Source organism: Oenanthe melanoleuca, chromosome 6 (genome assembly GCF_029582105.1).
Source record: "Oenanthe melanoleuca isolate GR-GAL-2019-014 chromosome 6, OMel1.0, whole genome shotgun sequence".
Taxonomy (NCBI): domain Eukaryota; kingdom Metazoa; phylum Chordata; class Aves; order Passeriformes; family Muscicapidae; genus Oenanthe; species Oenanthe melanoleuca.
The window spans coordinates 22,055,020-22,343,377 of NC_079340.1; the positions used below are offsets into that span (position 1 = coordinate 22,055,020).

The 288,358-nt window shown below is 45.0% G+C and overlaps 5 protein-coding genes and 1 long non-coding RNA gene across 21 annotated transcripts; 3 read left to right on the forward strand and 3 right to left on the reverse strand.

The window, feature by feature from the left end:
- Window positions 1-4,799: 4,799 nt before the first annotated feature.
- On the forward strand, window positions 4,800-66,131 carry FBXW4 (F-box and WD repeat domain containing 4). Its single transcript, XM_056494718.1, has 9 exons — window positions 4,800-6,942; window positions 17,879-17,974; window positions 20,686-20,871; window positions 22,024-22,156; window positions 24,658-24,752; window positions 52,348-52,413; window positions 64,684-64,824; window positions 64,982-65,123; window positions 65,376-66,131. Exons 1-9 carry the CDS (start codon window positions 6,692-6,694, stop codon window positions 65,490-65,492), a joined length of 1,227 nt encoding a protein of 408 aa, XP_056350693.1. The 5' UTR covers window positions 4,800-6,691; the 3' UTR covers window positions 65,493-66,131.
- A 1,594-nt stretch (window positions 66,132-67,725) lies between these two features.
- DPCD (deleted in primary ciliary dyskinesia homolog (mouse)) lies at window positions 67,726-74,922 on the reverse strand. Its single transcript, XM_056494723.1, has 6 exons — window positions 74,765-74,922; window positions 74,450-74,530; window positions 73,670-73,794; window positions 72,784-72,917; window positions 69,043-69,145; window positions 67,726-67,928 (listed from the first exon to the last, which is right to left on the reverse strand). The coding sequence occupies exons 1-6, from the start codon at window positions 74,826-74,828 to the stop codon at window positions 67,824-67,826; spliced, it is 612 nt and encodes a 203-aa protein (XP_056350698.1). The 5' UTR covers window positions 74,829-74,922; the 3' UTR covers window positions 67,726-67,823.
- Window positions 74,867-86,465, forward strand: POLL (DNA polymerase lambda). Of its 4 annotated transcripts, none has more exons than XM_056494719.1 (9): window positions 74,867-75,376; window positions 76,298-76,441; window positions 76,702-76,999; window positions 77,614-77,779; window positions 80,270-80,593; window positions 81,108-81,281; window positions 82,167-82,295; window positions 84,250-84,418; window positions 84,727-86,465. In XM_056494719.1, exons 2-9 carry the CDS (start codon window positions 76,327-76,329, stop codon window positions 85,089-85,091), a joined length of 1,740 nt encoding a protein of 579 aa, XP_056350694.1. In that variant the 5' UTR covers window positions 74,867-75,376; window positions 76,298-76,326; the 3' UTR covers window positions 85,092-86,465. The 4 variants fall into 4 exon arrangements, with proteins under 4 accessions (XP_056350694.1, XP_056350696.1, XP_056350695.1 ...); XM_056494721.1 differs by having other exon boundaries at window positions 75,293-75,376; window positions 76,705-76,999; XM_056494720.1 differs by lacking the exon at window positions 74,867-75,376 and having other exon boundaries at window positions 75,388-76,441.
- A 3,356-nt stretch (window positions 86,466-89,821) lies between these two features.
- On the forward strand, window positions 89,822-99,792 carry LOC130254979 (uncharacterized). The gene is made up of 3 exons (XR_008840841.1): window positions 89,822-89,903; window positions 91,220-91,389; window positions 99,390-99,792. It is a non-coding gene; the product is annotated as an uncharacterized LOC130254979 (long non-coding RNA).
- A 1,103-nt stretch (window positions 99,793-100,895) lies between these two features.
- LOC130254752 (solute carrier family 2, facilitated glucose transporter member 5-like) lies at window positions 100,896-108,708 on the reverse strand. The gene is given in 13 exon segments (XM_056494692.1): window positions 100,896-101,462; window positions 101,674-101,801; window positions 103,277-103,352; window positions 104,132-104,233; window positions 105,382-105,492; window positions 105,616-105,803; window positions 106,124-106,256; window positions 106,337-106,482; window positions 106,706-106,830; window positions 106,911-107,071; window positions 107,522-107,620; window positions 108,498-108,653; window positions 108,655-108,708. Coding segments are annotated over 13 exon segments (1,719 nt in total). The 3' UTR covers window positions 100,896-101,222.
- A 4,394-nt stretch (window positions 108,709-113,102) lies between these two features.
- Window positions 113,103-232,711, reverse strand: BTRC (beta-transducin repeat containing E3 ubiquitin protein ligase). 13 transcript variants are annotated; one of them, XM_056494678.1, is made up of 16 exons: window positions 232,530-232,674; window positions 216,018-216,086; window positions 205,279-205,386; window positions 184,132-184,209; window positions 171,767-171,856; window positions 141,628-141,859; window positions 136,932-137,118; window positions 133,230-133,326; window positions 132,240-132,377; window positions 131,638-131,756; window positions 129,074-129,323; window positions 128,298-128,416; window positions 124,021-124,131; window positions 123,327-123,405; window positions 119,879-120,072; window positions 113,103-118,857 (listed from the first exon to the last, which is right to left on the reverse strand). In XM_056494678.1, exons 1-15 carry the CDS (start codon window positions 232,575-232,577, stop codon window positions 119,911-119,913), a joined length of 1,887 nt encoding a protein of 628 aa, XP_056350653.1. In that variant the 5' UTR covers window positions 232,578-232,674; the 3' UTR covers window positions 113,103-118,857; window positions 119,879-119,910. The 13 variants fall into 13 exon arrangements, with proteins under 13 accessions (XP_056350653.1, XP_056350656.1, XP_056350657.1 ...); XM_056494679.1 differs by lacking the exon at window positions 113,103-118,857 and adding an exon at window positions 118,897-119,683 and having other exon boundaries at window positions 232,530-232,673; XM_056494681.1 differs by lacking the exon at window positions 216,018-216,086 and having other exon boundaries at window positions 232,530-232,711.
- Between the last annotated feature and the right edge of the window lie 55,647 nt (window positions 232,712-288,358).

Sequence of the window (288,358 nt, forward strand, 5' to 3'; positions counted from 1 at the left end):
AACCACGCATTGTCCAACAGATGTTAAAGCCATCAAGTGTGTTTGCTTCCAGTTCCAAAGGAAAACATTCTCTATTTTGGGACCTGGGATTTTTTTTTTTTAAACTGATCTAAACAAACAAATAAAAATAGTCTTGGAGAGCGAGGCCTTACATGATCATAAGAAACATGAGGATCTAAGGCCTGTTCCCTGACCCATAAACTGGGTTAGTAATCAGTGGTTCCTGCAGTTTGTTATTGTCATCACAAAACTGAGGTTAGGCTGTGGACTATTTAAAAATCACGTGCACTACCAATACAGGGTATCTAAACATACACTTACTGCAGTGACAAAGCATTCATTGCTCCTTGTAACAACACCTGAGAGGCTCAGTCACAGCAGGGGCATGTCGTGTGAGGTGCTGTAGGAACACAGAAAGGACAGTGCTTTCCCCAAGGTGGGTACAGCTGAAGACCCCAAATCTATCATGAATCTGTGTGGTGGGACTGTGCAGAAGTGTGGTGCTTTGCTGCAGGACTAGGATCTATTGTGTATGGACAGCAGGATACTGTCCTTGATTTTTTATATATATATGTGTGCTTCATTTATAAGAGGAGAAGGTAAAACCTGCCTTATGGGTTGGCACAAGCTCAACTGAATAGAAAGAAAGGCTGTTTCTAGCACCAGCCAGATTCCTGTTGCTACACTGTAAGTCTCTTAACTTAAAATTAACGAATTCTGTGTTTCAGCAATAAAAAATAGAACTAACCAGCAAGAAATAAAACATGTCAGCTTCCTGATTGAGAAATCCTACTGTGCAAGAAAAGACAAATAGTGAAATGTTTCCTCTGACTGAAGAAAAAGAGGGAAGTAAGCCTAGGACTCTTAATAATTTTGCATATTTTAGTTGTTGCAGGTAATTAGACTCTGTCTTGGTTGCCTGGGCAAGGCAGACCCAAAACTACTTGTAGGATTAGGTTTGCTCACTTTTCTTAAACAAATTATTACCTTGTAAGAGATATGTCAGCAATGAATCCTCCAAGAGCAATGAACCCCTCTGCACCCATGGGCACAGGAGGAGTCAGGGCACTGTCAGACTTGCTCCTGGCAGGTGGGGAACTGCACAATGTAGCCATGTAGGTGGAAGGAAAATGCAGGATAAAACAGTGTCACAGTCACTGCTAAACCAAAGATATTTATATTGCTTTATAAATACTCCAAAAAGTTTTGGAACTACCTGTGGAATTAATAAAAACTGAGCTGAGAATCCCTAGAAACAACTTTGTATGTCTTGATCTCACTCCCAAAAAAGCCAGCGGGTATTTGAACGTTTAGTTCCTCAGGTTTTAAGTACGAAAGGAAAAAGCCCCTAAAATATCTTCATAGGTAGCCCCTATAAAAGAAAAAGATTCAAAAGCATTCCTTCAGGAGATCAAGGACGGTCCAGCCTTTGAAGCCTGGAGGATTGGGAAATTTAAAGATCTTTGTGGCAATCATATTGTGCCATTAGAAATCTACCATTTGGAATTGTAAAGCGTTTAAAAGGAATGATTCCAAATTCCACAGCTGTCTGGTGAATGACAACTTGATGTGGCCTGGGGGGGAGGAAGAAGGTCATTGTTGGGAAAACAGTTAAAATGAACATTTTCTGAACAGATGCTTTAGATAATACTTTGATAAATGAGGTTTAAAACAAATAAAATATTCCGGGTGACTTCCTGGGAAGAGCAGATTAGTAAAACAAACAAACAAAACTCAAAATGCGAAGACAAGAAATAGGTATATGGCTTGTACTTAGCAAATAATAGAGGACTGTTCAAAATAAAATGCACAATAAACAGGAGTCTGAACCAGCAAGATGAGACAATTCTGCTGCCTATGGGAGGTGATATATTTTTTTTATTGCACTGCAGTTTTGCCAAGCAAGAAAGAATCTGGAAAGCTCTGTTCATTTTGATAGACTAAAATATTTGAGAATCCCTTTTTATTGCCTTTTTTCCCTAACCATTCAAGAAGCTCAGCTGCTTGATCAAAATACAAAAGCATTGCATGTGCCTAGCAAGTGGATAATGAAAGTGATCCCCTCAGTTTAGTATCTTTGTCAGCAGAGTGCAGTGAGAAAAGTAAACAAACAGCATCACTGATGACAAACTGATTTATGGAATTGTTTGTTATCATAATTTTCAGCATAATCATGACTAAAGGTCCCGATTCTGTGGCTGTTAAGAACATTGTAGGGACAGCTGCTAGCTGTGTGCCCCTAGTACTCATCAAAAGCTCCTTGTGGATGGGGTTTGGAATAGGGTCTGTTGAGAATATTTTTAAGGGAAGATTTTTCATCTCCCTTTAACAGAACCCATATGAAACAGCTTCTAATCCTGGTTTCTTCTGACAAACATTTTATAGGTAAAACCAAATCAATATGCATAATTTGGGAGAAAATTTAAAAGCAGAAAATTTGTCCCCAAATTGAGCATAACCTTTTAATTTTATCCTCTTTAATCCTTTGATAATTTTTGTGCTTCTCCTACAGAAAAGCAATTTTGCTAATCACCTTTGTGCCAATCCCTGCATTCCTGACAATAGTGTGAACAGCTTCCATCAAAGTCTTTGATGTGGGAAAGACACACACACACATATAATCTGAAAACAATTCAGCTCCTTGGTTCTCAATGGTGAGCACTCCGCTTTAATAGAGTGCAAGTTCTGTGGAGGTTTCTAATCCTTTCTGCCAAACAGAAGAGACACAGTCAGGTAGCACACCTTATTCAGAAGTTAAAATAACATGTTACTTGCTCTTAGAGAAAATCAAAACAAGTCAAGATCAAAAACAGATTCCGCCAACCCTAACGGGATAGACTTTCTACTCAGATAACTCTTGATCTAAGTGTGTAACAAGTAACCTGCTTTAATCCCTCAAAGCGATGGTGTTACAGATAAGTACTGTAGTAGCAGAGGAGGTGTCTTAAGTTTCAGAAATACACAAAAGCATTGGTTGGAAAGAAAAACAAAACAAAGAGCTGTCCACATGAATGTGTCTTTAGCTGGAAAGGTGTATTTGAGGGCACTGCAAATAATAAAACCCCTTGAAGACAGAAAAAAAAAAAAAGACAGGCAGGTATTCAAATGGTGTTTCTCCAAGCTGGATTTTATTGACTTATGCTGTTAAGACTTTACAGATATAAACCTCCTGATTTTTAGTTTACAAACCCTGCAAGCCATGATGTTGGAATGGTCTGCTACTTCAGCACAGAACCTACTCCCTTTTCTAGAGATTCAGAGTGGTCATGAGCCATGAAAAAGACTGGGATCTTTGTTAGACTTGGGAAAGATACATTATTATGCTTACACTGCACTGAGCACCTGCTTCGAGTCCTTTATTAGAGCGTGAACAATGCAGTGGAAATAATCATGCTACACACACTTTTAGGAATGGTTCAGAACCTTCCATGGTTCTTGCTTCTGCAGACATCTACATAAGCACTTACTTTGGCATTATTGCAAAGACCAAGGCCATGGGATTCTTAGTCTGCAATGCACACCTTTGACAGCTCTGCAACAGGCAGTATCCAAAACCATGCCTAAGAAAGTGTATCAAGGAGATGCAGTTGCTGGTATGCTTCTCTTAAAAAAACAACTCAGAGAAAGTAATGGATCTACATTTTGGGCAAAAAAACCCCTATTGTTACTATGTTGTAAGACAATTATCCATACTTGAAAACAGTGCCACATTATTGTATTGTCATTTTTTTTCATATTGCTCTGTGTCTCCTGCTTGGAGCATAGTTGACCTTCTCCAAGATTACTGGGTGTAAACACCTTTCATCTTAACCAAGTATTTCACAGTGTTTTATACCTTGGATTACAAACTGGAGGGCACTAAGGCCCCCCTTCTTCAGATGCACTTGTCCATACCTTGGACCTTGGTATCCCAGAGGATCATACTGAATGTGTTACTTTGCACCCAGGCTCCTTCTGATCTGCACCAAGTAGTTTTTCCTGGTAAAGCAGCACAGCCACAGGCTGGAGACCATCCTCTGGAATTTGGGTGCCACACAGTGCAGGGACATGCACTATGCACATGCTGCCTCTGTAGAGTAAGAGAGCCTAAGACCAGAAGAGACCCCTTGGACTGTCTTGGTTTGATACTCTGAGTCAAGACTCTCCAGGTCAGCTCCTGGTTAAGTTTTAGCAGTTGTGGTCAAACCCCTCCATCTCTCTCTGTCTCTCTCAGGAAAAAAACCCAGAAACCAAACCAAACTGGTATTGTTTTTTATAAATCCAGTAATGGTGACTCTACCATAAATCTTGGTAAGCTGTTTCAACAGTTGATTTTATTCACTACAAAAGCACACTTTATTCACAATTTGTTTCCCATCACCTTCTGTTAAGAGATCTTATCTCTTTGTCTGCTAAACGGAAGATCCAGACTTTTTTTCCTGTTTCAATGCTCATAAGGTATGATCACCTCACACCTTAATCTTCTCTTTAGAAAGCTAAAATAGAGTTTTTTGGGTCTTACTACAAAACACGTTTGACAGTCCAGTAATCATTCTTTACTACTCTTCTTTGAAACTCATTTCTTGAACATCTTAAACATCCTCCTTGAAGTGTTGTCTGGACAAATTATTTCCAAAACAGTCACAACAGAGTCAAAACCAGAGGTAAAAGAACTCCCAGCTCTTGTGTTTTTCCCAGGACAGCACTAGCCCAGCCCTTTGGTCACAGCACTGCAGAAGGAGCTCACGTTCAGCTGATTATTCATCTTAATGAAGTCTTTACGGAATTGCAGCTTTGCAGGATAGAGTTACATCCTTTCAGTGTGACCTACATTCTTTGTTCCATGATGTGAGACTTTACATTTGGCTTGATTGAAATACATATGATGTGATTATGCCTAAACTTAACCTAGGGGTATGCAGCCATAAGCACCCTTTGCTTCTTGCCCCATGCTTTGTGCCTTCTACAAAGCTTTGCTAAGAAGGATTTCAGATTTTTTTTCAGATTGTCAGTTAAAATATTAAATAGTGTGGGGTGTATAAGCAGTCTCTGTGGGATCCTACTGGAGAAAGACCAACTTGATAATAAGTATGTCTTTACAATAACAACTTAAGACAGAGAGGTCACTTAGCTTTTAATAATTTTAATGTTTCAGACAATATTGTAGTCTGTTACAAAAAGAACCAAATTTTACATCATCAGAAAGATATGAAATTGACATAAAAACTTCATTTTCATTCACACAAAGTTTTCATAATCTTAAGCAAAATTCATTGTATTACCTTCCTTTCAGCTGGCTACTTAAGTCCTGTACTAGATGTGCTGTTATTTCACCTGAGCTCAAACTCAGGTTGAGAATTTTATAATTATTCCAGACATCACTCCTTAAAAATGCTGATAATAAAATCCACTTCTGAAACTTCCCTGACTTCCAGGGTGTTTTAAAACGCAGTGTAAATGGACCAGAGAGTTCCTTATCTGGCAGTTTTGAACCTCTAAAATATGAGACTTCCAGACCTGGTGATTTATTCGTAGAAGTATTTGGGATCTTGAGATTAGACAGACAAGATGACCTTCTGGAATAGGATGCAAGTACTGTCAAATGGCCTGAATACAATGGTAACCTCATTATATGCTGAAATTTATTATCCTACTCCACCCTGCAAAATGAGATGTAGATTGTGGTAGCTAAGTGATACCTGTGCAAAGCATTCTAGGCTGATGATGAACTTCTTATAACTTATCAATTTTTTTCTTATTCTGAGGGAGAAATTTCCCCAGCATTTCAGACTTCTGTAGAGTGGAAAGTACTATAAGAAAGAATAACACAACTCTAGACTCATATTTTCCTGGTCCACTGTCTGTGGAGAGTTACTTTGCCATTTTGGACCAGAATCCTCCTGCGTTGTCAGTACTCCAGGCTCCTGTGGATGGCAACAATGACTCAGTTATTAAGTTCTTTCGAGGAGGTGTCCTTGTGGATGTGTACACACACGTGTGAACTGAGAGCACTTTTCAGACCCCGCTCTGTGGAGCTCTGGAGGGAGGAATGGACTGCAAGAAGGGTGCTGGTGAAAAGCCAGCCCTAAATCCATTGTAGAAAGACCTGCTCTCATGTGGGGAAGACCCTTTATTTTATGTGTCACAGGAATTTGGGAGTGTTGAAAACTGCTGTGCAGCACCAGATGACCCCTGCTGTCACTTCATGGGTGACAGGCACTGCTGACCCTGGTCAAGGATAATTAATGAGCAATAATCACCTTGCTGTTCACCTTCCTTTGCAGGGGTGCAGTACCTAGCTGGTGTTGCTCCAGGTGGTGAGGCAGATGTTCTGGTTACCTGGGATCACCATCCCCACCATTAATTGCTCACGTTATTAATGAACACTCGGATCAGGTGACGTTTCTAATCCCAGATCGGAAGATACAGACCGGTGCGCCGGTCGTGGAGTGGCGAGGGGGTGTGGGGGAGGGCAAGCGGCACAGGGGGAGTCCCAGCGGCTCCCGTTAATGAATTAATCCGCTAACGAGGGTGGGCTCGGCGGCCCGTGCCCCCTCCGGTGCCGCAGCCGCCTCCTCCCCCGGAGGGGGCAGTGACAGGCAGCGGCTCCTGCCCCATGTGACTGGGGAGCGGCTGTCCCGTCCATGGCCGGGCCTCCCCCGGGCAGCAGCAGCTCCGGCTCCCGGGGAGGAGGGCCGGGAGCTGCTGCTCCATGGGGAGGAAGGGCAGCCCCCGGTCCCCCCAGGCGGAGGGGGGATCCCGGGCCGCCTCCCCCCCCTCCCCGCTCTGGGCCTTACCTGAGGAGCTGCTGCTCCTCATCTGCTCCTACCTGGACGCGCAGGCCTTGGGCCGCCTGGCCCAGGTCTGCCGCCGCCTGCGCTTCCTCAGCAGCCGCGATGTCCTCTGGAGGCGCATAGCCCGCGGCTGCCTCAACTCCGGCTTCACCCAGCTCGGCACCGACCTGTAAGCGCGGCCTTCCCGGCGGAAGGGCGGGGGGCGGCGGCCGCGGCGGCCGGGAAAGGCCGGGGATGCGGCGGCCCAGCCGGTTGCCAGGGCCGCGCCGCGCTGCTGGCGTGGCCGCCGCTGGGCCGCGAGGGGCGGGGGACGCGGGGCCATTCCCGAAGCGCGGTTGCGCCGCCCTTTCCCTGCGCCAGGAGGGGCGGCGAGGGCGCGGGAAGGGCCTGGCTGGGAGGGAGCGGCCGATGGCCGCCCCGGGGTGGCGGCGCTGCCCTGAGCGCTGGGGGAGGCGCCTCGTGTCCCCGCGAGGGAGCGGCCGGGCTGGCGGGGGTACGCGGGGTTCTGAGTGGCAGGCCCAGCACTAACGTGAGTCCGCATCTGGAGAACTGTGAACAGTACTGGCCTCCTCAATACGAGGAGCTACGGGTGAGGGTCCAGCGGAGGCCACGAGGAATAAGGGCTTTGGAACATCTTCCCTGTTGGGAGCCAGGCCTGTTCACCTCGGAGATGACTGGGAAGGATCTCATCAATGCCTATAAGTATCTAAAAGGCAGGTGCCAGCAACAGGATGAGTAGCAATGTCAATAAACTAAAACAAAGCTTCGCCTCAGCATGAGGAAGAACTTCGCTGAGGGTGGCAAAGCATTTCTGAGGGAGGGCATGGAGTCTCCCTCTGGAGACATTCAAAATCCTCCTGGACTCGTGGCTGTGTAACGTGCTCTGGGTCATCCTGCCTTGGCAGGGAGATTGGACTAGATTATATCCAGAGGTCTTTTCCAGCCCTAATAATTCTGTGATTTTGTGACCTTCTCAGTTCCCAGACCACTCCAAACACTTGGAGGCTAGGGGAGGTTGGAGCATGAGGAGATGGACAGAGCTTCTTGTGCAGCTGGGGTGGATCCTGTATACCCGCACATTCTCCCCACTTCTGAGCAGTGATCCCTGCCATGGTCTTGAAAACACCTCAGATAAAAAGCTGCAAGGGAGCAAGGCCTGGGATGGCATCCTGGGAAAAGGCTGGAGAGTGGGCTTAGTGCATTCTTAGGTGAAAGAGCTTTTCTGGGCCCCCAGGAACATGTGTGTTAGGTTCTCACAGAGCAGCTTACTGGTATAAATGGTAATGCTGGCGCAGAGAAAGTGATTCCTGGACATTTCATGGCTTCTGGGTTTTAAAGTTTTGTGAATAGGAATTGTTAGAGTTTTTTTCCCCTGGGATCTTTATTTTCCCTCAGTTCAACAGCACAACGTAGGTTAGGAATAAGGTCAAGCCCTCTAGGCTTTGCAGTGTCTATGATACCAGCATCTTTCTAGAAGTGCCTTTGGGGCTTGGGCCTTGGCAGTGGTTGGTGAGGATCCAGAGTTTGCCTTTCCTCTCTCAAATTGGCTGTGTACCAAATGCCACTTGGAGGCAACCTCACAAAGTGGGCTTTTCTTCCTCATTTAAGGATACCAAGAGAAGTTTGTGTTCTTAGGATCTATGAATCCCTTCCTATGGCTCCTCTTTAGCTGCCAGCGTGGATCTTGTTTGTCATTCAGTGACTCAGTATTGTTTCCATAAACACTGGTGACTTTACTCAAAAGAAGGGATAGCAGGTTTTGACCCCTATTTTGCTGTCTGATGTTGCTGCCTCATCAATGCATAGACTCTAGAGAAACAATTATGGCTTCTGTTGGCAGGAGCAGAAATTTGGTGGTGCTGAAAATCCTTGTGTTGGGTTTTCAGGCCAGCACTTCAACCTGCTCAGTGTTCACAGGTTGAAAGTTAAGCACGGTTCCCTTGGAAGTCAGCAGAAATAAGCACTGCAGAATGGCTGTGCATTGGACTCTTGTCTACTGTGATATATGATTTGTCTCCTGAGGAAATGAAGTTTTGTATTTTTCATTAAGAATAAGGTGATACTCTGCTCCTTCAGTTGCAGGAGGGATCAGGTGTACAGCAGAGCAGGTGCAGTGTGTGTAAGGACCACCACTTCCCCTGTGGGGGAATGCAGGTCTATAAACAGCTACAGAAGAGATTTGCTAGGTCGGAGGGTTTCAGAGAAGGGAAGGCTGCTTGAGTATCATGAACTCACAGGATTTCAGCGCTGTTATATTTGCTATGAACAAGGTTTGGGGTTTTTTTTAGTAATTCTAGGATGTCCTTTTGTGCTGTGTCCTATTTTCAAGTTTTCCTCAAACAACTCTGGTACTGAGAGCTGCTTTCAGTGTTGGTCAGCACTTCCTTGGTCCTGGAGAGTTCAATCATGGGTAACACACCAAGTTACATTACAAGTGGTTATGAAGAAACCTTGAGATATATCTGGGGGATGATTCCTTTAATTACTTTTAACTTCATAGAAGGCCCAGAAAGTCTCCACTTCATTGAAATAGTGTACTAAATCCTATAGAGAATACCTGAAAAACAAACACTTGTTTTCTCTTGGTGGAGATCCAACATCTGGAGGGAGCTGGAGGAGTTTTACTCCAGTAAGGTAGACAGTTTGGCAACAGAAAAAAGGCAAGGACATATTACAGAACCAGGAGGTCTGGATATCTGAACATCTGCAGAAGAACCAGTATGGTTGCATGTGTTGAGTTGTACAGCTGTAAAATTTGTACTTAGCTGAAGGAGCATTTAATAGTCTCTGTGGCAGCTCAAGGGTTTTAACTAGCCATGTCTCTTCTGTAGCACTTGCTCCTCATGCATGTCCTGAAGGTCAAGAGCAATCTCCCAGATCGCTGCTCTTGCAATTGAGGGAGTAGGATTTGCAGAGAGATACTTTATTTTATTTGAGTAATCAGTACAAGTTGGGGGAGGGAGTTTAGGCAGGCTTCTGGGTGCACTGTCCTTCTGAATAGCAATTTTAAGTAAGAACCTGATAGATTGCTCATTGAAGGCAAAATTTGAGCTGAATAGATACTTAAGCTAAAATATTACTGTGTAAATAGAATGGTGATGAAGATGATGGATAGCTGGACCTTCTTGATAACTATGCTTTCTTAGAGATATGGAATAACTCTTGAGTTTGTCAAGGTTGGACTTTGACTTACTCAGGAGCTGAAGCTTCTATTGCATGTTTTGGCTAATGTTGCATGAGGTGAACAGTAGTTTTTACTTTTGAGAGGTTTTTGTGCAATACTGTGTGCAATTGAGAAAGCAAAGGCTGGAACCGTTTATGGTTAATGTACTTAATGAAATAACGTGCATGGTTCTCACATTAGATCTTAAGCTGATGGTCCCTGGGAGGCTGGCATAAGTTAAAAACTAGTCTAGGGAGTATTTACAGTTTAAAACAAAAATCCATCTCAGAATAGTTTGATCATTTCTGCTGTTAAGTGGCTTTTGATAAGCCATCTGTTAATGCTTTGTAAATAGCAATACATTTGAGCCTAAAGGAGATAGCTGTGAAACTTAACCCCTGCCCCCACTTTCCCGTTTTTAAAAAGGCGATTAACTTGAAAATGACACTATTTCTGTAAAATGTTTCTGTGGGGTATGTCTTCACATAATTGTAACAACAAGGATCAGAAGGAACAAGCTTATATGTGAAAAAACTGTTTGCACAGTCAGCTTCCTTATAAAACTTCTTTCTGCCAAAATAGGGAAGAAGTAAGATTGATAAGAAATTGGTTGCAAACCCCTAGCTGTTAGCAGCCTGGGGAAGAAAAAATAGTAGTATATGTAAAAAAATTCAATTTTATCTAATTTTTAAAATTGTCATCCTGGCTACATAATCTTAAAATTTGCCAGCTGTGGTAATCTCTGACACATGCTTGTGCTTAAATGATATTAAATTAAATTGCTAATGATATCAAAGGAAGATGTGGACTTAAGCCCAGACACTAGCTGTTATGCTGAAAGGCATTTTTGCAGCATTGACAATCTCTCATATTTTACCTTTCTGGTAGATTCAGCCAAATGGGAGTCACAGATGTAGGCCAAGTTAAGTATTTAAGGTCTGGATTCAATTGTGCACTTGCAGAAGAAGAAAGAAGTTTGCTTTGAGGGATGTATCTGTACACTTCATTCCTTTGGCAGAGGGGAATCACTAGGTTCATGTCCACCTGAGTCAGGGGCTGACCTGGAAGAGTTCTTAAAGCACATTCTCAGGATTAAAAATGTGCTGTTTCTTTGTTGAATCAGCAGTAACTAAATGTTCAATAGAATATTGTGTCACTGTTATGGAAATACGGAGTGGCTTTAGATGGATGTGCTTCTTGGCATCTGAACTGTGAGTCTCTCCAAATCAGGTTGTCACTTCTTCTGTACAGACAAGGTAATTTTATGTATAGACCTATAGTGCTATAAGACCTTGTTATAAGTATAGTAAAAAGAGTCCCTATGCTAAGATTTTTGCTTACTCAGTCATAGGAGCAGCTGAAGTAAAAGTTGACCCATGTCTTCATGATATAAGGTGAAAAGAGAGTTTTTAATTTCAAAAATGCATGGCATCATATCACAGAAAAGTTAAGGCTTAACAACACTTTCTGCAGCTAAACTCTAGCTGAGTAGTAACACAAAACCTTTGGGGGTTTTGGTGATATAGTGATATTACAGTTGTGTCCTGTAGTCTCTGTCTGTTTTGCCAGCTGTTGTACAGGCCCAGCAAGAGCGGTCTCTGCCCTGACGAGCTTGCTGCCTAAATAGCCAGAGTAAACAAGGGCTGAAGGGGAAGGAGAGGCAGGGAGATGTCAACCAAGCTGCCCTCTGTGCAGCAGGTCAGTGTCAGAGCCAGGAATAGCAGAGGGTGCTTTAAGCCTTTATCCAGGGCCTGCTTGCTGGACCACCTTGGACTGGAGAAATTGGAGAGGCAAAGAGCTCATTGTAAGGTGATTCTTTATTTAAGGAATGGAAGAAAGGAATAAAGTTGCAGCTGGGCTAAACTTATTTCCTCTTTGTTACAAAGGAATTTTAAAGGGCAGGTTAGAAGTTGGAACCTAAATAGCTTGACAATTTGCTCTTTGTAATGTATTAATAGATGTCAAAATATAGAAATGTTCTACTGCACGTTTTCTCTTTCCCTGTCTCTGTTCTGCCTTGCCCACTAGGATCTTGGTATATTCTCCAGTTCAGAGAAGCAGATTCATTAATGGAGAGACTTATCATCTATGAGCATTTAGGAGTTTGTGTAAGCATTTTGGTGAGTTAATAAAAGCTGTGTTTTCTCCAGATCTTGGAAAAATGTATACACCTACAGGAGCAGGAAATGGCCAATCTATGCAAGTCAAATCCAAATTCAAGCTGCAGCAATCATAGGAGACCTCAGCCTTCACCACTGGAGGGGGAGGGAGTGTGAATGCTTGTAAAGCTGCTTCAGTTTCCTTCATCTTTTAAAACTTTTTTTAAAAGCAAAGTTTCATTACTTTAAGACAGAAATGAAGAAGGCAATGAACTGGTGCAGATGATGCAGAGGGGAATACTCTAGGGAGGATATTTCAGTAACAGAAAAAGCTTGGAAGAGGGAATGCAGCTCTTGCTTTGTGCTGGAAAAGTCAGTGGTGTTTATAAATTGCTGTTACAATTATTCATACTCTGTGTTAAACTGTTAGTGCTGAGCAGGACAGATCTGCCAGGACAGCTCCACAACATTGAAACTCCTGCTTTTTCTAGGAATGTGAAGTTGTTTGTAAGAGTTCTTTGAGGCTTGCCTACTCTTCCATTAAGATCTTCACAAGTTCAAAGAGGAAGAAGAATTTCATGTAGTTCAGGGCTTAAAATATATGTGCTTTGTTTGTTGCTGTTACCCCTGTTGGACTAGCTATGGGTTATTTTATTCTATCCGAATACTACTCTGACAATCTACTCTTTTAACCAGAATACACATGACACCTCTTCAGCAGCTTCAGGTTTTCTCATAATCTTTCCAGGGGAGTGCATTTTTTGAAGAAGCCCAGATTTCATCTCCAAAAAGCCTGCTCCCTGAGAGAGTCCAAATGCTGCCTGGAATTTCTAGCCAGTATCCCATTGCAGTGAGGGCATCTGATGGCAGAGTGGCCTGGCTTAGTCTTGGTAGTGTTGATTTTTTTTGGGAAGCCTTTGTGAAACTGTGTGCCCTTGCTGTGTGCACAGAAATTTTTTTGCACCTCTGGGTATTATGACAGCCTCTGCCTTCTTCTTGAGGTGACTTGTTCACAAGAGCTGTTTGGTGGAGCACTTGACTGCCTGGTAACATCTGAGATGGCATAGATACAGCAGAGGAAGCAAATAACAGTGAGGAACAGTGGACTGATCTCTCTTCCGTCTTGGAGCTATTTGAACCCATGTCCCATAGGGAGAGGGGGAGCACAGAGGACAGGCTGAACATGGCAGTAAGCTAAATAAGGGTCATGTGCTAAAGGAATGCAGTTGGAATTTTGGTCCTGGAAGAGACATTTTGAAAGCTAGGTTGAGGACTTCAACAGGGGCTCCTGACATAAATAGCTTTTCCCTCTCAGCTGGCTGTTGGTGGCCCATGACTTGTAGCTGCACTGAGGCCCTGCCACTCAACAGGTGTGTCCTGACTACACAAATAAGTGCAGTTGGTCCTTGTGTTAGCCAGCCTTGCCACAGGGCCAAGGTTGATAGTGGGGCTTAGCCACTGTGACCTGTTTTTTCTCTGTATGACCCTTCCAGTCAGGCCTCAGGCAGGCTGGTGACAGCTTTTATGCAGACAGAAGATTTTGTCCACAGAAGAAATTCAGTCTCAGCGGGTCTCTGCAGACTTGCATTTCCAGATGAGCTCTTCAGTACTTAAAATGTAGCAAAACATGAAGGACTTTGGTGGATTAGGGTGCCCCATGCAGCTGGGAAAATACAGGGTATGACATGTTGGTGTTATCTTCTGTAACATGGTCTGTGTTGTTGCAGGCACCACTGTTTTGGCACATGCTGAAATTGTAGACAGCCAGCAAAAATCTCCCTGGGTTGCAGTACAGCACAGAAGCTCTTGCTGTTGCAGAAATACCATTTCTGGTGGCAAAACACTTTGGATGGGGAGGGGATCATTAAAAGCAAGATCTATTGGAGGTGTTGGAGATGAAGCTTTAGGAGGTGACATGCCCTGGCTGAGTGATTCTTTCGCTGCTTTGTTTTGGGGCCCAGGCCAGCAATTGCCTTGGTACCTGAGGTCACCTGGGTCAGTGGTGCTGTGTGGGGACAGTTCCAGCCTCTTACTTCAGCAGCTGGGAAGTGGGCTCCAGAAGGAATATTACATTTCTTTTGGTAACTCTGCCAAGAAAGAGAGGAAATTCATAATTTGAACAAAATACTTTTAACTTTTTTTGTAGGATGGGGAGAGGTAAGAAGGGGGAAATGAAAAATCCTTTATAATGGGTTGCTTGGGATGACTTTACTCTTGGAGCTCTCTCTCAGGCTGTAAGAAATGTTCACCTTCTCTTTCTTAGTATAACAAAGTCTTTGTAAAGGGAGCCTCCATCAGGAGTGCATGCAATTGGAAACATGCATTGGCTCAGGTCATGTATTGCACTATGATTTGGGATCCTGATGGAGTGCTTTTTGGTGATAATTAGGTAATAACAAAGATAACCCTGCATGTCCTGAGTAATGTAACTTTATCAAATATTGATAATTGTGATGCCCTAGCAGAGGTGTAAGATGATGCTCTCTAAAGGGCTTTAAGACCATTTTGTTTGAATTTCATTGCGTTTTCATAATCAATGTTCACTGGATCCTTCATCCTGTGTTTCCTGTCATCCTTCTAGGATGCTGGACTGTATCTCAGTTGCTTTCTGATGCAGGCCTGTGTAGGTCCTGCTAAAAATAGCAGTCCTTCCCCAGTGAGTCAGCCTTCAGTGGTCTTGGAGTTCACTGCTGGGTAGCTTCTCTGGGAGCACAAATGCCAAGATCTTGATTTCACAGAGTACTTAACCATGTGCTGAATTTTAAGCATGTGCCTTAGTTTTTTTCTGGATTTTACACTAAGAAAGATCAAGGTATTCATTTGCCAGTGGATAGTCTTCTCTCCATAGCATTTTATATAGCATTTGGCTTCATAAGGTGGCTTAGTCTCCTCAGTCTTTGGATATTCAACACAGTTGCTGAAGTAAGAGGTACCTAGTTAAGTCAATCACTCAGTTGTGTGATGTCTGTTGATTGCCTCAGGTTATCATGGAAAAATTCTAAAAAGTTTGCAAGTCTAGAAAGTGTGTTGATCGTGACTGAAACAAAACAGGCTCCTGTAGGGGAGAAAAGGAATTTTTTAATCAAATTGTTAAGTTGTATGGTGATGCCCTTTTTAACTTACTAAGATTTGAGAATTGTTCTCATGCGTTGCAGTGATACTCATCACATTTTTTATGTATTCTGGGACTTGCTCTGGGGGAGTGCTGTTGAGGAAACAAATCAAATAATCAAATTGTATCTCAGCACTTGATTCTATAACTGGGTTTGATTTAACTTCTGATATAAGGGATGTGACCAACACTGCACTTCAATCTTTGCTGCCCCATAATTGGCAAAGGGGAGGGATGTATCAGTCCAATTTCTACCTCATCTTTCTCCATATGTTCTGTTCCTTTTCTTGCATCTATTTTGAATAAATAAAATGTCTGGGGTATAAAAGGAGACATGTTTAAATTAGATGGATCTAGAGTTGCTATTTGGAGGAGTAAGGCTGGATGAATAATATATCTATTAAGAGTAAAACAAAAAAAGACAGAACAATACCATCACCACCCCTCTCCCAAATCCCATCAAACCTCACCCATATAGTCTCCCCACCCAACCCTCATTCCCTCCAGACAGGAACTGTTCATATGTGGGAAAGAAGGAGGTGTCTGTTGGAGGAGTAACTGCAGGAGTGAACTGGGACTCTGGGCCGAGCCAACGTGTGATTCTTCAGAACTTCTATTTTCAGCAGCAGGAGGGTCTAGTCCTGCTAGAAAAGGGCCCAACAGGGTAAGGTAGTAGCTGCTTTTCTGACCTTGGAGTCACCTTTTCCAGAGCCTTGGAAATTACATCCAGTCTTAGTAGGGTTTATGCATTGAGCTCAGAATGTCTGGTTGGGCCAGCATGTGTTGGGAGGGGAATGTGGCACGAGTGTGTTTTCCATCACTGTGCAAACTGGTGACTTAAGATCTGTATGTGGGGAGAACTTAACTGAGGGTTGAGTGTAGGGAGGAGAAGTATTTTGGAGTAATGAATGGAATTGGATGTAGGCGGAGAGTCTGAACTTTGTCTGGGAGAGTAATAAGCAGTGACGAGAGTGGACCTGACCTGACTTTTCAGTACTGTGCATTCCTCATCCCAGACACTATCTGGCCTCATGAGCTCTTGCAAATGTTCCCTTTAAAGAAGGAATTCCTTTTCTTGCAGCCTGCTCTAACTCTATTTTGGTTTTGTTTGTTTGTTTTTAAATGGCTATGAAAAATAAAGAGCCTGTAGCTTTCTAAATTCAGTTTTAATTGGTGTGGCTCTACTGATCATAAACGTAAACTTGCAAAGCTTTCTAGAGGATGAAAAGCTTTTCTGTGTGTGGTTTCTGTTTTTGTTTAAAATGGGTCACATGCCCAGGAATGCAGTCAAATTATAATGGTGACTAAATGCCGGAAAGCATAGAAAAGAGGAGGGAAGGGTGAGCAGAAAAAAAGGAGCCTGAGGCTATGGAAGGAAGGCTGGGAAAATAAGAATCTGGCCAGACCCCAGGGCCAGGTTAGAGATTCCTACACCCATTAACAACCACAGGATATGTTTATTTACAGGGAGCTAATCTTTATTTTAAAAATGACAGAGTACCCAAAAATGCTACTTTTGGGAAGTGGATTGGAGGGGCTATAGGGATGGGAGGAGGAAACTGATTCTGATGAGGCAGCAGTTCCCATCTCTCGAGGATCTTCCCTTCTTCCTGTGCATCTGTTGAGAAATGCATGAATGCATGAAAGTGAGATAAACTCCTGTACTCTAGAAAGTGGTCCATAACCCCTAGTTACAAAGGATAATTTCTAGAGTTTGTTCTTGTTTGTAGTTTTCTGATCTTTTTTACCTAAGCAGCTCCAGTAAGGATATTGAATAATTAAATTTACGATATGAGAAAGATGGGAGCTAAAGCTGCCTTTCCCTGTGTCTTTAATCAACTCTGGATCATGAAAACAGAACAGGTGTTGAACAGCTGCTTGAACTGGGTATATTCATGTAGACTCTAAGGAGACCTTGGTCCCAGGTCTCCGTGGTACTGACTTTTTGTCACATCTTGAAGAGTGTTGATCTTGGTGTGTCTCAGCTCATTCCAATAACATTTGTAACCCAGTAACAGCTATATGAACCATAGTCTCTCTTTTAGTAGCTTTGACTGTAAAGAGAGAATTTTTCAGTGATATGCTGGAGTTCTCTATCCTTTGGTGAGCTGCTGCAAAAGATAGTTTTTCTTGGGGTATGTGTGTGCATTGGGTGGTTTATACACATGAATGTATTTTATGTTTAGTTTGGATACATCTTGATTTCTGATTATTATATCTGGTTATGTGATTGTCAGACAGGTGAGACTCTGGAGCAGTTTCTTTACTAGTCCTTCTGGATAGAAAGTCTCTTTCTTTAGTGTTCTGGCTAGTGTTTTCTCCATCTGTTCTTGTGTGGTTTTGTCCTTGTCTTAAATGGCTCTTGTCAGGTGATGTCCTATATCTCTGGTTCTTCTGGTGGTTTCTTTCTGTGTCATCTTGTTTAGATTTTTTTTTTTTTTTTGTCTGAACCTGTGCTGCATTCAGTATGCTTGGTCAAGTCTTGATCACGTTTAAGGTTTGTGATTATCAGAGGTGGCTTTCTTTGCTGGTAATCCCCCACTCTTGTCAGTGTTCCTTTCTTGTTAGTGCTCATGAATGTGCTCACTTGTAGTGGCTCTGGCACCATCAGTGTGTGTCAGTGTATCACTGTGGGTGAGAGCTTACCTGTGACCATCTTGAGTCCATTGTTGTCCAGAAGGCATCAGTCCTGGTTGCTAATCTCATCTCATCTTTCCTCCTCTGTCTGCAGAGCTGCTGGCATTCCAGTGAAGGAGAGGGTGAAGGTGTCTCAGAACTGGAGGCACGGACGCTGCCGGAGGGAGACAGTCCTGAAATGGAAATGCAAGCAAGTGGCTTCTTTTTCTTCTTTGTTATGTGACAACTGCTGTGGGGCCTTGGATTTGTTCCTGTGCTCTGAAATGAGATGTTTCATGCTCCTTGTGCTCCATGGGGCCTTACAAGTGATTGCTGCTGGCTTATTTTGTTTGTTGCTGGCTAGCTGAGTGTGGGGTAATCAGAGTTGCTGCCTTGCCCTGGGAATTCATGCTGAGTGTCAGGAGTTTCTTTCTTAGTAATTTGAATTTGTCTTTGTTCTGATCTGTACAGTTTTAGTTGCATTTAGCAACCTTTACTACAGATTTCAAACTGTTTGATTCATGTCTACTGCTGTATACCATGAGCAATCCTTTGTCCTGCTCTCACAATGAGCTCACCTTGATCCCAGATGTGGACTTAGGTGTCCCCTCAAAATGCTTCATTTTTCTCTGGTGATTTATCCTGGACCCCGATTTGGATGTACAAATCTAAAATGCTAATTGCCATGCATTGCCTTTTCCTCCTTCATTCTCATGCTTCTCTCCTTCACTTAAAAAAAGAAAAAGGTATATTTGATATTAATGATAGGAGCTTGTTGTTAACTTCTTGTTTGCAAAGGTGTACTTGGCTTTCAAAGCAGAACATGATAGGTCTTTTGTCTAAGCAGCACACATAAATTTTTACCCTTCACATCATCAGACCGAAGGAAAAATGAGAAAGACTATGGTTTTGTTAGCTGCTGAAGAGCAGGGACTTTCTACTGAGCTTTCATGCCTTTTTGTGCTGTGTAAATTGAAGTGGTGGATAATGTGCCACTTCTTGTCTAAAGTCCTGGGAACAGCTGTAATGAGCAGAGTGGGTTTTGGTGCAGGTTGTATACCTGCCTTTGAAGTGCTTGCAACCATCTGTGAAGACGGGCTCTGTGGATATTAGAGATCATTACTAAACCAGCTTCCCAAGTGAAAAGGCAAGGACTGATTTAATGAGGCCACCATCCAAATGGCATCCCTAATTTTCATTTATCCTGCTCCAGATTTGCTACTTCTCCTTATGAAAAAGCCATAGAAAAAGGTAAAAAGCTAAACTTCTGCAAAAGGAGAGCCACAGAAACTGGCTGTAGTCTAGGTAAGCTGGATATTCACTTGCTTTTAGGGGACTGTGTAGGAGTGGAGGAAGGAAGGGGAAATCAAAGCCTGCCTAAACCCAAAGCTCCTGCTCTGAAGATGCCTCTTACTTTTTCCATGTATATGATCAAGTCCCAGATGAATATTACAAACTCAACTGCTTTGTCCATATGATGAAAAGCCTGTTACTGGAGATGAATACAGGCAAGCAGGAACCTTCTGTCTAATGAGCAATCTTGTCCTCTTTCTTGTTTCTAGTTGTTCATTGTGATGTTAGGAGGTATGGCTGTGTGTAATGACTCTGATGACACAGAAAATCATGACCTCTGAGGCCAAATGATCTGAAAAAAAGAGGGAGGCAGGTTTTTATGAGAAGCTGCACTGCTTTCAAAGCCATTTGTTCCTGAAGAGTTTGAAAACAGAAAGACTGCTCTGTAGAAAGGCTCAGATTTGCTTGGTGTTTCCATGGACATTGGTGCACTTGGCAATGACTGCAGAGCAGAGACAATTTCACACATGCCCCATAGCACAAGTCCCATGTGTCTTTATATCTGGCCTCTATATATCCTGAAATCTTATTTGCTGATTCTCTGTTGGCTACACAAAAGCAAAATCTTGAGCAAAGATCTCACTAAGTGTGCATTGTATCCTATTTTCTTCTGTATTTTGCTTTTGTTTCAAGAATAAACTTCTTGAGATAGCAGACTTGATTCAGATATTGCTTGTCATCTCCTCTTCTTAGCCTCCCAAAAAGCAAGGCATATTTTCCATATATAACATCAATCTTCAAAATACTTTGGAATAGTTTTTTTGGCTCCACTGCTCTTGGCTTGGAACCTGTCTGTACAAACCTGCCACTGTCTCACATAAAGCAGAGGCAAAAAGGGTGCATGGGCTCTTCTGAAAGATGGGCAACAGAAATCAAGAGCTTGCTCTAAAGCTATGGCTCAGCAGGGGAAGAGGTGTGAATGTAGAAAAATAACTCCTCTGTATGATGAGCATGAAGTTCTTGGGTTGCCTCAGAGTGCAGGAGGCAGGTAACTTTCTGTGTGTAGGAAGAGCTGTTGTAGTTTGGTGACATGCTCCCCTGCTTAGAGATGTGTGGAACAGTGGCACTGTGGCATTGTGGTCTCTGCTGGGCACCAGCAAATAGTGTTCAGGATCAAGAGTGATTGTTTGCACCAACAGCCTTACATTGAATGCTCTCTTTGAAATGCTTGGCATAACTCACCAGCACCAGGGTCTTGTTTCCTAAAAAGTACAGACCTCATGCAGGTTCAGGGGCCCTTAAGTATTTCCTATCTGTGCTCACTAGACTTTTGGCCATCTCCTCTTTCAGAGATTCCATGCTTCCTTTTCCTCAGCTCTTGGTTAGAAAAATGCCAGCAATGTAATCTGCTTTTTATGTTGCTGGAGAAGCTTCACTTGTAGCTGTGCTGCTATATTAAGCCCCACTTTTGAATGTGACCTGCTGCTCCAACTTCACTTTTCTTGAGCAGGCATTCGTTTTTGTTGATATGTGTGCATATGTAATTATTTTTTCTTTTTCTGTGGGGTTGTTTTGTTTCATTTTCTTCTCCCCACTCCTGCATGCCCCCAACCTGCTGTCTGTTTGCAGTTTGATGCCCTGGATGGAGCTGGATGGCGAGTATCTCTACCTGTCTCAAGCAGAGAACATCCAGGCCTATCGCCTCTGTGCAGAGGGGACAGGCCTGCAGCGTCACCCTCAAGCCATCTTCTCTGGCCACCAGGAGGACGTGTGTCGTTTTGTTCTTGTCAACTCCCACATTGTCAGTGGAGGGGGGTAAGTTGGATGAATGAAGGAGCCTAAGGGTTTTGCTGCTGAAATTGGAAAGGTTCTGTGTAACTCCAGAGCAGAGGGGCCAGTTTTGCTAACAGTGTCCTCATGCTTGGCTGTGGTCAGCTACTGCTGCTTCCTCTCTTATAATTTTGGTTCTGGCCTGAAAAAGCTTCTCCTGCAGCATTGAAAGAGCTGTCTCATGCTGTTGACCTTAAAAAGTGTCCTTTGCTCTTGTAAACTTGTGTTGATACCCACAGGACTGTTGAATCGGGATTGATTGATCAGGCAAACCTGACTGCTGTGCAAGTTGCATTTCTTTCCTTGTTAGACCCAGGGTAGCTAGACTGTTCTAATAATCAGTACTGCTGGTTAGCTGGGACTGCAGTGGTGCAGAAAGTTTTCTAGAGACAAGTGTGTGTTTATTAGACCCAGTGATACAATTGTGGAGAGGGGAAAAATTGCCAAGCCTTCCAGCACACACACTTCTCCAATTAATTTTGCCTTTTACAGTTACAGCAAGTGACAGGACTTTCATTAACACCTAAAGCTTTAAAAATATACACAACAGCTAAGTGCAGAATTGGGAGAGACAAGCATGGCTGTCTGCCCTGGTTATCATGGGACTCTCACCTGTGAACTGCAGACCAAAATTCAGGTGAAAATGAAGGCTTGCATTTAAAATTCCAGTAACTATGTTGATTGGAAAAGGTCTAAATATCTGTGTAGTTAGTTCAAAGCACAGCACCCTGCACAACTTCTCTGAAATGAATGAAAAGCTGCGGCTTGGACATGGGTGAGAATGTCCTCTCACTTGTTCTCTTACTCCAGCCCTTCAGCATACAGGCAGAATTCTGGCAGGCTCAAAGCAGTAGGAGGAGGAATAACTGCTTTGCTATAGTTTCTGCAGCTTAACACAAAGTGAAGGGTGGAAAGATAGCCAGGAAAATTTTCATGTGCATCAGATCAGGCTTTAACTGGCCAAATGTGGAACTGCAAGACAACAGGTGATGTGTGAAGAGTGGAGGGTTAATAATGCTTCATGAATTTCAGCCCCTGTCAGAGACCAGTCCTGGTCTTTTTGTAGCACTCCAAAGCATTGGTGGAAGGTGCATGTCCAAGGGATACAAATTCCCTGCCTTTGGATTTGTCTTTCAGAGATGGCAGTATTGTCCTTCACAAGATCCATGGCTCCTACAGTGTCAAGTTCTCTGCACATGAACAGGAGGTGAATTGCGTAGACTTCCAAGGTGGCCTCATTGTCAGCGGCTCCCGGGACCGAACAGCAAAGGTGAGCAAGGGATGTTTCAGCAGCTGCAGGTGCTGCTGTAGAGGTGACTTCAGAGGTCTTGTGCCACGAATATTTAAGTGTCAGCAGAATGTTGTGAGCCCTGTACTCCTTGCAGGAGGAATGCTGACTGTCTTGGCTCATGTCTCTGAAAAGATGCTTGCTCTGCCAGGCTTGTTAGAAAGAGATTTGGCAGTAATTTACAGCATCAGCTGCTGGCTTAAACTTGGAAGTGCAGAAGGCAGCAGCTGATATTTTGCTTCTTTGCCTGTACATCTGTCTACACTGTAGTGGAGATGCCAGTTAGTGTGAAATTCGCTGTATGGATCTCAAACCCATCCTTGTTTTGTGATTTAACATTGTAGTGTGGTTTAACAATGTGGTGGTCTCTGTTATATATTCAATCTCTGTAAAGGATATGATCTCTTTTCCAAATCTATGGTTATTTACTAATTTTGTGGTTTGTTTATTTTATTTATTTGTGTGGGGTTTGTTTTTTTTTCCCCAATGATTCTTGGTTTGCAAACCAGGAATGAAGTTAGACTATGAGTATTGTTTGCTCCCATTTTTCTTTTTCAGCTGGCATCACCAGGTCCAGTCACATAATTTTTGACTATTTCTTTATGGGGAAGAACCTTGTTGATTTTTGTCCTTCTAGATCTGTTCAGCAGCTTTGTGCCTGTGTGGACCTGGAGAGTTGCTCCTCTGAGCTGTAATCAGCTCTGTGTGATCAGTTTAGGAAGCTCTACACAGATGTTTCACCCTTATCCTGCTAGCATGATGCAGTAGTACCTGTAGTATCTTCACAACCACTTGTTTTATTGCTGGAAGTCGTTGCACTATGTTGAATGTTATATGTTGGCTTTTACTCTGGGTAGGCTGATAGATACTCTTAGTGCTGATTCATATCATAGAGCATTCATGCAGATAAGAGGAAAACCAGCTAATTCCTATTTTTCAAGAGGGAAAGTTGAAGGAAAGAAAGACTTAAATTTCTTTTTAAAGGTTTTATAGGAAGTGTGTGAAGCAGCATGACCCAATTTTTTTTTTTTGTTGGTTCCTCTGTACAGATGTACTCCTGAGTAAAGTCACTTTCAAGTAAAGCAAGCAATGTTCAGATGCCAAAGGCAATTTTGGAGTTGCTGTTTGCCTCCTGGGAGCAAGACCTTGATGCTGCTTTGTCTCACACTTTAGCTGTGCTGCTCCCCCCTGGTCTGTGGATCCACTTTTCTGGGAGAGTGCCTTCTTGCTACTTCTCTGACAGCTGGAGGACAGACATCCCCGACCTTGAGAACAAATTCTTGAAGCCCAGAGGGGAATTTCAAGCTGTTTTTCTTAGAACTAGTGTGAGATCTTGCCCACCCAGTGCTCCCCACAGCATATACTCTGGGGATGTTCACCTCTTATTTTTTATCATCTCTTTTGTAGGCTGTCTTGTTTGCGTGAATGAGACTCTTGGAGGGTGGAAGGGAATCCCTGCCAACCTTTTAAAGGGGCTCTAAGTGTCTAAGCTATTGAGGGCTCTGCTGAGTGTTGATTAGGACTAAGCCCTGAAGAGCTGTTAATGTACATTCCTGTGTGATAGGCAGCAGATAGTGTGCTCTGAGCAATATTTTTAACCTGTAGGAGATAGGGATGCCTTAAAGGAGTTAAGCTTTTCTGCTGCTTTTGCTGACACTAGGTGCTAAATTCCCCGCTGACAAGAATAGCCTGCAATCCTGGGCATTATCAACAAACAAACAAATAGGGCACTCCACGCTTTGAAGTCTTGAAGCAAAACATTGGGGGTTGGTTACAGACAACTGGGGGGCTTGAGTCCTGTGGGCCAAGAATGATGGCAGAGTGGAGAAAACGAGGGCCACTAGCAGAGGCCCCAGCAAGAATTTTGGGGTCTTTATTAGGACCCAGAAACAAAGGGATGAACTGGTGGAAGGAGATGTTTGCACTGTTGTGGGACGGAAGGAATTCTCTCATACTGTCTGTGAGCAAGGGCAGCCAGTTTGAAAACTATCTGGGGTACACTTAAAAAAACTTAGTTTAAAGTGGGGAGGTCTTATAAAAGAAGGTTATTTTACAGGCTGGTGAATGATTACCATTATAGTTAATATAATGGAACTTTTCCAGGGATGCTACTAAGTCTTCCCACACTGTTCAAGAGAATAGATTTGAACAAATCCTAATTGTCATTTATTTAACTGCAGAAGATGAGGAGTTCGTGTTGAGTGCTGCCCTTAGACAGCAAGTGATGATGGGGTGCTCTCTCAGTTACCAGTGGGGTGGAAGATCATACTTATAAGCTGAATATTTGTGTGACTTCAAGTGCATATTTCTGCCAACAATTGAAGGCTTTGCTTCCCCAAAATAAGTAATTGGAATTCAGGGAGATGGTCTCTGGGAAGGTAAACATGGCAGTTTGGGGAGCTCATCCAGCACAATATTAGCAGTATGCATCCTACCTTCTGCAATTTTGGGTGATGTGGCATAACATGCATCTCTTTCTTTAGGTTTGGTCCCTGTCCACGGGCAGAGTTGGTCAGTGTCTACATACAGTGCAGACAGAGGATCGAGTGTGGTCCATTGCTATCAGCCCATTATTAAGGTAACAGATCTCTTTATTCCCAATTTTCAGCAGAGAGAAGTAAAGGAATTGGGTAGGCTGTGTGTCCACAAATCTTTCTGAGGCACCAATGTGACAGTTCAGGGACTTGATTTGTGTGGAGACTGATCAGGTGTTTGTGCCTGCAGCAGGAGCTCAGGGAAGAGCATGTGGTCTTTATTTCCTATACCAGCAGAGTGATCTCCTCATAAAGAGGCCGTGAAGGTGGCGCTGCGTTCCTCTTAGTGCCTCAGGTGGGACCTGTTTGTTAATTAGAAACAGTGAGCTGATCCTCTGGAGATTTTCTCTGCTGAAAAGATGCCAACTTTTATTCTCATTCTATAGCAGAAGAGATGCTGAGCAAAAAGGTCCCTGCTTGAGAGCTGCATGCAGTAGGTAAAACTCAGGGTTTTTTGAACATATTAAACTGGCAAAGATGAAGTGGAGTTCAGGTGTTGCCTGTAGCTCTGTGCTTCTAGTGCAGGCATAATGCTACAAGTACAACTTCAGCACGGGAAGCAATACATACACCAGTGTCTTCCAGGGTGTTCTTTGAAGTGCTGCTGTTCTTGAGGAAGTGAAAATCTGCAAAACTCTCACTGTTAAAATCTTACCAACCAGCAATGATCTGTCTCTTTGGTTCCCTGTTAAACTGGTCTATGTGCAAGAGAGGTTCTTCCTCAGCATACATTAAGGAAGAGAGGAGGAAGAGCTGCTGTTGCTGATGTCTGCAACTATTGAATTTTAGACTTGTGCAAAACCAAAATACTGTCCACAACTTCTGTCCTTGTTAAATTTCTAAGCTTGTTTAGCAGGCAGCAGAAACTTAGCAGTATGGAGCTAATGGCTTTATCAGACAAATGACACTCCAGGCTTGCTATGATTTTACTGTTGCCTTGTTTCTTTGCTCTGAGTGTTTGAGACATTTAGTGTTTTTGAAGTGCCACGTGTGTTAGTGTCGCTGCAAGATGTGAGATAGAAGTCCTTTGCTGTCTTCTGTGCTGCAAGGGTCCCTTTTCTGGCAGACAGGCTCTGGCTCAGGCACCGTGGCTGGTTAGAGACCAGTGGCATTCGGCTTCCTACTCCTAAGTGATGACCTACTGCCGTGGCCTCTTGTCAGGACAGTGTTCCTCTCCCTGGTGTGCACAATATTTACCCTCAGTCTCCCCACCCCCCCTTTCCTCCCTGCAGGGTGATAAATTGGAGGTGGTGGAACAGCTACCCCACGAACAAGTAGGCTTAAATTGTGCACTCTCATTTTTTTATGAGACTGTGGACTGTACCAGCCTCTCCCACTAGCCCACCCTACTGCACCCTCCCTTATCCCTCCATATTTTAGGGAGGAGGGTGTGGAGAATTAGAGCCAATTAGCCACGTCATTAATTCTTCAATTTGACGGCTGATATAGCAGGGCCTGAAACACGCTGCTGACCTCGTATAATGGGAACCCTGCTCCTTAACATATTGACGATGGGAGAAGTTAATTAAAATTCCACAGAGAGAAGGTGTCGGCTAACCTATAAACCTGTCGCTTCTCAGAACAAATCGCAGCCATCCTAGAAGAGAGAGAGGATCAGAGCAGGAGGGCATGTGGTGGGGGTGGGCCAGGGCAAGGGGCAGGGGAGATGAATTTTTCACTAATAGGTTTTATTACTTGCTGTCTAATGAGGGCGAGTATCAAAAAGATAATATCTGGTTTCTAGGAAAGTCTGCTTTGGGGAGCTCTGCGGTTTCTGTTTTATTTGTGCGAGCCCATATTTCACCCATATGCATTCCCTGTGTGCTTTTGTGTCTAAAACTTTTCCTCCCTCGCAGTCCCCATCCTTCTAGCCAGAGCTTGGATACGTTTGTTCCCCAGTGAGGCTGAACATGGCCTATAACCTCCACTTCCTCCTAAACATTTAACATGACCTTCTGATTCTCTCTTCTCAGTTGTGCTGATGTAAACTGAGATTTCCTCCATAAGGACAAGTTCTACTGGTGTAGAGCTGCTGGAGAGTCAGGCTCCAACCACCTAAGTATTTTGGTCCATTGCTGCTAAGAAATGGCAGCTGTCTCTGCTATGGACACACAGAGCTCAAAGCAGTTGTATACAGTGGGATAAGAGCAAGGAAGGCTCCTCCAACTCTAGCCATCCAAAATTGCTTTGGAGAGGCTGTAGTTTCCTGACCTGGAAGTTTGTCAGGACTATGACTCTCTAGAGTAGTCAGGGTGATATTCTTACTGAACTTCAGCTGTTAATGGGCTGAAACTTTTCTTCTTTTCAGTGATATCCTCCTCTGTGTGAAGCTTCTTATGAAGTATCTCATATGCTCCTGATCCACAGCTGGGTTTTCTGCTGTGCCTGCTGTAGTCCTGCACTGCTGAACTGCTACTCTAGAGGACAGTGCCTGTACACTCAAGCTAAACGTTAGAGACTTGAGCTCTTAGAGCACAGCTCCTCTGGCTTCAGGCATTTTCTTAGGTATTCTGGTGTCCCTGCATCACTACAGAGATCATCCTGTAGATGTGCAGAGCTGGAGGAGGAGGAGGATTCCTTGTTCTTTGTGTAGTGGTGCTATTCTGAGTGTTTTTAGGGTCTGCAAACAGATTGATTCCTATAAGGGAGATTAAGTAGAGGGAAAGGTATTAAAAGGGTAGCAAGAATATTGGATCATCTCTTCACACTGGGCAGGGGAAAACTGTGCTTAGTCCTATACATAGCTTTTTCAGCCATGGAAGTGTCTTGATGCCCATATGTGTTGTTGGAGCTTCATTACTTTGGGGATCCCTAACAGTGCCCTGCAGGGTAATGGGGATGGAAGGGCGTTGTGTTCATTCTGGGTTTTCAGCAAGTCTGCAAAGTTATGCTGTGCTTTGGATAGCAGGTCACACATTACATGTCACATAAGTGACTAGAAAAGGCTCTGAGTATGTTCTTAAAGTAGGATACTTAAAATGAGGGTACCTCAGCTTCCTTCTGCCGTTGGTTTAATTGATCTCCAAAGCTGTCCTTCTCCATGGGTTTGTAAACTGCAGTACTTACTCTGCTTCGTACCCTAAACTACATTTCTTAGCTGCTCAAAATCCTCTTCCCCCTGCAACGAGTTCATTTGCCTTTTGAACTCTGCATCACACAGATGTTAAACTTCCATTTACTGGCGCTTACTGCAGTGACTTATGTGTGCTCAGGGACCAGGGCAAGCCTAAGTGCAGTGAACCAATTCAAATGTGCAAGGTGAGGCAAACCCGGGAGTTTCTGGTAGAGAAGTGGCACCTTCATGCTTTGTTGTTCCCTGAGGTGGCAGTAGCTAGGGAAGAGAAAGGAGCAGTGTACAGTGTAAACTGGAGGGGAAAGAAAAAAAGAAGTGGACCTTCATGTTAAGTTCATTATTAATCTTGGATCCAGATTTTTTTTTTTGTGATGAATTTTAAAAAGTACTCAGATCTAGGCTGACTTCTCCTGCCAGGTACAGCCACTGGCATTTGCTATTTTAATTTTAAAATATTTTAATGTTTGTCATGTGATGCTGTACTCAAAGTGTGTCAGATTTTAAAGCAAGCAAAGAGATGGAGGCACACAAATGTTTTTCAATGTGCAACTGTAGATGAACATCAGAATGCCAGGTTTCAGCAGCAGATAGAGAGCTAGGCAGCCCTTGGTACATTTTGGGGCAATCATAAAGTGCCCTGTTGTGACAGAAATGTGCTTTGGGTGTATTAGCCCAAGAGCCAGTCTCTTCCTTTCTGACTCTGTCATTAGTCTGCTGCAATAGATCACCTCTCCTCATGGATGTTGCCTTGGTGAGGTGCAGGTTAACTCCAGAGAGAAGGAAAGTTTGTACTGAGGACAGTCTGCGTTGGATGCTTAATTTAAAGGAAAATAAGTACTTACATGAGCAGCTGAATTTAAAAAGCTGGGCTGGCTCTCCTGTTTATGCAGTGTTGTAGTTGAGACCCAACTCCTCTATTTGAACATGCTGATTTTAACCTAATTGCCTCTCCCATGGCTTATTATGAAGAAGTAATATCTGAGGAGATCTCTGCTTCTACAGACAGCCTCAGTCAAATTGTAAAATGTACCCCAAACTCATTGGGGAAAGGAAGGAAGAGAAAGGTTACTGACAGGCAAGTTTACTGAATGGACCTCTCTTCCATTGGGAGTGATCAAAATGATTAATTTTGAGGGCTTCTTTTTAATGGTTATCTAGAAACTTCTTGTGAAAGTGTAACAGTCTGATCTTGCAGATTGCCTTAGAACAAAACAACCCACTTGAATCAGAGCAACTTTGCAGTGGTTTTAACTGTGCAGTTGAAGCCCTAATATGTAGAAGTTAAAATGTTGGATAATGTTCCCCTGTCCTCATTTTTTACTCCGATTTTATCAGCTTATTGCCCCTACTGCATATCAAGATGAGCTGTTGGCTGTAGTGTGCTCTGCTTTGACCTAGCTTTGTGCAGTTAACCTCTCTGAGTCTGCTAGGACTTGGGAGAAGGAGCTGAGTTTTGTTTGGGTTTGTGCATTGCCAGCAAAACAGCCGGCAGCAATAGCTCTGCTGTCCTTGGGGATCTCCGTAGAGCCTGGTCGGTTTGAATAATTGAGAGGGGACTCTGACCTGCAGCTGTTTCTTAAGCAGGGCAGGAAGAACCTGCTCAGCTGTGAGATCCCAGAGTGGACGTGCAGAGTTAGTGGTGGCATTAACTGCCATCTTTTACTGACCCCAGAGGGTGATCTGGATGTGGGTTTCTAGGTATATGCAATAGTCATAACTGACTTGGTGCTCTTTCACCCTAAAGCTGAAGAGCAGGAAATGAGTATCAGTTTCTTCCCTCTGGAGCTAAAATGACACCTGTGTCTTATCCATTTGCCCTGACTGTTCCCTTGGTATTGGGAGGAAGAAGACTTTGTTTTACCTTCTTTAATTGTGTGATAATGACTCTATTTGGTCTTCTTCACGAGGGTGAACACATGAACATGCATGTCCATTTTCCCTCTCCTCCAGAAACAAACACATATGCAAACATTTCTATAGACTGAGAAACTGCAGCTTACCTTTCTTCACTTCAGTTTCTTTCTTTTGTCCTCTAAAGCTCACATGATTGATTACTTCCTCCCTTTTTTGTCACTTTTGGCCAATACTCTAATGTGTATATTTTCTGTGACTGTGTGAATTGGCTCACTAGTTGTTGCAGGCAGGTGAGCAGGTTTTGGGAGGCAGTAGCTGACTGAGTTGGAATGCAGACATCTGTTTCTAATTGTGTTGAGCTGTGTTGCATATTGAATTTTTTTTTTTCCTTCCCCCTGCAGTTTTTTATCATTTTTCCCCTTGCTTGAGAGGAAAGTCTGTCTCAGAAAGCTTGGAGGAAGCATCTTTCTTGTGCTGCGTGGTCTGCACAGGAGAATCCATGACTGTTTAATCGATGTCACAGAAGAAACTTAGTTGAGGGGGCTGGCAACTTTATGGTTTGAGGTTTCAGTTTGTGATTGTTTTCTCTTTGCTTTTTAAGTTCGCAGGGGGAGAAGGTAACTTCACCAGACCTTGGCTGCTGTTTACCTTTGCTCGGTTGTGCAGTGTGCCTTTGTTTTTCCACCTTTGATCAGTCTCCTGCCAACAGATAATTTAGCAATTGCATCCTAGGGTGGAAGTGTGGAGTTAATGTTAAAATTAGGGTTTTTTTCCTTTCCTTACTTCTGTGGCTGATGGAGCAGAGAAGAGGAGAGGGGAGGTGAAGGGGGCCATAAATTCTAGACCTGGTGATTCTGTTCCTTGTAGAGAAATGAAAGCCTCTGATGTCTCTTCAGCACTTTCATTAACATTTAAATTAAGGGTTTGTTTTTCAGGCGGCCTCAGTCGAAGCCCTTTCATAGTCTGACACATGGAGGCCGTTCTCTCTCTCCTTCTCTCTCTCTCTTTTTCCACCTTGCATATCAGTGTACAATAGTAATCACTGTTTTATTTTTTTTTTCTGATCTCTCAGGAGGGCAGCGACCTGACAAGCTGTACCAGAGGTTCAAAGAGAAACAGAAATGGAGTGCAAAGGTAGATGAGCAGGAGGATGCCAGGTTTCACTCCTACAATTAGAGTGGTGTCTGTTCCCTCCCCGCCTTTCAAATGACTGCTTTTGGAGGCAGGAAGGGACACAGAGGGATGGACTTTGCTTGCACGGTGAGAGCCCCAGGTGCAGATGCCTCTAACCAGGCTCAGCTTCCACTGTTACTCCTCCCAGATGAGGCCGGCTGTGTCACTCAGTGGATGCAAGCTCATGCCCTGAGGTGGGAAGTGAAGCTGTAGTGTCCTAAGATAGCAGCCTGGCCCTTCTAAAAGAGTGTTGATTCACTCTGAGGACAGCAGGAGACTGGTCCTCAGCCTGCCATTGGCATTTGAAAGGAGGGTGACAGTGGAGGATATTGCCCTGAAGTGAAGGCAGTATCTGTCTTTTGTGCTGCAGGGCTTAAGTAATGTCTGCTCTGAGCATTGCAGCTTACTGTGTCTGAAGTGTCAGTTTGGATTTTGGTTTGCAATGACCTAAACCAGACCATGCTTTGCCATAGCTAAGCAGTTTTTGGTATAAGAGCAGTTCATTCAACGTCAAGAAGAAAAAGCTGTTTTCCACCTGATTCAAAAGGTGTGTGAAAGCCAAGGAACAAAGGGACAGTTTTAGGAATGTCAATGACTTCCAGTGCAGAAGCAATGTAGTAGGATTTGTGTAAAGACATGAGTCTTTGTCCCAGAGTTTTTTTGGAATCTTCCACATCTCATCTCTTACCGTCACCACTGGTAGGCTGTTACCTTCTACAGGCTCTCTGACAGGAGCTGGGGGGCTCCAATAGCACTGCACTGGTATCTTTTAGCTAAAAGATAGAGGAAAATGAGCCAACACATGAGCAGTGTTCAGCATAAAGAAACTTGCAGCTTGGTTGCTGTGACTGTTCCACTTTCTATGGCTTCACTATATTACCACCCCAAATTTGTTTTCCTTTCACTAAGACCTTCATCCAGGTGGGCTTTGAAGAATGCCAGACAGGATGAGAGAAGCAAGCTGGCATGGGATCAGGAAGGGTATTCCCTGAATGACAGTAGATATGGTACATAAAGAGGAGTGCCAAAAATTTCTGTTTCTTCAAGACTGATCATAAGTGTGCCAGTGGTGGCTGTGACTTGCACCATGTGGCTTTTCTAGAGGACCTAATTCAAAGTTGTGCACTTGCAGAAGCATCCTATTTGTGCTGAATGATGTTCCTGTTACAGAGCTTGGATTCTTTTGTTTCCTTTTTGTATCAACTATCACGGACTGTCATTTGTCGTTTCACTTGTCAGGTTGAAGTATTGTGTCTGACTGTTCTGAGTTTACAGTGATGACTCAGTGAGTGATGCAGAACAACCTTTCAGAGGCTTGTCCGTATTCCTCCAGTGCTCTGGAGCTGTAGGGTGGGATGTGCTTCTCTGATCCCATCTGACCCATGCTCTAATTGTTTTGTGTCCATCTTATTGTTCTGGCAGTGCACAAGACTCCTACCTCCTCTCTGTGAGATATTTCAGTGTAGGCCTAAAAACTGCCACCATCAGCATCATCTTGGTTCTTCATCCTGTATCATGCAGAGGGGGAGTCAGAATGTCTGCTCTGCCCTACTGGCATCTGTCCACTCTTCCAGGTGCTTCAGCTTTGGAGACTCAGGCATTCACATCCACTGAGTTTTTCTTCTTCGGGACACACTGTTGGATGGTGCTGACCATGTTTAGTGAAACCCACAGCCTGCACAAACCAAAGATATCAGCAGTAAGAAAGAGGATGCTTCGTATTTGTCACATGGTGTCCTTGATCGTGGCTTCTGAGCCATCTCTAGTGTTGCCCAGTGTGTAACTTTTCAGTGAGAAATGCTTTTAATTTAAGCTCTCCTGAGGCTGCATGCCAGCACAGAGCTCTGCTTGGCTGCCCTAGTGGTAGCTGGGGCAAGTGTGCTGCAGCGGTAGCTGGGGCAAGTGTGCTGCAGCACTAGCTGGGGTAACACCTACTAATTCTCTGTGGAAGCTCCACTGTATTTATGGGTGGAGAGGACAGGGGGATGCTTGCTCTCCCACCTTCCCCCATGTTGTCTCAAAAGTCCTTGGTGCATCTTTGATTAGGTGTAGGTCAAAAGAATTTCCACATCGTGACCTTAATAACTGGGGTTGATTGGCAGGCAGTCTGCGGAGAGGGAGCAGCCTGTCCCTTTCATCTCCCTTGGTGCCGTGCTGGGACAATGGGCCAGCATATTTTCCTTGTTGTTCCTCATTTGAAAAGGGTCTGGTATCTCTACTAGGTACCTGTGACATGGGGGTCTTGATTGGGGTCTCATAAAGGGCCCTGTCACTGTGTCCAAAGGCCAGGAATACAAAGGCGGTCAGTGGGTGGGGGTCTCAGCTGACCACTGAAGAAGGGAGGGGAGGGTCCTGGAAGCAGTGGAGGGAGAAGCAACCCCTGATGGGAGACCTTAAAGGGGGGAGGGGGGGAGGAGGCGGCCCATTTTTGTCCCAAACTCATCAAGCACATCTGCAGAATTGTCCCAGCCGCTGCCTCCCAGTTTCAAAAGAAAATGATCGTTTGATAAACCGTCCTGATTCACCACTTTCTCACAAGGGAGGGAGACCCACCTTTGACCTCTATGATTTCACATTGGGCCCAACTCCCCCCCCATCCAATTGCTGGAGAAACTTTGAAATGCATCCCTTGTGCTCCCTTTCCTTCTCCCTCTTTCCCTTTACTCTCTCTTCCCCTTGCATTTTTTTTTTTTTTTTTAGTCCCCCTCCTCCTCTTCCCACCACCCCCACCTTCTCCACTCTCCTGCTTTGTAAAAAAGCAGGCGTACTGCTTTGGAGTTTAGGCAAGTAATTAGTAAAATCTTTTCTGCAGCACAATAAAACCACAGCCCTTGGCCTGCATATTCCCACAATTTACATACTCGCGGGCATTCGAGAAAACAAGTGGTATTCCCAGTGCATCGTTGCCTATGAAAATCGTTTCGAAGGCAGGGAGGGGAGGGTGCTGAGACCCACTCGCTCCTGCGAGCTATAGGAATGTGCATGAATATATTAAAATGTTTTCACACAATGCTTGTATTTTCCAACGGGAAGAGGCATCTTCTGGATGAAAGGCGGCTGGCCCAGACACAGGCCTCTTCCAAACGCTCTTTCCCACTCAGGGTTTGTTTGCATGGACCAGATAGAGAGGGGGCCTGGAAGGGGAGGAAGGGGCAAGGCTGCTATCTATGAAGAGTAAATCTTTGTGTGCCTCTTACTCACTCCCCATTTGAGGTCCCAGAAAGTCAAATTATGAGGGAATTGTGTCTGCAGAGGGAGGCAGGAAGGGAGATCATCAGGACTTTCTGCAAAAGCTTTTGGAGGCATTGCAAACGTAGAGAGGAAATAGCTTGTAATGGAGCATATAGTGCTGTGACCAATGGGATTCAGTGGCTGCAGCAGGAAATGACTGAGAGGGAGCTGACTATCTTGAGCAGTATTAGCAAAGTGCCTATTAATAACAGAAAGCATTCTTGCAGCACTTTTCCAGCTTCATCTTGCTGTCAAGATGACTCAATGCTACTCAATGCTCAGTCTGGGCAGCGTGTCCAGCTGTTCTTCTACTTTTTTGAAGAGGGTGATTGTTCCAGTCTGTGCCACCAATGGAACCCGGCAGTCTCCACTTCTTTTCAATCAGGGCCCACTTAACTGCCTTTCCTCCAAAGAGGTTCTTTGGGCACTTTCAGCTTACAGGATGTTGACAATAGGTGTGTGGTGCAACTTGTATCTAGATATATGTGTAGATCTGTGATTTCCTTTCTAGCAGACGAGAGCTGATGGAGAAAATTGAAGTGAAGGGAGGGAGAGGCTGAATACAAGTAATGAATGGCTTGGCTTAGGAGCAGAGTTTGTGTGTAGGGAGGACTGTGGGTTTAGCTAGAGATGGTGTTTTATTTGACAATACTGGGGCAGGCTGCAAAGAGGCTTTGCGTGGAGGTAGGATGGTGGCTGCATTTTTTTTATTATTTTTATTCAGTAATAGTCTTTTGGTGACTAAGAAAGCCCTTTGAAATTTCTGGGGAAAGTGGTGTGGCACCAGCACGGTCATCTGGATGCCTTTTCCCTTTGTGGTGTATACAGAGCTCTTCTAGGTGGATAACCTGTCCAGATGGGTTCTGCCCTGACAATTTATGTGTCTGTCCAACCACAACCATGGCTGCATTTATCAATACCATGAAGAGCTATTCCAAGGTCCATGCTACCCAGCTGAAATCTCTACTCTCCTGAAGAAATTTTAAGAGTACAGGCTCCCAGAACAAGGCATAAGTCATTTAGAGAGGAGTGGGAAAGCTTTATTGAGAACTTCTCCTCAGCTGAGCCAGCTCTTCATGTCCTTTCTGGCCAGACTCTCTCTGTGACAGATGACAGAAAATGTATTCCCTAAGATCTACAGGGAGCTAAACAATTTAACATTGCAAAACTTTCTGCAAAAGAGTATTTTTGTATGGCAGCTGTTCCTAAAATGGATCTGCAGAAGTAGCAAAGCTCTGTCATGCTGTTGCTCCTGGCTGGCCTGCACTGTTCATCCTGGTGTTGGTCATGGTGCAAAGGTCTTTAACCTTTTGTTGGAAATAACCAACAACCCAACTTGCAAGAGGGCTTGCTTCTTATTTTTAATTATTGTCTTCCCAATTCCCTGCTCCTCCCCTTCATCTTTCTGCATTTCTTAAAGAGGCAGTGGAGGGAAAAAAGCTTTGGTTTTTGTTTGGGAAGGGGGTTAGGAAGGGCGACTTGGCCCCTGCAACCTCTCATAGGGGTGTCTTGTCAGGGCGCGGCATGGAGGGCACAAACAGATCATAACCTTTAAATGAAAATGTGATGGAGGGGAGAGATGAAAGCAGTGAAACAAATTAGATACATCTAGAGGGGGTGCTCAACTGGAGAAAATTAGCATTTCTTCCTAATTGGAGTGCAGGGCATTCCATTACAGGGTTTCATTACAAGGAGGGAAGCACTGGGCCTCTTTGGGGGATTCCCCCCTGCCCTTGCTTTTTCTAGAAGTAAAAAATATATTTGGGAGAGAATTGTGAAAGTACTGAATTTGACAGAGCAAAGGTTTCAGACTGCTGCAGGAGGAAGAATTATAGTAAAGCACCAGTTCTTTATTTATAAATACAAGAAAGTGATGATTGTGTACACATGAAGGCAGTTGCTAGTCCTAGTTTTCCTGAAGGAAATTAAAAAGTATACAGGAGGCTGCAGGTGATGGTAACTTTCTGATTCAAGTGCTTGCTGAATCAAATTTCTAGACTATCCAAAATGCACTAGTTTGTTTGAAGCAAAGGAATATGTTTTTGATTATGGTCAGTGGAGTCAATTGAAGCCTGTTTTATACTGCATATGAAGTCCATGCTGCACAAAACACTTACTTAATGTGTGTTTGCCTGATTCTACCTCTAACTACAGCTGTTGTATCCAACAGAAGTTTGCTTATATCTCTGGGAAGACAATGGCCAACTTCCAGCAATGTCTGGTGGCTGCTTTGGGGCTTGTATAAGCTCTGTGGTCCAAATAGCTTGTGCCAACTTGAGGAACAGGCAGACACGGATGTGCTTTATATGTACATCTGAGTGTGTGAATGGTGGCAAGAGTAACTTAGAGGAAATTCAAGGGACAAGGTTTTGCATTGCATTTCCTGGTTAGAAGTAGAGGGGGACAGTTTATTTTTTCCAAGCCTGGACTGGATTATTTATCAGTCAGTGCTCTCAGGGAAGCCTGGGGGGAAGAGCAGAAGGAGGAGGAAGAAGAAAAGAAGAGCATACTTTCTTCAGGTGTGTGGTATGCAAAGTATGTTGCTCTTCCAATCTTCAGTGACAAACTTTTCTGTTCCAGCTCAGGAGAGGGAATAGATGAGCATATCAATATGGATTGTTGGAAACTGCTGAAGGAAGGGTTCTGTCTGCAGAGAAGGTGGTTCCTGGCAGAAAGGGAGATGTTTGTAGCAGCACTGCCTTCATCCTGGGCAGGCTTTGTCATCCTTGTGCTTGGGATAAGGTTGCAGATGGCATGGATTTACAGAGTCATAAATGTAAATCTCTGGCTTATCACTTGCTGCTGAATTTTGGCATTTTAACACAGAGCATAGCACTGTCCACAGAAATAAGTTCAGGCTTAGAGAAAATACTGATAAAAATGAAAGCATGGCTCAGAGATGGGCTTCTCCCATATTAGTATGTCTCCCATTGCAACATTCTCCTTGTCACTTCAGTCCTCACAGAAGATGCTTGGCAGACTGTTTAAAATAAAGCAAGAAGGGAACAGGACTAGAGAGATTAAAATTTGGAGAGGAGCAAATGGGTAACAGAAGATAGTCATCCTTGGAGGGAAACCAGTTTCTCTGAAGAATGGGAATTTCTCCTCAATGTGTGCATCTGGCTTGAATGCTAATACACTTCCAAATGAAGCATGCCAGAGTGCCTCTTGCTTGTAGCTAAGCTTCAGTTTCCTTGGCTTGCTGGCATCCTGAATCTCTGTTGTGAGTTGGACACTGGAAACGTGGACAGAATTGTGTGGCTCTGACTCTCTCCTTGGCTCCATCGCCTCTGGTTTCTTTTCAGAGCAGTATGAGACTGTTACAAACTGGAAGGCAGAGTGGAAAGTCTGTTCTTTCTGTGCAGTGTTGCCTGCATTGTGTTCTGTGGTTCATTATCTAGATTTGCCAGGTAATCTCTACCTTCCCTCCCAACTGCATGAAACACAACTGCTGCAACCACTTTGTTGCTCTTAGGAGGTGTTGTGGGTTCATGATGCTCAAATCATCATCTCTGCATGTAGGATGTGCTCTTACTGATTTGTAGGCATCCTGTCACTTAGCAGGTGCAGGGCTAATTTGGGACCAGGTATTAAAGCGAGCTTTTAATGTGCATTGCCCTGTCTAATTAGTAAATTCTTGTTCTCTCTCCTCTGAGATTGAAGCACATATTCCTTTAAGTCTAACCGTCCATCAAAGAGGACTTGAATGAGGCCCTGCTATGGTTGGTAGACACAGGCAGCTAATGACAAGAGAGAGCCCATTTCCTTTGAGAAGAGAGACCTGTAGCAAGGTGATTTATAGTTCCAAAGATTTATTAGTGTGGGGGCTGAAGAGAGTCTTGCAAGCTGGAACCCAGCAGCTTAGGTTTTTTCAGGGGAAAAAAGAAATCTGTGCGTGTACCTCTTCCCCACTCCTGAAAGAAGTGAGCTCATCTGAAGCAGCAATTGCAGATTAAGCTGGGCCAAGCAGCAACTGCTACTATTGCTCTGCTTGGTCTCTTCCTTCTGGTGCAGCTGTGTTGAGCTTTATATCTGTGCTTTGCTCAGTGACCTGCTTTGGCTGTTCAGGCTGATTTAATGAGAATGGGTATGGAGCAGGATTGAAGAGTTTCTCTCTTGCATGATTTTCTGTTTTGGCCTAGAGCATGTTTTTGTTTTCTGTATACTGTTATTCACCAAATGCTGCAATAGTAGTACCAGATACATTTGAAATTACTAGAATATTATTTTAAAATGAATAAAAGATAGTATTCCTTTCACACAGTACTTCAGATGTCGTGGAGGTGGATGATGCCAGTTTTGAAAGTGATTTTGTAAATTCATGGATAGCAGGTTCATAATATGGAGCTAGATGGGAATACACTCTTTAAAAACCTTAATACAGCAATTGTGGATGCAAGCAAATGACCACAGAAGGTTGCCAAGCTTATACAATCTCCCTGAACAGCATCTGCCAGTACCACTGGAGACAAAACAGTGGGCTCCATGGACCATGGCTTGACAAAAGGGGCATTTCTCTTCTTCTGGCCATGGTGGGTCAGTCCAGCATACCTCTTCCCCAGCATTTGGTGTTCAGCAGTGTCAGTAGTAAAAGTCTGTGGAGAGGATATGAAACAAGAACAAAAAGATCCTTTTCTGTCTATTCCTTCCTAGCTTCCAGTGGGGAGAGGATAGGGTTTCCTTGGCTAGAGTTTTCATCTGGACTAATGTTTCTTTCTTATTTGCAGAAGATAGCTCTGTGAGCAGCTCATCTCTTCTTTCTGAACCTGTCAATGTTCTGGGCTTCGTAGGCTCCTTTCAAATTCAGTGTTGTGTTGTTCTGAGGAAGAAGCACCTTGTTCCATTTTTAAACCTTTTGCTTGATTGTTTTATGGGGTTATACAGTGAATGATTTCTGTCTTTGATACCCTTCACTCTGTTTAAAGTGTTCATATTTTTCCCAAGCCACCCCAACTCTAGTATCAATGGCCTTATGTTAAGCAGTAGCAAGCCACGACTTGCAGGTACTTGCTGGCCAGCTGTTATTTGGGGTGGAGTTTATATGGAGTGGAGTTTAGGCATCCCTGAGTTGTGGTGAGCTCATCACTTCCTTCCAGTGCAGCCTCTGATTCGAGTCCACAGAGATGCAGCCCATCATGAACTGATGGCCATGTAATTGATTCTTGTGTATTCACATGATAAAAGATGAGTGACAGTTTTGACTGGAACACTTGTAACTGGCTACAGAATCAAATACTAATACTCAAGTAATGTGCTCATTTTAGTGTAGGACGTGTGAGTGAGGTTGGTTTTGGCATTTTTTGTGTGGGTGTTTGACTTACCAAGTAGAACTTGTTCTTTTAATAGCTGTGGTTTTGGATGTGACTTCCTAAATTCTCAGAGCACATGGAAATAAGGTAGGCCATGGAAAGGAAAGGAGGAAACTGTGGTTTCACACTCCTACCCACAAAGTTGCCTATACATTTAAAGCTTCCAGACTTCTATTCCTTGAAGTGCTGGAGGACTGACTGCCAGGAGGTTGTCCTGCTTCACCTAGACATCAGCTTACTGAGTGACAGGAGGCAGTGTACTTAATATCCCTTTATCAGATATTTTTTGTCATCTAACGCCAATGTAGGTTAGGGAATCCCCTGGTCCATTGCAGACTTGAGGTGTGTGCCTGAAGAGTCTTTTTCTCAGTCCTTTCCAATGCAATCCTTTCTCTCTTATACCATTTTATGTGTAATTTTTCCCCAATATACTGACATAAAGCATCATAATAAATTAATGCTCACCTTCTTGTCTTCTCCTTTCCCTATCTTCTATGCCATCTATTTTGCCTGATCACTTTCCTATCTTCATCTGGCTTATCTCAGCTATCAGTGAAATTTAATAATTCTTAGCCTGCCTTAAAGCCCAGTCTGATTGCAGATACTGAAGGTGCTGTGAAACTGTGCCTTATTGATGTCAACATGGTTTGAACTCTGGCTTCTGCAAAACTTTTCCAGCAAGTTTTTTGGGTGGTTTGAGATCTTGTGAGAGGTGGCCACTAAACATCTTTGTGCCTTAGATGTGTATTATCTGTTAATGAAACCTTGTATGCCTTTCTCTGTATGCAGGGCTGGGGCTTTCTGGCCTGACTGGCAGGTTTGATTTCTCACTCTGGTGCTTGCTCACAACCCAAGTATGCCCTGAACCTGCAGATGGGGAGGAGGGGTTTTATTCAGGATCTTGGTTGCTTAGGGCTGAAGCGTTGACATGCTCCTAACACACAGTATGAAAACCCTGAAGCAAATCATGCTGTGTAGAGTGGAGAACTTGGGGAGGTGGAAGCTGCCCAGAGCTTTAAGGGCAAGTGGATTAAGGTTGCTGCAAGCGTGTCCGTGTCAGGACTGGAATGATCAGAACAGGAAAGCTCTAGGAGTCATTTCATGGCTGAGTTAAACGCAGATGAGGCTTTGCTTCCCTCCTCCACAGAGCACCTGTGTCTCCATGCCTCAGTGTCCTGGCCCTTTCTATGTGTAGCATGTGCTCCATATACATGCCCTTCCCCTTTCACCTTTTCTGGTCTTTGACTTCTTAAAACCCTCTGAGCATTATTTCCCTCTCCCCTGATGAAGAACTCATTTAGACTTAATTTGTGAATTGTTTGAATATCACAGGGCAGAGGAGGAAGATCAAGCACTCTGTGATTTGGCTTCTTTCCCCTAGAAGCATGAACAAGTACAGCTCTTGCCTCTGTATGGTATTAAGAAAGAACTGCTGCCCTGTGTGCTAAGATAAGGAACGTATATGTTTGTTGATAACTCCTTCCTCACCATCCTGATCACTTTTTTCAAAATTTTCCTAAATATGATAATTTGAATTTATTATACCTGTGTCTGTATTGCAGAAGGAAAAAGACAAAAATAATTTGTGGCTTGTGGCACCAGGAAAAGAGATTCCTTCCATCTCTACTTTTAAACTGAAACATTCTTGATTTTTAGTTGTTCTGGCAGACCTGAAAGGATTCTCCCCTCCCCCTGACCTCACTGGCATGCATGGATTGCTGCTTATTGAAAAGTAATTTTCTGTCATAGATTCTAATGGAAAAGTTTATATAAAATGTCATTATATATATATATATATATATTCACATGCATTTTTAAAACAATACTTGTTAACTGAAAACTTTGCCAGTCACATCTGAAAAAATACTGGGATTGGTCTTGGCAGTCCTGACCCTTAGAAAATAAAAAGGCAGTATTTTATAAGTAGAAGAGGTTGTCTTCTTTTGCATCGTGATTCTTTAAGCATTTTCTATACATGAACAAAAATTTAGACTTTTGTCCAAAGCAGTGACAGCTGGAATATTTACTTAAATAAATTCTACATGTCCTCTTGTAGGGTGTGGGGTTATAAGAAGAGCCCTGAACCACATAAGGTCTGTGATAAAGTGTGAGCACAGATGACATTACGTATCTTTTCCCACTGGTACAGGGAATGTTCACTCTGTTTCTCTGCACAGGCTTGAAATTGGCCTGGTCAACGTGGGTCTGCTTTTGTTCATTCTTGTGTCTGCTTCTCAGATGCTGGCATGGATTTCACAGCAAGCATACTTTGTCCAGAGGTGTCAAAAGTTGCTTCTAAGGGAATGTCTTGAGCATTGATGGATCAAAGGCAGACAGTATCTGGCTGAACTCATCTCTTTGACAAGTACTTAAGGCATCTTGGGTAAGGCTGAAATAAATAGGATTGAAATTGAATAATAATGTTTTCTGTGAGAGTCTTTCATAAAATGTGGTAGAAATAGATATGGTCTGAAAAGAAACCAGAATCATGGAGTTGAACCAGGCAATTTGCTTCTCTGCTTTGCAACCTGCTGCAGCATTGTGTCACAGTTGTATTTTAGGCAGCTCAGCCCTGGGGGTTGTGCTGCCTGCGTGCTCTCTTCCTACAGTTGGAGTCCCTGAGGATCTCCATTCCTTGTTGTCGGGATTGCTGTAATTGCATCATCTCCTAGGGCTTGCTCAGCATTCCAGTGTACTTGTCCTTTGGTAATAGTGGCATCTTTTCAGTTCCCTGCTTACCACCTGCTCTTCATTGCAGAATCAAGACCAAACTTTTAGATTATGGCAATTCTTGCTTTCTGGTAGGATGTTGCAGTCATAAGAGATACAAGGTGAGTCTTTTAAAACGATGGTTTAACATTTAAAAACCAACAAACAAAAAATCCCCCAGGCCCCACTGCACAGAAGCTGTGATCATTAATCCAGCTGAGCAGCAGCTTTAAGTTGTCTACAAGACCTGACAAGTCAGGACAAGCATTTCTATCCTGAAGGTGATGGTGATAATTCAAAAAAAGCATGGATGCTAACAAGTCCTGAGAATCAGCAGATGCAGCGTGCCACGCACAGAATTCCAGTTTCTGGCTTGTGGGACATCTGATATCAGTCTGATTTAACACAGGAACAATACACTGGTGGCTGAGTTTTTCAACCCACATGCAGCAGGTTTCCTGATAGTTTTGCAAAACCAAAGTCTTGTAGCAGAAAGAGAAACAGAACAAGTGAAGTCCCACTATGAAAAACAGTTTTGGTTTGCTAATGGGAGATGCCTCAGCTAAAAGAAAACCTGGAGCCTTTGTTGCTGTCCTTGTGGGTATGATTGTTGCCTGACTTTTGGAGCAGATGCTGGAGGAATTGACTTACTTTTTGATGATTTTTCTCAGCAATAAGAGTTCTCACTCTGTCCTTGGCACAGTTCTTGCTATTGTGTTTGGGACCTGCACTCTCCATCTTATTCTCCTGAATGTGTTGCCTTTCTAAATCTCAGTGTGAAGGTACTAGACTAGAAATCCTGTCCTGGGAGCATAGCCTACACCAGGCCTTCAGGAATCTGTCATGCATCGCACCCCTTCATGTGCTTCTGTTGTGCATCACTGGATCTCTTTTCTCCTTTACATCCTGCACTGCCCTGTTCCACAGGCCAGGGGAAGGATGCCATGGGCTAACTTCCTCACTGTGTGTCCCACTGCTGACTGTGCCCGGCTATGCCAGGCAAACTGTCCTGCTCCCACCCCCTCCCCTTGTTGGCCCCAGATTGGAGCCCCCGAGAGGTCTTTGTCCGCCTGTTGAGAGCAGGCCCCGTTCCTCCATTCCCACATGGCGCACCCTCCCCGGCAGCCCTCTCCCCATTCAGCAGTTTGGGCTGAAAGAACCTTGGCTAATTACGCCAGGCTGAAAATTACCACTTTGCTGTGTTGTCCTGCTGCTGGGCCCATTTGTGTGGGGCCTGTAGTTAGAGGGAACAAAGTCCCCCCCGTGGAGCCTGGCAGACCCCAAGTGTGAAGCTACAGGTACAAGCAAGAGGGGAATGAAGGGAATAATTACCAGCTTCTCCAGGTGAAAGCCCCGTTAAAACTTCAATAAGCCAATTAGGGGCCAGGGTGTGTATGTGGAGAGAGTCTCCCCAACCTATAACTGATTCCCACCAGGCAATTAACAGAAATAATTTCACGGAGGGGAGGATAAGAAATGGCTCTTAGAAATTGTCTTGAGTTGGGGGGGCCTGAAACAGCACGACTGCTGCAATGGTCCTCATGTACTCCAACCTCCCTGCTCACTGTGTGGCCTGAAAATGTTGGTGGGGCTAGGAGAGGGAGGAGGGAGGGAAAACAGCAAAGAAAAAGGAATCGCTGGAGCTTTACACCTGGGCAGGCTTTGAGAAAGTGAGGGCTGGAGTTCAGAGCTTCTTGCAAGGCTGTGTGTGGGCCCAGAGCACCGAGCTCAAGGGGGCTGCTGGGTCTGGGGAAGTGGGCAAAGATTGAGCTCAGGGTGGGCAAAGGTTGTGCTCAGAGTGTCTTCCCCATGGGGCTGAGGGGAAGGATGATGGCACTGAGCAGAGTAGGGAGGGGAAACGCGATGGGTATGAAGGCTGGAAGTGGGTGTGCAGGTTGGTGAGAACTGAATGCCAGGCCCTTAGAGATCTGTCCAAGATGCATGAGAGTCTCTAGGTACAATACTGCATGCATCTTATCCACGGATCGTGTTTTTCTGCTGTTCAGTCAAAAGCTTCACCTGTTCCTTCCTTTCAATTTATTCCAAAAACCCAAAATTGAGGGAATTTTCACAAGATAGAGATTTTATTAAGTTATCTTGCAACTCCCATGTACCATATTGCAGATGGCATGTGCAGCAGTTGGATGTAGAGCATGTTGTCTGGTGGGTACCTTGCAGAAATCTTGCCACTGCTGCTTGGAAGGATGCTTGAGGAGTAGAGCATAGGATGAAGTTGCTACAGATGGCTGAGATTTCTGTAGTGATGTTGGAAGAGAGAATACATTGCGTGAGTAAAGAAGTTGAGACACCAGCTGTGGTTATTTCACCTGCACTTGAGAAAGAAACAAAAAAACTGAATAAACCTTTAATTCCTCAAAACACAAATGTAACCTTAGTAGCCACTTTCTTTGAATTTCCAATGTTAATGCTTCTGAGCATTAAAAATGTTCTTTGAGATTTTGTTCTGGTTTTTGATAAGCTGATAAAACTGTGCTGTAGTGTTGTGCAACCCCCTAGTCTCAAACTGACCTGAAAGTTCCTAGATTTCATAGTTTTTCTTCTTTTTTCCCTCCTTCTCTTTCTCTGCAGAAAGCTCTCTGTGGTAGGAATAGAGAGCTGTATCTCTTGCACAGCCCAGATTTTAGACTTAAGTGATTTCTCAGTTGGGTCATGTTTCTTTATTATTCAGCTTCTAAGATGTAACCCCAGTGGTTGCCTGCAAAGAGAGCTCTGCTCACAGAAAGGCTTGGTAGGCATGCACAGACAAATCAGTTTTGGCACGGGCTTTTATTTTTTGGTACAAGTTATTCAGATCAGTGCCTGAATTATGTTCTGGATTAAATTTCTGTTATGGTTAGGGAGTCACTTTTTTCTGTAATAGCAGTAATAACTTGAACATAATTTGGAGTTTAAATTTGGTCTCAAGAGAAAGAAGGAGTTTTTGTACAAACACCTCTGCATGAACAACTATTCCATGCTTGGCAAGCCCAGAGGTTTGGGGAGTGAGGAAATATGAAGGTTGTTGGACATACCACGTAAATATGTATTTCCCACTGTTAAAAATAGGTTATCAAGACTTTTCCTTCAATAAAGGAGCAGGATTGATGTCAAATGCTTGTGTAGCTACAAAAGCAATTCTATTTGAAGTTCTGAAAAATGACAGCAGTGCTGTGAAAAGCACTGTTCCAATATTACTCTTGTACTCAGGATCCTCAATCAACTTTTATAGAGCTAATTTGAATGTCATCCTCTTTTGGACATTTGCTTCTTCCTAAAGGCACGTGTTGTGTGGAGTATTGGGGAAAGCAGTGGTACTTAGATGTGAACAGCCCTAGGAAAATCAGGACTGTTTTATGGATTGAATCACTAGCTTCTAATCAACAGTATTTTCCTTTCTATACTGTAGTGTGGAAGAGTGTGCATGCATTTGTCCTGTTTGGAATCTTTGTCTTGATGTCATTGAGCTCAGTTTTCTCCAGAAATGAGGATTGTGCTCTGTGTGAGGTGACTTGTTTTCACAGAACTTACCTGCTGCATGGCTGCTGAAGGGACAGTGATCAAAGTTGCAGGTGACTTGGGCACAGAGTATGGGGTGAAACTGCAAAGCAGTGAAGGCAAGATGGAGGTGTCTAGGTTGGACATCTGCTAAGCAGCTTGCTAGAGTATGGGCGATCTGCCATGCCAGGAATTGGGCTTTTGGGAGTACTAAAAGATTTTTCTGTTCTTCAGCCTGAGTGTCTCTGAAGTCTGGAGGAAGACATGAAGTTAGAGACCAAGGAGGAAGGCTGGAGAGGTGAAGCTGATGTTCCCTCTACCATGAGGGCATGGAGCAAATGACCTGGCAGGCAACAACATGAGCATTTCTTCTATCTCATTAGCTGGAGTTCTGCCTCAAATGTGACTTTGTGTTTCAACCCAGCATTTCTACGGTGCCCTTCTGTACAAAATGTAAATGCCTTCTTTCTGGAGACCACTTTTTAGTGGCCCACTTGAGGTGGCATATGAATGAGTTACTAGTCCATCTGTTCATGCATGTGTCACTGGTGCTCCTTGCCAAGAGCACAGCATTTCTTCTTGGAGTAGTAGTGGTTATCAGTGTTGCAGGGTTCATGGTCTTCTCTATGCATTTTTGCTTTCTCTCTGTGCTGAGTCCATGGTGGGGTGTGGCAGAGCTCTTCGTACCTTATCTGTGTGACATGAGGTATGTCAGGAGCAGAATTTAACTCTGAGTTGACTGGTGCCTTGAAGGATGTTATAGCATGGACATGAGCTCAAAGAAGCAGCAGCAAACCTTCCAGAGCTTTCCAGTCTGTTTCTGGAGCAAGCCTGGCTATTTGCCTTCAGCTGCTGGGTCTTTTCAGCAAGGTTATTCAACAAAGGTGAGGCTCTGCTGCAGTAGGGTTCTGCTTGCTCAGGTGAGCTTTAGGTCCAACTGTCTTACCTGCTGATTTTGTTGAATTTGTGGGTACAGAATGTTAACATATAACCCAGCTGTCTTGACTTCTGAGATACTAAAGACACTTGGTTCAGTTCTCTGGTCATCTTGCGAGAAGTACCAAGTATAGCTAAAGGAACTGGTCTGGGACAGTGAAGGGGCAACACCAACCTTGCATGACCACCCAGTGCTGGGTTTGTCCAGCATTGCCTGCATCTAAGGCAGGTGGGATTTCTTGTATGTTTGCGGTGCCTGCTTGCACATAAAGAAGAAAATGCTAAACTGATGCTGTGCTGTGGTTTTTTTTTTTTCCCCTTGCAAATTAAATGCTCCTGGGGAAAGAGCACTTGCTTCCCTGCACTCTGTCTCTCTCCCTTTGTGTTTATCTGGTCTGTTGGAGAAGTCTCATGCTGGAGGTGGCGAAACTCCCTGTGCTGGGTTTCTGACCCCCTCCTCTCCCCTTCACAATGTTGTTACTGTTGCATCTGCTCTTCAGCAGGGGCTCCATCAAGTTTGTGTGACCTTAGCACTGTATTCATGCTGGAGGAGTTACCTTCCATAATGATGTCAACTGATGAGGCTGGCAGGATGGTGGCGGCCGCGATAAGACATGACATGTTCTAATGATTCGCCTTAGCGAGCTGTGTGTGTGTGTTGGGGGGGCACAGAGGGGCTTGGAGAGGGGAGGTGGGGGCCCCACAGGTGCCGACAAAGACTTTGACCTTTGCTGCTATAATATCAGTGTTTCACAGGCAGGGCGGTTCGGTAACCCACTTTCAGCCCATCAAAAATTGATTTAATTGCAATTTTTTCCCCCAATTAGGAGCAGTGGAGCTTAACTAATTGGAGTAATAGAGAGTAATAAGGCTCTGATAAAAAGCCTTCCTCTGCCTCCTTTGTATCTTGTGTCATCGCCTGTCAGAGGTCAGAGAGCTTGCATATTCTATTAGGCAGAGTTGCCTTCATTTGTACAAATTAGTTTACCCAACAGTAATTAAAATGCCAGTGCGGGTCGGGGAGAGCTGAATACAATTGATGGGCACGTTGGTGAAGGATTTGACAGCTCCGGTGGCCTCCCTTGCCAAAGCGTGTCAGTGCTGAATCAAAGGCTACACAAACCCACGGACCCATGCGTTTAACCCGCGGCACCGTCGGCACCAACTGCTCTCTCTCTTCTCCTAGCTCCCTTTTGGGCTTGCTTTCTCTTCTCCTTTTCTCATCTCACTTGAGACTTTTTTAAATAGATGTTTCCCATCTTTGAGCTGTCCTTTCTGTTGATCGCTTTCATAACACTGCTACCAACCCCCCATCCTGTCTCCTTTGGTTCTCCCCCTTCTCTCCCCCCACCTTCCACATTCCCAGCTGCAGAGCTCTGTCAAGTAATAACTTCTTTGTTTCCCAGTCCAGTAAGTCTCCATATATAATAGTTTCCAAAATGGAACAACGATGTCCAATTCCAGGGGGCGGGGGAGCGCGCCAGGAAGAAGGAACAGGCTCTTGCACGTGTCAAGCAGATTCTGGATTTGAAATCCCTGAAAAGCAGAATAGAACTAGAGAAGCAATCTGTTTACGGTACAGGGAAAGGGCACATGGCTGGGCACAGGGGTGGTGTAGTGAGAAGAGGTGTGAAAGGACCTGTTTTACCCAGGTTCCTTCAATGACTTTGCTTTGCAGGATTCCCAGCTCAGGCAGAACCCACTCTGAAAGCTCAGTTGATAGTGGGGAAAGTATGTGTTGTTCAATGTGACTTTTATTTCTGGAGCTGAGACTCTTTTCAAGCCTCAGGATAAATAGCATCTTTCTAAAAGGATTAATGGGCATCTACCTCTGTCCCTCTGGTTTGTTCACATCTGGTAATGGTCTGTCCAGGATGGGGTAAATAGGGATGCTACATGAGTCAAACTGTAGTTGGCACTTTGGGAGCAGCCATGGGATTATTGCAGCTGGAGTGTAGCCAGAGAACTACTGCTGTTGCCAGAAATGCCATGGGATCTCCATCTCTCAGATGGAGAGTTCTTGTGTTTCTTCCAACAGCACTGCCAGGGTGTGTGTTCTCTTTCATTTCCTGGCTCAGCTTCTATTGTGAGGGGATGATGTCTAATGAAATGTCTCTTCTGCAATGTAGAGAAGGTCTGGCTTCTGGAGAAGCAGGCTCTTGGTTGTTTTGTTAGGGTTTTTTTCCCTCTTGTTTGTTCCTCTCTGTCAGTAGGGAGTTTAAAATAAAAAAGAGGACATCAAAGTATCAGATGAGTTGGAAGATTCCTTGTGTTGGACAACAAAAATATGCTGTTTATGAAGTATGTGTGTCTCAATACTGTGCAAAATTCTTGCCTTCCTGGTTTGGTTTTTGACTTGGTTTTAGTTCCTAGGGGATCCCTGAGAAGACAACATGCCCTATTATGGAAGCTCTACAATAGTGCTTTTCCTTCCCTTAGAAGGACCTATTAGGGGGAGCTTGTAGTAGCTGCTCATGGTAGCCAGCAGCTTTCAAAGGACAGCTTAGTGGGAAAGGGGCTTTACATCTCCGAGGCCAACTGGAGACTGGCCATAGTGGTTTTTATGGTGGATGTAGATGCATCTGATCAGTGTAGATCAGATGTGAATACTTCAGGTAGATGAGTCATTCCTGCCTTAATATATTTAGGCTATCCTGTACCCTCCTCTTCCCAATCTAGTCTCTCCTCAGTCTGGCTGTAGAAAGCAGTGTGGACAAAATGAATGACTCTCTAAGCTAGTAACTCAGCTTGAATTGGTTTTCTCGGGCAGCTGGCAACACCAGTTGTGAAAAAGCTGCGCTTCTCTAAGTTGGAGGGTTTTCTTATGTGTGCTCTGTGCTCTCTAAGGCAAAAGAGCCTTGTTGAAGATAGACTGAAAAAAGCAAGCCTGATAGAAAGGCTTCAGCTCTGCTGCATGAAGTTTCAGAAGTTTTGGAGCCAAGCTTTACATGCTTTCCTCCACTCTGCATGTCGTTTTAGACATATGAAAGGTGACTTGTGTTGCTCTTTTGACTGATGTAAAAACTGTCACTTCTGAGAGGTTCCCAGTTATGAGACACCTGAGACTTCAAGGTGTGTGCCTGCAGATTGGACTCAAGGTGAGAGGCCCTGTATTATGCCCTGGAATCCAGACTTTAAGGTCAGTTCACTCTCAGGCTTTGAGAATTTCTCATTGGCACCACTTCTTGTGCATCTTGTCTTGTGAATGCTGCATTCTAATGCTTCAGTGAAGGTGGCCTGCTCTTGTGGGAGAAGTCTTATCTTTGCTTGCTAATGGGCTCAGGCTGTTAAAGATAAGGCCTGCAAACCTGATCCTGCTGAAGTATGAGACAAAATTCCTGTTGACTGAATGGAGTCAGCTTTACTCAGAAGAGACTTGTTTGTGGCCCTGAGGCCTGTATTTGATGCTGGAGAAAAATCTCTTTATCTAATGCTTTTCTCTCTCTCTCTTTTTTTTTTCCTTTTTTCTTCTCTGAGGGGTGAGGGGTAAGGACCAAGGAGGGAAAGCTGAAGTCCAGAACTGACAGCATGAGGGAGGATTAGACCTAGCTGTTCCTCCCACCTTTTTCTCTCTCTTGGTGTGCCTTCATGGTAATTTAGACCTGTGGCAACCATCAAAGCCTTGTGCATACCTTCTGCACAAAGGGATCTGTCTCCCACGTGAGGGCGTTCTCTGCTGAGACAGAGTCAGTTTGTCCCCCAAAAGAAATATCTTAAGCACCCAATTGCCTGCTTGACTGACTCTCTGACTGCTATTATGTTTCTAACCACAGTAATTGACTTTAGTAGTTATTAATGGATTATGACTGGGGAGGGGGGACAAAACCCAACACCTAGCTTTGTAGCAGAGGGACCTCCTGACCAAAGTGTTGCTTTCCAGACATGGGGCTTGACCGACAATCTGTCAAAATGGGTATCTTTTGCTTGTTTTCCTCTGAGATGGCTGACATTGGCAAAAGGGAAATGTTCCCTCCTGTCCTGGACTATGGTGGAGAGAAGGCAGGCATTGAGCAGAAACCATGTTTCTAAAGATGAAATGCTGCACATTTTTTAATTGATTCTGGTGGCTGCTGCACAGCAACAGGAATTGGATTTTCCAGAGACTCTCAGACTTTGGTCAGGGACTTACATGGACAAGAATAATGTGAGCACCCTGCAGCACTTGTAGGGATAGCCCAGTGCTACAGGTGCTTTGGCTGACCGCATGTGCACTGCCAATGAACCTGGAATTTTACATGTAAGACATCCTGGTTGGAGACACTTTGAAACAGCTGTAGTTCTGCAGGCCTTTTCTTGCCTAAAGGGCTGCTAAGGGTCACAGAACTTGTGGACACCTCTGGATATGTGAGTTTAGGTGGAAGGATAGTCAGCACAAAAGAGAGCCTTGGTAGCTGAAGCCCTTCCTAAGTTCTTGTAGCTCTTTGAAATAGTTTGATGTTATCTGCTCGCCTCTTTTGCAGAGTGTTTTGTCAGTACTATGGCCTTATGCTTTGGAGAAACCAATTGCTCAGCTAAACCACAAAGATAGGAGTAGAAGGAATCCTGAGTTCCAGTCTTGTTTCCATCTGGCCCTTCTCTGGCTTTGATTGAGTTGACCCTGTGTGTACCGTTTGGCTGCTGAGTGCCTTCTTACAGCAGCAGTAGTGCTTCTCACAGAAGTCAAGGATGCTGCAAGAATCCATTCCTGGTGCAGTAGAGGCTTGCAGCCACCTTGACTTCCAAAGAAAGAATGCTGTAGAGGATCAAAGCAATGTTTAAAAACTGCTCTAACTGCTCTTTTTACAGACATGACATTGTTTTCTTATTTTACTTGCATCTTTCAGCTGTCAACCCTGTGTCATACTGCAGAAGTTCTTTAGGCAAAGCATATAGATGGCTTTTATTTGAAGCAGGTTCCATTTCCTGTGTTCATGCTATCCTTGTTGCATTGACTTAAATGTAGTTTTGGCATTTTATTCTTGGTAGCTGCAATAAATATGGCTTTGTGAGAGGTCATTTGTAACTTACTTGGAAGTCTGTGCATGAGCTGCCTCCTCTTATTTGGACTGAGAATGGGAAGCTGGCTCGAAACAAGTAGTGTGGTTTGGAGAGCACAGCATCCATGTTCCTGATGCTTGATTTTAAGGATTTGTTCTGTCTTATGAACGAGAGTGAGGCCAGTGGGTGTCAGGTGACCTCTGGAGCCAGCATGTGCATCAGGGACATAGCATTGCCAAGAGGACTTTGGAATGAACTCTGTTGGAGGGTGTAAACTGAGCCAAATATTGCTGCAGGAGAGCTGTGCTGTCTCTAACAGTTAGTGCCTAAGCACTGGGGAGGGCAACCTGATCCAGCTTTGAAACTGGCCCTGCTTTGAGCAGGCTGGACCAGAGGCCTCTGTTCTGTGATTCTTTAGGCCTGTGATGCTGCAGCCAGTTCATTATTGTACTCAGAAGTTGCCAACAAACAGAAGTGAGGCGTGAAGTAGGAAATAACAGTAAATTTTTCATGGAGTCTTTCTGCAGCTTACAGCACTGACTGTGTATGAAACATGCTGAGTACTACACTGAGTCATTTGAACATGTTTACTGCAGTTTCTATTTAAGTTTTCTCTTTGTATTTACAAATACATCTTTATGCCCTGCCGATTCTCTGCAGTTGTGACCTGCTACATCTGGGAAGCTCAGCTAGTGAGAGTCTTGCAGCAGCTCTCCCTTTTCTGCTTGCTGTCCCTTGTGAAAGTGGTGGGACATGCTGAAACCATCTTGAACCAGAATTCAAAGTCTGTTTTGTAACCTATTTTCTCTGTCTTGCTTATGCACTTTCTTCAGAACATAAGGATTAGTAAGTGTTATTTGTTTGTTTCTTTTTTTCAAACAGCTCATTTGTGACGGGGACAGCCTGCTGTGGACACACCTCACCTCTGAGAATCTGGGACCTTGAGAGGTGAGTGAGCTTCAGGTTACAGGGAGGGACTTGACAAGGAAAGTGACTAACGATGCAATATTGGAAATGCTGCAGAAGGGTATCATTCCTTTTGTCAATACAGGCAAAGGATGATAGAATATAAGATGTGTTGTGGAGTGGGGGACAAAGCAAACTGGTGTGAAAAGGCATATATGGGGGGTGGTTCTGGTTCAATACCTCAGCTTTTCTTTTCAGCTTTTCCAGTTGATGGCACAGCCATCCAGGTTTCTTCCCATTACCTGTATACAGTAAAAATATACCCATTACACCCTCCTTTTCATGTGTCTCTGTTGATTCCTCAGCCTCAGCCAGAGGAGGTGAGGACGGTGATCCTTATCCTCCCATTCACCTACTTCTCTGTGGTGCAGGGAAGCCAGAGGCAAAGACAGGCTCTGAAATCACCTTGTCCTGGCTGGCAATTCCAGTAGCTCAGAGAAGTGAGGTGTGGCAACAGGTTATCTATGGAAGTGACTAAGGCACCTTGTCTTCTCTTTGTCCTAATAAGCACTGAGGAGGTTAATTGCTGTGGCCTCTGATTTGGGGTCTTGAGTAGTTCCTGTTTGGTGAAGGTGATGACCTTAGCAACTGGGGAAATGTTGCTCTCAAATCTTGATGTGAGTCTCAACTGCTGACAAATTTGAAACTCTCAGCCTGAGGGTCTTAGTGTAGTGATGGGCAGATAGCAAATATTTCACAGGATTATTAAAATGGCAGTCCTGCCTTCCAGGACCAGGATTCTCTGGGTAGGAGTGGCATGGCCCAGATTATTCAAAGGAGTGCTGTCAGGATTGAGGTGAGCAATGGCAGAAGGGGCCTGAGGGATGTCAGTAGAGCTGTATTTGGGGAAAGGGGGTGGAGGAGGATTGATGTGGACACAGGGTAGGTCTGAGACCAGTTGCTGTCTAATCTATAGTTTAAATAGTTTAGGTTATTTAAGTCAACTGTATCAAATACAAATTTACACCAGCTGTTTTTTTTTTCTCTGAAGTAACAAAAATACTTTGCAACAATGCGTCTTACAAAGGATAAACTGGAGCAGGAAAGAGCACCAGGGCATTTAGGTGCATGTCTCTTAGTGACCCATCCAGTGGTGCCTTTGGAGCACCCCAGAAGGATGCAGGCTCGGGTACGATACCCCTGCCCATCAAGTCTTCTGGCTGTTCTTGAATAGAGGCATCTGACAGGGGTGAGGAGATGGGCAACCCTCTCCCCCCTGCCCCAGCCTTTCTGACAGCCTTTCCCAAGGAAGCCTGAAGAGATAATAAAGCTGTGTAGAAAATAGGATTAAGGTAATGAACAAGCACAGTGGAGTTTGATCTTTCAATAACGTAAAAGCCTGAGTGACAGGCAAATAAAAAAGCCAAGGCAACCTAGGCCACTGGGCTTCTGTTGAAATGGCTAGAGTGTCAAACTTATTCTTCCCTCTTCACCTGTCACAGCTGGAATGCACCATGCCACTGGGTCTTTTCCTCTGCAGGGACCTGTGTGTGAGCTGGTAGGCTTGTCAACATGTGCAGGGTTGGAGGCTGAGTAGGAAGCATGGCTGGGACTCTAGCATGTGAAGCTTGATGTCATCATTCATAGAAAGGGACTACAGAGCTATCCTTCCAGGTCTTGACTCTCCATAAACTGTTCATCTTCCCAGCAGAGGTTTGGATCCATCTTCCAAATCCAGTGATTGCCAGAAGTGATCTTGTAGGGAATGCTGTCTGTTCCTTTGAGGCTTTTGAATGTTGTCTCCCTGGTCAGGCTCCAGAAATGAGAGTGTAACATGAAAACTTAAAATCTTAGAGCCACCCAGGACTTAAAAACAACATCTGGCAGACAGAACCAGGGCCTTGCATTTGCTGCTTATACTTTTCTTGTGGCCACAAAAGGGCCCAGAGGCTGACCCACAGAGGCTAAATATGGCAAGGATATTAAGAACAGAATCTAGGTAACTTCTGTAAAAATAAAAATTAGGCAGGGTAGAATGAGGCATAAGGTGTGTTCTTGAAAACCACAGGATCCTTAGCACCACTGAGGTGCTTAGTGTTGTCCAGGATCAGTTAGTTCAGTTAGGGGAGTTTTCTTTGCATTGAGGTGGGGTGAGTAAGTAACAGTACGACAGTTTTTGTGCTATTCCATTGGGGTAGGTGGTCTTTTTACCCAATAGCTGAGAGCTGGAACGTGCTACAAAAGGATTTAAAGCTTAAATAACCTTTTGTGTACTGATCATCTTAGTTCCAGGCCAGATAAGTCCTTGGCTGATGCTTGTCACAGTTGGTCATGGTATGTTTTGTATTTCTGACCTTCGCTGTTCCCTGACCCTGGGGCAGCCATTCTCATCCCTCCAAGAGGAAGGGGATAATATCTTCACCTGTAAATATGTCCTGTGCTTTGAAAAGGGCTTGGTTGGTTTTGGTGTGGAGGAACTTTTTAGTGGGGAAAGGAAACGCCTCTTGCTGCATCCCACTCCCACAACTGTCTTTCATTTCTGACTGCTGAGATGATGGCATTGGATCAAAGCCACAACAGGCAGCAACAAGCAATTGTCAAGGGAGTCTAAAGCAGGGGAATGACTGCATAATGCCAAGACACTGTCTCTGATGGCTGAAATTCCAGCTGCTGCTACACCTGGCCTGTCTCCTGTAATGAAGGAGGATTTAGATTTTTTTCTTATGCTTTTGAAGCTGGCTAGCTGCACTTTTGGAGGACATCTCTCACCCCACACATGCTACATTGTGCCATCTGATTGCTTTTAGATATGAGGAAGTTGCTGTGCACTTATTCCCGCTCTGGATCAAGGAGTGTGTGTGGAAGGCAGCTGTGAGTAAGTTCGGTGATTAGAGGTCTGCAAGGAGAACACTAAGCAGTATGGGCTACATGATACTAACCTGTGTCCTTACATCAAGTATTAGGGCTTGCTGACTCCTTGTCCTTTTCCAAGTCCCCTTGTCCTTCCTTTAGTGAAGGATACGATGGCAGCTGCCCCTCTTGCAGATCCTGTCCCTCCGCTCACTTTTGCCTTTCTCTATTCAGACCATCCTGTCTTGTTTGCCAGTGCGAGTGTGTGGCTCAACAGAGCAGCCACTTAATGGCAAGCAAGAGAAAAGGAAACCTTATTCAGATCCTCCTCCTCTTTCTTCTTCTTTCTGTTGCCTTTGGGAGTTTAAACTTCTTGGAAGATGGGGTCATGCACCACTGACTGTTCCAAGGCCAGCATTTGTTATTTGCCTGCAGAGAGCTGTTGCTTCCCATGTTATTGGGGTGGTCTTGCATGTCATTAGGAGACAAATGCCCATCTCAAGGATGCTTCTCCATAAGATAGAATACTCCAGAGGTCTCTGCAGCAGCTCTTGGAGCTACTCTGCAAAGCCTGACATTTGAAATGGACCAGTGATCTGTCTCACATCGTAGTCTTCATGCTATAAACACTTTGAGTGCACAAATCCTACAGTGTTCTTGTGACATGACATGACATGCTGCAGAGCATGAGAGCTGTGAAAACTGAACCAAAGTTAGCTGTGCCCTGCAAGCCACTCAGATCCTCTACCTTTTAAATATCCAGTCTTTGTCCAACTCCTCCCCCCTTTTTGAAGGTATTTTTGGCAGTGGGGATTCTGTTTGTTTGTTTTCTGGTTTTTTGTTGTTTTTTTTTAAAGAACCCTCTAATTTCTTGTTCGGTTTTTCTCCCTCTCATGAGCCCTTTGAAAGTAGCTTTATGCCGTCACTGACACCAAACTGACACTTTGCGTTTCCCGACTTCTTGTCCCTTTATGGCAACAGATGTTGAAATTTTGTATCCCTTTTATCTGTCCCTCTTTGCCCTCTTCCTGTAATTAGGTTTCCCTTGTTAGCAGTACAAAGTGGCCCGGTTTGCTGCCTGGCCTTTTGAGCCATTGTGTCGGAGCACATTTTTTTCCTCCTCTTTCGGAAGAGTTCCTTCCCCCTTAAGTAATAGGCAGGGTGTGGGCCAGAGCTGTGGCTTTTTCTTGTTTCTTTGTTCTCCATTTATCTCTGCCACCTTTTTCAAAGAGATGGAGAAAAAAAAATAGAGAGTGCGTGGAAGGGGAAGATACAAAGTTGCATTTCTTGACCGTCAGGCCCCCCTACTCTTCAGGTGTTCAAGGCAGGTGCCTTTGATGTCTGCAGGTTTTAGGGAGGTGGGAGGTAGAGGATACATGAGAGTGGCTTGGGAGTGGAGGGGAAGGGAGATTCAGGTGTATGGATGGTGCCCTCAGCAGAGGGTTGGGCAGGAGTCTCAGGCAGCTGCTGAGCAGGTTAGTAATCTGTTCTGCCTATAGTGCTATTGCACTCAGCTCTTTCTTTCCAAGAGCCAGTGTGAGTGTTACCATTCTAAGCAGCTGGCTGAAGTTTGCTAATGTGCTGCTGCAGTATCTCTACTGTATGTTTCTGTGGGCCCCTTGCTAGGTTACATCTGTCTGGGCCATGGAGGGGGCAAGAATGAGTTGCTGTCTTTTCAACTTTTGGCTTATGCATCAATTTTGGTGGCTCTTCAGAGCCCGAGTTAAAATTTGTGCTCCCTGTACTGGTCTTAAACAGCAAGTGTAATTTGAGAGTTGAAGCATAGCACTGAACACTCTGGTCAGCTGATTACTACTGATGATTTCCTAGTTAAATCCAGTCCTTCTTGACTTTGTCTCCTATTGTGCTCCAGTTTTTTAATTGTGTATAAGTAGATGAGTGAAATGAGAATATATGGGTCAAGTTCCTGGTTATAGGTCTTGCTGAATGTTTTCAGTACACATTTTTAATGTAGAAACTTGGCTCAAGGCTTCTTGGTGTTGTGTTCTAAAATAATTTCTGTAGAAGAGCATTCTCTCCACAGCTGTGAACTCCAAGGTTTATACAAGTTTGAGACCCTGTAATTTAATCACCAGAGGGGCTGTTGGGTGAAGGAAGCACATATATTCAGAACTGGAGTTGCTAGATTAAAAGGAAAGGTAACTCCAAGAAGTGTGGGGAGTCTGTTTCACCCAGGCATTTAAAATGGATTTATCCAGTGACAGAGAAGTGGGTCTGTAGGTCTGATAACAGGAGAGACAAGCAATAGCAAACATTATCCTGTCACTGCTACCAGTTTCACAGGATTTGGGGAGCAGAAGAATAAGTGCAGTAGATGTGGCATACCCTCTCTGCTCCTCCTTTTCTATAGATTCATATGCCAGCCATCTTTTCTTGCCAAGGAAACTCCTCCAGGTTTTGTGGGGAAGATGCTCCCTATTCCTTTCAGACTTGCATTTCTTTCTCAGCATCTCTGTCTTGGCTGAATGCAGTTTTAAATCACAATGGCCAATCCAGAGACTGAGACCTTGAGTGTTGCTGGAAGCAGCTCACCAGGCCCATTCTGGAGAAAGCTTGCTGGTGCAGGAAGCCTCTTAAGTGATGGTTTCTTGGATAACTGCCCCTTTTAGAAGACTTTGTTGTATTCAGAACTCTGTCTCCTGTCTATAATGGATAGCCTCAGTCTTGTCTGTGCAATGTATTCCCATGGTATGCATGCTTTCTCAAAACTGAGGCCTTGTTCTTTACTGATTTCTGGTTGGGTTTTGGTTTTTGTGACACTGTGTCTCTGAACTCTCTCACATAAGCTGGGCGTCTTCTGCCTTGTTTTTGTTAAGAGGGCTCTTAAATGTAAAATCAATGTAAGAGGAGGAACATACAGGTGTTTATCCAAAATCCTTTCTTTCCCATGGCAGTCTCGGCCCTGTCTCACTAGAAGGGACCACGAGGCCAGCTCCTGCCTTTTGGATGTGTGCATGTTCAGGGCATGCTGCGGCTTTTGAACTCTTGTTCAGGCGTATTTATGACAACTTTACATGGCCCTGAACAATCAGAGAGCATGGGTGGGGGCTGGACACTCCAAGCACATCAATCAGTTTCATCCCTCTGAGCCAAAGCAAAAGTAATCTTTATTTTTCCCTGGGTTGAGAGAGAATCAACAGAGGCAAGAGAGAAGAATGGGAAGGAGTGAATGAGGAACCCCCTCTGTCACTGGCTAGTGGTAGCTCATTTAAACAGATGGCTTTGTTTTGATTTGGACTCTCCATTTTTTTGTCTCCCCACTAAAGGAGACCTGCAGAGCTCTGTCCAGAAAGGGAGCAATACAGCCGCCTGTTCCCACACAAGTGGGGCGAAAGGCGAGAGGCTTTGAGAATTCCCTGCTTCTTTTCCTCGCCTCCCTCTTTTTCTCTTCCTCCAAGAAATCACAGTTTGAGAATTCCCCCCTACTCCTCCCGTTGGAAAGAAAGACAGAGAAGACATTCTTGACATTCTTTGCAGAGAAAAGGGGTTAAATGTCTGAATTTGGGGGTCACCATGTTATACAAATTGCAATCTAATCGTTTTTACAAGAACACACGTGTGCTAAGAAAAGGAGCCATGGACAAGAAAGAAAAGGGGATAGACAACCTTTTTTGTCCTATCTTTTTTTTTTTTCCCCCACAAGGTTTTGGACTATTGTCATGTCCTGTCTCTCTCCCCTCCTCACCCCCGAGAGGGAGAACATTGGTTTTATAGTTAAATTGGTTCGTAAAGCAGAAGGGCTTGGTGCCATTTCTGTTTGTTTTCCCAAATAAAAGCCCCAGCAGGGTCTCTTTTGCACCGTTGTGGCTTTATTTGAAGAAACTGGCTTTTTCCCATAGCCCAGTGTGTCAGTTTATCCTCTGAACTTAACCTTACGGGAACCCGAACAACAAAAACTCACAGGGTCCCAGAGCTGGAAAGGTAAAGAAATTGTATCTTTTTATTGGACCATTTAAAACGTGTGTGGGCCAATTCAGAGAAAGCAGAAGAAAAGAAGGCAAAACTCCCTCTTCTGTCTGTCCCCTCAACACAATCTCAGACCGTCGTTGGTGTCTTTCCCCCCTACTGCCTCGAGTCCCTTCAGCTGCATTGAGGAATCAGAGAGAGGCATTTGCCCTGAAAATCATTTGAAACAGCATCTCTGAGCCATTGCACTTGTAGGTGCTCCCTCAAAATTCCCCAAGCCAATCCCACACCTCCCTGCAGGAATTAGCAGCCTGGTCTAAATGCAGGGGCATCTTTGGGGTAGGATAGAAGAATTACTTTGCCAAGAATCTGTGTTTCTCCCTATGTACAATACAGATGTTGTTTCATCAAGCCTTTGCTTTCCTAGCATAAGTTGCTGTATCCCTTCAGTACCTCAGTTGCTATTGCAAAGCACCTGGAAGAAACAGCAGCTCAGCTCTTCCCTTTGGTTTTCGTGCAGTCTCCTAATTGGGTGACAGAAATTGTGCAAATGCTGCACTTGGGATAATTATTTTAAAACGGATTTGTTTTCCTTTCTCTGTTTAATACTCAGATCAAATATCCCAGTGTTTGGAACTGAACAGGGCTCTTTATAACTTTTTTTTTAAAGTATATTCTTCCCACCTGTCTTGTTTCAAATAGTTATTGGGCCTGAAATGATGGTTTAGAGCTCTGTTTGGTTTCTGAATAGTCATCTGCTTATGTGCAATAGATTCTCATCTTTGATGGATGATCACAATTCACAGATGAGGATTCCAGAGCAAATGAACTGTCCTCAGTTTCGCACAGATGTTCAAAATTCAGCAGTTTCCTAGAGTTTGCATATTTATATAATATCAGTTCTACTGAATTGGGATCACCAGAAATTGAGGTCAGGGAGAAAAATGTTTCATCCCAGCTTTTGGAGTGTAGTTCTTGTGTACTGGAGAAAACTGGGAAACACCCTCAGCAAATGGGCAGCTTCCAGGGAGGTAGGTGCAGACTTCTCTTGGACTCTGACTTTCAGAAAGATCTCAGGGAGATCCTGAGCTTTTAGGGCCACAAAAATAGTTGCAGTGGCTTGGGAGGCTGTATAACTTTAACCTGGTGAAGCAACATCCCATGGCTTGTCTGGAGAGCAACCATCTGGGCTCTGTCATGACTGATCTTATTTTCTCTTCATATTAGTGATTGAGAAGGAATAGAACTTGAAGCTGTTTTTAAAAAGAAGAACAAGAACTTGAAGACTATTTCTTCCCTTCACTTTGCTTCCAGGCTGCCTGTCTTCTGGAGGTATCAGGAGAACTATGCTCATGGCTAGATTTCTTGCATGGAAAGGAAAAAGTGAACTGTGGAAATCCTGAACAAATATCTGATTATAAAAGTGATTTTAAAAAGTCTTGAAGAACTTGGAAATTGATTGAGATGAATCGAAAGATTCTCTATAGCATCTGAACAAAATGCCTTTCATTGTTGGACTCATCAGTTGGATACATTTACCAGGCACATGGACTTGGTTTAAACATTGTGTTCTGTCACCAAGGAGTCTGTAGCCTAGTGCTAACACAGCTTTCCTGTGCTAGGGATGAAATAGGCTGCTGGATTTGCTCAGGCTCTGTTCCTTGTGCACTGATACTGTATTACTGCCAATATTATTCAGTCTGCCTAGATGCTTAACAGGAAATAAAAAAATTGGGAATATTACGAGATTCCTCAAGACTAGAGGCATACCTGTGTGTTTGTAGGTGCCACATTGGCCCAGGTGGTTTGTGGTTAGAGTGCTGAAATTGAGAGCTCTTGCTCTAGACTGGTCTTTCCAGAAAACTTGCACTGTCACATTTGCGATTCTGCCTCACAGAACTCCACTGGTGCAGAGTTGTTTCCGTTGGTGCCACCCAGCACTGGGCCTGGACACAGGCACTATCTGGCACAGGCTGTTCAGTACAAAGACAAGAGAAGCTCCAACCATATGCACAGGTAACTACCTGGCTTGCCTGAAGAAGACTTGGGATCAAAACAGCTCCTTACTGCTGCTGGAGGGCCATGGCAGGGTGGGGAGATGGTATGGCCCTTCCGTATTTGGTCTACTTGGTCTTCACAGACAACTCCTGACTAACCTTCACAAGGAGAGGGCCTCTAAAGGACTGAGGATCAGCCTACCTGGGATTTCAAAGGTGTTTAGGTAAAAAAAGGAACCACAAAGGAAAGAAGGCAGCTGTTTCCTGCTGTGTTTGGCTGGTGCTGGTGAAAAAGGTCCAAGATAGCTATGGCATCACTTTATGTCCCTTATGGAGAAGGTATCTTCTGTCCCTCTAAGTTGTTAGAAGCCATTGGTGATGTGCTGGTGTAGCTGCTGCTATTCTGTCACCTGTTTATGGATTATCTTCATCCTTTTTGGGTCATTAAGGATTATCTGTGGGTTTTGCTCCCAAAAAAGGGGAAGCTGTTCAGGTATGAGGTTTCAGGGAAGGGAATATTTGGGATAACCAAGAGTGGACAATTGGTGGGCACTAACTTGTGATTCCCAAGACTGGAAGAGTTATGTGGCAGAATTCCCTTCCCAGCGTGGGCTCAGTATGGTTGTGTATGCTTCAGGCACAAAGAGCTAGTCTGGCATGATGGTAGCTGTCCAGAGACACCTTAATCTGCTGAATAAAGTGGAAATACTAATGGTGTTCTGCATCTTTTTCACCTTAAGTGTGCCCATGCCAGAACACATGGGTGTTTTGTTTGTGTGCCCAGTGTGGAGCACAGTAAATTTTCCCCTGGTGCCAGATGGTTAAGTGCTTCACTGTAGCAACTACCACATTGCCTCTGTAAATTGCCAAAGAGCTGCTCCTGTTTCCAGGGGCTGCAGCTCTCACCTGAGAGTTGCTTTGGCTGACCTGTTCTTGGGCCAGGAGAACCAAACTGCAAAGCAATGTTTACTTTGCTGCAGTAACTTGCAAGTATCTATGCTCATTTTATGCCTGAAAAGCCAGTCTTTTTCTCCTTCCTTTTTTTGTTGCCTTTTCTTTCATTTTTGTTGCCTGGGATGTAAAAATAAGTGGAGGAAGGAAAACTAGTGTGATTCTGTTGAAGTGCTTGGGTAACACTGCAATGAGGTATGAAGGTATGGAGAAACACTGGTAGTGGAACACCTGGGTGGTGTGCAGGGTCCAAGCTGCTGGTGCCGCCTAGGGCTTGCGGGGGTAGCTCACCTCTTGGCAGTAACTCCTTGCTCCTGCCTGAGCAACTGGCAGAAGACCCTGTCAGTTAGGCAGTCTGGCCCCTTATGCATCTCACAGGTAGTCCAAGGATTCTTGTCTGGGAGAGCAGCTGACTCCTCCTCATACCTCTGTTGTATGTCTTACAACTCTGGGCCACACATACATCCTGTAGGATGAAGAAGGTTTTGCAGAAGCCTTAATAAGGGCTGTGTGCATGTCCATTTGTCGTGCTGGCTTTGCAGGATGGCATCTGGAGGGGATCTGTGTGCTTGGAAGGGCAGGGAGTGCCAGAGCACTCACGTCCATCCATGTCTCACTCCATGGTGGATCTAATGATCCATCTGGGCCAACCAAACCCTATTGCTCTTGCTCACGGTGCTCAAACCATGAGTGCTTCAATCTCTCAACCTACAGACAGGTGCAGAATTGCTGCTGGATTGGTTTACAAGTAACCTTCCAAGGGTTAATGTATTGTGAGAAGGTTGCAAAGGGCTGAAGCCCGGAATCCCCTCGATCCCTTGCCTGGAGAAACACAAAGTCCAATAAGCCAGCACCCCTGGATTCATGTTGGGGGGGATTAATTCATGCACTTGATGTTAAAGCTTGTCCGAGAGGTTTGCATGGGGGGGCCATTGCTAGGGCTGGTTGGCCTCTCTAAATGGTTGCTAGGGCCCTGGCATCAAGGTCCAATGTAGCTGCCCACAGCCACGGTCACGGAGGGAATTACACAGCCACAAAGAAATTGTTATTCTACATAATCTGCTCTTTGGAGAGTGACTGTGGGGAAACAGGCTGGCCCCAGCATGCCGCCAGCTCTGTGATCATAGAAGCGTGCTGGCTGCAAAGATCGGCCAGGGCTCGCCTTCTGATCTGGGGACACCAGGGCTCGAGGCGCTAATCTGCTTTATCAGCGATTTCTCTCTCCTGACACAAAGGTGTTTACTTGTTTTAACATCTCCCAGGACTCTATTTCTCCTTTTGTGTGGTCTTTATCCCCCGACGAGGGCTTTAGCCCAGATTACAGACAGAATTAAGGCATTTGGCGATGTGCCTCAGAACTGTGTGATGCTGGATCAAGGAGCAGAATGTAACAAAATAATGGAGGGAGATGCTGAGAGTGACCCCACTGCGGGATCCGTGCTGTTGGCTTTCAGGGCTGCTTCATTGTCCTGAGAACCAGGAGACTGTTGGAGAGTGGTGGCCATGTAGCAGAGTTTGAAAAGCAGGTGCTTCAAGTTTTATTGTGTCCAGCATTTTTGATGTGGAGGGTGTGATGAGAAGGAAAAAAAGGAGAGTTTGCAATAGGTGGCCATTTCAAGCAGCTGGGCAGAATGTCCACTCCATTCCCAAGAGTCTGTTATGTCTGAATATCACTGGCTGCTGCAGCAGGTGGAATGACACTGGGACAGGCTGTGCCATGCACCTGATGGAATTCTGTGTGACCCAGGGAAGGGTCTCAACCTTCTTCTTGAAGTCTGGCAGGGCAGGACCTCACCAGGTACCATCCACTTGGTATGCTGATGGTTTTGCACATGATCAAGCAGCAGAGTGATACCACCACAAAATATCCAGCACAGAGCTTCATGGAGACCTTGCTTTTGCTCTTTCACTGCAAGCAAGGAATTAAAAAGGAGGAAAGGGTCAAAAAAATAGAGAAAAATCTAGCCTTTGGAAGGTCATCTCCAGAGCATCATTGGGGTGGTTGCTTTTGACCTGTCGCGTTCAGCCTCAGATATGGTGTTTGTAGAGTGTGGTGTAACTGGAAGGGGTTGAGGGGAGCAGTCATGGCAGACTAGGTTGGGAGAATCTGATTTGCCTGTGGATCTGTGCTGTGTGTCAAAGATCTGGGGAAATACCCCAGTGGACAGTATTTTGAAGGACAGAGTTTGGGATGGGATTAAACAGTAAATGGCTCTTGCAGATTATTTGGAGTCTGACTAAACTGGGAGTTGTATCCTATGGAAGTGGAACCATGTAATTCAGAATATTGGTCACTTCTCCCAGGGAAAAGGATCCCATTCTGCTGGAGGTCAGCTGTGCCTGTACTTTGGCTCTTCTTTCAGCTGAGACTCCTGCTGCTCACCTTTCATGACACCCTTCATGGTTAGTGGCCCAACCAGAAGCAGAAGCTGGGGGTGGGAGAGGAAAACTTTTGTTGGGCTTTTGTATGCTGTTATATCACAGAAATGAAATCTGGAACACTTCTGTGACACCATCTTTGCTCTGGCCAGCTGAACTGGAAGGGCTTTTTGCTCTGAATGATTTCCCCTAATATGTTTCATTGCAGTGGTCAGCTATTGACCTGTTTAGGGACTGACTTCCACCATGGAGCTGGAGTCCTGGATGTGTTCTACGAAACGCCCTCCCTTCTCCTTTCTTGTGGGTATGACACCTACATCCGCTACTGGGACATACGGACCAGCACCAGGTGAGCCTGTCCTGCTGGCACCTGGAGCCCGTGCAAGGCTCCTGGACTGTCCTTGTGCAGTGTCTGGGAACTCAGCTCTCACTGAATTAGCTCCTGGAGGCAAAGTGGAAGGAGGAGTGGAGGCTCAGCCCTGCTCTGGTTTGTGTTGCCCTTGCAGAAAGTGCGTCCAGGAGTGGGAAGAGCCCCATGACAGTGCCCTGTACTGCGTAAGGAGCGATAGGAACCATATGATTGCCAGCGGCTCTTCCTACTACGGTGTGGTGCGCCTCTGGGATAAACGGCAGACTCGGTGCCTGCAGGTGAGCACAGTGGGAGATGGAGCAGCAGCACAGCTTCTCAGCTGTTCTGTGGCAGCCCAGTGTGCATGCTTTGTGGGGAAAAAAAAGAGGGACTCCTGGGCTATATTTGGGGCTAATCCATCATGGCAAACCTAACCTATATGCAGGGAAAACCTGCTTTGCTCAGACATCTCAGCCTTTGGATTTGTAACACCAGCCAGAGTCTTTGAGCTGACCTTGTCTCTGAAAGGTTGTTTCTCCTGTTTTTTGCAGAGCTTTCACCTGTCTTCACCCTCCAGCAGCCCTGTGTACTGCCTCCGTTTCAGTACCACCCACCTGTACGCTGCCCTGGCATCAGCCCTGCACGTCCTGGACTTCACGGCCTCGTGAAGGGCACCACAGCTGCTTCTGGTGACCCCAGCTCAGCAGAGCTGACACTTGGCTCAGGGAATTGCAGGGCAGGAGAGGTGAGAAAGGCCCACAAAGCTTCTGCAGGGACTTTTTTGCCTGCCAGAAAGCTACAATGAAGAGTGCACAAAGGGCCAAACTTTCTCAACCTTACCTGCCTGTTAGTAAAAATAATAGGCCAATTATCCTTTACCCTTTTTATTTTGTGCAAGTCAGGAATTGTTTTATTAACTGTGTTTCTTTTTTTCTTTTTCTTTTTTTTTTTCCTGTGGATACATCATTTGAGGGGCAAGTTGAGCCAGGATGCCCCATGAGCTGTGTGCTGGTCAGTTTTTGAGATCAGCCAAGTTCTAAGCCTGTGAAGCAAGACCAGGCTGTGTGTGGGGTAGACTGATTTGGTGGAAAGGAAAGGTGCCTGGAGCGAGACCCACCTTTCTCCTTAACTTGCTGTTCTGCCAGCTGCTTGTGTTGTCCTTCACAGGCAAAAGCAACAATTGAGCTAAAAGGCAGAGCCAGCCCTGCTTTCAGTGTGCCTCCCCAAGCTGGCCATCAGGTCAGGCTATACACTTGGCAGGGCTGAAGTGGTTGTGTTTTCCTAAATAAAACTGAAAGGAAACAAGAGATTGTATGTTCTGTTTCAAGTTCTGAAGGGTCTGTGATGGTACCTGTTGATTGCAGGGGCCTGGGTGGGTGGGGGAGGTTGGACCTATTTTCAGATGCTGTCTCCATGTCTAATAGATCTCTCTCCCTGGCTAGACCCTGTGATGCTGCTGCATTGAAGGTGGTTCCTGGGAGCTTGGATCTCCTGTCACTTTTTCAAACAAGAATTCAAAAAGTACTGTGACTCATTTGGTGCCTGAATAATGAAGCAGCAAACCAGACTAGTATGAACACATGGATGTGATTTACTGGGATCCTGTAGGCACATCCAAGTGGGCTCTGCTCCTTTTTGTGTCATCCTTCTAAACCTGACATGAGTCTCTGAACAACCATAGCTTTCAGTGTGCTCTGTGCTGATTGGATGTGGATAATGTGTTGTGAGAGAATACAGTGTGTCTGGGGTCTGGCCCTTCTTGGGGAAGGAAGCATGGGAACCCTACATGGTTGAGTTTGAGTATCCTGGATAGGTAAAGGAGAGGTTTTTATCACAAACTGAGAGCACTTCCAGGGTGAGCCACTCGGTATAGTGCTTTGTCAGAACTTGGTACATTCTTCCCTTGTGATGCATCAGAGTTGGAGGAATAAGTTTGCTGAATCCCCAGTCTCTAAAGAATTATCATGGTTTGAAAACAGCCTCATCAGAGGAGCTGTGCTTGGAGCCCATGAGCACTTCACTTGAAAGAGGGGTTTGCTTGGGTAGTAACTGTTCAAGTATGAACTGGGACAGAACAACATTCAGAAATCTAAGCAAGGGGATGGCTGTTGGAGAGGAGTTGGTAAAGCAGGACTGTTGGGGTTGTCTCTGTGCAGTGAGGTTTGCAAGGGGCCATGTTTGGGCCCTCATAGAAGGGTGGGCACCTGATGCTCCTTAGCTGGCAAGTGGCCCAGCCACTGCTTCCCCTCCGTGCCATGCAAATGGAGACAGCTGTATGTTGGTTCCTGTGCTCTGCACACCCCTGTCACGTCGTGGATGGCTGGCACTAAGGAAGCAGCTGCATGTCTTCCTCTTTACCCTGTTTCATAGGCTGTGCCCACTCAGATCTAAACATTGATGCTGTTTGCAGAGACACCAAAGTCACCAGAGCATCTTTCTGACTGCACAGAGGAGCTGCATAACTGCACAGGAGGGAGCTGCTTCCAAGCACATCCCAGGCAAGTAATGGGTGTGAGGAGGGAGTTCTTTTTTCCCAAACATTACTGCCTTCAGCAGTGGTGGCAGATGGGGACAGGGCTGCTGGTTGTGGAGGTGGTGTGCTTTCTTTGCATACTACAGCTTCCCACAATTCATAAAAGGATCATTCTATACCTGGAAATGTTCCAGGCCAGGTTGGATGGAGCTTTGAGCAGTCTGGTCTAATGGAAGGTGTCCTGCCCATGACAGGGAGGTTAGAACTAGATTAACTAGTTGATCTAGGTTTAACTAGATGATCTTTTTTTCCAACACAAACTATTCTATGGTTTTATGAAATGTCTGCATAAATCAGCAGGCCATGCAGCAGAGAGGTCAACTGCCCTGCTGTCTTCCTGGGCTTACAGAGATTCCTTCAAATAGTGCTATTAACAACAGAATTCATTTTTATTAAATAAGGCAAAATAAACACCATGAAGCTGTGCCAGAGAACTGCCCTCCCCTCAACCTCTTAGCAGCCACTGCTACTGGGTCTTACAGTCTCCATCCCCACTGTTAGCTGCCTTTATCTTCTTCAGCTCCTTCTGCAACTGCTCTTCTGCAGCCAGGATCTCCTTTGGCTTCTGGTACTATAGGACAGAGAGAAATGCCCTTAGCACTCCTGAACTCCTTCTGTTCAGCCTCAGCTCCAAGCAGACCAACTGGGACCTGTTGCTGCTGGTCTAGCAAGGGCCCTCCTGCCAAGGGAGGCCTTGCAATTAACAGCTGCCTCAGAAGCCCACTTAGAGAGGTGGTGCCATCAAGCTAAAGATATTTACCAAGTTTTGGAGTGTCTTTTACAATGCAAGTAAAACTTTCCAGTTAGGTGTGGAATCCTGGCCCCCACCAACCCCTCTGGAATATCCTGTAAAGCAGATCCTTGCTGTGCTCACTGACCATAAGTGTTTTATATACATACATATATTTAAATAAGCCTTTTTTTTTAATGCAGAGAAAAGTAAGAGTTGCAGTTCCTCTATCTTCCCCTCAGAAGTCTCTCACCCAGCTGCAGCTTAGTGGTAGATGCAGGTGCTTTTTGCAAGGTTTGGCCAGTAGCAAACAGAAGCTCAGGAGGACTCAAGGTTCTCCTCTTGGCCCATTTCCTCTGCATGTGCAGCCCAGTTCTGCTGCCAGGTTTCTCACGGAGGGTGTGCCCTCTGTGTAGCTGACTTCTGCACTGAATAAGGCAAACACTTGCTGCTCAAAAGCATCTGTCTGCTCCTTGCAACAAGAAGTGTGTCCATGTTGCTAGTCTCTTGCTTCCACCATGTGTGTGGAAATGTTCCCTCTCTGACACAAAGCAGCAGGTGATTATTTTTTTATTATTCTTTTTTAAGACTTCAAGGCCTTGAAGTGTAGCAGGTGCTTGGACTCTTATGCTCTAAGACAAGAAAAACCTAATGTCACTGAGAATGGAGGGTTGCTCAGGCCTGAGGGAGGGAATACATGGAAAACAGGGCACGACAGACACTCTTCTACCTACATGTCACCTTGAGCAGCAAGCAGAATCCCTCCTGCTGCCTGGGATCTCTTGGCTAGTGTCAGCATGCCCAGTGTAATCTGAAACTCCCACCGACTGTAACAGAGAAGGGGCTGCATGGGTGACCCTCAGATCTGCCTCATTTCCCCACGTGTAAGAACTTCAGCTTCTTTGTGGACATAAAGAGAAGGCCAGAGTGCTGTTCTGCATGGTTAAAACCTCACCGTGATGATCAGGGTGTTGTTGGCATGGGTGAAGCTCAGGGCAGCTGCATCCAAGGGGAGGTGGTATCGATCCAGATCAGGAATAGAGAACTTTTTATAATACCTACAAATGAGAGAGGAGACAGAAATAAGGAATGTGGGGTTTCTATTCTGCCACTAGGAGTGATGAGACACAGACTGCTGGTCTACAAAGTGTAGATGAGGACAACAGAGCTCTTAGGGTTGGCAGGAGGCCCTTGTGCCATGTTGTGTGCCTGCCGGTGCCCCCAGGTTAGTATGAGCACTAGAAACAAACCTCCAAACTGGAAACCAGAGCTGGCAAAGTCCTGAAGAGCTTTGGTGTGTGACAGCAGGCTTGGTCCCTCCAGCTTGCCTGTACCTCTAATGCCAGCTACAGTTAAAGATAGACTACTCAGCTCTACCAAGGTGTTCCTTGTCTATTTCCCTGCTCATGGCCTTTCAATCCCTCTAAGTAGCAGCTTCCTTTAGCTTGTGTCAAAATAGCAGTCAAAGCTCTCATGCCATATGACTTACTTTCCTCTGTGATGCACCATTTTGTGCTGCAATCCTTCCTACACTCCGTGCTGTATTTCCTAGGGAACTTCTTGCTTTGGTGGCACGGTGGTGCTCATGCATATCCCTGGGCACAGATCTCCAGGTGTAACTGCCCACAATCACCTGAGCCTCTGCTCTGCAGCATCTCCATGCAGCCTGCATGATGGCTGTGGTGATCCTGTGCTCTTACAGCTCTCCTAATTGTTTCTTCCCTGGTTTCTATCCCAGTCTTCCAATAACTTCTCACATCCAAGCAGAGAACACAGAGGTTTTTGCCAGCTAAGAGATTTCCTAAGACTTTGGAGCCAGATCCCTGTAGACCTGTGTCTGTGTTTGCCTGGATGATTTGTGCTTAGCATGCCTTGCTCTGCATCTACTGCTTCTCTCTGAAGCTGCACTAAATACACTGGCTTGCGGTCCTGTGCCCACGCAGAGGCATGGCTGGATTCTTAATCTCTTCCAGCACTCTTGTGGGCAATCCTCTCCAAGGAATTCACCTGCAGCTGGTACTGAGGTGCCTGGAGCAGAGTGGGAATAGGCAGTGGCTGCTACCATGAGGGGTGGTTCTCCATTCAGCTGGCTGTGTGTGAGGCTTGGCCTCTCTAGCTACCTCTGCCCAAACTGCAGTTTATTTTCCAAGTCACGGTGAAAACAGCTACAAAGGGCAAATGGCTTTCCCGGTGCAGTGGGAGGAATGTACACGGCTTGTTACCGCAGGGCTCAAACCGTTCTGTGTTGTCACTGCTGTCGGTATTTGGAAAAGGTGGCAGACATGGATAATAAGGGAGATGTCAAAGGTTAAACAGCAGAGATTAGATGAACACAAAGACATGTTAAGGAAGTGTTAACTTCTTACCGATTAGACAAAAAAAAAAAAAAAGCAGTACACAGAAAAAAACCACTGTTTCAAAGGGCCTTGGGAGTCATCAATGAAACAGCAGCATTCTGCTGCCCCAGGACTAAGGAGAAGGGGAGAAGAATGGCTTTGGCTGGCCTCAAACTAAAATCTGTGACAAGATCAAAGGAAACCAGATCTGCCTTGCCAACCCCTCCTCCTCCTAACATTACCACTGCCTCTCACTACAATAATTGAATCAGGTTTGGCGTTTGGGGAGGTGGCTTTCTAGGTTTGTTTTTAGAGTTCAGTTTAATGGATTTATTTTACAGCAAGAGGTTTTAAGCAAATCCCACTTGAGCAGCCCTTGCCGTGGCCAGAGGGAACAGAGTGACTGGTGGAAGTGAAGAGCTCCTGTCTGGGCTGGGGAGGTAGCTGATGGGTGGTTATCCCAGCCGATGCAGGCTGATTCTCTGCCCTCTCCTCTCACCCCATGGCCAAGGGCAGTATTACACTCTGAGCCAGAGTCCTGGCCTGAGATCTACAGTAAGTATTTGAAACCACCTCTATTATTTTCCTATTGGAAACCCACTTTTTGCCAGCCCATAGGGAAAACTGCTACTGGTATGCTGAGAATTTAGAGCTGAAATACTCAGTAGTGACTTGGCAGCCCATCCTGTTACTTGTCCCTCTGGCTGGCGGTCAGCACAGCTCTGTTGCTCAGAAGCAGCGTGGCTGACTTCCAAGGGCTGGAGAGGCTCCGAGGCTTCCTTTCTTTCCTGTAGTGATGTGCGCTCTTTCCGTGGATTCCATGCTGTTGCTATCTTGGAATTAGTTGCTGAGTGGTGTCTTGCCCTGGCCGAGACCCAGGAGAAATGATCTAAGATATCCTGGAGCCTGTACTAAGTGTGCTAGTGCTGGTGTCTGTCCCTGCTCCCTACTGACAGCAACGTCATTCTTGTCCTCGGTGAGGTGGCTTTCAGCTTCAATTCCAGAAGTCGTTAACTGTCAGACACAGGCCATGAGTTGTGTTGAGTCCTCTTACAATAGTCTGTGAGAGAACAAGTGTCAGCTGCTCATGGAAGACCCTCCTGAGAGCAGTACAAAAAAGCCCGAAGTCAGGCAGGGTGTAGGTAAAGCCTCAGTGCTACATTATAAGCTTTATGGCACCTGTGCAGGAAGTTCCCACATACACAGACAAGGAATTTCCCACATACACACCACTATCAGTAGGATTGGGAGTAGATAAGCCTGTCCGTGACAGTATGTGGTTGGATTTAGGATCAAGTACTCCATTCCTGTCCTGGCTCCATGCATATCCATGTGTGGCTGATGGGAATCTCACTCATCTTTTGCTACGTAGGTCTCCCTACTAAAGGACCACTGTTCTGTGAATCCCTCTGTGTGCATTTAGGCCAACATCTTTCTGTATTAGAGCTGTAATTGCTTGCTGTTTCTCTGGGCTAACTTCCCTCTTCCCAGCCTTCTGGTTTTGAGCCCCCAGGTGTGCTGTTGTGCAGAGCTCCAGCAGCCCTTTGCCGGGAGACTCACGGGTGCCGCCTCGAAGCCCTCGGCAGCAGAGGGGCCGCAGTTCTGTGCCGACAGCACCACCTACAGCCCCTTCCATCACCTTCCCTTGTGCTCCCAAGGCTCGTTCTGTGTCACTTCCCAATACCACAGCACATCTTGGCTTATCTGAGGCTGTAGATGCTTTGGGACACTCTGTGTGTTTCATTCCGTGTGAGATGCCATGTATTGACACACTACAAGATGTAGCTTTAAAAGCATTTTCCATTTTCTTCCTCCAATCTCAAATCTCTCTTGGCAGAATACTGTGGTGCTTCCTTCCCAGATTCAGTCAGTCTTTTTTGCTTGCTTCCTTCAGATCATATCATTGTGACTATAGGACATGTTTATGCAGGCAGATCTGTCTGGGTGCCCACGACTTTGCTGTCCATGTTGAATCCTGCAGCATTCTGAGATCCAGTGACTAAATCAGAGGGAGAAAATGGAATGTTCTAGCTTCAAGAGGTCTGCAAGGCTCTTATTTTATGTTCTAAGAAAGTGACATCTGACAGGGCATGAACAGCACAAGCACCACCCTAGTGGGTGGGGCCAAGATGAGTTTGCAATGGCCAGTGCAGCGCTTTAGGGGCCCAACTTGTAAATGTATCTGAGGCAGTTGGGAGTGAAAATCGGGCAGCAGGAGACATGTGCTGTAAGGTGAGGCCCCTCAGCCCTTGCACACTAGGGACAGAAGAGGGGACAGCCCCCTGTGCAGTCACTAGCCTGCCCTCTGTGCCAGCCCACCCCAAGGAACTATCAGCACTGGCAGTGCTGTCCTTACTGACTTCTTGTTGGTGGTCCGGATGACACAGCAGCGCTGCTCCTCCTCCACGGAGACACTGTAGACCTCTTTGGGGTAGGGAAGGTTACGGATCCGCCACTGGAAGCTGCTCAGGGTATCCTTCCTCATGAAGATAGGCTACAGCAAACAAGTACCTTTAGCAAGGCCTCTCCAGCTGTCTCCTCTCCTTCCTGTACTACCTTGTGAGACTCCACACAGGAGTAGCTGTTCTTTCACACTGGAGCATTAGGGAGAAACTCAAGAAGCTGCCTGACCACCACTTTCTCAGCTAGGACTGCTCTGCCTTTGCCCAGGGCACTGCTTGCAGTGAGGAAGCCTTGCAGTACAGGGTTACAGGGCCTCTTCCTCACAGGCAACCAAATACTGAGCTTTGTCTGCTCTAGGAACCTGCTGGATTGAATCCTAGCTCTGCCCCAGTTTGCAGTGCAGAGAGCTGTGCTTGTGTTTCAGGTCTCTAGAAAAGATGGTGAGACTAAAACAGCTGTGCCCTCAGCTAGAGGGGTGTGAAGATGAAACAAGCTTTTAGGGAGCAGCCTGCTATGCACTGCCTGTGCCTTTCATTGCTATCACCTCTGTTTTCTATCCCCTGACTTGTCCTGGCACTGGCCTTCCTGTCACTCTGCTCTTTCAAGACAGGATAGTAGCTGGCGAACACATCAGTACAGTTTCTTTACTTAAGAAAAATCTCTTGGACTCCTAAAGAACTTAAGCTGTGCCTTCCTTCTACTCAGCCCTACAGTTTTGGGGTGATTTGTAGCAGGGTGCTGGGGACATTAAAGCTGTCTCTTGATCTGTGCTCTACCAACTACTGCTCTAAGCACAAGATAAGGTAGTTTTAGGTGCAGTGGTACCTGCAGACCCTTACATACATTTGAGCTGCTCTCAGTTATGAGCTCTGACTCCAGTGCTCCCAGGAGTGGTGAGGTTGGCTCTCCCACCTCCACCTGCCACTTGCCGGTGCCCCCGAGGGTGTTCTTCTCTCGCCATTTTCTACCTGGGCAAGAGACAAGAAGGGTTTTCAGTCTTCTGCTTTGTAAGAACTCCAGCAACTGACTGCCAAAGCTGCCCAGCACACTAAGGTGATATGAATGTATGTATCTTAATTCCAGCAATTTCAACTTTGCTGTGAGTTGATCTGCTAGTTGGCCTATTCCTGGGTGAGAAATTCTCTGCTGAATGCCTCTCTTTTTTTGCAACTTGGTGCTGAAGCCATAGTGCTGTGCTACAGCTGATGTGGTTTTGGACATAAGAGCCATAAATGACAACACCTTGTTTGTGGTAGCAGAAACCACCAAAAAGCATATTTCAGCCCTTCATGTGGTACAGACTCAGTGCCTGGCAACTAGGATGGCAATCCCATCTAGTCCATCCAAGTCTGTTGTGACAACTGGGATGTTTGGAGGAGATCCTGGGCTAAAGCAAAGTCTGTTATGCCGTGAAAGTCTGAGAACCCTGGCTGCAAGCTGAACCCTACTTCTGTCCCTACAAAATTCCACTACAGACCTGCCTGTCTCCCAGAATAGGCAGGGATGATTTGTTCCTGACCAAATGGTCCCTCTCAACACCCCAGCCCTGAGGGTACAGACCCACTGGCTCGCAGTTCTTCCCCAACCCACTTCTGCTGGGGGGCAGCTGAGAGCACCACTTACTTATTAACTGGCCAGTCTTAATGTCGTACTCTTCGGCCATCTCCTTCCCATCCTCGAACAAGTAGTGGATCTTCCGCTTCCCTAGAGGCAAGGCAGGTGGTGAGACGAAATGGGATACACCTAACCCTGGGTGTAGGGCTTTGTCCGTCTGTCTGGGGCCCTATCCCATTGTGCCACCGCCCGCGCTGATAGCCTTGCGTCCTCCCCTGGGGCTGTGCCCAGGAGCGCTCCCCTCCGCGCCCGCTCGCCGCAGCACCACCCCACACACGCGGCGGGGGCTGTCCGGGGCTGTCCCGACCCTCGCCCCGCGGTTACCGTCCTGCACCAGCGCTGTCTTGCGGGCCGCCCGCAGCCGCTCCAGCCAGCTCGGCACCGCCATGGCGGCCGCGCCGTCACCGCGGCAACGCGGAAACTTCCGCCCTTGGCCCGGAAGCGCTTCCGGCGCGGCCGAGCGAGCGCGGCCCTACGCGGGCCCGCTCCCCTTCAGGCCCCGCTCCCCTTCAGGCCCCGCTCTCCTTCTGGCCCTTCCCCTCTCCGCCTTCCCCCGGCTCCCCCGGGCACAGCCCCCAGGTTTGGGGGGTTTTCCTGCTCCCGAGGGTGCGCCTGATGCCGGCCCCTCTTGGTGCCTTGAGACCTTCACGGCCTGAGGAGGCTGGCGAGGCAGGTTTGGTGCCCGGCGCGTGCGTTGTGGTTTATAGGAGTTAAAGTGCAGCCTGCAGAAACACACTTCCGAGCCCTGGAACGTGCTTGGGCACCCAGAACTTTGGTGGGCTTTTGATGTGGGCTTTTTCTTTATCTAATAGAAAGGATTACTGGTTCCAGAGGGTTTTTTTCTTTTGGATCTTTTTTTTGGGTTTTGGTTTTTTGTTTTTTATTTTTTTTTTCTTTTTGTCGAAACGTCCTGAAAACTGAAACATTTCAGCGAAGGTGAGTTTTAGAAATGTAGCAGGGTTTCTGCTCCCGTGGAGCTGAACTCTTCCTCGCAGAAGCAAGGGCTTGAGTCGAGCTCTGGGTTTGTCGTCAGAGGGTTTTGTTTAGTGCTCAGATGAGAAGGTGGCCATAGCAGGAAGCCATGGCCAGATGGGATCATTTTCAGCTTTTCCAGGTTTGGTAGGATTTGTTTGTGCTGAACTGTGTTTGAGAACTCTAAGAGAAACACAGAGGGCTGCACTGAGAGGAAACCAGGCTGGTGTTTACTCAGCACTGCAGCCACATGGATGGGGCTGTTGGGATATACATTGATTCGGGCTCGTTTGGACTGCAGAAAACTGAACTTCCTTGTATCCTGGTAATTGAAGCTCCGAAGTTTGCATTTGCAACGCTTGTCATGGTAAAGCTACAGTTCTATTCATATTGAACTTGGCTAGTTAATCTTTAGTAATTTGCTATTTCCAGATTAAGCCGAGTTGGGAGTTTTCCTCTTGTGACTGTGTGAAACACTTGGTGTCCATCAGTGTTTTATCTCATAGGTGCCTGGATTTCAGCCCTTGTAGGAGAAATGTTTCCCTCTTGGGACTGTGCTTAAGAAATACCTGAGAAATAAAGTTGCTTCTTTAGGCTGAGTAGGTAGGAGCTCTAAAAGATTAAAGTTTAGAATGCCTTCCATTGTAAGAACTCAGCTGTAGAGGTTTCTAAGACATTCAGGCAGGGTTGACTTAAGTGACTTTCTGACTTTGGTTTTTCTTACCTTGTGGGCTGCAATTCTTGATTCCGGTTGCCTCCCTCAGGCTGAGAATTTTTGGAAGGCAACAGCAAAACACTTTAGAACAACATTGAGCAGCATGAGTGAATCTTGAGTTAGGATTAGGTAACATCTAAGCAACCTTGCTCTTTCTTGTCTATGTTTAGCAATTGCTGCTAACCTTCCCACCAGACCTATGGAGCCCCGAGGGATTGTCAAAGCCTTTCCCAAGAGGAAGAAGGTGAGGGATGACTTGGGGAAAAGCATCCCTCCAAAGATCCCAAAAGAGGAAGGAACAGACATACCTGAGGGTAAGTCCTGTGTCCCTGTGATGCAGGATATAATACTTGCACCTAGCATGTTAACTGCAAGTGCTGTTCCCCAAAGGCTTTTTCTGGCCCTCAGTGTTTTCTGCAGAGGTCGTGGCCAGCTTGGTTTGGTGTGTCCAACTGGAGCCCCCCAAAGACTGCCTGCAGGGCTGGTGCCATCAATTCCCATGTGAGAGATGGAGCCCCGCTAGGCTGGGGCACTTTCTCTTGTCACTGTGTCCCTGCCCCTGTGCTTTCCTCAGCAGAGTGGCTGAAACCTGTCATCGCCTACGTGCTGCAAGCTGGCCTTGGCCAGGCCAGGGCGGAGATCTTCCACAGGCAGATTGTGCTGCACGGGGGGGCCGTGCACAGCCAGCTGTCCTCGGAGGTGACCCACGTCATCGTGGCTGAGGACATGGACTGCGACCGCGCCCTCCGGCTCCTCCGGCTGACCAGGCTGCGCCCGGGGCTGCAGCTGGTGAAGGCATCCTGGCTCAGTGCTTGCCTCAGAGACCAGAAGCTGCTGAGTACTGCTGGCTATGGTGTCTTTGTCCCTCACAGGTATGCCAGTGCCACACTGCCATTCCACCCTACATTTCCTCTGTCCTAAACTAAACAGCACTAAAATTTGACCTCTGCTCAAAATCTTGGACTGCAACTCCTTGCAGTTCCTGTGAGCGTGGCTCAAAGTTCTGTGTGGTAGCAAAACACGTAATAGGGCTCAGAAGGACTACCAGAAGTCCTGTCACTTGCTAGAGGTGCTGAAATCACCTCTTCCTGATACATCAGTGATAACAAGATGTCTCTTAAAAATACTGAGGATTAAATACTGTTTTTTACTTATTGCAGATGAAAGGTAGAGAGAGAATTGGCAACTAGGCACAAGAGGAAATTAAGAATGGAGCAGCAGGCACAGGTTAGGATCAAAATATTTTGGCAAAGTTTTGGAGAGGGAGTCTAAGAGTGAGGTAGGTAGGAATGGAAGTTGCAGGTGAGCAAGGTAGATGTTACTTGGGGAGTTGAACTAAAACCAGAGTAATTAATCTGTGATCTGAGAGAGTACAATTCATATGAGTCATTTGGTCCATCCCAAAAGTGCAGAACGATTTCTTGGTCAAACTTCTGGGTGCTGAGAAGTCCTCTTCTCCTGTACTGAGACATCCAATCCATGGCAGGTACCTGGAGGAGGAACAACTCCAGAAAGAACAGCAACAGATCCTGGATAGAGAAGAAATCCAGCCCCCAGCAGAGGAGGGAGCTGTGAAACCGAATGCTGAATTGCAGGGAGAGGATTCCTCACAGCGAGGCTTGGGCACCCTTGGACAGCAGCAACTGGCTGAGGTGAGACTTCCCTGCACAGATCCATCTCCTTGTGAACAGATCCTGCATGCTGCTTTTCCTGGCTAAGGGCATCCCTGCACAGATACAGTCTGAGATTTTCTCAGTGAAGGGAAGGTGTTTGGATGTTTCAGTGAGCCAGACTCAGGCTGTGGACATGGTTACTGCTTCTCTTTGTCCTTTTTAGGTATTAAGAATAGAAACAACACCCCCAAATTGCTGTTCCCATCAGAACATTTCCAGCTGAAGCAATCCTGGTGCTCTGATCAGGCCAAGGCTCACTATAGTGATACTCCCTTATGTCCTTTTGAGGAATATTCCCTATGTGAGAATATCTCCCTTTTCAGGAAGCTGTCTCTGATATTTCATCCCATGTTCCTGCCTGAGCTGTATGGACCATTTCTCCACTCCTTGGCAAACATCCTGTTCAGACACATGTTTATACAGTGGATCAAGTTGCTACCAGAAGGATCGTGGAGGTGTTCTTAAAATATCTGTGTTGGGCTATTAGTGGCTTCTGCTGTGAGTCAGCTTCTTTGGCTTGCTGTTAGCTTTCCTTCCTGTCTCTGTATTTTTGCTCAGATTTGCTGTATTCTTCTTGGTCATTGGTGTCATTCAAATCTATTTGTAGGAAAGTTACCTCAAACATCCCCAGCAGTTGCCTTATATTGCTGACATCTATTTTGCAATACACTCTAAAATTTTATTGCCCAAACCCTCCAATTACTCTCTGCCTGGCAGCTCACTGAGGGTGCAGAAGTCACATTGTGGACATTTCAGTCAAATCTCTTGTCCCAAGCTTAGGTGTGTGTGACCTGGGGAGGGGCGGGATATGCTTTAAAGACAATACCAACCACTTGAGACCCACCTACAACAATAAACCTAAAACTTAGTTTAGAAGTAGCTTTTAAGCACAGAGTCTTTTCTGGCTCGGGTGGATGTTTTTTCTCTAGGAGATGATGGGTGTGCCAGTGTTTCATACTAAACAGAGACTGATGTTGGAGTTCTGCCTTTGGATGTCAGCTCCTAGTCAGACTAGCGACCACAGCATCCACATGCATTAGTTCTCTGAAAGGCAGCCTCTGTAAGCAGTGCCAGTTACTCTCTGTGAACCCAGAGCTGTCACTCCAGGCTGCCTGCCTCCCTCTCAAGTAGCCTATTGCTACTGGTTGGTTTTGCACATGTGGTTGTGAAGAGTCCATCAGCTTTGCTAACAAAGCATAGAGAGTCAGGGGTTTTGGGGTTGCACCTGTGACAGTGCTGGCCAAGAGGATGGGAATTGCTTTCAGTCCAGCTACAGAGTTCTCTGCATTGTGATTGGAAAACATGCTCTTTTATATGCTTTTAAGGGGCTTACTGACTTATCTGAACCCTCTTGAGGCTTTGCTGCCCTTGGAGAGAGCAGCAGCTTAAAGGAGTTGCATTTCAAGACAAATTAAACTTATTAAATCTATCAAATCATCAATCTGACACAGTTTTCAGAGTTATAAAACAAGACTGCAAAACACATCCCATCCTTGTGTCTCTGACCTCCTACATCCTTAGCCAGCAGAACCAGAGGTTGTAAGGATGTGGCTCTGACTTAGGCTGAACTACAGAAACTCAGAACATGGTGTGCTGCATGTAATTGCTGGACTGATCCCAAACAACCCTGTTTCACTCAGAGTTACTTCCACATCCCAGAAGCTCTTGGATCTTCATAGACTGCTGTGTTTATACATCAGGGGAGATGGGGACCCCAGTGAGCAAAGCAGTCTACAAAGCCTCTGTGTGGCTTTCCACTTCTATCCCCTTTTGTTCATTACCTGAAGCTGAAGCTCATTGTTTCTTAAGTCTACACAGAGGCATCCTAATGCTGAGGGTATCAGCAAATGCATACATTGGTTCTTTCTTCTGTCACTGAGGAATGTGGAATCCTTTGTGTCATTCCTTCCTCCCCCTTTTCTCTTGCAGATAGCCATGGGGAAAATGAGGGGCTTTTAATTTACTACTCTGTTAAGATTTTGTGTCTGTAAACTGAAAACAAAGTTCAGTGCCTATCTGCTGTCATCTGCATCATGTAGATGTTGCTGAGTTTCAATGTGAGGGATGTGCCTATGCTGCCACCAGATGAGCTAAAGGAGTAGGGAGTCAGGATCTCTGCCATCCAGGGATTTTGGCATTGTCATACCTTGCCACTGGCAGCAGTTGCTCACTTACTCAGTGTCTTACCTCAGTTAGGGGCTTGGCTGTAGGAGGGGGCTGTGTGCTTGAATCCCAAGCAGCAGGGTAGTCTGCTGTGCAGTGTGAGATGTGCATGTGTAGCTTGAGGTGTGAGGAGCTGTGGTGTGCATATAACCAGACACTTCTAGAGGTGGCAGTTGGAGCATGGCATGCCTGGGAGGGAGGGTGGTTGGTGCTCTGGCTTCCTAATCTCAGAAGTAGCCTGTGCCAAGGGGACGTATGAGGCATGCACTTATTCTCACATGGCTGCTTTCTGCTTTTTCCCTAAAGAAATACTCTGATGATGAAGACAGTGAAGGAGAAGATGCTGGTGTCACCCAGGGAGACCTGGAAGCATTGATTACTGGCCACTACCCTGTAAAATCATCAGAGGAGATCAGTGACAGCTCTTGCACAGTGGCCCAGCCTCCCAGCAAGTGGGTTTGTGCTCTGTCTTCCAACACCAAGAAGGAAAATCACAACCAATGCATCACAGAGAAACTGGAAGTTCTGGCAAAGGCTTACTCTGTCCAGGGGGACAAGTGGAGAGCTCTGGGCTACACCAAAGCAATCAATGCACTCAAGAGCTACCACAAACCAGTCACCTCCTACCAGGTAAAACACCTCCTTGGGGAGGTGGAACAGGGAGATAGACCTTCAATGGAAGTTGTATAGCAAGTGCAAGTTGAGATTTATTGTCCAGACACAGTGTCTGAGTGTTTGCAGAAGAGCAGAAAAATGGAATCTGAGCCTTTTAGGGCCAGATATGAACAATCACAAGATAAATGCCTTCCTCAGACATAATGCAGGGACATTTTCACCTTCCTCTTCATCAGCAGCAACTGGTCACCAATGGCAATAATATGTAAAACTAACTGGATATGGCTGTTGGGGGCTGTGGCAGTCCAGCAGTTCAGTGTGTTCATGTTTCAGTCCCATTCTGCAGGCTTGTCCTTTTCCACTTGGATTGATTAGCCAAGACTGGGCTAGAGAGGAAACCATCAAGCAGAGCTAGTCCTGCCACTCACCCTTTACCCATCAAATGACTAACCAGGCTCTGAGTCAGTAGCAGCTCCCCAGCTTCTCTGTGATCTTTGCTTTTCCAGTAGCAGGCCTGGTTTCTTTCTAGGAAGCCTGTAAAATCCCTGGGATTGGGAAGCGTATGGCAGAGAAGATCCTGGAGATCTTGGAGAGTGGCCACCTGCGCAAGCTGGATCACATCAGTGAGAGTGTGCCTGTGCTGGAGTTATTTTCCAACATCTGGGGAGCAGGAGTCAAGACAGCTCAGATGTGGTACCAGCAGGTAAGTTCAATGCCTTACAAGAGACTCTCAGGTTATGGTTGGAAGACTGCTGCTGAGTGTAGGAGAATTACTTTCACAAATAGTTTTTAATTTCCAATATCTACAGGTAAGATTTAAATCTGGGGTTTTTTCAGAGGAACTATAAGGTTGGGTCCCATTTTGTCTCAGCACCAACCTGAGACTTTTGTTGTGGTGGGGTGGGTAAAGAACAAAAATGTGGAGAGGAGGAATAGGAAACACGCTGCCTAGCATCACGTTTTGGAGCTCATGTCACACTGGTCATGGTGATGATGCTGGTAGGAGCCAGGCTTGAATCAGGGCATCTTGTCCATGAAGGCTCCTGATGCAATTGCTGGCTGTTGGCCTGCAGCTGTCAGAGCAGCCATCCATCTTGTCTGGAAGTTACAAAAATGAGGTTGAAATAATTGTGCCAACAGGAGCAGCCCAGCCCACTGGGTGGGTTCCTTCTTCAAAAGTGGTTTGTCTCCTGAGCACAAGCTAATGAAGCCTTGTTTCCTGTAGTGTTTGGTTTGTGACTGAATTCTTGACTGTCTTGAATACATGCTTGTGTTCATGCTATCGACATCTCGTTGGGATGTTGTAGGTGTTGTCCCTTCACCTGCATTACATATTGGGACACCATGCCTTAAGAGCAATTCTGTCAGAGGAAGGGTGGAGATTAGAGGTGTGCATAGGTAGTGGGATTGCCTAAATCCCTTCTTCTAGGAACCAGGCCCTAAAGCATTCTCTGCATGTGATCTCAGAAGCTGTGACTTGGCATGAACTTGAGACAGGCTAAATAGAATCTCCCCAAATCTTGATGGAAAGTATGTGTAGAGCAAAGTCCTGGTAGATGTCTGAATACGAGCACATGGTCTGCACCAGGGTTTCCGGACGCTGGATGACATCCGCAGCAAGGCCACTCTGAGCAGCCAGCAGGCTGTGGGGCTGAAGCACTACACGGATTTCCTGGAGCGCATGCCTCGCGAGGAAGCTGCAGAAATAGAGCAGACGGTGAGTAGCTTGGCCCCAGGCCCTCAGAGTGCAGTAAGGGACCTGCTGGGACATGACAGGAAGGTACACACTGTGATAATGGCCTTTGTGTTATTGCTGAGCTCTTCAGCTTCTCTGAGTGGGGTCAGTGCTTGGGGGACTCCTTTTGGGCATAGCCACACAAGGCCTACCTGCCCCATAAGAAAGTTCAGTCTGAGTGTCTGGCAAGGAGGAGGATACTTCACAGGAGTCAGTTCTGCACATTGCTATGAACAAGGCTGTATGTGGCATGGTGGGATAAGCAAGTTCCCCAGCTCTGCTTTCTTGCCTCTCATCATGTCTGGAGTGTCTGCTTTCACCTGAGGTGTCCCTGGTGCTGCTTCTTCAAAGGAAGCTGTGAGCACCCTGTGATCTAGTCAGTTAGAGACCAGAGGGTGGATATCCTTGGTGGAAGCAAAGGGGATCCAGGCTGCAACGAGTGCTGCTTGCTCTAGGATGCTGTGGCACTCCACGACTATGGGGTGCTAAGCTAGTGTACCCTAATGTGAGCAGAGAGCCTGGGGCACACACTGTCATTGCTACCCCTGTGCTCTCCAGTCACCATGGAAGCAGCAGCCAGTGTGACCCTGTCACTCGGCCACAGGGCCTGGCCATGAAGAATAGCCTCCTGCCAGGCTCCTGCTGGGGTGTCAGTCCTGTGTGCTGGATTAGCCATTTTGGTGGTGAGTGGTCCCTTTCCCAGGCAGGCTGGGCTGAGGAGTTGGCTCTTGGGAGTAGGTCTATTGTTATCTTGATGGGATTACTGTGCTGCCCTCCATACACACACACACACCTCTGATCCAGGCCCAGGAGAGAGAATGAGGGATTAGTCACTGTCTGTGCTGCCTGTCACAGTGAGATCTGAGGAGCTTTTAGGCTCTCGGGTGGGGCTTGGAGTTTTCTAGAAATCTTCATTTAAAGCCAGAAGGGGGGCAAAAACACCAGAGGAGGGCTTGCTCCGCATGAGAAAAGCTTGTGGCTTCTTGGAGCACCTTTGGGGCAAAGGTTAATGGGTTTATCTCTTGCTAATGAAGGATGATCCCCAAGAGTGACAAGGGGCTGTGGGCACGGACACTGCCTTGCTGAATCCCAGCCTCTGTGATGGCCCCATCACTGGGAATTGCTGAGCCCCTCATTATTTGCTGCCAGCAGGGTGATTGGCACAATCAGACCAAGAATACTTTAGGCCCATCAGGTACTTGGGAGCCTTTCTTAAACATGTAATGAATGAAGCCATCAGAGTTAGCACTGTCTGCACAAAACCGGAGCTGGGGTTCAGCCTGGAGAAGACTGTAATAGGGGAAGTTCTGATTATGTGTTTGATTGCTGGCAGCAATCTTTGATTTAAAATTCTGGGACAATTATGCTTTTTCTGGGTCAGGAAGCCCAGCTTTCCTGCAGAGGCAGAGCTTCTTGCAGGAGTGAACTCCAAGAGTTACGGATTTTCTGCAGTGTTGGGTCCTGCTGTAGAGACTTCATGAGCCTATGCCTGTTTTTGAAACAGGGCCTGTGACCATCACCTGTTGAGCTGATCCCCTTTGTGGGCAGAGCTGGTGAGCCTTGTGCTTGTCGGGCAGCTAAGAAACCTCTTATCTCTTGCTGTCTCAGGAACTGAAGACTCTGAAAGCTTGTGCAGTACTTTGCCCCTTCATTTTCCTGCTTGTCCCAACCCAGTGCTCCCAAGAGCTGATGGTCAGTCAGTGTATGGTGTGACATTGTGCAGGATGTATGCACAGGACTGGGTGGAGGCCACTCTGGCTCACTCCTCCCTGCCAGCAGGCCACCCTTCTTGGTGGGGCAGTGTGCCATGTCTACCCAGTGTATGAGACTCTGGAGATGCAGGACAGGTCTCAAGGCAGGCACGAGATCCTTTGCTGCCTTGTTGGAAAGGACATGAAGAGGCTGATCGCTGACTCCTCATCCCTCTTTCTTGAAGGTCAGACAAGCTGCCCTGGCCCTGAAGCCTGGTCTGGTGTGTGTTGCCTGTGGCTCCTACCGTCGGGGGAAGGCCACGTGTGGAGATGTGGATGTGCTGGTCACTCACCCCGATGGGCAGTCTCACCGTGGGGTGTTCAGCAAGCTGCTCGACAGCCTCCGCAGGAGCGGTAAGAGGGCGGGGAAGCTGCTCTGAGAATGGCCAAGGCAAGGAGGCAGTGAGGTGGATGGCATTCATTGAATGATAGGACATCACTTCTTCCAAGGGTGGGACATCTTCTTAGTCCTTAAAATTACTGCCCCTGGACCTGGCTCAGCTGTAGTGTTAAGGAGGGAATACTGCTGCAGCTTAGCCTGTTATCCCTGGGGTGCCACAGCACATTGCAGGATACCTCTGCTGCATTCTAGGCAGTGGGGAGTTCAGCACAAAGGTGTCCTTTTATTCTTCATCTCCTCTTGGCCTGTTCTCTCTCCCCAGGCTTCCTCACAGATGACCTGGTGAGTCAGGAGGACAATGGTGATCAGCAGAAGTACCTGGGCGTGTGTCGCCTGCCCGGGCCGGCGCGGCGTCACCGCCGGCTCGACATCATTGTGGTGCCGTACCGGGAGTTCGCCTGCGCCCTGCTCTACTTCACGGGCTCGGCGCACTTCAACCGCTCCATGCGCGCCCTGGCCAAGACCAAGGGCATGAGCCTGTCGGAGCACGCGCTCAGCTCGGCCGTGCTGCGCGGCCCTGGCGGCGCCAAGGTCTCAGCTGGCCACACCCTGCCCACTCCCACCGAGAGAGATGTCTTCATTCAGCTGGGGCTGCCCTACCGGGAGCCCTCCGAGCGGGACTGGTGATGCCTGGTGGTCACCCTGGGCTTGCTGCTGTGCTGCTGCTTTGAAGGATCTGATTTCTGTGGTGCCTGCAGGCTGAGGAACATATCCCAGCAAGCTGGGGCTCCCTTCCAAACGTGAGGCCCAGCTGCTGGGCACAGCTCTGTGGCTTCCTCAGCAAAGGCTATGGGCTGGAATCACACTGGAAGTGCTGTCTTGGTGTGGCTACCAAAAGGGCTCACTGCCCATCAGCTACCCTGGTCCTCTCTCCCCAACAATGGAAGATTGGGCTGCAATCTTCTGATCCAGTCCCTGACAGTGCTTGGGAATAAGGGAAGTGAGATGCATCTTCCTCTGTATCTGAGCACTGATGCTCCAAAATTTCTGTTCTGAGCTGTGAATGAAGGTAGCAGAGGTCTAGCTTGGTTCTGTGACAGGCCTTCCTGCTCACTACTGCTGGCAGCTGCAGGGTTCTCAAGGGGTTAACCTGTGCTGCTGCTGTGTCCTACCGTCTCAGCTGATGTGTCCTTTGATGGGCCCCATTGCACAGGGGCAGGCTGCTGAGACTGCCACCAGCTTTCCCTGGTGCCAGCTAAGGCTTGAAAGAGATGTAGGGACCAGAGGTGCTGTGCATGCTTGCTCCCAGCCTTGTGTTCTGAGGATCCTCCAGATTTACTGAGAGCCCTGCTCTGGCCCAAGAAAACTCTTCTTGGTTCAAGCTCTTCTTGGGGAGCTGTGCTCAGGAAGGGTTTGAATGTAATGGCACTGACTGTAACCCAGGAGGGCTGTGTGTCTGTCTATAGGAGGCATGGAGACAGACAGAAACACAAGGAGATAGTTAAGTTCTAACTGGGGCAAAGCTAAGCTTTTTCCCTTTCTTTTGTGTGGAAGCCATGGAGTCATCTGGTCTTTGATCAGGGAAAGTGTGTTTTGTGTATACATGTGCATGGGGCTGGTCCCACCAGTTCCATGGGAATGAATTTTCTTTCTCAGGAAACCTTGACTATTTTATATTGTGGAGATGAATTTCCCAGAGACATTGAGTGCTCTCTCTGTTGCAGGTATTGCAGTGGTTGCTTCTGGCAGAGGTGCCACGGTGGGTATTTCTGTGCCAAGACCCCAGGGCTCTTGCTCCCTTGTGGGGGATCTGGCCCCATCATGTACAGTGACAAAGCTGCATGTTTGCTGCTAGAGCAGGCACAAGCTGGGTGGGCTTGCACAATTCCTGTGGCTGCTGGGCACCAGCAGGGCTGGGGCTTTGCTGGGGTGGCCCAGACCCCAGCAGTGGCATTTGTCAGCCCAGACTTTCTGCTGGACACCCTAGGGAAATGAATGTCTTTTGGTATGTCTTGGTGCTTTGAAATTTGAAGTGTAATAAATAAATCCTTGGTATCTCTATATTTTTGCTCTCTTCACTGTGACTGTTGGGTCTTCCTCCTGTGGCTTACCAGGAGCTCCTCTTGTTCTGGCCCATTTCCTTGGTTTCACTGGAGGTGGAGAGCACACAGTGGAGATCATCACACTGTTGGACCAGCACTTCTGGCTCTCAGGGCAGGGAATTGCTGGCCACCATTCTCTGTCCCTGCTGTTTGTTCTCCTTTTATTTAGGGAGAGGCTGGACATGGGGACATGCAAGGCCAGGGCTCTGCAGGAGCAGAACTTCATGCCCAGCCCCTTGGGAAATGCCAGGGAGGGTGGCCCTAGTACGTGTGTTAGGTGGAGGCCACTGGGACAGAAATCCCAGCAGTGCCCTGCTCTGTGTGGGAATGAACCTGATGTCTCTGTCCCCTCCCACTCCACAAATCCTGCCCAGGAGCTTTGGAGGCAGCAGAGGGCCCTCATGTGGCTGACTGCAGCCAGGTGAGCCACAGAGTGATATGGACCTTTTTTCCTGGGTGTAGCTGTGGGGGTTGAAAGGGGCACAAGGAGCTTGTCCAGAGCAGCTGGAGGATGGCATTTCTGGATGCTGCTTCTCCCTCATCCTGGTGCAAGGGGAGACGCAGGGAAGGCTGCGCCATGCTGCCCAGCGTGAGTCAGCCCTGCCCTGGGCAGAGGGGACAGAGCTGCCCCACACATGCTCCTCTCTATACCTCTTATGGGGCTCCTGGGGTGTCTGGGAAGAGGTGGGTGCTGACTCGCCAGGATCAGTTCAGGCAAGGAGAGCAAACATGGTTTTAGGCATCTCTAATGAGGTTTCTGCTTCCCAGGAAGGTGCTTCAGCTATTTCCCCCTCTCCAGCACACCTCCTCTTGCTCTCCCTGGCTGTGAGTCTGATCATCCTGAAAATTAAAAATAAAACAAAATGCAGCAGCACTTAGAGAATGAGTGGAAAGTCGTGGAGCTGGGACAGTCTCTCAGATTCTGCCACTTGCTCCCATCCTGCCATCCTTGTATCCTGAAGGTAAGTCTAGACTGGGGTCTCAGGCAATTCCTGTCCCCCCAACAAGCATCTCTCTACCTCTCTCATTGAAAAGGAAGAAAAGCTCTGTAAGAAGGAAAAGCTTGGGGCATTAGGAAGCCCTTCCCACCCTGCTTCCTACCCTGTGAGAAAGACCCATCCTTAGCTGTCCTGGTGCAGGGATGGCAGGGGGCTGGGGGAGAGGAGTGCAGGGAGGGTAGTTTGGCGTCTAACTCTGGCACTTTGTATTCATGAGTAAATATTTGCTAATGGCAGCATGGCTGGGCGAATGTAGGGGAGCTGCTGCTCCCCCCGTCGGAGCAGGCAGGGAAATGAATATGAATTTATCATGATTAGGTGAACTCAGCAGGGAGAGCGGGAGAGAGAGGGGAGGCAGGGAGGGGGCGGGTGAAGATGGATCTGTGCAATAAAATTAAATAAGGGCACCAAATAGAGTCACTTCTCACGCACTCGCCCGCCCTCCCGTGTGCAGGGCCTCTCCTGCCTCCCGCGCTTCTCTGGCTTTGCTGATTTCTCTCTTTCCTCGAATTTATGAGGCCAATTATGAAGATGAGGTTGGAAGTTCTCAGAAGTTCACTAAATGCAAAGTGTGGTCCCTGCTGTTCCCATCAAATTAATTAACCAAGCGCTATTGATGGCCGGGGTGACGTCGGTGCGGTGTGGAGCGGGAGGGACGGGATGCTGGGCTGTAACTGAGGAAGCCTGGCTGGAGAAGGCCTGGGGAAAGAGCTCCCTGCAGGGCATCCTCAGGGCCAGTGGGTGCAGAGTGAGAGCCCTGCCTGGGCAGCCAGTGGGCAACAGGACCAAGGACTGCAGCAGGGCATGCACCAGGTCCTGGAGTGATGGTTTGTATTGCAGTCCCTGTTTCCAGCAGTTTCCTCTGTCAGGAATAAGATTCAGCTGGGTGATGGCAGAGCTGCCCTGATGGGAACATGGCATGGATACATGGCAGGATGCTGGACCATGTTCTGTAGAGGATACCATGGTAGTGTCTTGTGGTCTGCATGAGCCTGTGGCTGCAGGAGCAAAGCCAGGAATCAGTTCCCTCTCAGAATCATCCCCCCCACCTGGTGAAGGGATTGTGATCCCAATCCCATGGGAGTGGTCTGCACAGGGGCTTCATGCTTGGTAGACAAGTGACTTTTCCTATGGCTCAGCAGTGATGGTGCAGCTGGGACAGACCTATTGCCACCTTCCCTTGCTCCCTGAGTCCCAGCAGCCCTACCTGCCTCAGTTTCCCTGCCTGGGCTACAGGAAACAGCCTGCCTGGTAGGATCTCATGAACAGAATGTCCTGATCCTACAGAGCCTTGGCCACCCCTAACCTCTGTGTGAAGCTGCCCAGCTCTGTGCAGGGCTCAGGGTGCCAGTGAGTGCCTTTGCCAGGGGCAGCAGCCACGTGCCTGGATCACACTGGCTCTCATGTGCCTGGCTGTGTTGGTGTCATGTCACCCCCTTCTGGGGAATGTGTTTTGGGGGGACTGTCTCCAACATGCCTGCCTACTCTGTCCCATGGTTCTCTCACTGCAGGGAAGGTGCTGCAGGGCTGCTGCAGTGTGGGGGTTGTGAGTCCCCAAGCTGCTCAGGTCCAGGTCAGAGACTGGGCACAGGGCTCCTCCTTCTGCCTGGGGCAAGGTCACTCAGAGCAGTTTGTAGTTGCCCAGGTTAAATCTCAGCACTGGCTGTGCTCCAGCAAATGCTTGAGGTTGTAAAAGGATTCCCCCATACTGAGGCCCTGGCTAAAACCCGGGATGTCTCTGCATGCCACAATGGGCACTCTGTGCCTCAGTTTCCCTCCTTGCATTTCCTGAGGCTGTTTTTCCTTTGGGCAGGGTCTATATTTCTCTGGGTGCAAATAACATCCCACTTCCTGAGCATCCTTGGTAGCATTTAGTGGCTGTGAGTTGTGGCCAAGTAAAGAGTCAGTCCTCACCCCCAAGCCAGCCTTTTTTTCACACCAAATACATGTGCCAAATAAGGCTCTGTGTTGCACCATGCTGGCATAGGGACCTTCCTCCACAGTGCCATGGACTTCTGACTTAAATCCTTTTGCAGTTGCTGGCCAAGCAAATGAGCTTGTTCAAGGGGTGAAAGAAGCAGTCTGTCCTTAGACCAGAGATCTCACAGAGGCAAATAAATGCAGAGGGCCAGATCTGAGCATCCCTGCACGTGTCTAGCTCCTGGCACGGCTCTGGCTGCGTGTCTCCACCATTCCAGCTCCTGCTTCTCTTTGCTGGCTCCACTCCTGTCCTGGTGATCAATTGGCTCTGGTTGGGCTGGAAAACAGCACAAACAGAGGCATTTACAAACCTGCTGTCTCTCCAACAGGGCCATAACTCAGGCTCCCCGTCACCGTGGGGAATGGGAGGCAGGAGCTCCTTCTTTGGTGGCAGCAGCACCAACATTATTCCTCTCATGGTAAATGTGTTACTTGGGTATAATTTACCTGCTTATGTCAAGTTTTTAAAAGAAACAGACTAGCTGCTGAGCAGCTCCTGACACTTGCAATGTGCATGGCATGAACACATGTCTACCCAGAGAAAATAAATCACCCAAGCTGAAAGGACCAGTTTGTAAATGCCTGCACTTTGGAGCTGCAGTCTCGGCGTGGAGTCCCTGGTGTCTAGTACTGAGGCTGAGATCTTGGCACAGTCCATCCCTCCGTGGGGTCTCCAGGGTTGCAGCCTCCAGCTGGTCCTGGCCAGGCTGCACCGGGGGCTGCTCGGGCTGGGTGTCCCCCTCTCCCAGTGCTGGGAGCATCCTCTGCCCGCAGCCCTTCTCCAGGTGCGCGGATCGGGGGCGTGTGGCAGGTGCTGGTGCCGGTGCGCTGTGGTCCGTGGTTGAACACCTTGCTGGGGACCCAGGGCGGCTGCGATGCTGCTCGGGCAGCCGCGGTCCTCGCCGGCAGCAGAGGGAGCTGGAGGACCGGGGATGGCATCGCGGGCCGGCAGAAGGAGGCTGGGCTGGGCTGGGCTGGGCTCTGCTGGGCCGGGCCAGGCAGCTCAGGGAGCCCCATGGCAAGAGAGAGACCCCTCTTGACCCAGACCCTCCCCGAGCAGGGCAGCGGGAGGTGCCCCAGCCTGCCGACTGTCCCCTCAGCCCCGTGGGGTCACCTCTCAGACACATCACCCCTGTGGGCACCCAGCTCTGTGGTGGGCACCTCCTCAGCTGGCCCTCAATCCCCTCTCTGGGCTTTTAGGGTCTCAGCCCTGCTGTTTCATTCTGGGGAGCCTCTCTCTGGCACAGTCCCTTGTCCCCTCTCTGTGACACGGTGCTTCCCACCACCCTGAGGACCTGCTGGTGGGACAGCAAGGTCTGCAGGAAGCCTGGCTGGGTATGATGGGGTTAAGGCCTCCATCCCTGGGAAGCATCCCAGGGCCAAGGTAGCTGGGTCCTACAGCACGGGGTGGGCACTTGTCACTGCCATCCCTGAGCCTCCTTGCCCGTAGGGAGCTGATTTATGTCTGGGCCAGCCTGCACTGACCTCCTGCTTGGGCTCAGGCATTATAACTAATGGCAGGTCAGTGAGCTACAGCTAAAGTGAAGTGGCTGGTATGGGTCAGGGAGGAGGGGTGCAGAACTGGGGGTGCTGAGGATCCCTGTTCCAATGGCACAGCTGCTGGAGCAGTGAACAGCAGGGGTGAAGCAGCTGTAGCTCCAGTATAACCCCTCCAGCTCATCCCCTGCTCCTGAGCTCTCTTTCTGACCATGCTGTCCTTCTGTTTTAATCACAGGATGTTCTGGTATCAAGCCTGGAGAGGTGGCTCCTTGCTGTGGGGGAAACTGAGGCATACATGGACTGATGGTTTCATGAACATCACAGCAGAGCCAGGGAGGGCACCAGATACCTGAGCCCAGCTCCTGCCCAGGACTCGGGGTGAGGAACCAGGAGGACCTGATGCAGGTACAGCAGAGGGCAATGCCACAGTTGGTGGCCTGAAATGTCCCCTTTGGTCTGTTGCTCTCACCTTCTGCTCGATCCATGAGCCTTAGGGTGCAGAAATGTCCTGTGGGGGGTACTCCCCTCCTGTTCCCTCCTGACAGAATTACCTCCAGGTCCCAGACCCCCAGTGCACATGGACCCTGTCTCACTCAGTCCCACCACAGCATGCTCCCTGTTTGTTTTGGCAATTAGCCCTGTTTGTTTTCCCAGCTGGACTGGATAACCAGCCCAGCATCCAGGCAGGCTGTGGGAGCTGAGCTTGGGGACAGCTATATCAGCTGCCACCCCAATCCCTGCCTACTCCAACTGCTGAGGTGAGACCTGGACATGGCTGTAAACCTGGATATTCATGTATCCAGCAGACAGCTGCTCCACATCCTAGGATGATGCCAGCCCGACCTTCCAGCCTAGGTGGTCTCAGTGGGTTGAGAGGAGCCCTTGGGGGTGCAATAAAACACACCCAATGTCATTCCTGGCCACACACTGAGCTCCACTGTGCAGCAGGAAGAGAGAACGTTTTTGCTGGCACCCTGCCTTTGTTCTCTCCTTAGGAAGGGAGAGAACAGCAAAACATATCTGAGTAAGACATTAGGACTTTCCCAGGGATAAACCAGATCTGCCTGCCAGCCTGTGCTGGGACAGGCTCATTTTTGGTGGACAGTACAGCCAAGGGCTGGGGTGTGCAGGCTGCCAACCTCCTGTCTGGGCAAGCAGAGCTCTGTGAGCACTGCCTGGCCATCCCACAGGTGCAGTGGATCTGTCACAGTCCTGCCAGGCTCCTGCTGCTGGTCACAAACTGGAGGGTGTGCTGGTGTCCAGACTGACACTTGTGCTTTCCAACTGGTAGCACACATTTCTGCTCCCAAGGAATGTTACTGACTTTGCTAGGCTGGAGGCAGAGCTCCCATCCTTCTAAGTACCCCTTCCCAGCAGTTTGCCACATCCTCCACAGGACACCAATGCAGGTTGCATTTGCAATGTTACAGGGGTGATTTATCTTTTTTAGGGTCCTTCTTAGGGCTAAGCTGGGTTCAGACAGCAGCAGCTTGAGGCCAGTACTTCAGCATCACCCTTGAGCACTGGTCTCTGACAGCTCCAGGTGCAGCATCCAAAGCTCATCCCAGCTGGGGAAGCAAGTCCCCTGGTTGAACCTGCTGTAAAAACAGGAACTTGGTATATTCCCAGCTGGCTCTCAGCAAAAGTGATTTGTTTAAAATAATTTCCATGGCCTCTGCACTCTCCTGCAGGATCCAGGAGAGCAGGCTTAATCTAGGCTGCTAGGCAGCACCAGAGGCTGAGTTTCATCCAGCAGAAGCTGTTGGAAGACTTTGCTCAGGTCTCACTCTAAATAGGTCTAAAATTAGATCTGGGATGCAAAGGTTGATGAGCAACAGATAGGTGAGTCTGGCTTCAGATTAGCAGCTTTTACAACAGAGCTGGGATGCTCCCACTGACAATGGTTGCCATTTGGGATCAGTTTTGCTCCAGCAATATTTCAAGTTTGTCAAAACCCCTTTGAAGGCCTGGGCAGGTGAAAAGAGCATGGGGAGCTGTAAATAAATTTGAGCCTTAAAAAACTTCCTGAAATGACTAATAAATCCCCCAGGACATGACAGGAATCATTCAAGGATCCTTCCTGAAGAAACTTAGCTCTCCATTGAAAAGGAAAAATAATTCCACAAGCATGTTCAGAGCAGCACAATGTGGTTCCCAGGCAGAGAGTAGTGTCCAAGCCTCCTTCTCCATCACCCAAGGACAGTGACATTTCCTGACAGGTCCCTCTGCCACTTGCTCCCCATACCTTGCTGTGTTCTGCTAGGAATTAAGATGTATGGCACAAAGCCAAACAAACTGAGAACCTGAGCCTACAGACTGCCTGCCATGAGGTAAATACACGCTGGGTGTGGCCAGGACCTGCAGCAGGAGATGCTGCTCTGTGCCATCCTGTGGGATGTAGAGTGTGTGTGGGGCTGCATCCTCTTTTCACCACCCTCATCAGGTCTGGTGAGGGCTGGAGTTTGCCCAGACCTTCCCTGCATATAGAAAAGATGGGAAAACTCCATCAGAGTGGTCCTCAGCACATCTGCAAGGTGCAGTCAGGGGTAGATCCTGCCCCACAGAAGGGCCCTGGTGGCAGTGCCACTGCTCCTCTCTCAGGAGCTGGACTGGAGGCACTGTTAGGTGACTCCACAGCCCTCTGAGACACCCCACAAGTCTGATTCACATCTGTGAGTGCTCTTCAGACCTCCAGGGAGAGGACAGGGAGGCAGCTGTCACTGCACGTCTCTTTGTGCCACGTGAGAACACCCAGGGAGGCTGGGGATGTGGGGTTGGCAGAGATGGAGATGGAGATGGAGATGGAGATGGAGACCAGACCGACCTCCTTGCAGGGGAGCTGGGAGGGGGTGAGGGGCGTGCAGGCAGCTGGGTGGCAGTGGGGAGGTGTGGGGACAGTGGGAAAGGGCCGGCCTGCCCAGTCTGGGCTCCCCAGCCGGGTTTGGGGTGTTTATCCCCACTGTGTGCCCGCGGAGGGGCTGACTCCTCCTTTCCCCCACCTTGCTGGCAGCTGTGGTGGCGTCCTTGTCACCAAGGGCACAGCCGTGGTGTGCTCACTGGGTACAGACACACAGAACTGCAGGGACTGACCCCCTCACACAGCTGCCCTCTCCCTCTCCTGTCCCAAAGCAAGTCTCTGCCCCCCAGGGACCCCTGCTGAGCACCCCCTCTGTCCCCACGGGCCCGGCGGTCAGTGCTGGTGTCCCTGCTCCAGCAGGGTGACACGGTGACACCCTCTGTGCGCGCAGCGCTCCCCCCGCCGCTCGCACGCTGCAGCAGATGGTGGAGGTGACATTTGTCTCCGAGTGACGCGTTTGACGGTGGCCGTGTCCCCCCTCCTCCCCTCGCCCTGGAGGGGGAACCTTGAGCCCACCTGGCAGAGGCAAGATGGGCAGCACAGGCCGAGGGGTCCCCACCCCCCGGACATCTGCGCTTGTGGTCCATCTGCATCCCCACCCAAACCTCCCCGGGGCTCGGGGACACCCGGCAGCTGGGGACATCGTCCCTGCGGGCCAGTGCCCGTCACCGTGGGGCGTTGGAGCGGGGGACTAGGTGGGAGCCGGGCACCAGGGACTCCTGTTCATTCTCCGTTTTCTGCCTTAATTAGAACCCGGAGAGACCAGGCGAAATCGCATTAGCGCGGGGCCCCGGTGCGCTGAGCCATCCATCTTTTTTTATTACAGCGTAATGGGGCTGCTCGCGAGGCGCCGTGCGATTTGTCACAGGCCTCGTTCCCTGATAACGGGCATTTGTCATCACTTTCTTCCCGTGTTAATGTCATCATCGGCGAGCTGACAGGCAGACCCGTTGAGGGAGCGCTGGCGACAGACCACATCCGTCAACCTAATATTTCCATGGCTGTGGGGATCAGCCGGGCTGCGAACACACATTAAAGCGCTTATGAGGGGAGGGGAAAAGGAAGGAAAAAAAAAAAAAAAAAAGGGTTGTCATTAATTAAAACGTTAGTGCGAGGGTGTGAGGGTGTGAGCGGGCGGCGCTGCGAGCGGGCGGGGGGCGAGGGGCAGCGCGGCTGCGGCGCGGTGCCCTTTTAACAGAGCTCGCATCAGCTCCTGAAACCCATTTAAAAGATATTTGGGGCTGGGGAATCAGCGGTGAGCACGGTGGAAAGGTCATTGTTAATAAGGGAGAGCGCAGGGGAGGGCGCAGGCTTGGCCAGCGGAGGATGGAGATTGCCATCCCTGGAGCGGGGGCGTGTGTCCCACCGGGAGCGCTTGAGCCGCTTCTGCCGGGGAGTGAGAGGCCCCAAAGCTTCGTGGCAGAGGGATGAGGCAGGGAGAAGGGAACCCTGCAGTGGGGTTGTGCCACGGCTGGCCAAGGGCAGAGTGGGGTGTGGGATGGGCTGTGGGGCTGTGACCCCTGCAAACAGGAGTTTGGGACAGCGCTCTGCAGCTGCAAAAGAGCTTCTGACAGAGCTCCAGAGGGTCAAACCTGAGATGTCCCCGCTAAGCAACCAGTGAGGAGACCTGCCCTGGTCCTGAGGTCATTCAGTGACAAGGGGGCTCAGGTCCCCAGCCCAGGATGTGTGGCTGTTGCCATGGAAATGGGTGGTGGTGACTGGGAGGAGCAGGTGTGTGGTATCTTGGGTTTTCCTGGCAGTGGGAGTTTGTTTTCTGTACTTTTCTGGGGTTCCTGTGTCATACAGAACAGGAAGGCTTGGTTGGATGGTTTTTTTGTTGTTTGGTTGCTTTTTTTTATTTTATTTTTTTTTTTTTTTGGTTGGTTGGTTTTTTTTAATAGGGTTTTTGAGGATTTGACAATGGACATCTCAGTCAGATCTATCCAGCTCCCATGATGTACTGGCACAACCCCGATTTGCACTGCAAAAGACAACTCCAAGAGTTCTTACACAAATGAGACCAAAGATGCTGCTTCCTCTGCTCAAATCCCATCCTCAGATTCCCTGGAAAAGCCCCAATATTCCTGACCTGTGGCTGGACACAGGGCTAGAAGAGCAGGCCGTGGCAGGCGTGGGCAGTGCTGAAACCCTGCTGGGTGCAGACAGGGGCTCAGGGTTTGAAAATGTGGCTGCACTGAGCCTTCATCCCCCTGTCCCCCATCCCAGGGATGGTCAAGGGCAGCCTGTGAAGGGGAACATGTGCCACAGTCCAGGAAAGCTCATGACTTTCATTGTTTTTCCCATTTTTCTTCTCTTCTGTCATTCCTCGTTCCAGTCACAGGCTCTGTGCATGGGAAAATCCGGTTTGGGATGAGGTGTGGGGTGTTTTTAGAGATCTGGGTCCTTTATGTGCATGCGCACAAACACACTCTCCCGCACACACATCCCCATTGTTACATAATTTCTGCAAGTGCACCCCAGACTTTGGCTCACTGGTGAGCACTGAGGATAGGCACAGGTTTTCTCCAGGTGCTGATGGGGAAACTGAGGCATGGAGCAAGGATTTACAGTCCTCATCCACTCTGTGGATCATCCACATCAAACAGGTCATCCCATCACCGGCAGCATCCAACAAGTCTGCAGACATCAGGGAAAAGGTGTGCAGGAAATTTTCTCAGGCCTGCCCAGCAGTGGGCAGGGTCCCAGCCCTGTGACATCCCCAACACCCCCGGCAGCAAACCCTGCCACCAAACCTCCCTGCACTGCATCTCCCCGCCATAAATCACTGCCCTGCATTGGCCGAGGACCTTTTAAAAAGGATTTATTAGGGGGGATTTAAGCGCAGGCAGCGGTGGGGTTTCATAAATCGAAAGGCAATAGCGCCGGTGGTCACCGGGCCGCTCGGGGGGACACCCCGGCTCCCCCCGCTGCCCGCCCCGCCCGGCTCCTCCCGGCACCGCCGCTCCCCGTCCTCCCGCCTGCGAGCGTGGAAAATCCCCAGACAGGGAGTGTAAATGCTTGTTCTTTGTAAATGAAGAACATAATTAACATTAAATTAAGGTAATACAAATGAAGACAACACAGAGCCTGACAGGATGAGTGTTTGGGGAGGCAGTAGAGAGAAGTGATTCATATTTTTAATTTACTGTACAAATAGACTAGCAGGGCTGGGGGGAAAAGGGCCATCCAAGTGGAGTGGGGATTTTTTTTTTTCCCACTGTTGTTTTGCTGTGCTTTAAGCACACAATGACTATTAAAGTCAACTGCCCATATAATAGGACATCTCCTACATGACTGCTCTCTGAGAGGCAGCTTGCTGTAGCAATAAATTCTGGGGGTGCCATCTGCTGGTGTGCACCCTGAGCCGGGCACCCTCGCTCTGGCCACCCTGCTCCTGGCACCCCACGGCTGCTGCAGAGACCTGCAGAGCATCACACGGGCATCCACACAGAACTACTGTATTTCTCATAGGGGAAGAAACACTTCCCCCACCCAACTGTAAGTATTTTTCATTATATATATTATTTTTTCTGAGGTTGAGTGGGTATTGTTGATTCCGGGGAAACATTTTAGGCTTTTAAAAGATATGAATCACTGTTCTCCATCCTTCTGAAGTGCTGGGTTTCAGCTGTGTGCCTGTTACCCAGAACACAGTAAAAAATCCCACCCAATTGTGATTTTTACCTGCAGAAAAACTGTTGATCAGAGTCCATGAGAACTGCAGGCTGGACCTGGCTCTGCACTTTAAGATGAGACTGTGGTTTCAGCCTGAGGAGGCCCTGCTGAGGGATCCAGGAGGGAGCCAGACTTATCATAGCATGAAAGTGTCTATGGGGCTGTGACACCTTAAAGGAGCAGACCTACTCTGTGTCTGTGTCCCTGGGAAACTCCTGACACCATCAGGCAAATGAAAAACAAAAGAAGGTGCCAAGAGGACCCATTCTGTAATGAAATCACTCTCCCCTGGCAGAAGATGCCCTGGAATGGTCCTGAAAGATTGCTCTGCTATATCAAAACAGGAGAGGAATTTTTCACCACTTGGGGAGATTGGGGGGCAGGGGAGTGTCCTAATTTTGGAATTTTGGGCATCCCATCTTTTCCCTCTGGGTGACTTGTATCCTGGCAGTTATTACTGTGAGCAGTGCTCATGGGCCCAGGGCAGCCACTTGGCCAACTTGCCCTTGAACACTTCCAGGGATCCACAGCTTCTCTGGCAACCTGTGCCAGTGCCTTACCACTCTCACAGTTAATCTGTCTCCAATATCTGATCTAAACCTGCTTTATGTCAGTTTTAACAATTCTCTCTTGTCCTATCACTACATGCCCTTGTACCAAGTCCTCCCCAGTTTCTTGCAGCCCCTTTATCCAGTGAAACCTCTCCAGATCCTTCTCCAGGCTAAACAACCTCAGCCATCTCAGCCTGTCTTCATAGGAGAGGTTCTCCAGCACTGAGCATCTTCATGGCCTCCTCTGGCCTTGTCCATGTCCTTCCTGTGCTGAGGACCCCAGAGGTGGATGCAGTATTCCAGCTGGGAATCACTGGAGTGTACTAGAGGGACAAAATGCCTTGATCTGCTGGTCACACCTCTTGTGATGCAGCCCAGGATATGATTGGCTTCCTGGGCTGCAGGCATGGACTGCAGGGTCATGTCAAGCCTCTCATCCACCTCCAAGTCCCTGAATCAGTCCCCAGACCCCTCAAATACATCCAGGGCCCAGGCTGCAAACACAGGGTCTATTCACAAACCCAGCTGACCCCAGGCAATGCTCCCTGTGTCCAGCTCCCTTCTCCCATGGCTGCAAACTGGAAGCATGGACAACCTTAGTGAGACAAGGGGCAGGGACAAATTCTGCACCAACAGGGTGCTGCCCCAGCACCACTTTTTCCATGTGGAGTAAGAGAGAAGGTGGAGCACACAGGAACTACCTCAGCCAAAACTGGTGGAGCCTCTGCAGCCAGGTGGGATTTGTGGGGAGTGAAGGCATCCCCAGTGCAGTGACAGGGACAGTTTGCTGTTAGAACACCTGGTGAAACCAGTGCAAGAAGGCTTGGTGGTCCCTAGGATCCATCCTGCTGGAGCCCATCTCTGCTGGAGCCGTAGGGACTGAGGGCACTGGCAGGGTGTGAATGCTCTGTGGCTTGTCTGACCATGGTCTGCAGCCAGCTGTGGCCTCAGCAATCCCCAGTGACTGCACAGGGACACCAGGGTGTGTCCAGCAAGCCTTAATCAGCTTTCCAGTTGGGATGTGACCATTCACCTAGAGCCAAAGACTGTCCATGAGGACCCCCATTCAAAGCATCTGGAGAGCTCAAACCAGGGTCTTCTCTCCCATTCCCCATTGCCCTGGGCTCTCCAGAGCCCCAGCCCTCCATGTGAATACCTCAGCTCTTGAACCCACCCACCCTTTAGCACTGGGCACACCAGGAGGAGGCACTTGTGCACTTGGAGAAAGCCACCTTCATCTTTGTTTCTCCAAACCTTAAGAGGATCAGCAGCATTTCCAGGTGTCCAGTAATTTCTCAGACTCTTCTTTGCACCTTCTCCAGTCTTTCAAGGTCTGCTTGGACACTGCCAGAGAATACAGCCTTATGCTCACCAGACAGAACCAGTGCTTTTGGAGGCCTTGGTCCAGGGAGCTGGATTTCGACGTGGGGAACCAGATTTCGACGTGGGGAACCATCTTTGGACATGGAAAAACAGCTCAGAGCTCACCCAGCCATATCCTTCCTGACAAGCCTGCAGTGGAGCAGCTGGGAAAGCCTCCCTGGCAAGACAAGCAGAGAGGAAGCCCAGATCCCTCTTTTGCAAGAGAACCAGGTCAGTGGCATGGGAAAGTCTGAACTACAACTCCCCAAAAAAAGCCTTGCCCCAACAGCCTCAGAAAAAACTGATGAGTTGCCAGTGTTCCATGAGCGTGGGGGTTCCTCACCCCCAGGCCCTGATGGAAAAGAGGGTGGACATGTCCTTTGACATGGTACCCTCAAATGAGTACCCAGGAACAAATGCATCCCAAAGGCACCACAGAATTTCACCAGTGACCTCCAGTCTTTGGAAACAGGGCACTTCTGGCACTGGTGGCATCCAAAACCCTGACAGAAATGGGTCCTGACCCCACATTTCCCAGGTCTGCCCCATCTCACTGGCCACTTAGGGCAGTCCTTGGCCAAAGAGCAATATTCCAAATCCTTGGCTGTGCCAGGACCCCAGGAATGGGGGGGCTGGTGCCAGGGGGGCCATTACCTCCGACATGGAGGGCAGGGGGCATCCTCCAAGCTGCCCCACATGCTGGGTGGGAGAGATAGATAAATACCAGAATAAATAAATACAAGTGGCAAAGAGGCCTGAAATGATGCTGTCGTTTGCTGGGAATGAGAGACACAAGTGTAATTTAGGTTTTGATATTATCAAAGTCTCGCTGCTCTAAAACAGCAGGGCACTCAGTGCCTCATTAATAAAGGATAAACTTGGAGTCTATTTACAATGCACTTTTTGGGGTTATTTACACTCCATTATACATATGTAATGCTGCACATATTTACCGCTCTGTTCTCTGCCGAGAGCAGCCGGCTGGGGGGAGGAGGAGTGGGAAGGATGGGAATGATGCTAGGGGCTGTGACCCTGCCTTGAGTGATGTCCCCTAAACAGCCCAAGGTGCACGAGAGCCCCAAGCTGCTGGCTGAGGATGGACAGGACAGGACCAGGCACTGGGGCCCAGTACAGCCCAGTCCCTGTCCCTGTCCCCACAGTCCAGCACCCACACACACCCAGAGGGGCCCTGAGGCTGTGCCAAGGGCTGCAGGAAGGGTGGGCTCCTCACTAAGTGACCACCACAGCTCAGAGCTGCTCCATGTCCCTTATGCAACAGCCTCCAGCTTTGCATGACCAACTTGGGGTGAGATTAAAGAGCCTGGGTTCCATCCTGACCACCCTGCCTAGAAAATGTGGGGTAACTTTGACCTTTCCAATCAGTCACAGTGGGGAGGAGGACAAGCCCCTCTTCCCATTCTGCTTTTCCCTGGTCCTGGAGAGGCACCCACCCATTCCAGCACACTCTTGCTTGCTGCAATTCCAGGCTAAACAATGGCTCTGGTGGCAATGCTCTTTATTAAATAGCTCATGCCAGAAGCTCTTGCAAGGTCCCACACCCAGGAACAATGAGAACCCCCTGCCTCAGGAGGTCCCCTTGGCTCTGTGGGGACATCTCTTCCAGCATGGGGGTCATGCCCAGCAGTCAGTGCAACCTTGGTGCACCAATGGGGCTCATCCTGGGGGCAGATTGTGCCGTGGAGAGATGTCCTGGGAGAACCAGAGATTACCAGTGTGGAACAAATTGGCCCCCACATCCTAGCCCAGCCCTTCCTCCACCATCCCCACTCAGGTCAGGGCAGGCTGGAGCCTGAGCCCTCCAGGGAGCTGCTCTCCAAGGTCCCATAGCCATCGAGCTTCATCATGCTGATGAGATGGGCTGGGGCGGAGAGGACGGAGCGGCGCGCGGCGAAGATGTGGCTGATCTCCATGAAGGTTTTGTTCTTGGTCTCAGGGATGACAAGGTAGACGTACAGGGCCACCAGCAGGCAGACACCACAGAAAACCAGGTAGCAAAAGGCGCCAGCTGACATCTGGGGACAAGAGCAGGGTGAAGCAGAGCCAGGCACTGCCAAACTGGGCATGGCACCGGGCAGTGTCCCCTCCCTTCACCTGCCCTGGGCTGGCTCTGTCCAGCACTGAGCTGAGCCAACAGCACGGCCATCCCTGCTTGGCACCCCATCCTGGGAGAGCAGCAGGGCTCTCCCATTCCCTCCATCTCCCAGGGCCCCTCTGAAGTGGTACCTGCAGGAAGGGGAAGATGAAGCCGACGGTGAAGTTGCAGAGCCAGTTGAGGGAGCCCCCCACAATGTAGGCAGCCGGGCGGTGCGACTGCATGAAGAGCTCAGCTGTCATCAGGAAGGGGACACCGGCTGCAGAGGGAGGGGACACACCAAGGCTGTGGGGCACAGGCTGACACAAGTACCCCTGGGGTCAGCAGGGTCTGCCCACCTCAGTCCTGTGGCCAAAGGGCAGGAGCCCAGTGAGAGCCATGGCTCAAACTGGTGGTGCTGGGAGAGCTGGAGGAGACAGGGAGTGTGGTGGAACAGTGTCCTACCCTTGGTCTCCCTTGGGATATGTCTTGGGGGGTGGGTGATATCCCCCTGACATCCCACACTGGCACATGCTGGGCCAAGTTCCATGACTGGGAAGTTTCAGATTGAGTCAAAATAAAGGTGGAACATTTCATGTGGATCCTTGTTTTCCAAAAATGTTTCTAAATGCTGATATATTAAATCTCACAGAGATCACAGGCATAGAGAAACATCTTCCTGGCACCCTCCATAAGGCACTTTCCAGACTCCCTTGATCAAAACAGTTTAGAAAACTTCCTTCTGTCAATCAGCTTCTGTTGCCACTGTGGATGATTCAGGGAGGAAAGAAGCAACCACTTTTCTGAGCATCAGAATCTCCCAGAGCACACAGAAATGCCATTTTCCAACCTGATTTTCCCATGTATAGTGAAAAAACCCAGAATGGGTTTCCCAAGCCAACTTGTAAGTGGTCTGAAAACTGGACACAGATTGTGGCTATTTCTTCTAGAAGTATTTAGCCTCTCCAGCCAAATGTCACTGAGCCAGAAGTTCTGGGTCCCAGGATTGTCCCTTGTTGGGGGGCAGGATCTGAGGTCCAGAGTACGTTCCAAGACACACAGGAATCTGACAAGGGATTGTATTTGACATGGTGACATGCCTGGGGTCCCCACCTGCCTGGAACAGAGCTGGCTGGACGTCTCCATAAATGCAGGGAAAAGATGAACCAAAAAACAAGTGTAAGAAGTGAGGGAGGACTGGATCCCCTGATGGACTCTTACTCACAGCTCGCCCAGAACAGAGATATATATTTTTTTTTGTTTTAAAACTCCTATTCATCATTGTTTGTGAACAATGAGCCATTAAAATCCTAATTAAAGATGTAATTACAGTGAATAAAGTCTGGGCTGAGGATGAATTATAGATCTGTTAAGAGCTCTGCTAATACATCAACTGGGTAAACCAGTCCAGGTTTCACTCCTGGCTGTTGGAGCCTGCACTTGATTAGGGGCAGGATGATTCTCACCAGCTGCACTGATAGGAGGGGTGACACCTCCACAGAGCTCTGGGGAAGGCTGCCAGGGCTTTCACTCTGCTTCCTCCTGGAGCATGGCCCAGGAGGAGCAGGTAGAGTGTGCCCTGGGGATGTGTGGGGCTGTGGGGTGTGGTGGGGTTTCACTTGGAGGTACAGCATATAAACCAGGGCTGACCACGGGGACAGGGCCAAGGCTCAGGTCCTGTCACCTGCCTGCAAACCCCCCTGGTCTCTGGAGCTCCCATTGCCACCCCATGGACTCAGATTGCCCCAGACCCACCTGGTCCCATGCAGAAACCAGCGATGATGCCGACCACACAGGCGACGCTGACGTAGCGCATCCAGGGCAGGGCAGCCTGCGGGGACACGGGGCTGGGGGAGCTGGGGGAGCTGCAGGGGCTGGGGGAGCTGGGGGAGCTGCAGGGGCTGGGGGTGATGGGGGAGCTGCAGGGGGAGCTGGGGGAGCTGCTGGGGCTGGGGGAGCTGGGGGAGCTGCTGGGGCTGGGGGAGCTGCTGGGGCTGGGGGAGCTGCAGGGGGAGCTAGGGGAGCTGCAGGGGGAACTGGGGGAGCTGCTGGGGCTGGGGGAGCTGCAGGGGGAGCTGGGGGAGCTGCAGGGGGAGCTGGGGGAGCTGCAGGGGGAGCTGGGGGAGCTGCTGGGGCTGGGGGAGCTGCAGGGGCTGGAACTGAGCTTCACACCCAGCACCCCTGGGACACAGCTCCATGCCTGACCTCAGCTTGGTGCTGACTCTTGGGGACAGTGGCCACACATTGGTGAGATGCAGACAAGCAGTGGTGGTTTGGGGTAAAGCTGGTGGGGTCAGCCCCAGCCAAGCCCAGCAGCTCATGATGTTGCAGTACCCCCCTGCCCTGGCATTCCACACCTGCCTCCCTGGGAACAACTAATTCTGAAAAAAAGCTACCAGAAGTAGCAGGATTTTTCTCATATGGATTTGTGCTTTTTTTGTTGTTCTTGGTGCTAAATTTACCTTCTTTTTAATTTTGAAGGGAAAACATGATTTAGAAGAGCCAGCTCACCTCTCATTTCCATGCACAGTCCTTCCCCCAGGATTCTACCCATCCCTCCACTCCCAAGCCCCAGGTGGTGTCCTGGGGGTGGCAGTGGCCAGGGCCTACCTGCAGCAGCAGGGAGATGGTGATGCCAGCTGAGCAGACACCCATGGCACAGAAGCCGGTGATGATGAGGGGCCGCCTGCCCACCCTCTCAATTGTGAAGCACTGCCAGGAGAGAGCAGACACCGACAGGGGGTTGGGGAGCTCCAAGGTGGATGGGATCACCCCTGAACCTCAGATCCAGCTGAAGGTGGGAGGAAGCTCCGGGTGGCACCTGGGGATCGGGGGCAGCCCCAGCTCAGAGTTCCAGGGTTGGGGCTGGGGCATGGAAAGTGCCAGGGGTGAGCATGCATGGGGCAGGAGATGGGGCCCACAGAGCAGGGGCTGGGGTCCAGGGTTGGGGCTGGAAGCCACATCAGTGCCAGGTGGAGGTTCTGGGGCACGGGGTGTTTGTGGGGCAGTGGGCAAAGCAGGGTGTAGGCAGGCAGAGCAGCAGCAGTGGGAGCAAGCAGGGTATTGACAGCAGAACAAATGCCTGTAATTTTATAACCAATCTCAGCATGTCCATCGGGGGCCATTTGTGGGGCTGCTCCCAAGCAATCTGGCTCTATGCTGGGCGACTGCTGGGGGCTGGGACACCCCCACAGACAGGGGAGGGGAGAAGGGGGTACCCTTCAGAGAGGCAGGGGACCCCACTCTGCTCTGGATTGGGCTATGGGAGAGGGGAGCAGCCCCCACTCACTCTCTGCTTTCTGGGAGCAGCCACCCCCATCCATCTCTGTAATTGTCAGGGAGCAGATTTAGTGCCGGGTGGCTTGGGCTGGCCCTGGGTGACACTTGCAGATGGGACAAGGGCCATAAATCTGCCTGGCCCAGTGCTAACTCTCCAGCTAAATGAGGGCTGGCTGGGGGGGCAGGCTGCTAGCCTGGGGCCAGGCCAGTGCTTGGCTGGGGGCGGGGGAAATGGGGACACATGGGGCTCTGCTAACAGAGGGACAATGAAAGCAAGAGCCAGAAGGAACTTCTAGTCCCCTCCATCATCTCCAACCTGCTCTTTGCCTGCCATCTCTACCCAACCTCCCTGCTAGCCTAAAATCATCCCACCACTCCTAGATGTGACTCCTAAATTGAACCTGTCTCATCCCATCTCCCACCCCATCAGTTCCATGCCAAATACTTTGCCCCCAGAAAAGGGGCTGTGCTGTGGCACAGATTGTATCTGGGGGTCCCCCCTGTTTGATGGTGCTGGGAGCTGGCAAGAGGGCTCTGGCATGGAAGGGCTGTGTCCATCTGTCCATCTGTCCCTCACTCACCCCGATCAGCCCGGCAACGACCTCGATGGCGCCGGTGCCCATGGTGGTGTAGGGGATCTGGGACACGGGGATCCCGGCGTTCTCGAAGATGGTGTTGGTGTAAAACCAGATCTGCCGGGGGGGGACACAGCATGAGCTGGGGGATGGAGCCACGGGGCACTCGAGGAAATGAGCTGCCAGGTCTCAGCTCAGCGTCCAGAGCCGTGTCTGGGGCCAGGGCCGTGCGGGGCTTACGGCGTCGATCCCCGAGAGCTGCATGCCGGCGTTCAGCACCGCCACCGAGAGCGTCTGCCAGCGCACCGAGCGCTCCCGCAGCAGCTGCCGCACGGACACCGTCTCCATGGAGGAGAGCGCCCGCTGCTCCTCCCTCATCTCCTCCAGCACATCCTGCACGTCGCGCGTCCCCAGGAACCGGTGCAGCGCTGTGGGGAGAGGGGGGCCGAGGACACGTGTCCCCAGCACGGGGTGGATGCTCACAGGGTAGGGCCTTGGCTCTACCCCGGCCCATCCTCCCCAGCAGCCTCCCTAAGGGCCTCAGCATCCATGGGAAATGGGGAAAAGCCTCACACCACAGTGCTGGCACCATGGAAATGCTGTGGCACAGCCAGGTGGGACAGAAGGGTTGAACCATCAGGACTGCAGTGGGCTGTCAGGTATGGGTATGGAAGAGTGCCATGAGGATGCACCTTGGAGAAGCACCCAGCACCTTCCAGAGCCAGTCTCCCCCAGGATATCCCCTCACCTTTGGTGGCCCCACAGACATCGTTTCTCTCTATCAGCAGGTACCGAGGGCTCTCAGGGAAGCAATGCAGCAGCAGGAGCTGGAGGGAGGCAGGAACAACCACCACTGACAGGAAAAGGGGCCAGAACCTGTCCTGAGAGGAGTTGAAATGGGATGTGTCATGGGGAGGGCAGAGCAGTGCCCAGCATGTGTGGGCTGGGGTATTGTGCTCACCTTGCCCAGCAGCTCTGGGAGGCCCAGGACCTGGGCAGTGAAAACCCCCAGACAGATGAAGATGCTGGGCATGAGGCCCAGGAATCCCCGCAGGTTCTTGGGAGCGATTTCTCCAAGGTAGAGGGGCACCACACTGAGACAGATACCTGGGGATGGCAGAGGCAGTAGGGAGCAGGGTACCAAGCCAGACCCTTGGTCTATCTCCACCCATACCCAGCATCATCCAGAGTGGGGACCCCACGGCCTTGGAGGTGGCCCTGGCTGTACCAAAAACCCCTCCACAGAGCCTGTGGGGAATATGAAGCCTTCTCCATCCCCCTAGGAATGGCTGTAGGGGACTGGGCCGTGAGGAAGGGCTGAAGCACCCACCTGAGTGCAGCCCCGTGATGGCGCGGCCGATGATCACCATCTCGGGGGACCCCAGCTCCCGGCTGAAGCCCATGAAGCCGCCGGCCAGCAGGACGAGGAGAGCGCTGCGGCTCAGAGCTCCGTTCCTGGCGGGCACAAGCAGCAGGGCAGCTCCTCCAGCCCCACCCCAGCTCCAGGCCCCCCGGCCCATGGGTGACACCCTTACCTGCCGTACTGCTCCACCAGCAGCCCCACCAGCAAGGAGCCCAGCAGCCCGCCCAGGGCGAAGATGGAGACGGTCAGGGCGTAGAGGAGGGTCAGGGGGCCGGGGGCCAGCCCGTGCCCGAAGCGCTGGGACCACGTGGCATTGTAGAAAGCCTTTATGTGCTGCAGGGCAGAGACACACACAGGCACCGGGTGTGTGGGCAGAAAGGGGCAGACAAGGGAAGACAGGGTCCATAGAGACAATATCACGGGTTTAACAGCATTAGAGGAGATGCAGGGCAGAACATGTTTGGGGATGGCTGGGATGTGCTGCTCAGGAAGTCTCAGCACCTGAGATGAGTCACCTAAGGATGACTTATAGATACTACAGACAGCACCCAAGCTGGAGCAGGGAGGTTGTGGCCAGCTTTCCAGGCCCTCCTTTCTCAGGGACCAGTTTGGTGTACATGAGCATGGACTCTGATGTCTCTCCTATGCCATTCCTCTCTGGGTGACTGCCCAAGGAAAATGCCAGTGTTTTGATGTGGGGCTTCTGGACAGCTGTCCCTCCACCCTCCAGGGGAGGAATACAGAGCTGTTTTTCCTGCTCCCAGAGAGCTGCCCATCCCTTACCTCTGCCGGTGAGTTCACCACAGCAAGGTTGTAGCCATAGAGCATGGAGGAGCCGAAGGACACCAGAAGGGTGACAGACAGCAGGGGGAAGGTGAGATGCTGGGAAAGAGGAGGAAGGATCAGTACAGCCCTGGCCAGCAGAGCCAGGAGCCAAGGTGTCACAAACTGCCCCTTTTCCAGTAGGGATGACCCTGGCCCAGAGCAAAGACCCCAGTGCAATGGAACTGTGTGTTGAGCACTGCTACCTGCCAGTGCCCAGCACCCAGCCCAGCTGATCCAGCCTCCTCGTGGCTGTCTTGTGGCCGTGGTGTAAGGTTTTTTACCGTGGCCATGACCCAGCCTGGGTAATCTGGGCACCTCTTCCCCCAGCTGGGAGGGGGAGCAGATGGAAAGGGTCAGGTGGAGAAAGGAGGGACACCCATCCCAGTACCTCAAGGGTGCAGCTGAGTGGTGCTGGCAACACCATTGTAAGGTCCCCGTGGAAGGTGCCAGCCCACCCAAAACACCACATGGCCCCACCTCCCAAACCCTCGTCCCCTCCAGCACCTTCGTGTCCCGCTCCTGCTGCTGGGGGCCCTCAGCGCGGGCAGCCGGTGGCTGCGGGGGAACAGCCCCCTGCAGCTCCGACCCAGCCCAGCCCAGGATCGGGGTGCTCGGGAACACTCAGAGCCCCCCAGCTGCAGGGACAGCCCTGGTGCTGCCCCCCGGAGCAGAGAATGTCCCCGGAGCTCGGGGCTGGCTCCCCCGGACAGCCCCGCTGCCCAGCGCCCACCGCCCGGCCCCCCGCAGCACCCGCACGGTAGCCGGACCCGCAGCACCCAGCGGCTCCCGGCTCACGCACAGCAAATCCCCGTAATCCCACCAGGAATCCCAAGCCGGGAAAGAGGGGAGGGGCTGTCAGGCCGAGGGGTGTCAGGGACACCGTGAGGCAGAGGGGAGCGGGATGGGGAGCCCTCCCGGCCCGCAAGGAGCTCACCCCAGCGATGTCCCCGCCGGGCCCTTTCCCGAGGGGCGGCGCGGGGCTGCAGGCGGAGCGCGGGGAGCGAGGAGGAGGAGAAGGCGAGGAAGGCAGCCCCGGTCCGGCGGCCCGGCTGCTCTCTCCCATTTTTAGATAGGAGAAGGAGGGGGTGAGGGAGGGGAAGGCAGGGCAGGGCAGGGCAGGGCAGCCCCGCGCCCCCGGGGCTCATTGGAGGCTCCGGAGCGGCCGGAGGAGGAGTCCGGGAGCAGGGGCAGCACCTCCGGGCTGCTCAGCCCGCTGAGGGGTCACGGCCCAGCCCGGGGGCAGAGGAACCACCGGCGGGATGCTCTGCCACTGCTGAGAGCTCTCGCATTCCTCTAAACGGGAGTGACCCCGGGAACCGCAAGCGGGAAAATATCTCTGCACCATCCCCGAGGCTCCGAAGGGGCGGCCCCGCATCACCCGACAGCCCCAACAGCTCCGGCCTCCCTCCCACCGTGGGTGGATGAGCTCCATCCCCCCCTCGGGAAAGCCTGGCAGCCCACGGCCACGGCTCGAGGCAGCCGGACACGGAGGGACGCAGCCCCGGAGAGAAGAGATCAGCTCATGGCTGCTCAGAGGAATCCAATTTTGCTGCGGCCAGGAGCTGCCTCCCCTGCTGCTAATGAAGTGCCTTTAATTAGCAGCCTAATAGCAAGCTCTTAATTTGCCGAACAGCCAGTTGAAAGGATAGGGACCCCACTAAGCCACGGCTGGCAACAGCTCCAAGGGCTTAAAAGGGACAAGTCCCGACAGGCTGGCCCCACTCAGGACAGTCCTGCGGGGCCAGGAAAGTGGAGCAGAGCTGGGAGAGCCGCATGGGCACCCCCACTGCCAGCCCCAGCCGGGCTGTGAGAGAGTCCAGGCACCACATTCTGCCATAGAGGATGTTCCAGCTCTGATCTCCTCCCTGCAGATGAGCCTCCAGCTCTTCCTGAAGGCATCAGGCCCTCTCCCCCGGCCAGCAGCCCATGCCAGCCTGCCAGGGTTCAGTTTTCCCAGGGCTGGTCTCTGCTCAAGGGTTCCTGTGTCTTGTCCAGACCCATTTTCTCCACATCTGAATCAGGGCATCACCTTTACCTTTGTGTGAGTGTGCTGGGTATGGAGGGTCTCTCTTTGTGCAGAGACCTTGGTGACAGGGCCACAGTGGGGGAGACCTGCAGGAGCCACAGTCCTTCTGGGGATGGTCCTGGTTCATCCCCATAGCAGCAGGATGAAGATCTATTTTAATGGATTTAACCATGGGTGAGAAGTCTCAGCAAGAGAACATGCAGCCTGTGGGTCCCAGCCATTCCCAAAGCTCCTGCAGTGCTGCAGGGCAGCCCTAACCATGCCCAGGACTCACTCCAAGCTCTTGCTAAGACAGGGCAAAGCAGCAGACCTGGGACAGGATGATGAGCCAGGCTGTGCTGTGTCCTGCAGCCATGCTCCAACTCTGGTCATTCGTGTACATGGCTCATCTCTGGGAGCAGCACATGCGGGGTTAAATGTGTCCAGTGGTCTCTGGAAAGAGCACTGGAAAGAGGAAACAGCAGCAGCCATCTCTCCCCCACCCTGGTACTCTCCCAGCAAGTACCTACCAAAAAACCCTCCTGGAACTTCCCAGCTCCTCTGCACTGAAGCCCATACCCGTCCCCAAGCCCCTCCTGCTCTCACACAGCCTGATGCTGGGGACCAAGCAGGGACATTCTCTGGACATAGCTCCAAGCCAGGGGCTGGCTGCTGCCTTGATTTAGGGAGTAAATATGGGTTATGGTCACTGTTTCCCAGCAGTGGCTGAGATGCTGGGAGCAGAGACTTAGCAGCAGATGTAGAGGTGAGAAACTCGTGGTGGGGCAGGAAGAGGGAGGAGGAAAGCCTGGAGTGCCAATTAAGGACACCAGGGGGCTGGGTTAATTGGAGACACTCCTGTGACCTGACCCGATGATAGCAGCACACGACAGACAAAGGCTGGTGAGAAACAGCCACTGCTCTGAGCTGCAAGGGAGCTTGTCTCCCCATTTTACAGGCATTCCTCCCCTGCCTCCATGCAAGATATCCCTGGCTAAAATATTCCCCGCGGCTGGCAAAGTGGCTGTGAGCCCATAAACCACCCTGATCCCCACCATCATCACTCCCAGAGCTCCTGTTCCACTCTTTCCTCAGTGCTGCCCCAGACTCCAGACACAGCACTGGGGCTGTCCCTGTCCCAGCACTCCGTGCCATGGGATGCCAAGCACCTGACAGCGCCTGAGGCACACGGACACCCGTGAGAACTGGGAGAAGCAGAGCAGCAGGTGTAGCTGGTCCCAGCACACATCCTGCACAGTCATGGCATTTTCTGAGGCCAGGAGGATGGAGAAGCAGCTGGGACAGCTTATTTTTCCTCTCTCATCTCCTCCAGCAGCCCTTCTTGGGACAGAGTCATGGGCAGTGTGTATGTGCTGGCTGTGGAGCAACTTGAGCACTTGGAAAAACAGATTTATCCAGAGCTCTCAAAACGAGGAGTGGCATCTTATGCCCAGAAAACATCGAATCATTTTCACATCCTGGGCACTGACATGTGTGCCATTGCACAGGAAGCTGTGCCACACACTGCCTTGGAGCAAAAGGGGCCAGGACACTGCTGGAGCCAGGCACAGCCCTTACTCCAGGACAGACAGACAGCTCACCCACAGAAATCCATGGCAGCATCACAGCCTATCTGTCTGCTCAGGGCCTTTTGTTTCCTTGGCCACACTGCCTTCTCTCCTGAGAGCTCATCATCCTCTTGAAACCACCAACTGCTAAACTCATCCTTAACAGTTATTCTAAGAATTACATTCTTTCTAGCCTAGCTAATCTAAACTGGCCAATTCTCCCTTTCTAAAAAGTACCTTACTATACTCTTGAAAGCATGTATATAAGACAACAATAAAAAACCACCAAACAAGAGATTTCATTTTAAAGCTGTAGGGTTATCAAATGCTGTTAATTTGAAGCTATGGCAAACATTACTTTCCTCCTTCATTTGAAGTGGAAATAAGGCACACATTTTTAAACAGAAAGGGTAATTAACCACTGAATCTATTTAAGATAAGCTGTTCATTCTTTTCCAGTGGAAATTTACAATTGAGATTGCTTTTCTTTCTCAAAGACTCTCTTTAGTGCTTGAGTTTTTGGATTCAAGTCCAGATTTCCTAGGAGCAGTTTTCTAGCTCATGCCCTGCAGCTCCTGCCCTAGTCCTAGAAATCTGAAATAATCTTATTCTCATCTTTAAACATCAAGGAGAAGGACAAGGACTATCTTAGGAACATTTAGAAATAACCCACAAGGAGAACCTGTTTCTCAGGGGAGCGGGTAGTATGTGTGTTGTTTGGGTACACAGACACTGGGACTGTGGGTATGGACGGGGTCTCATTTGTGTGTGCTGGCACTCACAGGTTGTTAAAATCAAGCTGCATTCTGTGTTACAGACCAATCCAAAACTATGGATGAAGCCTGTAACTGCAACTCCTCTTCCAAATCTATTATTGGACGGGAGGAAATGGCAGAGAGGGAACAGAAGAGGTTAAACTGGTGTAAATATATATACATATTTTACTTATTATATATAAATATGTATGTAAAATATATATGTGTGCACACACACATATACATATTAACACCGAAGCATTGCCAAATAAAGCACAGGGCTGCTGGGAACCCTGTCACAAGGGGAGATGGAGATTAGAAGTGACAAGAATCCTGCTCCCAGCACTTCAGAAAAGCAGGAGCCTTCACAATCTCCAGTCCCCCGCTGGCTCCCAAGAATGGAGCCAGCAGGGAGAGAGATGTCGGAGTGCAGGGTTTTGTTTGTTTTCTGACCACCCCTGGAGTCGGGATCTTAAAACTGTGGTAGCCTTTGTTTTAAAAGGGGCTGTTAAGTAAAATGGAAAGATCCAAGGCTGCTATCCAAGGAGCACTTTTAAGAGGAAGGTATTCTGAGGGCAAGGGTGCTTGCATTCTGATTCGGGCGAGCAGCAAGCACGGCAGCACCCCCAGCCATGGAACTGCGTGGCGGTGCTGTGATATGTCAATTACTCACTCATTATTGAGCAGCAGGATTCTGATTAGCTTATAAAACAAATTTGTGCTTCTCCTACCAGGATCTTGCAACAGTACCCAGAAAAACACGAAGTCTTTATAGGTTTCCCCCCACACTTTTATAATGGGCAGGATGGCTCCAACTCTTCTCTGTCAGTCACATCCACTCTGGCTTACTGCCCCAGCCAGAGGCCATCAACTATGAATGGAGAGACTGTTAATTAAAAATGCTGTGGTTTTAGGAATAAGTGTTTTTTTCTGACTGTCAGGGCAGTCTTTTGTGCTGCATTCGTCCATGGGCAGCAGCTCTGAGGTGGGACTGGCTACTGCAGACTCTGTGTGTCCTGTGAAGCTGCAGCCACCTCAGGCTTGGGGCAAAGCCATCCACCTTTTGTACCCAGCACTTCCAGGTGCTCACACTGCAGATGTTGTGTACAGTACATGTGTAGCAGAAGTGTGACTCACACACATGGGGCTTGAGGAAGATACAGGACTGGGGCTTTGACAGTGTCTTTCCCCCAAAAGGAAAACAGGAGAGATTCACAGCTTAATCTTTGTATTTAAGTTATTTTCTGAACAGTTAAAAAAAAAAAAACAAAACAAAACAAACCACACTGTTACCATGATCCTAGCTCAAGTGAACATTAGTACATTAACTACACATCACCGTAACATAATCACAAAATTCAAAGCACTCATTACTTAAGAATCCAGATAACAAATATAGCAGAGTAACAAACAGAAAACTCTGGAGAAACCATGTTCTTTCTCACCTCTCCCACTTCCACAGCCACCCCAGCCTGAGCAGGCTGGAGTGATGCAGCACAGGCTGGCCTGGCAGGCATGCAGCTCTCCTAAATGCAGTGATGGAAAATGATGGGAAGAAATGGGACAATACACTTTGCTGAGGTCCACACCATTGTTCTGCCATGCTAAAACTGGGACCAGGCTGAGCCCTTCAGTGCATCGCATGATAAAGACACAGTAGCCAAAGCAAAGTTTTACACTCAAAAGCAGCTCCAGATTTTCACACTGAATTGCCCAAAAATTTTCAGCCCACTGCTGTGCCCCCTGCACATAGAGTTTTGCTCAGATGTAAACCAGTGTTCCAGTGCCAGGAGGTTAAAACACTTTGCCTGCAAAGGCAAAAAACTGTTCATTGTGCAGGTACGAACACAGCAGCTCTGTGATGAAGACTTGAATTTCATGCCGATTTTCTGGCCACAGCTGCTCTTGGCTCCTGCTTGAGCAGAAATCAAGGTATCTCTTAGGGTCATAGGCTATTAAAAAAGGGGAGGTTTTTTTTAGGAGTTGTCTATAGTATCTAAAGGGCTTGCTGCAAATCCATGTACATCAGAATCCCTCTGATTTGGAGAGTATCATCTTAACATCCCTAAGGATCAACTAGTGTTGCCAACTCCCATGGGTTATCTGCTAGACAAGGTATGTGGAAGCCCAGCAATTTTTGGGGACAAGCCCAAAGTCATGAGAGAGTTTTCTGACCAATCAAAGGATTATCCATTCTGCCTGTGTGCCAAGGCTCCCTCTGGGGATTTGCTTTGGGGATTTTTCCCAGTAGTTTGGCTACACTTCATCTTTAAAAAAAATGGGGGAAGGGGGAAGCCAAATGCTCAGTCTCAGCAGGCAGCCATTTCTCTCAACCCACTACTGGGGTTTTGAAGAAGGAACAATCCTGCTGCTCCCATTTCTGAATTAAAAGCAGGGGCAGAAAGACTGTAACCCCCTCATGCCAATCAATCCAGCAGGTATTTTCCAGCAGGATACAGGAATTTCATATGGAGACCTCCTTTGAGGACACTTGCAGTGGGTCACTTGCTGTTCCCCCCCTCCTTCTGGGAAGCTGCTACTTATCACTTTGGGGGAACAGTAGGGCAAAGCTCAGCATGTCAAATGCATCATGCATGCCACTTGGAGACCCTGGCAAAGCTCATTCTGCTCTTGGCAAGTGTAATTTAGACCATCCCTTTCTCCTTATGTCTCACTGCATCCTAAAAGGTGCATCAGCTGACAAGTTAAACAGTTGGAGGCCTTATTTGATCACCTCCTGATGACTTATGATCATGGAAAACCTCAATTTTCCCCAGCCAACTGCACAAGCTAAAAGATCTGTTTTCAGCACACCCTCACTTCTGCAGAGATCCATCTCCATCTCTACATACCCCCAGTTTTCAACCACTCAGGTCATCTCCTCCTTTTCCTCCCACAGTTAAGAGCATGCCTGCAGTAGGAAGGCTGGACACTCCTTCTTCTTCCCTTCTCTAGCAAAGGAGAGCTGCTAGTATTTGTGATTTATTAAAGGGAAATACTGCCCTTTCCCAGTGAATTAAGGAATAATAAGCCACAAAAGGCAGATCTAAAATCATGTTAAAGGAAGCTAACAAAGTTAGGCAAGAGCCCAACCTAGAGATGTGCTTTCCATTGGAGCTGGGATGCCAAAAAACTCAGAACCAAGCCTGGAGCTCTGCTCAGACTGAGGAAGGGACATGTGGAAGGGGCAGATACAAATACCTGGAAGTGGAGAAATGTGCATGATACTCTCCAGCTTTTTCAGTGTTCAAAAAAAAAAAAAAAAAGAAGAAAAAGAAAAAAGGATCCTTTGGAGCAGGAGGTGGGTAGGTGGAGCATGGTGGTCCAAGTCAGCTTCCAGTTTAGAAACAAGTGTAAAGCATTTCAATGTTTCTCATGATCACAGACATCTCAACTTGTCACCTGAATCCTTCCATTCCAACAGTGAAGGTGTCTGTCCTTGAATGTTAACAGGGAGCAGAGGGAGCTGCTCCAGAGAAGACATCTGTAGAAGTTATCTCACTGCAAACTCCTTCATGCCATTTTCTATTTGCATATTTGAAAGCAAGCTGTGTTCCTCTGAGGACGAGAAATATTTGCAGCCAAACTGTGCCCTATTGCGGAGATGGTGTGGCCACAACAGATTGTCCCACACCTCCAGTACTTTCCATCCCATAATCCAAGGTGGAAGGCTAGCATGAGCTTTCTACTTGTGGGAGAAGTGACGATCTCTAAGCAGCAGAGGTATTTCATTTCAAAGCAATGTGCAACACTTAAAGCCCACAGACACTTCCAGCCCTTTTCTATCTCCTTTCAGCAGGCATGTTCTAGTTATTTTCATTATAAACTCTGCAATTACTTCAATCTGGTTGTGGGATTATCCACCCTGTTCATGCTGAAACCTCTCTTTCACATGCACTCTTGCACACTCACACACACATGCACACATATCCTAAGGGAAGGGAAGGGAGTTTGAAAAAGCCACTTTCTTCTGACATTGGGAGATCTACTCACCAGGTTGCTCCTCCCTGGGTGCACAATGAACACCACCAAATGTCAGGCTGTGGCAGTTTCAAGTTCAAGTTAGATCAGTTAACTTCAGTTTCCTTCTTAGCTATCAGAAAATTTGTACAACTCGGGGAGTGGGGTAGGAATCCTCACCCTTATGCAGTCCTGTTTGAAGTACCTATGCACAGTCCCTTCCTGAGGGTGACACACCTTTCTTACCACGTGCCAAAAATGGATCCCAGCAGTTGCTTGATAAATGTACCTTAAAGAGCTCTATACAGCAGAGTACAAAGTATGGTACCACTTGAAGACCCAACAGAATAGCAGCATAGAGCAGCAGGGCTATGACAACCAAGGACAAGTTTAGTGGTGGTGTCTCTTGTGTTTGGCCAGCCAGTCTGCCAGTTCTCCCAAATTCTCCAAGCCAGCAACAATACAACACATCCTTGTAGGTGTTGGCCACAAAGATGTAATTAAAATATTAGGAAGTTCTGCAGCCTTCAGCAGCTGGAGTAACAGATCATTGTTTTCTACAGTAACAGAAATGGAAAAGACAGAGGATGACCAAACTGAGAAAAGAATTATTAAATCCTCACCCAAGGTCATATAAACCCCTACTGATATGCAGCCATGCTGCAGACCTTGTAATATCTGAACTTGGAAGGATAGTGTTAAAAATAAGTATTAAGACTTAGAACTTGAGTTCAAAAAAGTTTGGGATGTGAGCTTTGATTCTCTGCTCCCTAGCCACTTTGGCTTTGGGACTGCAGTATTCATGATATCAATCTGCCTGAAAGAGCTGCCTGAAAGCCATAACAGCCTTCCTGGACTTAAAAAGTAGTGCCAAAATTAGCTGTGGATAAACATTGTGACTCAGAACTTATTTTTGACTCTGCAGTGGTAAGTCACTCTGTCACTGTTACCTGAACAGTGTTGTTAACCTGTTTGACTCTTCTACAGTAATAGCTCAAACAGAAAAGAGTGTCATCACATGCTCTGAGATCTCGACACTGCTGCCCACTGCTTCAGGAGATGCACTAGGTACTCCCCAGGAACCAGCTTTGCTCTTCTCCCTAACTCCATTGCCTTTTTGTCTGTCTTAGCTGTCACCTAGATTATTCAAGCCCTCTGCACTGCTCTTTGGGAACTCTTGGACCAGCTCCTTGCTAGATTTCCCTGGTGGAAAAAGCGCATCCCGAGCAATTAGAAACAATGCAACAGCTTCCCCAGCAAAGTGAAGTTGATGAGAAAAGCTTATTAAAAAATCCCATCTGCCAAGTTCAGAGGGTGTTAACAAAGCCAGTTTAAACCCCTCCAGCCCAGAGACAAAGGACCTTGATTTCCTACTGTGGGATTGGAGCAACTCCTACTAAAGCAGTAGAGATTTTTCCAGACCTACAGCAAAAGATCTGGGCCTAAACCTGGAATGGCCAGGGGCTGATTTACAGAGTCATTTCTAATTTAAATGCAGGCCAGCTGCAATTCGTTCCAGCTCTGTGAAGAGAGCTGTTTACCCTCAGACCTCTGTCTAGTTCAGAGACATGCAGAATTGTTTCTCATGTACCTACTCTTCAGGGCTATTTCTGTCTTCTAAACAATGACAATTTGCAGAAGTCTCAGCCAGAAAGCAAAGACCAATCTCAGCTATCAGCAAAAGGACTAATCAGCCTGTGTCCCCAAACTGCAATGCAGTACACAGGTTAGAGAAGCGGATCAAAAACTCCTCAATCCCTTCTAGCAATGCCAGTCCCAGAAATGCTGCGGAATTGGCCTGGAGTCACTGCTAAATGCAATGATTGTCCTCATGGCCACACTCATTTTACTCAACCACCATCTGCAGGGTATGCATTTGCTCATTCAAGTGAGGCAAAGACTTACTGTCATGGCCAGAATGTTTGTGTAGTGTGTCCACTCTAGGGTGGCTCTTGAGAGCTCCACAAAGTCTTTAACAGCTCCCTTTTCTAATACCCTGCTACAGTCTCTCTGAGGGGAGAAAGAATGGAAAGATAGAAGCAATGTCCATCTTTCCTTCTCAGCCCAGCCTCAATCTTTTTCCAATTTACAGAATGATTCATAAGCCATCAGCAACATACCATCTTCAGGGAGAACAGCAGTAGAAAGGTGATACAGACAATCCCTTTGCTAGTGAAAATACTGTCCCAGGCCAACAGTTTACCTGGGGTGGGGGTGGACAGGATCTCAGCCCCAGTCCATCATGCTTGGGACTTTGGCAGGACAGAGTTTAACTTTTCATTGACTAGCATTCCCCAGCCAAGCAGATGTTAAGGGGAGACTACAATACACATCCAGCTTCCAAAGGGTTAGCATAGCAGGCAGGAGAGGAAAGAGATGGATTTGGCTCATAATAGTCAAATTTCAAGGGTCCTCTCTCCATAAAAAGTAAGTCTGCAGTCAGAACAGCCAAAAGCCACAGGGAAGCTGGGGTTGGGGGGATGATGGTCTGGCTGTTATAAGTGTTTCTGCTGCTCTTCAGAGCTGAATGTTTTTTCAAAGGCCTAGCAATGGATATTGATTTCAGCCTGAGAGCAGCAGCCTCCTCCCCACCCACCCTCCCACCCACCCTGAAGTGACTCTCAGCAGGATGCACTGTGGCTGTAAGTCTTCTGCTTAACAGCAAAGCAACACATTCTGGCAACATCTTAAATATATTCATAGGACATTGGTGACTGGGCTTGGGGGGGAACCAAATGGCTAAAGGGAAGAGTGAACATGAAGAGGGGAATGAGGGAAGAAAGGGATGGGAAGGTTTAAAAATGTTAACTGTTCATGAAAGATAAAAGTCATCTTCTGATATAGCAGCACTTTAGCAGTCAGCCGCGCTGAGTAGACCCTGTCTGAGATCAACCGCATGCCAACTTTGTTCCAGAAACAAGTCTGAGAGCCTCTCTCTTCAGCAAGTATTGGTTACGTGGATAGTTCTTTTGTCCTGGCATTTAAATACTGCAGCTTAAATGAGTCCTGGGAAAAAAAAAAACAGAACAAACCAAACAAACCCCATTCATACTAAGCCTTTTAATGATTTAAAATAACATCTGATTGACCAGAGTGTTTGAGAAATCAAGATCTGACAGGTCCAGAGCATCACTGTACAGTTATCAAACAGGATACAGGATGTGGCCCATGACAGAGCACTTTCATGGCAGTGTCACTGTGGACATCCCTTTGCAGAAGCCTGTCAGCTCTTCTGCCATTCTTCGCTCTTATACTGCTATTAACAGTAATTGTGCATGCACCCACCCACGCAGGCAATCTTGTTATCCCACTTCACTCATATGCATTAAATTCACTCTACAACTGACCCAAACATATGAAACATTTTGTCTTCCCCATACTGTGCTGGCCAAGACAAAAAGAGGAGAGCAAACCAATCAGGCTCTGATATGAATAATTTAACATCCATGCTATGTGAGAGAGAACAAGAGCAGGGTCCTATCAATAAATTATTTTGCACATTGATGCATCTTGATTTAATTTGCCTGGGCTTGTGCTTGTGCCTCAGTGTCTCCTCTCCTAGCCAAACTGTAATCTTGAATCAGCTTGCTGCAGAGTGAGAAGAATGGTCATCACTTCAGAGGGAGGTTCTTGGCAAAAACCCTCCTGCCTGGTGACAACTGCCCAGGGTCAGGCCATCTGCATCCTCTTGTTAGGCAGCAGCTGCTCTACTCGCTCTGCAGAAACCCTTCTTCCTTCTGGATAGCAGTATAACTGATTTAATTATTGATGATGATGGACAGAGGAGGAGGAGTTCTTCAGGGGGAGTCACAGGCACCACATGTCACAAATCCTAAAATAAAGTCCCTATCTAAGGTACCAGAATTATTCCCGTCCTTTTACAGGATGCTGTAATTACTGTATAACCAAGATGACAAATATTGATAGACCCAGCCAGTTATTCAAGCAGCAGGCTCACACTACATCCAGTGTCACCTTTGAACCTCACCTTATTTTGTAAAGTTTTTTTTATTCTCTTTTTTTTTACCTGTGCGAGTGTGAGGTACAGTGTAGTGTTATTTATCTGGAGATGTAGGTGTATGTTCTGGACGGGGAACGAGTGGATTCTGCCTGGGCAGCTGGGTCATTCAGGAAATCCCAGATGAGGATGGTGTCATCATGTGAGCTGCTGACGATCTGGAACTCATCAAACTGAAGTCGAAAGACTCTTCCAGAATGCTCCTGAAATGCCAGTGGGAGACACAGCATGTTACTTTGCAAACTAACTGGAACCTGGGATGGAGAGGGGAAGATGAACTTGGGCTTGATTTTAATGTTACATTAATTTGTCAGTAAACTCCACATGACATACTGTGCATCACCATCACAGAGCATAAATTAAACCCTCTCTCAAGGAAAAGGATTTGCCATGTCTGAGTACTTGACTTGCAGGAAATTTTTATTACAGTTGTCCCACTACTCCTTAAATCCCAATATTAGACACATGCTGCGTAGAACAAACAAAACTCCCTCCCCACATAATTCCATGTAGTGAGGCTGACATGTGCACTGTCTTCCTTATTCCATGGCAAAACTCCTTCCTGAAATTGCAGCATTTCCAGGTACAGCAGGTTACAGGGTAAGAAATAAAACTTGCATTCAAGACTTGGCATCATTGCCATTGCTGAAGAGGGAACAGCTTAAAACTGGAGGACACTAAGGAGCCTGTTGTAAAGTCCAGTGAAACAGCAGTAATTCCTCCTAAGCAGTTCTAAAAATATGATCTAGAAAGGGCATTCTTTACAGGCAGTTTGCATTCTGCTCTGAGGCTGAGTGGAAATGGCATGACAATTTGGCAAGAGTTCATACCATAATTAACAGGAGGCAATGGCAAGATCCTGGATATCACAAAGCAAATCCACTCTGCTTTCCCTTGTGTGTTGCCTATTTTCTCTTGGTGCTCACAACACTCCAAGAGCAGTTGCCTCCTACTTGGTCATCAGGGAACAGAAACTGAGCAGTGATGGTGAGCACTGTCTCGTCCACGAACACACCTTTCTCTTTAGTGCTCACATATCATAAGGGGCTTCTGAGGGTCAGGAAAAAATATATCTTAAAATAATTTAATACTGAAACTACAGGTTTATCAAATATTTAGGCAAAAGAGAATTGCCAGCTACTAAAGGGGAAGTCTGTCTTATGGCACAAGACTACAGAAATAAAGCTCAGTTTAGAGAGAACAGCTGCTTTAAAGTGGATTTCTGAATCTTTAAATCAAAACTATCTAAAAAAAAATGCACATATAAGCCAGATTCTAAGAGAAATTTTTTAGAATTTTTAATCAATGGAACCTTTTTGATCTTCTAACTGTAACATCAGTTGTCCTATAAACACTTTATGAGCTTCTGTCTTCCCACCTATTCTTAAGGGAAGTGTTTTTCCAGTTTTTATGTTATAGCAGTAAAGAAGTTCTTCGAAAAAGTATCATTACAACAGTCAGATCCACTGATGGATTACACACAGAGATGGGGAAAGGAGGGAGGGAGTGAGAGGGAGAGAGAGAGAGAGACTTTCAAAAGTTCTGTTCAAAACTCTTTTTGATCCCAGTAACTATGTGCCCTACCTGGACTGTTTATGTCATAAGGAAAGCTGAACTGTGAGCTTATTCTGTTCATGGAAAGCTTCTGTCAAATTCATGTGGCCACTGTTCCAGCTAACGGAAGACAAAACTGGAAGGGACCTGGCATGCAGCGAACATTTGTTATCTGTGCACTTTCCTCCTACTGTTTGAAAATTGAACACAAGCAGCAGGAGACTCATGATGTTCATTGTGCAGCCAGGTTTAATTTTGGAGGACGGGGAAGAGGAAAAAAACACCAAAGCATGGGTAAGCGGGTTTAAGGACACCCTGTTGTCATAAAAGTCCTAAAAGCACCACAACAGCTTCCTCTGCTCCCCACCCTGCTTTTGGCCCCCTCCATTGCTATCAAACAGGGATTTATGAGTATCCATGTGTTGAGATTCCTACAGTGTTTCCATCCCACCGCTTCTGATTTATAATATAATTAGCTGGGGCACTTTGGCTGTCCACTGCTGGAAAATGCAGAGGAATCACACCAGTTAAATTAAATCTACAGGTTACTAGGCACACATTTGTCTCAGACTGGTGCAGAAACTCTACTAAAATCAAGCTTAAGTCTTAGACTCCCAGGATATGAGCTCATGGGCAGACTTGTTCCACAGCTTGGAACTGGGTGACCAATGACAAAGGGTTTTTCTGGATTTCAGCCATGAAACTATTTACACTTCTATTTGGCTAACAAGAAGGTTTTTCAACACAGCACCTGCAGGCATCCAAAGCTCTCATGGACTCTAATCCTGTAGCTGATGGTCCAAATATATGATTGGAAAAGGCTTAATGATCTTACTACCTGTCAGCTGAGTCCCAGTAACCTCACAGCCTGCACCAAATGTGATGTAAAGTACTTCAGTCAAATCTACAACAGGAGCAATTCAGGTGGTTGATGAGTGTGCAGAAGGTCAGCCAGCACAGCTCAGCTGGTGAGAAGTAACCACACTTTTAGAGAATCAGACAGCCTTGGTACGATCCTGTTTAAAGCACAGACTATAGTCACATGCCACAGCAGGCAAAGGTCTAATATACACCAATCAAAACACTGCCCAAACACTTTCAACCTAAGAAATAAAAACATATAGTACTTATTTTTCAGTGAGATTTTGGTACTGGTTGAAATCTTGCTTTATCCCCAGCAACAGTGCTGGTTTTTTGGGCTGAATGTGGTGGAGGAACACTTATAGGAACCAACCCAGGGCCTTGGCTGTCCCAGCATTTTTCTCACAACTTTCCCACATTATTGTAAGAGCCTTGTTAAACGTGATTGTGAATGTTGTTAGCACTCACATAATGACATTTTAACCACACCATCATTGACCCGCACTAGAAATCAGTGGACAGCATGAAAAGAGTAGTTGCTGTTTAAGCATAAAAAGCAATTCCACTGTCTCTTTCAGTCCTTACCTGCTTTTTCTTTAAACACCCAAAAGGCAGTTCAAAGCAATCCCAAGAGTGTTTTTGTTCCTATTTCTCAAATTTGGAATGTAGTATTTTCAAGAAATTTTATGCCAACAATTTAGAAACGTACTACTACATCATCAGTTACACACAGATTAATGTAAACCCACTAGCATATGGATTCCAAGGATGAATTAAAAAATGGATTCAGTTATTAACTTCAAATCACAGAATAAAGCTGTTGAAAAGTCCAGAGTAGAGTGAAAAGCCCAGAGATTCTAACTTCTAATGCTTGCAATTAATAGCCTGCAAAATTAAAAGAAGTTGGACACCCAAAAAAGCCAGACCCCTAGAAATAATTTCAAGATCCTGCAGGCTGGGGCTAAACTGACTTGAGTTTTCACAGCTCAAGATAGCTCTAAACAGGCACATTTTCTTCAACACCTCTATCTAAAGCTCTTACCACAAGGGTTCGCAAGCAGAGGGTCCCTGCTGGAGCACGGGGATCCAAAGCAGCCACAAGATCCCATACTTTAATTTTCCTAGTGGTGAAAAAATAGACAAACACCATGGCTCTGTTAAAGAGAAAAGAGCAAATACTCACAGAAAAAAATCAAAACTGTTAGTACAACTTAGCTAATACACTAGTTAAAGTGTATTACACTAAGGAAAATTACAGCAATCCTTCAGCTCCTGAGACCCGGTTCTTGCACTTCCCTCTGTAAAGCTTACAGAACTTAATAGGAGGTTAAAATATGCTGTCAATAAAATAAAACACATAAAAAGCAGGTGGTAATAACTAATAGAAACACATGGGAATGCAGACAACTAGTCTGTAAAGGCAAATGGTCCTGCAGACAACCACAGATGGGAAAGATCGTTCTTAGAAGTGGTTGAGCTGGAAGAAGTTTCAGGTTGAGTCAGTTAGATATTCTTACAAGCACAAGAACTGGACCACACACATCAAATCACATGGACTTATTTCAAAAGAATGAAAGCTATGCTCTGTAGCATGGTCCTCATTTACCAGCCACGAACAGGTCCTCTTAGTATGACAGACAGAGAGGCTGATATTTATATAGAAGATGCACAAAGTGGGATGGGAGACACTGAGACAGACAGAAGATGCAAAGCATTGACTGCACTGATAACCTCACCCATCATATGCCCCACTGACTATCCTCTTGTTATCAAAGCGTATGCATCTCACCAACTCTTCATGGCCTTCCAGCACTCGTAAACATGCCCCACACTCGATATCCCACAGCCTGGAAGAGAGTATAAAGAAGCATTAAGAACTTTTTAATACCTTAGCATTGCAATGAAACATTTGATATTTCCTTGTAGTTAATGGAAACTTGGAAATAAAGACTATGATGGAACAACAAAGAAGAAACAAATTACCCTCATCACTCCCTTTCCCACAGTTAAATGGATACATGATTTTCCACATGACCCTATGATGTAACAGTAACACATGCCAGATGAGTCACAAACCAGTAGTATTAGTATCTACTGCTCTAGTAACACAGGACATCTCCCAGTTATCTTCACAGTGAGCCTCACTTTATCTTAAAAAAGTTCATTGTTCATAAGTGTTGTGCCTTGGCTTTAAGATATTAAGAGAGGGACACTTACCAATCCCCTTGGCAGCTTGTTTCAATTGACATGATCACCTTCACAGGGCATGAGCCCCTTTCTGTACACCTACATGCCCACTTCTGATTGGAGACTACCATCAGACAAATTAAGTTATCAATATGGTGGTGAGAGGTGCAAGAATTAACAAGACCTTTTCCATTGCCATTTCTACTGGTATGTTTAATCTGTAATCCAGGCATCTTACACATAAGCTAAAATGTTTATTATTTTGTGTTTATTATCTTGAAATATATTTTTTTCTTGCTCTCAAATAACTCCTGTGGCTCTATACGAACTGTTTCTAATAATACATCTTTTTTGAAAAGTTCTGACACCCAAACCAATATACAGTAAGAGGCCCAGCAACACATTATTCATTCAACTGTTAGTATCCCAGAGTTTCGGCTTTTGTGATGGATTGTCAGCATGGAGAATAAATTAAAATACATAATTTTACACTTGCACACTACCTTGAAAAATAGTTAAATGCTTCAAACAGTTATGAAGTAAGTCAATTTGTTCTCCATACTTTTGCCAGCTCTTTGACATGACTCCCAACTACCATGGTTAAAGAAAGATTATTTTCCTACAAGAACTGTAACTCTTTGACATGTATTGTCTAGACGTTTTCCATCTTTGGCTGAGACATGCTCTGCTCATACAATCTTGCAATAGCAATATCTGCTCTGACTCCCTGACACACAGGAGAAAGAAAGCAGTCACAAATGTTCTCAAATGCTTATTCAGTAAGTGCTCTGACTGGCATGAACTTCACAGTAGCGGGAAATATGGGGGGTTTGTGAAATTTCTACGGGTGACACATCTTGAAGCAGCACAGCTGCTAAGAGGTCAGGTCACTTTTGCTTGAGAGACAAAGAAAGAGATAAACCATCCCCACATATTTTATTCCTGAGGTTCCCCAGGGAATAATCCAGATCCAGTTGATATGTGCCCAAGGCTGGTGGATAATGATTGCAGCTGTCCTGCCACAACAAGTTGCTCTCACTTTGGACAACACAGAAATGAACTTTTGTAGAACTTCAAGAGGTTATGTCTATGCACATGTTTGAAAACAACAAGGAGCACAAAGTGATTCTTCAGTCTCTGAAGTTGATCTTTCAGGAATCTGTGAAGGGCCCAAGAGTTTTCACTTGAGTACAGCACACCAGTCAAGGTCAGAGCAAGCAACTCCATGACAAAGGTCAGCCAAAGGCACTCTGGCTGGTCAGAGAGCATTATGTCTCTCAAGGACTGTAAATAGGACAGAAATGCCAGAGATTAATTGGTGCAGAAAGGTTTGAAGAACAATCTTGTGCCAGGAACTTTTGTGCCATGTGTTTCCATTCCTTGCCATTAATTCTGAAATTGCCAGCAGCTCTGGGAGACTGCATCACACTAACTCAGGCCTGTATTTTCAGGTCCCATTCTGAGATTTTACCTGAATCTGAATGGGATTACAAGAGGTGATCATGTCCCATGTCACATGGCAAATGGGCTTTCATGTACAAAGGGGACAACTGCTATTAAGAGTATGGTCTCTCAGCAGAGTTGGTGCCAAAGGTCTTTCTCAAATTTGGAAAGTTTTTCTAACTTCTACTTCTTTAAATATTCAAAAGAACAAAGAGTACAAGAACAAAGCTTAAGGCTTGAGAATGAGCTAAAAAAAAATCACTACAATGTGTATGCAGTCAAAAACACTACCACTGCTCCTTCTTATAACTTTGTGAGAATTTCTATAAGTAGAGGGAGGTCTGCAATTATCTCAGCCTTTAATTCACTTGAAAGCAGAGCAGGGAAATGTACAGAAGGCAGGTAAGTCTGAATCCCCACCTTTGAAGAGAATGCTCTTGTCTAAACAGATTGGTATCAGATCCTTATGTGTGCATACACTAGAAATAAAAGACCAACCACTCATTAAAAACCTAACCCAAGATGATAAGGTCTAATTTTATTTTCTTACCCTAAATTCCCTGGCTCCTTTTCTTCTATACCATGTTTGTCTATAGCAATTAAGAACTTTGGCCCTAGAAGCTAAGATACTAAAGTGATTTGATTAAACTTGATGGACCAGTTTCTGCTAGATGGAAATTAGCACAATGATAATGATTTCTGTGTAGTTGTGTTCTCTTACACAGGTGAAATTTCTGGCCTAAATCAAGACCTAAATCATTTTTGTACATGGAGTCTCCCTACAGAACTACTACTACTGATCAGGCACTTAACATGTCCTTAATGTTTGCAGTTGCAAAATCAGAAATCACAAAGTCATCTTCTGGAAAAAAGTTTCCCTGCAACTGAGGAATAATGGACTTTCAAGCTCTGTATCAGCATCTACTGAAGTCCAGCACACAACATCTGGTAGTGGATTAAAATCAAACCTACAAAGCACCAAGCTATCCACAAAGATGACTTAGGAACCTTTTTCTTAATCATCCTTCCACTGACTTGTGCCCTCTGCTAATGGCTGGGCATTAAGTGCATAAAATGCTAAACTGTCTTTCAGCATCGGGTAAATCTTTTGCTTACACTGCTTCTAAACTTGACTTGCATTAAGATTCACTGTCGACATTCCTGAAATTCTAGCACAATTTATCTGTCAAGTAGGGATTTTGTCCAATGCAAGCATAAAAGTAACTGTATTCCTGTTTAGCATTATCACTATCTTGACATTTATTTTTATTAGCATTGCATATTTTAGATCCTTCCCAAACTTCTGTAGTATTTAACTCTTTCTTGTTTTACTTCTGAGGCCAAGTTTAATAGTACAACTGCAGAAGTTCTCACCAAGTATTTGAAGTGCTGAAGTTCTCACCAAGAGGTGCTGCTCTTACACAATGTCTGTAATACCTCTTCCCTTGATTAAGAGATGGAAGTTTTATCTCTCCTGGACATGCTCTCAGACAGCCCTGTACTAAAATCTGGAACAGTGACTTGGTGATGTCAACCAAAGGTCACTGTTTTCCTACAGAATGCAGAGCAGGGAGAGGTAGCATGTTGCAAACCAAGTCCGCAGGCAAACAATAGCATGGACCGTTCTAAGGAAAAATTATTACTGACATGTGAAATGAAGGGTTCCTACTTACACTGCCCTGCTTCCAAGTTTTATCAAAAAGCAGACAATTACTTAAAAAAATGACAAAGGGAAAAGGGAAGATGCTGTTACTTCCATTTCCACAAGAGAGGCATTTTTCTATATCACATAAACTAATATTCAAGCTTGTTCCATACATCCTGAAATTAGTGGGACATACCTCTGCCAGCAGCTGCAGGATGTAGGGAGAAATTCTGGCTTGTGATACCAGAAAGAGTTAAATCTCAGATTGTGACCAGGGCAGCTGGAGAAGTGCAAAAGGCAGCAAACTGAACTTCATCCTCTAAACCAGCTGTTCCAAACTTAACCAGGTGCCAAGTACCACAAGAAGAGTTTGGCAAGAGCCCAGGAGGATTTCTGCCGAGGATTAAATGCCTCTTACTGCAAATCTGACCCCTTTAACTAGACACATAGTCCAATTAAAATATCACAAGAGGACACTGTAGAAAGTGGTACTTGCCAGCTCTTTCATACACCAGAACTGTCAGAGCAATGCAACTTGTTGATGAGTATAGGACTCTTGAGATGTAGAGGATGAAAGACAACACAGTAAAACAGGCTTCTAATATCTCTTTCCAGTAGTTCCCAATGTTCTACACCAAAGAAAGCATATTTCAAAGTTGACAAGGGTACAGAGCACTTCAGTTGCACCAGAGGCAGTGTGCTTGCACAGAACCCTGTGATGGGGAGTTTGTCTCTCACCTGATGGTATTATCTGAAGAGCCGCTCACTACTAGCCTGTCTCTGTACTGCAGACATGCAATGCCTCGTTTGTGGCCATTTAAGGTGCGCACAAATTCGCAGGTACTAGTGTTCCATACCTGTGACAGGAAGGGGGGAGGGAACCACACAGAGACAAAATTATTACGAAGAGACTAACAAAAGATGGTGCCTGTATGATATATAGATGCATCCAGAGTGCTCTTAATGAAGATGCTATCAAGACTGGGAAAATCACCCCTCTGATGACCTGTGATTATAGTCTGCAACTGATTGGTTGGGTCACTGTACACAGAAAATTTTTGCCATGCAGTATCATATTAGCTTCCAGATTTAGCATTCTTGGGCTATGATTTAGTTTGCACATGATACAGATTCTCCTAAGGTTTAATGCTGCAGACTGGAATCATAGAAGTAACACTTAAGTGTCTCCTATCCACTCACCTTCACTTTTGTCCCCATGCTGCACTCTAACAACTGTTGAAATGACTGAACAGGTTATGGAAGTAGTCAAGTCAAAAAAGAACACAGAAAAAATATGTTCTTTTTCAACTGCATCTGTACCTGGAACTGGTTTGCCATAAGCTGTGTAAATGGGTTGTGCCAGCTCAACAGAAGAGGGACAAGTGCAAATGAGCAGGAGGAAGAACACTGCTTCTAAAGGAAGATCCTGCTAGGGGCTATCTTCCCTGTCTGGTCATTGTTCTTTTTTAATAAATACCCCAGTGCTGCTAATAAAAAGCCCTGAAACACCTCACCTTTATAGTTCTGTCACCTGATGCTGACACAATGTACTTGTCATCGAAGTCCACCACGTTGACGGCAGCTCGGTGTCCCACGAGCACCCTCCTGAGGGTGATGTCCGTGGGGGAGGCCATGTCCCAGACGGCGATGGAGCGGTCCTTGGAGCACGTCACCATCATGCCGTTGTTGAAGCGCAGGTGCAGCACGGCTTCGCAGTGGTGGATCAGCGTGTTCAGCATCTCGCCCGCGTTCACGTCCCACACTCTGCACGGTCGCATTTCAAACCAGAGAGATCAGAGTTAAAAACCTGCACTGTGAATTTTCTGCAGAGCCAGAGAGGGACAGGGAGAGGTAATTGACTCTCCAGCGATATTAGAGAAGCAAACACCACAAGTTATATCTACATCTATTAAATAGTTCATTAAAAAATGTATTAGATAAACCTGTTGATTATGTGTACATTGAGACAGGCCAGGAGCCAAAAACCCTGCAATGCAGTTAACACCATTAAAATAATGCACCCAGGAAAAAAAACATTCTTTAATTAAGGGAATTTAATGCTGAGGAAAAGTAGAAGACTGATGGTCTTAAAAACTGGTGTTTCCTGGTTGTGCCAGCCTATTATACACTTAATTTCTAGTCAATGTGGGCAAGTAAGTTCCTTGACAGGCTTCATTTTTGACCTCTCTCACAGGACTATCAGCTCATGTAGTAATTTGTACAGAAGCAGAAGACAAGACAATTATTTTCAAACAAATACAGGTAATTGCCACAAGTTGCACCATGATTTGCATTTACCCTGCAGTGCATCTGGTACACAGCTACATTCCAGGAATGTGCTGAATACCCAAATTAAGACATAGCATTTATGTCAATTTAATGTTATTGGAACCAACTGTTTCAACTGAAAGATAATTTAAGATGCAAGTTAGACAAAGCTTCATACAGAACTTCTAGTACTTGAAATGAAGATTTTAAGCCTTAAAAATATTTCTTTTGGGCTATTCTGTTGGCAAACTTCTTTTGCCCTCCATAAAGAGATTTCTTTTGGTGCTATCACACCTGTATCCCAGACACACTATATGAAAGCAGAAAATAGCTGTATCATCAGGCACATCAGACACTGCAGAAGTTAAAACTTCCTGCTGCCAATAAGGCAAGCAGTAAGAAAAGGCAAGATGTGAGAAAGACTTCTAATGTCTTATTTTCTAACTAAAGTGCACCAACTTATAAACTCTAAATGAGAAAAGAAACCACATTCCAATTAGAAAATGCAAAGGAGAAAAAACTAAAGACCTGAGCCATTAACATACGAACAGTTTGCAGACAGGGTTGCCAAACTGAACAGGAGCTGGAGACCCACTGACTTCTTTGGACAAGTGCATCCCTGAGATCTCAGAAGCATTAAGAGCCCATCTGTACTGTCTATTGGATGAAGCCTCTCTTCCTGAGGAGACCCAAGGATAAAAGTGATGCATCCTATGTGCCTCTGGGGTCTGCGCAAACATTTATAGATACAGTGGGAGACAAAGTATTCCTGGGCAAGTAGCCAGTCTGCAATTTGGCCTGCCTGGCCTGATATGGAAAATGACAGTGCTTGTTACAGAAATCAGCCTCTCCTTTTGTGATCTGTTTAGCTCAGTGCAGTTCCCACATCACCTCCAGGCAGGCAGTGTTGCTGAAATTCTGGATTCCTATGAATGACAGGACCCCAAAACCTAGCAGAACTGCAAGACAGCATGCATCACATGCCAGGAATTCAATTTAATAGTTATTGGCTTAACAGTAGTAGTTTACACAAGCACAGAGGAGCTTGCTGCCATAGGAATGCATGCTAATAGCTCCAGGAAAGGGCACCAATGCAGCTCTTTGCTAACTTCACTCCATGAGCATTGCTTGTACTCTGACAAGGAGGGAGTATATAACAACATGGAGAAGTCAATCTGCCCCTCACATCCAAGTTCATATTGCAATTCATTAACTCATATGCACCTCTATTTACACTACAGGTCTTGCACTCTTTGGTACCCTCTAATACGACTAGTGGACTTCACAAACGCACAACATGCACCACAAGTGCTACCTTGAGGTATCCAGCCTTTTACTGGAGACTTGAAGGGAAGCAAGGTTAGAAAGACTGAATGAAAAGAAAGATCATGCTGAAATTTAATTTAAAGTCATAGGATATCTAGTCATACATATTTTGTTAAAATTAAATGACAATGGATGACTAAACCTTCAAACTTGCTTTGAAAACTTCAACTCTTAAAAAGTTATTCTCAAAGAGAATTTGTAACATTCTCAGGGAAAGTCAAAACATGCAAAACCTTGGTGAAATGCCAGATGGCCCTCCTAAGTCATCTTGACCTTGACTGGCCTTGGCTTAGATTCTCATTTCTCCTTGACAGTGATTTGCATGGACATCTGATAAACAAGGACAGCACAATGCTGAACAAATACGCTGAACTACTTCATGGAACTGCTTGAACAGCACACATTTGGAAAGAGATCATTTCAGCAGCTTGCAAAGCTAAAGTCCTAAGAGGCAAATAGAAAGGTGCAAATCATGAGCACACACCTGACTGTTGAGTCTGAAGATCCAGTAATGATCACCCGCTCATCGTACTGGAGGCACAGGACAGAACCCGTGTGGCCGGTGAGAATTCGCTTGCATTCCAATGTATTCTTATCCCAGATCTAAGACAGCAAACATTCAAAACTGGACAGTTCAGTAAGGTTTTAGTCTTTCAGCACTTACTGGTTTGACTAGACTGTTTTTCCCTACAGCACATCTTCCATAGTGCACTTAGAACACCTTTAGTAGCATCTGCAGAGTCTTCTACAGGCTCTTTGGTGCAATATATTGACATCTTTCATATTACTGGCTTTACTATGAATATTGGTTTTACCCTTCTCATTAGGGTACAGGGCCCAGTAATTACACAGGCTGTAATTACTGCTGGACAGAAACTCTGCTGGTGAAGCCTGTCTGTCTGAAAACAGGGTCCCTCTAGCCAGATAAAAGAGGCATAGCTGCTGTGCAGGTGGGAGGTGGGGGAAGGGCAAGGAGAAGGCTAGGTTACTAACAAGAGACTGGGTAGGTGTCACTGAAACTAGGACATTATTATTTATGGCATAGGCACTCCAAGCCATTAGCATGCCATGATGGAGCATTCTCACCTTAATAGTATTGTCTCGTAGGCCGCTTACTATCTTCTGATCATCATACTGTAAACAATAAACCCCTTTGCTTGTCTCACTCCGGCAGTGGATCCTCTGTAAACTGTGCCTTCCACACCGCCAGTTCGACTCTATTGTCTTGAGGAGAGACAGGAGACAAATGCAATGTAGGGAAAAAAACCAACATGGAACTATCTCCCCTTTTTTTTGTTCAGTTGAGAAGGCAGCAGACACTTTTTTTTTGCTTTTTCCTGCAGTCAGGCCCATACAATGACATAACTGCTTTCTAAAATACATGTAATAAAACCAATTTAACAGACAAACGCTTGGAAAACATATTGTGGCTAAACTGGTCTGTGCTGTTGGGAATGATGAGGAAGAAGTAACCTAAAAGCCTTTTTCTGTCTACAACCTTTAGCCCCCTGTGACTCAACAGCTAAAAAACTGAAGAGAAAGTCTCAGTTGAGCTCTAAGCGCTTTTACAAACTTGTCACAACAGTGCCCGAGCAGAACATGCTATTTTGCTCACACTAAATGCAAGGCAAACATGCTCAGCTGCTTCCTGTTTCCCTGAGTCTTAGGATTGCAGACTTTAGAAATGCACTTTCTCCCTGCCTCAGTTCTTGATATCTTTCTGTAACAGCCTATTAGGTCTCATTGTACCAGAAGGAGCAAAGTACGGTGGAACAGAGAAAACCAAGATGTTACAGTGCTGCTGTGATATCTGATGTGCAAAGTGGGGAGACTTCACCTGCAAACAGCTGTGAACAATCTGATTCATCCTCTGTCTAAAGAGCAGCATGATTTTTTATAACTACCCCAAACCTACAAGCTCCAGACAAACACAGAAATATGAGATTTAATGAAATATTACATTGCCATGGAATATCCCCAGAATTTCAGCATCAATAATAAGTCAGGAACATTTAAAGAAAGCAAAACTAAAAAAAAACTGGTGAAACACCACCACACCTGGCAGCTGTTTCTTACCTCTATGTCCTGTATAATTTTGGGATAAAGTGCTCTGTAGAAGGAGTTGGGTGGCGCAGTTCCATCAGGAGGTTTATTTTTAAATAGATATTGCCCCCTGGAAGACAAAGAACACTTCCATTGAACACAAATCATGCTTCAGCACTTTAGAGAAAGTTCTCCTGGCATTTTACAAATGGTAACCACTGCTGACAGATTCATAATCAAACTTAATTTACTAAGATGGGATGGTTCCTTGTTTGCCCTGCAATATCAGTGTTGCATTTTAACACTGAAATATCCAAGAAAAATCTGTGTTGGGGAAGGAAAATAAATTCTCTGTTATGGACATGGGCCCATTCAGCTCAGTAAGGGCTGACAATGGTTCATGCCTGCAATAGTCACACACATTATCAGAGGTCGCCTTTAAAATACAGCACACAAAGTAAGCAAAAGAAGCCAAGGAACCCTCAAATTCACTGCACATTCAAGGCTAGCTTTTATCTGCATTAGCTGGAACAGTATCAGTTTGGGTACATGGACATTTTACTGCTACTACTCTGTTTTGGTAAGCAACACCTCATCTGTGGTGCCTCTCTCATCTCAACACTAATTTGGAATACTCATATCCCAAGCTAGAGTTTTGTTACCAAAAAAATCTGTAAACGGCAATCACTGCCTGCTGTGTAAAAAACTTTAATTCCTCATCCTGAAGTTAAGAAGCCACCAAACACGGTGTGGAAGCTAGTAAACCCCACCATGGGCGTACTAACTGCTGCTCTGCCTGGCAACATGCCTCACAAAATGGAGACAGGCACAAATGCCTCTGAGTGTAATCCTGGCATCAGAGGCACAGAGTTTACACCAGGCCAGCTCTCCACTCCTCCCTCCCTTGCTCCATTACAGCATAATTAATTGTTCAATACTTCCTTGTGCTTTTCCTTCCTGTCCTTTCTATACAGTATACCTCAAAACTAATTTCAGAGACTGTACATTAGCTGCCCTGATACACTTGATCTAAAGAGATCACATCAACAAACCAAAATCTTTGGGTTGTAAGGCAGTATCAAACTCTAGGAATGGACAAACAAAATGACAAATGCTCAGGAATAGAACTTTTGATACTTCTTTAAATCAAGTATTCTAAGTAAAACTCAAGAGAAACGTGCTTTCACATTTGGACAGAGGAATCACCTGTTTCTTCAAATACAATGACCAGCAGACATGCATATGGGAACAAACACATGAAGATGGAACATATGGATGCAGACAACTACTAACTAGACAGATGCCTGTTTACTGTGATCCAGCCTGGAACTGCATTCATGAAAATTAATATTACTGGCCAAGGAAGATGAAAACCTCCTTAGAGATGCACAGAATACCTCAGAGACATCCTGGGAGACTTGGGGCAGGTCTACAAAAACCTGTGTACAAGCCTGTGTGCCTAAAAAGCTTTTTATTCTTTCTAACTTCATTAGCTAAGTCTGGTTGCTGCCTGTAAGTCGTGCCCTGCTGCATGTAGTCAGTTGTTTACAGTTCAGCTGAAGGATCGCTTGGAATTTCCATGGCATCCCAGTAGTTGTTGTGCTGTAGCTCTGGGATAAAAAGAACTATTGTTTGCAAGTTTTGATGACCAGCCAATTCAATCAGATGGACACAAGCGTGCCCAGATTCTGGGCTTCTGAATTATATTTCTCTAAATCTGTGTAACCCTTACTGCTCCCTGACAATCTGCCAATGAAGGCTGCCATGCTGCAGAATGGGGTGGGTTCTGTTGTAAAGCACAACCTGCAAATGCTGAAATCAGGCAGCTCATGTGCAAATTGAGGAGCTGTAACCAAGTAACACCAGCCATCCATCATTCTGAACTGTCCAGTTATTCATCTCCTTGTGCCATGCACAGAGCTAGCACTGATTACAAACTATAACCCTCTACATGGTAGAGATGCAATTGCACTGGGTATTTCCTGTCTGCTTCTCTTAACCACACAGTTCTATCTGTTCATCACAGAGATAACCAGAGGGCAACCTGAAAGACTTGGGTACTACTTGCTTTTGTCTAAAAGCTACCTCCAGCACTTAGCACGAACTTGAAGAAGAGGTGCACTAACAGGGTGACTGTCCTTGAGATGAAAAGCAAAATTCTGCACCTGTCTTTTAGAAATGTCATGTGCCTGGATGACTACTATTTGGCACTAATGTTAATTCTGAAGTGTGGAGAGAGCAAACCCCAGTGATGCCTCGGCAGAAGACACTCAGCTGATTACACCATACTCCAACAATGCAGAGTAATTGGGAAGGGTCTAAACAGAGAAAACCAGAAATAGTAAGAGGACAAGACAACACATCGTTACTGCTGGCTAGTGCAGCCAAAACATAGGAAACACGGTCATCTTCCAACATGGAAAAGATTACTTCAAAAAGGAGAGAGAAACTGTCCTGTTTATCTGAGCAGGTCAAACATAACAAGTGAAATTGTACCTAGGAAGACAGCCTAGATATCAGGAAAACCTCTCAAACACTGAAGTTAGAAAGAGCAAAAGCATGAAGCCATCAAATTCCTTTTCCAGGCATTGCCTGGGGAATCTCCATCAGTAGAGATTTTGAGAACAAGTTAAGACAAAGATTTGGGATGACTTAAGAAAAACCTGTCTCTGCCTATGGGAAACAAAAAGGACTAAATGACTTCTCAAGATCCTCTCGGGACTTACTGTGACCTCAACAGTAGGAAGGAAAAATGGAAGTCTTGGAGAGAATGAGGCACTAAAAGAAATGCAAAAGTTACCACTGCCATGCTTGTGTTTATTTTACACTCTTTAGAAACACTGCACTATTGGAAGCATATCAAAGTAGTATTTATTTTTAAAGAATGTCTCATAATCCTGATTTACTTGCCTTTACTTCCTGAGACAAACAATATAACAAAATTAACCATAAACCAAGAGTCTTTGTTTGCAACTCCGTATCTTTTTCTTTTTAATAGCAACCAAAATGCCTGAGCTGTCACTTTTATCTTGTTTATGAAATATTCATACCCAGTTTCCCTTCTGCCAACGTCCTAGGGACACCCTTGGAAAAGAAAATTATGTATTAAAGGGTGTACCCCTGAGAGAGAAAGTTCTAATGAAATGTTAGCAGAGCAGCTTCAAACTTGAGTGAGACCTACATTGTAGTAAGGCTATTCCAGATGATTATTAACTAATCTATCTGCATTTCTAAAGTCCCCTATTCTCCGTGGTACCTACCCTCAGCTTCCAGTTTGAAAATTAAACAGATATCTAATAGTGAAAATCTGCTGAGGAAAACAAACAGACCTATCAGGAAAGAACTAATTCATAGCACATGCTCCCCCACTGCCACTCCTGAAAAAGCTCTTCTGCTCTGAACTGCTGACCGGTTTAGGGTTCCCTTGAGGCATACACAGCTTCTTAATTTGAACTGAAAGGCTGGGTGTAAAAATCTCAGTCTGTCGATCTCACTTGTCACAGTGGGGTAAGAGCATGATCAGATGAGGAAGCTGAAGAAAAAATCCCCCACCTTGCCACATAGCCAAATGATACTGTAACTCCCCAAACCCTGATTTTGGGTGTAAGCAACTGCCAGGTTTGGAACGAACATCCATGCTTCAGAGCTGAATAACACTGTTCAAATATGGTTTGAAACACACAACCCCTTCTGTCCTGAATGGGGGCAAAAGAGGTGAAGATTCAGTTTCCTTACCATCCTCTCCTTTCTGACAAACCCCTCCACAGGGAGTCTGTCCTGACCATTCTCTCAATGAGCTTCTTCCACAGCATCCCGTCCGACGTCACCCGGTACCACTCCTTGCACACCAGCTCAGCAGCACACAAAGATTTGGCATCCAGATATGACAGAATGTTCTCAGCAATGTGATCCAATCCCCGAGCTGGGGAAGAACAACAACAACAGAAAAACATTATTTGCTGGACAGACATGGAGTTTAAAACAACTCCTACTGCTATTACAAAGATACACTCTCCTTCCATCTCCTCTTCTGCATGCAGAGCTGGACCAAATGCACAGAAGAGCATTTGAGGCTAAGTTCAGGAGTGAGCAGTGTTCTCCAACTTCCTTTGGATATAGCACAAGTCATTAAAAATAATAAAGAATCCAAGAAGTCATTCCAATCTATTTCGATGGGTTTTAGCACTAGGGGGATATTCTATGGATGGCATTTCCAACTCAGCAATGCAGCCCCCAAAATCTCTCTATATTAGGACCATTTCTCATCTCACTGCTACAGCTGTTCTCATGTTGCAACGGCTCAAAAGCTGTTTTTGTTAAAGCAGTAGCTTTTAAATGTAATGAAGAAAAAAATATATATTCCCAATGTGTGCCCTGAAGAGCAGTGGTACCTTTAGACAGGGGAGGGAAGGATATGCAGATGCAAAGGGACAAAAAGAGGAAAGGAGAGGCTGTATAAGGAGAAAGTGAAGCAGGTTTGCTAGTTTCATTTACTTTAGTGGGTGAAGGAAAAACATGCACCAAAATAATATCATTTGCAAATATTTCCCAGTGTGAATACCAGGACTGGCTGTACTTCAGCATGACTGGAGTGAAAAGTAAAGCAATTGCCTGGTTAGCACCAAGCAGCTCAATGTAATGTCTTTGTAGGGAAGGTTATGCTATATTTCTTAATTGGATAGATGTAGTCAGTAAAAATATGCCCTTACCAACTCAAACAATCAAAACCAAGACTTCAGGAAAACAAGGTGCCTTTTAAATGAGAAGCTGTGCAAATACAGCTTCTCTTGAAGGCTGTTTAATTCGTGAGACACATCACCAAGAGATTATCTCACTTCACAGGTTAAATTTCACACGCTTTGTAAAAGTTTAGACCACATCATCCGTCAGGCATAAAGTTCAGTCCAACCAAAAATGAAGTGTGGCAGATTGATATTACATGCATCTTTCCTCTGGTTCACATTTGGGACAAAGTTAAATATGTGTCTTCTTGCTTTTAGAACAACAGCCTCAAAGACCAGGCCCTCCTTGTGAGGGAAAGAAAAGGCAGTAAGTACATTTTTACAGTCACATGTCTGGTTCTGCAAACCCAAACTGGGTGCAACCAGCTGACTTTGGTTAGAGTTCATGACACACAAATGGCCCAACCTTTTCTTCCTTAATGAAAACATCTTAAAAGTATCCCCCACTGCATGAAAATGAGACAATTTAGCATGCTTCTTTCTGCTGCTTTCAAATATACTAAACTTAGAATACACTTTGGGTCAGACATTCTGCTCAGCATTTTATGCTTCAATCTTTATTTAGAAAAAGCTTGTGAATGATACCAGGCACAACCAGAGAGTGGAGAAAGAGGTCTGACATTTCTTATCTTTAGAGATGCAAAATTAGATGTCAACCTGCAAAATAAAAGCATCATCGGCCTTTATTATGTATTTAATCTGAAAAGTCATGTACAACCACTATTAAAAAAAAAGTGTTTGTAGATTTAGATTGACTCCACAGCAAATTGTGAAAAGACGGAGACAATGGTTTAGTGAATGTGAACTGGTATTTGCAGGAATTCCACTGGCAAGGTAGACATGGGACATCCTGTTGCCCTGTTCTGAAGCTTTGTGTAGAAATGGCAGATTTCCCAGTCTGTGTTGCTCCCAGTGGGCTCACAGACATTTACAGACCCACCAGGGCACTTACAAATGCCTGCCTCCACAGTATCCTTACAGGTGGCTTTAAGTCAGCAGCATCACAGGATGAATAATTTTATATATGGGGAACAACTGGTGGGTTTTTTTTCACACTGCAACACCTGGGCACAGAAATCTTCACCCACATGCCCTTTCTATGTTGCACTTCAGCTCTTGGCTGCAATGAGGTGCTGTACCTACAATGTCCTTTAGTCATCCTTTGCCATTGACACTAGACCCTTTGCAGCAAAAGGATACTAATGTTTTGGCCTCTCCTCCTCACATTTATGGTAAGTGGATGGGCAGAGCTATTTTGGCCTGGTTGCAAATTCAATTTTATTATTTTGTTTCTTAGGAACAGTACAGCTCACTGAGGCATGTATTTAACAAAGTACTGCTTCCTTAAAAAGGAAAAACTCTGCTCACAGAAGATTTTGCTAAATGGATGTGAAACACGATTAGCCCTTCAGCCCTCTGAACCAACAAGAATGTTTCAGTTATTTCACACATGAAATCCTTATCAAAATGACTTTCCTCATAAAAAATGTTAAACAGCTTGAAAATGCTAAGCAGAAGCCTTATTTTTCAGACACTGAACAAACTTTGTTAAGTACACAGTTAAGCTGTATTTTTCAAACAACCTGAATTAGATCAAAGCACTGGGAAAATAATCTGAGCCAACTTTACTTTATATTAGTAAAACATGCCCATGATCCAGAAGTACCTTTAATTCTGGTCATTCTTTGGGATTGTGCTAGGAGGACAGAGATAAGATGCCTCATGATTTTGAAGTAGCTTTATTGTTTTATTCACTCAAGAGGGAGAGTAGGAGAGAGAATGAAGTAGTAAAAATGAAAGCAGAGAACTGAACACTTGAGAATTTCAGAAAGGTAAAAAATACTTACAGAGTTTAGGGGGTTTTTTCATTATATGATTTAATTTAGAATTTTAGGTTCATCACTCTTTCCGAGGCAGTTTTTACCTTCCTCCCTTCCCATTCCCCTCATTAGAACCTGCTTATACTCAGGACATCCTGAGAGACTGCAGAGTCTGTGCCAGTGTAATTCCTTGCCATTAATTTTCTCCCTTACAGCTATATTCACTAGGACATTTGCACTTTGACAAAATGCAAATTGATGCCCATACATTATTTATGCACACATTTCCTCCAACTATTAAAATACTCACATATTAGCTGCTTGATTCCTATTTATTCTGCATTCTGATAGAGTAAAATCAGCTGCTTCCTGGGCAACTGTGAATAGACCAGTAACAAATATGGTGTGGCTAGGAAATTTGGAATGTCTTTAGAAGTATTTATAGCACCTACCAAAAATTCTCAGAAAAAGCCCTGTAGGAAGAAATTAAGCAAGTGCAGCGAGATGTGTTGATTTCATGGGCTGCTTTCATGGGGTTCTGTGGAGAAAGACCTGGAAAAATTGTGAATGTAGCTACATGTATACTTCCACTTTAAAAGTGGGGAAGCCAACACAGTTTCCAAACACTTCTTATTTTTCTGAAACAGAGCAGCTCCACAAGTTATAATGCTGCTCTAAGTACATGAGATTATTGCCATCGGACTACTAAAAACTAACATAAAGCAGGTACTTAGCATAACTAAGATTTTTTTTTAATGCTACAACAGCCATTTGATTACTGGGCACAATGAGCTTAAAATCCAATGAGTCTACCTATTTAACATCCTAGCAAAACTCCTGCAGTGCCTTTATGCTTTATACAATTCACAGTTAAACATACTTTTCCCCATCTTTTAAGCCTAGAATTTATATTTCCCGTTGAGAACTCCCTTCTAAAAAATTATCAAATGACAAGATTTATCAAATTGCCAAAAGCTCAGCACTTCTCCAAAGGTATTTCACAAGAAACACCTCTCTTCAGCTGGCTGTTTAGAGACAACAACTGTAGCACTTATTGTTCAGGTCCCTCTCAAACTAAGTACCTATGGCATGGGAATGCTAATATATTAACTATTTATCTACTTATCTATCTACAGAAGTATGATCTAATGGTCTGAAAAAATATGAGCGAAAGAGCCAGGAATTTCTGTTTGGTTCTGAAACTCTATTGCTGTATGTATCTGATCTCCCACCACCTTAGTTCCCATCTATAAGACAGGGCTGATATAAAACTGCTTGTAGACTACCTTATGTGTGCATTCTGTGAGATCCACCCAATGCCACATCTGAGAATAGCTGGGACAGTATTTTCAATGGAAAGCAGTGCAAAGGTGTAAAAAACAGAACACTTCCATCTTTTGCTCTTAGCCCTCCGTTTTCTATTAGCAATAAACACATAATCAAAGCAATGGCTTCAGGAAGTTATTTCAGTAGGAGAGAGAGACAAATATCTAAATAAGTAAAGGGAAAACCTCAGCTGAGCAACCAGAAAGAGTAGTAGTTTTAATTTTGAAAATTTTTGTTATTCATGCATTGTTATGGGCATTAAGAGCACAACTACCTGCCCTGTGGCTTGGGATAACTACCCTTACAATACATAGATTAGCTATCATTAACTCCTAAACAAACCATAATGGTGTTAGATCATGCCTTGACACAAAGTAGGAACACAAACTAAAATATTACGACATTTCATACTGGTATAGAGCTTTTCATTCAAAAGCTATTACCTGCTTTGCAAACCCTACAAGAGACCTCTCCAGCAGGGTAGGTGGAATGGAATAGCTTTTTGAAAGACAGGGAGCAAGCTCCCTCTGCCTGCAGAAATACCTGGCAGTGCAGTGATGAAGTCCCGCTGTAACATGGGTTTGAGGTATGAGTTTATGTGTCCATGCTGGTAGTGACACATCTGGGAGATGAGGTGCTCCACAAACTCCACCTGGTCAGACTCGGACCACTGCTCAAAGTACTTGACGCAGAGCTCCTTCTCCTTCTCATAGCTTGCAGACAGCTTTCTTTGCTTGGGCACAATCATACTGGAAGTGCCATTGGCAAGTTTTGTCTGTAAACAGGAAGGAGAGGAACAACCCATATAACACATATGAGAAGAAACACAAGCAGTTGTACAATTTCTTTTAGTGGGCAGACAATAGAAGGCAAAAATCACTCTGACACGGAAGCTGAGACCACATATCCTGGCTGGTGCTGTCAGCCTGAGCACAGCCTGCAGGACAATGCACTGGCTCATGCCAGAGCTGCACACAAAGACTCTGGTCAGATGGGAGACCTTCAGTGGCAGCTTAACATAAAATTTAACATAAACACAACTTTATTAACATGCAGACAGCAAAATGCATTTGGATGTACATGTACATATACCAGTTACTTCAATGCACCAACAGCAAACCGCATTTATACTCTGGTTTGTTTTTTTCTTCTGAAGAATGGATTGCTGCTAAAATTCATAGGGAATGCATGAAATGGGTGAAAAAAAATGAATTATACCTTGAGAGCAAAGCAAGCTAAAATACACCCTGACATTTGGTAAATACTTCTTTCACAGAATAAAATATTTTCAACTTTCTGAGCACTGTTAATATCTTGTCAGAAGGAGTCGGCTCAAAGAAGAGTTTCAGGGACAAAACAGAACACTGACATTTCAATTTACTACTTGATAGTAAGATATAAATTCTGCTTTCTAAATGATTTAACTGGAAGAAAAGTGCACATTTTGCATTGCAAGGGTATCTTTTGTCTAAGTAAGATTAACAGTTTGCTGGGAAATTATTTTCTCTTATGCTGGTCAAATAGTTTCTATTTCCTGCTGAAAACATGTGATCTCTCTTTCATTGCAATATTTTAACACTCTCTTTCATTTAACATTTTAACAAACAGCATTATAATAAAAGTCAATATTATTACATCATTTTTATTGTCAAAATACAGGCAGAGGTTCTTAATTAATTATAAAATAATTAAAAATAACTTACAGATATAAGAACACATAAAACACTGAGGTAGGGATGCCATATTTTTGTTCTATGATGATAATTCCAAGCATCAACCATGCCAGGGGACCTTATTATTATTTAAGGGAAGAAAATTAGTCCCTAAATCTCTCTGCAAAGATGTCTAATGAACTAAAGGAAATGCAACGATTAACCAATTTTACAGGAAAAGGAAAAGCAACAAAAAAGCCTCTTTTCAGCAAGAGCCAAAACAACAGGCTATTTAGAGACCTCAAAATTTGGTTACCAGTAGTAGATTTGGAATGCACAAGTTTCTCGTTTTTGGGAGTAAATAACTCCCGAACTACAATACCTCCCAATCCCAACAGCAACCCTGACTTTGGAACACCAAAATCTTGTAACTTGAAAATCTACTTAACTGATCACCATATACATTTCATGTTCTTAGAGATAATGACCCAGCTCTGGAGAGCTGGACCTTCCTTTGGTAGAAAAAGATGGCAAATAGCTGTGATTTTTAACAAGCAGCTTTTTCTATTTCTGGATTACAGCTTGATTTAAGTTTCTTTGAGAACACAGAACATGGTGATCTCACCATCAGTGCTCTACTCTGTAGCTCAATGTTTTCAAGTTTACCCCTGCTCCCCCCTGCAAATGTGTGGCTATGGCTGTGTGTGGCTGTGTCCAGCAAGATTATGCAAGACAAGAACAGTGAGTTACAATTTTATTCAATGCTCACATGGACAGCACTGACTGCAAGCAAGTCACAGGGCAGCAGAAAAGACAAACACTCTTGGGTCAAGAGAAATCCCTAAAGACACTGTGGGCATCAAGTTCTGTGTGTGAAACAGTGGACTTTTTTTAGCAAAGTCTAATAGTACTTAAAGGCCTGGCTAAAGATAATTACTACTGGAGTGGACTGAAAACCTGTGTTAAGGAATTCTGGTAATTTTTGCTGCAGTTAAACTGCCTGCAAAACAGGCATCCCAGTAAAAATGCTGGATTAAGACAGTGGGGAGATGTTGTAACCTACAAGCTTGATCTCATTTAATTTCTCATTTTGTTTGCTGTGCATCTTACAAAGCAGGTTGTCTCTACAGGGCATTTTTTAAAACATCTATACATCTGTCTTTTAATTTGAGAGACTGTGAAGTCTGCCTAATATGCTGAGCCTGAGCAAAGTGTACAGCTGGTGTGCAAAGGACACAAAGGTACAGCTCCTTTCACAGGATGGCACCAGGTTCTGGCCTTTCCTTGCCTTCTGAACACCCTTCTCCCAGCAGCCTTCAACTCCCCAATTATTTCTAAACATTGGTTTGTGGTATAAAACAGGAGTTGTAACATGTGCAAATACGAGTTATGGCTTATGTGTGTACAAATAGATGGCTTAGATGGGACAAAACAATTCATTATGCCTGAACACAGGCTTCTTGGATAGGAATAATGAGTAAATTAAAGAATTCATTTACCAGCACTTTTAACAGCTCTGGAAGTGAAACTCCAGATTTATAAAGAGGTTCTGCTAAGAAAAGCATGCTACTGTGTTTATGTCCAAATTAGCAGACATGAGAACACCAGATTTTTTTGGGTTCATTTCAGCTGCATTCTTATAATGTCAGCTTGAGACCTTGTTTTCACCCTTGCCTGCTCTGGTTTCCCACCAAAAGGAGTGAGCATAAGCCCAGAGGTGTGCCCAGCAGGAGACCAAGAGGATAGGACATGCCATGAACACACCAGTTCTGCAGAGTAGAGATAGGTAAACTGACTGGGCTCTTGAATCATTCAAACTACAGTTTAGAACAAAAGTTACAGAATTTGAAGATTCCTGAAAAACCACTGGCAGTTCAGTGAAAAAGGCCTATTAAAAAAAAAAAAAAAAAGCATCAACAAAATAACTTCATCAAGAATCTGTATTACTGAATCATCTACAGCCTCGTCCCTCTTTTTATACAATAATCGGGCCTCACCTAAAAAAGAAAAACCTGTTCCACCTGCCATCCACATTGCTAGGGTAAATATCCATTCAAATGCACTGTATACAATCACATTTTTTATAAGCTTCCCTTCCAAAAATAGTAAAGAAGAATAAGCACTGGTAGTTCTTTATCTGGGAGGAAATTTGGCTGTAATAAAACAAACTACTAAGTTGGAATAGATGAAGCTTTACCAAGTCCCTTTTCACAAAGCCCTGTATGTGAGGGCTGAGGTGCCCCAGCTGGCTCTGGGCACCATGACTCATCTGCAGGAATGGCAGAGGTGTCCTCTGACAATGCTGAGCCTGAGCTCATAAGCTGTGCCAGGAAACCCAGGGGACTGAGTGCCTCAGGTTGGTACTAGCTCAGGGATCTACGTACTATGCTCCACTGCAGCCCATAATTACAAGACCATTTCTCCAAATGGCTACATTTAACACAAAGCACATTTGTATGCCCAATGAAGTAGAAGAGGACTAATATATGAAAGGACTTCAGTCTAAATAATGGCTTGCTTCTGTAGGAAGGTGCAATATTTCAACACAGATAAATAAAGACTGGATAAATCTACTGCTTTGCATATAAAACAAACCAGCTGTAACCCATATATGACAACCAAGATTACTTTTGGTTTAGTTCAGTACAGGGGACCAAGGAGCCTCCTAAAGCACAGAAAAAAACCAAAACCAAGCAACTTCCCTGATTGTAGTACAGTGATAGTGTTTACCCACCAATATGAGTGGTTACAACTTTCACTTTTTTTTTTTTTTTTTTAATTGCATCCTCAAATAATTGCAGAAAACTTTCTTCAGGCACCTTTCTCAGGGTAGATGAGTTCAGGTTTCGTGTTTCTCAATGCAAGAAGACATTTCTTCAAGTCAAAGAGCAACTGTTTCCTAGAATATTAAGAATGGCTTAAATGATCTCATCAAGGTTTGGGACCTTCTGAACCTTCAAGACAAAATTCTGAGAGCTTAGGCCAGCACTGCAAATTTCAGTTTCTCCCTAGATAAAAGGAAAGGTCTTCTCTTCCATGTTCCAGTACTGGGCTTTTCCCCTCCTTCCTGGACTCACTGGGACTACCAGGCTCTGACACAGACAAATATCCTTTACTGCTCTCTGCCACTACAGCATTTCACCTTCAATTGCTTGCACCACCCATCGTAGTTAAGCCACTGATCTAGACAGAGCCACCTTAACAGGAATTTTGGATGGGTCTTAGTGAAGGGGAGGAAAAAAGAGGACATAATGTTTAATTATAAGAAATGATTGAAATAGGCACAGACATACCCCGGGTGCCTCTGCACTGCAGCAAGCTCTAAACTTGTTATCGTTAATGGTTTAAATTTCACTGTGCTAATCATTTCAGGACACAAGCCTTTCTTGATAATCTAATGAATTATTCCAACATCCTTCAGCAAAAAAAATCCTCCATGACAGCACTAATTACAAGACGTTTTCCCAGTGCTTATGTAAAATATGACAGAGCAGCAGCTTAGGGAATTGCAGAAAACTGCTTCTAATTTCCACTGAGAAACTGACAAACACCTCTCTTTCATCTCTCCCAGCTCTCAAGTAAGATTTAACTTTCTCATTTAGTTAATTACCGAGTGAGGATCATCATTTTCCCGGATCGGAGCGGCACAGAGCCTTTATCGTGTTAACTTGTGAACTTGATCGATGGCTGCTGCTAAAACTTAATAACTTCACCCCCTGGCAAATTGTAAGATAAATATAATAGGAGAAACTCTGACAGTAAAAACCTGCCAGAAATGAGCGCTGTGTTTATGTTTCTTTGCAGGCAGCAAAAAAACAACCGACAGCTTATTACTGGGTGCGTGTTACTTATATTTAAAAGACTCCAGGCAGTTAACTTTCTGCGTACTGTTCAAACTTTACTCACAAGATAAAAGACAGTGGGGGAAAAAAAACCCAAGCAATGGAATGACAAAGAAAGGAACCACGGAGGTGTATGTCCAGGAGCCAAGGAAGGTGGGGAAAGACCAGAACTTCACAATGAAAGCAAAGCTGTGCTTGCCTCTATATCCTAAATATTCTTCAAGACTGACCACATAAAAAATGTCCACAACTGTGAATCCAAACATGAAACTATTTTCACCATCAGCAAAAGCTCAGGAATCCTAGATTAAGTTAGAAGCATGTGGGAAAAGCAGAAGGACTGAAAAGTACCAGCATGGCCACAGGATGATCTGGTCTGATGCCTGAAAAGATGCTCTTAGCCAGAGAACCTCAGCCCAGGTGGCCTTCCCAAAGATACTTGTGTGGCCATGGAATTGCTTGCTATGGCCCAATATGACATAGTACTCAATGCCACAACAATGTAACCACAGCAATATAACAAAAATGGTGAAACGGAGCTGAGGTACGCCAGCCCTCCATGCTAAAAGCAGAGACAGTTATTTGAGAATCCAGTTCAAAGGGTGTTTTTTGTATTAACTAAAGACAGTAACACCATAATTAAGAGGATACAGGTTCAATTTCTATAGCTGGCTTCTTTTTTTGGTTTGCAATTACCAAATGCTGCAGAACTGATTCCCGGACTGCCAAGGCTAAGCAAAGAGGAAAGAAGTTCCTTTACAGCTCCTCACTGGCAGCTTCCTATAAAAGAACTCCTTTTCTTTGAGAACTGGGGGGCAGTGAGGGGGTTGTCTCACCATAAAAAACACGATCTCATGAGCCATAGCACCTGAGAGACATGAGTAGGGCAGCCAGCTCCTCATTTTTCTCCTCTGCAGGATGAACCTGCTTTTCCAGTGTTTGAGTTGACAGCAAGGCTACAATGCTAGGTCATTAAACAACTCACTCCATTTACTTTTATTTTAAAAGCTCAGTTTAGAATCTACTCATTTCTGGCTGCCTCCATCTCACATAACAGCCTCTGTGAGGTTAACCATGGGTTTAGCTCATATATGGACTTACTCGCTCAGTACTGAATTACTTTCCACGCTGCAAAGCTCACTGAAACATTCTGAAAAACGAACATAACCCAGAAGTAGACGATCATCAATCACATCTGAGAGTCAAAAAGAAAGCACCATGAAAGAAACCACAGCATTTCTACTGTTTATTTTCATGAGAAAATTCAAAACACACATACTGAAATTAACAGCACCCAAGGAAGTAGAAATTTTGCTTCTCTGGAGCTTTAGGCTGCTTGTCCACATCTGGTTTCCAATCACACTGCAGAAAAGCTTTGTAAGAAAGGATACATCTAGATGAAAGATCACTGGAATTACGCTGGACACAGCAGCCCAACCTGCTGCACTCTCTGAAATCCTGGGAGGACAATAGTTTTCAGAGGTACCATCTGGGACCTATGACATGATGTCAGACTGGAGGGCACCTGGCTAAGGATATTACCTCAGATACAGAAGAAAGGGAAAAGGCTGATTTTGTTCAGGGCCAGGAAAAGCTGCAGACACCTGAGAAGTAGCTGAGAAGTAACATGGGGAGTCTGTCTAGGGACTGGGGAGACAGGACTGAGCCATGGGCATTTGCACACAGGCTATAGAAAGAGCAGCAGTAATACCTTGCTGGACAAGATGCTCCCCTCCCACACTGCTACACAGTAAACAGCAACAGGGAGAGGAGATTAAAAAACTATTATTTTAAGCTAATACTTAATGTTTCAGACAGGCTAATAAAGTTTAATTGTCTGGAATCTCATAGCTCTTATTGTAAACTTTCCTTCGATATAGGTCTCCCACCTAGATTTTAAGTGTTGACAAAATCCGCCAAAATAAAACTTCTCTGATGCCAGCAATGGATGTGAATTGGGAGTCCCTCTCCTCCTCCTCATCTCCAAGTTGTCTTTGCAAATAACAAGCACTGATGAGAAATCTGCTTGCATCAGCACAGCACTGGCATATGTTACTTTCCCAAACTATGATCCCTGACCAAATGCATATCTAAACATATGTGGGGGAGAGCAGGCACCATCACTCTTAAAGAGATAGATTTCAGAGCACACCTTGTACTGGTTGTAAAGTGATCATACACAAATTTCAAAGCAGACACTCCAGCAATAACAAATCTCTTCCAGTGGAAACTACCAAAGGAAATGCTTTCTTCTTTGGTATGGCTACCAGAACCAGAGTTGAACTGCTGGGACCATTACATGTTATTACTGTTAATGGAGGGAAGGAATATGCACATTATGACTTGGAGAACCGGTCTACTAAAGTCATCAGGTAATGGCCAGCAGCAGCAAAGCGCTCATTTATGTCAGGGAGATGCAGAAGTGAACAATGCTCTAAGCAGCAGTTTCATAGTTTTCTGGAACAGTTGCCCCTATTTTTAAAATACTCAAGCATGATCTACTGCCTGAGTGAAGTTACTCTTTATGGGTGTTACTCTTGATTTCCTTCTTGCTTCAAGTGCTCCCTTAACTGAGAGAGAAAGGCAACCAGGAACAGGTAGATGGACTCAAGTGATTCAAAACATGGCTGAGGTAACAGTGAAGACTGATACCACTGTGAACAACATGGAGAGAGAGAGAGAATGATCGTAAAAACCTGTTATCTGCTCTCAATGACACTACTGAGATTTTCAAACCACTTGCTTCTGCCTATGCAAAGCTTTCAGCACCAAGAAACACAAGCTCTCCAAGATGGCTTACTCAGTAGTATTTTCCATGAGCTTTTTTTCCTTTGAGATGCATTTTTTTACCAACAACAAAAAGGGCACGTGTGCACCAAACTACTTGGCCAAGGCAATGTGAGAGATTCAGAACTGAAAGTCAGGACCATACATGCTGGTTATCATATAATATTTCCCAGCTACAGGAGTACTACACATTTCCAGGCATACTGGAGAGATGTAACAAATTAAGACCCGGCAGCATTCTGAAGAACCACATGGTTCATGTATGTGCTCTGCTCCCATTGCAAATGTACTCCTTGGATCTGCTGGAGGAGTTGGCTACACGAGCACTCCCTAACCTATTTCAGTCAAAATAAGCTTGTTAGCAGAGACCTGCTATTTAAACTGTCCACACTAAAACACCTCGTATTAACTGAGAGCAGATTTGCAGTTTTGCTGACAGATCCTGGAGGGTAGCAGGTTTGCAGCAGCCAGGCAAAGGCTGCACAGTATTCCTTTCCACCAGTACAGCCGTATCTAGAAGAGGCCATCTCAGCATCTCACACTGGCTGATACCAATACTGCTGCTGTTAGCAGCCACCACAGAGGCAGCTGTAAGAGGACAAATCTATTAAATATTCTTGTACGGTGCTAAGTTAAAGCTAATCAGTCTGCAGTCAAAATCTCGAGATTTTGCCTTGTAGCCTCCTATAACCCCTACAAGGTCATCCAATAACCCTCACTCGTTAATGAGCATTGTCTTCTCAAGATGAGCTGTTCTGCTAGTTTGTCAAATGTTGCCTTCCTGGCAAACTGGGGTGATTCCCATGAAGAACCCCTAGGATTGCTCAGGAAGATGGATGTGTTTTGTGTGAAAACTGGGGGTTATCCACCAGCCTTCCACTACCTGAAGGAAGGTTCAGAGGAAAGTGAGACAGAATTTTTTCAGAAGTACGTAATGACAGGAAGAGGGGCAACAGCAACAGGCTATAGCAAGCAAAGCTCTGGACATTAAAAAGTAGACATTCAAAATATGAACAAAGTTCCAAGCAAAATGAACTGGTTGTGAAGTAATATTACTCTGAATAGGCAGCTGAACTGCAGACCTCCAGAGATCCATCCTATCTTGAAGTTTTCTTTGACTTTATATCTCAATATTGTGTTGGTCCATTCTTTCATTGGTACCTGGCAAGAGATTCATGACATGAGGAACAGACTCCAAAAACACATGCTAAGGACAATGAATTCTGTATCTTTAGAAATTGTATTAAGTTGGGTTGGACCAATTGCTGCTGATATGTGAAAACAACGACAAGAAAGGAAGAAATCAGTATCCTCTGCTATACCAAGTGACCAGGTCTAACCACAGCAGCACTTCAGGAAGGCATATGCAGCTCCACAGCTGAGCAGACTTTATCCTCTGTCAGCTGAGACTCGAATTGCATAACTCAGAAGCCCAAGTCACAGACTGTTTCACTGAGGATTCCTTGGCTCAGTGTTCAGCTGCCAATAATCATTCAGAAGAATACCTCAAACTAAAGGAGGGAGGGAGCTTTCCATAACTTTTCTTCCTATGGTAGACTCAATCGAAGTGGATGTGTTTGAATGTAGCATATAAACAATATAAATCCCCCAGTAAATTGTGGCAAAACAGAACTGCTAGCCTCACTTGGTCCTTAAACATACTGTATTTTCCACATAACATTCCTTCACTCAAAGTCATGATTCTGCTATTCCTTTTAGTGAGTTTGCTAATAAACAATGAAAATAGCATATATTCACCTGTATTTCCCTTTCTACAAATAAAAAACAACTTTTCTCTTCTATTTTTATCCCATTTCTAAGACTTACTTTCCTGTCATATCAAGAATGTTATCACTGTAGAGCATATGATGTGAGAAATCTCTCCCATCCTCATGCATCCCATTTGTAAATTTATCTAACAACCACTAAAACTTTCTATAACTTCTACTACAGTAATTGGCTAAACATCTAAGAACCTATTACATACTGAGTAAAGTAGCTTCTACTTCCAACAGTTTAAAATGCATTCTCTTTTAAATAGCATTAGGTCTTCTATGGTGAGAATGTTTCTCCTTTGTGAAAGGAAAAGACTATAAGACTTTAGCACTCACTATTTGCTAAACACCTCTGTGATACCTCTCACTTGTTTTCTGTATTTTTAGGTAGCTCACAATAGCCTGTATTAAATCTAATAATAGTACACTTGCAAACATACTATTTGCATCTTCTCATCTAGGAAGAGCAATTTGGGCTCATGCCTGGAAAAACCATATGCAACCTCCTGCTACAAAATAAAATTAAAACATCAAAAAAAGTCAGCATTTCCTACCACAGCCCAAACTCTGAGATGCACCATTGTCAGCTTGTTCCTCGACCGAGGGGTTAGAGCTCCCTCTAGCACTCTCCAAACAGAAGAGCCATAGATGCTAAGCTGTGACTATCTGATCTCAAAGTAGTCTTGGGTGCTGTCTGTAATTTTTACTTGATTAAGACACTTCCGTTAGTTTATCTGAAATTCAAGAGAAACAAGTGTCATTAGAAATTCCCTCTATAACCGATTAAAGATACTCAGATTGCTATAATTTACTCATCTCTATTTAAAAATGTAATTTAGAACAAACTGAAGGATTATCATGAAATGTATCAAGAAACTAAATGAAAAAGTTGTTGAAAATTTTCAATTTTCATGGCATAAAAACTCTTTCTACCTCACCTCCCTTTTGGCTGACAAAACATCCCAATGCAGCTGACTGCAGTTGTGAATTACACATTTCTATTTCACATTAAATATTGAGTAATGCTGCTTAAGTAAAACTAAAAAGGTGCAACACTGCTGAGTTCTGCACAACGCTGAAGACAGAGAAACATCCCACGACAGAAAGAGTGTCAGGTCCTTTCAATCACAGGTTATTACTTATTAATTCTTGATAAACTAAAAACAGGCATTACAAATGTAAAAATGAGAAAGGGAAATGGCAGCCAAGTCTTTCAAGTTTTACTCCTAACTCTCCCACTCCCTTCCTGTGCTGCCATAGGCAAGTCACGCCATTTCACAAGTCTATCAGTTAAACAGATGTGTCCCAACACACTTCACACAAAGACAAAGCACTGCTAAATGCTGAGAATGAAGCCTCCACGCCAAAGGTGCTCATTGAGGGCAATGTCACAAAGTGACATCACACCACACAAGTGTAAACTTCCTCCCAAGTGTCAGCAAACAAATCTGTCATGTGAAAACTAAACAAAACAGGCTTGTTAGTAAAGGCATGGTCACACTTCAGCAGTTAGAAAAAAATGCAGCAGTATTAATTGTTTCCACAGCCTTCCAAAGCAGAACCAAAAAGTCGAGTGTGCTATAAAAAAAATTTACGTTGATTTTTCTCAAACTGAGACACCCAGATACCTCTCCAAAATCAATGGCAACAACTCTCATCCCGAAGGTAAGTGCCCTATGGAGGATATGCTTTAGGTAAGTTTCTTTACTCATCACAGCAATTCTGACGTGTAACCACCGGGGGACTTCAGAACATCGCCTGGGTTTAGAAGTTTGTGATTTTAATATTTGTAAGTGACAGAGATGAGGAAATACAGTAGGATGTGCTAGGCTATCCACAGCTACGTTTTTATGTCTCTGACAAGTCCAATAAGAAAGACTAGAAGTAACCAGACACGAGTAGATGACAGAAGCACCTGACCAAAACCTCCCAACATCGCCTGCCCATGTCCCTCAGTCCCATCTGACAGCTGTCCTTGCCATTTTGGGCCCGAACTCTGTACACAGTCCTGCTGCTGCACCCAAATCCTGACACACAGACCTTCCTTCTGCACTGCTGATGGCATCCAAGGCCATTCCTTTTATCCCCTTAAGAGGACTTGGAGAAAAGCACTGGCAACTTCTCTCTCCCCACACCTCTTGCATGTGGCAGGAGAGGATTACAGTGTGACATCTGACCTGTCCAGCAGCAGGGAAAGGACATCTCAAGTGATAGCAAGATCTCTGCAGCTGCAGATCTGTTGGTGGGGCTGGTGACCTTCAGCTGGGTGTTTCTCAGGCTGACACCACAATTCATCTGTTCTTCCCCCACCTCCACAGAGCTGTAGCTCAGGTCTGAATGAGACAGGTAAAAGGTGGTGCTGACTGCACTGCAGGAAGACAGCAGCAGGAGTTTCCCCTACATACATGACCATACTGAAACTTTTGAGATCTGTGATCACTTCTGTGTATTAGCAGCAATATATCTCCCTTCATTTTAGGTAAAAACAACTTGCAGCTGTTATTCTGTCTTTGTTACTTTGAGACTACATAACTTGATGTGGTCCTTGGTGCTATCTTAGGAGATAAAGGCAGGCAACAGCTAGGGCAAAATGTAGCCCTTCTTATGCAAAGCACCTGCTGGCTTCATTTCTCAGTGCAGTCTGAGATCTCAAATTGTAGCTAGATGTTCTGTACATGTAAAACCCAGGAGAACCTGGCAGTGGAGCTTACTTGGGAGTAATGAATTCAATATTGACTCTGCTGTGAGCAGAAGGCTGGACCTCCTGAGGTCTTTTCCAACCTAAGTGACTCTGTATTTCTAACCTCTCTATCAAAGTTCATATACACTTGACAGGTTTTGGATTACAATTTACAGTTACAATTGTCTGATGTTGATGTATTTAATTTACCATAAGCAAAATCTGGAATTCTTTTTAAAAGATGCTGTATAGAGAATTATTATTTTTAATAAGACTTTCCAACTTTGAGGTTCACAAGCCTTTGCTCTTCATTTTTTGCAAAACCAGGTTCTTCAAGAGTACTGCAGATATACCTGCCCTCTGGTTTTACAAGTTCAGAGCAAGCAGTATTCATCTGTTCAGACATCCAAAACCAGCTTCCAATTACATCTGTCCAACTATTTAAAAATCTGCAAAAACTGTCAATTTTTTAAATGATGCATGTGTTCTCCAGGAACTTCAGCTGATACTCTCCACAAATTATTAAATTCCAAATATATTTTCACTTACAACCTGAATCAGTTTCAAAACTCAGGTTTTACAATTAATTAACTGCCTGAGAAGTCTAATCATCTGCAGTCTACTAAATCAAGCTTGGAAATACTCCCATTACAACCCACCTTAGAACTACTTGGGATTACAAATTATGACCCAGAATAGGGCTGATAGATCTAAATCAACATAGCAGGAGAACAACCTGATTCAGCTCTGCAGTTCACACAGTTTTGTAAAATACAGTGACTTGAAAGAAAACAACAAATGCACATAATTGGCATTAATTAAGAACATTTTTATTACCTACAATCAAAGACCTATAAGGAAGGTTTACATGTCAGAGAGGGAGCTTTCTTTGCTGAGAAATTACAAGTCTTAGTTAATTAACCATCTAATTTTTTGTTGTATAGTTGTTAAGTGGTTTTCACTTTTATTTTCTTCTAAATGAATGTTAGTCTAAACACAAAAGCAGTTGTTTAAAGTGAGAGAAGTGAGGTCAGAAAAAACAATGCTGAAATATATTAGTTGTGTTTTAACTGAATTCTCAATCGTTGTTACAAAGGGTTCATTGTGTGTTGAGAAGCAACACAAGTTTTTCAGACTTTAATGTTATGAGAAGACAGTTGAATCTGAACCTGTGCACACACATTTAGGATAGATATATTGTATTACACAAATTCAGGGCACCTTGAAGGCAAGTTTGCCTGTTGGGCACAGCACCCAAACAGCCTGGTTACATGAGTTGAGCAGGTAAGGACTACTTGCCTGTCAAGATTCATTATTATGGTAAAACAAGTAATTGCAGCTGCTAAGAGTATTATTTTCAGGACTGTGAGCACAACTACTTTGCTGCTCATTTTTAATTTTCCTCAACAGTAAGGTTCAGTAATGTATACAGTGACTACTGCTGTCTCCCTCCAAGCTGCAGCCTCAACTAAGCCATCGGTTACAAGCAACAAGGGACTGCCTGCCTTGCTGAAGTTATCTTAGGTATGAGCTTCCACAGGCAGACTAATTCAAATCTATTTTTGTAAATTACAGATTGTGTTAAATATACATGAAGGAAAATATGGAACAGTTGCTTTTACTGCACAACATGAGTTATTTCCCATTACAAGCTCCCTCCGAGAAAACGATAAATTTTAGAATCTGCCAATTAGTGGCAGTGACTACTGGTGATTCTGTATTCCAGTCAAGCAGTAGTATTTGCTGAGTACTGCACAGGGCAGAATAATATTCCAGGAAAATCAAGGGACCATGATATCTGACAATAACAAGTTGGAGGATGCAGTGATTTGTCCAAGCTTTCTCTTCCTTGTACAAGGATGCAGGCTGTGTCACTGCATCAGACAGAAGGATTAAATCTTCACATGTATGTAAGACTGTCAATACCTGAAGTACAGTTCAGGGCAATAATTTGACAACTTTTGCCTAAGAGAGAATGATCAGAAAAGTAAACATGAATTCTTCCTAGAAAACTAAGTCCTCAACCACAAGTGCTCAAGCATCTTTTCTCTTCCATTTTTAAAACCACACCACTCCCAAAGGACCATTCAATTCATCCTAATAAAACAAAGCAGGTATGACAGCTCTCTAAAACTGTATGTGGATAAACATAAAAAATGGAACAGGAACTATTAAAACAAAAGGAAGAAGCAAAGAACCAGTGGTGCAATCTCTCCATGAATAAGTTAGCTTGGAAACTCTAGCCAGGGATTTCCAGTCATTAGAACAACTGGGTTCTAGAAAAATCTTCTGATGGAAACAGTGGAAAAAACAGACTGCAGACCAGACCTTAACTGATTGTAAGGTGAAATTTCATAAGTTCACTAAACGGACAAAGTAGTATTACAAGACAAGAGGCTGGAATCAGTGACCTGCAAGGTCTCAAAAGGTGGAATCATGGAGGTTGGAAAATACCTCCAAGATCATCAAAAGTCTATCTGCTAACATTGCCAAGTCCACCACTAAACTAAGTGCCACATATACAAGTCTTTTAAAAACCTCTGGGTCTGCCACCTTGGTCACCTGGGCAACTGCTGGCTCATGATCAGCTGCTGTTGACCAGTACCTCCTGTCCTTTTCTGCTGGGCAGTTTTCAGCTGCCCCAGCCTGTAGCACTGTGTAGGGTTGTTGTGATCCAAGCGCAGGATCCAGCACTTCATCTTCCTGAATCTCATACAGTTTTGGTACATATCTCATACAAGCCCTGGCACATCAATCCAGACTGTTCCAGCTCCCTCTACAGAGCCTTCCAACCTTCAAGAAGACCAACACTTCCACCCAGTTTAGAGTTGTCTGCAAATTTACTGAGGGCACACTTGAACTCCTTGTCCATATTGTCAATAAAGATACTGAAGAGAACTGATCTCAATACTAAGCCCTGGTGAGCACCACTGGTAACTGGTGACCAGCTGCAATTGACTCCATTACCACGACTCTTTGGGCTTGGCCAGTTTCTCCAGAATGCTGTGGGACATGATGTCAAAAGCTTTACTGAAGTCTAGGTAGACACATTCACAGCCTTATCACAGATCAAACTGGACAAGCAGGACTTGCCTCTCATAAGCCATGCTGACTGGGTCTGATCACCTTTGTCCCACATGTGCCCTGTGATGGTACTGAAGATGATCTATTCCATGACCTTCCCCAGCACTGAGGTCAGACTGATGTGCCTGTAGCTCCCTGGATCCTCCTTCCAGCCCTTCTTGTGTAACAAGGCTGGTAATGTCTTGTTCTGCAAGGGACATTCATCACTTCACAGCTCAGAGCATACCTGAAAAGGCACAGATGCAAACTTGCTGATTGTTGATTTTGAATGAGTAGAGAATATTGATGGGACTGTGGACTCCACTTTGTTAATACACAAAGATTGGGCTTCATTCCTCTCTCATGGATGACTGGAAGAGCTGCCAATTTTCAGTCTGGCATGTGCCTAGTGAGCTTGAGTCTATCTGTGATTTATGTAATGTACACTACACTTTCTACCATGTGCTGAACTGCTGAGTTGCACATGACACGTAGGAACACTACTTATTATGGTGAGGTTTTATCCATTGATCTTGCCTCCAGGAAACTCCCAGGTAACTTCAGATTGCCCTGAGGCCATATTCACTGTGCTTGTCACTGGTTTCACAGTATACCCCTGTGTCTGATGCATTATAATAAATGCATTACATGGGAACAGAGAGTATCTCTTTTCACACCTTCACTGCCTCCAGGTCAACTCTAAAAGATCTGAGACAAACTTTTAAGTTCTTCATTCATGTGATGTCTGGATGTCAGATGAAGACACAGATGTGAGTAATGCAAGTGACCTTTGAGTCCCTGATATGGAGGCACTTTTGCTGGAGGAGCTGCCTTCAGGTCACTTACTGAGAAGACCAGGCCGAGATCTGCTGGGCAGCAAGATGTTGTAACTATGAACTCCATTTTCTCCAGGGCCATTTGTCTATTGTTTACAAAATTAGAAGAAAAGTTACATGGTTGGTTTCAATACTGTTGCTGTCTTGTGCCTTTGACTGACCAGCAGACTGGAGTGGCTACCTGAAAACTCTGGGAATTGCAAAGAGCAAAACTCAGACTGGCAGCAGTTGGATCCCAGTATGACTCCAAATCAACTCTTACAACCACCAGGATCAAAACATGTCCTGCCAGTTGATAGTGATTTACTTTGAGAGAAAGAAGATGGAGACCAGTGTCTGACCTCCACACAGACTATTTATGTTGAATCATTTGAGGTCCCACAGAAGATGAAAAGTTCTTTACTGCAGTATCAGGAAACTCTGAAAGAAAATGTGTCTACACCTGAGGACAGGATTTGAAGCATGTTAATCTGGTTTTTCATATTAGAAGGGATTCCACCTGTCAGTACTTGATCCAAAGAAGTTACTATGGTAATAAATGCCCAAAAATAAAGGTAATTACATATTTGGAAGTAAACTGAGGGCAAGACATCAGGCTGTCCTATGAGAACTGCTTTATTCTATTAAGCATTACTGTAGGATACGAGACTGCAGACTCAACAGAGCTGCTCCCATTTCCCAACTGATAACTTATCTATGAAATGCAAAAATTCACATTTCTTTGACCCCAGCTTCATGGGAATGACAAGATGTATTTCAGGAATCACTACTTTAAAATATGCATTTATTTCATTAGTACAGCTAAGGTTTTATAATCTCTTTAAATCTCAGGAACAGTTTATAAGTAACTGTTTAGCTAACAAAAACACTATAATAAGTAAACTTACAAAATTATTTCTCTTAAAATAAATGTTATCCCTGTGTTTTAAATTTATTAACAGAAGAAGTTTAGAGTACTTACACTTCATAAAACAGATACTGTTTCATTACCCAAGAAACAAAATTACTCTATATCACATGTTGACTCACACTGCTTATATGAGAAAGGACAGTAAAAATCAAGTGAAAATTTTGAATTTCAAATTTTAAAGTGTTTCATCTATTATAAATACTACTGCATTAAGAAAAGAAAGATTTTTGTGGAAGAGTAATACTGTATGTAAAGGAGTATAAGGAAGAGTATTATGAATACAGCTATTAAAACATACAAAACTTTTCGACAGATGCAATTTGCTATTACTTTTCAACATGCAAAAGGCTAAATTGAGTCTGAAAATTGTAACTCTGCTTAACACAGGTTTTATAGAAAATAAAAAAATAGAATAATTTTTTAAAAATGTTGCTGATATTCTGTCAACAGCTAGTAGATAGTCTGCTAGCCGTCAGAGAGCAAAGAAAGAAATGATAATTGGATTAAGTAAAATATAGACCCGACCAAGAAATTCAACACTGATAAAAAGATACACTTGCAAAACCCAGCCAGGAGCTAGCATGAAATTATTTTATTAGGTTGAAAAAGAATTAATATTGGCTCTATGTTAATTTTAACATATATGTAAACAGTAACAATCCCAAGGCTGCCTATTAATTCACAAATGGCATATTTACAGTGTTTATGATATTATACCCCATATTGGGGCATCCCATTACAAAGTCACGGTGGTAAGCTCCATACTTAAGGTGGATTCTGCAACACATTGCATCTTTCCAGTTATTCTCCTGCAGTATGATTACTTTGGGGCAAGAATTTACCACTTGGTTTCCACCCTCAGGGGAATCTCTTTGGGAACTGACAAACTGATTTAAGCAACTGTGGAATAATTTACTGAGTCTTGAGTTTTATTAAAGGAGAACAATAGGCTTTAAGAGCTTTTGGTGTTTTATGCCACAAGAAGAAAAATGTTTGGCTTAGTAACTGTCCACTTTCTCTTAAACTTTCCTCTTGCCTGCACAAGGATCAAATTTGATTGCCATTTGAATGCAACCATTGATAAGTACATCTTTCCCAAGATGCATGTCTAACACAGCCCTTTAAAAATGCAGGGGCCTGGGAAGAGAGAAGATGCCACAACAACAGAGCCCAAATCAACTTTAGGTGTATATAAACAAAAATAGTGTTTAAACACAAAACATGCTTCAACTGATACCATGTTTCTAGATTCCCAAAAGTCTAATGAGGAAATGTTAAGAATCATTATCCTTTTACAGATGAAACAACTGAGATAGAAAAGCAGAATATGGTAAAGACAGAAGATATCTCAAAATTAGGGGTCATAATTCCTTACCTAATATTCTTCCTGTGAGACCTCACTGCTTACTGCAATATAAAGAAACTATTTCCTCCCTAAATTTCAGTTGTTAAAATAACTTTTGAACTTATCTGAAAAAAAGGGATGCAGTGAGTCCAGCACTTACCCCAAGAAACACAGGAAGGATTAATTAAGGTTTGTGAAGCACTGAAAGTGCAGGGGAAACCCCCAGGAGGAAGTCTGTATTTCCATATTCTGACCAGGACTTGAAAGGCATGCAATAAATACAGCCTGGGGCACAGAACAAGCAATACAAATAAAATAAAATATTGAACAACTGTTTGTTAAGTGAATACTGCTCATCCCATACACCAAATTTTATTTCTGCCTTAGGCTGCAGGGAGTGGGAGGTTGAAATAAAATGCTACTTTGAAGGGTTAAATAGTGATAAAGTTATAAAAAATTGGAACTGTTTCTTACAAATAAAAATAGCAACACAACCTCTACAAGCAGAACTGCAAGCCCCACTCATTATTATATTAGAAATACAACTGGTTAGATAGTCCAAAAAAGTCTGTGTTTTACCAGGTTGACTTCTTTGTGGAGATGCAGAATCTTTTGGCCTATAAAAACTATGTGGACACAACCAAACTCATACAAAGCCCTTGCTTCATAAAGAGGGGTGAGAAGGAAGCAGATTACAGCATTCTCACAAAACTAGGAACGCTCCAAACACTACAGTAAGCAAAGCAGGTGAGATCTGACTGATACTAAACCCCAAAGGAGCCAACCTGAGCCACAGCAGATCTCCTCCCCAGCACACTGCTGCCCACCTAAAGCAGGCACCAGGGAGCTGCTGCTGGGTGTGAGCTCAGAGCTCACACAAACAGCCTGCACGACTTCTGCCTTCTCTTGCAAACCGACAAGAGCTTATTTGCTTTTCAGCAGCAGAAAGTGGAATACTTAAAAGTAAAGACAGCCTGTGTCCTGACCGGAAAAATGAAAGGAAAGCAACACAGCTGCTGTGCCCAGAGTAACAAAGCTTCACTCTTCTACCACTGCAACTTCTTTGGGAATTACAGGAAAGGAGAAAAGAATTGCCTGAAAACAACACAGAGCAAGGAAGAACAGGAACTGTGGTAATCAGAAGTAGCTGTATTCCCACTGCAAACATTATTTTCTAATATTTCTTATTTTCCTTTCCAGAAATTGCTCCGCATTATCACTTCCCCCCCCGCCCCCATTATTTTTCTCCCTAATAAAAATAAAGATTTTCCTAAGACTGGTATGCAGAACTGAAAGCCATTAACTCCAGCGTCTGTTTTTAGAATGTACTTGAGAAAACTGTGATTTTCTCAAACCACCAGGAAAAAAAATCAAATCAATCCTAGCAATTACAGCAGTCAAATATTTTTAATTATAATTTCTTGTTGTTAAGTCAATAATCAAAAAATACCTGGCCAAAAAAAACACATTGGGGAAAAAACCAACAAAAAGGAGCATTAGGAAATCAACCCAGTATTTGACGTCTCCTCTTCTTTTGCTGCTGAAAGCCACATGGCACAAACAGTATTTTTAACTGAGGAGTCTTGTTTCAAATATATGCTGAGGAATCTTATTTCAAACATATACTAAATAAGGAGAGGAGTATTAAAACAAGCAGTCCCTTACTCTAATTTTATCCATCTCCTCTTCTTTCCTTGATGCAGTGAAACTTTAACGCCAAACCGCAAACTCTCTCTCTCTCTCTTTTTTGTAAACAGTGATCAACATTTTCCTAAATGACCCCCGAAACGACCTAGTTTGAAACTACTCATTAGTAACAGCCACGTTTGCAATATTAACCTGGATGTGGCTGTTTATTAAGATCTTTTAAGGGGGTTAGAATGAAGACACACTGCCGGTGTACAGGGAGCACAGAAGGGGTAATTTAAAACCCATGTTTTTCCTCCCCCTCACCGAAAACATGCCCAACATTGTGCAGCTGTGCTGCCAGCTTCATCACTCCCTCCATCTCCACTCTTGCTAATTAAAAGGTTGATCACAGAACAATGCTCTTCTCATTAATTTCAGCTTTCTGATTGGGCAGGATTCCCACTCGCTCCGCCTGATCTTTTCCACACTGCTGAAGTTAATGTGACAGGAGCCCGAAGATGGATTACCCGCTGCCATATTGCCCATCACCTCCAATCAGCAGCTATCGGGGTAAACTGATTGTTCTAATTTGCTCTCATTATTTTTACAATATCAGGAGAAAATAACGCACACAGCTCACTGTCAAAGCCGTGAAAATCAGCCATTAGTTAAACCCAGACACTGAGTGGCTTTATTAGAAGCACTGCAGTTTATTGATTCAGCTTCGGTAAACTAAGATAATACCTGCTCTCCTTAAACACACAGTTTAAGGTACACTTAAGTAGCAGGAAAATATTTATTAGGATACTTTTGGAAGTGCTTGCTGTCTCAGCCTGTTATTTTGATATGCTGCCAGACAACAAAGATTAAGAACAATGGAAGCTTGACTTCCACATAAAGAAGGGCAAAATATGCAGCATTATCCGCATGGCAGCCTGCGTGCACGTCTCAGCTACTCTTCTACAGTTTAAATAAAAATCATCTCAGGACTAGCATGGCAGGTGAATATGTAAATACACCCCATAACCACATAAAATACAGTGCTACCATAAAGGGAAGCATGGTCCAGGCATGATTGTAGGAGCTGTATGTACAAGGTCAGTGATTTAGTATTAGGTTTCATTTTCTGGTTTTTTTTGGGTGGTTTTTAATTTTTTTTTTTTTTTTTTTTTTTTTTTGCTAAGCTAAAGAACTTGCACAGCCCAGCATCAAAGTACAGGATTTGAAGGCTGAAGGTCCAAATACGAGAAAGGCTGTTTTGTATGGCTGGAACTATTTTTTACCCCACGTAAAGGCATTATGCTGCCACAAACTTGGGAACAGGATCAGAAATGTCACTCCACACTAAAGCCTCACGGATCCCAGAGCTAAGAAATGAATAAAGTATTGTTAGCAGTATGAAGTCAGACATTTTTACATCAGAGCAGTGTTTAGAAAATGCTGAAAATTCTGGACCTCTGACTGTTTCTGTGTTGTATATAAAGGGACCTACCTTACTTTGCCTGCTGCCTATCTGCATCTTAGCAAAGGGAAATGCTAAATAATGGGATTAACAAAAATTTGTTACCTTAAATCTTGCTAAACATAAACCCTTAACTGGTGTCTATGATGCTCTAACTGGCAATGTACTCCAAGAGTGACAGGCAGTGCACAGCAGACTGATTTTACTTTTAAATAATATCTAAATTAGATTAGTTCTTTGTGTTGATCTGCATGAACCAGAGGGGACATTCATCATTGTGCCAAAAAAGTTAAATTCACTGGGGTACGCTCAAAGTGAATGGTTCTAGACCTACGTTTTATCTCTCAGATGCATCATCAAGATGCTGTGCCAATATGCATGAAGCCAGCTAGGAGCTGCAAGAAAGACAACGGGAGAGTAACTGGATAGTAGAAAAGCTTTAATTTTTTTCCTTTGTAGATTATGAATTGCTTGAGAAAGGATCTGTGGTTTTGCTGCCTTGTAAGAACAGAGCGTCCCTTTCAAGACTTGAGCTTCTTTTTTAATATTTAAATGGCTTAAATATAAAGAAGGGTATTCTCCTTCCTCCCCCTCCAAACCAGATGTAATTCTAGTTCCCCCTCCTCCCCCTGATGTAATTTAAAATGCTACAATTTTCATTACTGCTTTTTAATATATTTAAATCCTCTTCAGCTAGAGCTTTGCATTTGGGGTTTGGTTTTTCCTCCCTCCTGGAAAAGCCATCTCCCAGCTTTGTTTGGTATCTCTTTTGACCCTTACTAATGGTGTTCTCCTGGAGGGGCGTGCCATGCTTTTCCTCTTAAAATTCCTGCACTGAAAGACTGCACCACACCACACTCTACAAAACGTGCTGATGGCACAAATTACAAGCCCCCAGCCGAACACTCCAGCCCCCACCATTCGGGCAGATTTATGTGGGCTCTTGCCGACGTTATTACAAGTCAGAGTTTATTGGGAAATTGTTACATTATGCGGAGTGTCTAACAAATTGCTTATGCTGCTATAATTGGATTACAACAGCCGCTTGCTCCCACCGGTAAGATTAGGCAAGTAGGACTCCTGCCGATCTCTGAGCGTTAGCAGTAATTTTATTTGCCTTGCCTCTCTCTTTCCTAACAACATGCCTCTTTCCCTGCCAGCTGTCTGCTGAAAAGGCACAGGCTTGTTCCTTGGCCCTAACAATGCAATTACAGCCCTGCAGATCGCACTGTTTGTGCATTAAGTACAGAGCCAAAACGAGGCGAATTGATCGTTTGACTTTTGGAGGAGCCATGTGATCTCTGCGTGCGGGTGATCCGGCACGCACCAGCGGGCAGTGCTGCAGTGCGCGCCGGGCGCTGAACCCGCTCCGCGCTGCTCCCTCCCCCGCCCGCTCCAACAGCAGACGTGCTGGAGCCCACCCCACCTTCACCCCCGGCAGGCTGCACAAACAGCCTCGGTTTTGGGTGCTCTCTTGCTAAGCCGAACTCAGAACTCACTCTGTCTTCTGAAGTGTGATACTTGGCCACATCAGTGGCTTCCCTGCAGTGGGCTACACTAGGAAACTGTTATTACAGCATTTCATACCATGAGCTGTAGCACAAGAATTGGACATATTTTTAAACAACTTTTTCAATTCTTGTATTTGAAAAATACTAAAAATACATCTAATGTCATGTATTCCATACCATCTGAGGGTGCTGTCACTGCAGGTGGCTACTTAAAAAGCAATGCTTCCCCTCATGTCTGCCACCAATGGCTTTGGATTCCAGACTGTTTCACATTTCCAGCACAAAGGATCCTAAAGTACTTTGTAAATGCAAGTCCAGTTTGGGTGTAACGCTTATGCAAGTAAATACTCCTTACAAGCTTGATGTGATGGATCTTGAATGAAGACCTCAAGGCTGTAATCCTTTATGCACAGTATCCATCATCAAACCAGAAAACACACAGCAAGGAACTATGATACGTGATACTTCACATAATATAGTTGCAGGGGAATTTTGACTAAGGATGCCAGGTCAGTTTCTAAATTTTAGAAGATTTCTATTACATCTTCACTGTACACTGAGAGGATTCCGTGATGATTTCATTTAGAAGAGAGCCCTGGAGGAGACCTCCAGCTCAGCCTCCTGCTCAAAGCACGGTGCATTTATGAGGTCAGATCAGGTAGCTCACGGCTTCATTTAACCTGGTCTTGAAAACCTCCAAGGATGGGGGCTGCAGAGCCTCCACAAGCAACCTGTTCCACCTTGACTGTCATCACCACAAGAAAACTCTTTCTTGAAACCACTCAAACATGAGATAGAGCTTCTAACTGTGGGGGGATCCTTCAGTATTTACTGAACTCAATCTGAAATATAATGCTGCTTGCTTTATCAAAATTCCAAACTATGGGGTCCATAAAGTAGAAACATCTCCATTGAGTTGACCAAACTTTGAAAATGATTCTTCATATCAAGATTTTGCTTATGCCCTGCCTGACCATCCTTACTGCAGGGTTTGGAGAACTGATCTCCATAATATGCTTAAGAGACCCTCAGCTACAAAGCAATGTATGAGTTAGCTTTTATATTGCTATTTCTTCAAAGTCTCTGTTGCATTTTAAAAAAACCCAAGTGCAATTCTTTTTTAATTTGTGGTTTCATTGACATGCAAAGTCATTTTGGGTGGTAAGAGCAGAAGAAATGACAACCACTCCACAATGTTTGTGTAACTGAAGACTAAAGAAGCCTGTTTACACATAGTTTAACACTCAAAAGAAACTCTGAACAGCTGAAATGCCTTATAAATAGCTCAGACCCAGAGGAAGTGCAAACGTCTGCATTGTGAATTGTAGATCTTAATTACAGACAATGGCTGGTACAGCAAGTAGCACAGAAAAAAAAAGTGAAACAGTTGCACTGTTCATGGTTGGCAATAATTCTTCAGGAAAATATTTACTATCAATCAGTTATGAGAAAAGGGACTCTGTGCTCATAAAACAGCACGTTGCTTCTCATACCAGGACCATTTTGCTTCAGCATAATCTGAATTTAAACAGCTTGTTTCCTGCGGATATAATTTTGGAAATAAATAAAACAAGTCTATCAAAATCTGGAGAATGTGTATGGTGGGGTGGAGTGGGGGGAGAAGGAATATCACATTTCTTTCTCCATCATTTGCAAAGAGGCTATTAGACCAAGACAAAGCTAAAGCATAAAGATTGTCTTGACCTAAGAAAAGATAGACAAACTAGCAATGCAAATAAAAGTAGTCATATTTTTGACAGGAAGATCATCATTAGGTCAAAGCTCTTAGATAAACCTCTGATGCCATTTTCTACTTTTGCTGTCTGAGAATTCACTTTCAAAGCACCTTTTGTAAGTTAAGTACTCCCAGTAATGTCCCTGCAATGCCTGTCATTCACACAACCCTCTTATTACAGAGAGAATACCTCCAACAGAAGGGCAAAATTACATCTCTATCAGCCAGTGACTGAGGCAGTGTGTATCCTGTTTGCAACAACCTCAAAAACTGCTGTCCCTCCCAGAGAAAGGTATATCCAAGACACAGTAGAGGATACCTCTTATTGATGCATTTGGGGCTGGAAGCATGTCCACTGACAGTCCCTTTACATTGTTACACAGAAGCTTAATACTAAAAATCAAGCTAACACTACTTTCTTATTAAAACAGTTGAACAAATATCAAGAAACTGAATGTTGCTATTCAAATAATACGTGTTCATGATTAAATTGCTCTAATTTCATTCTCAGGGACTGGAAAGGCTTCAAAAGGACTAGAAAACTATGCATTATCTCAAGATATACTGACTCAGTGGTACATCACAGCAGAACTCTGAGCTGGTTGTGCTATTCATGCAAAGTAAATGCAGACACACTCTCTGGAAAAAAAGAGCCATCAATCTGTGACATAAAGGGACTTGAGAGTACAAGAGGGACATCTTCAGATCAATTTGTCCTACTGCCAACTGGAACATCCAGCCTGGAACCCTAAATGCTTCTTTATTAAAGACTGCTAGTGGCTTCTCCTTTAAATTCATATAAAAATTCCAGACTTAATGTTATTATTGTGCAGAATATGTTTGCTCTAAAAATTTGAAAGTAGTGATGCAGAAAGAAATGACAAAGGAAAGAAGATTTCAATTACCAGCTATTTCCACCATTCCTTGCTGAATCACCCTTGAGTGTAAAATGTGTAGCTATAGTTAAATAATAAGATGCATCTCTGAAAGGAAATTTCACGTAACGTGCTGGAAGTGCCAAGGCCTGTTCTATTTTTCCAGAACTGAGCACAACAGAGCTCTGTCCCACCTTCAGAAGTATGATGAACAGTAAAGATTCCCTAAAAGATGGAAAATGCTAAAAAGACACTGAGAAGTCCCTTGTTTGCCAGAACCTTAAAAAGCAAGAGTAGCAAGCAGCAGTCTGAAACAGAAGTCTGATTTCTCAAGGGTGATGTCCGTAACTGTATTTTTCTTCTTCAAGTTTTACTTAAATCAGGGTAGAGGCAGAGAACCTCTCCCAACTGCTGCTGCTGAGTTCAGAACTAAGGAGAAGCCTCGGGATGCTGCATGCTGTTTTGAAGGGGTCTCATCAGTGCTGTCTCTCCCAGGGATGCTATAGGGTGCCTGTCTCTGGCACAAGCAGGAGAGAATTCAATGTGCAAAATGAAACTAAGAACACTTCCTTGTACAGAAGATACAGATGAACTGGAATCAACTGCAGGAGTTAATAAACAGTAAACCCTATCTAATGAATGTGGGAAATGGGTATCGACTGCAAAACTCTTGAGCTCAGTTATACACCAATCTCTTGTTGGGAAAGAAAAAAGAACTAGGAATCAAAAGCATATTTCCAGAATCCAGGAAAATGCAAAATCTAACAAACTCGAAGCAAACAGCAAAACTCAGACCTAACACACCACATAATCAAAGGCTGAAAAGACCTCTGTATAAAACAGGACTGTATATAATCCATCAGAAGACTCAGCCAAAGAGACTACAGACATACCAGAGCATCCCTCACCACACATCAAACATAAAGTGTGAAGGTCACCACAGATTTCCTGGGTACAGAGCAGAAGAGAAACTTGTTTGCACACCCAGGAGCATAAAAAAATCCTAGTGGCATACCAGATGCCAAGGGACTTTTAACTATGTCCCTCTCTAATTGAGGATGAAGCACACACCAACACCATTATCTGCCTGAAGATACTGGCTTACAAAATATGGAACAAACAATAGGAACAGATGCTCATTTGGCCAGATTTCAATAAGCCTCATTAAAATCAAACACCCTGTCCTTGGAGCCCAGGTCCATGCTACATTTCTACCTTATTTAAGCACCTAGCTCCAATTCCTGAGGAAGATGTCCACTTGTGGTTGCACATCAGTAGTACCACTAAAAAAGCCCTCCTGCAGAGATTTTCTGGTTTCTAAAGAAATGAAAAGAAGGAGTTTTTATATATGTGTCTCTGTGTGTACACACACAAGTAAAACACAGAGACTGCATTTCCTTTTAAAATATGCTAGTTTGAATATACATCGACTTGTTGATCGTTCAAAGGCAATGGGCAAAAAGATGGCAAAAAATAACAGAAAAACTCTGGCACGTGGGAGAGAAATGATGTTACAGATCACATATGTGAAATCTGTGCATCACAATGTAAAATTTTTAATTAAGTTCCCAGCCCTTCAGTCAAAACATGCACACACTTGAAACTATTTCTAATGCTCCTTATTTGCTTTTACCCAAATGTGTCCAAGTCCTATCAATGAAGATTCAGAGGAAATACCAGAGAAGTAGAGCTAAGAACAAGACACAAAGATTCATCAGAATATTATATTTTTGCTTTATTTTTAAATGTCTGAATAAAACTAGTTAATTCATGGGTTTGCAAAAGGCACTGAGCATCTGGCTGCAGTGGCAGCATGACACTGTACACAAAACCTGACAGACAAGGGTTACTAACACACACAAACTTCCTTGAGTGATCAAAATACTGTGGCCCTATGCTGCTTTCCACACCTGAATACATATATCTGTTTTTCCCCCCCTCTATTTTAGGAAGAATGCCAGTTGTTAGGTTGGTAGTTTACACTGGATGTCCTATACAGAAGCACTCATTCACAAAAGAGTTTAACAAATGGACAGTACTCCAGTCTGAGAGAAGATACCTCAATACTGACATGTGTGGCCTCAAGGGTAAGTGAATTTCATTCTTTGAACAAACTTTTAGAAATGTCAAGCACACAATCAGTAAATACCATTAATACGGTCTTAACAGAGCACAATTGTCTTTTCTGCAAGTAGGTGCAGAATCAGAAATATAGTTTTCAGGAAAACTATTGTCTCTTGCAGACTGACTGGCACATCTGACAAGCAGGTGATAATGCAGACAGTGGCTCCCACTCAGGGGTAATACTGCACTGCAGAATCAGGAAATGTAAATCATGATTTCCAAAGTAACCCTTTCTGTTTCACAGCAAGTTAAAAAAAACAATAGAACCCCCTACAATATGTTCGGAAAAGTGCTGCAGATAATGAAAACTGCAACACCTTCCAACATTCACCTTCCTGACAAAACATTTTAAAGTCCAAGGCTATAAAACGTATCAATCATGGAGGATAAAACACTCTGTGTGCATGTGGTAGGAGAAGGCCTCTGGACTCCCTAAATCCCATTTAAGCTCTTCACCTAGGGAACATTTAACAGTTGTGCCATTTGCCTATGCCATCACTGAACCATCTGCATTTAGATAGCTGGAGTTATAAATGCTTTGACACTTCTGGAATTTGAAAGACAGGCTTTCTTAGAACCTACTTCATTTGGTTTGTAGATAAGAAGGCAAAGGAAAGGAGTACAACAGCCAGGGAAGCTTGTACTGGAGGAATTATATCCCTAGAAAAGTCCTTATGTTTTTTTAGAGAAAGATTATATATGTGTATGTGTGTGTGTGTGTGTGTGTGTGTTCATATATGGTTTCCCATATATATATATATGATGGCAGCCTATCCAAGAGTATATATACACATATATCGCCCTACAGCAATATACTGCCTATACAGACACAATACTACAAAAACATATACTTTTTACTCTCGAGGATGATGTCTCAAATTCATCCTCAATAGCATGAAACAAGTCTTGCTGTTCCTACCTTGAGCCCTACCCACACCTCTTACCACAAACTTGCTGAAAACATAACTTTTGGAGAGCTATTAAGTAGGACATGAAGTTGTTAAAGTATGTGATTTTATTTTAAAGAGGCACCCCTTAAATTAGCTGTACTTCTTGGGCACCCTTGTTCCTCAGTGAAGTAATCAGGTTAAACAGGACACTGCAGAGCAGATGAGGTTGAATGGTTTACTCCCATGAGCTTGCTGTGAGCTGTTTTATGGCATCAGAACCATGTTCTGTGATGAGACAACTGAACCAGAGGTGCTCTGCCTAAAGAGTTTCACCTAGTCTGTATCATAAAGCACCCTGGGAAGCAGTGTGAAAGACCAGTCATATGAAGAATGGAAGTGTTGGTACTAAACTTTGTACCAGGACTTTGTACCAGAACTGGTAGCTTCTCTCAGAAGTGCTTCTCCAGTGGAAGGTAACTGGCATGTCAAGCACAGTTTATGAGTGCTAAGCCACCTGCAAGCACCACTACAAACTTCGAGGCAGCCAATTCCCTGACAAGAGTCAAAAGTAATGGGATATCCAAATTTCACCAGCAAAACCCCAGCAAAGATTTAGCTGGGAAATTATCTTAAAGGTCAATACAAAAGTGGCCCCTGAAGGGACAAGGTATCTTTAACAACCAATCAAAGTATGAAAGAAATGGACTTCAAGAAGATCAAGGAATAAGAACTGAAAGATAAAACAGGCTTTTGACTGGCTGGGTTTGTGGCGACAGAGGAGCAACAAAATGCCAGCTGGTTTCAGTAACAGATGGCTGCGTGCACTGATCTGTCCTGCATGCCCATTCTAAACTTCCTTTCAGTGGAAATACAAAGCTAACACAAGGCTAAACGCATCCTTCACGCAGCCTTTCCACACATCATCATGGTTCAAATGTCCTCCATTCACAAACAAACCAAGCTGTACATTGTTTTACTCTAGTTATGCTGAATTCTAAGAAAAGAGGGTGGCTAATGGCCCCTCATCTCTTCCAATCACATCTACTTCAGTTGTCAAGAAATTACTTTTCCGTGACAGGATAATAAATTCATTTTCTTACCATTCTGACTGTAATATCTCCCTTGTCCCTTTCCTTTAAGTACAGTGTTCACTGTATTTTAATTGAAAAGTCTTTTTGCACCTCCCTTCTGGTAGCTAAGAAAGGGAACCATGATAGAAAAAGCTCTCATGCAGTATTTCTAACATGTATTTGGACATTTATCATTTGAAGTTTCCACAGCTAATTACATGGCCGGCATAGGTCATCCCACTGGAAAAGCCTATTACTTGTATAGCAGAATGAACCCTTCAATCCTACATAGCTCAGGACTCAAGCAATCATTTCCAGCAGAAAAAAACAACAAGTCTAAAATCTCTACACTGAAGGATAGAAAAGCCTACCCAAAATACTAGCTCTTTGTTTAAATATTTTTTCCTAACTTTAATATTTAATGATAACTTTTCATTGACTAACAATGAGCAATTTGCTAAAAATCCCTCAAAACCAAAGCTGTTCTCTTACTTACTTTGGCCACACAATTTTCAGTCTTCATAGCAGTGCTTCCTAGACATACTGTTTCCTGGTTTAAGCACAGTCTGGCACAGCTGTTGTAGGTCTGCAGAAAGATTAAAATGATTATGAATAGAAGAACACAATTTTCTTTCAGGCACCAAATTTTTGGCACAGGAATCTACATTAACTGTACTATTCTACTACATTTCCTCTTTCTAAGATGCTAATGTTTCAAACCAAAATAAACTAGTTTGTAGTAAAAGTCTATGTTTAGGGCATGCGTGTCCTCTGAGAAGCTATGTACAATTTTACAATATAAAAATACAAAGAAAAAGAGTTTTCTTCTCTGTTCCTTTGAAAATGGAAAAAAATCTCATCTCAGTTTTTGTTCTTTCACAAAATGCTGCATAATGGAACAACTAAAGCAAGGTGATTCCTACACAGTAGTTATCAGAGAGCATGTCAAATGTGAATAAACATCCAACTTTATCAAAATATAAAATGCAAAATACATGAGACACATCTAAGGTTATAATCAGAAGGAAGCAAATGCAGATCACATTTCATTGTTGTATTTAATGTTCTCAGTAATGTAAAGCTTTTTAATTTTTTTTTAAAGGAGAATGTCTTTTTTCTTTAATACTGTCCTGCCCAAACGATCCCCAGCTGGGGCTGCAGATTTCAGTCTTTGCAGAACACATCACTAGTAGTCCTCTTCCCTTTTGAGGACTACAAAGTGGGCTTAAAATTATAATTTGGTTGACTTAGCTGTTTAAACTAAAATGAAGAACTAGTATGAAGTTCCTGAAGAACTCAGGAACTTCTACATGGAGGCTCTCCTCCTCACCCTCAGCACCTTGGCATCTAAGAGCTTCAGTATGGGATTTTTACACCTGCCACCATTTACAGAAAAATCCTCCCATCCAAAAGTGGCAGCTCAAAAGCAAGCACCAACTTGGTTTGTTTCAAGAGCAGAAGGTGGACCACAGAGAAGATGCTGCCACCTCAAATAGTTGCGTGAAAAAAAAAGATGCTGAAAGAGAAAGAAATTAAACTTGTTACACAGACATTTTCAAGAGCCCTAAGTAAAGCACACTAACATTCATGATACTTTTAAGATTGCCTTACTGTCAGTTTTCTCCCTGTAATACTCACTGGCAATCTCTGGAGATTTTTTTTTCAGGGCTTGCTACGATTTCCATTTGCTTGATTTGAAATTACTTCAACCCCATACCTCCTACAGGTTACAAAATCTGTGGAGAACACTGGCATGTTAAGGGCTCCTAAATTTCCCCCTCTGCCCCAAAGCTCCATCACCAGAGCCAGATTCCTTCAGTGCCAAGCATCAAAAAACGACCTCCCTCTCTTGCCCCTCTGCCAGAGGCCTGACTCTGTGCAAAATGTTGTCAGCAGCAACACAAAAGCTGGCAGAGGAGCACATGGCAAAGCATGTCAGAGGCAAGAATTCAAAGAGATTAAAAGGGGTTTATGCTGAATGATAGATGGGCCCACAAAGCCAGTGTTCCCAATCAGTTTATAACATCACCTAAGTCCTTATGACCCTCATGAAACATTCCTTACTGCACACCATGGGAAATCAGTATACTGGTTTAGGTGGATCTGTACTGGACCAGCATAGTACAATTCACTATGGGAGAAATTAAGGAAATCACAGTCCTTTCCACCTTACCTATTTGCAGAGCCCCTTTCAAGTCCACCACAAAACAGAAACAAGAGATCACAGAAGCCCTACCTTCTCCATTGCTTTAGCAGTTCATGTTTTACTTCTCAGTGAGCTCTCTAATCATAACACAACCAGTGACAGACAGGAATGCAGAATATTCTGGCTCCAGCAGTTCTCCTTACATGTCACAACACTGATATCTGCTTTGACTAGCAGCCAGAAAGCAATTTCTGACTCTAGGCCCAGAAGGAGAAACTGAAAAATTCAAACATGAATTCTTTCAAGGTGCTGTGCAGATGAACAAAGTGCATCTTTCAGCAGGAGAGGCTCAGATTCAAACTGGATTAGGCCAAGCAAACAGAAGTCTGATTGCCTCCTGCAAATACTTGCCAACACCATAAAACCATCGCACTGGTACACATAAAACATTCTCCTCAGAAGAAAGATCAGAATGGTATAAACTACTACAAACTGGGGCTTAGATACAGCATCCCAACTGATAGGCAAAAAGTTGGTATCATCTGCTTTGCACTGACATTTAGACAATACCATGCAAACTTCTTTTACAGGCATAGTATTAGTTAAACTCAACCACATTTTGAAGGTGAAAAAACATGAAGGGCTCATAAGATTCTTTGTTCAGTTTATACATTTTTGTAATTTAACGCATTTATTGTAAATCTGTGATTTTTTTCACTTGCAATTTCATTCCTAAAATTCCATATGCAGTATTTCTGCACAACTTGTCTCCTACATACTAATGCTGAATTTCATAAGGAGCCCTGACTTGAGGAAAGCTACTGCTAACTCCACTTTGCAGATCAAAAGCTCAGCCACAAAAACATTTACTGAAAGCAACAGGAAGTCTGTGGCTCTGTGAACCGAACCATGAACTCAACTCTTGTCAGTCTTTTTCCTCCCAAGACAGGTATGAACAAAACTTGGCTGTAGGCCAGCTTTTTAAAAGCTGGGCTTACAACAAGCTTTCTCCACATTTTCAAATTGGAAAGAGTAGACAATCCAAATACAAAATGTGAAATACTAAATTCTAAACCTAAAGATGTCAGCATTTTCTGAGAATGAAAAAGCTCACTATGCACTATTCAAAAGTTACGTGTATGTCAGAATGCAAATACAAATAATTATTCCAGTGTATTGCTTAATTAATAACCCACATATCACATCTCAGTGAGAATAGCACCAACTGAACTTCCAGCATAACTTATTCATCAAATCCCACAATACCAGCACTTCTGACACTTGATGGAACTAGTATAGCCTGTATTTAAAGAAGATAACATGAAATATTTCTTCATACAACTGGCAGTGGATTTCTGGTGCTTCGTGCAAAGAACATTGTCAGAAGTGGAAAAAGGGACTAAACACACTCATGAACAGCAGCTCCATAGGTACTCAGCATAGATATCCTCCATTCATCCCTAGTGCAACAGCAGTAGGTGCTGCAGCAACAGGAGGGAAATGGAGTACCAAGAGAGGCCAGACTGCTTTGCTCTCATCCAACAGCACCTTCCACTGACAGTGCTGGAGTTGGCAGTAGTGGATGAGCTGACTCTGGGTCTGACTGACCTGGGCATCCTCATGCTATCAACATACCTCTCTGTCCTTTGACAGCATGCCAAGGAACTCCTCCTTCCCAACCTTTTCAACCACAGAAGGAGGGAAGAACATGCTTTTACTGTAAGAGCCAACTTGTACGCAGTAATTTTATTACATAAGGATTTATGTATGTGCCAAATTACCAGACGACCATTTAGTCCTTCAGCAACTCTTTGTTTCTCAGTAGAAGTAAAAGGAGAAAAGAGAAAATTAAAAAGAATATATATCGTGGATGCAACACACCAGGATGCATATTTGATAATAAAACATAAAGTACTCTTCAGTTTGACATACATTACTATCTTTGCAAAGTTGCAAAGTTACAAAGTTCTTATTTTCACATCTCACAGAAGAATGCCTTGCGGATGAATAAAGAGGCAAAGAAGATCCATATGCATGTCCTATAATATGTTGTAAAGAGCTGAAAGCAAAACACAGAAAAACTAGTTCTCCCTTAAAGTCCAGGGGAAAAAGAGGTAATGTCACTCTACTTGATAGGTCTCAACTGAAAAGTACTGACAATGCTACAAAAAAGCTGCATCTGGCTCGTGAGGCCAGGTCATTAGATGCTTGGAGAATATATTGTAAAGGCAGTACTATTGGTAGTCTCCAAATACTTTTTTGCAGGCAGCAGTTACTGGCTACTGAGACACAAAATGGCTGCTGGACATGGAGATTTGGTTTCATCTGATATTGTTCATATGCTAATAGTTACTGTGAATAGGTCCAGTGAATAGACTAGTGAATTCTGAAATCAGAATTAAAGTCATATCATCAAGTAATAATGCAGAGCCCCTCATGTTAGGTGAAACATTTGATGGTGTCAAATGCTACACTGCAATGTAAGAGTACCTCCTTTCATTTGTTCCAATGCCCATGGGAACATCGACTTACCTGGAAGAAAAGCAGGAAAATCAAAGCCAAAACTAAGCCTTAGAAAAGGGTATTTCTCAGGTTCGCCTTCAAAGCTTGACCCTTTTACATATCTCATCTAATCTGCACCAAAACTGTTCAAGTTTCTCCTCACCTTTCATCAAAATAAGAGGTTTCTTCATCAAGGGAAAGTATTTTGAAATGGTAGCCTGGTTCAACGCTACAGGCAGATAGCTTTGCGTTGGAGTGCTTTAATATGTTTTTATATTGCATATAAAGCATGCAAACATAAACCAGTTTGTTGAAAACTACCCTCTTTGTGGAAGCTGGCTGTAATTTTGAACAAGTTTTCAATTTTCGCACTGCTGCTAGGGTAAAACATTTTAAAGAGTTTAATTTTTACAGTGGCTTCAATGACACAAGATTATCTAACAAAGTAATGGTTAATCAATAGAGGGTTTAGTTGTCAGGTGAAACATATAACACACTAAAAGGGATTGATTGCTAGACTCCTCCTTATTTACTGGGAGGTATATATTTAAAATGACACAAACTTGTTACCAAGCTGCATTCCTTTAACCTTGCAAAAGCTGTTTGAGAAGAGTGTTAAGCAGCCCTATAGCCAAACAAGCTCTAATGAAAGAAAAAAAGAAACCTACAAATATATGGGAGCACCAAATCATGTCAGCAGCAGGGGAACCACAAAGCTGTATTCACTCTCAGCCAAAGGTTTAAAATGCCACAGAGGCACTAGACTATGGTTCACTAAAGATAGAGCTGTATCTGATCTCATTCCGTAAGTGTCTTTGGTTACATTTTTCTTTTTAAAGAAAGTATGATCCTGCTCTTTGACACAAACACATAAACATTTCTACTCTTGTCTGTGCAGCTCTGGATGAACACTGAGCACCAGCCTGAAGCCTCGAACCTCAGGCAGAACTCCATGTGTGTGCAGCTTTCCTGCCAACTGAAATCCATTTCTTTGGCCATTCATTCCAAGAATCCCCAGACCCTGAACAAAGCTCCCCTTCTTAATAGAAGCTGCAACCCAGGAGTTCAATAAGATTGCCCCCCCCACCAATAGTTAGTAATTACATGATTTATCAGAGAAAGATAACACTAATAAAAACACAGCAAAAAGACAAAACCCATACCCTCCCTTCAAGTCATTTTCAGGGAAAAGATTATTAAACTGTTCTTTTTGAACGAGGGCTTTTGTAGCTAAGCACAAATTGCCAAACGGTTAGAAAAAAAAGTTATTAGACTCAGAAGAATTCAGCAGAAGTGGGAAGTTATATAAACAAATCACTCCAGCAGATTTGGAAAGATCGTTTTCAGCTTATTTAGAGTCTTAGGAGACTTGCATTAATTACCCTTTAAAGGTCTTTCACATGAACTATTTAAAATAAATGCAATTTATTTATTTATTTCAAATGAGGTGCTTCTTCTGAAAGAATTAAGTAATCTTAACAAATTTAAAAACGTTTTTATAAACAGGTAATTAAAAAGAAGACTGGAATTAAGTCAAGCTGTAAGACATTACCCAGGATCCGCCTCGACTATTTTCTTAAGATGAAATTTTTGTTATCCCTAGCCCAGCCTTGGGAAGGATCGTCTCCACAGAAAGTCATAAGACAAAATAAAGACTAGCCAAACAAAAAAACTAGAACATTTACAGGATTTTCCCTGAAGCACAGTTTGTCATATTGCAATTACACCTTGCTGACTGCGAAAGCCAGAGTCCTTAATATTGCCACTAGAGGGAAGACGTGTCTTAACACACGGCAGTGGTAGTTGGGGAGTGGGTTTTCTTGAGCAATTACCATAACAAAGCTCCCTTGGCTGTGTGTACCTTCTAATTACCCAGTACAATTAAAATGACTTACCTAAAACAAACATGAAAAAAAAAAGCCCCTAAAACAAAAAACCTAAAGACAATGCAAACAAAAAGCCTTAGTCCAATATGCTTGTTACCTGAAATTACATTAAAGCTGGAGATTTATTTTTAACTCATCCATCAATGCACAAGGGGGAGAAACACAAAAAGGAGTACGCCACAATGCCCAACACCATGGGGTTGTTCAGCTACGTAAAAGCATTAAAACAAACAAAAACAAAGACCAAGGCAAACTAGATCTCTTGTTAAAGAAAGGAAGGAAAAAGAAAATGTCGTGGTATTTAGCCATCTGGTAGCTGCTTGAAAACAAATTGTCCTCAGAAGAGCAGAAATACAGTATGTCTTCTCGCAGTTCACTGGCTTATGAATCAGACTACTTTTCCTACTTTTTCATTTATTTATTTATTTTTTTAAAATACAGGCATGGTAATGTTAGACTTCTAAGCTGCTGCTTTTACTTCCCTCTTGTCCCACTGTGCAGACACAACCATGGTCATCCCAATCAGACCCGGTTATTGTAACTTGGACGCATTATTTTGCAGTCTTTCAGGATACATCTTGTTGCGCCCATTGTTCAAAACCCCCCAGGATTTTTTTTCTCTAACAGCTACTTGCTGATTTTTAAACCCTTAAATCTTTCATTTTATAAGGCATATCATTAAGGGAAGATGGCAGCCAAGTGATTTTTCTTTCCATTGACAATTTGTGACATTTTTCCAGCAGTGTGCAAGGTGTTGAAAACCTGGCAGCTGTTACCTCCTGGGATGAAGATCCTTTTTTATCCTCCCTTGACAGTTTAACTCAATGGGTCAGCACCTTTAAAGACTGCAAAGTACCACTGAAGTGGATGGAGGCTTGAATTACTGCTCCCTCCCTAATCAATGTAAACCCTCACTGCAGGTGAAACTCTTCATCTATAGAGGTGCATGGGGGAGGAAAATGTAATGCCCTGAGCCAGATGGTTTTCATCTTGTTTTTTAAAGAAGAAAGGAACAAGCTAACAAGGGGACAGCTACTTTTGTTAGCTTCTTGGCCTCTCTCATGGCTTTGGATCCCCAGGGTTCCAGCCACACAAGAGAAAGAATACAGAAAAACATAAACACTTAAAGAAATATAACTAGGGGGCTGGCAACATGCTGCTTTCAAAGAGCTGGGAGCCCTGTTCAGTGCTTTATTTATCACTGCCCACGTTCTTCGGATGGTAAGTGGACATGGACACAAAGGGCAGGGGGAGCAGACAACACTTGCAATTTACTCAATTACAGAGGAATGCAGCAATGCGGCGGGGTGACAGATTCCTATTAGCACTAATGCTGAAAGAGCCCAGTGGCCTTTCCGCCACAAGGCAGCATTCCCATTGTAACTCAGACTCCAGCACATCCCGCTTTGGCTAGCTTTTTAACACACCCGAAGTGTCACAAAGGAATGGAAATTTTTTGTTGTTGTTGTTGTTGTTGTTGTTTGAGAATACTGAGAAAAAAAACTTGGAAAGGAAGAATAATATTGCAAGTAAAGCTAAGGGTGTACCTCTAGCAATTTCAGGGGGCTTTTCAATCAGCAGCTCATTATTATCAAGCATGTAAAAGATGAAGTAACCAGGATAACTTTATAGACTAGGAATGCCCTGCCTCAGACAGCTCCCCCAGAAGGCCAATCTGAAGTGCAGCATCTTCCCTGAAGAGATGGAGGGAGCTGAAGGACCCTCTCTTCTTCCACACCATGGAACTTTCTTCATCAGTCAAAAAGAGGGCTTCAATTTTTCATGACAGAAACACTTTTGCAGAGGAGAAATACACCTGGGGAGAAGCTATAAGCAGTGGGATGAGACTGCCAGCTGAAAGTAAACCACTAAACAACTGCTTGTTTTCATTTTCCTCTACCTTCTTCAGCCACTTTCTGCTTCTCAAGGTTTTCTTAAATATTGGCTTTAAACTCTTAAGATCAGACTGTGCCTATTTTAACTCTGAAATAGCGCCCAGAGCATGTTTTAGGTGCTACACGTAATTTTAGAAAATGATCTCAAATCTGTAAGAGTGAATTGAGGTAATATTCTGTGCATAAACTGTAAGAGGGAGAATTCTTGAAAATGCTAAGGGGCTTGTCTGAATGGGGTAACAGACATGGATATTTTTCCCCCGGACTTCCATCTGGAAGCTTGCAGAAAGACAGCAGAGTCCAATGTGAGGTTTGCAGGAGGTACGCTGTGGCAGCCTTGCTGTTGCCAGCTTTTCCCCACAAGGCACCTTTGCCCACAGATGAACCACAGCAGCAAAAGGCACTTCATTATTGCTGCACTGAAGAGAAGGGAGGGAGGGTTTTAAACAACCAGCATTGTGCCCGTCTTCTTTAAAAACCAGTGGGGTAATCAAGTTCAGGGCAGCCCTGGACAGCTGCCCTGTGACCTATTCATGTTGACCCCCACTATTCATCACTTTCCTTAGGACTATGAGGGCAAGCTCCTGGGGAGTGACCACCACAATAGACAGATACGAGCCAACAATAATACGGTTCCTGCAAAAAAAACAGATGGCACTGCAATAAATTTACAAATCTGCATTCATGGCTCTGTTAAAAACACCCAGAAGCTAAAAGGCTGGAGGGGCCCCCAGAGAGTTTCCCCTTCCCAGTTTCTAAAGGCCAGCTCTCTCCCCAAGACTATTGAGCTCATGTTCTTCATAAATGAAGGATGGAGACATAGCCCTTAAAATAACAAATGGCTGACCTAATCAATCTAGTGTTTGGGTCTAACACTAAATGATAGGCACTGAAAACTAATTATGTTTTTTGGCAAGGAAGTTGAATTAAAATGGAAACACACAGGTTAAAAATGCACTGAAGCATTTGTGAGTCCCTTTGAAAGGGCAGCACACACACACGCTCACATGCAGGGCTTGAAACAGGAACCTGATTCAATAACTCATGCATTTATTTTTAAAATGAATCAGATTAGTCCCATGTGTGACCTGCCGGTCCATCTGTATGAGCTGGACTTAATGGGCACTCTTCTCACGCTTACTTCAGTTTGAAGTATGAGAGAGATAAATTTAGTTTAATTTTCAACAGATCAAGCTATCCATTTTCCAAATGGACCATCTGGATCAGCCTATTAAAATTAATTTATAACTTTGCAGTGTGAAAATTCGTTTGTTAGCTTAAATAAAGTTGCCAAAAACTTTTGCCACTTGTCATTGTTTTTTTCTGGTCTGTTTTCATACTATGATTTTCAGTTTATCCCTTCAAAATTTAATTTTGTCAGATCAAGAACTCAACAAAAACTGAACGTCTGCATCCATATTCCAAAGTCTGTCATAGCTTAGATCTTTTCACTGTTCCAGCTAACAGTGTCAAGTTCATTGCCTTTTTCTGTTTCCCAGTGCTAATCAACATGTCTCTCCTGCCTTGCTTCCCCCACATGCACCCAACAGCAGCCGTGCCTTCCACTTCCAGCAATTCAAGGATACAGCCCCACTTGTTGAGACTTCTGAAGACAGCCTTCTCCATAAACCATTGTAATCAACAGTAAAATGATATTTCTCTTACTAAGAGCTGCATAGCCCTGAGCAATGGGTGTCTTCAGTCCCTGTACACAACTCCACCTTCTGGGATGCCTGATCCACAAACCCATCAGAGAAAACATCATGGCTAAGGCTGCATAACAGCACTGCAAACAAGGCAAGAAAAGGAAATGCACCTTTACTTAAACTTGTTAGCAGCTGAACATGTCAAAACACAGTACTTACCCTGAAGTGGTCTGATGCATCTCATTAATTTTCTAAGACTAATCAAAAAGTACTAAATATGAGGATACGTTCACAGGAAAGACCATTTAAATAAACAGACTTCTGTTCTACCCACATACACTTGATTTCTCTGTGGATGTAGGTCCATGTTCCCCAAAAATGAAGTATTAAAGGAGTCTTACAGGAGGAACAGAAAATACAAAACTATTCACACAATATTTATGAAGTTAGTGTCTTTCCAATAAAATGGAAGGCATTTTTTGTGTATTAGTGCTTTGACAGCATTTGCAGGTCACATTTTTTTGGTTCTACAAAGTATGGATAGATGTAAGACATAGCAGTCACTCTGCAAACCTTCCTATAGGAGATCCAGATCTTTCCAGTAAGCATTACTCATTGATTGTGAGTATTTAGGCACATGGCTAAATATGTGTCTGAATTCTGGAACAAGAGCCAGAAAAATCCTCACTGCTCATGTCCATTGCTAATAGAGAACAGGAGCAATCTGAGCTTTCAAAATGCTCAGATTTTTATTTATTTCTATGTAAAGAACCAGAATTCCTTCTATAACAGGCAAAAAATCATGGACAACCACCTCCTACAATCTAGATAAGAGGGTATTTGCTTTAAGACTAAGACTACATCCTGAATTTATTGAAAAAGACTGTTCTCAACACAAAGGCCCCAGATAGCAATAGAAGACACAAGGACTTTGTCCTGCATCTGTCACTGTAAGGATTGGACACTACGATGGAGACTGATACAACGTCTCATCAATATTGTGCAACAGAGCTAACCATCTTCAATGTAAACAGTATCCATTGAATTCATTCCAATATGAAATTCTGGGACACTACAGGTGGTGTTTTAGTTGTATTCCTGGTATCTACTTGATTATGATGAACTGTGGGCCTGAGGGAAAAGACAGCTTTCCTATGACACTAAGAATATTCTGCAGATTGAAATACAACAAAATGGAAACCCAATTCAAGAAACTGTATCTTCCTCATCTGTCCAAATACAGTTTGTAAAAATCTATTTCTTCAATCAATAATCATGAGGAAGGACTCAGTGTGATGAGAAGACACACAGAATAAGTAACTCATGATGTTTTTTAATTAACATCTCTTACTATGAATCTTCTTTTGGAGAAGAGTCATATACCTCTTCTTGTGGAACCTGAAAGCTTGCTATGGATAATATAACTCTAAGATAAAAACCCCCTGATTTTCTTGCATGCTGGGGACCATGTTTCCTATCCTGGGGATACACAGTAGGGAATTAGTAGGTTTGCCCTCTTCCTCCAGCTCTTGTTTGTTGTTGAATGCCAAAAACAATTTAAGTTTTATCTAACATATTTAATAATTCTGCAAGGTAATGTTTCTCAGCTATAAATGGGACCTCAGCCATTATGCCAGCATATTGCCCCATGTCTAAAGACTTCTATGGACTACATCTCTTAGATGAACCTGTCTTAGTCACATGTAGTCCTTCATATGACACCTCCTCCCACAAAATCAAACACTCCTAAAACAATGCATTATTAAAAAAAAAACAAACCCAAAAAACCAAACCAATCATGCAAAACCAACAACTCTGAGCACAAGTGCACTGGAGGAAGTAGATACTTCTTCCTTTACTATGGTTCTGACCCACAACTTCTCCTGGAAATAGCTGATGTGTGACAGGATTGTGCCATCATATTCCTCTGTCTAAGACTGCTGCTCCTGTGGCTGAGATCCAGAAGGAAATGTAACAATTCTTCAGCAATGTGTGGCCTAAGGTATTCACTTAAGTCACACTCACCAATGGTTTCACTCTGATACACCAGGCAGCAACCTCAGGCAGCTAAGGCATGGACATAATTTTGCTTCTGCTGCCTGAAGGTTGCAGTGGGGAGAAAGACCAAGGTGAAAATGGATCAGAAATCACTAAACCCGACTTACATTTCCCAGAAAGCACATGCCAAGCTCCTTTTGTTGGCCACAGGGATTAAAAAAAAAGAAATTATTTTTAATTGGTAGGAAATTTGCTTTACTATATATAAAGGACAAAGAAATATTGTTTTATTAGACCGTCATTTCTCCTTTTTATCCATTAGTAGTTTATATGAATGTAAAAGAAACAAGAACAGGTCATTTTTCAGGTTATTAACCTGGATACCATCTCCAAGAAAATTCACCTTCAAGGGCAATAAAAAGTTTAATTGTTGTAGAACATTTTGAGTCTTGATCAGAGGTAAGGCAAAATATACTACAAACAAGACAGGAACAATTACAGAAGAAAAGGTTGAAGAGGTCTTGATGAACACTAACTGGAGAAAGGTAAAACTAGAATCACAGATGACTGAACTATACTGAAGCACACATTTCTTCAGAGTCATCAAACTCCCCAGAAAACTAAATCTCTGTGTCTGATTTTCCTGGGTACAATGTGACTTGCTCAGACTACAAAGAAAAAAAGAAAAGATTTCCATGAGCACAAGCCAGACTTCAGCTTCCAGAAGCATTTAAGGATTCAAATAGCTAGAAAGTTTTATCGCATTTTTAAAGAGACTGATCACATACCTGTCTAAGTGAATTCTTCTCAGGAATGATCTTCCTAGGGGGCTCATCATTATTACAGTCTTCTCTCTCAGAGGAATTCTGTGAAAGAAAGTAAGCTTTAATTCAGTTCTTATCCCTAATATTACTCTGCGAGGAGAAAAGAAACAGAATATTTTTCCTATACAGGCTGTAGCATTTTACATACATACATACTGGAGGCTAACTTGTACTTTTATGCCAAACAGCTTGTTATGGCAGAGAAAGAATTTCTCCTCCTCAACACAACAATGCACCACTGTGGAGGTATCTATTGAAGAAGCCTGTGCTTTAAGGATTTATTCTGAAACTACCAGTAACAGCCACTTCAAAAAGCTGAAATGGTGGTTGTATCAGCATAGCAACACTGGTGCTCCTTAACACCCTAGAATAACCATTTAAAACAGTGGAACCTGTTGAAAACAAGAGGTTTTTAGTGGGTGCAATTGTTGTTCTCTGTGTCCCTATGTTTTTAAACTGCCTAATAATTATTAATTGCACTGAGTCTTCCTGACTGCCTAAAATCATAGAGAAATTATGGTGGGGCTAAATTCTTGTAAAAGAGGTTGTCAGGAAATCCCTCCCAAAAAAACCCCAAATATTGTGTAGGTAGTGTAGGATACATATACTACTACCCATTAATACAGCTGTGTTCTTCTCTCCTGCCCCCTGACTCCACATACATGTACAATTTTGAGAAAGACTGATTCTCCAAAATGTAAGCTGCCACCTCCAAAAAAAAAATCAGTAAGACAAGAGAAGGTAGATAAGAAATATAAGGGCTTTTCCAGCATGAATAAAAAATACAACCAGGACAATTTCATCCTCCTAATGTCATTATTAAAACCAAATATTGCTTGGTTTAAAGACAAACTATAGTTGTATCAGGACATGAATAGTGTCTTGCAAATGTTTGGTTAAAAACTGCTGGATACAGTGGGGAGAATCCTGACCTCAATGCCCAAGTCAGCTATCTGGAAGACAGTGTTCCTTCACACAGGTTCAGCTATGGCACTCGGGGAGACGTGACAGCCAGCTTTGGGGGAATCCCACATACACATATAAAATCAGTTTGATAACCACAGTATTCATAGCCTTAGGCCACATTCCCACACATTCAGTAGTGAGCAACCGAACAGGTTTTAAAGAGATACAGAAAAACTGCCTAGGGAGAGCTCTGCCAGGAAAAGGGTGGTTTTCCCGTTACTTGCAGACAAGCTCAGGACTACATCTATTACAGCAGAAGTTTGCATTGTGTACCTGTCCCCCACATAACCTGTCCTTCACTGAGCATGGCTCTGCCTGGCTTCTCCCAGAGACAGCTTCCAGCCCAACACCTCGGGAGACAGAAGTGGCACCTGTTGGCAGAGGAGGAGCAGGGCCCTGCAAGCAGTGGCAGCGCAGGACCAACTGCGGCACGGTGGCTGCAGGAAGCCAGAGCAGAGCAGAGAGAGCAGAGCAGAGCAGAGCAGGGCAAAGCCTGCACCCACTGCAGTGCTGTGGGATCTGGCACCAGCAGGGCAGTGCAGGATGGCTGCTCTGAGCAAAGGAGAGCAAAGGGACAGTCAGGAGACAGGGCAGGGACAGGAGCTGTTTGCTGAGAAATGGTAGAGGAGGGGTGGAGGGAGACAAATGCTACAGTAAAACCCCACTTGGGATGTCATAAACTGGTCAGGAGTAAATCAAGGCTTGCAGACCAACTAGTGATTTTGAATTGTTTTTTTTTTAAAACAAGATATAGAACTTGTAAGGCACCATGACATTTGGGATGCTGTAACCAGGGTTTTATAATAGAAATCAATCCTAAACAAGCCTGATAAATCACTGTAAGAGGGCAGCTTTTAAAAGTTTTTGTATGAGGTCATAGTTAGGACCAAGTTATTACATTAAATCCTGCTTTGAAAGAACTGTGTTCATAAAGACATACAAGCCAGAATCGCATATATACAAAAAGGAAGGTCAGACATTAAAGTTGCTCTTTTCTGCTCATGAAATTTAGTTTAGTAAGTAGTTCATTCAAGTTAGTATTTTAATTTTTGTGCTCTGGGGGGGAAAAAAAAAGGTCAAGAGTGAAAACAATAAGAATCTGAGGTGAATTATTACAGATTTCCAGAAAATGCATTTTGTTGTGGCTGTAGGGTAAAGGGGTTGTTCAGTACTTCTGGACTCATTTTCAACACCTGCCCCCTTCCCTACAGTATGTGTCAGAATGATTTCCCTTTCCAAATAATCTCTCTTCAACAGTGACATTCTGCATTCTTCTCGCCTTTCAAAGCCACTAAGGATCCTTCCTCATACAAACATCAAAAAGCAGGAAGTACTGGTGAACTGTTAGCCCTTATTTTGAAATTTCTAGTCACTGCAAAGCATCAAGTTATCTACTTTTTCTTTGAGCTGAGTATCTAATTTTAAGAGCAAGCAGAGGACCATTTTGCATTCATTATCTTTATAGGTGGCAAGGCTAAGAGGTTGGCTGAACAAAGACCAGACAAAGACTGCCAAGTGCATATGGTGGTTCACAGCTTGGCGTCTCACCATTCTACAGCACCAACACAGCAGCTCCGAAAGCAGACTATTAAAGAGGAGCGCTGCTCGTGCACTTTTGTCGGCAAGTAAGTTACGCTTGGTGAAGACAGAATGACTGGGAAGCATTACACTTAAGAAAAAGCACAGATGTTTATAACTCCCGCTCATTTCTCAGGAAAAGGAAACCTATCAATCCAGGTGCAGGTACAGGACCCCGCATATTTCAGGACTAACTGTAGCTGCATGGAAGTGAATTTCACTTGACAGGGCAACACTTAGCCGTGGCCAAGGGAAGAGCATAACGTAATTGACTGAAACGGTACATCTATATATTTCTCCTTGCTGAACAAGGTGGGAGGAGGGATAAACATGTGCGAGGTCAGAATAAGGTTTGTCTCAGCAGGACTCCAGCGATGCTCTCGGCCACAGGAGAGGCAGACAAAGGGAGGAACCGCTCTGAGCACCCTCTCGTGGCTACTGAAATGCACGTCCCGGGCACAGACCTGGAAAGAAGCATTTGGTATCCAGACGGTAAGTTGGGTGTACTCACTGGGAATATTAAAGATCTGCAGCAACTGTACTTCATACATAGTAGGGGAACGATGGAATTTGTTAGGGGAGAAAGAAGCAAAGAAAACTAGTGCACATGGAAAGCTGAAAAGCTGTACAAACTCCCTTCTACCAGGGAAATTTTTTACTTCCTCCAGGCAAGCCTTCTTGACTAAAGCGGGGTGGCTAAAAGTGTTTGTGCTTGCTTGCAAGTGTCTCTTCTTTTGAACAAATACAGGCAAGATTAGATGCTGAAGGCTCCAAAGCACCTCCTCTTCCCACAGACAGGTAATTTTTTTTATTATTATTTTTTTTTCCCAAGGTCAAACAATGACAGGGGAAGTACTGATTAGAAAAGTCAGGAAACCCAAGCTCATAGTTCTTGTAACCCTGAAAATTTCTAACAGGAGACTCCTGCAAAGGGGTTGTGCCTTCCATAGCTCATTTTTCCTAAAATGGCTACTGCCTGTAACGAGATCCTTTTAAATCTGATTTGCATTTAAAACTTCAGCCTGTAATTAACAGAATATAACTCCATGGCAGGTTGTCTTAAAGACCACTATGAAATTATTACTATTTAACTCTCCCCATGAAGCCTCCTCCACCACTAAACACAACATGCTACAATGCATACGAAATCCCCAGACTGAAGCATTTGACAGGAGATGACATGCAGTATTTTGTGTACACAGCCCAGCAAAACACTGCTGGGAATGAGATATAATACATGGAGAAATGCACTCCCAGGGATTACCAATTGGGCAGAGCTACCTTTAGTACCGCCTCTCTCGTGGTGGAAATCAAACCCCTGCCAACTGGGAGAGGCTTTCTTTGATGCTGTTCTGCCCTGCACTAATTATAAAAGAGTACAGACACAGCCTTTTTTCCAAGTGTGTGGAGGTGGGGGTGGGGGAGAAGCGTGTGTCTATGTGAAGAGCACAACTATTTTTTATGCTTCCAAATTCTTAATCCTGTTTGGAGCTGTCAGTGGGGGTTAATGGAAGCCTTGGATAGGAGAATTCCAATCTGGTTGGCAGATGGATAGGTTGGTTATAGCTGCATAACTATGTCTTGCCTGCAGGCACAATTCAGAACACTGTTAAAGCAATATAAAGTCTCTGTCAAGCTGAACCATTTGGATCAGTAGCAAGAAGAAATAATAATAAAAAAGGAGTTCATTTCTGGGCCTTGCGTGTTTATGCTAGTATGCAGAAACTGATTAATTGTCATCGTGTGTTGGTCTGCTATACCTCGGATTTCTACTTCTGGAGTAGATTTTGCATGCTAATATAATCATTCTCCCTCTTGAGACATTAGCAAATAATCAAATGAAAAACAGGATCATAATTTACTGAGATTTGGGCAATTCTCTATGCAAATTTGACTTGTTATTGCTGCTGCCTCGTTAATCTGAATGCCTTTGACAAACTCCTTTGATTTATGAACTCATGACAACTCCAATGTGTATATATTTTGCTAGATTGACATTATCATTAAGAGTGGGTGGACTGAGCTCACATGAATGGCTGATTTTATTCGCTGGTGTCTGCTGCTCAACAGCTGAGCATCTCCTTCTCACAAAGCCCCTGAGCGCCAGGCTCTTCCCATCTACCCATCCATTCATCATCTCGATGTTAATTGGCCCAGGCTTTAAGCAAATTTTCAACACGATTTAAAGGCACGATGACACTGATTACTGACCCTCTGCCATACGGTGCCTATTGATTAACCTGACAGAGATGATGAGCTTGAGGGAAACTAGGTGCGTGTGGACCTCGGGGAGGGGAAAAAAATAATATATTCTTTATGCAGGCAAAACACTTGTCTTTATCCCAAAGGCCAGAATTTGTGCTGCACTGGCCCTTAAAACACACTATTGCTTTAAACACCTGCATCCAATACAGAAAATGCTTGCTTGCTTGCTGTGGAAAAATGATTACAAATTTGATGTCATGTGCAGTCTGTATTTTAATCGAGTTCCCTGATAAATAGACCCCCTCAAGCCAATCAAGTCTCGCTCCAGCCATTGCGTGCGTATACATCAGTTCGAACAGAAGCCTGGGCAGGGTGTGATTTTAGTGGTATCAGCAGATCCAAGTGCAGGAAATCTACTTGGGTATTTTAGGTCTCTAAGCAAATAATACAGTGGGAACACAGTGTGCAAACAGTTAGAGTAGAGTAAATGTTCCAAGGGCAAACTGGATGCCAGACATAGCTGTCTCAGTATTTCTGCTGCCACATTAAAATAGATGCTTTAGCACACACCAGTGAAATAGTGCATTTTTCCTTTTCCAGTGCAAACTGTTGATATGACCTGACCCTCAAGCTCCTAAGTGCATTGAATGAACACAGCATTTTATCAGAAATTGAAAATAACTGACATCCTTTTTCATGTTCTTGGAAGTGTCCCTGCGCTGCACTTGGTCCTCCTCACCAAGGACAGAAGGATACTCTCTCAGCCAAGAGGGAGCCACTGAATAAAGAGGTACATCAGCATTCTGTCTGCAGACTGGTGCTGTATGAAAATAAAAGGAGGCAGAAGGCCTGTTTAACCCCTGCCCAGCCCTGGGTTAAGTCTGTCAATCAGGGTACACTGTTCTTCCCTCTTCAAGCCAGCAGCCTGACAGAAGTCAGGATGCTCCTCTTGTTTAGGAGCGGGGGATTTGGGAGAAAGGGGGTCTTGCTCTAAGATGCTGTAAAGTTAGTTGTCTTGCAGGAAACAGGACAAAGCATCATCAGGTAAAAGTATGGAGAAATTAGCTGCAATTGCCTAATGCCGATGTCAGCCAGAGAGAGCTGAAAAGAGAGAGATATGTGTGGAAATAAGTGCCAGTCTAAGACCAGAGGCACACAGAAGCCTTATGTTCCCTTTCCAATAACCTCTGTAAGTGATAGATGAGTCCAAGCCCATTGTTATCGTTAAGGGACTGTCAGCATCCTCATTTTATAAATGCTGTCTGTCAGTTTATAAATATCTCAGCCATTTCAAACAGTTCTAGGATGAATCCTGGCATAGCCAGTGTCAGCCTGAAGCAGTATTACTGTTTAAAAAAAAATAAGTGTCTAAGATACACTAGAAACATGTAAAGATACCTTCTCCTTTTTCTCCTATCATGAGGCCCAAAACATTCAAATTCACACTTATTTGGCTGGTCACTACAATATATAAAACCAGTCCTTAGGATTGGTAATGAGAAGAACAAGTAGAAAGCTGCAAGTTTGAAGGCAATTCTCTGCTGCTCAGTAGATAAAACAAAAATGACAGCTATAACACACAGGGAGATCCATAGCAATGAAAATGCAGAGATAAGTATCAGACTCCATTCCTCCTCGGCATTTGCTGCTCTGAACATTCACCGAGATTACATCCTTTTAGAGAACACCATAAATTGCTATGTGAAGGCACAAGGGGGTAACTTCAGCCTGGAATGAAACAGACAAAGTTTCCCAGCTCTTACAAGTTTAAAGTTAGATGGTACTTTTCAAAGGGGTTTTGGCTGAGCATTAGAGTGATGGAAAAAGAGGGCAGAGGATCTGCAGCCTGCCTTGCACTGACTGATAATGGAAAAAGAAAGGGAACAAACTAAAAAAGGCCTTCCAGTTCAGTACCTGTTTTACAGAATGGCATGCATGTGTCTATTCTGTTTATTATACCTATTATCTTGTTAGCTGCACAGAATCATGGCACTTTTTTTCTCTCCAATACATTTATAAATGCCCCGTGATGAAGACTTCATCCCCACCTGGAACATGAATAAGCTACTGCCCAAGCAGTAGCTGAGCTGCTATATCTTAACTATAACTTATGTAATGATATATAACTTAACTATAATTTGCTATAACTTAAATTCTTAAAACTGAAGTTCTGAGAGCAGTGAAAATGGGAAGTACAACACTACACCTCTGACCAGACACATACATGCATGTTCACACAAGTCATAATTTGGTCTGCCTCCATGTTAACACTGATGATGAAAACAAAGTTTCAAAAATCAGGACAAAATTTGGTTTTCCATCTGTAGAATGGATCCTTCATGATTTTCTTTATGCTTCATTCAAATCAATAATTGGAAAAGTATAAATTTTCAAGGCAATGAGACTTGATAACAGAATTTCATAACATAAAGAAAAGCTTCTTATGACATTCTTGAACATGGTAATTACTGGTTGGCTATAAAGGGTAATTTAATGGGGTGGGAAGTCAGCATGACTAGAACAGTAAATTCAGTTTAACATTAAAATACCAAAAACCAGCACAAATATCAAAGATCTGATGAACAGATGCATTTCTAACAGCAAAAATCTAGCTGTAGCTGAAAAAAACCCACCACCACCTCCTCCCCCTAAATACAGATGCCGGGAACAAGTCATTTAGGGGAATTTAAAAAGCTAGCTTCACTTCATCCACATTTTTCAAGAGAGAGAGAGAGACAGAGAGAATATGGCTAATGAGAACAGGCTTTCCATGTTTCCCAAGAAGCAGCCCTGCTTAACAGTTCTGTTCTGTGAATTTAAGAGAGTCAGCAGTGGCAAATTTGTTTTTAATATTCAAGCTTTCAAGCCTTGCAAGCTAGTTGGCCAATGGCCCTTTCTATTCCAATGTTTGTTGGTGCCTTATTTACACACACATTACATCCGGAGAGCCTTTGAATATAATTTCACGTGGATTAAGGGAAGAACATTTGCTTCTGCTAATCAGGACATCTGGTTATTTTTGTAACTCACAGACATCTGCATTAGGCAGTTTGACTTCCCCATTCCTCATAACAAGGTTAGGGCTTAAGAAGCCTCAAGGACCTCTAGCTGAATTTTATTATTTGCATTTCCTCACAGCCGGGCTGTTTTGGAATTTCCTTTCCTAAATAGCACAAATTGATCAGCACCTTCACAGGTACACGTTTTTATAGCTAGCACTTTCTATGCATGATTTTATAGCGTACATCTTGTACTCCAAAATTTTATGTAGTTCAAAGCTATCTACATCTTTTTAAGGAACAGAAAGCACATATTCCCAAAAAAGTATGGCTGAAAACACCCAATTAACCTTACAATACACATAGTATGGGTATACTTTCAAACATTCAACCAGATCACCTATGTAAGACTGGTGTCAGGACTTGTTCTGAACTTTATTATCTCTGTGCCTTGATTAGCCTCTTCCTACTGACTTACCCTTGTACATCTGCTCCTCACATTGAACAAAACAATATTCTTCCCTTTCTGTTCTTCAGGGCAACATTAGAAATTTCTCCCCTCTTTTGAATTCATGTTAAAATTCCTTTATAACAGTCTCAGCTGGGGTTAAGTTTTTCTGCGACACTACTGAATTGTGCCACACATACTTCAGGAAGAAGGATTTTGCATGCAACAGAAGCCTTTTAGAGAAGAACTGAATCAATCCAGGCTTGGCTCTCACTTCTTTGTTGCTTTCATTTTGCTACATTCCTTCCACAAAAATTCATTTTCAACACTCATCCCAAAGTGTAAAAGTACTAAAGTTTGAAATTATACACTCTTATTCACAGTTAACAGCATTGTTCCCTTCCATGCTCATGAACTGTAGACTTTTATCAGTGATTTTGTATGCTGGAATAAGATCTTTTCTTGATTTCTTTCCCCTACATGTAGGGTGGGGGGAAAGCACAAAGTCAGCTTTTACAGGCTTGGAATATAAGCCAACATTCAAAATACACGTCAAAAACGTATTTCTAGTACTAACAAGAGCCAACAGATCCAGGGAGAGTTTTTAAAAACTTTTTATTTATTAAAATTCTCTAGATACAGTTTAACTTTCTTCGTACAATATTTATTACAGCTTCATCTGCATAGGAGCTCCAAGTGCTCTTAGAAACAGGTTGTAAAAGTGTCTAGTTTTGCTGGAGATTTCATGTCCTTGATGCCCAAAAGACGGGCTGGAGATAAATCCCCATAGTCTGATGTCTACAGAGCAGGTATTTGTTTATTGCAGTGCTGGTGGTGAGGGGGATATCTCCACCTAACTCACCCACTTTTGTCAAGTGCTGTGGTGTATTTATACAGCAAGTATTGCTTAGTACCACTATGTCACTACGACATCATCACATACACACCAGAACTAATTTACTATGATCTCATGGTTATAAATAACTCTTTTGCACTGCACCTGCACCTCCCCAGTTCAGGGGTCATCGGGGGTCTTTGATGAAGGCTTCCAAGCTCTTCTTCACATCTGAACTTCTCAACTTTGTCTTCGAAGCATGCGCAGTTATTGTGTTCCTTGGTCTCTCTGGTCTTAACCGGCTTAAATTCTTTGTTTTGTGGCTAATTTGCTTTGCACTTGCAAATTTTTCATTAGTGCTATAGTTATCCATCTCTAAAGCTATCCACCTGGCAAGTTTTTCTCTTCCTTTTTTTCTGTTCAGCATTAAGCAACTAATAAACCATATACTAGAGATTACATTGCATAAAAAGTTATTTATATCAGCTTATATAGGTATAAGAATTATGATTCAGGTTATATAGGTATAAAAATCTATGATTTGGCTTATGTAGGTCATATAGATATATAAAAAAATCATTATTTAGGTTATATTAATATCAGGTTATATAGATATATCAGGTTATATTGATATAACTCAAGCTATAGAAGCAACTTCAATCTAAGTTATATAGGCATCATCCTTCTTCAAGCAATATTTTCTAACTTTTCAAACTAATTCTCTCAAAGAACCAATGCTGTCTTACTGGACTGACTATAAAATCCCCTCTTATCCCTGGTCATCATCTACACTTATTATTATAATTTTCTTTTTCCAAAACCTCTCATTCTGAGCTTTCCTGTCAAACAAACAAAATATCTCCACTTGTCATCACATCCCTTCCTCAGAGCCTGTGGCATTCTCATTCCCAACCCTAAATCAACCACACCATCCTCATCTTGCTGTTACTGTTTTACACTTCACTTGTTGTTTTCCCTTACTATTTTTTTTTTTTTTTTGCAGGAAAAGGGGAAATAAGATACAAATCAAAGGAATGAAGCACAAGTTGTCTGTTTGAAGTAAAATTGACAGCATAGGGGAACAAAACTTGTTAACTATTTAGGCACAGTGTCTTTCCTAAAGCAGCTCACTTGTAAAGAAATGGCTATTCAGTGATCTCACTGCAGTGTCAGGCTGATGGGAATTCACAGCACACTGTCTACACCACCCAGTGTGGAGGCACCCAGATCTTTGTCTTAGTGTGAGCCAGGTGACCCTGTAGCCAAAGCTACTTGGTTCTTAATCTGGAACAGGTTCAAAGTACCTATGGAGTCACCATGGAGCAGTTTGGATGACACAGCTCCACCTCCCCAATCCAAAGCTACATTTATTACAAGAAGCATCAATCACACCACTGGACTATGAGGCAAATTTAGTTAGCTTCCAATACAGGGTGTGTTTACCTCCATACAGTGCTGTTGAAAACTCTCATTGCTGATACGAAAAATAAGTGTGATTTTTCAATCACATTAAGCAAAAAAAATTACAACCTTCTAATGAAAGAATTAAAAGTTACAGATTAGGCATTGCACATTATAATGCTTGGCTAGCAAGCACTGCAGCCTTTTAACAGCTGCCACCCAAGAAAGGAACACTCGGGTTCTCCTGATGTGGCTAATTTAAATGTGGCAACACAACAGCCCCTCCTGCAACATTTAAGTTTAACAGCTCACTACTAGTTTCTACCATTATAAAATAATTCCAACTCTAAACCACCATTTTCTTCAACTAGAACAAGGAGTTACAAAGTATTATTTATTATTTCATTGTGCTGGGTAAGGAAGAAGAGTTGGACATGCTTTGGAGACCATCAAATGGGGTGAGTAGCCAAGCAACCAAAGAAGGAAAGATAAAGATGTACATAGGTTCTCACCTTCAGATACCTTGGGGCTGGCAAACATTTTGTTCCTGTAGGAAATTATACAGCTATAGACCACCGCCTATTTGAGATCCAGTACTTGCAGCTTCTTTGCTACAACACGAATGGCTTATTAAACCTACAGCATATCTGTTTTATTTAACTTCTTGGTGGAAAGGGGCGAGGAAAACAAAATGTACTTAAATGCTGAATTTTTTTTCCAGGCTGAATGCCTTTCATCCAGTAAGACATTCAAACCAGTGACCCAGCAAATGGATTGAAAAAGCAATCTTCCGTCTCAGTGCCACATTATCATTCCTATTCAGTATTCTCGGTGAGATATCTCAATCAGCTGGATGTGTGTGTAAGTGACAGCGCAGCCCATTGCTGGGTTAATTAAACATTTGACTTTAACACCCTCCCCATCATTAAGCAAATAAAAACAGATAATTCAAACTGCACTTCATCCACGGGGTACACAACATACATGTCAAAATTAAGAGAGTCCAAGGCCCTCGGGGAGTTCTACTCGGGGAGGTAATCAGTTTAAATCTTATCTGGTTTATCAATTATTCTATTGATTAAAGCAGGGTGATTATACAAAACTCCCTCTTGCCACATGGGATACATGTAAGCAGAGCAGGACAACACACAGAGGCTCAAAAACGATTTAAAGAAAATACAGACAGATGAATAACAGTCTATTAGTACATGCCAGCAATCCATAAATGGAAAACCTGGTACTTCTTCTAAGCAAGTGAATTAAGTCCTTCCAAATTAGAGTGTCAATGTTTTTACCTCATCTGCTTTAAAATCAGATCTATATGTTGAAAGGACCATATTTCTTCATTTTAAAAAGGTAATTTTTTGCCTGAAATATGTTTTATTGATACAGTCCTAGAACATAACAAAGACACCAGAAATTCCAGACTTTTAAAAGGCCTACTTATCTACCCCTGAAAAAGTGAATGGTAAGGGCATTCTCTGTATTTTCACTCTCCCACATACATACATGGCATAGCCAAAAGTAGAATGTTATATTTTAACGATTTAAGTGTGACAGGTCAACTCAGACTAAAAAAAGAATTGTGCTGTGGAGTTGTGGAGGTTTTCTGCCTTTGCAGCCCTCCAAAATGAGATGTTAGAGCAGTGGGAGCTGCCACTGCCACATACTCCTCATTTTCAATGCGCCCTCACAGAACCACAGTGATCCTTATACCAACTCTCTGGCATACAATCACACAAAGCAATTCCAGTTACTTAATTTTTGTTTCCAGGTGAGAACCTCTTTCTCTTCAGATGCCTGTTTGTGTCCTGAGTTTAGGATCACAGTCCCATTGCCACCATCTTCTAGTAATATTATGTTTCAAGTTTCATCTTATCCTAAACTGGACTGTACAAGACCTTGTCCTACACATACAAAACAGGAACCTTTTAAAAACAAAACACTGAAGGCTGCTGCAAACAATTGGAATTTATTTCCAAAAGCTCCCCCAAAGCAATAATTAGCAACAACAACAAAAAAAAAAGCCCAGCTTTAAACCAGGGCCTTTTTTTCCCCTACAGTATCTCCTATGATCTGCTTCATAATGGTCATACTGGCAGCATAAATTAGTCACCTAATCACATCTCAGGTCTTAACCAGGACACAGGGTGTGAACCACAGCAGTCAAAACACCAACAAGCCAGAGAGCCCCAACACCTCACTAGCCAGTGTTGTTGGAGTTGCAGTCACAGGAATTTTAAGAACAAGGACAGTTAAAAAGCAAGTCTGAGGTGTGTTCTTGCCCTTCACCTTCAGGAGGGGATTATGTGCCACTCCACATTGGCATTGTGTGTGCATCCAACCATGCTTCAGCCTCTTCTTTGTAGATCCCTTTTCTTCTTTGGAAGCAAACTAGAAGCCTGCATTAGCATGCTGTATTTTGCTCTCACCACTAGAAATACTGAGGGTGCTATTTGTAATTGTATTCTTTTAAGAGGTTTGTTCTCTGCAGCTGTTTTCTGCTTGCAGTGTATTTTGTGTAATCAGCACATCATCATAAATACATTGGCTGTTCCCCCGAGGGAAGCTGTCACTGTTTAATTTACAGAACAACCTGGCCAATGTGAATTCTAACACTACAGCACTATGGCAAGAAGTTACCACACTCGGAAAAACAGGTTTCTATGAATTTTTATATCAAGAGCTGGTCCCAGGACAATTTAGTTTCTAGAAATAGATTGATTTTAAAAGCATTCTATACAATGGATGGAATAGATTCTTTCCCATTTACAGCCTCTTAAGGCAGCACCAAATTCGCTCTCACATTATTTTAAAGGTGACACTCTCACCATGACCATCTTCCCTTCTGACTTTCACCAAAAGAAGGCACTGGATATAAGTCCTACACACCAGTTTTGTGTGGTGTGTTTGGTTGTTTTTAATGAACAATCACCACAACATCCACGTTTAAAGTTTGTCTTCATTTGCACAGGGGAACGTACTGTGTTGCAAGGTCAAATGTTATTACCTACATCAAAGGGTTGCTGCACAGTTTATTACTCTGAAGATGTGATATAAGAGCAAGGTATATTCCTGAAAAGAGTAGAAGCGTATGCAGCTTTATTGGCTGAATGAAGAGTTGCATCCTTTGTTTGCTGGATATATGGTTGTATTTTGAGAGAATAAATCCCAGGGATTTTTTTGTAGAAGGTAGGCAAAATGCAATGGTTGATCTTGCTATGTACAGACATAATTTAGAAAATTCCACAATAGTACTAAATTGTATTGGTAGTCATTTAAAAACTAGACATGAGCCCTAAATAAATATTTGGTATGATCAATGAGTTCCTTGGATATTTCATTCACAATGGCTACTAGAAGCAGTCTACCTGACTACTTAGAAAGGGAGCCAAGAAGGCTGACAACCTGATTCTTTTTTATACTTATACACACACACATATATGTAAATATATAAATAAAATGTTAGAGAGAAACAACTATAAACATAAATAAAATCAGCAAAACAGAATTCCCAAAGTACAAACTTCTTTGGGAATTCCCCTCAAAAAGCACCAAAACCTGTTTCACATATTTAACAAAATATTGGCATTTTATTTTAGGAGGCAGCTGGTTGGTAAATAACTTTCAGTATAACTGAAAATTTCTAAAACTTCTGTGTTTAGCAGCAATTTTTTTAATTCTTAGCGGTAATGAGAAGCCCTGTTTAACACCACCAGACACAGGGCAAGTATATAAACATCTTAAAAAAAAATCATGCATATCACAGAATATTGGTTATGTATTTTCACAAGGAGAGTTTAATTTTACTTAGTTTGCAGAGTATTCTAGCAAATTATTTTTATTTCAAATGAAACAAAATAGAAGAAATTATTATTATCATTAAAGCAAAACAAATACCATCTTGTCTCTGATATGGTTTAAATTTATGAGAATGATCTACCAAACACAGATAAAATTGAGTGAAAAGAGCTGAGATTTTATGGAAAAGTGAGTCATCTAGTTATGAAGAAAAGAGAATACAGGAAAGAGAATATCTGAGTATTTTTACATGCTATGCAAATAATAGCCAACAGAAAGCAGAGGAAATAAGAAGAAACCCACCCGACACAGTGTAGCACAGTACTTCTTCAAGCTATGAATTTTAAGATTTAGCAAGTCAATTTCTACTGAGAGTGTCTGGATTGATTCCCTGAAATTTTGCATGTGTTCACCTTATTTCAAAGAAGAAATATTTCATTTTCTTCTCCTTATACAAAATTATTCAGAACTATCTCTGCATATTTCCTAAGAGTGACCAAATTCTAACATTGGCTTAAATTTAGATGCTGGATAGGAAAGTATTTCACGGCTTCTCCAAATTTGTGGTAAATTTCCGTATTTGCATTTTTAAATTAAAATTACAGGCGTTATCTCTTTGCCAGCTGGGCACAAATAGGTACAACTTGATCTTGTGCCACCGGCTCCTGCTGAAGCCCTTACTGCCATCAAAGCCAAAGTGATAACGGAGCGATTGACAGACACTAGGCTGGATCTAACCGCGCTGGACCACTGTGCGAGGGGGCTGCAGCGGGCACGCTCAGAGCCTGTTTTCTCCATGGAAAGGGAGAAAGCTGCGGAGCTGGAGCGCACCAGGAGCCGGTGGTGCTGCCGAAGCGCGGGGGGCCGCGGTGCAGTTCCGGGCGCGGCCGGGGGAGCGCAGCACAGGCCGCGCCATGGCCCGGCCCCCGCCCCGCGCCGCGCCCGCGCACACGCACAGCCCCCTTCTAATTCAATTAGCGCAGCCTGCAACTCCAGAAAAGAGTAATTCAATTAGTGCATTGTGGAGCTCCACAATACCTCCAAGCAGATGTTCGCAATCCTGAGGAACCGGAGCTAGCTTTAAAGATACCTGTATGCCTCCAACGCGGCGCTGCATATGCCGTTTGTCACTACGGCTTTACACACCTTCCTGACTCCTAACGAGGGAGGAAGGAAAACTCGGATGAGTTTTGTTTCATTTTTTAAACCAAACAGCCGAACTGGTGCTGGTGTGCTAGAAACCTTGCTCTCACCTTAGCGGGAAAAGCACATTAGTAGTAACCGGACCATTACTACCGAGGCTGAAGGAGGGCATCTTGTAGCTAAAATGCCATTTAAATTAATCATTGTGCTGGGCACACTGGGGTAGTATTTCTCAGTGACATACTGTCACACTTCTTGATACTCAGATTAAAGAGCTAATAAAAGCACTTGGAACTTTCTAGGATCAATGTGGGTGCAGAACAAATGCCGATTTCTGTTACTAAACGTAATTACTCAATGTAATTAGAAATTAGTGACATGCTACAAAAAACAACCGAACCCATCCTACTGATCCACAAAGAAAGATTTCTTTCTAGTCCTCTTCATTTGTTTGCAACCTGAAAGGAGGAAAATATCTCTTCCTGTCGTTACGACCTGAGCAACTCTCCAAGTTTGGTGGGCACCCCAGCATCACTCAGCCTCTGCACAGGTTACACTGCCAGCCAGTCAAGGTCATCTGATTTAAAGAGAGGGATAAATCCTAAATATGTTTAAGAAAACTCTTCTGTAGTCACGGGGCACTTTATTTAAAGAAATCTTCAGCCAGGCTAACATCGTGGTCTTTCCACAGGGAAGCTCCCAACAGTCTGAGCTACAAATGGGGCTGGATTCAAAAACAAAAATTACATGATTTGGCTTCATTTCTGCTCTTTCTTGTATCGTCTCTCATGCCTTTATAATTGCTCCTGCCAGGTGGTAAAATGAGGAAAACCAGAAAATACTGCTGCTGAACACCTCCAACAAGAAACTTTGCTTAAAAAACCAGGTGTCACACTGTGGCAGTTCAATATTTCATAGCCAATACAAGGAATGTGCAACAGCACTGCAACTTTAAATCTTTGCCTCCTGTGTCAGTCTATCTCCTCTCATTGTAATGCCAAAGGGAACAGCAATCAGAGTGGAGATGTTCAACGTGATAGAGGTCAGGACACCAGTGGATCAACGTACCAGAAACACGACCTTGTTTATTTTTTTCCCCAGTATTATTGTTTACAGGGTGCTTTGCTCATGTACCTTGTGGTTCTTAGCTAAAAGATGAAATTACAGCCCAGGATGAAGCGCTCAGGCACACATCCAATTTGTGTTTCCATCTCAGAAAACAAAAAGCTTCTGAGGCCCTCGGGCTGCCATTCAAACTTGGAGAGGCTGACATTTTTAACAGCATGAACCAGAGACTGGCAGAGGAATGATCTAATGCATTTCTGACTTGTCAATCAAAGATCTCACCTCTGCTGTCTTGTAAACAGTTGGGGGCCACCTAACTACATTCACAACCAGGGCAGAGCCTGCTGCCAGCCGGGGGGTGCTGGAGCCACATGCTCTGGCTATTAGTCACCAAAATTAGGATTCTGCTTTAGAGGTGCACTGTAAACAGCCCCCGGGCAGGTTTCACACAGCCACTGGCAGAGCTAGAGGGGTGAATACAAACAGGTTTAGTGTCTCCATGCTGATGGAGTCTATGACTGGACACCCCATATCTTTCCCAATTAGAGACAGAAGTATGCACACCAGCAAACCCTGGCTCCAAAGCCAAACAATTTCCTTCAAATGTATTTCTCACAAACGCGTTTCTGAGCATGCAGTTTGCCCACCCCAAGACTCTAGCTCTAACCTCCTGTATAACCAGAAATTATGTACTACTACTCACATTTACACTGTATTTCCAGCAATAAAATGCCAACTTCTAACACAAAAGCGCATGAACAGGCTGAAGGACATTTACAGACACAACTGTTTCTACCAATACACTGGCAATGCTTCTTTAACAAATATTCCACTTTGTAACACAAAAATATAAAAATTAGGAAAATATAATGTAAAAGTAATTTGAAAAATAAGTTCTTATCCGTCTCACAGAGACAACAGACTTCCATCACTGCATACCTTTGACATCTTTTGCATTTTCATGTTTCTGCAAAAGTAATCTCGGTCCACAGAGGTCACATCCACACTGCCCAGCCTCAAGTGCACTCCTTTTTGCTTCAGTTTGCCTAGCACAGTACACCCATGTCTTCCTCCAGGACAGAGGTCTTAGCCCAGACTGAGGAAGTCTCACACACATGCTCACTTCTGCAAAACTGAGCAGAAGCTTGTCCCCTTCACCTGACAAACCCTGATGTGTAGTTATTTATGGCTAAGATCTTCAGGTAAAACAAAACACAAATTTCTGACGTTCCGTAGAGACACTTCTGTACTCAACAAGATGCTGCTGCCTCCACCACAAAAGTTAATCCTTCTTTGATTACTAGAGCCTGTTACAGAAACAAAAGTTTCAGATGTGGCAAAATAAAGCTGACAAGACAACTATGTTCTTCTCCACCCGTGTCTAGGTTCCAGATAAAGGTAGTAAAAGCATGACTCTTGTCCCAAGAAGTTTACAATCTAAACAGGAGCTGGTATTTGTGTTGGCTGTGAATTTGATAAAAGGGAAGAGATGGACTGCTCTCAGCGATTATGGTGATACAGAAAGTCTTTGGCAAGACTTGTAAAATTCCTCTTCAAGCCTCCTCATTTATACAACAGCCTACAGAAATGAATTCAAGGAAATACTTTGGTCTTCTGAAAACCTGGAAGGATTAATACAATCATTCCCTTGGCATACTTGGCAGTTGTAATTGTGAATTTGAATTTTCAAAGAGCTGCAGCTATGAAAAGCAACATAAATAGAGCCTTGTGAGTATGCATGGCAAAATATTTTAACAGAGAAAGTAATTATCTTCACATGGAAAATGTCATGAAAACAGACACTTGTTGGCACATCTAGAAACTTACAAAGCACAAATTTCTAAGAAAAGATAGTATATTCTGCATTATTTATTTTCTATTATTAGGAGAATCTACATGCAACCTAATTTTCAGTTGCTTTGCACAATAACAGTACCGTAAAAACTGGCATCCAAGACACTGTGAAAATGGAATAGCTGGCCTTTTTCTTGTGCTAAAATAACCTCTTTGACCACTTCCCACAGTGCCTTATAGGAGTTCATGTCCCAGTTTGCTGCTGTCTTCCACCATGATTGCTATGAGATTCAGCTACACAGCAGACTGTCAGTTGCAAAGCCCTTTGAGATAGAAGATGTAAAAAAGAACTGTTTCTAGCTCCTTATTCCTCTTTTCATTGGTTTAGCCTTAAAGCCTTTCCCACTGCAGGATGTTTGCCTAAAAACAGGGCTGAGGAACCAGAAGATCCTGTTTTCACCTAAGTGTCTCCAATAATAAAAACACAAAGAAGAAAAATGAAGTTACCTGACATATTAATAGAATTATCTCTAAATCGACTACCTGCCAATGCTTCCCATGAGGAGTCAGCAAGACTGTAACTGAGCTATTCAAAAAGAGCATCTTTCCACATTTCTGTCTGAGCATCTGAAGGCAGGCATGTAAATAACTAGACAAATTCAGCAGTGACTAAGTAGCCTTCCAGATGGCATCTTCTCTTTTGCCACAAGCAAAGAACATTGATATGCTTCTCCAGTTACTTCAAGCTTTCCACAGAAAAAAAGAAAGTAACTTAATATGAGAAAATTCACTGGGCTACAAGAAAGTCTTTAATGCTTTCCCAAAGATTTGATACAAAAAAAAAAAAAGCATTAAAGAATGATGAAATACTGCAACATCACCGCTTCAAGCAGGCTCCAACCACTCCCTTCTGCACTGGAAAATGCAGAAGCCATACCTCAGAGGAGAGTTTTCTTCAAGACATGCAAGCTAATGAGGATCAATCAGAGCCCATTGAAAAAAATTGATGGAAATGAGGATGACTCAATGCTGCAGAAGCTGTTGCTGTCAACGTGGTTTCTCTCTCAACTGGCAGTAAATGTGTTCCTCAACACAGCAGTCAGAGTTCAGTGAAGAGTACCAGTCCACCATTTCAGATGGCAAGTGACATACATCCCCAATTCCCACAGTCACTAAATACACATGGAAATGTCTCTCAAAATCTGCAGAAATGTGAGTGCCAGTCCTACCAGTATCCCGATACAATGAATGGTTGTGCAGCTAACTCAGTTGACCCCAACTATCAGTGCACTGCATTAGCAGAACAATTATTGTTCATATTTATCATTAGCAAGAACATCTTAAGCTAAAATAAATTAATTTCTCTTTCCCTTTGTAATATATGCCTATTTTAAGTAATCAAAAATAATTCAACTACAAAGGAAGAAATCTCAGTTTGACTTTATAAATTACTTTCCATATATTGCTAAGGTTAAGAAGATCTGAGATTTATTCAAAAGCCAAAAGCACAAAAATTAGGCCCATCCGATTTAGTCAAATTATGCAAATCAGGATTAGGAGTCTAAACTCTGCCTGTTGTCTCTAGAGTCCTGTCAGACTAACAAAAAGTTGTGTTTCCCCCTCCCCCACAGAAAGCTCCACTAAAAGCTTGGTTCAGCAAAGGAGGCCTGGCAGGAGACCTTCCAGAGTCCATCAGTGCTACTGCTGTGTCAGCAAAAAGAGTTGCAGCAAAATGATGCAAGACACTTAAGCCTCCTCTGAGACTAAGAGGATTATTTCCACGGCACTATCCTAGCTCTGGGAGCAAGAAGTAAAACTTAAAATAATCTTTGCATGCTTTCCTTTAGAGGAGCATAATGAACTTACCCCAAAACAAGTGAAAATTTCACAAAGATTCTGGTCTACTCTTTTTATCTGGTTTTGAAAGATGCTGGTAAATAAAACTCTCTGCCAAAGGTTAGGCCAGCAGTAGCATAATCCAGCAGTATAAACCCTGAAGTAAATGTTCATGCTACGATTAGCTCAAATAAATGTGCTCTCTGTAGAGATACTCCTAAAGTCCCTCAGTCACTGCAGTTCATAAAATACCTGAGTTTCCAATGTGAATATAACATCTCTGGAGCCCAGTCTCTGCTGTTATGCCCATATGTCATCAAAAATGCTTGTAATGATCTTGAGAGCTTTGTCTAGGCTTCTTGATGGTCACCCAGCACTTGTCTTACTCTCTACCCATGGGAGAATGGCTGCATTTTTTAAGACTCACTGGTCGCCCAAAGGGTCTGAACAAACTTGTTTGGCAGAAAACTGACTCATGACAGAGAAAAGCCTGAATCTAACAAATCAGAGATCAAAGGGTAAAAAAAAAAGGTTTCCTTTATTTGCCTTTTGACTGACAGCTTGCTTGGACAATAATTTTCTATAGTCAAAATGTCCAGACTCCTGCTAACAAAGCTGCAGTAAAGAATTGCTGGCATCAATTATCATCATGGCAATGAACTCACCCTCGAAGTCCTTTAAGTGGCACACAAAAAATTTAGATAGGAGGGGAATTGCAAAGAGTCAGAATGGCCAGATTGGAGACTGTGTAATGGATGTGGTTTGCCAGATATAATTAAGTGGTATCTTTTGACACAATTTAAAGCCAATGAAAAAGATGATGGTATCAGGCCAATTTAGATAAAATAATTTTATCAAGGTAAATGGAAATGCCCCAGCTGCCCTGAATCTACACAAGATGGGTTAAAATACCAGAGATCAGAATGACAGAGGAGAGGCACAGAGTATGAACCAGAATAAATAGAGGTCAAGCAGGCAAGTAAAGGAGATGCACACGCACACAGATGGAGAGGAAAGGAGTGGGGAGAGACAGAAAGTACCTGGAAAGCTGGGAGTGCGCCAGTCCCTGGGTTATACAGGCATCGCAGCGAGGGCATGCTGTCCGCCAGGCTGGAGCAGCCCAGCCACAGAGATCTGGGCATAGAGCACTGCAGAGAAAGGACAACTATGAGATGGGACTGTGTGAGACAGGATGGCACAGATTACAGGAACTTTAAGGCTTAGCCAAATGGCATCAACACAACTGCCCTTTAAGAGAGCACTAACTGCTGAAGCATCTTTTCCTTGAGAGAAGCTTTACAGATGTCATAGTAGCAAGGAAAAAGCCTATGGATCAAGAAAGTAAATTTTGATTAATTTTCCACAACGTGTTGAATTTTCCCAGTAATAAAAAGTTTATTTCCAATTAATCAGACCTCTTCTCCATCCACAGCAATGCTCCAGGCAGAACACAAGGCAAGCAATTTTGCAAGGAAAGCAGAAAAGTAAATTACAACTTTAAGTGTAATACTTGCAGGGAAAGAAAAGGTTTGTGTTTTGTCTGTAAATGAGCTAAAAGGAAAAACCTATGATCCAAGGTGAATAGGAATTTGGTGACACACTATAAGAGTTTCCTGCTTCTGCTTGCCTTGTTGTTTGTTAAATAAAATACAATTGTTATAATAAATTGATTCAGTTCCTACAAACACAAGTACAAAAAAAAGGAGCCAAAGCAGCCAATCAAGGAAAATACTAGCCATTTTGATAGTTAAAGCCATTACCCCTTGAAATAGAGAGCTGCTTATTCATTTTACACCACTACTATTAAATTTAGGGATGCATTATGATAGCAATTGCTTCTACCAGACACAGAGTTTTTGATGCCATAAGCACTACTGCATTTGTCTAATTACTGGCAAAGGCAGGAAAAAACAAGTGTATTTTAAATTGGCAGATAGCCATGAAAACTGAAGGATGTGATAGATTAGCTGCTAGAGATTTTAAAACCTCATACTCTTCTTTTTTGCAATCCTGCCCCCGCTTTTTTTTTTTTTTTTTTTTTTTTTTTTAAATAGAGGGGGAGGGGATGGGAGGAAATTTGAGTGGAAAGGGCAGCTGGAATGGGTATGAAATGACAGCTGCCTTCTGAGCCACCGTTTCTTCCTGCTCTTGAGAGGGCTAGAAATCCTTGCACAATCTTGTACTAAATGAGAGTATGTAAGAGCAACATAACCCATCTTTGAATGAGCAGAAAGGTGATCACCAACATCCATAATCTGGTCCTGTGCAGACAGACACAGAGATTAACCTTGTCTGTCACCACATTCTTTGCTGTACTTTGTTGCAATTTACACTGCTGTTCCAGAAATAGTATTTAGAGACTGCTGGGGAATATAACCTGTAGAAATGTTCTCAACAGAAGTTTATGGTACCTTAAAATACATTCCTCACTGCAATTCCATTAAAAAAAACCCAACTAAACAAGTCTTTCCTTTACAAAGATACTGAAACTCAAGAATTTGAATACATCATAGTAATACATATCACATGAACTTGTATGTAATGCCCCCGAAGCTAAAAAAATTACAGCCATAGTATTGTACCAGGCTACAAAAGTGAGCCATACTTCCTTGTCCACCATTCTAACCTCCCAAACACTCCCACATATAAAAAACCTTCCAAATGCCAGCAATCTTTTCTTTGCAATGTAATACGTATCACTACAGCTACTGAAAGCTGCTGTGACAATAACTTTAAAAAAAAATCATACATGAAATGGATTTCCATGGTCAAACATTTCACCAGTTTTATTTATTTAAATCAAAGTTGTTTATTATTCTCCAAGAAATGTCAGAGTAACAGGAAATTCACTACATGGTGCTTCTGATGATGCAGAGCAAATTCACTAGGTAAGCATCAGCTGCTTACCATTACCCATCCCAGGATTCATAACACAATACAAAATAAATATGGGATGATTTTTTTTTTCATACAGCATTATCCAAGACTTGCAGCTATCGTTTATTCCATATTCTCAAGCTTTTCCATCCGTTGGGCTGGCTCAAGTTTTCATGCTGTGATAATGAACTCAAAGAGCTGATTGCCATTAAAACTGACTGACAAGTAAAAAAAGGAAGTTACTTTAAATATCTGTATTGACTGAAGCATGGAAAGGTACAGAGGTAGGAAAAATGAGAAGCACTCTGTCAGTGCAAAGGCAAGATTAAGTTGACTCAAGGTTTAGGTGAGATTACAGCTCAAGTCAGAGTCATTACAACCTGCAGGTAGGGCACTCTATTGTGCCAGGGAACTTACAAGGCAATGAAATGTCTTCCTCTATAATTGCCACAATAACAAAGGAAAGCATTGAAGGGCTATTCTGCAGAGCTCTCTGTCCAACAGAGGATATCATTCCTCACCCATGCACTCCTGCCACTTAGTATTGTTCCAGAGTTATGAAGTAGGAATTAAAAAACTACCAATACCTAGATGATTTCTGAACCTGTTTCAGTATATTACAAAATCTACATTAGTGATACAGTTCTGTTACCTATCTTAAAATTATAAGCATGAAGTTGCAGAGTGTGGAAGGAAATGTCATTCCCGTACTTGCCTTTTACCTATTGAAGGAAGCAGAGACACTAAATTACTGCTGGTGACTGAAAGAGGCTTATTCACAAGCCTGAACAAAAGGCCCCAGGTGCTTCAATAGAAACAGCTTGTGTGTAAATCAGATGAGTGACCCAACAGAACAACTTCATTTAGAGGCTGATCTCTGAAAAATCCCAACAGCCTCTATCCCCATGCACTGAGCAAGCCACGTGTCAAACACTCACTTTTGTACTGTCAGCTCCACAAACAAGGGACTGGCCTCAGTGTTCATGACTTGAAAGCTGACTGACAAAACCCTCTCCTGAACTCAAGTCAATCTACATCGATTCATCAAAACAAAGATACAGAGGCACAGTGTTTGGACTAGAGCCAAATGGGAATGCTGGTATTGCTTGCTAAGTACTGGGCCAGGATGCAGCAATCTCTTTACTCTCCTGACTCCCAACTGCATTAATACTTCTGATGTCTGCACAACTTTCAGACCCAGAGATGCAAAGCTTTTTATTTAGAAAAGCTAAGCATTTTTAATACACACTGAGTGACATAAAATAGGGAATTACTTGATGAAAAACCCAATTTCTTTTTCCAATTGATTTTAAAATCCCATTCCCTGAACTCTGAAATGTATTTTCCCACTAAATAAATACAGGGAGAACGGTTTCAAACAAGACCAGCATCCTTCTTCTGACAAAGGCTGGTTCCACCTGCTCCATTGGTGATTAAAATGGGTTTGCCTTACTTTGAATTAAAATAGGCTAGAAGCATTCACAGCCACTGCCTGAACTGAGTGGACAGTAACCATGAGCTGAAGGGAAGATGTATTTTAACCTATTCAATTATTCTTGTAATTATATTGCAAGAACATTTCTTGACTACATCAGATGTTCTGCCTCTAATAGTCTACCCTCTCTTCCAATTATCTGATGTCCTAAAGACAAATTTCAATACACACTCAATGGCTAAATTTTTGCCAGTGCTAAAAATTGGTTATTTACTTTATTTGCTACTACATTACAAGATTATACATTACCATTTCAGACTGGGTTTTTCTTATCAAATTTGTTCTCTTCTAGTCCTTCAGCAAATACAATATACCAGGGGTAACTAACACAGTTTTAGCAAATTGTGTTACAGGTCAGAAATATATCACCTTGTCCTGTAAAACTAAGTGGCTCTACACAGGGAAAAAATAGTTCTTGGATTACTAAGTTCACAACTGTAGTGCACAGGTAAGAAAGCATAAACTGACCATACTGAGCTCACTGTAAAACAAGAGTGACCAAAAGAAAATAAAACAATAGTTGAAGGATATTTTGTTTATAGTCATTTCGGAGAAATTAATTAGACAGTAGTACAGATGACTGTCTCTAATTGTGGCATATTTTGAAATACTGAGGTATTACCTGTTACCCCATATGAACCTTGTACTGAACTTTATGATAACATGTGCAATTAAAACACCTTTGATTTACAGGCAGCCTAATCTACTTTTGTACATCTTCACAAGTTAGTGACAAATCTAAAGAGGAAACCAAATTTTCTCCCCAAGGGCTGGTGCTTGTGTACTGTACATAAGATTAATTTCAGCTGCTAACTACATCTATTTCAGTTCTTCCCTAGTTCAGAATTATTTCCCTTCTGGTACAGCATCCAGTGCTTTATGCAGGTGAACTCTAAAGATAAGCCAATAACAATTTCTAACTCTTACAAAAACCAAGACATGAGGGGAAAAGAGGTCCTAGAAATTCTACCACCCAAACTGGAGCAGATAGAACATAAGGGATCCTCTGAAGGGTATTAGAAGTATGTAAACCAGACGTGAGCTTAATGTGAGGACACAGATCACCAGAAAGCAAATATGTGATGAATGGCAGAACAATTCTCCCTGAAAGTCTCTTTCACACTACTGTTTCCTGCATGCTCTATAAAACCTAATTCACAGGAAATGTGCCTAAGGAATTTTAATCCTTTATCAAACACATGCTCACATCTTACCAGGATTCCTAATATTCAGAATTATTTTTATCACACACCACAAAAAATAGGAGAACAAACCTCAATACCTTTCAATCTCACTCAGTTCCTCTTGTACTTTTTTTGGTCACATACTTAACTAAGCCAAGGCCAAAAATATAACATACATCACTTTCACATTGTATTCAGTCTGCACTATTCCTGTCACCACAGAATGCAACACATTGCATAAAACATATCAGATAAGGCAGCTGCTATTTACATTACAAATGTTGGTCTCATTAAACTTAATAACAATTTCAGAAATTTACTTCTGGCTAAAAAATTATTTTTGATCCTTTCTCTGGTCCACTTTTCATTCTTTTAACCTGTCACATACACATAAAAATGAAAAGGTATCTCTTATTTTTCCCTCTACTGTTCTGAGAGGTGTTTTCTTATTAAATATATATAACTATAAAAAAAATATTCCCACTGCATCTTGTATACTTCCACAATTAAAAAAACCTGTCACACATATTCCATTTTTTAGCTTTGGTAGATCTTATTATCTGAAAAAAAGAGTATATAATACAACTTCTAAAAAAGCTGCCAAATCAGAATGAGAATACTCTTTTATTATTTATTTTAATAAATTTTGTGGGGCTTAGTTTTTTTTTTCCTTTCCCCCTATCCCAACAATGGATGCAAGGCATACTAAATACATAATTACATGAGAGAGCCGCACAGCTTTCAAAGGAGCCATTCAAGTGAATTGTGTAAATAATATGCCTTTAAAAACCCTAACATATGAATACAGATTTACCAGTTATGAAGTAGTTATATACCTGAGAGACAAGAATATGCATTTAAAAAAAATTCTGCCCAATTATGAACTTACCAAAGAGACTAGCATGTCTCAGAGCAAATTAATACTTTCATAACTTTTGGAGAAAGTTTTTTGCCTGTTTTCATTTTAAAATAAGAAAAACATTAAAAGCTGTAAGTCTTAATTAAGACCAAAAAAACCAGTCAAAGCCATACAGTTAAAATGTGCACCTCTTGCATTCCAGACCAGTTTTCCACACTTATAACCAAAAAATTCTGACTTTGTCACTGGCAGTTTTTTTTTTAAAGTCTTTCCATAGTAAAAAAATTCATTTATAAAAATAAAGAGGCAACTGTAGTAATCCTTAGAGTGTGACCATGAGAAGGATCTTGCAGAGCTCAACCAGCCCACCAACTGTCAGCTCTTCTAGCTGCACGTATTGCACCAGAATCGTGAAGGGCCAGATGTGGTTGCTGTCACAACCAGTGCTTTGCACAATTCCTCATCTTCTATTACATTCAGACACCTTGGTCACATTTCCACAAGTGTGTATGGGGATGATTCCAAGTGGCTTGTGCTCCTGTTTTGCCATAACAAAAGCTGAGCTATCTCACTAAACGCCCTTGGACCATTTTTCACAAACTACAAATCAAGCAAACCAACATTTCACTTTGGGAGAGCTGAGCATATGTTTCTGGGACAACCAGGCTTTGACTTCCAAACAATTAGGTCCCACAAATCAGAGGCTGAAACATGCCACTAGGATTCAATTATAACATTCTTCCTAAATTCCAAACATAGGTAATACTGGACTTCTTACCCTGGTACAGATCACTGACTTCAGTGCAGCAGTTTTCCCTTTCACCCTCAGGCTGTTACTACATTCTGCCAGCTTTGCTGTGCACACAGAGCTCCAAGTGCTGTAAAGGGTTCTTTTTCCTTCAGCCACCCACTTTGCGTGTAATTGCTCGGTAAATTTTCCTTAACATACGTATTATGCAAACGCTTCTCTAATCTTCTGGTAACTCCCTAGTTAACAGTAACTTTTTACAAGATATACCAGTTCACTAACTACTTTCAAATATCAAAGATAAGGCACTTGGTATTCAGATTATCCAAATAATAACTTACCTGAGTGGGATCTGGGAGGATCAAATCACAGCTTTTAGGTAAATGTGAAGAAATGTTTTCCCTAAAGAGCAGTAACTAGAGCTCAACCTCTGTGATTTCAAGTCAACAGAAACCACCTGCCCCAGCAAGGGGCCAACTTCTATCTATAAGGTGCACAAGATCCTCATTTGCCAAGTGCTTGAGGGAACTTGTATGGATCATATCTGAACACGACAATAACTAATGTTTCATAATTATAGCTCTTTAATGCATGAAGCTGATAAATACAAACCAGTGCAGCTGCAGAGCTTTAAGATTCAGGTGCCATATTCTTCTTTAAGGAGTAAAACTTGCAGAGACTTGTGTGTGCTTCTTTAAACAACACCAAACTTACTAAGAGCAATCTCACCAAGGGCTAAAGCATGAAACTATGTTAAGGCTTAAAATGGAGATCTTACAAGACCAAGTGGCTATTTGGCAAGCAAGAAAACACAGTTGCTACTAAGGTCCATTATGTCAGATGATCTTAGAAGTATCTTCCAAACTGAATGATTCTACAATTCTGTGTCAAAAGCCTGATCAATTCCAAACAATTCCTCATGAGTTTGGGCAGAGTAATACAGCATCCTAAGGAATGTGTTGAAACCTCTTCATCTTGGAACATTTCTAGAACTTCTCTCTATTTTCATGACACAAACTGCAGAGAAAAAACCATCTATATTGGTGGAGAGATGAAACGGAAGTTTTGTTAGATTTTTCTCTCATCTCGAGCTTTATTTAATTCCATAAAATCTCTCAGAGTTATTGTTATGCACCTACCACACAAAAGTGTTTCAAGGATAACTGATATGCCTGCATAGCACTTTCAGGACATAATGTACTATATGAATGCCAAGTATTAATAAATGAACTGCAGAAAGAAATCCTATTTCAACTTTCCACCCAAGGAGTTGGTATCTGAATTTTAAAAAGCATATGGATCCACTGAAAATAGATGTTTTAGCAGTTAAGTAAAAGATACTAAATGACAAAATTACAAAACCAAAATATATCCAGAATAATTTCATTTTTCTCTCAGCAAAGTGCAATTCTAGCAGCGGAATCCTGGTTTCACCACAGTCCTGGTTTTTACACTCTCTTTTCCAGCTGACTTCACTGAAGTGCAGGCCATTAATATCTAAAGTGCCTTGTTTTGATTATACTGGCCTTTGCTGGTACCAATCTAGTTAAGGTATCACCAAGAATTTCCAGCATAAAACACATTTACAGGTTTATAACTTGGCTTTAAAAATTGTACTACAAAAAGACAGTGGGAGGCAGAAAGGCTCAGATGAGTGCATTACATTATGTATCCTACATGATGCATACTTGCTCACAATGCTATGAAAAAGGGAGGCATTAACTCTGAATTACCATGTTTCAGAAGCCACCTAAAATGATACTTTTACTTCCCCGTTTATGTAATCAAAATTATGTTTTGTGTATTGCCTAATTAGCTATTCTTGCCCAGTTACATAGTTTGTCTTAAATTACAGAAAGTGCCCATATAATACAGGAATTAAAATGACATGTCTATTGACTGTATTTATACACAAACATTCCCTCCCTTTCTCCCTTCAGAAGGCAATTGTGGCTTGTCTCCAAAGGGTCAGCATCTAGGTGACAGGATGTTACAAACTGCTAGCAAGTCACAAGTTTAAATGAAGATCAAGGCTGAATAAACCAACTGTATCTTCTACAAAAAGACAAACACCTAAAAATGAAAGAGATAGAGTAAAGAGAACAATGCAGGTTACACAAAATGCCAATCTTAAAGCAACATGTATTTCTGGAACTGGTAGTGTATTTCCTCTAACCCACATAAGAACACAACACAATTCTCCATTGCAGCACAGCAACATTAAATATAAAACCTGCCATTAAAGGGCAGAGGGTAATGACACTAGTGTGGGCAACCCATGCTCAGGTAGTGTTCAACTATTATCTCCAGCTTAAGAAGGCTGAAAATACGCAAATGCAGCCAGCACTGGTTTTAGATAAAATTGTCAGTTTTATGGATATTTATAGTATGTGTCCAGTCTTGCAGAACTCCATCTTCCTCCACCTCATCTGTAATATAAACTGCTTTTAGTCCACATTAATATAATGTGTTACTGGGATACTTCTCACATTCTGTATAAGTCAGGCAGCAGATCAATACTCAGCCATGCTGAGGAAAAAAAAATCATTAAGTTAGGATCCTGTTAAAAATACAGACAACAGGAGAATAAACCTGATGCACAGCCCCCATTCCATCTGTATGCATAAGTAGATTATGCTTTTACATACATCAAAAGTGGCTTTCTTCTCAATACATAGTTTCAAGGAATCCTACAGGTAGTACCTTTGACAGATATCCTATATCAAATCAAACCCACCTCAAAAAAATTTAACCTCATGAAAGCTCTTCCCAGCCTTTATATCAACTGCTTTACCCTTACACTTCCTGTGGTGAAATCACAGCACGAAATTGGAATAGCAAAGCTATTTCTACAACAGTGTCTGCTGATGACAAGCGCAGTTTTATAACTTTTCCTTGGATCAAGGAGTAAGAAGATTGAGATAGACATTAGAACTAATATCAATAAACTAAAAAACAAAGGGAAAGCATGCTTACAAAAATATATTTTTCAAAAAGTGCAGGTTCTTCTATTATTTGAGTTTGCCCAGTGTTAAGCCTCCTTGGAAAATTTACTGTGCATTTTAGGCTTTTTACCCCCTTAGCATTTTTCAGAGTGCAAAAAGTATATACCCCACCTGCATCAGATCACTGGTAATATAAGGCTGGTCTGTTTGCCTCAGAAGTTAAAGGAAAACAGAACAGCCACACAACCCTCTTCCTATTGTTCTCCCAACCCACATTAGAAACAGAAACTGATGCCATGCCCCATAGGTCAACAAACTTGAGCTCTGTGAGACAATAATTGCAGAGCTGAGATTCCTGTGAGACACCTTGCCTCCGGCTCAGCAAAGTTTAAATCAAGAAAACATAAGCTTCAGTGTCCCAGCTGACCTTCACTAGAGTGGACTTGAGGAGAGAGATACAGAAACGGTGCCTCGGAAAGAAGCTCCAAAGGACACTTCACCTTTGCAGTACATCACTCATTCAATGACGTGGTTTGCAAATACAAAACTTGATGCCCATCTTCTAATAGGTGTTCAAGCTCTGCTCAGTTTCACGGAAGTCAATATAAGTTGACAGCAGCAAGCAGCTTGCACAAGCAAGTTACTACCTACTGCTTGTAAGATACTGACACAAGACTGGGAACAATCAAAACCATCCTGCTAGCACCTTCAATGAAACACTCATATTTAAGGGGATTTGCTGATGCAGCTTTTCATTCTCACACTCTGCTCAAGTGACTTGGCTCTTTGTTTATGTTGGGCTCATGGTACCACCTTGAAGATCCCTTCATCACCATGTTTTGTCATTTTACAACTGCAGTTGCCATGACAACAGGATGCAGCTTATCTGTGCTGTTTTCATATTTCCAGTTTTTGTTGCCATAACAACACATTCTGGCTTTCTACAGAAACAGCAACTTTAAGCCATGTATTCTCAAGGACACAGGATTCATCATATATGTACGTTCATCAGAGAAGAGATCTGTACAGGCCATTTGTAAATTAAGCTATTTTTTCTGAAGGGGGATTTTTCACTCACAAAAGTGAAAAGCTGACAGCAATTGCTAGAGGCAGACTGCTGAGACATCTAAAGCCTGGCCTTTAATAATAGCCAGAGTAATATAGCACTAGGCCACTTCCGAGTGGGGACTCCCCACAGTGTCAGACTGTGTCAAACTGCACAATTGTTATGTGATGTGAGTAAGTGTCCATACTTGATTCACCCAGGCAGATCTGAATTAGATGCTAGATGCAATTCTCTTGAGTTTTAACCCAGTGGCCTCCCCATTATTACCAGCACCACCACCATGCAGCTCGGTGTTTGAAGACCCATTTTAATTCAGTAATTCAAGCTGTTGTTGTAGATTTGTTTTCAGTCTCTGACCCTCTTCGCTTCCAGGTGACTGCATTTTGAACTTTTATTTACAGGAAGTGCACATTCATCAGACTGGTGAGAAAATGTTATACAAACACAGCATGCATAAACACAAAACAGTGATGGCTATGAGGGGTATCAGCTAACATGGCACTGTAACTTCATTACACCCTCATTTATGTACTTCACTAATGAGACAAGCACAGGTGTCCAACACGGTCCCTCACATGAGATGAATAACAATAATACAGTCCAACCTGCTTTAGCCATGCTTGGTATCCAGAAGATATAAGTTGAAATCCATCTTTTGGCATGTGTATTCGGGGCTAGGAGAGAATAGACATAAAGAGAGACCTCCTTTTACACTGGGACCTAGCTAACCTAAGTCTAAATTCTGGAGCATTTTAAACAATGCAGATTTTTTAAAGCCGCATATGAAGGTTTAGTCCCCAGATTAGTTCTTGTTTACTGCTCTGATATCAGCTGCTTTAACAACACTTCTTTAGTAAAGTCACAATTTTTATGTTTTCCACCATTTTACATTTCAGTTCAGTATATATAGGTTTTTGTTTTTTTTTAATTTCCACAAAAATGCGCTCAGATAAGCACAGCCTCTGTGGTGGCTGCAGTAGCAAAGACTAATGGTCATTAATGCTTTTGACACTACATAAAAAGCAGATGGTGTCAAAACAGCAGTAGTCAAGCTATGAGTGTTTACACAGTTACCATCCTCAACATGGTCAGACCAGACACAGGACAACATGAAGAGATGACAAAAAATTCCTGAAGAGGTGCAGCCTTAATACCAGGGTAACAGGTTATTATACTTACACACAGCCATAAATTATGCCTCAAATCAACTGACAAATATAATGTCCCCCCCATTTACTGTTTTCATGCTTTATTGGATTGAAGAAAAGGCAAGACATCAAATTGCTCTAGAAGCACAAAACATATACAGTGTAACTTACAGCTAGGAAAAAGTATGCAACAAACTCCAAAACACTGCCTAGGATGACTGTAGTTCAAAGGTACTCCCACATTCAAGTGTTTTCAAGTGTTCCCTCTCTCCCCAAAAAACTAGATGCTTAGAAATTAAAATCACATCTAAGCAACAGGACCCGACAGAACATCCACAAACACCAAGTTGTTCTTACTCCAAGAAACTACTTCACAATCCATTTCTTAACTCACAGTACTTCCCCTCCAACCAGATGTGTGCCCTACCACTCCTCCTGGAAGGCTGGAAAAAACTTACTCATTTTCAGAATGTCTCTACTGAAGATGAACTTACTCTAACTTGTTCTTGAGTCAAAACAATATTTAGTTTGTACAAACTGCATCCACTTTGGTACTTGCAACACGAAAAAAATACAATTTGTTGGAGATAAAAAATGTGTTACAACTGAATGACAAAGCTTCATACCTGTGGTGGGCAGCCTTTGAATTCGAAAACAAAATAAGAACTAGACCAGACTAAAATCTTGCCTCTAAAGAGAAGTAAAAACTCAGGATTTTACAGTATACTTTGAGCTTGTTATTTTTGCTTCTCTCCAGTTTCAATTTAAATCCTCCTAAATCTTTCAAAGTAGTAGGAAGATTATGCCCTGGTGTCCCAGCCAATGATCTCAGTTGAACTTGAATTTTAATAACCACTATTGTGTGATAAATTAAAGTCAAGTATGTCTGGTTACTGCATTCACCTGGATTGGACTTGCAATGCTTAAAACATTAACAAACTATGTTTTAGGAGACTTCTCACACAGCTAGAAGCATCATCCTCCAAGACCTAATCCTTCCTTCAGCACTAATGACGTGGGTGGTTAGTCTCTCTATGACTGTAAAATGGGGACAACACTCATTTAACCCACCTCACAGATTTGCTGAGAGGAGCTCTTGACATTTCTATGTGCTTTGGAAATGGAAGAAACTCTATGAAGAGCTGCATATCTAGCAAGAACACTACAGAAATACACATTTTACTTCTGCCTCAAGTTTCTTTTTCAAAGTAGTACAGCCCAGTAGGCATCTATCCAGAAAAAAAAAAAAGTCCTGATAAACAAGCAGAAATAATAATCATTTGAAAATCAGTGTCAGAAATAGAGAGACCAGACTCAGAAGTGCCCAAGCTCACACAATTGTTGTGATGATAGAAACAAAATTGCATTTACAACAAATTGTGAAAAATTACTTCATTTTTTTTCTGTTTCTGTCACCTAACCTACAAATTAAAGGGTAACAGTCAAGCTCTTCGGACGAATGAGCTGCTTAACATCTGCTAGCCCATCAGTCCAGAGCAGTCTGAATAATTGATTTAAGACACTGACTTGAGCCATTTAATTTGAAGACCCTGGTCCTGCAAATATGTGAGTGTATCAACAGATCTGTTGCCAGCAACAGGATTACTCTTCAGCAGAAGTGTTTCCAGTAGTAAAGATAACACTGTATTTCTATTCAGACAACTGTTACCAACACAATTTTTTGTGACTCGAAAGTTAAGTTACTTGAGTATTGAAATAAAAGCAATGAGGACTTTCAGCAGGTCAGCAGCTACTGCAAACTCGATTTATTTTCCAATACTGACTAGTGAAACATAAAAATAGGAGAAACTAAGACCCATCACTCATCCCTCAATACTGTATCTGCAAAATCCTCTCAATGAGGTGTGTCTCCTCTGCATTTGTCTACTCTCATCTAAGAAGAAATGAGACTACATAAAGAGAAGCAAATTTTACCAGCACAAGGTATGTGTGTCATTACCCACATACTGATGCTTATGCCATTAAAGTGGGATATTTGCACAAGTGAGTCCCCATTTACATCAAAATAAGCACAATAGAAAAGCATAATTTAATTAAAATTTCTCAGATTGATGATTGGCTGTAAAAGTTTAGCCAGTCTCCTAAATTCTGAATTTCTGTGGTTTTCCAAGGCACACTGTAAATGACACCTAGGAATGCATTCTTCAGCAGAGAGAGGCAATTAAAGTAATATATCTGGTTAAAGTATTCTGAGTTGCAGTATCCCAATGACAGCAGACAGGACTCTAAGAGGACTTCTAATCTAAAAAAATAAAATAAAATTGCACCTCTTCCCTCCAGCCTTAAAAAGATGTGGGACCCAGAAAACTGTCTTGTTTGAAAGCTGTATTAATTTATAAATCAACACTAAACCCTTCCATGATTATGATCCATTCAAAGCAATTCCATCAGCAATACAATTAATTGCCCAGCAAGACCTACTCATTTTTGTATTTTCATGAGCACACATCATTTATGCTCATGGTTCAATACCATTCATAAGCACAGTATTTTCTCTTAGCATCTGCTCCAGCATTTTCCTTGACTAGAAGTCGGGCTGCTTGGGGAATTTTGCTTTTTTTCAATAGCACTGACAGTGATAGCTTTTGTCAAAAAGTAACTCTGCAAGCACTCTAACTCCTAATTCCTATCATGCTATTTTGTGAATATTTCACATTTTAATTTAGGTGAGTGACTAATTTGTAATATAACCTAGTCTACTTCATTTTCCAAAACACTCATGTTTATTATTGAGGCCTTGCTTTAAAAATGAGCCTTCCATTACCACAGATGGCTTATTCCACAACCATCAGCACCTTACTCACAGTTCTGAAATGCAATTTCACTGTGTATGAAATCTTTACTCTCTCTCTAGTCTTTCTGATGTCCACAGAACTTGTTATCTATATGTTAGCCATATATTAGAATTACATATATTGCATCTGTCCATAAACTGGAGCCAAAATAACTTACTTTGCTCATCTCTTTGTCTGCAACTCCTGACTTTTTTTCCTTTAGTAATCTACTCTTCCATTTTTAATCCATTTTATTTCTGCAGCCCCTAGCAAGGCCCAGAACAACGGAATGATTCTTGAGAACAAGTCAGTAATTTAAAATTCAGTGGTACCCTCTCCACTTCTCTACCAAGGCTGGTTTTCAGAGGACATTTAATTACAGGCCTGAATTCCTATTTTCTAAGCCTAAACACAACCCCTGAAGGCTTACAAGATTTGAGTCACAGCTGGAGCTGTGGTTACTATACAGTTTAAATATCAGCCTCTTTACTGTGCAATTTGTTTCGAAAATCAAATCAGATGCTGTGTCATAAACAAGTGCTAATTAAGTATTGAGCGGAAATTGGGCTTTTTTGTGCAAGAAGGGTTCTTAAATATCTGCATCTTCACTTCCATAAGAAAGGATAAATATGTCAAGAATGATAATTATGAAAGGAAACATACTATGATACTTCCAAGGCAGTACTGCTGCTTCTGCATTTCATCTGCTTCCATGTAAGAAGAAATGAGGGGGGGAAAAACAGTGGAGACCTGTATGAAATATATATGTACTAAGAATCTTATTAATCTGATCATATCACCCATAATGCTTGCTGTTTCCTCAGAGAAGACATTCACTCTGGGTTTCCATCACATAGGATTTAAACAAGCAAACTAAACTCGCCTCTCTCCATCACTGCAAAGCAATGATGAAGCTACTTGTGTTACCATTTCTTTTAAGTCATGATCTACACACAGTATTTATTTGACAATAGCATTGAATTCATTGGATATAACACCTTGTTTGATAAATATCAAGTGAAGAACAGGAATAATGCATTTTAATACTCTGAAGGTTGCCTCTGAGTAACAATATTCACGACTCCATTAACTAACAGGCTCTCGGCTACAAAAGCAGAATTAGATCTGTCAGTCACTGACATGGAAGGGCATGGCCAGTTGCACTGAAGATTGTCCAGTGGAGATGATTTCCACAGAAAGGAAAGTATTCCCTGTGGCCTAGAACTTGTAACGAGCTTGCATCCATTACAGCAATAAACTGAATTCCTATTACAGAATATACAGCTTCATGGAACAAACAGATCCCAGACTCTACTGCCAAAGCAACACTCAAAAAAAGGCATATTTAGATCTGTGGACTCCAACAAAACCAAACACACTATTTCAAAATCTTTCATTGTTATTAGGAGAAAAACCCATGAGCTATCTGATCCTAAAAGCTTCAGTTGCCAGTATTTAAGTGTGTCCTTTGTGATATTTTGTAGAAAGAATGAACAAACACTAAGTCAGCTGACTGTCAGGTCTCACAGCTTGATCCAAACTCCTTCCGAAGGACACAGCACTCTCCAACAGTAGGCTCTGACTGCCTGTGAATTAATGAGCTCACTGCACGTGGTGAACATGGCTACTCCAGCTCCATAATGAATCTGCTGAGTTTGTTGACTGAGATGTGCTCAAAACCAACTCCCACTGGAGAGTGTCTATTTATACTCCTTGACAGATAAACAGATGCAAGGGGTTTTTTTATATCCTTCAAGAGCAGCAGCAACCAGGTAAATAAACTACTTCTGTAACATGAAACACTGGATACCTTCTTTAGGGCTCACAAGAATACTAAGCTACAGTACTGAAAACCAAACGGAGATGCATTACAGCACTCCACTAATCTCTGAACAAAGTAACAGCAAGGTTGCACCACAAACATGCTTACTCTAGCAGTGTGGAGATTCTCTTTGTGCCCATGCTTGATTTCACAACCATTTGAAATTTTAGGTATGAAATTCAAGTGCTATATCCAGCTTCCCTCAAGACTGCAAGATCTGTGGTGAAGACCATTTCTCATGCTACTTTCTGAATATGTGCCAGGTAAGTATCCAACAAGAACAATGACATCCACAGTGCAAGTATTTATGTATAAAACAGCAGCTGGAAGCTTGTCCAGAGATCAACAAAATGAAGCTGCTGCCTTCCAAGTATTGTGTTTCTTTTTTGTAAGTCCATAGAAAAGTCAGAGAGCTCACCTGGATTCTAATTTTTCACTGAAATTCAGAGCATCAGGAATAGAAAGTCCTGTACTTTAAAAAAAAAAAAAAAATACAGCCCAGGCAAACCAAATTAAGTTTGGAAAACTACAATCTCCATAATCAGCATAAAAACCTGAAGTATTAACTTTCACCCTCCCTATCTCCTGCTGAATTTTAGGTAATAGACAAAAAAAGCATTCAGGAGAGATGGGTTACAGGTCTGTAACAACTATCCTGGGAGGAAATCTGCAGTTCAAGCATTAAGCAGACAAATCTGTAAAAGGAATAACATTTTTTTTCTAAAGAGAAGGAAACACTCTGAAGGGCACACTCCAGCACTCCACCATATTTTCTGCTTAGCTACTGAGCTCTTGTCTTCTGAGCAGGCTCCAGCACTAGCCAAACATTTTCCTGTTAAATAATGTAACCAAAACACTTCCTTTTGCAGGAATGGTCACTCTGTCCAAATACATTTCCCTTACAAAGCACTCTGCTACAATTACAATGCAGGACCTTTTCACTCATCAGAAGTGATTTGGAATCCGTAACTAATTGCCTCAAAAACTTACCAAAATATATTAAATTTCTTTTCATTATGTAAATACCCTGTACCAAGTTCAGCTCCACGGCAGTTCTCAACTCCTACCACAGGACACAAATGTTCCTTTGCTTGGCTTAACTAGAGCAAACCTTCCTTCAATCAAGAAACACCAAAGCATAATCTGCTCTCTTGGAGGACAACTATGCCAGAATGAAGCAAGGGCAACAGTAGCTACTGAAGACACTAATGAGCACCCCCTCACAGGGCACAAACATCTGTAATTCTAACCAGAATGAATCTAAAATGTTGCAGAAATGGTTGGCCAAAAAAAGAAAAAACCAAAGCCAAAACACAGACAAACAGTATGTCCTGTCACCCAAGAAAGGAAATCTACAGAGACTAACTATTGCCAAAACGAAACAGTCACCATGGAAGGCTAAGTAAACCTACTCCCAATTTAGAACAAATGAGAATTAGTCCTAGACTAACCCAATCTTCTTCTTTAAGAAGATCACTGAAGTCCAGACAAATTAGAAGCAGCTAAGCATTTGATAGATGACATGTAGGAAGTTACTAGTTAAAATGAAGAGGATTAGGATTAATATCAGAGTTATAAGGAGGCTAAGAAACTAAAATCTGTAGAGCATCACATGCCATTTTGAAAAAGGAACCATTAAGCTGTACAGAGAATGATCCTTGTTGAAATCTATTATTGTTCTTGAAATTAATGTTAAATACCCTCATTAACATCTAAAATACTCAAGAATTACCGATGTGCTAATGAAATTAAAGAGGCATCATAAATATATAGGACAAAGCATCATGAAGATTTGGTAACAGAACACATGATGTATATATAAATCAGAAAGTCACATTATTTCCATTATAAATTAGGAACTCAGTAACTGAGAAGAAGGAATTGGCCCTGGGATATGTTAGTCATTAGATAATGATGGCTCACCCATAAGATGGGCCACAGAAATGTCAAATACTACTACAGGATATTGTATAAAGTAAAAAATTCCCAGAAGAGAGGAATTAGGATCACTGCTTTAGTACAAAGAATCCATAAAATATTTCCTGGAATGTTCTGTATAGTTCTGGTCATTCGTGTTTCAGGAAGACTAATCAAATTTTGCAGCTGTTTAAAAAGGTCTACTAGGATGATCAAAAGTTCCAGGAAATGTCCTACAACAGAAGGAAAAATAAATTAAAGAATGCTGGTTTAGCCTGACCAGATTCAGCACAGAGCAGAATACAGTTGGTCTCCACAAATATCTGCAGATGAACTCAGGGGAATAAGGAGAGCTGTTTAAGCTCAAGGCCATTGGCATATGAACAAATGAGAATTAATTAGCCATGAATGGAGTTAAGCAGGAAAATAAGAACGGGGATTCTGACTTTTAAAGTAGTCAAATTTTGAACAGCTCTGCAATGGCATAGCAAAGCGAATTCCACTTAGCAACTGCTTTTAGTAGCTTGCAAAAGCTTTAGAGATTACTTTGCCAATATCAGGCTCGAACCCATGCTCCACAAGACCTACTCCAATCCAACACCAACGTGTCTTCCACTGACGTGTCCTTAACCATCTCCACATAAATTGCTGTTTTAAGGTCAGTGAGATCATGGGAATATTTTCTTGTCACTAAAAAACTTGCAGGGATTTATGTTTGCTTATAACAACAGCTTTAACAAAATACTAGAGCAATATACTTCACTGGAGTATTCCTTGTCCAGAGAAGGAAAAACAAAAAGGAAAAAATTACAAAAAGTAAAGGAAATATAGATTTTTGTCCTTCTGAATATATTAGCAAGAGGAAATACCTTCTGTCACATTTGAAGAGGCTATTAACATTATCTGGATTTCTTTCTGTTGAAATGCTTCTAAGACTCATCTTCTAAAACAAGATCAATCCATCGCTTCTTGAGACTACAGCTCCTTCTCATTGTTCTAATTTGCAGGAGATGAATGATAGCTGGCTTCATTTCTCAATCATGCTGACAATTTTGGCATATAAGAAGGAAGGGCATTGAGCAGACCCAATGAACCACCCCTCTGGAGAATCGCCAACATCTTCCTAATAGACAGAATTCAAGGCCAACTATCCATAAACTAAAAGCAACTCCCACATAAACACTGCTCCATTCTGTATTGCTCTCACAATAAATTACAAATGATGTGTGTAGACAGGGAGACTGACTACATTGTATGACAGACTTTCACGATAGACCATTTTTCCCTGAAACAACTAGAGACTGTTCTGGTTGCTCTATGGGCAAGCACAGAAATATTCAGACTCTTTTCTAGTCAGCACACAGTCCAGCTCTGATTAGTATCCAAGCAAAGACTGCCATCACCTTTCTCTACAGTGTTTCAACCATCCCACTATATTTGGGGAAAAAGAACCTCCTCAATTCTTTAAGAATAACTATGTCCTAAGATGGAAATATCACGAGACAGTATTCCTACGAACATCTAGGGCACAAAGCCAGCTGACAAAATTCATACCAGAGTTCTGCACTGGCTGGTGTTATCCAAATTCCCACTCTATCATCTTCTTCAGATCTGGTTTGCTTCAGGTGCTTCTGAAGAAGATAGGCCCATCTAGACTATAGTTAAAAGAACACACTTATTGTTATAGCTAACACTTAAGAACTTCTTCATTCCTTGGTAGTATGCCCCTGCAACCTTTCTCTTCTCACCATGGGATGAAGCAAATTAAAGCAGCATTAGGCCTTTTTGCTGCTTCCAGTCCAAACTGGTTACTCCAGTGGATTCTGCCAAGAGGCTGCACGGCTTCTGCCCACAGACTGAAAACACTTCTGTCCTTCCCTCAAGAAGACTAGAAAGACCCCTTGCTGAGCTTTCCCATTCTTCCTCATCTTCTCCTTTCTGTTGCTCTCATCAAAATGATGGCACAAGACCCTGTTTTAGCATTGGGGGAAGGAAAATTAAATCAGATGTTTCTCAATTTTTAGTACAGAGGAGGACTAGAAGTAGCTAGAGAGTGCAAAATTATGATCAGTCATTTGTTTCCAAGCACAATCATTGTGGAAAAGTGAAATAATTTAAAACTCAAAGTCATCATGTCTGCTTCTGAGCCCTTCTGCCATCCCAGCTAACAAATCTGGCTGTGCACGCACAGTGGCAAACAGGCTGAGCACCCATTGGTTAATGGGACCACAGAACTTGCACATCAAAGAGACAAAAAATGAATTTTAATGCAGTTTTTAGAAATACTTGTCATTGTTTCAGCATTGCCATTTAGTGAATGGGACCGATTTCTCTCTCAGTAGGGGATGATATTTTAATGATGTAACAATGTACTTCCCAGAAGAAAGACAAGCCTCATGAGGCAGATTAAAACTAAGAATATTCAGATCCCATTAAAATCAGACAGTTTCAAGCCATTTTTAAAATTAATTTTGTTTAATGATAAAATGGGTTATCTTAACAGGTGGCTAGCCAATTGTAAAATTAACCAAAACATGGTCAGAAGCACAAGGGTAGCTATTAGAAGAACTGTTTTCTTTGTATTCTGCCTTCTATTATCAGTGTACCATATCACCCTACACAAATCCTGCCAGTCCATGACCCCCGGCAAATTTTTGAGCTTCAGCTTTCTCTTTCTGCATGCAGGGGTAGCATGTTCCCCAGCACCTCAGAAAAACTGGTATTAGAAATGCTCTGTTGTTTAATAAGCAGGAAATACTTAATGCAATTCCCAGGATGTTTATTTTCAGCCATTTCTGCGGTATCAAGAAGTTTTTCACAGCACTAATCAGTATCCTGTCAGGGGAACAGCTTCATGTTTGATTGCTTATTAATTGTATTTTGAGCACTTACTCTTTAGCTGCAGCCACTGGACGCTGCTATGCTACAATTAATTTTCAGCTTCCACAGCTGAACACACAGTGGATTCAGCCCTTCTGTGCAAAATCACTTAAAATGTATAAAGATTATGCCTTGTTGAGCATCTCCTGAATTGCAAGGAAGGTATTAGAAAGACTGAAGAAAATACTCACTACCAGAAATACCAGTTAACCTTGCTACTGAGGACAGTTAAATATTACACAAATCTCACCAGCATGCATAGATTTTAAGATGGCACAATATAAGCAGACAAGGAAGTAAGAAAACAGCTTATTCCATCTGCATTGATGAATTCAGCATGAATACTTTTTATACAAAGAAAATCAAGTTACTCAGATTGCTGGTTTTGCTGGTCTCAAATGTGACCCTAAATACTGTTGCAGTAATCACTGAGAAAATTAATACGACAACCCATATAAAGATGAAAAAAAAAGTGGAATCCCTTCACACAAAACTTGGTGAGAATTCCTAATTTCCAGGTATAAATTACTGTTCTTGTAACAGAAAATAAGTATCTTCATTAACATGTTTCATAGTACAAACAAACTACCAAAACAGTAGAATCCATAGAAAACAATGGATGAACACATTCACTTGACAAACAAATCCACTCAACATTTGTATGTCAGGAAATACTTTCTGATCCCAACTTAAAATGTTTTTAGTGTGAACGAATTTTAAATGAGACCAGACCAGGAAGTTTCCTCAACCATTTGACTTTTTGTCTCAAGTCATTATTTCTGTTAACTCAGTAGCTGCTAGCACTGAAAATAAAGAAGGAAACAACATAACTTTATATTTAATCTCATTTATGGCCTAGATATCAGAGCTTGGAGTGCTTCCAGTGGCCAACCAAAGATGACCATTTGATTTTTTTCTTCACTAGGCACCCCTTAAAGAGGTGATCTCTGAACACTGTGCATTCCTACCTTACCTCTAGACATGATACACAACTATGGAACAATTTTATTTTCTTCCTCTAAAATCCTCATTACCTTTTTGTATATCACAAACCATTTTAGGATACTGAGAATGCTGAGGCCACCACACATCTTGTATTTTCCAAAGACTATTTAGGAAGCCCTTTGCCTAACCAAACTTTGTGGTTAGAACAGTCTGTTTTATCTCACTAATGAGAATGATAATTTAGTACCAAATACTCATGAGGAATTATAGCTCTGCTGACTGGCAAATAATTTGCCAAGGCAGATTAGTTTAGCTGCATAAAATAAATATCCACCTGCACATACTAGCACTAATCAGGGCGTGAAATTAAACTTTTTATTCAGTGGGAAATAACTGCTGCAAGGCGGCGATTTAGTCTGAGAAGCAAATATTAAGGTCAGTCTATTCTCTCTGATGTTTATAGTACATATTACAGTGCAGAGAGCATGGTGCAACAAATTTGGCTTTTTAAGTCTATGAAACTAAATACTTCAGTGATGCGATAGCAAATTTGCCACATGCCTTTCTAATTGCATACATTTAATGGAGCAAAGTGGCTGAAATGAAACATTACCAGAGAAGCGAGGGTGAAGTTACTGAAGTACCAAAGGCCTGCATCAAGTGCACAAAAACCTACTGCATGAAGTTTGGGGTAGAAGAAAATTAATCAATGTTTTCCATACAATATACTAGTTCCAACACCCAAAAAACCAGGATGCTATTCCATTACCATTGGAAAAACTGGTAAGGGTATGTTTATTCAAGCAGGATTTGCAACCCCACATTGTAGAGGCAAAGCTCTGCTATCCCAGCTTACAAAATTATTCTCGCTGCTTTCATGACATCCTTGCTTTGGATACCCAGGGTTCTCTGCCACAATGTCCATAAATATGTTACTGGGAAGACTGCAAGGTTCTCAAAAGATTTTTTCAAAAATAGCTAACAAATAATAGGTCTTAAAAATCCTGGTCCTATTGACACCATGAATGACACAGGTTCAGTACAAGCAGAGCCTCTTTTAAAGTATAAGCCTTTGTCCATCTGTTCCATATACATACATGTACAAAGCAGGAAAAAAAAAATTCCAACTTTATTACCCTTCAGCCTTCAATTACACTGACTATTTTTTACTATATTACCTGCCAGTTATGTGGGAGCTCCTACAAACATGCAAATATAAAAATTTATGAACTTCAGAGTTTTCCCTCATTAAAAAATAAAACAACCAACAACAACCACAAAAAAAAAAAAAAAAAAAAAAAACACCAGGGAAAAAAACAACAAAACAAACCAACAAAAAACAAAACAAACAATAAAACAAAAGCAAAACCACTAAGTAAACAACCTACAGACGGATCTTAAAACACAACCAGAAGGCTCTGGTTCTCCTGCGAAACTGGAAGGCCCACCAGCAGCTCCTAGAATCCCATCATCCAAAAGCAAAATTAAAATGCTCTTTTGGGGGTGAAACAGAAAAAAAACACAAAGAATACTCAGACTGACTCCTTCCTATTCACGAGCCAGGAAATTCAGTGAATCATTGCAAATTAATTAATTCATAAAAACAGAGAAAGTGAAACTCTTCTAAGTATCAAGCTTTTGCCTCTCAAATGGTCCTAGATGGGACCCCAAACGGGTCAGGTACTGTTCCAAGCACTGCTAATTAAACACAACTGAAGTTGTCACTAGTCCATTCAAGAAAACAGATGTCGCTTCATAGAGCTTTGATATTTTTCTTAAATACCTTTCAAAATGAGGAACAAAAAATATGAACTCTTATAAAAAGGGCTTTATTGTATTTTTATAGCATATTACATACCTTGTAACAATCATTCTGTTAAGTGTGAATGTCAGTTTTATTTTCTGTCCCTTTTTTCCTGGCTATTTACAAGCTTTGTAAGAATTGTTCCTTAATTAAGTCTAAACATAGTTTTATATAAATGGATTCCTGGAATTAAAAACGTTCAGACTTAAGAAATGATTGTTACAGAGACTGTAACAGGCCGTAAAAAAGAATGCCACTTTAAACAAAGATTTCTCATTTTAATTAAAAAGATAATCATCAGAACATTCGTATACTTAACAGAACCATTTGAAGCTACTTTGAAAAAATATCTACTATTCTATGCAGGCTTATGTAGTTTACTTTATATGACATTTAATCAAAGTCTCAGTTGAGCCCATCACACTCATGCTTTAAATACTGTATATACAGTTTCAAACATTTATTCAAACTTGAAAGTTACTACTGAGCACCTCGATTTCTTGTTCTTTTGTAAATTACTCTGACTGTGGAAATGCCATATTCCTGAATGCATAAAAGCAGAGCTCCCTATGGCAAGGGGTTTTGGGTGGGACTTCTGTGTGCATTTTTTTAGGTTAATGGGCATGTTCACCTCTCCCTTCAGCTTGTGCATCCGTTTCTTATACACTGTACTCTATAAAGAGTGTACTTTCATCAGTATGACTGTATAAAAAAGAAAAGAGGCTGAAGTGAACTCGGGTTCCACTCTGGTAAAATCCTTGCTGCAGCTGCAGAATACTGGACTACTTAATTTAAAGATTGTATTTTAAATCTATAAACCATCTTTCATTCAAAAAACTAAAAAAACAACCCACCAACAAAACTTTTGAAAGATGATGTGCAGAACACATGATACAAGACACTTATTCACCAGCGAAAACAGTCTTCCCTTGTGAGCAGTTCCTTAGTATTATGTAGTATTAATACACAGGAACTTAATATCAGGAATAATTTAGGTCTTATTAAGACACAGAGATAAATTGAGTAAGCAAATGAAATTTTAAAAATTGCCTAAACCTTAAAGTATTAGATTATACATATTGTACCTGACCAGGTATTGTTCCTAACCAGGAAACTGGTAGCAGATATCAGTTAAATGCAATACTGCTTCATTGGCAAGTAATCCAGCCAACAAACACCAGACAGTGAGAAGGCAGCTGCCTTCTACTCCCATCAAAAAGTTGCACAGAGATGAGCATACAGAAAAACAACAGAGTACTGTTTGTCTTTCAAAGCATCAAATATAGATGCTTTAAAGCAAAATAATTTCATTCATAATATTAGCACTGGATGAAGCTGTCCCATGACACTTTTCTTGGACATTAAAATGAAAATCAAATCACCAGGTCCATCTTGCCAGAAACCTTGTGATTCAAGAGAGCTGCTCAAAGTGAATGACAAAAAATTTTAAGTGGAAAAAGTATTATTTTCTAGAGAAGCATAAACAAACTACCACCTAAAGGGTTGCTTTTCAATATGAAATGAAACCTACCCCAAACACATATCAAAACCAAAACTGTCTCTTCTGCTTTTGATAACAGGCCTCACACCTCTAAAATGTATTTGAATATTTACCTACACTGGTGCTAGGGAAGCTCTCAGGGAAAATCAATAATTAACAGCAAAGCCCACCTCAAGCCAAGCTGTGAGCCAGCTAACAAGGAAGATGCAAATGAAGCGTATCACACACTCTGATGGACAAGGTAATCCACTGTGAATGATTCAGCATTAGCTGAGAGGATGCACGAGCTGATCTGCTACCTCTGTGTGGACAACTGTACCAGTGCCATTACTGCAGTGCCTGAGCAGGTCTGAGTGCTACAAGGCAGAGAAAAGACATTTCCTAGGAGCACCAAGATGATATTTGTAACTGATTCCTCGTGTATCCTGAGGTATCTATGTGTGCCACTCTTCCAGAAGGCCCCACCAAGTCTGACAAACACTGTACTCCATCAGCAGAATTAAAGGAAGAGCCACGTTCTGGACTGATGCACACTAAAGCAAAAGCCTGAGATGTGCTTAACAAAACCTTTGCTTACTCTACTCTCAACCTGTAAGCAAAAAATCCCTAAAAAAGTTCAGAGTGGACAGAGGGAAGCCACATGTTTCACTGCATGTTTTACAAGCATTTTGCATACAAGAGGCACTTTAATAAAACATGAAAGAATATATGGGTTGGCTATTAGCTCTCAGTGCAGCCTGATCTTGATAATTCTTCCCTTTATCTGGTGCTCTTAAACAGATGCATATCCCAGGAGAGCAGCTTCCTCTCATGGTCATGCCTCTTCTCAGTGTATTGTTCGAGTGGGACACTGACAGGTGCAGGATGGACAGGGATTCCCTCAGCCTCCAGACCCAGTCTTACAGATGATCTCAAACCTCCTGGACTAAGCCCTTGATTAAGAATCTTAGCACAGGAGGTGAAAAAAGTAATGTATGAGACGCCAGTACAGCATGTTCACAATGCTGTCTGGCAGCAGACAAGAATGTTTCAGCAGAAACTTTTGAGGATATGAAACTCACTATCTAGAGGCAGGTTGTAATTACCAAGCTTGGCCAAACACAAGTGCAGCAGGATCTGGGACACTCATTTGGCCAATCCCACACCAAAGAGGACCATTCATTATTGCTAATTGCTAACTTGCTGATTTAGGTGTCCATAGCCTTTTCCCACTTCACCTAGCTGAGACTCTATAAATAATCTGGCAAACCTGGAGACTACTAGCAAACAGGTCAAAAAGTCTCAAGAGAGAAACAAGTTCTTCCAGATTAAAAACCAAAAGCCAAAAAAGTGTTTCAAAGCTCAATTAGAGATTACAATTTGCAGCTAATGTTTCCTCAATTTCATATGTTCTGAAGATTTAATAGAATTCCTTCTTCCTGATGAGCTCAAGTTTAATTCTGTGCCACCAGAAGGACTAATCCAAAACAAACTTTTAGCAAGTGTTCACAGTCACTTAAATTATATCCTTAGGGAAAGAACAGTTCCGGGTACCTGAAATTTACATTCAGTTTAGTTGGCAACACTTTATTTTCATTTGTAAATTTCACATTTTTGGCCAAAACGCTTAGAAATATCAACAAATGAAGACAGAAAGAATGAAGCTACAGTTTAAGTGCACCATGACTCAAATCTATGGAAATTAGCCATATTTGAAGAGCATCTTGGATGCATGTACTGTTTTCCATACCAAAGGCCAAGTCAAAACCTAAACAATGTACGTGCTCCCCGCAGTCACTATCACTGATATACTGCTGCAGCAGCAGGTGAAACACTCAAGTGCCAATATTTAGTGATCTTGCAGTAGAATGGGAGGAAAAACAAAATTACAGAGGGACAGTGAGCAGTACAGCAGGATAGTCTAAGGTGAACAAATAAAGAAAAAAATCCCAGAATTACATGCGCAAAGCCTGCGGGTGCCTGTGGGCCCCTCTGCCAGGTCCTGCCTCACTCCACTTTAACTTCTCCCGCTCCCAGGTGGCACCTGCAGCCCCCTCCCCCTCCTCCCAGCGCTCCCTTTGCCCGATCTGGGGACCGTGCTCACTGCCCTTCCCGCGGGCAGGACGCCCCCTCCCCGGGCCCCGCTCACCGCCCTCCCCTGCCCGCCAGCCCAGCGCCCTCCGGCCCGGCCCAGCCCAGCTCCGAGGCCCGGGTTCCCTTCCCCACTGCCCCCCGCTCCATCTCGCCCCCCCGCCGCCCCTCCATAGATAGACAGAGGTGCCCCCACCCTCCGCCGCCGCCTCCGCCAACCCCCGCGGCCCCTCACCATGAACTTGAGCGCCTTCTCCTGCAGGACGGCCTCGGCCGGGTCCATCGTCCAGCGGGGCCGGGCCGGGGCCGCCCCCCCCGCTCAGTGAAGGCCGCAGCCAGCGCAGACGGGAACCTGCGCTGGCCCGCGCCCCCCCACCTCACCCCGCTGCCCGCAAGCGCATGCGCCGCTCCGCGGGCCCACGGGAAATGGAGTCCCCAATCATGTCACTGGCAAAAGCCTGACGCGACGGGAAAAACTACATATCCCGGCAGATTCCGGATCTGGGGCACGCTGGGAGCCGGCTGGCGCATGCGTTGTGTGCAGTGCAGGGGGCCGACGGGGGTTGTAGTAACATGGGGCCATGACGGTGCGAGGTGCCGGCCGGATGGGATGGACGCGGCCGCTCTGGGCGGGCGAGGGAGGGAGATGAGGATGCGCGTCCTGCAGGTGCCGTGTGGGCACTTTCCAGCTGCAGGCCTTCCCTGGGGTGGAAGGTACGGCTGGCTCCCGAGTCACTGATGCCCTCCGGCTGCGCTCCGTGCTCGCGCACTGTCGGTGTTCGGGGTCGGGTGTTGCTGCTGAACCTAAACTGAGCCCCGTGCACCGGGTGCCAGAAATGTCTGGGAAATGTCACCCGACCGAAGGTCCACAGGGGATGTGAAACAGGAAAATTTGCATCACTGGAATGGATCAAGTAGGTTGACGTTCTTTAGAGATGCTTGTTTAAAGCCATCCTGCACATAGAAAGCCTCCCGTGGTGCTTTGGTGCCCTTTTTCTAATAATGTTTCTACATCAATTTCCCCTGTAAATTGGACCAAGTTTTCTTTGCTGTACGAAGCAGCAAAGAGGAAAAAGTAATTGATCAGCATTCCTTGACTAGCAGCTGCACACAGACAGGAGATTATTTTCCATATTCCCTCTGTTTCTCTGTTGCACATCCTACAAGACCAGCTTACGTGGCAGCATTGCTTCTATTCTCTTGTTTATTAAATTTGTCTCATCTCTTTCTACAGTTTTTATACATTTTTCACAGTGCCCAAAAATTGAAGCTGCCTTGTATGGAGCAGTAGAGAGGAATTGCTTCCTGTGGTTTTAATACCAGCTATAAGACCCTAGTAAGGTTTTACTTCTCTATAGCAAACACAAAACTAATTTCTGGCCAATTTGTCATCTACTAAAACACTCAGGTTCTTTTCCTTGCTGCATTTATATATCTGGCTCTACATTTTAAGTGAGAAATTCTGAATTTCTCCCTACTTAAATGCAAAGAAGCCAGCCACAAACATCAGCACTTGCTTGCCCATATGCAGCTCAAACCCATTGTTTTCATTCCTGTGTTTGACACAGGAACGAAAGTGAACTTCAAGCAGGTACTAAACCAGTATCTCCTGAGTACCAGTCCCTTCCCTCATTTCCTAAGCACTCCATCTCCTCCAGATTTTCAGGCAAGATGATCAGAGAGAAAACAGAGGATGCAGAGAATGTTCCCATTTCTGGATTCCTCCTAGGGACATGTGATGAGGTGGTGCCTCATGATCCAGTGCCAGCAGAGGTGACAGGGAATGTCAGCCTGTGCAGGGTATGATGCTGGCATGATCTACACTCCCAGAGCAGTAGTCTAAGAGAAGGAGGAAGAGATAACCTGATGTTCTCCCTCTGCAATCCCAGGGCATAGATATCTCCCAAATAAACCTTCCATGTCACCAGGACAAGAGGCTGGGCCGACCTAGCCATCCCTTGGCTGTCACACTTTAAGCCCAGACTCTTAGCAGTGAAATGCCTGAAATGCTTGGCTCTAGTGGGGCTGGGCACTTTCCAGACTGCTGACAGCACTGAAAACACTCACCACGATTATATAAATAACAGTAATTATAATGAGGGAATCCTATAATTACAAAGGGAAGGCTCCTGTAACAGCACTGAAGGCAACCAGGGGCTGCTGGTGCTTGAGGCAGGGCTCTCCCATGTCTCCTCCCTCCAGGCATCCTGCAGCTGGCTTGGGATGTAAATGGATCCTCCTGGTAGCCACATGGCAGGCTCAGGACTTTGATTGCATGGTTTATTTGTCAATAATATCTGATGCTGGCCTAATTGTTGGAAAATTGGAAAGTGTAATGCTTCAGCATTAGACACCAGTGTCCCAAAGCCCTTCAGGCTGATTGATCTGTCTGGACTGTAACTTACAGGGGATTAATGTCCCTGAACTATATGGAGCCAAAACTAATGAGTGTTTGGGTGCTGGACTTAAACTTGGTGGTAGAAGGTCATGGCTTGTTTATTCTGCCACACTGCCATCAGGACCCCACAATGCAGAACCACTGCAGAGGAACAGGGCAAGAGCCTCAACCACAGCACAGAGTGGTTGAGGAAGGACTCAGAGAAGCAGCACTTGGCCCAGCAGCACTGAGCATGGAGCAACACTTTGTTGTGGGAACCTCACCTGGATCTCTGCATCTGCAGCCTCACCTTGTGGCCCCTTCCCACTGTGGGATGCTCCCTGCAGCTGAATGGCCAACTCTGCACCCACCAGCTTGCTAAGTCCTCTGTGGCCAGAGGAGACAATGGTCAGCATGCCAAGCTGTGGCACCATCAAGGTGTCACATCACACAGCAGCCAAAGAGAGACTGGAGAGGTCTGTGGTGCCTAAGGCAGGGAGAAGGCACACTTCAACAGATCTACAACCAACCAAACAATAATTTGTTTGAATTGCAGGAACTGGACATGTGTAGTCAGTGCTGTCTCTGCCACAGTAGACCCGCCCTGACCAGGTCCTCTTTAATTTTCCTTGAAACAGCAACCATACCCCCCCTCCCTGCCCTCCACCCCCTCACTGCAGAGCACATTGCATGAAACGAGCCCATATAGCGCTCAGGGACCTCACCATCCTTCCAGATGAAGGATGCTACCTAACAGTAAAGATATTACTGTGATTATTTTTGCAATAGCATATTGCTCTGTGCATTCTGGGCTCTGCGGACCACATCCACGCCTGGTGTAACGCCATGTTAATTTGCTGTGGCAGTCATTAATTGGGTAAGGAACAGCTGCTGCTTTGATTCAAGTGAAGCTGATTGGGTCAGTTAGGAAGTGGTTAAGTGATCTGCAGCAGGTACAGACCTACCTTTCTCTGCACACCAGAGGGGTTTCATTTCTTGTCCCAGTGACCCTTGGTGGAAGCAGCAAGATTTGGCCATGAAACATTAGGGAACTTTAATCAGTGCAGTTCCTTTGGGCATTATTGCCTGAATTTTAATATTTTGAATAATAAAGGATGCTTTTAAATTAAATTTGTGGAGTCACCATCTGTGTGTGCTTGGCCTTGTTTTCCTCTACTTTGGCAGTGCCTTGGCTTCATTCTTTCTAAGTTGGAGCAAAAAGGAAGGGAAGTGAAAAGAAGGGAGTTCACTGGTGGGAGAATCTTTTGTTGTTCCCTTTGTCCTGCAAGAACTTGGCTGCAGCAGTGGCAGCAGCTGCTACTGGGGCTGTGTTTCACAGTGGTGAGCACACAGGCAATCTCTGATAGCATAAGAACTTGTGAGAAGGTGACAAGTACCCCTGCACCCAGAAACATCCCAGTGGTTCAGCTCTGCCTCTCCAGCCCAGTTTATCCCTGATAGTGGCACGATTCACACAGGGCTCTGGCATCTCAACTAAAGGCATTTGGTGTGCAGTGGCCTGGGCAAACTGAGGGCAGAATGGCTTCCTGCAGCCTGTGGGCAAAGGGGATTTTTTAGGACAAAGGGACACTCAGTCATGCAAGAGCAGAGGGAGAGAATCCAAGACCACACAGTAGGAATTATATTCACTGAGCAGGACAGTACTCATTACCTGGTATAAGAAGATGTGCAAGGCTGCACGTATGGAGGGGATGACCAGAGACAAAGGCTTGTCTGCAGAGAAGCCACAGTAGTGTAGGATGTAGATTACCATTTACAGGTTGAGCTGGTTGTATCCCTTGTGCTGCTGAAAAGGGGAGCTGCATCCTCTCTCCTGTCTCTGACAGCCACATTTCCTCCTCTCACCTTCTGCTGGCTCCAAAACCTGTTTGCTAGCACAGTGAGCTGGTTTAGTTCACTATAGTGGCACGAAAATTAGGCTCAGGAAATATAAACTAAACACTTTCCTGGCAAGTCAAACTGGCTTTTTCTTGTGACTACACAAATGGCAAAGCTACTGTAAGGGCAGCTGGGACCAGGGCAGGGAAGGATGAGACTGGTCCCTCTCAGTTATTGGGAGCTGCTAATTCAGCAAATAGAAGGTGGAAAATCTCTTGTCTTCACACTTGTCAGGATCTCCTGACCCTCCTGGGGGTTGAGAGCCTTCTCTGCACTAGTAGCATCACCCCTGGCTCTGGAAGGCCAAGGCAGAGTGTCTTGGGCAGGGCAGATCTTGAGAGTTTGGAATCCTTACAGGGATCCTGGGCAGATTAAACCTGACCTCACTTCCCAGTTTCCCATCTTACCATGGTGGCTGCATGGTGCTGCTCCCCCACCAGATTCACTTGGCCACTGGGAAGCAGAAGATGCTGAAGCCCTGGTCCCAGTCCTCTCCATAGATTCTGTAGATGCTTTGTTTAAAATATGGGTTAAAATAAATCAGGGTGGCAACATTCTAGAACAGGCACTATACCAACTGTTCAGCAGCCTTCCCAGTCCCCATGGTCTGCCAGAGGCCCTGGTGTGGAGCACCAGGCTGAGGCACATACAGAAACATGCGCCCCAACTCCCAGCCAGCCAGGTGCTCCCCACACAGATCTGGAAGTGCCTCTTTACCCTTAAAGCAGCTCCTTCTCTCTCTGAGACCTTGCTGCCTCCCCTGGGATGTGTCCTTTGGTGTTTGCAGCACCTTCCATCAGCCTGTCCTTGACACAGCAGCAATGACAAATTCATCAGTCCTTCGGCAAACACGAGTCCAGAGGAGCATTGCTGGGAGCTCAGTGCTGCTGCCAGAAGGGAGGCAAAGGGGAAAGAAAGATTTCTTCCTATGAGGACAAAAAACAAACCCAAACCACCAAACCTGACCCGACAGAACAAAAACAGCCCCAACAAGTACCTTGTAGTCAGAACAGCCTTTTAAAGCCTCATGAATATTTAGTTTGTCCTCATGTAAAATATATGACTTTGTGTAAGGATCAGGCAAAGGAGGTGCATGATTTTTTTCTGATTTATGGGCCCAGCAACGGATTATTCATAGCAGAGCAGCTGTGTGGAAAGATTCATCCACTGCAAAATGTGATTGTACATCAGGCAGTGTGAGGGAACAGAGCTATGACTAATGGCTACTTTACATATAAATGAGAAGGTTTGCGCTAGGAACTGTAAAAAAAATACAATCGTTCAGCTGACGGGCCTGGCCTCTTTATTGAGACTGCTGCACAGGGGCCAAGGAAAGCCAGGAACAAGCCTGGCTGAAGGCACTGCCTTCTCTCACATCCTTCAACATGCAATAAATGAGGCAAGAGCAGTCAAGACTTCCAAGGGCCAAATTTGTTGCTGGCATCAATCTGCAATGGGGGAAGGCAGATGTTTCTCCTCCTGTTTGAATGGCCCTGAAGTCCCTCCTGGCCAGGCTGGGATGGACCCTGCTTTGAGCATCATGCTCAAAAGGGGGGCAGCATGAGCCAGGGTGCTTGGCACAAGCCCCAGCACAAACCCTTTGCTTCCCCTCCCCACTGTGATCACAGCACCCCCCACGCTCGCTCTTCTAGCCGAGACGGGTTGTCTAGACACTGCAGATGTGGACAGATGTTGGGGCTGTAATTTATAACAATGGCCTCCAGAAGGCAATTCCAATTTGTTTCGCTAAAGCTTTAAGTTACAGGCAGCAAGATCTCCTGTAAATACTCTTGACTTACATAGTAAGTACATAAAAGAGTTTTCCTGGCCAAAGCCCACTTGCTGCAGTGGCTGTGCCTTTCTCCATGTCACAGAGGCACATTACAATGCAGAGATCCAAAAGCAATTGCCCTCTGCCATGGACCCAATGAGTCCAAGGGTGACCTGGGCTCCAGGAGCTGACAGACATGCAGTTCTTAGAAGCTGCTTCTACAGCATCATTCACTGCTCAGAGGAGGAGTTTGGAATCCTGCCTGCAGAGCTGACCCACTCATTTATGTGCACCTCATTCCTCATGGGGCATTTTCCTGCCATTTGGTGCCTGAAGGAGAACTCAGAAAACAGATTTTCCCAGCCCTCAAAAATACTCCCAAGAGGGACACCTCTATTGAAAGCAAAAAGGCCTTCACAGGAAAGTGACACACACAGCCTTGTCTCTGCCCTGGTTCCTACCAATCCTTTTCAGAGCAGCCCAGAGAAGGCATCACAAGGCCTTTTCCCTCCATCACCCAATATCTCAGACACTCCTTTCGCTGCTTTAACCTTCCTGTGAAAGGCAACCATGGTCCCAGTTTTGCAGACCTGCAGCAGATGCCATTACAATGAAGAGCCCAGAGCTGTGAGCCTGCAGCCATAGGAGAAGAGGGCACCAAAGAGTCACAAGCAAATACTCTGAGCACTTCTGTCATTCAAAGCCTCCCAGCCAGGGGTTAGACAAGCAAGGGAGAATTCCTCCAACACGGTTTCACAGCACCTACAGTTCATCTGCTTGCAGCATCTGAGGGGAAAACATAGAAGCCCTTTAGCAGTTATTTGCTCCTGCAGCTGTGTTTGTGCGGATTGTTCCTAAATTGGGCAGCACAGACTTTGTCACAGAGCACTGATGTGCTCTTCAGAGGCTGTATTGGTGCACAGGTGCACAAGCACCTATGGAAGCATTGCTGAACTGGCTGGAAGTCCCTCCAGCAGTCCCTAATAAATTACAAAAGCTGGTACTAACATCCAGCAGCCAGACAGGCCCCAGAGATCCCACTCTGTAGCAGATTCAATCATGCTAGGTGCACTTCCAAGAGGATCACTGCCCAGGAAACTCTCCTTCCTTTCAGTCTATATGGATTTCCACATTTGTAAATGTGTCAGTTCCATTCATGTCTATGGCCAGGCCATCATACTGGTAAAATCTGTAGAAGAGCTCTGCATGTATAAAACCACCAGAAAACAGAGACATTCACATTCATTAGAAGTGAACATATTTGGAGACTAGGAAATAGCATATGGCTGAAATCCCACCTTCAAGAGTCCCAGCACAGGACATCAACCAAAAGAAAATTATATATATATATATGTATATATATGTATATATATGTATATATGTGTGTGTGTATATATGTATATGTGTGTATGTGTATATATATGTATATATACGTGTGTATATATATATGTATATGTATACGTTTGTATATATATATACACACACATATATATATATACATACACATATATATAATATTATATATATATATTTAACTCATAAATATGCATTTAACATATATATTTGAAACAAAGATCATAAAGTGTGGCTGGAGCATAGCTAGCTATGACCATTTCACCCATAAAGCAAGTTTATGGAGAAACAAGACCCTGCAAATTCTGGAAGACACAAAGTGTTTCAAATAGAGGACATTCTTGTGAGGTTTGGTTGAGATTAGAGACATGCTGCACTTGAATTTGCAGCTGAAAGTCTGCAGCCATGTGAGAGAGTCAGAAAGAGAAACCCGCTGATCTCCCAGAGGAGTGGAAGCAGAGACCAAACAGGCACAACCATGCTTTGTAAAATTTGTGTCACTTAGGTTTTAAAGTTTGCAATTAAAGCAATGGGAAATGGCAGTTTTCATGTTTTCAGCCAAATTAAAAAGTCTTACTTTCCCCAGCCCCCAAAAGTTTAATCTCAGATTTAATGAAACATTTAATTTGAAGCAATATATCTTAATTTGTGGGGAAGCAATTTATTGAATTAAAGTAAATAAAGTAATAAATTATTTATTGTTCTTTAATTTTGAATTTTTCAGCAGAGCCATCGGCTGAATCCAAGGCAAAACAAATGTCTGAGCCCCCATTTACCTTCATCTGCAAGGAGAATACTTGATGCTTCTTTCAACTCAGCGTGGTGCAGGAGAAGGTCTTGAAGGAGAGGCTTTTCCAGGAGGGAATCAGACTTTTGGCACTCAGCTGCTTTTGCAGCCACAAAGGCACGTTTCCACACTGCATTGCATACCTGTGATTATCAGTACAGGGGAGGCACAATGGTGCTGCAGCTCATTCTGCAGGCAGCACTCAGCCCAAGGCAGGCAGAGGGTTCCATCCATGAGAATCTGACTTGGAGACTTTTCTGTGCCCTGCAGGATCCTGATTAGGATCCAAAAGTGGATATTTCTCCATTTCAGTTTTAAAATGGGAAAGCAGAGCAGGCCTCTTAAGTTTAGGTTACTCTTCCAACACATATCACAGTTGCCTGATTGCATACCCAATACCTGCAGCCCAGCCAGCTGCTGATGAGTCCCAGCCTGGAGCTGTGCTGTCCCTGTCGAGGGAGAAAAGCCAGATTTTCATGGGAGAGGACTGGGCAGCACAGGGAGGACAGGACCTTTGCCTTCCTTGCACACTTTGTGCCCTGAACCAGCTTCCAAAGTAAAATACAGACCCAAATATGTGTCTTCACAGACACTTCAAAGCCACGTGCTTCCTGACCCAGCATTTCCAGATCCCATGTGGGATCCTTGCAACTGATGGAATAGGAAGCCAAGGTTGAGGTGCACAGATGACCCCAAGGAAGAAAACAAGCCAGAAGCTGCAGCTTCCCCAAGAGTCAAGAGGATAAGGTGGCCCTGGGACTAGTCAGCTCCATGGGCATGAAGCCTGGGGCTAGTACTGCTGTTTCCAGAGAGCTGGACTGGACGAATCCCTCCTCTGTTTGCTCAAGCACTTCCAATTAAACCCAGAGGAATTCAATCTCTTCCTCTTAATAAACTTCCCTGTTTCCTTGCCAACTCCCCTCCGGACACCAAGACGCTATTACTCCAAACACAACAGGAAAGGGCTATTTTTTTCTGCAAACTTTCTGACTGAAGAGGCAAGCATGATCCCCCCTAGCAGGATCTGAGTCATTAGGATCCATGAAAATTAACTGCAAATAAACATTTGGGGAGGGGAGGGGGAACGGGGCTGCCAGGCCACAGCAGAAAGGTTATGCACGTTTCCCCAGACAGGTGAGTACCTACAGTTGCTAAATAGTGTGTACCTGCACACTGGAACCAACATGGAATTTGGGAACTTGTGTTCTGCTGTGAGCATGTATATCTCCAAGGATGCTGCCCCTTATTTCCATGCCACCACAGGTCCATTTTCATGCATCCCAGGCATGCAGTTCTCTGGGTGGGGAAGCTCTAACAGCCCATTTCTTGTGGCTAACACCACTCTACAGCATGTTCATGTAAGGAAGCTCTCCAGCCCCCCCTCTCCAGCCTAGAGTGCTCATCCCCACGTGCTACATCTCAATTGCACAGACCCAGAAGATTAATGCAGCCATCTCCCCTTTCCCAAAGCCCTGGTCGCAGCTTTGCAAGGCAGGAGCCTCCTTCTCCTCTCTCCTCTCCCTGACAGATGCCTCAGAGCCCGGGGCCGCAGTTAAGGTGACAAGATTCAGCAATTCTTTATGAACATTTCATTCCCGCTCGCTACACGACGTAAATTAGATGGTGTGTTACATTCGGGCAAGAAGCACGATATGTCACTGTGGCGCCGGCCCATTGGATGGAGAGGCTAATCCTGCCGTGAATTTCATTACTGCTTTTATGCCGTCGGAATTAGCTCGGTGACAGCGAGCCTGATTGTCTTTCACTAGGGGTTTGCCGGGGCACAGGAAGGCTTCCTCCCTGATGGGAGCACTGCCGAGTGACCCCGCTCTGCGGCCGCTCGGGGAGCCTTCCCTGGGGCAGGGAGGGAGCGCTGGCCAGCCCTGATACCCCTCCTCCCCAGGGCTCACATAAAGAGATTGAAGGATGCCCTCGCATGGGTGTGGTCAGGGTGATGACACCCCTCTCCCTGTACCAGGGAGGTGTTTTATCCCTCATCTTTATGTTCACATAGGCAGCTGTCCTGAGAACGCTCTTCTTGCCATGGTGGATTCCTCATTCTCCCAGCACACACCAGTGCTTGAACACCCAGAGCCTGAGAATCAGGGACACAAACTGCAATCCATGCTGCAGCTGGGCCAAACTCAGTTCTCATATCAGTGTCTGCACTTGTGAGTTTCATGGCTTTGCCCAGCTTAAGAGGGGGTGAATGAGAGGCACAGAGCCATTTCCCATCACTCAGGCTCAGTTTGGCTCAGTTTCCTCCTGAAGCATCCTGATGAAGAGTATCATAAGTCTGGGTGACTCAGCAGGGACTGACTGACAGTCTGCTGACTCTAGGGAGTGAAGCTGGACAAGTTGAACATGTCCTGTGTTTATCACTCCATCTTACTGTTATAGTGCTACTGCTAATCAAGGGGCAAAGCCAGGAACACACAAGAGCTTTCCAAGAGCCAGCACTTACCTAGGTGACATTGCTGAGAGAGGTGACACCTGGAGAGTCCAAGGGAAACAAAGGTAGGGCTGGCACCTGCACATCCTGTATCCACTTACCAAGTTGCACGTTCCTGGTGAAACGAGGGGTCTCAGAAACATGCTGTAAGCTGTCCCCTGCAGACCCAGCCATCAGGAGCCTGCTGAACCTCAGCACCCACATTTCATAAATATCATGGCTTTAGCTCTCCAAACCCAGCTTCTGGAAATATTTTCTTCCTCCCCAAAGGCCCATGACAGCCACAGCTCACTCCTTCCTCTCTGTTTTTATGTCCTCTCCCATCCACCCTGCCCATCCCCAGCTTGCAGCTACATTTGCTGCCTCTTTCCCAAGATAAGATGAATCCATACACTTAACCAGCAAACACCCAGTGCAGACCCATGCCTGCCCAGTTCTTACTGAACACTTGACCTTTCTCCTGGTGCTTTTGAGCACTGCTGCCATTTACAATGTTTAAATGTCAGTGTGATGCCCTCCAGGGGTGCAGAGGACTGAGCTACAAAACACTTGAAGGTTGCAGATGACGTTGGTGATGGTCATCAGGCTATCTAATTGTTCTGCACCCTAGCATAGGTTCAGGAACCAAATTTCAGGAGCAAGGATAGGGGCACATATTGATCATCACAGCCTATCATCCCAGTGCCTCTCTAAAATTCAGGTTTTGTGGTTCTGCATAGCTACAACTTCAAACCCTCCTCCAGTGCCCCTGGAAAGTGCATATGAGGCTTCAAAGCCAGATGACTAGCAGGAAAAAAACTCTCATAACATTCATGGATGGAAGGTCTAGGTATAGAGCAGCTCCTGAAGTGCCCTGTGCCTCCAGACAGACCTGTCCTGCTCTCCTTCTGGCTGTCCCAGTGTCTCTCCCAGGACAGCTTTGTCCAATACTCAAAGTACTGATGCAGAAACTTCAAAACATCCTCTGGGGCATTGAAGGAGCCCTCCTGTGCTGGTTCTTGTACAAACACAACATGGGGGAAAGTCTTCTTTTGCCCAAGCAGGAAAACTGATATCTGTACTTGGCAAAGGACCTTGTTTCACCTACTGGGGGTAAAATCCACCTGGCTGGGGTGTTACCAAAGGGTAAGTTAGATCTAAAACTCATCCCTAAGGGTAAATCTGAGAGCAGAGGTGGTCTAACTGTACAGTCTAGATATCTGGAGAGAGCCAGTAATATTGATGTTTGCAGTTCTGGCCCCCTCCTCCCACTCTCAGGACAAGAGGATGCACATCCTTAATGCACATCTATTAGTCAAAGTGCTCTCCTCTTAGGTAAGCACTTTGGGAAGCTTGCCTAGTCCCTCACAGTAATACTCCATTAGTCCTCCACTCCAATTAGTGGGAGGAGGTGTGGGAGGGGATGGGAAGAGCAGGAGGAAGTTAACAAACTGATTTGGGTTGATAAACTACATAAGAGGTTTTTCAAAGACAGGAAAAGAAATAAAAAGCAGTCAAACCTCAAATGTTTGCAGGAAAAGTGCTTGAAGGTACATAAGGATAAGGTGGAGTAGACAAGGGCTCCTGAGCTCTCCCCAAAGGAGATGCAAGGTGCAGCCTTTCCTCTGTCCTTTGGGATGGGGGGCAGGTAGCACCTGGAGCTTGGATAGGGATGGCAGCCCCTTGCCAGCAGTGTGGGGGATCTGTTGTTGGGTTCAACCAGGATGAAAACAAAGAAGTAAAAAGTTAAAATGAGGAAAGGGTCTGCTATTGTGTCCACAGCCTTGGTAGAGATTTCCTCTTCTCCACCATCAAGTCAAACACAAACATACCCCCAAAGAGCAGGGCTGGGGCAGGGGACCCCAGTGCTCAGAAGAAATCTGATTGGCTTTGTGACATGCCATGAGAGGTGGCAGTTGAAGCCCAGAGGGCAGAGTGTCCTTTTCCTGGGGATCGCTTGGGTCTAGGTACCACTGTGTAATGTCAGTCACTGCTTTTCACAGCTCAAGAAGCCTCCCTGGCCCTGGAGGTACCCAAACCTGGATAGGGGACAGGCTCTAGGCAGATCCAGCAGGAAAAAGTCACTGAAGAAAGCAACTGTTTGGGCACAACAGCATGTGGCTGTCCCTCGTCAGCTCTGTCACCCCACCACAAAGTGCCCCAGCTACAGAAGCAAGGCTGGGAGAGGTTTGTCCCTCCCAGCCCCCAGCCCAAAACCTGGGCCAGCCCACCAGCACTCCGAGCATCACTTCCCTCCCCTCCAACCTCTCCTCCTGCTGTGCCAGTCGCCCAGGCTCCAGGCAGAGCTGATTCATGGAGACAGCTCTCCCGGCAGCAGGAGCAGTCTCGGCTGCATTTGCCCCCAGACGCAAGAAAGCCTCGGACAGATAATTCATCGTGCAGCCTGATGCAGCCCAGACAAGGCCAGGAGCTGAACAGAGCAAAAATAAAAAAGTCACCGGGACTCCCCATATCATATATATATCAGCCAGCAACAGCTCCATCGGGAACAAAGGTATTCAAGCATTGGAAAGAGAGTGCTTAGCAGTAAAATAGGTCCTGGAAGCCCTCGGGCACTATTTACTGGGGAATGAATCTACCTTGGTGACTGATTGCAGCCTTTTAACCTGGATAAATCAGATGACAGATAAGAGTGTCTCCCAGGTAGCCCTGCCGGCAGGTACCTCCATTACAGCCCCATCCATTTCAGCCAGCCACCAGGGGACTCGTACTCTGCTGTGTGGGGTGAGCCCTGTGCTGCGATCAGCTGGCACAGGTGCCTACTAGTTTTTGGAGCACCTCTGCTCTTCTCCTTAAGTCAGGGAAGGCAAGGAAGCCTTTTCAGCTAGAGAAGAAGCAAAACCAGCTGCAAAGCTTAGGACTCATCCCTCCCTGTCTCTGTAAATCCAAAGCATCCCATATCCCAGACCACTGCTGGAGGTGGGGAGAGGACATGCAATAGATCCCAGCATAGGTTTCTGGGCTATATCACTCCAGCACACTTTTCTCATCTGCAGAGGGAACCTTCCAGGCTGCTTGCAGCAAGACCCATTACAGTTTCTGAATCAGCCCATATTACATCTGAGAGATGGCAGAGACAGAGCCATCCCCAAAGCCACTTATACTGCAAGGACAGCCGTCAGCTGGGAAAGAAGCTTGATTTATAAAAGAACACTTACAAGTTGTGAGTGCTGGCAGGCAGGAGTGAACAGGTAGCCTGTCTCAGTCTTTCATTTTGAGAGATGCCCTGTCTGCCACCCCATGGCACATATTAACCAGGATTCAAGAGTCTGGAATATGCACCTTCCCTGCTTATCCTGTCCCAAAGTCAAGCTGCAGGGACCAAGTCTTCCATCTCCCTGCGTGGCTCTCCAGCAAAGCAGGCAGGAGCTGTGGCAGTGCTGCACAGCAGTGCCATGAACGTGTCCTGGCCATGTCCTTTCAGGCTCAGGGCATGCACAGATCAGCCACAGCCCAGCTGAGGAATTGGCACAGGTTAACAGCATTAGAGTCTGCCCCATGCAGGCTGTTGATGCTTCTTTGTGTTGTCCTGCCTGTTTTTTTTTTTCCCTTTGAGTGCTCAAAACTTGCAAGCACACACTTAACATCCACAATTTCAGCCACTGCAAAGTCTAGGTGGCATCCTATCCCATTTCTGCTCCTAATGCCTTTTATTGCTGCTTCAGCCTTTGGAAGGCCCCAGTAACACAACACTCACCCTGCAACTCTCCTGACACAGCAAGGAGTGCTCATAAGGAACACGGACATTTCAACAGCCACTTGAGCAATTAGTGCTCAATACATCCCTTTGTCTTGCAAAAAGGAGCACTAGTCCCTTCCACAATGCAGCTTACCCACAGGCACCTTTCTGGGGCAGAGTAGGGACCCTAGCTCGTTTCCTCTCCTCCTTTATAGATTTGAGAAAGAAGACAAAAGGCACAAACAGGTGTTCTAGCACCTTATAACCCAATACTGTGCTCTGCTGCTCTCTCCACCACTGCTCCCACCCAGGGCCAGATGCTGATGTTCAAGAGAATTAATTATCCACATGAGGTAATAATCTTAAGCAAAGCACTGGGTGGAGAGGAGTTAAAGGAACAGTACTTTTGTTTCTGAGATAGAGTCTGGGGTTAGAAAACCTCACAGTGCTCCACCACTGCTTCCAAACAAGAGACTTCTGAAAACTTTGGAATCAGACAACAAGTGTGGGAAGGATGCAAGGGAATTGAACTTTGGCTTTGCATGTTGGATCAACATGGTCTGGAAAGTGCAAAATTGTTCCTGCGTTTCTGTGCCTTGGCATGATAGTTTCTGGAGTGAGAATGGGAAACAAAATCAAACTGGCATATCTTGAGTCTCTCCATATGGGAGTGCTCCCTACCATGCCATTCCTATGACAGCTGGGTGCCAGTTTCAGCTAGAGGCATGCAGAGCAGGCACGGGATGTTTGCTGGGGCTGAATGCAGAGCAGGGCCTGTGCTACAGGGACAGCGGTGTCCCAGTTGCACCAGAACATGCACAGTGATGCTTGGTCTGCCAGAAATCACCAAAATCAGTCATAAACCCTTTCTGGCTGGTTTAAACTCATCAGGCTGCAATTTTTGTAGATGCTGAAATCAGCAGGAACCCCTGGTTAGGGTTATTCCTGAGAAGCCTGCAAAGGGGGTTCTCCTCTGCAGTAGCTGTTAATCATGTTGGGAACCAGAAGAGAATGGGTCTGATCCAGCAAGTTACCTCTCAGTGGGAAAAGCCAGTCAATTCCCTGCAACTGCACTGTTCCATGTAGTGGGCTGGATCAGGTACCTGATCCCTATAGGAATTTTTTTTTTTTTTTTTTTTTTTTTTTTTTGGTGGCAGGGCTGTTTTCAGTCGGATTGCTTCCCTGCTTCCCTGATCCAGCCTCCATACATCCTCAGGGACAGCAGACCTGAACGGGGTTAGACAAACAGCTTGGCTGAGCAGCAGGGGTGAGGGTGCCCTGGGGCAGGATTAATCCCTGCTTGACACATTTCCCACACACCAGAGCATTCGAGCTGAGATGTAGGTACTCCAGGGATCCGGGCAGGGGCTGGTAGGCTTCAGGGACCAGGACGTTCCCTCTGCTCAGCCCCACAAACTGCAGCACGTCCCTGCCCCACTCTAGGGGCATGGGGCAGATGGGACAAGAAGGCAGTGACTGCCTGTCTGTCCAGCCAGGTCTGTCAGTCCAGCCCGGTTCCACATACCCAGGCGGTCAGAGAGATGAAGCCGTGTGTGCCCGGACTGGAGAGCACCGAGGATCCCAGAGCCTGACCTCCCCATCCATCAGAGATCGCACCCTGGAAGCCTTATTCAGTCATCATTAGTATGCAAAGTGTGATCCGAGAGAGGGGGAGAGAGAAAGGGAGAGGGAGGGAGGGAGGGGGGAGAGAGGGAAGGGAGAGAGAAAGAGAGAAAAAGCCAGTTGTTTTATTCATGGCTGGTGATATTATAGACTGAGTGAAAATCACATTATCGTAATGGGAAAGTTAGAGTTGCCGTGATGATGCCCTGAAGCTTGTGTGCTGATTGGGGTGTGATTGCTATCTGTATTTATATGTAGAAAGCAAAGTTCACTGCCAGTTCAAGATGGTGGAGCCTGCTTCTTCATGCTACATAATTCTTCAGTAGGGAGAAACTAAGAGCAGCCGGGACTGCTGAGCAGGCGTGGGGGCTCCCGCCGTGCGGGGATGGTTCGGGCTGCCCGGCGCAATCCCGGCGGTGCGGGCAGGGGCTGGGATGGGGATGGGGCAGGGGATGGGGTGGGATGGGATGGCATGGGGGCAGTAGGTGTGAGCACCCGGGTGCGTTGCCCTGGGCGTCATTCTCACAGCCCTGGCTGTTCGTGGTGCCAGGGAAACTAAGCCACGGTTTCAGTTTTGGGGATCCAGAGCTATGGAGGGCGCAGAGCAGCGAGAGGAGGGGATCAGTGTAAATGTCTGGTGCTGTTTGCAGGCTGCAGAAAGCTGTGAGGGCTTTGGTGGTGTGAGTTATTGATGCCTCTGGTATTTCTGTGAGATGGAGATGGAGAGTCAGTGTGACGTCCTGTGGACTCTGCATGTCCCATCCATTAGCCGACTTTCCCTCTCGTTCCCAAAGACTTCTTGGGTGAAGGAGCAGCTTTGGACTTTCCTACTTCAGACTCCAGCTTCAGCTCCACAGCTGGGACGGTGCTGGGTGTCTGTGCAGCAGCAGGTAGTGGGGAATGTAGGTGAGTCCTTTCAGAATAAACCCATGCAAAGAAAAGGATGATGCTCAAAACCCTCTAACCTCACTCCCCTTCTGCCAACCCTGTCACTCATGTCTGACTGCTGTAGGTCCTGGTTCCATCCTGGCATCCTGGAGAGCCAGTAAGCCCAAGAGCATGTTCCAGACCAGGAGCTGCAATCCAACATACAGCAGCACTTGGGAAACCTCCTGTGGGATAAAGACATGTCATGATCACCAGCTTCACTCAAGCAAGTGCCCTGACACTGCAGCACAACACTCACTGGTTTGGGTTTTCAGATCCCAAAGTGACACACATTAAAAAGACAGGCTGAACTGTGCATCTGTCAGCAGTAACACTGAGGTTATAGTGGCACCCCTGTGTCCCTGAATTCTCCTCCCAAGGACTTTCCAGCAGGCTCCTGCATCTGCAGAGATGTTTTGGCATCCAAGGGGTGCATTTACCTTGTGTTTCTGGGCACAGTTTGAGAGAATAACAAGAATCAAACTTTGAGGAAAACAGAGGGTGAGTTATTAAACAACAAAAGGGGGAAATAAATGTAACTAGTGTTGTAGAGGTAAAGTGGGAAGAGCAGAAAAACATGCTAAATCCTTTTCTTTCTTTCTGTGGGATTTATAGCAAGCCTAAATCTGCTCTACTCCCACTGGAGAGCCTTTTTAGTCAGCTCAGCTGTGTGCCTCCCATCTTGCTGCTGCTTTTCCCTTTCAACCCCCCGTGAGGACTTGCAGCACTGTGGTGGGAATTTCCTGTGCCTCTCCAGACTCCTCACCCTTTGGTTTGCTACACAGTAATTTGCAAACACACCTTGTGTATTAAATGCTCTTCCACTCACATTTTGCACTGATGCAAATGGCACAAGGTGCAGCACCCAGAGCAGTGTCTCCCAGATTTTTTCTCACAGTTCAGGGCATGACATAGCCTGGGAGGAGACAGGAAAATTCTGGATTGTGCCTGACCTATGGAGAGCTGCTTCAGAGCAGAGGGACTGAGGGATGCAGTTGCTCCACAGGGACTGCTCAGCACCAAGGTCAGAGGGAAGGACAAGTTTTCCATGCAGGCAGAGCTCAGAGCTGGCCCTTCCATGCCACGTGGTGGCAGAGCCAGCTCCTGGGTGCCAAACCCCCCGTGCCCTCAGCACACCAGATGGATGCTCATGCTCCCGAAAGAGCAGCCGTCACCTCGTCCGCCTCCCTCCCGCTGGGGGAGTCAAGTGCAGCTCCAAAATGTGCCATGCTGCAGAGCAGAGACTGCCTGTGACCCCACCTGTCCCCTCCACCAGCCGTCCCAGTGTGGCTGCCAGCCAGGACACCCCGTGTATCAGGCACAGGGAAGGCTGGAACCAAAGGACAGTGAGCTGGGATGGGCAGCAGGCAGCAAGGAGCTGGCTGGAGAAACGGGAGAGCATGAAGGCTGCCAGCTGGGCTCAAAAGCAGGAGAGAAGGAGGCTGCAGGGCACTGTGGAACTGGGGACAGGGACAGCAGAGACAGAGAGAAGGTCAGGCCATGCATATAGGCAGTAGGGGACCATCCCAGGGGTAAAATACAGCCTGGGGTACCTCATGACTGCCTGTGCTGATGGCTAGTGGGAACTGCCTGAATAGCTGCTCATGAGCTGCAGCATCAGGTCCCCATGCCCAGCTCCTCACCACTGGGCACAGCAGTGCCAGCTGTGCCTGGCTCTGGCACCAGGATTTGTCCCCCTCTCCTCAGCTGCAGGAGAGGCTGTGCCAGGGACACAGGGAGAGAGGGGCTGCTCTGAGCTGTTTTTGTGCCATGCAGGCTCTGCCATGGCCAACAGCTGGAGAGCACAGCCCACTCACCTCCTTCCTCAGGAGCCTGCGTGCAGGCATGTGGTGGAACATGTGTGGGACACACACATTCTCCCTGCACACCTGCACTTGTCATTAGAGAGAGCAAGCACACACTCATGCATGCAAGAAGAAGGACCCCAAGCTCCAAAAACTTCATTTCATCATTTCTCAGTGCTTGAGACATGGCATCTCTGCTCATTGTTTTTGCTGGTGCATGCAAACAAATAAAGAAAATTACATCTCACAGACACAGACCTCAGCAAACACCTACACAAAACTGAAGGTCTCCTCCTGCCAAACACCCACACAGAGCTCTGTCACACACAGCAATACACTGTTGTCCCAACACACCCACGTGGGATCACTGCAGTCAGCACTGACTGCTTCACAAACGTCTCAGCCCAAACCTGTGTAGGGTTTGTTCTGTGTGTGCAGACATCACCCACGTGCTCAGGCACTGCCAACCCACGTGTGAGCCAGGTATTGGGAACATGGCAGACCCAGGCTGCACAGCCTACAGTAACCAAGGGGGTACAAGCAGCTGGGTATTCCCATATGAACATGGGGGCACACACACACACAGATGATTTTTCACCCAACCTGCCCAGGCCGGGACACCTCTAGCTCCCCGCTTCCCATGGAACTGCCTCTTTCCTCTCCCTAGCTTATCAGTTTTTCACAGTTTAACCAGAATCAGCAACTTCTGTCACCTGCTGCTACCTGGTGCATCCCTTCCCATGCTGGCTAAGTGTGTCTGAAGCCACAGATGTGTGATTAAAGACGGCGAGCGTTAGTGGAAGCACCGCTGCGCGCTCCCCGTCTGGCTGATGAGCGTGCAGCTGGAGCAGAGCTCCCTGGGGTACCCTGCTGCTCGCTCAACATGCACCAGGTCGGGGGGAGGAAGGTGTCGACATGGCAGGGAGGGTATTTAAGCATTAAGCCATTTCTTTTCCCTACAAGGATTCTGAGGAGTGCAGCTTTTCCTGCCTAGGTGTGTCTGGCTGAGCTTCTGACAGGGAGACTGGGAAGACTTTCCTTTGTAGAAAAGCTGGAGAGAACAGGGAAGTAGTGAATGTGAAGAAGAACATGAAGGAGTGGAGAAAACTGTATAGAATAGTAAAAGTAGCTGCTGTGTCTTCTCCCATCCTTGACACAAAATTCAAGGGGCTTCCAGGGGAACCAAACAGCAGAGAGCATGGGTGTGGCACAAGGAGTTTGTACCTTACTGCCCGATGATGATGCTGAGAGCAGAGAAGAATATACCACTGTATATCTTTCCAAAGGGGAAACTTGGCTTCACAGGCTCCAGCATGTAGACCACCAGCTTCTCTCAGCCTGTGTTCCCTAGATCCTGGGAGATATGGTTCTCAGAGGACTCCCCTGGTTTCTGTAGCCTGTCAACCAGAAACAGTGAGACTGACCCCAGTGTGATCTGTGCTGCAGGGAAGAGGAGTGAAGAGAAAGGTGCCTTGATCCAATGCACTAGAAAAACCTTTGTTGGTGACTTGCCCAAACAGGGCATATCATGAGCTCAGAGCACTTTGTCCCTTTTCCAAGTTCATCAGTGTGAAGCATTTTGGGTCAGATTTAAGATGCACCAAGAGCCATCTGAGGATAGATCCCAGAGAAAAGGGACAGAGATGTTTCACATTTGCCTCAAATAAATAACAACTCAGCTTTTTTACAAGTCTACTCCAAGCTGCAGAAACACAGGGACACACTTGAGTAATGCAGTAAAAACCTCTCACAGAACTGACCCTCTGTATTCTCACTGCTCCCTGCCATGGTCCTGACCAAGAGACCCTACCCAGCTCCTCTGCTCCCCTCCCTAACTGGACTCAGCATCAGGGCAGCCTCCCAGTGCCCCAGGAATGAGATAACCACCTGGGTGGGGATGCTGCCTGTCTCATTCCTGATGGGAGTGACATGTGGCTCACTTTCAACATGCCAGTCACTGCTGCCCACAGCAGTTCCAGGGGTGTGAAGGGTGAATTACTATGAACATCCCATTTTGGAGTGTGCTCTCTTGCCACTTTCCTGCTGAAATCAGGGCTTTCCTTGGAGAGGGGACACAGCTGGAAAAATGCTGGTGGGGCTGAAGAACAGCATGGGAAGAGCAGCCTGCCAGGCTGGGGTGCTAGCACTGCCCATTCCAAGAGATGTGGGCTCCAGGTCTTGCTGCCTCTCTTATTACCTCCCTCAGCTCTGTCTTTCCCTGGAGGACCCCTTCAAGACACTGTGCACAGCACAATTCCATCTGCTCCCAGCACTGCAGCTGCTGACTCTTTGCTCCTCTGTCTCTTGCTCATTTTCCTGCAAACAGCTCTTATTTTTCCTGTCCTCACTTCTTCCCACTGGGTATCTCCTCTCAGCCTGCATCCCAAACCCTGCCTCTCTGCTTCCATCTCTTCTCTGCTTGCTCCAGGCCCTGCTGGCCTCACCACCAGCCTGCTGGCACCCCTGTGTCCTGAAATATTTGGGTGCAATACTTTCCTTGGAGCAGTCCCTGCACCATGGAAATGCTGAGGTGGCTGTTCTGCTGCACACAAAGGGTTAATGCATAGAGGGCTACTCAGAAGCCAGTAGGACCATGGAGCATCATTCCTGGGGAATTAGTACCACGCAAATTGACATTGAGTTCTGCAGCTGGTTTCCTCTGTGCAATGCCTTGTGCCAACAATTCCTGCAGGCAGGAAGAGGAAGATAAACAGATGAATGGGTGGTTCATGGGAAATCCCTGGATGGGTGGGTGGATGAAGGACAGCCCAGATGGGTGCTTAGTCCAGTCAAGGTTCCGGTCTAAATTCTTAAATTCCTTATATTATTTTACTTTCCCATCTGCTGTAGTGAAACCAAACACCCCCAATTTTCCTTATCCCCACTTTCTGACATCAATTTAACTCCATTCTGTTGCTGCTTTGCCTGTCAGTCCCTTTCTGCACAGCATGAAGTGCTGCAGTGAAGTAGCCAGGATTAGCATCCTTCCCACAAGAGTGCTCTTGGCACAGGGGTTGGGACTAAATTAAATTTAAGGTCCCTTCCAACCCAAACCATTCCATGGCTCTATGAAACAGGTATGAACATTCCAGGACTTGGGGAAACAGAGAAGGTTGCTAGTCCCTGTCTTCCCTAAACACTGTGTGATTTGAACAGCATCAGAAAAGTCTGTGTTGTGGAGGAAGTTTTCCTTCACTGGTCAGCAGAACTGGAGTTACTCAGGGACACAGTTCATGGGCACAAGACAGCAGCAATCTCCCTCTTTACTAGATTCCAACCACACCTCACATCTGCTGCCTGCTGCAGGAGCCAGCTCATCAGAGGGCATGCAGGGATCCTGGGAGGGTGGTGCTTTGCATTCCACAAGTGGTTTTGGGGAAAGCAACAAGGTGTTACTTGGATGGAGTCAGTGGAGTCATAGCCTTATTTTCCTTGTGAGATGAGAGGCAACAGAGCTGGTGATGCTGATGTCTTAGCAGGAAAGCAAAGGATAACCCTGCTCATGAGCTGTGCTCATCTGCAGTAAATGCTGATGGAACTGGGTGACAAAATATTTTTGGATAAAATGTTTTTTAAAGCAGACCAAGCCTGTCACAGAAACTTTTCATTTCAGTAGGACTCTCCTAGTTATTGTTTTGTTTATAATTCTGCAAAGCCCTTGAGTCCAATTTGGGTCTTAGCAAGGCAAAATAAAAAAATTACAAACAGGCATTTCTTCTAATTTTTGGAAAGCCAAACACATTTTACAAAATCTGGTTTTGAAACTTGACTTTGGAAGAGAGGGGGGACAGGTTGCTTCCAGTCAATACTCCTCTGGAGTATTTACTCACTGATAGGAAAAAAAAAAAGGGGGAAAAAGTGAAGCCACTGGCAGTCGCACACAAACTTGGGGAGGCAGAAGGAAAATGTCAATGCTATGTCACAATCTAGCTAGTACAAGACAGCTCTTAAACAGAGATGTGAAAGGGCTGTTTGGGATCATGTACCCTCCATTCCATAAATTACAGCTGAGTTGACGGGGGTAGAGCAATGCTGGGCTGGTCAGCGGTTTTGGGAAGAGGTCCCAGATGGTTCCTATTTCATCCAAAGTGTGTCACCTGCCCCACCTCCTGTTCCCTCTCAATTTCAAACCTGGCATTGTCCAGCAAAATTTTTGGGTGGTGGTGGGCACCTTGTTGTTGCCCTTTGATCTCAGCCCCTTGACTTTCTGAGCCCTTCCTTCTGAGGAGACATTTGTGGGGTGGGTAGAGCAGGGGGGATGGAGACAGCCACCTCCTTATCCCACATGGTTCAGGATCCCATGGCACTGAGTCCCTGTGGGCCAAAAAAGCACTGGCATGGTGCAGCCCTGCAGGCTGTCCTGTGGGCTGTAAATCATGCCTGCACATGCCTTCAGTGGCATTTTGCTCAGGACACGTTCCCTCTCCAAAAAGTACAGCATGCTTGCACCCCCCACCTCCCCACCCCTGCCCAACCAAGCTCCAGCAGTCCCCATCCCAGGGAACAACATTCAGCCCCTTCCTGTAATTTTTGAGCATGAAGAAGCATTAAATTGTAATCTACCTTCTTGGCACTCTTTCTCCTTTGTTGTTCTTCTCCATCCCCAGTCTCCTCATCCTTCTGGGTCCATAAATCTTAATTGTGTCTGTGACTTGGGTTTTCGTTTCCCCTTTCTCTTGCTCTCTTTCAGTCTTGATCTTTCTTTTTTTTTATGATGTTAATTAATCATATTTAGGCCTGGTCCCAGCTGTTACCATAAGGAGAGTCCCTTGCCAGCCCCCTCTCCCCACCCCCAGCCCAGATGCATGTCACTTTTGGATAAATCCAACCAGTTGGAGGAGTTCTTTGACTGCCCAGCAGCGGAGGCACTGGGTGATCTGTCACACTCCTGTGCCACCTCTGTGACATGCCTTTTGCAGCACTGCTCTCCTGGGCATGGCCCACCCCATCCCATCTCTAAGGGCTTCCAGCTCCAGAGGAAGAGTCTCACTGTTCACAGACATGCAGAGGGGTTTTTGCAAGAAGCAGGACCTGTCAGCCCAGCCTCATGTGGGTGGGAGCAAGATGTGATTGAGGGGCTCCTGTCCCTGAGGCCCCATCCTGCCTGGAAGGGGTGCAGAGGGGAGAGACAGGGCTCACTAGAAAGCATATAGAGACAACTTTGACAGAGATTTTGGGAGGTCCAAATGTAAGGTCAGGCCCCTGTTCTTCCATCCCCTCCTTTCTCTGAGGCTGGCACTGCTCCCTTGGAGCAGGAGCAGTGTTTGCATCAGCTGACAAGGCTGGCTCATCTCTGTGCCACATGGCACCCCATCTCCAGAGGTGACCTTCTATCTGACACTGCTGGGACACATGGGGACATGCAGGGAGGTGGCTCAGTGTGCTCATGCTCTCCAGACCTTGGTGCCAGTAGATATTCAGTATAAAAAAAAAAAAAAAGTAAAAATTGAAAGATCCTTAATGTGCTACTTAGGGTGGTTGGGAATCCTTGCCTTGGAAAGACAGAGGGCTGAAATAACAGAGGTAGGAAGGGACAGGCATTCCATGACATGGAGGGTGTGCAGAGGTCCCTGAGAATGGGCAAGGAGGAAAGGTGGGATGCAGGCAGAGCCCAAGGATACAGGGAGAGTAAAGGGTGCCTGAGCAGCAGTGGCAGAGCTGGCACTGAGGAGCTTTGGGAGACATGCAGAGAAGGGCACCAGCAAAGGGATCCGGGCTGGACTTGGAAAGCCTGGGCTATGTACCCCAGCTGATGTGTGAGTGTGACTAAGGCATGCATTCAACTGGCTTCCAGCCATGGCCAGCTGGCACTGGCCCCCAGAACTTCCAAAAATGCTTGCCTCTAGTGCCCAGTGCTTTGTTGCTCCCCAGCAATGCACCAACCTGTCACACCAGGGATCACATGGGCCAGCAACGTGAAAAGCCCATGAGCTTGTCCCTCTCTTGCCCCTCATGCCAGGTGTTCCTCCCCAGCACACATTCCAGCTCCTTGTTCAGGCTGCTCATAGGTCACAGACTGCTCCCAGCCATTGCCTGAAAGGCCTATCCCACATCTTAGTGCTCCTGGTTGTCTGGAAGCTGTCTTGAAGCTCTTCTTTGCCTCCTTTCCCTGGCCTGTCCCTCTCAATGATGCCCTTTCAGTCCCCCATGACTGGCTCCTAGTGCTAATACCCCTCAGGTATTTGCAAGCTATCATCATGTCCTCACTGTGTCATCATTAGGTTAAGCTCTTGCAGTTAGCTCCTTCAGAAGTTCCTTGTAAATCTCTTCCTTTACACCTCTGCTTGTTTTCATAGCTTTTTCTGAATGTCTTCCAATCGTGCCAATGGCTTTCAGGTCATGGGCCTGGAAATGACCCTTGGAACTCTGCTTGGGCCAAAGGCAAAGCTGCTCAGGGGTTTTCTAGGGTGATCCTTCCCTCTGTGCATCTGTGCTCAGTCTCAAATCACATCAGCACCTTGCCCATGGCAATCTCATCTTTACTGGCTGCTCATGGCTGTGCCTGTGTTCCAATACCAGCTGAACCAATGTGAAAAAAGAAAAGATAGTAACTTTCCATTCTGCTTCTTCAATTTGGAGCAAAGCCAGACTGTTTTCCTTTAATCTCATAAGGGAAGAGGTGGCTACTCACATGAAAAGTGGAGCAGGAGAAATTGGATCAGGATTCTTTCCTCCAGTGAGAAACCAAGCCACCAATGGGTATTTGAGGTTTGGGGCTGGAATGAACTTGATGGGGCCCATCTGTTACTTTTCCCTTTGCAGATCAGCTGTGTTTTCCCAAGCTGACCTTCATCTGCTATTTCAAACCCCAGGTCAGAGTTCCCATGGGCTTCATCCAGCTCCCACTGGGAATTAAACTGGGTGCTAAATATTTTGGTGTCATTTCACTATCTGTTCCTGTCTTTACCACCACCTACTGACTTCAGGAATGATTCAGCCTCTTCCCAGATCATTAACAGGGAACTTAATTAAAAGCTGTCATAACACCAGGCATCATTGCTGGAAAAGGGTAGTCCACTTGGCAGATGGGTGACAGGGTCACACTGTTCTCATTTCCCCATCAAGAACATGCTTTTTTATCACTGACTCCAGGATTCATTGTGGCTCCAACTCATTTTAACAACTTGTACCTCCTGTAACCTTTTCTGCCCTTGTTAAAGTTTTGACCAGTTTTCAAAATTGAAAATGCCCCTTTGAAATGAAGAATGATGAAATAAAATACTGCAATTTGTTTATGTCCCATCACTACATCCTCTGGAGTATCTACCGTGCTGAGATATTTTGGGGTTTTAAAATAATATTCTCATTAGCAGGTTTGGGGAAGGGATGAAGTGGCTTCCTAATATCCACAAAAAACTTCCTTAGATTTAGATGTCACGCAGAGAGAAACATCAGGCACAGCCAGGTCAGAAAGTTCAATATGTTTTGTAAAAAAAAGACACAAAACAGGCTTTGTTCTTGTCTGAGGCTATTTGGGTTCCAAAAGCACTTTCTCACATTAACCCTACATCCAGAAAACTCCCTCTAGAAACAGGAGGTGAGAATAATCAGTGGATACTCTTTGTTTTGCTTCACTTTCATTCACTAGGAACAAAAACTGTTGATGGGGACCTGTACAAGATACTTTGCTGCACCTTCCCTGTTCCATGCTAGCCCCCCTCTGTGGATTTTCATACCCCATTTTCCTGGGATTTTGCAGTCTGTGAGCAGCCATGTCCCTGTCCCCACTGACACAGAGAGGAGCCTCTGTTCAGGTGTACCCCCCCAATCCTATCCAATCTCTGCACCCACAGAGGTTGGTTTATGTCCTGCTCCTGGCTGTTGTCAGAGCTGAGCCCACTGGGACCCCAACTCACTCAGATACTGAAGCACACACTCAAACCATGACCACACGAGCTCCCAGGACTTCAAAGGGCTGGGCCCACGTGCTTAACCCTGAACAGGTGTTAAATAAGCTGCTGGATCAGGGCATCAGTCATCAGCAAGGCAGGGGGCACTGGATATATCTTGTGATAATAGAGCACTTTGCTACATTGACACAGGCCTTTGCAGCAGCCAATAAATCAGGCAAAACAGCTGCTACTAAACTATGCAGAGACTTCGCCCTTCGACGCAAATTCTCTGGAAAGATCAGCCGTGATCTGGGCAGGGGAATTTGAAGCTGGGCTCCTGCACACCCTGTAGCCAGGCTAGGGATGGTCAGAGCAGCCCATCCTGCAGCCCCATGGACTAAAGAGCAGCACCTGTGCGCCCAGGGACCCAGCCAACTGCAGTAAACACTGGGCCACTCTGTTAAACCATCATCAGAACTGGCTCTAAAACATTTTGGGATCTGCCGAGCGTGAGCAGCAGGAATTTGGGGCATGGGTCTCAGTCTGACTCCACTGGCTGCTCTTCAGATTCTGTGATTTCAGCCCTTTGCTCAATTCCCTGCTTTGTTAAATGATCCTCTCCAATTCAACCAGCAATTTACTGGGCACAGTTCCCCAGGGTGTGTTCTTTGGGCTTTATCACCTGCGGCTATGAAGCAAAAGTGAAAGAAACCCCCAGCAGTGAGACCCCAGGGACACACTGTTGTAGAGACAGCAGGAAACAGCCTCTGGAGCAAGAAGCGATGGATGAAAAAGGCAGAGTGAGAAAAGCCTGGCTACAGCCTGAACAGAAAGAAGAAAAGGGGACAATCTGAGGGGAAACCCCAAATGACACAAGTGTAGAAGATCCTCAGAGCCCACCTTGGGCATAAGGGCTGCTGCTGCTCTCCATCCTGATCCAAATGACTCATTTCTGCTAATGGAGAGCAGTTTGGGTTGGCCAGGACTCTCAAGGTGATGGGAGCTGTCCCATCTTGTTTCTACCCACAGCAGGTATTTCAGAGCATTGCAAGCCTGGAATCCATACACTGCACCTCAACTATCACCAAGGCACTGGGGGGCTGACAGAGCACAGCTGCTGGACCAAGCACAATGGCTGGGGCTGGCACACCATGTTCCACAGAAAATCTCTGCTCAGTTTTCCAGAGCCTGGCAAACACTTCAGAGCTGCCAAAATACTTGTTGGCAACAAAATGGGGAAGGGATTTTCTTGGAGCTCAATCCAAGGCCTTCGGATTTGAAGGACAATCTTTAAAAGACCAAGCAGCCAATCTGTGAGCTAAATGCAGCAGTGAGAGAACACACTGCATTATATCATCTATCATGCAAGAAGTTTACACTGTGCTGGACTCACTGCTTTCAACCTGGGCAAATATGTCCAAGCAGGAGAGGGCAGCTGAGAGAAGGTTATTTGTGCCTTTTACCCAGGGATGCAGAATGCCTCCCAGAAAGCTCCTTCTGGCCTTTGTCTCTTTCCTTGCTGCTTTTCTGCCCCTGTCCTCATCCCCCCCCAAGAAAACCCCAGCAATCTCTGACTCATTCCTGCTCCTGAAAAAAAAGCGTACAGCAGGGGAATTTTGCACCACTGCTCATGAATTCTGTCACAGCCATGGGTTAGAGCAAAATTTTGCTCATGGAGATGAAAGTCTTGATGCTGGTTGGGAATAGAGTGCTGTAGGCTTAGTGCTGTTTGCTAAAAGGCATAGCTGGGCAACCTAAAAGTTGTTATCATCTCACTGTGCAGACTCTACAGGATACAGATAAACATTGGGGTTTGTTGATAATCCAGGCATAGCAGCAGGAGCATCACTACACCTGAAGCCATTGTTTTCCATTTGTCTGCGATGAGCTCAAAGTTTCTGCAGCACAAAGCCAAACCTGAAGGTGCAACTGGCCAAGAAGACCAGGTAGTGAGCTGCCAAGAGAGGGGAAGGTGGCTGACTGGTCACACTGAATATTAAAGGGCTTGTTTGGGTAACATTCACAGCTGATCGTGTCCAATATATTCATTTTAGTGAGAGACCCTAGAAAACTGTTTAGGAGCTTGGCATATACTATCTACTTACCATCTACCTGAGTAGTCTCTGAGCCTCATTTCAGGTAGCCTGATATATCTGTCCTCCATTTGTAAATGTGGTCTGGTCAAAGCACCTAGCTCCATTTCTCTCTTTCCAATAGTCCCTTCATGAGCATCCAGGTGTCACCTCTTTACCTGTTCATTCCCACACAGTATCTCCCTTTCCAAAGTCACAGGTCTATCCTCTTCTACCAGTCTGTCTGTCCAACCAAGGAACAAAGGACAGTGAGTTTGCTCAGGATGGAATCAGATGGCAAAACCCAATGGCACCAATGTCCAGCTGCCAGTTCCTACAGAAGGGAAAGATTGAGATGGGGCAGGAAGCCCCATGAGACAATTTGGAAAGAAAAGTGAACATGACAAAAATTTGGGGAAGATAAAAGGTGATGAATGTCCATCTCTTCACCAAACTTTTCTTCTTAGCCTCTTGCTGAACCCAATTACCCTAACTAAAATGAATGCTCTGTCATATGACAGACTTTTCTCTTTGATTAAGGACTTCCAGGCTTCTTGCAGGTGATGCACTCTATAACTCACTGTAAAGATGGCTGCATTTTATAACCAATGGGTTGTGTGGAGTTAAGGGCTTTTTTTCCTGTCTCCCCCCTCTTCCCTGTTTCCTTGCTCTCTAGTTCAGACCGAACTGGGTTTAACTAGGCCTGAATAATTTAATAGAGTCATTATGCTCCTGTGTTTTTCCCTTACTGTCAACTGTAAAATCCATACAGTAGCTTCGGGAAATGGGGCTAATTTGAATTGATAATAGGAGACTCTGGAAAAAGTCATCTATTGCCGTGCAATGGTGGAGCAGATGCATGCTAAATCTTGTATAATGAAAGAATATGCTGGTGTCAATTATGTAAGAAAACGACTTTACAGTGGTTTGAGGCAATGGGTTAGCATTCTGCTTGATATTATCACATAAAGAAACACCCATCAAAACTTCTCATAAATATGGAACGGCAAGTAAGATTACATTATAAATTTGAATGTTATGAATGTGTATGAGAGAGACAGATCGAAGCAGGATACCCACCTCTCATAACTGGAAGTACAAAAGAGCCATATTTCAACATTTACACAACACTGTCATCAGGAGAGCGGATCAGGAGAGGGACCAGGGCTGTGTCCCTCCCCTACCTGCCCCAGAGCCACTGTCACATTTTCTGGGGAAAAGACAACTACTGGACATCTCTTAGTCATGTGCCTGCATGAAACAGCTATTTGTCTTGAGGCAAGGTGCCTGGGAAGGTGATGTTTGTGCTGCAGGTGCAGGGGTGGCTTTCCCTTCAAGAGATGTTTGCACAAGGATCTAAACTTCATGGCAGTCACTGAGCTCAGGGGAAGCACTGCTCTCAGCTTTTGAGGTTTGCTGCTGCCTGGGAACTTGTTTTTTGGAAAGGAGTGTTATGGATGCCAATTACAGTTCCAGTTGCCATCAGCCAAAATAAGTGTCACTGCCCAGATAAGAGAGGACAGCACATGGCTGAGCATGTATGTGACTGCAAAGGGCTGCAGCAGTTTCTGATAAGCAGGTCACTGGGGAAGAGCCTGCTCCCCTGAGGGGAGAGCAGTATCAGCTCAGGTCATGGTGGTGTGGAGTGAGACAAAAAGGATTAGCTGATATCAGAGGGGATTTGCTTCAGAGCAGATTCCCAGCACATGCTGGAGGGAGGAGGTACTTGGGGTGAGGGAATTCCAGGGCACAGAGTCAATGAACCACATAACTAAATTCAATTTGTCGTAAAACACGAGCTGCACTGGGCGTGGAGGAGCAAAGGGAAGTCTGTCCCAAGCGGGTGGCAGGGACTGGAGGAGCTCCATGGCCAGTCACAGAGTTCACATCTAGCCTGGGGCAAAGTAGGTCACCCAGTGCAAACCTGCTGAGCTTGCACTGCCCACTTCAAATCCCCTTGAGACCCAAACACTGCCTGAGCCACTGACGTCACAGGGCTCCAGCAGAGCTCTTCGTTATCCCTGCTCTGGGACTGGACAGAAACTGGACCAGATCCAGGCTCCTGTGCCCAGCTGATGGCTGAAACCTGTCAGTTTGCTGTCCCTGGACTCCAGCTGGCTGGCTGCAGCCCGAGCACATCAGGCTCCATCAGCATGGAGCATTCTAGCTCCCCACACGAATGGGAGGCATGTGTGATCCATCAATTTGCAGCCATTCCCTCATGCTCTCACAGATGTTGCTGCCCTCTGAAACCCGAGACAGCTGAACACATCATGCATCCAGCCCAGAGCCATCCCCATCCACCAGAAGCATTTGGACACCACTGCAGAGGGAAATCTGCAGACAGGGCTTAGGCTGTGGCACTTTGGGAGCAGCTATACAGGCACTCAGCTGCTGTGCTGCACAGGAGCAGCTTTGGGGCTAGGGCCAGTCAGGGGGTGAGGGCTGTGACATCTGACCTTGGTCTACAGCACTTGGGTTATCCCTTGTTTTCCCTTGCTGCCCTGCCCTCCTGCTAGATGTTGCTATTCTTGGAGGGGCAGAAGAGAACATGGCCTTCACTGGTGCCACCCCAATCATGAATCTGCACATCCATCCTCAGCAGTGGGTTATGCTCACCACCCCAGGGCTGGTCTCTCCAGCAGAGTCAGGGAGGGACGAAAGGAAAGTGTTGCTGTGCTCAGTCACCCCACATTTAACTGTGTTAAATTACCTTAGTGTGGTCTTGCTAGCACAGAGAGGGAGCACAGCTTATGGCTTGGATGGGTTAGACCCTGTGGGGAACACCAAACACTCTTTGGGGCTTGGAAGATGGAGTGCATCCCAGTAGAGAAGCTAATCCACCTGGCTGAGGAAGGGGAGCTGCCAGTGCCACCGTCTCCACTGACAGAGAGACAAGCCAAAGAAAGTGCCTCTCACCAGCCATACCTGACTTGCATACAAAACATTGCTGGGGCTGGGGAATAATGCTTTGGGGACATCCAGTACTGCAGCTCCTTCGTGGACTGAGCAGGCTCTGTCTTACACAAACACTGACTTTGGCCCACTCTGGCCCTGTGGGATGCCTATTCCAGCCTCTCTTCACTGGCTACAAATCTGCTGCTAATTTCCAGCCTACATTTTCCTTCCCTGTGCTTTAGCCCTGTTTGCTCCAGAGCCAGTGTCCCCTTTTAGCTTCAGTGGCTCTTCCCTGCTGCTCGGCCTGTTGACGTATTTATGGGCAGCAATCAGATCCCCTCTCAGCGGGTGTCATGCTGGGCTAAACAAGCCGAGCTGGCTCAGCCTCCTCTTTCCAGAGCTGGTAAGGACACCCTGCACTGAAGCAGTGCAGCTGCTGTGCCTCTGCAGCCAGGTGGGAGCACATCTGGGCTGCACCCACGCCGCCCTCGCCCTGCCCTCGCCAGGAGTGGGGGCAGCTGCTGTGCCTGTCCCCTCCAGAGCAGAGAGGTGTGTCCAGCAGTTCCCCTAAACAGCACAGGCACTTCCAAGGTCTTCTCGAGGGACAGCCTGAAGCCTTGTTTAGTCCTGGGGAATATTAGTAGGAAAATAGGGAAAAACTGGATAAGCTGGAGTCTGTCTCCAGCTTTGTGGAGGGGCTTCTTGTCATGCTTGACTGTCATATCTTCCCTGCTCCTACCCTTGGTTTTTTGAGAAGACCCAGGCTACTCCCTGACTGAGGTCAAATGAGTCAATCAATGTGTTTCATCCCAAATGTTGTGTTTTTTGGTGTTTTCCACTACTGAAAGACTTCTTGGTTAATTATTTGGACAAGTATCTACCTGTTATGGTTTATTTCTCCTTAGAAATAAAGATTGTTTTCCACTTTCATAAGATTATTTTTTAGACTTGTCAGTAAAGCTTTACAAGAGTAATAATGTTTTAAAACACGTGATTTCTATGCCTATTTCTTCCTCCTGAGACTTTGGTCCCCAGAACTTTAAGGAAAAGGACAGAATGGTGCCTAATTTTACCAGAATTTTCATCTGAAAAAAAAAATACAAAGGAAATGTTTGGTCAATGTTTAAAGACCTCACTTCTGTATTTTCAAAAATTATTATGTTTAGACACAGCTTTTTTTGTTTTAACATTTTAGCAGTATGATGCTTTTAAACCTTGACATTAAAATGAAATTAATTAATCTGATCTGAAAAGAGTGTTCCTTGAGGACCTTCCTTTGCAGATAATTTTGAGATCAGTGAAAGGAGAGAGGGAACAAGATGGACATTTCTAATTAAGTGTTGAACATCTGGAACTCTCAGCATTCTTTCTCCCCTCTGGATTTCGCAAACTTCTGCACTTTGCAGAGCTCTGTCCAGCTCTTTATTGTGCTCAATGCCATAGAAGCATTTAAAAATGGTTGTCTCATGTCAGTTCAAATCCCAGAGCTTCAGTTCTTACGTAGCCAAATGTTTTTTCATTTACAAGCATGGATTTTCTCCTCCAGAGCTGTTTCTTGCCATCTCTTTGTGCAGCATCCATTGCACTTTAGTCTGCCACCTCCAGTTTCCTCCAAACACTCCCTTTCTCTGTCCTAGACCTCTTGTATAATCCACCAATTCCTTGGCTGCAAACCATAAACACCTTGCCTAAGCAGAGTAGTGGTTTACTAATTTTTATCTTTTAATTTGCTGAAGCTAAACTGTTCAATGGGCTGCTTTAGACATGTTTCTTATTTTACCAAAAAAAAAAAAAAAAAAAAAGTGGAAACATTTTTTAAACAGTTTACAGGCTCTACAATGAAAAAGTAGATGTTTCCTGCTTAAAAGAAATTTGTACATTTACACTGTAAAATAGTTTGATGAAATGCTGGAAACTGAAAGCCAGCGGTTCAAAGTGGCACATACAAAAATATTCACCCAGATTTCTGACCACACAGTTCTGGGGATGGGAAGGGGGCTGCTGTGACTGTTGGTGGGTGTTGTTCTGACTTGGGGATGGGCTATTTTTACAATTCTCAGGGAAAAAAAAGCAAAAAACCAAGACTTTCTAATATTAATTCCAACCACATTTCAAGGCCTCAGACTGTAAAACTCGTAAAGATATAGAACTTTATCCTAACTTTGTCTCTGCCCCAGCTGGACCTCAAACCCCAGAGTGAGAACTCCCAGCCAGCTGGTTTCCTTGCAGCCTTTTGCCTCTTTTGCCTTGGCTTTTAAGCTAAGAATGGGGGAACACCCTCCCCAGCCGGCTGGAAGGTCTGCCAGGGTTTGATGGCAGAGCCCAGTGTGTGTGTGCAGGATGGAGCCTGGGCTGCTGCAGCCCCTGGGAGCCTTGCCCACATGCTGTTCTCATCTACAGGGCGTTATTTATAGCCGCTGATGCCAGGAATTCGGCAGGGACGCTGCCGGGGAGGATAACAAGTTTCTCTTTAGGAGGAATGTTCCACCCCGACCGGAGGAGCAAAGAACAATAAAAGATGATTGATTTCCTCGCAGCCGCCTCGGAGCACGGTGCTGTAGCCACACCAAGCATCCCAATGTGCAGGGCCCCCTGTCCCCAGCTGATGTGCTCTGTGTCCAGATGGAGGATAACACCAGTGGCATCAGAATGTGATACCCACGTTCACCCACCAAACTCGTCATCTTCATCATCTTCACCTGGGATGAGTGGGAAGAGCAGGGAGGGGAGGGAGGGCTTGTAAAATTGTGTCTCTGGGCCTTCAGGCTCTTTCTATTTACATTCTTTGGAGTAAATTACTGAGGCTTAGAAATTTACAGGGAAATCACTGTGATTCTTAAACTATATGAATGAAGCTGCAGATGGAGAGAGTAATGGCTTAAATTTATTAGTGAGCATAAAATTGTTGATGCTAATTTTCAGCTGTACACTAAGCAAACACTCGATGGGATTAAACTGGATCCCTTATTTAAACGAACTCGCAAAATGTAATTTACATCTAGTTATTGTTTCCTGCTCTTCCCAGACCCCTTCCCAAAGCTCCCTCTAATGTTGCCAGGTCTGCATTGCACCCTCTGCCTCCGGCTCTTCCATCACCTCCGGACAGCGCTGAGACTGCTCAGGGACCTTGGCAGAGAGATATATATTTAGACAGAGCCGTACTCTTTGAGATTTGTTCTCCAGAGGAACTGGCCTGGATTTTTTCCACTCTACAGATGCAATATTTTCCACTAGAAATGCCACTTAAGGATGGTTTTTTTTCCACTAGCAAGGCCAGTTGTGAGCCTTTTCACCTCTCTTGAATTGAGCTGTCACCAGTGGGCTCTGACAATGAAGGGAAATCCCTGTTGCAGGGCAGTGCCACCCTGTCATGCCTCGAGGATTAAGTGTACAGCCTCATCTCCTGCCCTGCAGCCAGCCTGGGTACCACTTGTGCACAACACCAAGTATTTCCCCTGCTTTTTGACCCCTACTCCTGACACAGCCATGCCTGACATACAGTCTTCTGTATGGGAAGGAGAGTGGAGGGATCCAGCAGGGAAACAAAGCTCATCAGGACCATGAGAGATAATCTTCATGCCAGCAGTATCCTCATGCCTTGCTCTGTGCTCCAACACCTGATCTGACACCACCTGCCACAGGAAAGGAAATCTCAGCAACTGACCCTGAGACAGCAGAGAAGACTGGACTATCAAAACTGTTCCTTCTTCCTGTACAACTCAGGTCTATCAAAGACCTGATTAGGTGCAGGGTGCCTGAACTCAGTGGGGTCCACAAGTGCTGCAGGGATGTGAACTAATCAAATGGAAAAAATCTGTTCAGCTTCAGCCCTGACCACATGAACTAATCTTACAAATTTATTCCCTGCTCTCTGGTGCCTCCCTATGAGAGGAATCTGTGTTACAGAAAGTCTGGGTGTCACTGGAGGGTGGGAAGGCTGCAGAGGAATAACAAAGCTGACTGCATGTGATTATACAGGAATACCACAGGAGCTGCTAATCCTGCTCCCATGGCTGTGAGGACCCTGCCAGCAAGACCCATGTGCTGCCATCCCATGTCTGGCAGTGGCACGGGGGTTACAAGAGCTGGACCAGTGTGGAGCACACGAGTCATCCAGAAATGCCTGCCCAGGGGGCTGGCTGAGGGCAGGAAGAAGGAGAGGGCAGAGCAAAGAGATTACAGGGAGATGCTGGAGCCACCTGTGCTTGGAGAAAGAGCTCTTCATGCAGCACGGCTCTTTCTTTGGTGTCTGACAATGGTGGTAGAGTCCCACAATGTTCCTGTGTGCCTTGTGGGGGGAAAATACCATGGTAGAACTCAGCAGTGGTGAGGAAGAGGTGATCAAAATCAGTGAAGCTCACACCTTCAGCACAGGGCTGCATTCAGAGATTTCCCTCCCTAATGGCCAGGCAACATCTGTCCTCAAGCCCCTGGGAAGTTGTGTGATGGTTAATCAGCTTGTGGGAGCTGAGCTGGATGGATTTGCCTGCCTCCTGTGTCCCTGTGGTGGAGCAGACACAGAGATGAATGCAGGAGCAGTTTTGTGCTGCAAATCATTGCTTGTCTTCTGAGCAATGCTGAAGCCTTGCCACAGGTCTGCAAGGACAGGAAGGAGAGAGGGATTTGCAGAGTCACATCAGTGCTTGAACAGCATCTGCTTGCCCTCTTTTATCATCTGCACCTCCAGGTCCTGAGACACTCCACTGGGAATGTCACTGCTTAGAGAAGAGATTGGAGGGACAAATCCTTCCCCCTAGAGAGAAAAGGGCATAGAGATAAGAAAAGTGGGTGACAGATACAGAGGCTGCTGCCCCTCCAGCAGGACAACAGACTCCTGGGCTTGGGTAGAGACTGGAGAGGAGACTGGGAGCAGAGATGGAAAGCCACTTCAGCAGCTCCCCTCCCACCATGCCACTGAGAGCTGATCAACCCCGTGTCACCTTACAAGGCACCTAATCCCTTCCGTCATGCTGCTCAAGGAAGGGCTGTGCGGCCACGGCCTGGCTGCCACCAGCTGCCCTGCAGTCATGTGTCTGCAGGAGCATGTGCAGGGGACATGACTGACACCTTGCCACTCTCCTGCACCTGGGAATTGCCCAGCCCTCAACCCCCGACCCAGCTGGCTCTTTGATCTCTGTGGGGGCTGAAAAAAGTTCCCTTCCACTCCAGCTTTGGAGAGTATCATTCTGGTTTTTTTCTGGACTTCTCATATCCTGGCAGGTGTCAGTCTTGACTTCCAAGACACCACAGAGGGGGAGGTGGGAAACAGGAGGATTATAAAAATAAATAAAGTGTTGAAAACCCACGAATGTGCCCACCCTTCCTGTCAGTCCATGTGTTGGGACCTTGTTAATCTAAGTAATTGCCCTCTCCTTTCTACTAATGCCATCAGCTTCCATAAGAGCAGCTACTCAGTGTCTCTCACAGGAAATACCATCCTCAATGTTTTTGAGCACCCTGGAGGTGGAAATGTGTGGGGATGGAGGACCAGGAGCCAGCCTGTGCCATGTCTCAGCACTGGACAGTGTCATCCATGATCTTTACCAAGGAAGGAACCAGAGTCACCACCAGGCATGTGCTGGGAGTGAGGACAGAGCAAAACTCATGTTCTCCTCAGCTACCCTGCTCTGGGTCTCACCAGCTGCTGCTCACTCCATCTCAGCTCTGTGACAGATTACTCTGCTCTGTTCCTTGGAAGGAGCTGCTGTAGAAGTAAACCATTTACAGACCACGGGCTTCTAAAAATTTGAGTGTCCTCTATCTGCAAAAAGCATCTGTCAACCCATGTTAGAAGGACTTTAATATCAAGAGAGATCTCCTGCTCTTGAGTACTGCAGTCCCAAACTTGGCAGAAGTGAAATAAGATGAGAATTACTGCACAAAGTTTGGTCTTTCTGTCTGTTGAGGCTTAAATTCCAGACACAAAACCATGGCTGCCAACAGCTTCAGCCTAGATAGGCCAAGACACTGCTTTGCATTGGCCCTCACCCTTCAGGATGCCTGACCTTTGCTCCAGACAGTAAATTGATCTCACACCTGGTTGGGATGGGATGTGTGAAATCTTACTGTAAACTGCCTTAAGTCCAGGGGCAGAGGCTTAAAGAAGCTGTGGCTACACAAGGCTGTGAGGCAGCTCAGCATCCTCAGTGTCCCACACGAGCCCAGCAGGCTCTTTTAGCTGAACAGTTTCCAGGATCACAGTGTGTTATGCTGCAGGACAGACTCCTAAATAAAACAGGTAAGTTCAGTCTGTTCTCCTGTGAGTTTCTTCAAGACTCATTGATGCCTCTTTTTCTTCTTTCTTCATGTTCCTTGGGTCTCCTCTCTTTAGCTACTGAGAGACTCCAGATGTCTGAGACAGCCAAGGTGTCCTTCTGACAGCTGATGCTGAGCCCGTTTTTTATCAAGGCCTGTTGTTCACTAAAGTAACCAGAGTTCTGGGATGTTCAACAAAGGCATGGTGTGAGCCAGAAGAGGTAAAGACATGATTGGGTCAAATCTAAGGTCCTTGCAATCCTGCACCATGTCTGAGAGAAGCCCTATTGTGTGAGAAGGGGATCAATGTGCTGTCAGGTTTCTTCAGAATAGTTTCCCAGTCTTCAGTGATCTTTGATGGGGGATTTCCTCAGTCAAATATTGTGGCTTTTTATTTAACAGCAGCTGCTGTGGATTTTTTCCCAACAATTTTTTTTAGTTCCTTTTTAAATTTCTTTAAACAAGTAATCTCCATGTATCCCAAGGCAAGGAATCTCTCAGGTTGGCTGTACACAGCACAAAGATCTTATCTTTCTGTTTGTTCTCCTGCTGCTTGACAGACTTGGTTCTTACATTGAAAGAAACAGTGGACAGTCATTCCTTATTTACCTGCTCAATAACATTCACCTCTATCAACTATCCTGCCTCAGTCTTTCACCAGCTGAAGGGTCTCAGCTCACACTTGGCAGTGTCAACCCTCTGACCATCCTTGGAGCTCTTCTCCATTTCTCATGAGGTCCTGCTGATGCCCTGTGGAGGGGAAGACCAGGAGTCCAATCTAGAGCTGATTATTCCTCTTTGCTCACAGCAGGTGGGACATCCAGAGTGCTGCATGCCACTCCTTGGCTCCAGTAACAAAGATAAATGCTGAAAATCTGACCTTGCAAGGAAAATTGAAGGAATTTGGCTTATTTTGTCTGGAAAAAGAAAGGACCAGAAGGCAGTAAGTAAAATATAATTCTGTATATAAGGGTGAATTGCTCTCCATATTCAGCATGGGGACAAGATAAGGAAACTCCTCCAGCTCAGAGCACACACAAACCCTGGAACGAGCTGTCAGGAGGGGATGGAGCCTCTTTCACTGGCAGTATTTACCAGCAGGTTGGACACCCATCTGTTGGGAGGGTTTGGGGAGAGCTGTCTTGCAAGACTGTCTATCAGGGTCCCTTCAGCCTCACATTTCCCCCTTTGTGTTCCCACTGTGGAACCACTCGGCTGGGACAGACCGTGCATCCGGGGCTGGAGACACTGCCAATCCCCCCAGGGCAGGAGCAGCTCCAAGAGGAAATCTGTGCAAATCTATTATCTGCACTCTCTGCCCAAGGCAGGGAGGGTCTCAGTATCAGGCACATCCCCAGTGGGGGCTGCCTTCTCACCTCCCTCTGCTCCCCCAAAATGTCACTGCTCTCAGAAGACATCACAAAGAAAAACTCTCCAGGGGCAGTATGGATTTTGGTCATTTGCAACCCCACTGGCTTTTCTTTCTCATTTTTCAGGGACATTTTGGGAACCCATGGACCACAGGCTGGGAGATGTTTGTGACAATTACATGCCATGGGTTTCTGTCCCTTCCAGGGCCACAGAGTCTGAGCCAAGATGAGAGACCCCATCCTTCTCACCTGCCTCAAGGCAGAGGTGCCTGCTCACAGCTCTGCATCAGGCCAGGTGAAAATGCCTCCAGTTTTGTCACATCACAGAGCAGGGCTGTTGTTAAGGCACCCATTCCTCAGCTGCCCAGGAAAGGTGGGGTGGACAAGCAATGAACCTCCAGCTGCCCAATGGATCTCGCCAAGGAAAGTTTTAAAAATCTGAGGCATGAAGTTTTAAGAATTTACTTCAAAGGAGGCTGCTGATGGTCACTTGTTTCTCTGTCAGAGCAGGTGAGTTGTCTACCAACGTGTGCTGTGATACAGATGTGGTAAAGAGGGGGATTAGTTAGACCAGAAGTGCACTGGCAAGGGCATGGTGTCCAGGCAGCCACTTCCACACTGTGTCCCTGAGGACAGTCACATTCTGGCTGAAGGTACCTCTGAACTGCTCTGTCAACACTGCATTCATTATGTGAACCTGCTTAAGTGACTGAACTTAATTAATGTGTCCTCCAAGGGCTGTCAGTGCATGTGTTAATGGTGGAGAATCACTCAGGTAGCAGTAACGATCCAGAGATGATGCTCAGCTCCCTCTCCAGATTTGTCTGATGGCCAGTGCTGCACAGTCACTGCTGTGTGCCCTCCCTTCCCTCTCTCCTAGCTCATGCAAGGCATGGCCACAAAGCAACCCATCTTTTTGTACTTGTAAACGCATTTTACAGAGTTGTAAATGCTCTTATTGATTCCTCAGCCTTATTATCCTTGCTGTTCAGCCAAGAATCAACTTCCATTTGAGGATAAATTATTAATCAGACTTCTTCAGGTCTATTTCATAATCATTTCCACCCTTCTGGCTGTCACATAAGAAGGATTTGCATATTTATTCTGCCACTTTTCCCCAGAACAATACGTGCAGCCCATGTTTACCTGCAGACTCTTAAATCACTTTCCCTACCTTGTAAAAGCTTTGCTTTTAGACATACCAGGCCCTGCACAGTTCAGTCCACATCCTTCTGACTCATTTGCTTTGTAGCATATTTTTGTAGGCAAATACTTTTCCTTTTCACTTCTCTGCTTTTTCATTGCTTATTTATGATACCCTGTGGGGTAAAACTGTGTGGTTTGTTCAACAACCCATAACAAAAATATAGAAGCTTCCAGCCTGGTACTGACTGTCTTCAGTCCCAAGCCCAGCTTGCACAGGAGAGTGTGTTGAGCAGGTATTTTGGCTTTCAGCACTGTTTTTCCCCCAGATGGCCACAGATGAGCAGCCCTCATGCCTCATTCAAGGCATGGCTGTGTTTCTGTGACAGGGGAGCACTGCTCAATGGGAATTGTTTTGGGAATGGTGGGGAGGAGCAGGCATGGGAACATGGTGAGGATGATGGCACCTCTCTAGGAAGAAACAATGCTTACACTCACAGTAAGTCAGATGGAGGGGACTGAGCCACACCAAAGGTTAGTGTTTTAAGTAGCAACAGGGTAACTGAGGTTCAGACCACACCAATGCCTTGTGTGAGCTCTGGAGCAGGATGGGGTCAGAGTCAAGGAAGCCTCCAAAATTGCACAGAGCTGGGAGAGACACATGGGTGTCCTGGTCCCTCTGAACACAGGGTGGGAAGGCAGAGAGCAGGTAGATTCACCCAGTGCTGCCCTCATCCTTGTTCTATCCATGGGTAGATTCACCCAGCATGGCCCTCATCCTTGTTCTGTCCACGGGCAGATTCACCCAGCATGGCCTTCATCCTTGTTCTGTCCATGGGCAGATTTATCCCAGGACTGCCTTTGTCCTTGTGCTGTCCATGTGTAGGTTCATCCCAGGACTGCCCTCATCCTTGTTCTGTCCATGGGCAGATTCACCCCAGTGCTGCTCCAGTCCTTGCTCTGTCCCCATTATGGCTCCCAGCAGAGTTTCCATGTGGCAGCAAGTGCACAGGCTGATTCCTTCCAGCAGATGGTAGCAGGAGTAAGCAAGGGGATGGGCATCCACACTGGGATCCCCAGCAGGACACCACAACAATGCTCCTCATGTCCAGAGAGACAAGAGGTGCTGCCAAGCAGCAGCACCCAGAGCCAAGGCACCAAGGGGTGCTGTGACCCTTCCTCATTGACAAGGCCATGGACACCATGAGTTTGATGATTGATTCCTACAGTGAATTCAGATATGGAAGGACAGGAGGGTGTGCTTGTAGACTCAGTGGCCACTTGGAGTGGGTTAGCCAAGGTGACAGCCGTGGCACAGGCCAGAATTGTTTCCATGGCATTGGGCAAGATGTGAGCCATGGCTCAGGCCAAGACAGCTGTCACAGCACTGGGTAGGAAAGGATTTATAGCTCTATTTTCCCCAGCTTGCTTTGGGACTGTGGCTCTTCCACTTGAGACCTTGCAACCCTGTTCTCTCAGGAGGTACAAGATAGCAGACCTTGACCTTCCCCAGAGCCCCTCACGTTTACTCCAGTGGCCCTCCCTGTTTCCTTCCTTTGTTCTTTCTCCTTCCCCCACATACATCCCTGTTTTTATCCCTCCTCTCCTGTTTTTCACCAGTGATGATGACTTTCTGCAGACCTTCAAGATCCAAATTCTTAACTCCAGATGATGTTAGTGTGCAGGGAAGAGCAGAGGGCAGCCCATATGGAATTGAAAGGAGCAATTAAGCACTTGGTTTAACAGAAGGACTTGGATGGTTGAGGTGTGTGTGGTGCAATGAAGATATGGCTGTAGCATGTCTAGAAGTGAAGCCAAGAGATGTTTTTTCCAACAACTCAGGCTGTGCCCAGGCTCCTTTAGAGCTTTCAGGCTGGTTTGCAAAGCTGTGTTGCTACATCCTATCTTGCCAGTTTCCCATCTCCAAGTGGTCCAGTTCCCATTAGCTGGCTCACTTTCCCAAGACCCCAGCATGGGACCAGATGACTGGGATGCTCCTCCATGAGGGTATGGAGTTCACAAATGTTGAGTGCTGAAGTTTGGGTAGGTGATGGCACAGATGGGAAGGGGAGAGCCTGTTCCTGCTGCAGAGGCACCCATGGGGCAAGTGTTGCTCTGTGTGACATTTGACAGGTCTGCAACACATGCTGCATCCCACTGCAGGCTGAGGCTGTCCTCCAAACCAGCCTCCAGCCTGTCTCCATGTGAGGTTAAATCCTTGCTCAGGATAAAGAAAGTGGAGAAGCAGCAGATGGAACCAATCAATTTGCCATCCGAAAACCGATCAATTTGTGGGGACGCCTTCCCATCCAAAGGCAGGGTGGGAACAGGGTCCAGCCACTGCATGCATGCAGGAAAGATCAGTGGGCAGCCCATAATAAACCCTAAATGTATTTCCAGCCATAAAATGCTTGACATGCCTTCAGAGAGGCTGTTGAAATCCCTGATTTGCAGCTGGCACTCATTTTCCATTGCAGGTAATAAAAAGACTGAGCCAGAGTGCTCAGATATTTCATCGTCGGGGTCCATTGCCACCCCCAGCCTAATGGCCAGATCACCAGGACTCACACACCTCCTCCTCCTCTTCCTTCCCAGGGCTCTCCTTTCCCTTCAAACAGTATCCAGACCCTGCAGGTGATGGGAGGGCGAGATAACAAGCAGGAGTGGTGATTTCAGGAAGTGGTTGGGGCTTGTAAATCCTCACAGGGGCTTCCTCTGTCAGAGGAGCTATCCGGGCAGCGGGGCATGTGCTGGCTGCAGTCATGCCTGTTAGGGAGGTATTTGTTCTTCTGGCCCCCACGGCCCAGACCAGTTGCCATAACATCCCTCGAGCCAGGATCTGGTTGCAGCAATAAAGTTGAGCGGGTTGGGTTCCTGGCTGGACAGGAAAGAGTTATTGATCAATGCTATGGATCCTTCCCACCTTCCTCCTGCCCACGGGTGCATACCAAGAGAAGTGAGGAGAGCAAAGCTCAAAAGATGTTCTGTTTGGGAGTAAAGGCTGGCATGGCCAGGGCAAGGACATGGGAAAAGGTTAAACACCAGCTGAGCAAAGCACAGGACCTTTTAAACATCTCTAAATCAGGGCAGGGATCAATTTGAAGACAGTTCTTTTTGTTCTGGGGCTGGAGAGACAGGCAAGACCCTGATCCAAGGTGCATATCTCACCACAGTAGGGTAATGCCAAGGAAAATTAACTAAAGTAACAACATGCTCGTGTCTTGCATTTTACAAGATCTCCAGGGCTTATATCCTCTCTTGTGGTGGGGCTGGGATCATGGGTGGACAATCACTGTGTGCCCAGTAGAGAAACGTGGCTTGAGACCCAGCTAGTCAAGCTTCATAATTTCTGATCCTGAGCAGATATTACATCTATAGTAAGATTGATATTAGTAATACCACTAACAATTCTGGTAATGCTAATAAAATAATGTTAGGCTCCTCCATCCAAGGAGCTCTAAGCTTTTAAAGGAAATTAAGTCTCATGGCATCCATCCCACTTCAAGAAAGCTTATTTAGCAGCAAAGTCTTCTTGCCACTTCTGTGGCATGCAGTCTCCTCCAAGGTGGAACACAGCAGCTATTTATGAGTAGGCAATAACAGCCCACAGCAATCTAGGCAAAGTAATGAGAGCAAATACCATATTCAGGACAATTACAGGGTTATAGAGGACATGGTGTACCAGGATACTCAGCTCAACCACTAGGCTTTTAGATGTATTAGGAGACATTTGTGGTGTTCAGAACCTACAGTGGTCAATCACTAAGACCTTCAGCAGCAGTGTGGTCTCTCATCCTGCTCTGGGCACAAAATGCTCCTGATTTTGAAAGCAGGGAAAGCAGGAGCCTTGCTGTCTCCTCTGTGTCACTCAGCACAGGCTCACTCTGGCACCCTGCAGGAGGCATTTCTTTATGTGCTACCTTGGGGCTGTCCACTGAGACCCTGGAAATGGAGAGCTCAGTGTCCTTTGCAAGCCATGTTCCCTCCAGAGCTGTGTCAGCCTGCCAGGAACCAGCAACCCCCAGGAGTAAATCACATCCACAAGAGAAGGTTCTTGATGACCAAGAAGATGCTTTGAGCCACCTCCTTTTCTTCTTGAAGTCACAGACAGCAACAGAACCAGAACATCTCCAGCCAGAATATTTCCAGCAAAAACTGCTCTGGTACTTAGACCTGGGGGTGCTGGTGGAAAAAATTCAGAGGTGTGTGTGCTGAAAATCCAAGGCATTTGTGCTCATCAGCACACGCTGCTTTGCCCCCTGCTCCTGCAGGCTTTGATGAATGCACAACTAGTTAGCAGCACTGGTGTGAGTGGGTCCAAGAGGTCATGCTGAAAAATGGCACTTTGTCAAAAATGTCATTTCAGCAGCGTTTCATTGCCTTTTTCTTTAAATGAAAAAATTCAGAAGGAAATGAAGCCAATGTGTTATTTCACTGTGATTTGAAAATTTTGCTCCTGATTTTTAAAACTTCTTCCTCTCCTCGCCTTCTTTTGGTCTACCATTTGCAGCTCAAAAAGCAGATTTTCATCATTCTTCAAAAGGTGCAGGTTAGGGTCACATCACTCAGTATTTCCTTTACTCAAAAAAGATGTGCAAAAATCAAGATGAAAATTTGAATTCTGCTTTTTTTTTTTTCTTTTTATGAGCCAGTTTCAGAGAGCTTGACCAGCTCTTTCTACAGAACCCACATGACTGTGCTTTGGGGTCCTGTTTAAGGAAGCCAGACCTTTTCCCATGGCCACCATTGGAAGCCCAGGACTGATGCAGGATGAGGACAAACAGAAAGCCTTACTTGTCCTGGACCTCCTCTCCCCATCCCAGCCTGCCAGCTTAATGCTGGGAGATTTTGGGTTAGGATCAGCCACATCACTTGTGCTCAGCTGCCCAAAAAACATCCCTCCCGGACTCAGGGATCTCAAGGAATATAACGGCCACCACAGCCTAAGGCTTGTGCTCCAGCAGCTCATCTCTTCTTTCACTTGAAAATGGGGATTTTGTTGCTCATTCAAAGCCATTTGGCTTCGTCTCCAGCTCTGCATTCACTGCCAGAATAGGCAATAGGCTGTGGGGGCCCTCTGGCTTCCAGCATCATGGAGAGAAGAGGTGTGAGGGCTGGAGGAGCCCATCCTACCCCTCCTCACTGCCCTCCCCACCTCTGCCTTCCCACTGTCTGGGGAAGAGAACAGGACCTCACCCAGGAGCCTGCAGACAGACTTTCAGCAAGGAGGAGTCTGCCACTGTGCACGTCAGGAATGATTTGATCAGCCAGAGAGATGAGCACCTCTGGCACTGACATCAGGGGACAGACAGAGGAGAGTGCGAAAAAGCCGCTGATGGACGGGGGACTGCAGCACACGGGGGTGCGGGAGCCAGGGCTGCAGAGCAGCACCCATGGATGCCACCAGCCTCTGCTGGGGACAGCAAGGGGCTGATGAGGCTGCCTAATGCTGTGCTGAATTTCTTCTCCTGCAAAACCATCCCTGCTGCTTCCATCTGGGATAACAGTTTAAGAGCTGCTGGTGCAAAGCTGTGCTCCCATGCATCCTGCACAGGCTGGGAGTAAAACAATTGGATGGTGCAAGGAACCTTTGCTCTTACCCACGTGCATGAATATCTACTCACATGTGCAAACACCCCACATTACCTATGAAAAGGCAACATAAAACATGAAAAGATGGGTGAGTTTCCCTAAATGGAGAATGAGCTTCTTCCAAGCGCTCCCTGGTAGACCCTGCTTTAGCCTGTTGCTCTTGGGAAAGTGGTCCCTGATCAGACACATCTGCCAAGCCCTTCTGAGGGCCATCCCAGAGCCTTCCTATGTGCTCCCTGAAACTGCCAAGGTCACCAAGACCCTCAACATCCTTCTCTGGCCTCCCTGGCTCAGCAGTTTCTGAGGGCAAGGATACCAGCTGCAAATTGCTTTGAAGGGCTGGATTGCCACCAAGCTCAGCCCAAAGCCTGGCACTGCAGTGTGTATGAAAGGACTATGGGTATATTTTTGCCTCCCATATAACCACACACCTCAAGATGTAATGCTCTTCAAGGATGCTGCTGGAGAATAGGCCTGTGGGCAATATTCCCTGCCTGAGAGAAATTCCTCTCTATTCAGAGCCAGACAGCTTCCAGAGCTCTTTTAATATATCTTGCTCTCCTCTGCCCTCTCATCTTCAGAGCATTTTGCTCTCTCTTTGCCTTCCTTTCCTTTGGGAACAGCTCCCTTTAATTTTAAAATTCCAGGGGCAAAATGTAGCCAAATGTACCTCAAGGCTGCAGGTGGTCATAGCCTCTCTTAGCCTCCACTTCAAAAAACCCCTGCAAACAAAAAGAAAAACCAACAGCAGCCTCAAAAAAAATTGAGATCAGAAATTCTGCAGAGGACCCCCAAATGGTATTACTATCACATCTACAGCCAAGTCCCCCTGTCAAAACCTCACCCTACCCCTCTGCATGTGATTCTCACCCATACGGTCTGCCCGTGTCTCCTTGCCTCTGTTTATACTAAAGCCCTTGTAGAATAAAACATCCATGTAAAATCCAATTTCCTCTGAATCTCTCTCTGAGAAGAGGCCTCGAGATTGAGTAGATAACCTCTGCAGTAATTGCCTGAACCACTCCTGTTTGCTGGAAAGGTGAGATCCATTTTTCAATTATCTATCTGCAGTGACAGCAGCAAGCAACGCAGCTAAGAGGAAGGAGAGAGAGAGAAAGAGAGAGAGGAAATCCAGCCAACAAGAGCCGTCTGTGTCAATCCTGGCAAACGGGAGGTACGATAGATGTGGTCACAGTTCCTGCCATCAATATCCTCTAATATAAATGTCAGCGATGCCATTTTACCCACAGTCATTTCCCACAATGCTGATTACATTATCGTATAATAGAGGGGCGCCAGCCGCAGCGCTTTCTCTCTAACCCTCCTTGCAGTAATGTGTCAATAGCCTGCCTCCATGAAACAAGTCAATTTTCTGCAGGCTTGGCAGCGGAATAAATCTGCCGACTATCTAGAGAGCTGGAGATATTTATACACACCGTGTCCTCTCTCCCTCGCTCTCTCTTTCTCTCTCTCTCTTTCTCTCCCTCCCCCTCCCACCTTCCCTCCCTGTGTGTGCAAGCATAGATGTGTGTCCTCAGCAGAATTGAGTGATTTTCAGCCCAGACTCAATAAGAAGAGAATTTAGGGCAGTCCTACAGCTTGGCTTCCAGTAACAGCCCTACACGTTTATTTTCTTTAGCTTAACAGGAAAAAGAGAATTATGTTTAGATTTATATGACAAGGGCAGTTCTACCAAAACGCTTGTGATAAGCACTGTGGAAGGGGGAGGAAGGTGTGTGCATGTGTGACAAAAAACAGGCAGGCCAGTGGCAGAGAGGGATTGCAACACCTTGCAGGTCACACCAGGGGGATCCTCTGGGAGCTGGAAAAGCAGCTCTTACTTTAACCGACAGCTCCTTTTTTGGTGTATGTCTGAATCAAATGCCAGTGGAAGGAGGAGGAGGGAGGCCATGGGCTCCTCCATCCCTGCTGATGGATGAGAGTGAAAGCATTGGCTTTGGTCTCTTGACTCTTGCAGGTAAAGAGGCTTCCAAGGACAGCATGCTCTGGCCACTGCAGTGTTGGTTGTTCTCTTGGGGGTGTCCCCAGGACATCCTGGGCATCCCCAGGACACCCTGTGGTCATCCCCAGGACACCCTGTGGTCATCCCCAGGACACCCTGGGCATCCCCAGGACACCCTGTGGTCCACTGCCCCATACACCCCTGCTATGCTGTCTCCCTTTCTCCAGCACAGATGGTCCTCCCTGGATGCTCCAGTGGCTCCCTCTGCCAGCCAGCAAAGGCTGCTCAGGCCATTCTGGATTCCCAGGCACTGGTTAAAATGGCAGATACTCCTCATGCTCACAAAGGAAAACTTTGCCACCTTAGTGAGGCACAGCAATGACTCAGAGGGCTCTGGAGAGTCTCTGCTCCTTCTGGATGCTGGACAGAGACAGACTCTCAGCAGATCTCCAGTCCCACTTGGACTAAGCCAAGAAAATGTGAGGCATTTCTCCTTCTCATCTCTGTTCAACATAGAAGACTTTGTACTTAATTCTCAGCGGGGGAATTTTTTTGGTGATGGAAAATGTCGTCAATTATTTTTTGCCAAGAGGGAAAAACAAAGCCTGAAAAGACTAATAGCAAAATACAAAATTGCTTTCAAATTTCTGGGCTTTGATTTTTTTTTTTTTTTAATAAAAACCTGCAAATGTTCCATCTGTTTTCATCAAATGTTGTGCAAGAGGCAAATAATGTTTGGATCATTGCTTTTGGCTTGATTGCTCCATCCTCCTGCTCCAGAACATGGCAGTTTCTGGGCAAGGAGACTGTGTGTCCTCCAGTAGCCCTGGAGGAGCGAGTCCACCACCTCCCATGATGGGGAAGGCTCCACCAAAGACAAAGTTTGCAGTAAAAGGTGCTGCTGGCTCCTAGAGTGACTCCTGTCACTTTCAGAAAGTAAGTCTGGGAGAGGATGGTGACTTTCTGCCATCATAAGGAGACCTCAGGGACCTCATTCAATCCCAGAGCCAGCACAGAGCTCTGCCCATGTGCCCACAGCCTTGGTGAACATCCACTTCCACTGCGACTTTGTAAAATGTCATTTGTAACCCACACAGCCAGCACAAAGTTAATTTCAAATACAAATCCCCTCTTGGTGAGAGCAGGCCCGGAGGAAGCAGAGCAGAGCATGGAGGTGACTTGTCCCTGAGATAAAGCCAGGGAGCTGCAGGGTACTGGGCTTGGGCTCTGGTCCCTCCCCACAGAGGGAAGACATCCAGCTCCCCACCCATTGTTCTGCTCATGCACACACCCTCACAGTGATGCCAGCAGCTTTGGTTTTTTGCCCTGGCAGCTGTCAGTGATTGACAAGAGCTTTATAAAACTGGGAGGGAAGTGGGGGTCTCTGTCTTGATGAATGTTTTATTTAGAAATCAATGAAACCCACAGCTCCATCACACAAACTCCAGTCCTTCCACCTTTTTCAGTCCTGTCTGCCTGGGCTGCAAGTCATCAGCACCTGTCAGAAAGAGAGGCCTGTGGTGAAGGCACATAAGGAAAAACAGGCACCACCCACCCAGCGGAACCTAAAATTTCTCCCATGCTGTCTAAAGGCTTGCATTGCATCTTTGCTGGGAAAGGCTCTCCCCACATCTGGAGGGAACGAATCTGTCCCCAGTGGAAAAGATCCAAAGTTGGAGAGAGCTGGGGCTGCCCAGTCCAAGAGCCATCAGAGCCAAGAGGAGCCTTCCCATTGACACAATCAGCCTTCAAATGAGTCTAAAATCTGGACACATGCCCTGGACCACAGCCTTCTGAGGTAGGTACCGGGGCTGCTTCACTGCCAAGCCCCAAGACAAACTGCAAAGGAAGGCTACTGTGCTAAGATACATTTCTGCAAAGTGAGGAAGTGGGGGCTGACTCCAGAGCTCTGATTCAGATCCTTGTCTGCATATGTGGAATATCATTAGGGGAGGAAAGCTGGCAGCAAGCTTCAGTTGCTTACTACTACACTGGCAGGAAAGACAAATGCAGAGCACAAGATAAATGAGGCACTTCCAAGTGCGAGAAAGTCAATACTGTAGAGACCTTCAAACTGGAGTCTGGGGAGCAGCTTACAATTCAGCTTGCTGGTACAGGCAGGAAGACATCTCTGTGAGCTGAGAGCTTATCAGCAGTTTGGCCTGGTTCATCCCAGTGGGGTGACAAGACAGGTGGCCACATGGGACTGGACTGCACAAGTCCTTGCAGAAGCCCAACAGGAGGGATTGCTCATGCACCATCTGTGTTATGGAAGCTCTTGAAGGAAATCAGATCCCTGCTGTGGAACATAATGTTCCAGTAAAGGAAGAATCTTGGTTCAAGACAGTGTCTAGTGTGGCCAGGCAAAGTGCAAGACAAAACAGAAAATTTTACTAGAAAGCCATGCTGATCTCCCTGGGATGCTACTCCTCAGGATGCTTAGAGTCACCCAGAAAACTCTCTGCCACGTCAGACCAATGCTGTGTCCTTCCCCCTCCCCTGCTGTGGTTCCCAGTGCTGGGTACCAGCTCCTCTGCTCTGCAGCTGTGTGTGGGGCTGCATCAAACATGGCTCTGGGTGCACATGCACGTACTCAGCTGAAGGAAATGCAAACTGATCCACTGAGAAAGAAAGGAAGACACTGCCCTCCTTTTTTCAATTATATCCAGGTCCAAGGTCAGCAACCTCTTCCCTCCTGCTCTGCAGTATCTTGTCACACAAAACCCAGAGAGAAAGGGACTGTGATAAAGATGAAAGTGATGTGGCAGGCTCGTATGTGAAAACAATCACCCTTCAATTAAGTGTGATTGATTTCCCAAATCAGAGATGCATTCAGCTTCCAACAGATAGATATGGGCGAAGGCCAGATGCTGGGGAATTCAGCACACATGCTTGGTCTAGGACATCACAAGGAAACAAAATGGAGATGCTATAAAGTACCAGGTGCTTTGAGATGAATCTGAGATGGACATAAAGCTGAGCCAGGAAAATTTTTCCCCTTAAAGAAAAGCTCAGTGCTGAGAAACAAAATGCAGAGGAAGGTAGTGTTTTTCCAAGCTTTGAAGAAGATATTTCTGCATCAGACAGCAACCAAGGACAGCCCAGAAGAGAGTTTGCAGGGATTTTGCAGATATATAGAAGAGTCTTGCTGACATAAAGCTGTTTCTGTACAGGACAGACAAGGGACATACCCTGTCTCCTGGGGGAGGTGGGTGCAGAATGGGGCTAGGCACTTCAGTGACATCTCACAGGGCTGCTTTAAAGCTTTTGACAAACAACTGAGAGGTTCAGAAACTCCATTTGGTTCTTCTAATGTCAGCTGTGCCCCTTTTCTCATTCAGATTCACAGAGAGCCCTTCCAGCTGTTTTACAGAGCCCTGATGCTTTGTGAGCCAGACCTGCCCACCCACACCCACACTGTCACTGTTGGGGCAAAGCAGCTCAGGGTGTGCAGTTGTACCACAGCAGACTGGCAGTGGTATAGAGGAATCAGAGAAGCCACTTTGCCCAAAGAGGAGGTATCTGCTGTAAATGTCTGCAGCAAGCAGACTGAAGCACTGCAACCAGGCAGAGGAGCAGCATCCAGATAACCAGCTCTGCTGATATGGCTGTGCACATCAAGGCTGGCCAAAATATGTGCTATGATTTAGGGGAAGTCTGGGTACTCCAATGCTGATCACAACTACTCTAGCTAGCACTCCTCATCAGCATTTTTTTAACCATGCAAGAGGGGCTTGCCACCCCCTCAGAAATTTACCCCCCTCGGTTCCTATATGAGCACCTTCATTTCAGCATCTGGTTGCACCACTCTACACAGCCCCCTCCTGCATTTATCAGAAATAGGCAAAGGCAAAACTGGCAGCCACAGTGAGGTGTTTGGCTAGAGAGAAAGGAAGGCAACACTGCAGATTTAGTACAGCTCGTGGCAGGAGAGCAGCTCCTGTATGTTAGTCTGGGCTGTTGTCCTGTTTTCCCTATCACGATCAGCCCCATCCATCTCCCCCTCTCTCCCCCTTGTCCCTTTCAGGGATTTCACATAAAAGGTCTGCACTTGACCCCCCTCCTCCCTGCAGGGAGAGGGGAAGGCCATGAATAGAGAGACCCTCATGTTTGCAGAAGTGATTTTCACATTAATGGCAGCATATGTTTGCATCGATTCCAAGCGGGGCTGAGCGCGTGTGTGTGCCCGGCTCGCTGCGGCCGCCGGCTCCGCGCACGGGGCACCAGGTGCTCGCTGTCAGCCCGAACAAAAAGAAGTGTCAGCGCTGTGCGCCGGGAGCTGTGCTGGCAGCTCCCCCCTGCCCGCAGCCCTGCGCTCGGAGCATCCCGCCCCTGGCTCGCAGCACATCCTCTCCACTCAGCTCCCGATCTGCCCTGAGCTCGGAGCATCCTGCCCTGAGCTCGCACAGCATCCTCTCCACTCAGCCCCTGAACTGCCCTGAGCTCGGAGCATCCCGCCCTGAGCTCGCAGCACATCCTCTCCACTCAGCTCCTGAACTGCCCTGAGCTCGGAGCATCCCGCCCTGAGCTCGCAGCACATCCTCTCCACTCAGCTCCCGATCTGCCCTGAGCTCGGAGCATCCTGCCCTGAGCTCGCACAGCATCCTCTCCACTCAGCCCCTGAACTGCCCTGAGCTCGGAGCATCCCGCCCTGAGCTCGCAGCACATCCTCTCCACTCAGCCCCTGAGCTGCCCTGAGCTCGGAGCATCCTGCCCTGAGCTCGCAGCACATCCTCTCCACTCAGCCCCTGAGCTGCCCTGAGCTCGGAGCATCCCGCCCCTGGCTCGCAGCACATCCTCTCCACTCAGCTCCTGAACTGCCCTGAGCTCGGAGCATCCTGCCCCTGGCTCGCAGCACATCCTCTCCACTCAGCCCCTGAACTGCCCTGAGCTCGGAGCATCCTGCCCCTGGCTCGCAGCACATCCTCTCCACTCAGCCCCTGAACTGCCCTGCGCTCGGAGCATCCCGCCCCTGGCTCGCAGCACATCCTCTCCACTCAGCTCCTGAACTGCCCTGAGTTCGGAGCATCCTGCCCCTGGCTCGCAGCACATCCTCTCCACTCAGCTCTGCCCTGCCCGCTGCCCAGCTCGCTCGGCACGGTGCTCCCTCACTGCCGCTGCCTGCTGTCACCCATCCCTCCTGTTCAAAGGCTCGGATGGTCATTTTGGGTGGAGGGTGGTAGTGCAGAAGGTGCTGGAACAGACTCTGGAAGCTGTTCTGACCTTCTGCCAGACTGGCACATCTCACAGTCCATGTAAATTCCTGCTATACCCAAGAACAGATCAGCGAGGTCACTTGCTGGATTCACATGTCCAGCTCGTGGCTGATGCAGCCTGCTGCCTCCTTTCACCCCTTTTCTGATGCACTATGGGGCTGAGGGATCAATAATCTCTTCAGGCCATCCTGGCTGGCTTCCCCAGGTTTCTCTGGGTGAGGAGAATTTCTCTGTCCCCAGCACCCCATTCCCAGTGTGAGTGGCACCCACACTCTCTGCCAGGGGCTGGACACCCTCCAGCTTTCACCAGCAAACCCTCAGCTCTGCCCTCCCCAGGGCAACAGGGAAGCTGGAGTTGCAGCTTAAGAGCCACGGGAACAAAAGCAGTTTGCACATCTCAGTGCCCATCCAGGATTTACTAAACTCAGGCATTTCCCAATGACAATGGAGCCAGGGATTGCAAAGGGGGAGGCCTGATGCTGCTGCCTGGTTCACTCATACCCACAGAATTTACCAATTCATGGATACACTTAAACTTTCATCAGCAAAACTTTCTGGGGGAGTTCAGGACTTAATCTTTTTTTCTGCTCCATTTCTCCTGCCTCTGAAACAGGAGTCACTGTGCATCCATCTTCTCTTCTTAGATCCTGACCTGTCTGGTGCCCTGGAGATATGCAATGGCTCCAGCAATTCAACGAGCATCTCCCTGGGGTTGTCCAGGCACTGCTGCAATCACAGCAAATTCATGAAGAATAAGATTTTGGTGTAATTCTATGTGGACCCTGAGGACCTCAGAGGCATGGCTGGAATGAATGGACAGAGCAAGTATGTGCAGTGCTGCTGTTTAGCACCCAATGACAAGAAATCCCCTCTTTTCCCAGGTAAGCTCAGGCCTGTGCCTTGTGGGAGAGCTGCCTCGTGCCCCCAGGTGAGCTCAGCTGATGAAGAATCCCACTCCAAGAACAGCAGAAATTACTCATCTCACTGGATAAGCCCACCTGACCTCAAGTTGGATGTTGCAGACTTCACAGCCTGTGCCACCTATTTGGCACCTGATGAAAATTACATTTCTTCCATCCGTGGCTTAATCTCCTTTGCAGGTGGCAAATGAACAGTGACACTTGTGGGTTTGCAATCTGGAAATTGTTCATCTTCTGCAGAACAGCCCTGTGCCTTTGCAACAAGATGTTCTGCAGGCAGAGCTCCCAGGGAGAGCTGCTGTGGTGCTTCCATGCACTCACAGTGCTCACCTGGGACAGAGTCAAAGCTTTTCAGGCAGCCAGCACCAAGAATCAACATTGATACACAGAACCAAGACATTCTGCCTGGAACTCGGTGTAACTTCTCTTTACCCTCTGTCTTGTCAGCCTGAAACAGAAACTTTCACTTGCTGGAAATCCTGATGTTTCCAAGTCATTCTCAGTGGGGAATCAGAAGGAAAAGTTGAAATATCAGAAAGTAAAAGAAAAAAATCTCCAAACTGCAGATTGCAGCTATATCATGAATCTAGAAAGTGAAAACATCAGCAAGAAAAATCTCTTTTGCCATTGGAAATGTAACTTGGGAAGAGGAAATTTCTTGTCATATTTTAAAATGAAGCCTGCTGCTCATCCTGGGAATTTGAAGCTGGAATGATTTGTATTGTTTCTTTGATTCTCCTGATCAGAAAATAAAAAACCTGTATCAAAATATTTTCCTCAGAAGGATCTTGATGCTGAAATAACCACATTTTTCTCCATCAGAAGTTCTTAAGCAAAACAGATCAGCTCTGTCTATTTAGATGCACTTGGACTCTAATCTTAAATTTTTCTTTCTGCCATCTGCTTTGTTTTTTCCAAAAAAAACCCCAGAGCTGACCATGTAATCCCAGACTCCAGGAGGCAGGGCTTTAGAGAAAACACCTGATCCCACAAAGGGGTTGGTGCTATACATATCCCAGACACTGCACTGCCATAGACCGGAAGGCAGGGGAGAATTTGGTGGGTCAATAGCTCGATCCTTATTTATAGTGTGAAGCTGTGAAGCCGTGGTGGGCTGAGCTCCGGTTGCCATTTCCTTTGCTGTGCTTGCACCCAGCAAAACAAACACATGTGAGACAGGCTGAGGTGGTGTCATCCACTCTCAGAAGGATATCTCCAAGGCAGGCTATTTTAATCTGCCTGGGCATACTCTATCCCCTGCTGTAACCACTCTTCTTTTTTTGCTTGTGCTTTACATAAAAATACCTGCTGCAGATTCTTGGTCAACTCTTGTGAGACCCATATGAGTTTATTTTCTCACTTACTCTGGTGGGAGGGGTCGCAAAGCTGCTCTTGATGTACAAGAGATCTGGTAGCACAGCTTGGTAAAACTGCAAGAGGAGTGTCCAGGCCAGGTCTTGTTAATGAACTAAAGTCGTTTGCACCCTTCCAGACACTGAGCCCACTGACTGTGAGAAGAGCATGGGCTGTAAACAGCTGAAGTGTTAGAAGTACTGAGTACAGCAGTATTTCAAGTCTTGGAGACTGTACTAGTACCCAGGAAGCAGATGATCCTCCAGACCCACCAATGGTACATTTGGAGCATAGACTTCTGCCAAGTCAGGATGTGGGAAGCAGACAGGTGGCCTCATGGCATGGAGAGGTTTCCTTTGGTTGTTTTGTGGGTCAGGAAGGAGAAGAGAAAAAGCTAAAAGCATTATGCCTTTTTTGTTCCCCATGCAGTAAGATTGGCCACTCGTGAAATGAAGGGTCCCACCCAATTTTGAACATTAAATACTCAGATGGGGCTAGAGACCAGTGCAAAAAGCCCCACAGCTACTGTCCTCTGAGACCACACTTTCTCCCGGATAAGCAGGCAGTGGGAATCACGGGTGGCTGAGCAGAGCAGGGCTGCTGTCACACAGCAGGGCACAGTGAAGGGTAGCCCCACGCCCTCAGGGGAGAGAAACCCCTTTGGCTTTTGAAAACTATGTTTTTCTTTTAAGATCTCAAAGCAACCAGCAGCCCTGATGTGCAGCCACTCCAATCAGGGCAGAGGTGTGAAGGTGTCTCACATGAGGTCTGCAGGGC

Bases quoted from the DNA above. Each gene is read 5' to 3' on its own strand.
- FBXW4 (XM_056494718.1), top strand. From the start codon at position 6,692: ATGGGGAGGAAGGGCAGCCCCCGGTCCCCCCAGGCGGAGGGGGGATCC. The intron at 6,943-17,878 runs GTAAGCGCGGCC...CTCTGTCTGCAG, and splicing joins ACCCAGCTCGGCACCGACCT to AGCTGCTGGCATTCCAGTGA. The intron at 17,975-20,685 runs GCAAGTGGCTTC...GTCTGTTTGCAG, and splicing joins GTCCTGAAATGGAAATGCAA to TTTGATGCCCTGGATGGAGC.
- DPCD (XM_056494723.1), bottom strand. From the start codon at position 74,828: ATGGCGGTGCCGAGCTGGCTGGAGCGGCTGCGGGCGGCCCGCAAGACA. The intron at 74,531-74,764 runs GTAACCGCGGGG...CCTTGCCTCTAG, and splicing joins GACAGCGCTGGTGCAGGACG to GGAAGCGGAAGATCCACTAC. The intron at 72,918-73,669 runs GTATGTAAGGGT...TGTTTGCTGTAG, and splicing joins TAACTGAGAGCAGCTCAAAT to CCTATCTTCATGAGGAAGGA.
- POLL (XM_056494719.1), top strand. From the start codon at position 76,327: ATGGAGCCCCGAGGGATTGTCAAAGCCTTTCCCAAGAGGAAGAAGGTG. The intron at 77,780-80,269 runs GTGAGACTTCCC...TTTTCCCTAAAG, and splicing joins GACAGCAGCAACTGGCTGAG to AAATACTCTGATGATGAAGA. The intron at 84,419-84,726 runs GTAAGAGGGCGG...CTCTCTCCCCAG, and splicing joins CGACAGCCTCCGCAGGAGCG to GCTTCCTCACAGATGACCTG.
- BTRC (XM_056494678.1), bottom strand. From the start codon at position 232,577: ATGGACCCGGCCGAGGCCGTCCTGCAGGAGAAGGCGCTCAAGTTCATG. The intron at 216,087-232,529 runs GTGAGGGGCCGC...ATTCTCTCCTAG, and splicing joins AGAAGGCGCTCAAGTTCATG to CCCCGAATACACATGCCAAA. The intron at 141,860-171,766 runs GTAAGTAAGAGA...TCCTGTTTACAG, and splicing joins CTGAAAATTGTGTGGCCAAA to ACAAAACTTGCCAATGGCAC.